The 256,114-nt window shown below is 47.8% G+C and overlaps 19 protein-coding genes and 1 pseudogene across 38 annotated transcripts; 11 read left to right on the forward strand and 9 right to left on the reverse strand.

Annotated features, from left to right (window-relative positions):
• Positions 1-14,644: 14,644 nt before the first annotated feature.
• LOC308425153 (macrophage migration inhibitory factor-like) lies at positions 14,645-15,417 on the forward strand (annotated as a pseudogene). Its single transcript has 2 exons — positions 14,645-14,939; positions 15,394-15,417. The product of its transcript is annotated as a macrophage migration inhibitory factor-like (transcript).
• A 659-nt stretch (positions 15,418-16,076) lies between these two features.
• LOC308426411 (small ribosomal subunit protein uS4-like) lies at positions 16,077-16,733 on the reverse strand. Its single transcript, XM_080924149.1, has one exon. It carries the CDS (start codon positions 16,704-16,706, stop codon positions 16,122-16,124), a length of 585 nt encoding a protein of 194 aa, XP_080780275.1. The 5' UTR covers positions 16,707-16,733; the 3' UTR covers positions 16,077-16,121.
• Positions 16,734-22,272: 5,539 nt separating this feature from the next.
• Positions 22,273-28,306, forward strand: TM4SF5 (transmembrane 4 L six family member 5; the record flags this gene model as incomplete). Its single annotated transcript, XM_080922397.1, has 5 exons — positions 22,273-22,446; positions 27,229-27,309; positions 27,644-27,780; positions 27,990-28,190; positions 28,270-28,306. 5 exons carry the CDS (start codon positions 22,273-22,275, stop codon positions 28,304-28,306), a joined length of 630 nt encoding a protein of 209 aa, XP_080778523.1.
• Positions 28,307-30,896: 2,590 nt separating this feature from the next.
• Positions 30,897-31,918, reverse strand: VMO1 (vitelline membrane outer layer 1 homolog; the record flags this gene model as incomplete). Its single annotated transcript, XM_080924653.1, has 3 exons — positions 30,897-31,194; positions 31,500-31,615; positions 31,727-31,918. 3 exons carry the CDS (start codon positions 31,916-31,918, stop codon positions 30,897-30,899), a joined length of 606 nt encoding a protein of 201 aa, XP_080780779.1.
• Positions 31,919-36,331: 4,413 nt separating this feature from the next.
• GLTPD2 (glycolipid transfer protein domain containing 2) lies at positions 36,332-37,641 on the forward strand (the record flags this gene model as incomplete). The annotated part of the gene is made up of 3 exons (XM_080922835.1): positions 36,332-36,616; positions 36,854-37,020; positions 37,104-37,641. 3 exons carry the CDS (start codon positions 36,332-36,334, stop codon positions 37,639-37,641), a joined length of 990 nt encoding a protein of 329 aa, XP_080778961.1.
• A 2,287-nt stretch (positions 37,642-39,928) lies between these two features.
• Positions 39,929-42,238, forward strand: PSMB6 (proteasome 20S subunit beta 6). 2 transcript variants are annotated; one of them, XM_080922797.1, is made up of 6 exons: positions 39,929-40,062; positions 40,440-40,507; positions 40,851-40,982; positions 41,102-41,231; positions 41,765-41,909; positions 42,023-42,238. In XM_080922797.1, the coding sequence occupies exons 1-6, from the start codon at positions 39,964-39,966 to the stop codon at positions 42,163-42,165; spliced, it is 717 nt and encodes a 238-aa protein (XP_080778923.1). In that variant the 5' UTR covers positions 39,929-39,963; the 3' UTR covers positions 42,166-42,238. The 2 variants fall into 2 exon arrangements, with proteins under 2 accessions (XP_080778923.1, XP_080778924.1); XM_080922798.1 differs by having other exon boundaries at positions 42,003-42,211.
• A 4,036-nt stretch (positions 42,239-46,274) lies between these two features.
• LOC308425894 (uncharacterized protein C17orf114) lies at positions 46,275-46,960 on the reverse strand (the record flags this gene model as incomplete). Its single annotated transcript, XM_080923497.1, has 2 exons — positions 46,275-46,438; positions 46,888-46,960. The coding sequence occupies 2 exons, from the start codon at positions 46,958-46,960 to the stop codon at positions 46,275-46,277; spliced, it is 237 nt and encodes a 78-aa protein (XP_080779623.1).
• Positions 46,961-54,549: 7,589 nt separating this feature from the next.
• Positions 54,550-70,433, forward strand: PLD2 (phospholipase D2). Its single transcript, XM_080922199.1, has 25 exons — positions 54,550-54,873; positions 55,087-55,196; positions 55,297-55,427; positions 55,531-55,673; positions 56,035-56,140; positions 56,221-56,286; positions 56,568-56,626; positions 56,726-56,818; positions 56,912-57,064; positions 58,006-58,155; positions 63,897-63,980; positions 64,103-64,181; positions 65,125-65,235; positions 65,380-65,550; positions 66,041-66,167; positions 66,765-66,883; positions 66,983-67,096; positions 67,254-67,358; positions 67,527-67,615; positions 67,722-67,835; positions 68,004-68,053; positions 68,245-68,379; positions 68,555-68,708; positions 69,365-69,479; positions 69,701-70,433. The coding sequence occupies exons 2-25, from the start codon at positions 55,088-55,090 to the stop codon at positions 69,923-69,925; spliced, it is 2,802 nt and encodes a 933-aa protein (XP_080778325.1). The 5' UTR covers positions 54,550-54,873; position 55,087; the 3' UTR covers positions 69,926-70,433.
• Positions 70,434-75,108: 4,675 nt separating this feature from the next.
• On the forward strand, positions 75,109-126,037 carry MINK1 (misshapen like kinase 1). 8 transcript variants are annotated; one of them, XM_080922334.1, is made up of 34 exons: positions 75,109-75,511; positions 108,532-108,597; positions 110,438-110,494; positions 110,578-110,703; positions 112,854-112,964; positions 113,186-113,276; positions 113,700-113,830; positions 114,265-114,319; positions 114,465-114,543; positions 114,795-114,970; positions 115,219-115,288; positions 115,957-116,167; positions 118,188-118,304; positions 118,733-118,819; positions 119,026-119,244; positions 119,454-119,627; positions 119,816-120,079; positions 120,406-120,491; positions 120,654-120,764; positions 120,900-121,018; positions 121,233-121,321; positions 121,473-121,496; positions 121,607-121,770; positions 122,069-122,174; positions 122,257-122,394; positions 122,547-122,655; positions 123,264-123,431; positions 123,541-123,684; positions 123,851-123,985; positions 124,103-124,203; positions 124,283-124,432; positions 124,524-124,683; positions 124,768-124,907; positions 125,192-126,037. In XM_080922334.1, exons 1-34 carry the CDS (start codon positions 75,455-75,457, stop codon positions 125,273-125,275), a joined length of 4,119 nt encoding a protein of 1,372 aa, XP_080778460.1. In that variant the 5' UTR covers positions 75,109-75,454; the 3' UTR covers positions 125,276-126,037. The 8 variants fall into 8 exon arrangements, with proteins under 8 accessions (XP_080778460.1, XP_080778461.1, XP_080778462.1 ...); XM_080922335.1 differs by having other exon boundaries at positions 114,795-114,961; XM_080922336.1 differs by lacking the exon at positions 121,473-121,496.
• A 467-nt stretch (positions 126,038-126,504) lies between these two features.
• Positions 126,505-130,813, reverse strand: CHRNE (cholinergic receptor nicotinic epsilon subunit). 2 transcript variants are annotated; one of them, XM_080923574.1, is made up of 12 exons: positions 130,717-130,813; positions 130,345-130,487; positions 130,218-130,262; positions 130,001-130,110; positions 129,747-129,902; positions 129,217-129,317; positions 128,755-128,955; positions 128,563-128,677; positions 127,279-127,393; positions 127,018-127,204; positions 126,823-126,929; positions 126,505-126,743 (listed from the first exon to the last, which is right to left on the reverse strand). In XM_080923574.1, the coding sequence occupies exons 1-12, from the start codon at positions 130,760-130,762 to the stop codon at positions 126,588-126,590; spliced, it is 1,482 nt and encodes a 493-aa protein (XP_080779700.1). In that variant the 5' UTR covers positions 130,763-130,813; the 3' UTR covers positions 126,505-126,587. The 2 variants fall into 2 exon arrangements, with proteins under 2 accessions (XP_080779700.1, XP_080779699.1); XM_080923573.1 differs by having other exon boundaries at positions 126,823-126,932.
• LOC308425934 (uncharacterized protein C17orf107) lies at positions 127,390-128,546 on the forward strand. Its single transcript, XM_080923575.1, has 2 exons — positions 127,390-127,623; positions 127,717-128,546. Exons 1-2 carry the CDS (start codon positions 127,558-127,560, stop codon positions 128,299-128,301), a joined length of 651 nt encoding a protein of 216 aa, XP_080779701.1. The 5' UTR covers positions 127,390-127,557; the 3' UTR covers positions 128,302-128,546.
• An 11,296-nt stretch (positions 130,814-142,109) lies between the features above and the next one.
• On the forward strand, positions 142,110-148,968 carry GP1BA (glycoprotein Ib platelet subunit alpha). The gene has a single exon (XM_080923572.1). It carries the CDS (start codon positions 146,631-146,633, stop codon positions 148,809-148,811), a length of 2,181 nt encoding a protein of 726 aa, XP_080779698.1. The 5' UTR covers positions 142,110-146,630; the 3' UTR covers positions 148,812-148,968.
• A 1,891-nt stretch (positions 148,969-150,859) lies between these two features.
• On the reverse strand, positions 150,860-153,670 carry SLC25A11 (solute carrier family 25 member 11). The gene is made up of 8 exons (XM_080922237.1): positions 153,441-153,670; positions 152,775-152,927; positions 152,479-152,685; positions 152,225-152,315; positions 152,043-152,133; positions 151,857-151,956; positions 151,726-151,777; positions 150,860-151,590 (listed from the first exon to the last, which is right to left on the reverse strand). The coding sequence occupies exons 1-8, from the start codon at positions 153,533-153,535 to the stop codon at positions 151,435-151,437; spliced, it is 945 nt and encodes a 314-aa protein (XP_080778363.1). The 5' UTR covers positions 153,536-153,670; the 3' UTR covers positions 150,860-151,434.
• A 211-nt stretch (positions 153,671-153,881) lies between these two features.
• On the forward strand, positions 153,882-158,049 carry RNF167 (ring finger protein 167). Of its 2 annotated transcripts, XM_080923110.1 has the most exons (10): positions 153,882-153,970; positions 154,062-154,611; positions 154,688-154,768; positions 155,915-156,040; positions 156,139-156,226; positions 156,402-156,492; positions 156,647-156,752; positions 156,861-156,954; positions 157,411-157,491; positions 157,571-158,049. In XM_080923110.1, the coding sequence occupies exons 2-10, from the start codon at positions 154,528-154,530 to the stop codon at positions 157,858-157,860; spliced, it is 1,041 nt and encodes a 346-aa protein (XP_080779236.1). In that variant the 5' UTR covers positions 153,882-153,970; positions 154,062-154,527; the 3' UTR covers positions 157,861-158,049. The 2 variants fall into 2 exon arrangements, with proteins under 2 accessions (XP_080779236.1, XP_080779235.1); XM_080923109.1 differs by having other exon boundaries at positions 153,961-154,611.
• A 444-nt stretch (positions 158,050-158,493) lies between these two features.
• Positions 158,494-163,569, reverse strand: PFN1 (profilin 1). 3 transcript variants are annotated; one of them, XM_080923657.1, is made up of 4 exons: positions 162,845-163,569; positions 160,928-161,117; positions 159,389-159,581; positions 158,494-158,858 (listed from the first exon to the last, which is right to left on the reverse strand). In XM_080923657.1, exons 1-4 carry the CDS (start codon positions 162,943-162,945, stop codon positions 158,761-158,763), a joined length of 582 nt encoding a protein of 193 aa, XP_080779783.1. In that variant the 5' UTR covers positions 162,946-163,569; the 3' UTR covers positions 158,494-158,760. The 3 variants fall into 3 exon arrangements, with proteins under 3 accessions (XP_080779783.1, XP_080779785.1, XP_080779784.1); XM_080923659.1 differs by having other exon boundaries at positions 160,928-161,155; XM_080923658.1 differs by having other exon boundaries at positions 160,928-161,158.
• A 149-nt stretch (positions 163,570-163,718) lies between these two features.
• Positions 163,719-168,989, forward strand: ENO3 (enolase 3). Of its 2 annotated transcripts, none has more exons than XM_080923655.1 (12): positions 163,719-163,854; positions 164,442-164,528; positions 164,783-164,878; positions 164,988-165,046; positions 165,175-165,244; positions 165,631-165,764; positions 167,155-167,377; positions 167,498-167,695; positions 167,890-168,091; positions 168,449-168,557; positions 168,702-168,760; positions 168,846-168,989. In XM_080923655.1, exons 1-12 carry the CDS (start codon positions 163,737-163,739, stop codon positions 168,913-168,915), a joined length of 1,425 nt encoding a protein of 474 aa, XP_080779781.1. In that variant the 5' UTR covers positions 163,719-163,736; the 3' UTR covers positions 168,916-168,989. The 2 variants fall into 2 exon arrangements, with proteins under 2 accessions (XP_080779781.1, XP_080779782.1); XM_080923656.1 differs by having other exon boundaries at positions 163,748-163,822.
• Positions 168,990-170,251: 1,262 nt separating this feature from the next.
• On the reverse strand, positions 170,252-175,897 carry SPAG7 (sperm associated antigen 7). Its single transcript, XM_080923560.1, has 7 exons — positions 175,655-175,897; positions 171,743-171,810; positions 171,431-171,519; positions 171,234-171,318; positions 171,044-171,133; positions 170,787-170,943; positions 170,252-170,687 (listed from the first exon to the last, which is right to left on the reverse strand). Exons 1-7 carry the CDS (start codon positions 175,737-175,739, stop codon positions 170,578-170,580), a joined length of 684 nt encoding a protein of 227 aa, XP_080779686.1. The 5' UTR covers positions 175,740-175,897; the 3' UTR covers positions 170,252-170,577.
• Positions 175,898-176,583: 686 nt separating this feature from the next.
• Positions 176,584-192,987, reverse strand: CAMTA2 (calmodulin binding transcription activator 2). Of its 3 annotated transcripts, none has more exons than XM_080923558.1 (22): positions 192,901-192,987; positions 191,377-191,471; positions 191,152-191,255; positions 189,243-189,310; positions 189,026-189,161; positions 188,431-188,502; positions 188,045-188,198; positions 187,634-187,768; positions 186,022-186,962; positions 184,916-185,042; positions 183,647-183,781; positions 182,038-182,153; positions 181,284-181,468; positions 180,890-180,968; positions 180,515-180,737; positions 179,828-180,129; positions 178,365-178,561; positions 177,933-178,116; positions 177,510-177,581; positions 177,045-177,232; positions 176,809-176,883; positions 176,584-176,719 (listed from the first exon to the last, which is right to left on the reverse strand). In XM_080923558.1, the coding sequence occupies exons 2-22, from the start codon at positions 191,405-191,407 to the stop codon at positions 176,656-176,658; spliced, it is 3,588 nt and encodes a 1,195-aa protein (XP_080779684.1). In that variant the 5' UTR covers positions 191,408-191,471; positions 192,901-192,987; the 3' UTR covers positions 176,584-176,655. The 3 variants fall into 3 exon arrangements, with proteins under 3 accessions (XP_080779684.1, XP_080779683.1, XP_080779685.1); XM_080923557.1 differs by having other exon boundaries at positions 188,431-188,517; positions 191,377-191,466; positions 192,901-192,932; XM_080923559.1 differs by lacking the exon at positions 188,431-188,502.
• A 535-nt stretch (positions 192,988-193,522) lies between these two features.
• On the reverse strand, positions 193,523-200,305 carry INCA1 (inhibitor of CDK, cyclin A1 interacting protein 1). The gene is made up of 6 exons (XM_080922381.1): positions 200,224-200,305; positions 195,475-195,588; positions 195,233-195,272; positions 194,798-194,991; positions 193,987-194,143; positions 193,523-193,750 (listed from the first exon to the last, which is right to left on the reverse strand). The coding sequence occupies exons 1-6, from the start codon at positions 200,265-200,267 to the stop codon at positions 193,607-193,609; spliced, it is 693 nt and encodes a 230-aa protein (XP_080778507.1). The 5' UTR covers positions 200,268-200,305; the 3' UTR covers positions 193,523-193,606.
• Positions 200,306-204,018: 3,713 nt separating this feature from the next.
• On the forward strand, positions 204,019-231,793 carry KIF1C (kinesin family member 1C). Of its 4 annotated transcripts, none has more exons than XM_080924441.1 (23): positions 204,019-204,236; positions 205,910-206,089; positions 206,301-206,433; positions 206,816-206,892; positions 207,250-207,429; positions 208,029-208,094; positions 208,443-208,621; positions 208,714-208,825; positions 209,218-209,295; positions 209,434-209,499; positions 209,590-209,665; positions 210,256-210,334; positions 210,507-210,652; positions 212,088-212,257; positions 212,414-212,493; positions 212,588-212,663; positions 220,137-220,216; positions 221,505-221,599; positions 226,366-226,449; positions 226,960-227,146; positions 227,268-227,340; positions 228,019-228,633; positions 229,973-231,793. In XM_080924441.1, the coding sequence occupies exons 3-23, from the start codon at positions 206,328-206,330 to the stop codon at positions 230,648-230,650; spliced, it is 3,303 nt and encodes a 1,100-aa protein (XP_080780567.1). In that variant the 5' UTR covers positions 204,019-204,236; positions 205,910-206,089; positions 206,301-206,327; the 3' UTR covers positions 230,651-231,793. The 4 variants fall into 4 exon arrangements, with proteins under 4 accessions (XP_080780567.1, XP_080780568.1, XP_080780569.1 ...); XM_080924442.1 differs by having other exon boundaries at positions 205,970-206,089; XM_080924443.1 differs by having other exon boundaries at positions 205,984-206,089.
• Positions 231,794-256,114: the final 24,321 nt, after the last annotated feature.

The following is a 256,114-nucleotide window of genomic DNA, read 5'->3' on the forward strand; positions in this document are numbered from 1 at the left end:
ATCCATTTGTCTTTTACTAAAAACATCCTTTGGGGTTTTTTGGGGGGGAGGGAAGGGTGTTGTGTTTGTTTGATTTTTAGGTTTTTTTTTTTTTTTTTTTTGAGACAGAGTTTCTCTGAGTCTCCCTGGCTTTCCTGGAACTCGATAAGGTTTGAACTAAAGAGATTTGCATGCCTCTGCTTCCCAAGTGCTGAGATGCTAAAAACAAAAACATCCTTTTATGTATACTACTTTGTTGGTGGTTTTTAAGTCTCCAACTCACTGTGTAGCTAAGGATGCAGCTAAGGCCTTGAACTCCTGATCTTTTAGCTTCATCTCCAAAATGCTAAAATTAAGGAATGAACCACACCCAGCACTGTACCAGGCACAGTGACACACACCTCTTGTCCCAGTACTCATAAACCGGAGGCAGCAGGATTGCCACTACTTTGAGGCTAGCCTGGGGTACAGAGTGAATTCAAGGCCAGCTTGAGCTACAAGTTAGATCCTGTCTCAGAAGAACAAAACAAATAGGCTGGAAAGATAGCGTAAAGTGCGACAGAGCACTGGTTGCTCTTCCAGAGAACTTGGGTTCAATTTCTAGCACCCACAAACCACTTGCATCTGTAACTCCAGTCCTAGGGTACCAGATCCCTTCTTCTGGCCTTGGTGAACAGACATACAAAACATCCATACACATAAAATAAAAATAATAAGAAATAAAAAAAAAAAAAAACAGGGCTAGGAAGATGGCTCATCGGATAAACGTGCTAACTGCACAAGCCTGATGACCCACGTTAGATCCTCAGAACTCAAGTAAAAAGCCAGATGCTGTGACACTCCTATGATCTCAACACTCTTATAGTGAGCTGGGAGGTGGAGGCAGGAGATTGCCTAAGAGCATAGGAGCCAGCTGTGGGCATATAACCCAGCAACCAGAATGTGAGAGCTCCAGAAGGCAGAAGGTGAGAACTGAACCCTGAAAGTTGTCCTCTGACTTGCACCATGACACAGTCAAACCCACACTCACATGCAAGCACACCTATGTGCACACACACATGCACTCACACTCATAGGCACACACATTAGATAGAAGATAGATAGATAAAAGATAGACAGATAGATAGATAAATAGATAGATGATTGACAAGTAAATAGACAGACAGATAGAAGATAGATAGACAGACAGACAGATAAATACATAGATACATACACAAAACAAAATCCTGTGAACTTGACTGAGCCAAATACAATCAATGGTATTTTTTTACTTTTTTGGAATACTTTTATTTATACTTTGACAATTCCATGACACTACAACAACATTATCTTGCTCATATCCACTCCCAATTGCCCCTATTTTTCCCAGACCCGCCCCTAACACATCCTCTTTTATTAATGCAACCCACTGAGTTCAACTTGTTCTGCCTGCATGGCATGGGGTCATCCCCAGAACCAGTTAGGAACGAGGAGCCTCCCCCATCGGTGTTGGAATGCTGCCCGGCTTGATCTTGAGCAGATGCTCTGCCAGTAGGTTCATGAGTACAGTGACCATGTCATGTCCAGAAGACAGCTTGTCACAGCTGTTCTTTCTCCCCCTCTTGCTTGACCTCCCCTGAGCCTTAGGGTAGTTACTATAAATGTCCTATTTAGGACTGGTCATAAAGAACTAGTCTCAGCCCTTTGGCCAGTTGTGAGTCTCTGTGTTAACTACTACCCACTGAAAGAAGTTTCTCTAACCAAGATTGAGATCAGCACTACCCTATGGGTACAAGACCCAGTTGGAAGGCAGTTTGATAACATGTCCATTTAACAAAACAACAGACCTAGATACCCCTTGAGGGCCTGTGACCTCTCCAGCCATGCATGGTTTGTTTGTTTGTTTGTCTACCAGCTTTAAAGTACCAGGCATGAGTTCCCTCCTCTGCAGTAAGCTTCAAAGCTGCTGAGAAAATAGTTGACTGCTCCTGTCATGTTCATGACACCATTTCACGAACATCTTGTCCGTCAGGTTGATACTGTGGCATGCAGGGTCTACTGCCAAGTAAGACCATTGACAACGTCTCTCTCCTAAGAGTCTACATGGTCACTTCCAGCAGGGAGTAAGTTCCCAGATCAGTGACACATTGATTCCTTTCTGTCCTGAAACCACAGTGGGTTATGTCTTCATTAACAGGGTCTTACCATCCAGTTATGGTGGCAGAGCAGGAGCAATGGAATACCAATAGCATGTGCTGCTTTGGGGGCCACGAGGCTTCCTGATCCATGACTCATAGACAGGTATCTCATGCACTGAGATTTTTGTTTAATAAACCATGTCCACTGTCTATCCATGCAGACGACCTCTGTCCTAATTCCTTTGTATTTTAATTATGTTGTCTTAAACGATTTGGTTATCTTATGTATATTAGAGCTTTGTCTTCTGGTGTATATATATATAATGTATCATGTGCATGTCTGGTGCATGCCAAGGCCAGAAGGTGTTGGAGCCCTGAAACCAGAGTTACAGGTGTTGTGAACCACCAGGAAGTGCTGAGAAACAAATCCTCTGCAAGAGCAGTGAGCACCCTGAACTGGGAAGTCACCTTGCCAGCCCACTGTTTAGTTATATTTTTAAATTAGCTTCCAAAGTAATGGGGTTTCCCTAGGGCTTTCACATATGGTTAGTTTGGGTTAGCATCCCCTCTTTCTCAATGCATTTCCCCCACCATCCCTGCTCAATCATCATCCTCCATTATCCTTCCCGATACACTCATATACAGCATATATTGTGTTCTATTGTCCTTCTCTCCAACTCCACCCCTCCTCCCTCTCACTAGTACTTCCTGGCCTCCTGACCTGTACAGACAGTCCAAAGTTAAATATAGAAAGTTCAAAGTGTGAAACTAGGAGTCACGTATGAGAGAGAGTATACAAGGTCTGTCTTATTGGACCTGATTTACCTCGCTCAGAATAATTTCTATCCCACCCTTTTCCCTGCAAATTTGTATCCCTGTGTTGGCACACAATATGCATGTGCTCTCCGAGTCCAGAGAGGGTGGGAGATCCCCAGAGTTAAAATCTAGTTAGCAAGAAGGGATTTTTCCCTGGGAGGACAATCTGACAGGGGAGACTCAGAAATGAAGAAATGAATCACACATGCCAGAAAGCTGGAATGGGTGGGCTGTGCTCTCTCTGATGGAGGGCGCCAACTATACAACCCAGAATCTCATTAAATTAACTATGTACCGTGACCTCAGGGACAACTATGTTAACTCACTGGTCCATTTGCAAAAGACAGTTTCCAGCCCCTTCATAGTCCAAGGAGCAAGGCCTGTGAGGTCTCACTTGGCGAGGATTTAGTTTCACAAGAACCTGCCTTTTTGTGAGGAAATGACCTCAGAGCTGTGGAATCGTGTTTAAACCAGAAGTAAAAATGGGAAGACGTTTGTGCCTTCCACCATGTATCTATACCCCAACTCTTTGTCTATTCTTTTCCAAGAGTCCACATGTACTGTTCCTTCTGTGGGAAACCAAGAGCACGTTCCCTGAACCTAGCCCAAGAACTGATGGAGCTGTAAGATGTCTGCCCTACACTGGGGTTCCTCAAAATGTCCTTCAAAGCACTCATATTTGACTGCCTGTCTCTAAGTCCTATATGTCCAGCATTTTACACCCAATGCATAGAGCTCCCGTCTCGTCTTTTTACCTTTATTTCTGTGCATCTCATGGAAGAAATCTGACCAATCTGAGTTCTCCATAAGCAGGGGTCCCTGTTCAGGCGCTCCTTGTCACAGTCTGCATGGCTTGGTCCTAGAAACCTGCTTTTTTCAGGGGAGGCTCAGAAATGAAGAAATGTCTGACACAGAAGAAATGAATCGCATATTCGGAAAAGCTGGGACAGATGCGTTGTGCTCTCTCTGAGGAAGGGCACCAACTATGCAACCCAGACACTCATCTAAATAACAATGTACTAGGTGTGTAGAGGAGGGAGAGCTCTCTGTAGGGGAGCAGTCGCAAGCTGCAGGTGCTAGTTTTTGCACACCCTGGTTAATCGTTAGCAGACATTCACACCTGGACCACAGAAAGGCTTTGGTCATTCTTCTGATCCTCACTGGAGAAGGTTTGCCGTGGGTCTGAGGTACTGGGGTCCTTGACGTGGCTGTGGCCATTTCCACAATACCCATTCATTCAGGACTGTCTCCATTCCTCACACAAACAGGTGAGCAAGCAAAGGAGATAAGATTGATAATATTGGAGGTGGTAGAAATGGATTCTTCTTCTTCTGATCTATCCCTACGGTTCTAAGAAGGTTAGCCACATGTTATGAGATAAATCGTGTCTCAAAAAAAAAAAAAATTTTTTTTTTTTTTTTTTTTTTTTTTAATGTTCTGATCCCTATTACCTCAGAATGTAACTACTTGGAAATCAGTGCCTCAAGGGTGATTAAGGAAGAATGAGTTTCTCAGGACAGCTGTTAATCTAATCTGAGTGAACCTACATTTAGGGAACATTCGTGTGGAAACACATGGAAAAAGCCATCTCCAGTCCATTAAAAAGGTCTCCGGGGAAGTCAATCCTGCCAATTCCTTGACTGAGGATTTCCAGCCTCTAGAATGGTAAGAAAATGGCTTTCCAGGCTGACACCACCTAATCCACAGTACATGGTTACAGTAGAACCAACACATACCCTGGGACCTCAACAAAGAGACTGCCCAAAATGAAGGAAAGGACCCACTCCTGTCCTCTTCTCGCTGGTTCTGTCTGAAATGGCCATGTGCACGGGGAAGCGGGGGCTCACGAGTGATCTGACTTTGCCTGCTGGCAGCTCGTCCTGCCCACTCAGCAGTGCCTAGAGATGGTTTAGTGACAGGGCCAGCCCGGGTGATGGCCAGATCCCTCAGAGGACACGAGGAGTGGGTGAAGGAAGAGTGAGTCAGGCACGGTGGTCGGGGGAAGCTTGCATCCTGACTGACTGGCAGCCAAGGTGCTTCTTTGTTTAAAGAAGAAATAGGCAGGGATAGACGCATGTTGTTCCAAAACAAAGATCCTATCATTTTCGTCCCCAGACACATTTTAACTTCCTCTTGGTCGTAAGTTGATCATCGGACATAAGGTCATCATTGATAAACCATGACAGAACAAAGTTATCTTTTATAATTATTTTCCCTCATCAACCCCATGCCCCAGTTTTTAAGGATCTAGAGGCATACTTTCCCAAAGCATGTCAGCCTATTCTCCGGCTGTTAGCTCTTGAGGTTTCAAGGCCACTGGACAGAAAGAAAAGTCTCCAAGCCAGCCTGGGCGGATGGTCACGTCCTGAGCAGTGAATTGTCAACTCTTCCTTTTTCAAAGATTTATGTATTTATTGTGTACGTATACAGTATTTTGCTTGCATGTATGCCTGCAGGCCAGAAGAGGGCGCCAGACCTAATTATATAGATGGTTGTGAGTCACCATGTGGCTGCTGGGAATTAAACCTGTAGAAAAGCAGCCAGTGCTCTTGAACTCTGAGCCATCTCTTGGGCCCCATATTGTCAACTCTTGATGGTCCAAGTTTTAATTAGTCTCAAGAAAAACCTTCAGGCCAAAGCTGCTGTAGTTATTATTTAATTTCTGCCATAACACAATGTTTACATTTTATATCTTAGTCGAATTTATTTATATGTCTAATGTTGGAATTCTATTGTTCCTTCATCTTACAACACCATGGTTGCCCTGTATGAGTTAACTTTTCTAAAAAAAGGGAGTTTTAATACTTCATTCTTTTATTTATCCACATAATTCTTTGTCCTCTAATTAGTATAAGCCCCAGTATAGGGCGGCAATAACTCCCGCTAATCTGAGAGGCTCTTAACCACATCTGCTTCCAACTCATTTAGCCCACTGAATATTTTTTACCTTTTTAAGTTTGCTAAGTTCTAATTAAGTACAGGTTAAGTACAGGGACAAATGTTTTAAGAGTATCTTGGAGTCAGAGCTTCATAAAGAGATCTCTAGCATCTTTATTTGAGATACAACATCCAGAGTATAAGGAAGACCTTCAAGTAGGCTAGAGAAGGATATCTCCCTAAAAGTGGGAGGGGTAATATGCTCAAGAGGTTCTTGGGAAAGCTTAGAAGCAGTACCCTTGAGAGAAAGCATAAACGATTCATAAGAAATTTCCATCAATCCAATATCCCCAAGTTGTACAAATATTAAAAGCCTCCCAAGCATGGAAAACATGGAGATCAAGACCAAAAATGGAAGACCACACAACAGCGATTGCATCACGTGGCTTAGCTTTGGGGGATCTTTGTCAGGCAGCTGTGCTGGCTTTCTGACTTTCGCTGTTCCCATCAGACATGGCTATACCAGGCTAGTGATGACTGTTAGTGACAATACGCATGGGGTCACCTTCCCTTGCTCAAAATCCTGCCTTTCTAGCCACTAAGTCTAAGGAGCTAGGACATCTTGGGGAGATAAGGAATGAGATCACCAGTTGAGGAGTTCTAGGGACCTTGTTTCTGGAATTGTATATCAAACTCTCAATCCATAAGCCCTCTACACAATAAGATTACATCAAATAGACAAAGACACAAGCTGCCCTTCTATATGAGATATAAGACCTATAAAATCCTTAAGTGTTCATAGGTATTTAATGCCTGTTAAGCCCACCTGGACTGGTTCATCCTTTGGGATCTCCATCTTGGAGTTCTTTTCCCTCCTCCTCTGTCTTCTCCTCTCTGACCCTCTCTCTCTACCTCCTCACTCCGCCCAGTCACTGGCTCTCCTTCATTTCACTAATTAAAATGGGAAGGTTCAGATGAAGTCACCTCATGAGTACGTGGCTAGGCAGCCTTTCTTGGGGAAGTGGGATTAACATTAAAATATGAACAGCTTTAGGACAATCTACATTTCCCCCTTTTTGGCCAGTTAAAAGGCTCTTTTCCCTCAACTATAAAATGAATACAACTATTACCATTTTACAATGTATAAAGTATAAGGTAACCCTAACACCTAGTCTATCAATTTTTGTCTATTAAATAAAGCACTTTTTTATCTATCTTGAAAGACTATAATTCTACACCCAACTTATATCTTGGTTTTAGATTGTATGTCATCTGAAAATCACCTTTTTAGATCTATATTAACTTTCTTAATGCCAAACAGCTGGTTTGGCTATGAGGCTACCAGTCTTCAACTGCATCAGAAATACCAGAATGACTAATATTACCTGATATTTGAGAAGCACAAAACACAGCTTCCAAAACTAGCCAATATATAGAGACTGCTGCTGATCATTTGGACAGTCTTGTTGTATAGAGGGTTTGTGGTTTGAGAACTGAATATATAAACCTGTATGAAAAGCTATTGAGCATTAGAGTGGTGTTTGTGTTGAGTTTGAGGGTAAAGAAACACCCCGGGACAGATGCAGTAAACAGGCAGAGGAAGACCACCAAGGGAAAGGAGTTGTGAGGATGAAGTGAGATCCTGAGGTTGGCTCTGGTGACAGAGGTGCTCCAGGCTCTGTATTAGATGCCCGTGGAGACCTCAAGGCCAATAAAGAGATAATCTTTTTATTTTTTTAAAATTTAGAGCAACAGTACTGGTTCAGAGGACAATGAGCTCTGCTTCCTCTAGCTCCAAAACTTTCAGTTATAAAAGGAAAGAAGACAGGCCAAAAGGCCATATTTGTAGGGCTTCTCCCAAAAACCTGAATTTGGATCTTCTTTATCATCTGAGGCTTGCTCCCAGCATTTTGGAAACTGAGACAAGAAAATGTAGAGTTCAAGGTCAGACTGGGTCACATAGCCAGACCCTGCCACTAGATTCAGTCCCAACACCAATAAATACATAAATAAGAAAATTCATGTGCCTTCCTTACATAAAACCCTTACAAGGCCCAACGTGATCTAGAATCCAGCCCCTACTGGCCTCTCTGACATCATCTTTGGGCCTTTCTTCCTTTTTTTTGGTTAAAATCAGAACATTCCAGTATCGTCAAAGGTCAGTAACTTTTGGTTCCTTATTGCTTTCTTCCTTTCTCATGGAAAGTCTGCTCATCCCCTCAAACCAGAGTGCGTGCTCTGCCTCCTGTTCATCATGTGGCTTCCCCCTCCAGAGTTCCCCTCTCTGAGCAGAGCTGACAGATTTTTGTGGTCAGGGGTGCAGACTGTCTGAATATGAATCCAGGGCATTTCTAGTTTCTCTATTGGCAAAACAAAGACGGTGATGGTGATGGTGGAGGGGGTGGTGATGGTGGAGGGGGGTGGTGATGGTGGTGGTGATGGTGGTGGGGGGTTGGGGAGTGGTGATGGTGGTGGGGGAGGGGTGGAGGGTGTGGAGGGGTGGTAATGGTAGTGGTGGTAGTGGTAGAATGGTGATAATAATTCCAACACCTGGATTATGAAAACTATAGGAGTTAATGTATGCAAAGTACTCTGGTTGGAACCTGGCTCACCAGCATTATGTCAGCTGTAGAAAATATTTAATCTCAATCAGGGGCTTCTACCCCCCCCTTTGATCATTCAGTTCCCTGATAAAAGATAAACAACTTTTATATTTATAATAAGCTTTAATCAGCACTAGAGCTGGGCAGATATCTACCCTCTATGCTATTAGAAACTATTTCCCCATCATTAACCCCATTTTATAATTTGCTATGCTCCATCTGGGCAGCTCTTAACTCCAATTGGCCAGTCCTCATGGCCATGTTTTTATGACTCATTTGCCCCAAGACAGCTTCCTCCTCCCTCTACCTTCTCTCTCCTCAAGGTCACCCTCAGGCCTGGGAACCCAGAGCCACACGTATCTCTCTTTTGTCCAGCGAATAACTCTAAGCATCTTTATTCACCAATCAGTGATAACTTGGGGGCCAAGCTTATAGGCATTTTTTGGGGCATCATATTTTTTGTATCACTTTTGTACTTGTAGACTCTCTCTTCCCTAGGGGCAACCAGGCCTAGGGGCCAGCATTTAGCATAACAATACAAGCAAAGGCCAGACTTCAAGGAGTTGTTCTTGTCGAATTCTGTAATCACACTACAAGTGTCTGTAAGATGCAGGACAGCAGCATAAACAGATGCCCAGGGTAAGAAGTCTGAATGCACATGAGATGAGCTTTGCCTGCTCACTTGGTGTTTTCCTCACTTTTCAGAAGGAGCCAGTCTCTTCCCTGGACCAAGACTGATGCCTTCACCCATAGGTAGCCTAGATCTGCGGAGGCAGAGTGGACGGAAGATCTGGAGCCAGCCTCCTACATAGTTGTCAAGGTACACACACCCCCACATACCCACATGCCCACACACCCTCATGATCTCTCACACACACACCCCACATACATCCCCACACTCTCCAACTCGCCCCACACACCCCTGCAATCCCGCAGATTCACATCCACTGTAACTCATACATTTCTTTTCTCGTAATATCCACTGGCTCTGTTGGTTGTGGGACCTTCATGGTAAGTTTGGGTACCATGGTCTTTGAATTTTGGCTTTTGCTGCATCTTTTATAGCCTTGATGCCTGTGGCCTGATCCTTAGAAAACCGTATCACCCGGGAGTCTGATAGATGTTCAGACTGTATGTACCACATCAAATCTACAGAATCGGAGTCTGACCTGACTCCTCATGGGGTGGGGCCTTCCCTGAAGTAAAGTCCATCCACTGAGAGAGCTGAGGCTGCCTCACCCAGCAGTGATCAAATGACAGTAGCTCCTCCAGCAGGAGCGGGACTGCTCACTGCCCCTCCTCCATGCTCGCTTTTGTCTGGCTGGAGTTTGATTAGGTCTTTGTGTTGTCTGTCTCTGAGTTCATAGATGTATGTACCCAGTGTCTGGAAAACACTAAGTTCCCCACAGCCTCTGGCTCCTACAATCTTCGTGCCCCATCTACATAGATTTCGGAACCTTGAGAGGAAGGATGTGATACAAATGTGTGTCTGTCTGTCTGTCTGTCTGAGATCAGAGGACAATCTTGGGTGTCTTCTTCTCCATTATTGCATACATTGGGCTGACTTGTGAACTACTGGAGGCTTCTCTGTTCCCACCTCCCATGTCACTGTAGATGCATGAGAGTTACAGACAGGCATGCTGGGATGACAGATGCATGCTACCACAGCCAGCTTTACATGGCTCTGGGGATCCAAACCCCAGTCCTCACATTTGTGTGGTGTGCACTTTTTTATCCATTTAGTCCTCTCCCCAGAATCAAGTCTGATGGTTCACAATTGCTTTTTAACTATTGAAGATTGGTTTTCCTTGTTGTTTTAACATTTTATTTATTTATTTTTATCTCTATCACACACACACACACACACACACACACTAAGCTGTGTGTGTATGTGCAATATGTGTGCCTGTGTGAGTATATGTGCACCTGTATGTCATGGTGCAAGTGTAGAGGTCAGAGTATAACTTACAAGTAGGTTCTCTCCTTGTACGACAGGTTCCAGGAATCGAACTCAGGTCCACAGGTTTGTATGGTGCACTGGCTGGTTTTGTGTCAACTTGACAAAAACTGGAGTTATCATAGAGAAAGGAGCCTCAGTTGAGGAAATGCCTCCATGAGATCCAGCTGTAAGGCATTTTCTCAACTAGTGATCAAGCGGGGAGGGCCCAGCCCATTGTGGGTGGAGCCATCGCTGGTCCAGCCCATTGTGGGTGGAGCCATCCCTGGGCTGGTAGACCTGGGTTCTATAAGAAAGCAGGCTGAGCAAGCCAGGGGAAGCAAGCCAGTAAGTAACATCCCTCCATGGTCTCTGCATCAGCTCCTGCTTCCTGACCTGCTTGAGTTCCAGTCCTGACTTCCTCTGGTGATGAACAGCTATATGGAAGTGTGAGCTGAATAAACCCTTTCCTCTCCAATTTGCTTCTTGGTCATGATGTTTCCTACAGGAATAGAAACCCTGACTAAGACATGTGGCAAGCACTTTTATCCAAAGAGCCAACTCACTGTCTGACAATTGTGGGTCTCTATGTAACAGTCTTTTTTTTTTTTTTTTTTTTTTTGTCTATTTTGTTTTTCTGCATCACTTACCTAGGTACTGTCAAGGGCTGTCTTTGTTAGGTTTCTATTGCTGTGATTGAACACCAAAGCCAAAAGTAGCTTGGGGAGTCCGTCACTAAAGGAGGTGAGAGCAGGAACTCAAGGCAGGAACCTAGAGACAGGAACTGAAGCAGAGGCCAAGGAGGAATGCTGCTTATCTGACTGCTCCCCTTGGCTTGCTCAGCCTGCTTTCTTATAGCATCCAGGACCCCAATCGAGGGGTAGCAGCCACCACAGTGAGCTGTGGCTTCCCACATCAATCACCAATTAAAACACTGCACCTCAGGTTTGCCCACAGTCTAACCTAATAGGAGAATTTTTTTTTCAGTTGAGGCTCCCTCTTCCACAATGTTTCTGGCTTCTGTTAAACTGGCTTAAGAGTAATCCCACGGGCTGGAGAGATGGCTCGGTGGTTGAGAGCACTGACTGCTCTTCCAGAGGTCCTAAGTTCAAATCCCAATAACCACATGGTGGTTCACAACCATCTGTAATGGGATTTTATACCCTCTCCTGGTGTGTCCAATGACAGTTACAGTGTACTTATATATAATAAATGAATAAATCTTTTAAAAAAGAATATTGTCTCACTCTGTCCCCTAATAACATTTACCAGTAGTGTCAACACAGAAATGATATTTTAACTAACACCAAACTTTGCTGTTTTATTTTTGTGCTTTTCTAAATACCTCAGCCTTAAAATCTTTTAATGTAACTATTTTTTTTTTTTTTTTGCAGGGGCCCAAGGACTTTTAACTGCTAGCCACATTTTAAAAAGTGCTTTATTGAGGGCTGGAGAGATGGCTCAACAGTTATGAGCACTGACTGTTCTTCCAGAGGTCCTGAGTTCAAATCCCAGTAACTACATGGTGGTTCACAGCTGTCTATGACTATAGTCTCAAGGGGTCAGAGTCCCTCTTCTGTTATGCAGATGTACATGCAGACAAAACACCCATATACATAAACTAAGTCAATACATCTAAATTTTTTTAATTTCTATTTTTATTTTAATTTTATGTGTGAGGTATGTTATGTGTACACCACATGGGTGCCTGGAGCCTGCAGAGGCCAGAAGAGGACATGGGATGCCCTGGAAATGGAGGTACAGTCAGATGTGAACTGCGATGTGGGTGCTGGGAATCCAACTTGGATCCCCTGGAAGAACAGCAAATGCTCTTAACACTGTGACATCTCTACAGCCCCAGTGTCTACAGCCCCCAATATAATTGTGTGTGTGTGTGTGTGTGTGTCTGTGTGTGTGTGTATGTGTGTGTGTGTGTGTGTGTGTGTGTGTGTGTGTGTGTGTGTGGTTTCAGCTACTCCAACAGCTAAAGAGAGTCCCTTGAGGGCTAGAGAGATGGCTCAATGGTTAAGAGCACTGACTGCTCTTCCAGAGGTCCTGAGTTCAAATCCTGGCAACCACATGGTGGCTCTTTAATGAGACCTGATGCTTTTAATTCAATATATGAGTGTTCTGTCTGCATGTACACCTGCATGCCAAAAGAGGGCATTAGACCACATTATAGACAGTTTGGTTCACCATTTGGCTGCTGGGAACTGAACTCAGGACCTCTGGTAGAGCAGCCAGTGCTTTTAACCACTGAGCCATCTCTCCAGCCCCCTAGTCATGGTTTTCAAAGAAAACAGAACTGATAGGGTGAATATAATTATATATATATATATATGTGCGTGTGTGTGTGTGTGTGTGTGTGTGTGTGTGTGTGTGTATTAATCTATAAAGACATATAAACACACGGATATATACACACACATATACATATACACATACACATGCATATACATAAAGAGGATTTATCAGACTGGTTTACAGAATGTGATCAGGTGTTCCAACAATGGCTGTCTTCACAGAAAGGCAAAGAATATGGTGGCTGCACAGTTTACAAGGCTAGATGTCTTGACAGTCCCAATCTGGTGCTGACAGCCTGGAGAGCCCTTGGAGCTTGGCTGGTCTTCATTGTACACTGGAGTCCTGAAGAAGTTTGGGTGTGATGCCAGCTACTTAGATAGACAGACTTGAGAGTGAAGACAAGGAAGCAAAAAGCAAGTTTCCTTCTTGCATGTCTTTTTCTGTGGGTTGTCATCAGAAGGTGTGGCCCAGCTTTAGGACATTTGTTCCTGCTTCAAATAATATGCTTAAAAGAATTTCTCTTGGGCTGGAGAGATGGCTCAGTGATTAAGAGCACTGACTGCTCTTCCAGAGGTCCTGAGTTCAATTCCCAGCAACCACACGGTGGTTCACAACCATCTGTAGTGGGATCCGATGCACTGTTCTGGTGGGTCTGAGGACATCGACAGTGTACTCATAAATAAATGATTTTTAAAAGGCTTTATTTAAAAACAACTTCTCCCAAGCGTGCCCATCATTTGGGTTTTAGTTGATTCCAGATGTGTTCAGGTTGACAACAAAGATCAGCTACCACAGGGAGTCTAGCCGGGAGAAGTAAGCTATACCTGGTTCTGGCCTTCTCTGTTCATGGTCCACAGGCATGGGATGAATCTTCACCGCATGTTCCTGTGCCCTGCCAGCTCCACTTTGCCTTCTGCACCAGGATAGACTGAGATTCTGAACTTTCCACTGCTAAGTGCTCCTGTCAGGTTATCTGGTCACAGTGATGCAAACTGTAGTCAATATTCCCACAGAAGGACCATTCGGTTGCTTCAAAGTTCCAGCAATGTGAGTGGGGCTAATATACCACTACATGTCCAGCTTTCTGTATCATTTTCAAAACATTTAGGTTATAAATAGCAACAAGTGCCATTGCTGCGTCCTTTGATAAGAGTGTGTTTACTTTTCTTAAGAAACTGATGACCAGCCAAGCATGGTGCCTCATACCTCTAATCCCAGCAGGTGACAGGCAGGTCTCTGTGAGTTCAAGACCAGCCTGGTCTACAGAGTGAGTTCCAAGTGGCCTTTTGCCTATTTTTATTTTATTTATTATTGTTATCATTGTTGTTTAAAGATAGGATTTCTTAGGGTGGGTGGTCCACTCAACCGTCTCACAGCCTAATATTCCCATCTTGGAGACTCTCTTACTCTTGGGACTTCTTTATTACTCTTTCTCCTAATTAATCTATGCTCACTACACTTTATCGTCTTTTTCTTTCTTTCTTTCTTTCTTTCTTTCTTTCTTTCTTTTTTTTTTTTTTTTTTTTTGAGACACGGTTTCTCTGAATTAGATGGCCCTGCTATCTTGAAACTTGTTCTCTTGACCAGGCAGGCCTCAGACTCAGAGATCTGACTGCGTCTGCATCTTGAGTGCTGGGATTAAAGGTGTGCACTATCACCATATAGGTATACAGGTAAACATGACTGATGAACCACAAAGAAAAAAATTTTTAAAGACTAATTTATTATATATGAGTGCACTGGAGCTGTCTTCAGACACACCAGAAGAAGGCATTAGATCCCATTATAGCTGGTTGTGAGTCACCATGTGGTTGCTGGGATTTGAACTCAGGACCTCTGGAAGAGCAGTCAGTGCTCTTAACTACTAAGCCATCTCTCCAGCCCCCCAAAAATATTTGTTAAAAGAGGTCTTTCTGGGTACTGAGCTTGGGTCACGTAGCTTAGGTCCCTGCTTTGGGTCACGCCACACTTTGCCCGCTCCTCCAGTCCTCGCTCGCAGTCTCTCTGCCACCATGCGGATGTTCGTCGTGAACACCAATGTTCCCCGCGCCTCCGTGCCAGAGGGGTTTCTCTCTGAGCTCACCCCAGCAGCTGGCACAGGCCACCCGCAAGCCGGCACAGTACATCGCGGTGCACGTGGTCCCGGACCAGCTCATGACTTTTAGCGGCACGAACGACCCCTGTGCCCTCTGCAGCCTGCACAGCAAGATCGGTGGCGCCCAGAACCGCAACTACAGCAAGCTGCTGTGCGGCCTGCTGTCCGATCGCCTGCACATCAGCCCGAACCGCAACTATTACGACATGAAGGCAGAGAGAGAGAGAGAGAGAGAGAGAGAGAGAGAGAGAGAGAGAGAGAAAGAGAGAGAGATTCTTTTTTAGTCTTTAAAGAACAGGACATAGCAGACAATAAATGATTCATATATTGCTTTCATTAACATTTTAGTATTTAAATTATATATTTTCTCTTCCGAGTAAGTTTTGAGTGAAAAATTATGTTTACAAAGATTATTTAGGGTTATGACTAAGCTTCCCTATTTGGAGGGTTGACTTCATTTCATCTCTTGGTGAGTTAAGATCATTTCCCACAAATGGAGGAGACACCATGGTGTTCCCAAACCTAAGCATTCTCAGAAACAAGTTCTGGTCTCTCGCATGGTCACATGACTCCAGACAGCGGTAAGCTTGGATGTGCACACACTGAGTCATAGCTCTTCGATGTTGTAGCTTTTTCCCCATCTTTCTGTCTCATGTCCTTTAATAGCCAGGAGGACCTTATGCCTGGTAGGTAAGCTTTCTGCCACTAAGCCACACTCCCAGGCTTCCAGTGTCCTTTTTGACTTCTCATAGGCCCAACTTCTTTTGCTTGCTCTGTTTTGTTTTTTTGTTTTGAGACAGTGTTTCTATGTTGCTCAGACTGACCTAGAACTTGCTATATAGACCATGCTGGCCCTGAAACTTGCATCTAACCTGCATTTTAAAAAAATATTAATTTATTTATTTTACATCCCAACCTCTGTTTTCCCTCCCTTTTCTCCTCCCAGTCCCTCCCCTGTTTTTCTTCTGCACACACACACACATACACACACACACACACACACACACACACACACACAAACACACACCATATACTTTTCTGTTTTGCTTTAGAAAAGGGCAGGCCTCCCATGGATATCAACCAGCCAAGGCATATCTAGTTGCAGTCAGACTAGGCATGTCCTCTCCTATTAATGCTACACAAGGCAACCCGTAGGAGGAAAGGGTCCCAAAGGCAGGCAACAAAGTCAGAGGCAGCCCCCTGTCCCCACTGTTAGGAGTCCGACATGACCAAACTGCACAGCTGTAACATATATCCTGAGGGCCTAGTCATCCCATGAACTTACCTGTGCCACTACAGTTGGATATGCATAGATATTTTTTTTTTCTTTAACTATCAACTGTTTTATTTTCAACTGAAAAACCAGACAATCCTCCAGTGCAACAAAGCATTAATTAATCCTCCTCCTCATCATCACCAGCCCCAGCACCACCCTGGCCTTTCTTGGCATTCTTTCTCTTCACTCGGCCTGGACGGCCACCACCGTAAGGAGATCGGAGGGAGAAGTCGATGTGCTTCTGGGAGTCCAGACGAACGATGAAGGATGGGATGTTCACCACCTGCTTCCGGACCCTGATGTGACGTTGGCGGATGAGCACTCGGGCATGGTGAATAGATTTGGCCAGGCCCAGCTTAAAGACCTGGGTCTGCAGCCGTCTCTCCAAGAAATCCTCAATCTTCAGGCCCAGGATGTAATCCAGCTTCATCTTGCCCTCGTCCTGCACCCCAATGCGAACGAGCCGCCTCAGTAGGGCATTGCCTTCAAACAGACGCCGGGGATCCTTCTCATCCAGCGTCAACAGCTCCCGGGCAGCCTTACGGATCTTCGCTAAGGTAAATTTGACCCTCCACACCTCACGTTTGTTCCGAAGTCCATACTCTCCAATCAACTTTAGTTCCTGGTCGAGACGAGATTTCTCGAAGGGTCTCCGTGGGGTCACATAGGTTTTGCGACAAACCCAGCTTCTGGCAACCGGCATGTTGACTTCGCTAGGCCCGCGGCGCCTACGAACTCAGGCCCGTGGCAAAGAGCCGATATTTTTATTATTATTATTCTTTGATCGTTTTTTACAGTCCAGTCTTATACCCCTCCCCCGACTGTTCCTCATCCCACACCTCCTCTTTCTCCCCTGTTTCCAAGAAGATGTCCCCGTACCCCCACCCCCACCCCACCAGGCCTCCCCAATCCCTGGGGTCTCAAGTCACAAGGGTTAGGGACATCTTCTCTCACGGAGGCAGACCAGGCAGACCTCTGCTGTATATGTGTCGGGGTCTCAGATGTAGCTTTCCCACGATACTGTAAACCTTTCAGCCTGCTAACAACCTAAGCTCCACCAAATTCTCTCCTCAGGAAGATGACATTCAGGGATTTGCTTGTTTGCTCTCAGCCTTTTCTTTGTAATACTATAGAACTGCAGTTCTCAGCCTGGGGGCCAGGGGTGGGGGAACAAACTACCCTTTCACGGGGGTGGCCTAAGGCCATCATGGGTAAACACAGATGTTTACGTTACTATTGGTCACAGTTATGAAGCAGCAATGAAATAATTTTTTGAAATAATGTTACAGTTGGGGGTCACCATAACACGAGGAACTGCATTAAAGAGTCGTACCGTTAGAAGGATGAGAACCAGGGCTCTAGAATAAGCCCAGGCTTCCCATGTGCTAGACCGGCACCATATTACAGGCTCACAAACTCTGGCCATCGCAAATGGCCGCTCTTCAGCCATTCTGGGAGCTGGGACACACTGTACTTTGTTGTGTGTTTCTTTGTTGTATCTAAACCTGAGAGTTTTCTCAAGTTCATCCCTCATGATCGACTGATTTATTTTATTTTTTTAAAGATTTATTTATTTTATGTATATGAGTACACTGTAGCTTTCAGACACAGCAGAAGAGGGCATCAGATCCCATTACAGATGGTTGTGAGCCACCATGTGGTTGCTGGAAATTGAACTCAGGACCTCTGGAAGAGCAGTCAATGCTCTTAACCGCTGAGCCATCTCTCTAGCCCCCGACTGATTTATTTTTAATGTGTGTTGTTGTTGTGTCTGTGTGTGTGTCTGTGTGAGGGTATCAGATCCCCTGGAACTGGAGCTACAGACAGCTGTAAGCTGCCATGTGGTTTCTGGGAATTGAACTCAGGACCTCTGGAAGAGCAGACAGTGCTCTTAACCACTGAGCCATCTCTGCAGCTCTCAACGCTGTGTCTCTTTGTGTGTATTAGTTTTTTCACAAGGTCCATTCTTCTCCAACCACAGGCCAGAGCCTTTTCACCTCAACCTGTTCTTTCTAACTCTTAACTCCAGAATTCTAGTACATTCACCACAGTCTTTCCGGAAAGTATTCCTGAGTCCTACAGTAATTATTGTTCCCAGAATTCACTTTGGGATATTGCAATCTCTCCTGTGTCTGAGGAAATGTTTTCAAATCTCAACAATGTTTTGTTAATGCTTTATTAATGTCATGTCATCCAGAGAGAGCTGCTTGAAATAAGAAAAGCAGTGTGACTCAGTAGCTGAGCACTTGCCTAACACCCATGAGGCCACACACACACACACACACACACACACACACACACATACACTGTGGGGGCATAGAAGGAGGGAAAGAGAGAAAAAGGAAAGGAGGGAGAGAGAAACATAATACAATGAAGGGGCTGGAGAGATGGCTTAGTGCATAAAGTACGTGTCTTGCATGCATTCAGTCCCCAAAGCCCACATTAAAATTCTGGTCATGTTGCTTTGTGTTTATAATTCCAGCAATGAGGAAGTCGTTCCCTGAGGGTCACTGGCCTTCTGGTTTAGGCCAGTCTAATTAATAATCTCCAAGCCAGTGAGAGACCTTGTCTCAAAGGAGGTAAACAGTGTTCCCTAAGATGACATGAAGATTGTTCCTCTGACCTGGAAACATATGCGGGATACATGCGTTTCCAGGAGCATACTCATTAAAATTAATAACATAAGCTTGACCCGGTGGTGCACATCTTTAATCTCAGCACAGGACAGCTTGGTCTAAACTTGCAACAGCAATGAAAAACGCCACCTAGTGGCCACACTGTCAGCACCGTTGTTAGGAATCAAAATAATTACTGTTTCAAACAAGCCATAAAGGGACTGCATCCTAGCTCCTTGTTCTGTATCATAAATTTGAAAGTTAAGGAAAAGCTGTGACTAGGAGAAGTTACATAAATGCCAGATGTCATATATCATACTTCATTTTGTCGTCTGATAATGTGTAATGACTCATCTCTGAGTGAAATTCCCTATTGAAATTATAGTTCTTCTGGCTAGTATCAGTAGTTTTGTTGACATAATTAGGCTTGTTAATGATTAAACACCAGCTTTACAGCAACATGGCTTGCTACTGGCAAGGTAAAAAAAATTTATAGGAAATGAATGAGGAAATTTTTTTTTAAGACTCACTTTTCAAAATGTTCTTTGAAGAAAATAATCTTCATGAGAGGCATGTGCTTTAAGGAAAGTATTTTGTTTCTTTAAAGAAGAAAAGAATTCAAAGTCTTACTCAGTCAGCTAGGTAGTAAATTAGTGGTCACTTTTCCCCACATGGGATTTCAGGGGAGTTTGCTCAGCGGGTAAAAGGGCTTGCTGTGCAAGTGTGAGGATCTGGGTTCAAATCCCAGAACCCACATAGAAGCCAGACATGGAGCCAGATGTGGCAATGCACCTCTGTGACCCTAAAGTGCTCCTGTAGCAAATGGAAAGTGAAGAGAGAAGGGTTTTCAGAAGTCCATGGGCCAGCTAGCCTGGTGTGTGTGATAAAGCAGAGACTCTGCCTCAAACAAGGCTAGCAGCAAGGGCTGACACCAGAGGCTGTCATCTGTCCTCCACAAGTGTGCGGTGACACACTTGATCCACTTCCTCACTGCCCTTCCATGTGCTTCACTTTGGAAATTTTGTTTTCTGTCCTGTTTACTTTGAGACAAGCTCTCACCATATAATCCTAGCCAGCTGGGAAGTTACTACGTAGCTCAGGCTGGCCTCAGACTTGTAGGAATCCTGCCTCTGACTCCTGAATGCTGAAATTGGCAAGCATTGTTGCCTCTGGCCTTCTGCCCCGGAAACACTATTAAAGCATTAAACAAGCAAACAGAAGCAATGCCAAATATCAGTGACTGTGTCATTTTTTATGAGTCAGAGGCAAACAGCTGGAGCAGATAGGGAAAGTTCAAAGTACTGTTTTTTTCCATGCGTCTGCTCATTTGGTAAATTTGTCATTGCTGTTTCTCTGCCTTACAGGTAACAGAGATTCCTCCAAGATTCTGCCCTTTAGTTTTGAGAGGCTCCTAGTTTTCTCCATTTCCCACATGTCTATAGAGGTTTGGGCAGGAGATTCAACAGAGAGGCTCCTGATTAGACAACCCGTTCACTGTGACACTGTCATCAGCGGATCTTGTGAGGTCCTGCAATATTTCCTGCAAGCCTCCTTTATTAGTGGCATGACTGTGTGCTACCAAACACGGGTGAATCCTTCAAGGGTGCAATCTAGTCCTGAAACTGTGAGTCCATTCGCTCTCCAGCAGCAGGTCCTAAGAAATGTTAAATCACCTGTAACTTCAGTCCTCCTCTAGCTTTTGCAGACCTGAGGCGCACACGTGCTTCACAGATATACATGTAGGCAAAATGCTCACACACATAAGACTGAAATGAAATAGAAAGAAAATGGGACCAACTTGGTTCATACAGCCATCACAGAATCACTGGAGTCAGAATGCTTGAGTCCACTCTGAGAAACAGAAAAGGGTGCAGAAACAAAATTTTTAGAGCTGGGCCGTGGTGGCACATACTTTTAATCCCAACACTCAGGAGACAGAAGCAGGTGGATTTCTGAATTCAAGGCCAGCCAGGTCTACAGAGTGAGTTCCATGCCAGTCAGGGCTACACAGAAAAACCCTGTCTTGAAAAAACCAAAACAAAATAAAAAATTTTGAGAAGAAGAAATTGATAAGAAATCATTACCATCCTTTTATGTTTTTGTTTTGTTTTGTTTTGTTTTGTTTTGTTTTTTTCAGATAAATCCTTGCAATATAACTCAGTGTCTTAGTCAGGGTTTCTATTGCTGCAAAGAAACACCATGACCAAAAAGCAAGTTGGGGAGTGCTGGGGTTCAGGAATTACCACACAAACCATACAAACATCTATCCCAGTATAGCGAGAATAGTTTATTGAATGCACACCTCAAGATTGAACAATTAAGACTACAAAAAAAGGACTGGGAAGCCTAATTGTGGTGCTGGTCTGTCCTCAGGGCAGGCTTTTTATAGGAAAAAAAAGGTTCAAAAGTTTAAAAGCAGCACACCATTTTTGGCTAACTAGACAGAGTATCTTTAGCTAACCTTTAAGCTGATTGGTCCTAAGTGAAGTAAGAGGAAAGACACAGGAAGTCAAGTGGGGAGTCCCAGCACTGAGATAACAGCACAAATATTATAATCATAACTTTTCGGCTTACTAGTAGCTTTCTTCAGTATCAGCTATGGATAATTACTTCTGAGAAGTGGAGTCTGAGAACCTCAACGTGATTTCATCTTACAAGGAAAACGGAGATTGAGTACAAAATGGCCACCGTTACGTTCAAAGGAGCGGGCTCACCATGGAAAGGGTTTGCTCAATGTCTATTTCCAGATCATAGTCCACCACTGGGAGAAGTCAGGACAGGAACTCAAGCAGGGCTAGAACCTGGAGGCAGGAGCTGATGCAGAGGCATGGTGATGCTTACTGGCTTGCTTCTCATGGCTTTCTCAGCCTGCTTTTTTTTTTTTTTTATAGAACCTAGGATCATCAGCCCAGTGATGGCACCACCCACCACGAGCTGGGCCCTCTCCCAGTGATCACTAATTGAGAAAATTGATGTCATGAAGGCATTTGCTCAACTCCTTCCTCTCTGGTGATTCTAACTTGCGTCAGGGTGTCACACGAAAGCAGCCAGTACACCCAGGTGAGCCTCAAACACACAGCTTCTGAATGTCCCAGACACTAGTGTGAGCCCCTGCCTGGCTCCACTGTAGTCTTTTCTAGTTTCTTTACAGAAGAACCTCCCCATTGTGGAACAGAAGTCATGAAGCCGCCGTCCATCTGTCCCTCACTTCCTCATTGACAAGTCCTTCTGACTTGTCCCATCGAATCCTCACAACAAGCTCTCTGGGCAAGCGGCTTCAGCCAACCTTTCTCACAGATGAAACCACAACTGAGACTTCTAGAGGTGAACGGTTTGGGGGTTCGGCTGAGTCTTCAAGTAGATGAGAAGGGGCTGTACAAAGGTGTACACGGACCAAGGAAGAAGATGCTGACACCAGTCATTGTCCCCTGTGCGACCAGCCCCCCCACCCCCACACACACACCTACTGCCGTACTCTCAGCCCCACCAGCTGCAGCCCCTCCGCCTCCTCGGGGCCTCTCTCTTATCACTGCCATTCAGTTTCTGCCACTCCTCTCCTCAGACCTTTGCTCCAAGCTCCAGCCTGTTCTCCTCCTGAGCCTGGCACCTTCTGCTCACTTTCACTCTGCTCCTGCCTTTCCAGAAGCCTCGGACATGTGTACTGGAAAGTGTGCTCGCTGCCTGGGGCTTTCCCTCATCCCTCTCTCCCTGATCTGCATCGTGGCCAACGCCCTCCTCCTGGTACCTGATGGAAAGACCACCTGGACGAATGACTACCTCAGCTTGCAAGTTTGGCTCATGGGTGGCTTCATTGGAGGGGGCCTGATGGTGAGAATGCTGGAGCCCTGGCCAGGGTCCTGGGTACTGAGCTAAGGGACCATGGATGGAACTGAGAGGAGGGAAAGGACTCACTTGCTCTGGATGAAATGGCAAGGACTTGGTAGAGACTAGGGGGTCTGTCCAACTGCTCACATACAGTAACTGTTCTGTATGTGAGAAGGTCCCGGAGGAGCCCTAGAGTCCTGAGCTGAGGAATGGGAGGAAGGAAGGGCTTCCCTACTAGGCAGGAGTAAGTTCTCTGTGCCTCTCCTTGCCTCTACTACTGAACGCATGCTTTAAAAAAATTTTATTATGAGGGTAGAAGCTAGTTTGTGGGAAGTCTCAGCGCAGTGTCCTAACCCACCGGCAAGGGTGGGTGCCCAGAACGACCTCTGCAGCCTCAGATTAGACACTCCACCAGCCAGTTCCATGTTGCTTTCCCTCTCTTCCATGGCCGTTCCCTATCAGCCGGTCTCCTAGGATCCCCGGTCTGTACTAGGTTAAACTTAAGGATAGTAATCCTGGACCTAGGTCAGTATTTTAGAGTAGATGTCCCAGTCTTCCTGCAGACTAGGGAGGGAAGAGCCAGGCGTGAGAGTGCAAACCTTTAGTCCCAGCACTCCAGAGGCAGAGGCAACTGAATCTCTGAGGCTAGCCTGGTCTACAGAGCAAGGTTACACGGGAAAAACCTTGTCTTGAAAAACCCAAAGCAAGTGAGGAATAAACACAAATATTCTATCTAGACTTCTCTTCATCTTCCAACTCCCTCCTATTTAGGGAATTTTCTTTTTCATCTTTTATTTTTAGTTTTTGTTTGTTTGTCCATTTAAAAGCAGCATCCTGATTGTATGTCAGACCAGCCAGTCTAAAACTTGAATTCTTCCTGCCTCAACCTCTCAGGTACAGGCGTGTACTACCATGCCTGACCATTTGGGGGAACTTTTGGCTGGTTAACCTACAATATCGTCTTCATGGGATAAAGAGATCTACCTAGCATGATTTCCTAGCTTTAACACAACCCGCTTTCGAACTTCTCTGGGAGGATTTACACATTGGCTCCCTCTGCTGGCCACATCTTTATTAGCTAATGGAGATAGGTCTCCCATAGCAACTCCCTTCCCTCCTCCGACATCATGTTTTCTACTCTGCCTCCTGCGTGTATTTTCTTTTCTTTTCTTTTTTTTTTTTTTTTTTTTTTTTTTTTTGGCACTAGGTGAGATCCTGACTGGTCTAGCCATCACTATGTAGCCCAGGCTGGCCTTCAGTTCACAGAGACCCATCTGCAGAGGCAGATGTGTGCCCCCAACCCCTACATGGTGTATTTGGTTATTGTCGTTTGTCTTTTGTTCTGTTTTGTTTGGGGTAAGGTTTCACAGCATCCTTGCCCTGAGTGTGGGTGGCTGAGGGTAGATTCAGCCCAGGAAGCCACTTCCCTCCTAAATGCTGGCTGGGACTGTATCACATGGGCCCAACTTTTTTTCTTTTTGGTTTTTAAGACAAAATCACATGAAGCCCAGTATGTCTTTTTTTTTTTTTTTTAAGCTTTTCTTTTTCTTTTAAATTGGACATTCTTTGTATTTACATTTCAGATGTTATCCCCTTTTCCCTAATCCCACCTCCCTCCCCCTTCCATTGCCTCCATGAAGGTGCTCCCTCTCCCAACTACCCTCTCCCACCTCAGGCCTTGGTGTTCCTCTACACTGGGAAAACTGAGCCTTCACTGGATCAAAAGCTGCTCCTCCCACTGATGATGCTCTCCATGAGAACTCATTGGTTTTAGTCTCTGGGAGTTGTGGTGATTTGGTTAGTTGAGTGTTTTGTTCTTCCCATGGGATTGCAAGACCCTGTCAGCTCCTTCAGTCCTTTCTCTAGCTCCTTCACTGGGGTCCCCGTGTTCAGGTTAGCTGCAAGCCCAGTATGTCTTGAACTGACTCTGTAACCAAGGGTGAGCTTAAAGCCCTGGATCTTCTATTTCCTCCAAAACACTGGAATTGTGACCATACAAGACTACACCTGGCTCTCAGTTGTCTGAACACGACAGTCAATCTGAGAGTTTAAGCCAGCCTATGTAAGAGGCAACACAGAGGCCTCTTACATAGGAGAAAAGCTCTGGAAAGATGGCTCAGTGGTTAACAGCACTTTCAGCTGCTAGATGTTGTGCACACCTTTAATCCCATCACTTGGGAGGCAGAGGCAGGTGGATCTCTGTGAGTTTCAAGACCAGCCTGGTCTATATATCGAGCTCTAGGACAACCTCAAGGGCTAACGTAGAGAGACCCTGTTTCAAAAGACAGACAGACAGACAAGTCCCGCTCTTGCGGAGGAGCCAAGTTTGGTTCCAGCACCCATATGGAGCCTTTCCTCCCTATATCCCATTTCCAGGCAAGGACGTGGATACCAGGCACGAGTGTGGTGCACATACAAACAAAGGTATTCACAAGACACATAAAATAAAAATAAATCTTTTTTTAAATGTACATGGATAGATATTAACCTACATGTCTGTCTATGTGTCACACTCATGTCTGGTGCCCACAGAGATCAGAAGCCCATCAGATTCTCTGAAATTGGAGGCTGAGACAGAGAAGACTGTTTCAAGTTCAAGGCCAGCATGGGCCACATAGTGAATTCCAGGGCAGTGCAGGCTACAGTGAGACACTCACCAAACAAAAGGAACAGACATTGGTAAATCAAGAAGCAGTGCTAGGCCGGCGTGAGGCGTGTGCCTTTAAACCCAGCACTTAGGAGGCAGAGGTAGGAGGATCTCTGTGAGCGCAAGGCCACCCTGGTGGTCTACCAATCAGGTTCTAGGAGAGCTGGGGCTACACCGTGGGACTCTATCTCAAAAACAACAACAATAACAAAAGGAATGCAATTTTAGGTGTCTGCACATGTGACATCACTAGAAAGGCAAGAAGGTGTCATGTTGTCCTTAGATCCGTTGTGAAGCAGGAAGGAGAAGGGAGTGAGCACTGAGAAATGGACTGATCTAAGCAGATCTTCTCTCGGGTTGCAACTAATGAAGGGACTGCAACTTTCCGTCCCTTCCTTGGAGCAGAATGAGCAGGTCAGCTGTGGAGCCAGGCCTAGTGCTGTATGTAATCCCTGCACTCAGGAGGTCAAACAGGAGGATCTGCTGTTCAAATCCTTCCCGGGTGCTAGGTAGGGAAAACTGAGGGGGTGGGGAGAAGATAAGAGGAGAGGACAGAGGAAAGAAAGAGAAAGTGGCAGGGCTGAGGGGTTGCTAGGAGACAGCCCCGCACAGTGACATGCCTTTGAAGACAGAGAGGATCATGAGTTAATGCCAGCCGAGGCTATAGTAGACCTCGTCTCAAAATAAGTTAATGAAATGTAAGAGAAAAAAATGGGCTGGAGATGGGTTCCATGAGAGCACAGGCATCTACCATGCGCAAGACCCCTGGGTTCAAGCCTTAGCATAAGACAAAAGAACAAAAAAAGCCATCTGCGGAATTCCATGGATTCAATGCAAGTAGAGAATGTGACCTAAAGGGACTAAGGTACAGGGGCAAGCAAGGGATGTTGTGGTGCGACGTTTGGAGGCAGAGTAAGGAAGTCTCTAATGCCTGTGAGTTCAGTCTGTGTGAGTCTTACTGTGTAGCCCACGGTAGCGTGGAACTTGCTATGTATCCCAGGCTAGCCTCAGTCCCCACCCCAGTATATACTGGGACTGGAAGTATAGGATGGAAAACATGCACACACACACACACACACACACACATACACACCAGCCTAGGATATCTTTGAACATACCTCAAAGGAACTGAGCAGATAAAAGAGCAATTAAATATTAAGTTAATCAAATGTTAGCCTTTATGATGGAGTCTGGGATGACGTGAGACAAGAGTGGCGAGAATCTACTAGGGAAGCCGAGGACATCTTCCTCCTGGAAGGGGAGTAGGGCTGGGTGCATGAAAGAGTTAAAAGGACTAAGAGATTTAGACGCTATTGAGGAAAAGTACAGAAGACTTGAAGTGAGCCCTCGAATAGGAGGGTCAAACTCTCCCAACCTAGGCGAACTGATGGATGTTTTGCTACTAAAGATGACAAGAAAGACAAATGGCAGATGAAATTGGGGGGCTATTGTGAGGTCAGCATGAGGCTTGCTGAGGCTGAGCTAAAACTAAGACATTCGAATGAGCATGCCCTTCAGGCAGTTTAATATGGCCGTCTGGGTACCTGGGAGTGACTGTGAACAGGTGAGTGGTTAGCAGGCAGGTATGAGTGTCATAATAAAGGCCACAAGGGGGAAAAGGACTGACCCTTAGAAAACCCTGCGATCCAAGGCAAAGTCTCTACTTAGATCCTTACACAGTCGACTACCAGGGCTGCTCATTGTAACTTCTAACAGCACAATCCTATGGTACCGCTGAAGGTGTGTGTCAGCATGGGGCATTCTCTCTGACCCTGAAAAAGTAATCAGTTCATCGAGAGGATGAAGGTCCTGACTCCCTATCAGGGAGATACCTACCACGAGGCACTATTTGTGCAGAACATATACTGTTCCCCCCTCACCCAAATGTTTGATGGCCTTCTGTCTAAGATAACTGTAGTATATTGAACCCAACCCTCCAGGAAGCTATAATCTGGATAGAGATAAGGCAAGCATATAAATAATTATACATTAAAGTTGAGTCCAACAGTGATTCTGAGAAGTATAGATAAGGTTTTATAGTCCAAAGGGCTCAGGGCATCATGGGCAGCTCCCCTGAGATGGACAATGACGCCTTGAAGACCTAGGAGAACCTGTTATCACCAACTCTCACCCCACAGGTGCTGTGTCCGGGAATTGCGGCAGTCCGGGCAGGGGGGAAGGGCTGCTGCGGTGCAGGTTGCTGTGGAAACCGCTGCAGGGTAAGAACCAAAAATCACAAGTTTAGGATTTGGCTTCTGATGCCTTCCCCACAGAACCGAAGCACTGTCCACATGCCTCCTCTAGGAGGTCTCAGGTGCCACCTCCCTCCCAGTCTTGGGTCTCAAATGAACCCCACCAGAGAGGCCTAACTGAACCGCCACAGTAGATGGCTTTTAGGATTCATCTAACTTCAAATCCGAGGTTTAAAGACAAATGTGTGTTTTAGGCAGGCTGAGCAGGAGCTGCGGCAATATGCGGGAGGCATTGGGTGTGGGTGTCTCTCTCCAGGGGAGGGGCGGGCCTACTCACCTTACCTTTCCACATCGAATCTAGATGCTGCGCTCTGTCTTCTCCTCCGCCTTTGGGATGCTTGGTGCCATCTACTGCCTATCAGTGGCTGGAGCTGGGCTCCGAGTCGGACCCAAATGCTTAATAAACAGCAAGTGGGACTACCACTTCGAAGAAACTCAGTAAGTCCTACTTTGTACCTCCCGTTCTGTGCCTCTCCCCACCTGCTCGTCCTACGTGGTCCAGAAATGATGGAGCGGACTGAGCTTCTGGAAAATTCCTTCCCAATGGCCCATCCAGCTCTTTACAGGTCTTAGAAGGTCCTTGCACTGGGTGGTGGTAGGGTCTGCTGTGTGTGCAGTTTCTCTCAGATGACCCTGTCCATCCACAGAGGCGCTTACTTGCACAATGACACCCTTTGGAATTTATGTGAGGAGCCACCTCATGTGGTACCCTGGAATGTGACACTCTTCTCGATTCTGGTGGTCGCATCGAGTCTGGAAACAGTGCTGTGTGGAATACAGCTGGTGAATGCTACCTTTGGCGTGTTCTGTGGCGATTGCCGGAAAAGGGTAGGGCCACTTGGGGCACAGTTGGGGGCGGGGGTGGGGTTGGGTTGAGAAATCCTGTTTGCTCTTGGCTTTGTCTTTACCCTTTCTTTCTCCCCACAGGGTGAAGTTCACTGATTTGTCCATGGGCCACCCCTAATACCCCGTTTCTGGATGTCTGAGTGGTCATCCACTCATTGGTTGGCTAAAAACACACACACACACTTTTATTGTTCGATATCTTCCTTAGTGGAATAAACTGCCCTGAGCACCCTTCTGGTTTAGCCTTTGGAGAGAGTGCACATGGGCCTTCAGAGATGCGTGTCTAGGCTTGGGGCTTCTATTTGTACCCTCACTCCAACCCCCAAGCCCACACCCCCATTTGTTATTCTCTTAACCACAACATAGATATTGTTCTGGAAATAAAATTCTGTGCTCTCAAGGAAATTAATGTGCCCGTGATGAAAGGTGAGCAATTTTTTAATTTACATTTTCTTTGTGTGTGTGTGTGTGTGTATGTGTGTGTGTGTGTGTATGTGTGTGTGTGTGTGTGTGTGTATCAAACTTCAGTCCTCAGGCTCAGCACCCAGCAGCTTTACCTACTGAATCCCCACAGTTCACTGTTGGGTAATAGCCTCGGGTCATGAGGAACTGAGTCAGGTTGTGCTAAGCAAATAGCTTCGAGCTATAAAGAACAGCTTAGCCCCAGCCTGACCCTTCTGCTTTACCTGCAGAAACAAAATATGCTCAGGCACTGAAAACAACACACCCTGCTCTAGTCAAACTCCACCCTTCACTCCCCACCTCCCCACCGCCTTCTCCCCCCACCACAATCTGTAATTTCTGGTAGTATCCTGTTATACAGAGTCAGCCTGCCTCTGTCTCACATTTCTTACATTTGTCATTATGTTACTTCTTTTTAAAGAAGTGAAGGATCATTTCAGTTGATGGGAATCATTAGGTCTCAAACCCGGGACAAAATGGTTAACTGAGCTGCTTATTTATATATATCAAAGTAGACCTGGCTACCAGGTTCTCCCAGCATCCTTCACTTGCTACCTGCGACAGAGTACTGGCTGGCATACCCTGCTCCTTACCTGAACATCTCCAGCCCAGGGGTTGGGCTGCCTTTTCCCAGCTGCCCTTCCCTATATAATTCAGACATTTTGGTTACCTGCTCCCCCCCCCTTTTTTTTGATCTACCATTTACCTTCTGGTTCTTGGTCTGGCTCTCTGCTCTCTCCTCCCCATCCTCCTTACATAGCCTGGCTCAGAGTCATGTTCACTCTGGACTTTCCCAGATGTCCCTGTCCCTGTGTCTGGCCATACACCTCCCTTTTATCTACAATAAACCTTCTCCTCCATTATACCCAGGAGCAGTTATTGTGTTTTGTGTGTGTATATATATATATACCAAGAATGTTTTGGAGGTGATGCAGGGGAAAGGGGTGCCTCTGCGAACCCATGCTGAGGCATCCCTTCCCCCTGAGGTACCAGCCACATGAGTGTGGTATACCAGATGAGTGTAGTATAGAAATAGAGTTTATGGGCTGGAGGGATGGCTCAGCGGTTAAGGGCACTGACTGCTCTTCCAGAGGTCCTGGGTTCAACTCCCAGCAACCACATGGTGGCTCACAACCATCTGTAATGGGATCTGATGCCCTCTTCCGGTGTGTCTGAAGACAGCTACAGTGTGCTCATATGCATAAAATAAATAAATCTTTAAAAAAAGAAAGAAAAAAGAAAGACTTTATTTAGGGCATGGGGAGGGGAGTTGGGGGTATAGGAGAGACAGACAGAGAGAGTAATAGAGGACGGCCATGAGAATGTGGAGAGGGAGGAAGGGAAATGGGAAGAAAAGGGACAGAGAGGGAGGAGGGGAAGAGAGTGAGGTAGGGGGCAAGCAGCCCCTTTATACTGAGTCAGGCATTACCTGCCTGCTGCCAGGTAACTGGGGCAGAGCCTAGAAGGAATGCTAACAGTCACATCTTTTCCTTTTTATTCGGTTAACATTTTTAAAACATGTTGGTAATGAGATACTGACTGGTGGAAGGAAATATTTGTTATGCTAGAGAGAGTCTAATTTCTGAGTGTAGATCGCTGGGAGATTCCAGGCAGAGAAAACAGAATGAAAATAAAAGTCTCGGCTGACGATTTCTCTCAGGAAAGCCGCCATTTGAAACTGGCAAGGTGAGGTGGGGAGGAGACAGGCGGTGGGGACTCTGGGGAAAGATTCCTTCGTCTCAAAGCTCTAAAAATTAAAATGTAAAACCATGTATTTGTATTACCGTGTAATTAGTCATACTGGCTCTGTGACCCACACCCCATCTGACCCACTCAAACCTGGGGACTTCCAAACCAGGTGCTACCAACAAGGGGTCGATTGGGTCCTGTTCATCCAGTCTCTCTGAGTACAGGGTGAGGCTGGACACAACTACCATCGCACTTCTTAATCTGACATCACTGATGGTTTGGAAGGGAGACAACTTGGGCTCTTAAAGGGGAAGTATTATCTACAGATGTCCTCCCAGAGCCAAGGCCCAAAAATTCATGTGTTCAAGTTCTTTGTTCTGAACGGTGTGACCTACAGCCTCTGAAGCCATACCTGAATGCAGGCCTCAAGCCATGTTGGGTCAAGAAAGAAGAGGCAAGGAAGCAGGCAGCTTATTGTCTCTAAATCAAGGGACGGACAGCAAAGCCAAGACCAAGAAGCTTTAATAGTAAGAGGCCGTAATGACAGAGCGCCAGCATCAGCTGTTACAGCAGAATATCCTGACGTCATTAAGTGCAGTGTCATCTCGGAGGCCTCTAGGCTTCTGGATTTTGGTCTGCAAGCCGCAGACACCTTTGGGACACGAGTCGCTCCACTCTCCGTAGTCTCCCCAGCTCAGCCCAGGCCCCTCCAGCTCCACACCATCCGAGCACCGGAAGCGCACGTTGTTCACTCCGGTGTTGTCCCCAGGAAAAGTAAATGGCTCCACCCGGAGGCAGAAAGCCACTAGGAAGCTAGTGCCAGGACACCACAGAGGCTCACTCCATGCGCCCCAGCTGTAAGAGAAGGAGTCGTAATGGCTCTGTGAGCACCTCCTAGCCACCCTAGGGACTTCCAAACCCACTGCCGCTAAGGGATGGGCTAGGTCTAATCTTCTGTGTTTCCGATTCCCCGGGTGGACTTCCGTCCGCCACCTCTATAACCTAAATGGAGTTTATCTTGGGAAAGAGCATTAACAGAAGGGAAGGGGGTATACCTTTGTACTCGGAGAGTATCCTTCCCATCGGGAAGCGAACCTAGAGCTTAGGAACACTAAATAAAGGATGTCTACCCCATCGGTTTTTCTGGTCCCTCATCTCACCCTCCAGACTGGGACTCCACGACATGGGTGTTCTTCTGTGCGTTTCCTCGAGTGCAGTGCAGTCGGATCCCGTTCATGGCTGTGTCATCTCCAGGAACTCCTTGAGGAGGCTCCACCTAAGTCAGGAGAGAAGCAGAAGTGAGGTCCACTGAGGGGATTCTCCTCATTTTCAGCTCTGCAATTGGGAACATCTTGGCCTTTTCTAAGACCCAGGTCTGAACCTTCACCTTGACGGAGAACCCACTGGCAAAATATCCATCAGGACACATCTCAGGCCAGGCCCAGTCACCCCAGGTACCACCGTTGGTCACGTCAACAATCGATGCATATCGTGGTTCTGCGTGAATAATAATCTGTGCATGCCCATAGCACATCAACCACAGCAGCAGTAGCAGCCTGGTTTCAGCCTGCAACTTCATCCTGGGTTACCTATGAATCCGGTCACTTAGATGGGTTTATATCAGTCCCATCCCTATCAACCTATCAGGTTGCAGCTCTATACCAACCCTCTCCTTTCAGGGCTCAGATTTCGGAAGAATGACCAGGATTGTGGAGAGCTCTGGGGGCCGCTTGGCAGGAATCTGATAATGGGCCAGGACGGGGAAGTAAGCTCAGGCAGGAATCTGATTTTAGGCTAGAACAAAGAAGTAGGCAGCAGGCAAGACTATGACTTTGGGCTCAGACTGGGAAGTAGGCTCAGAAATTTTGTCATTCTGACAAACCCTTAGAAACAGTGATCACAGGACTTTGTTTATTGCCTGGCTTATTCCTTGACTATTCATGTCCATTGTCTGGCTTGTTCCCTTAATCTAGAACTGACCTTATTGCATGTAATTAAAATGGTATAAAAGCAGACTAGGAAAAAATAAACCCACCTCAGCCTCAGAGCTGGCTGGGGTCATGCTACAGTGTTTTTTAATTGCCTTTTTTTCTTTTTAATCCTCTCTCCTACTTGGAGAACCTGTTGACTGACTGAGCTGGCTTGGTCACAGGATTAAGTGACATTTAAGACTAATCTACTCCTGTCCAGGAACCTTGAAGATTTGAGGCCCCCAGGAATTAGGGAAGGAGGGGCAGTGAAAACCATTGAGTTTAAATTAGCACCTACGGAACACTTACCACTAGCTGTGATAGGCTTCCTGCAGCCACACTTCCTGTAATCATCGCAATGATTGTAGAAGAGAGAAACTGTATTTCCTAGTTAGTAGAGAGTTGCAGGTGACTTGCTCCCCGACCCTCTGATGCCCCAGTACACTGAGGGAAATCCCAGCACTGGAGACAGGAGCCAAGGAGATCATAGAAAAATCTGCCAGGGACAGGATTAGGCAGGGGACAGTGTGAGGATGAGAGGCAACCTTACAGGACATAAAAAAGAATGCCTTTAACACAGATCAAGCCTGAAGGACAGGGGCTGTGGCCCTGATTCTTTGAGAATCTTGGATACCAGGTACACCCAGAGAGACAGGAACTACCTCTGCCACCCAGGTTGTTCTAAAATACTGTGTATAGCATCTTTCTTAGGGTTTCTATAGCTGCAGTGAAACACCATGACCAAAAGCAAGTTGGAGAAGAGAAAGTTTATTTGGCTCACACTTCTACTGGAAGAACTCTAGCAGTGCAGGAACCTGGAGGCAGAGTTAGTGAGAGGCCATGGAGGGGTGCTGCTCACTTGCTCCTCATGACTTGCTCAGACTGTTTATTTTTTTGAGAACCTAGGAGCACCAGCCCAGGGAGGGCACCACCCATAGCAGATGGGCTCTCCTCTATCAATCACTAATTAAGAAAATGCTTTACCGGCTTGCCTGCAGCCATATCTTATGGAGACATTTTCTGAATTGAGGTTCCCTCCTATTAGATAACTTTAGCTCGTGTCTAGTTGACATACAAGCCAACACAGTAGCCCAGGCTGACCTTGAATTCTCAACCATCCTCCAGCCTCCCAAGTGCTAGGATTACCAGCATGAGGCACCACATTCTTTGAGACAGAAATCATTTTAAGACCTTATGGACAGGGACTGAGATGACTAAGAACAAACGCAGCTGCTCTTCCTCTGCTTTTTATATTTTTGGTTGTGAGCCTAGCTTTTAATGGCTGAGCCATCTCTCCAGCCCTCCTGTGGTTATTGTATTCTTTAAGACAGAAGAAAAACTATTCACTATGTAACTAAGGCTGATCAGGAATTCTTGACCCTTCTGTCTTGGCCTCCGGAGTTCTGGTATTACAGCCTTTACCGTACTTTGCTTAATAGTCTAGAATTTCTTCTCAGAATGCCTTTTCTTCTATGACCAGCAGCAGATGGACCCCTAATTCACAAAACAAGAAAACAAAACTTGGCTAGATTTGTTAGAGGGTACCACCCCGATCCGCTGACCTCATCACACACACTCCTCTGTTTCTTTAACACATATTTATTTACAAAGCATTTATGTGGTTCAAGAAATATTCTAAATGCCTGAAAATGACCAAAAAAGTAAGGTGCCTGGCCAGACCTAGTGGTTCAAGTCTGTGTGCCATCCCAGTGTCTCAGATAGATACATCGGAAAGTTCAAAATCAGCCTGGGATGTAGGACATGATAGTGCAGGCCTTTAGTCTCAGCACTCAGGAAGCAGAAGAGGCAGATCTCCGTGAGTTTGAGGCCAGCCTGATCTATATAGTGAGTTCTAGGACAGTCAGGGATATGTAGAGAGACTCTGTCTAAACAAACAAGTAAAAAAATAAACAAATTAACAAATAAATAAAATAAACAGGGGCTGTGTAAAGAGATCCTGTCTTAAACAAGTAAATAAATAAAACGAATCAACCTGAACAGTTCAGATTATGTCTCAAAAATAAAAAGGAAAGGGGGAAAACATGGGGTTAGATGATGCTTACAGTCCAATGCTAGAGTGCTTCCCTGGCATCCTTAAAGTCATGGATTCAATCTTCAATATACACAGAGGGAGAAAAAGTACTTGTCTTCACCAAAGCTTACATTCTAGTGGGGAAGACAGAAGATTCTCCCCAGTGAAGCTTGAGCTGTGCTTAGACACACACACATACATACTCACACATACACACACACACACACTCACACACACACACTCACTCACACAGACACACACTCACACACACTCACACACACACACACACACACACACACACACAGAATATTGGGGACTGAACCTAGAGTCTTGCACATTCTAGGAAGACACTCTACCACTGAATTATTTCCCTAACCCATGTTATATTAAAAACAAAACAAAACAAAACAAAACAAAAATGTTTTTTAATGTTTTTCACAGAACAAGGATTGATTTTTATTATTTTTTAAAGCTAATACTTATTTAGTTTTCTGACTCTGTATTTGTGCCTTCAACACTGGTTTTCTGCTCCTCAATAAGGAAAGTACACTAGATCCTGTCATGGGCATATTTTGCACAACTGTGATCATCATATACCCTGCTACATTTTTGTTGTTGTTTTAGGTAATGTTCCAAGGACTCTAGGCCTCAGGGCACAAACACCTCAAACTCTGCCTGGGCATGTACCATATGTGAAGTTTGGTGCTTTCCTAAATGTCTTGGAATAACGATTAACAGTCTGTTAACAGGGGTTATGGATAGCCATTGTTTGTTAGAATCTGCAATACGGGGAAACCTACAATGGTATGCTAAATGCTGGGCCATGTTGAGCATCTCTAAGCATTATTACTGGAGTTGGAATGTCTCTCTTTATAAAAATGTTTAAGACAGAGTCTAGATAAGTTACCCAGGCTGGCCTTGAATTTTTTATATTTCTACTTCAGTCTCCCAAATACCTAAGGTTAATGAAGTCCTGGGCAACTGTGCCCAGCTACGAAAATACGTCTGTATTCTGGGGGTCTACCACAGGGAGGTAACAAGCTGTTTAATCAGTGGAAAACTAATGTGAAGCTCAAAAAATTAAATCTAATGTCCACGAATCGCTGGAGGAAGACCCCAGACTCAAATAAAATATGCAAAGGACTTTTTTTATGCAGAAATTACCAGCATGCAGGCGTCAGGACAAAATGGCTATGACTTGAGGGGTTTGCAAGACACCTTTTAAGGCAAGTCTAGGGGAATTTTCCAGAAGGGTTAGGTAACCTCTAACATGATTGGTAGGGGTCAAAGCAGTAGCATGAATACCATTTTCACTGGTTGCTACGTTAGTTCTAATATGATTGATGAGACCTTGAAGGATTTTGGAGACCAGAAGCTCGGTTCTGGTCTTGTTCTCTCCTTCAGCTCAGAGTCCAGGAGCTGACTCAGTTCCCAACTCTCCTCCCCAAGTCAGGCCATCGCGGAGTAAAAGCTCTTAGTCCGTGGCTCTATCTGAGAAGCCCAGTATGTTTCCTGAGGAATCGAAATGTTCATTCCCAAGGTTTTCCGGACCTCTTAGTAAGCATGCAAAAGAAGAGAGCCTAAAAAAACCTAAAGCCCCATCATCCCGCCTTAGCAAGCGAGACATATCAGGCAACTGTGACCAAACTTGGAACGTCTTCACATAGGTCATCATTTGATCCTCACATGAGATTTACAAAGACCCATTATCCCCAGTTTACAATGGATTCATGCCCAGAGTTTAAGTAGGACCCACGAGAGGCTGCCTCTTACTACAAGCTAGCCCCACAGGTAACGGCAGTGCAGAGACAGGGCACATACTATGTTGTCTTCCAAATCTTCATAAGGTCTCTCACCCCAGGATCTGACCTCTAGGGCAAAAAGACACAAGGGAGGGGGCCTTAATAGGTTAATTATTAACCCTCTGCGCCTCTGGACACCACCACAGGAAGGGAAAGGCCACCACCTTTCTAAGTGAGGTGTGCTAGCAATGGTCATGGGTGTCTCACTGTCCCCAGCCCTGGGACGCTGGTTCCGCCATGCAATTCCTTTCGCTAGCATCACGCTGTTACTTCTTTACATCGGTGTGTGGCTCTTCCATGAGTGGCCCCTTGCGTTGTCAGCACAGAGAACTCAGCAGTCCCGCCTGTGGGAACTCAGTCTCCCTTCTCCTTCGCCAGTCCTCACCTCTCTGCTTCGCTTCACCTCGGGTGTCTCAGCAGGCTGCAGGCCTGGGGTGCAATCCTGCAATCCAGAGAGACCGCTACCTTCGCAGGTATGTTTGAGTTTTAAGGGCAGAGAGTCTGGGGACTCCGAACAAAGAAAGCGGGGAACCAGACTGAGAATCTAATGAAAGGAGGCTCCTCCCTCTTTTCCCTTCCACCTTCAGATGCGGAGAACAATCAAGAGGAACTCTAGCTAAATCCGAGGGGCATTCTTCAGAGCTCAATAGTCGCCAAGTAGGCCTAGCAGGCTAGGAGCTTTTCATGTATCTCTTACATCTATCTTCCAGATTGGCCCAGCGTTGAGACCCCCAGTGGTCCCAGAGAAGAAAGAGCCTCCCTGTCTGGGACCTCATGGGGTGCTGGGACGCATGGTGAGCCCCTTCCTAGCCTGTATGAGCCCCGAAGGGGATGTGGAATTGTCTCAGTACTTGGCAGGATGGCGAGAACTACTTAGGTGAGTAGTCTCCCTCCCCCAGGCCCATCTTTCACCAAATAATTCTATGCTCTTTCTCATCTCCCCACTTCACTACCAAACAGGTTCCTAACTCCCCTTGGCTCTGTCTTCGCCTTTGCCACCAGCGAAGCCTCCATCAAGGTGACTGCCCTCGAGGCTCGTGTGCACGGCCCTGATGCTTCGCACTACACTTCGCTGGTGACTATGGCGACGTGGGAGCAGCGAGCAGGACTGCTGGAGCATCCGGGCACCGAACCCCGGCACCCAGCAGGATCCTCGGGCTCTCGAACGCTGCTTTTGCTGCATCGCGCGCTGCACTGGTCCCAGCTCTGCCTCCACAGGGTGGCGACAGGGACGCTCGGAGGTCCAGATGCCGGCGCGCAGTGTGGTGACGCCTACAGCACCGCCCTGGCCCCGCACCATCCCTGGCTTATCCGTCAGGCCGCTCGCCTGGCGATCCTGGCTCTCCCGAGTCGCGGTCGCCTGCTCCAGCTGGCGTGTCCAGGAACCGGCGAGGCGGACGCGCGGGTTGCTCTAGCCCGGGCCGCCCGCGTCCTGGAGGATGTGTACAATCGTACTCAGGGCCTGCTGGCCGGCCACGGCCTGCTCCAGCTGGCTTGATGGCCGCGATGTCAGAGACTGAGCAGAAAGGGATTCCTGGGGAGGGATCTACCTACTCAGAGTTACCGGCAGCCTGGGTAGCGGACCTCCATGACATCATGACAATTATGGCCCGCCCCTAGCAGGGCGGCCCAAGTTTATGCAGGACATCCACTCATCTTCAGCCTCAGGAAGCTGGAAGAAGCAATGGAGAATAAAGAATTCTCTAGTAGCTGTCGACATCCGGCGTTATGTGTGATGACCGCAGAACTAGCTTAAGGGAGAGAAATGTGGGAAGATGTGTTATCCCCGTTCTCTCCGTCTGAAAGACTCATATTCCCCTAGCGCCGTTCAGCTGCAACATGGCTTCAGTATGTCCCGCCTGAGTTCTACCTTCCTCCACCAGAAATGCATTTCCTTCTGTGTTCTGCTCCGTCTAAAGCCTGAACATCTTGCCTCTTACCAAACAGGCAGTCCACAAAGTGTTTATCAAGGGTCTCCTTGGACTCTTCCATACTAGTGAATGTGAAAGAAATAAACCATTTCCTAGACTAATTCCCAAAATGTAGCTCAGATCTACTTTTTTTTTTTTTCTGAATTCTGGAACTCTGTCTATCCAGCTGGATACTTAGCATTTCCATTTGGATGTCAGCTAGGCATAGCAGACCTCACAGGTTCAGACTGTGTTTCTAAAGCTTTGTTCTAAAATATGACCTTCACAGTCATGTTAGCTCAGTAAGGAATTCTATTTTGTCAGGTCCTCAGATCCAAAATCCCCATACCAACAACGAATCTATGGAAACCCGACAACTCCCCACGTTTCCCAAGTTTCATCATCAGGGTTATCTTTTCCTTTCTTTACAACATACTGTCACTAAGCTACAAAAGGTGATTCTTTAAAATGTCAGTATCGGGGGCTAGAGAAATGACTTGTCCAGTAAAGTACTTGAGGTGACATCCAGGGTTAGGATCCTCATCACCCACATAAAAGTAGGGTGGGCACCTGGCGTGGTGGTCCATGCCTTTAATCTCTGCACTAGAAGGCAGAAGCCAGCAGATCTCTGTGAGTTCCAGGCCAGCCGGAGTTAAGTAAATTGGGCATGGCAATCTACCAGCAAAAGGAATGTAGAGGAAGAATGACCAGGAGTTCAAAGCCAACCTGGGCTACATAGCAAGTTTGAGACTTCATGAGATCTTATTAAAAAAAAAAAAAAAATCAGAAAAGCCACACCTGGTAGTTTGTAATCTCAGGGATTTGTAATCTCAGCTTCTTGGGAGACTCATACAATAGCTCAACAAGCCAGCACCTGCCTAGGAAAGTGCCTGCCTAGGCTATAGATGAGCTCAAGGTTAGCTTTCTAGATGTAGGGAGACCTTACCTCAAAATTAAAAAAAAAAAAAAAAAAGTGAAAAGAAGCCTGGGCTATCCCTCGGTGAGTGACAGAGTGCTTGCCTAACATTCAAGCACAAGGTCTGGGTTTGTTGCTGGTTTGAACCCAGCAACAAAACTCTTCGTAAATTGATGCAAGAATTTGGTGGTATGTATTACCGCAGAAACACAAACAAAAGAAAAAAAATGAACAAATTTGACTTCACCAAAATTTTAAACTTTTTTTTTTCTAAACATTTGGTTATTTGTTTGGGGAGGGAAGGATGCTTTAGAACCACAGTGAGTATAGAGGTTAGAAGACAGCTCGGAGGTGTTGGTTTTCTCCTTTCACCATAAGGGAGGTGTACCTTTACTGACAGAGCTTCCTCAAAAGTTCTTGTGAGACCCAGAAAATCAACTGCTAGCATACATACAATGCTAAATATGTACCCCAGACTAATGAAAACACGACCTGACCATTCCAATTTGTATTCTTATCCTGTGGGCTTTTTTGAACCAGGACACCAATCATGTTATAGCGAATCCTACCTGTTAACATTGCTACACACTTTGTTATTTACAAAACCTTCATACTCCAGACAGCGCAATCGAGTTACAAAAACCAACAACAAAACACACACACAACCTTATAATGTAAAATAGGTTATTTGCAACTAAGCCTCAAGGCTCCACAAGTCTCTGTTTAGGAATCTTTAAGAGGCTCCGCCCGTTTTCCCCGCCCTATACTCAGCTCTCTGGCTCCCTCCCTTTTTTTTTTTTTTTTTTTTTTTTTTTTTTTTTTGTAATTTGACACACTGCCATAAAGTGATCACTGTCGCAAACGACAGGTTTTGCCTCTGTATTTTCCCTTCTGCCGTCAACCAGCTTCGCTCCCAGAAGGCCTCAGAGACGTACTAAAGAGAGTGACGGAGCGCTTTACGACCGTTGCTTTGTGGCAGCAGTAGAAGAGGAAGATGGCGGCCGCCTTAGCTGTTCGTGGAGCGGTTTCTGCACCGGCTTTTGGGCCAGAGGCTCTCACTCCAGACTGGGAAAACCGAGAAGTCTCCACAGGGGTGAGGAAAGAGCCAGAGTTCAGAAGACATGTACTAGGCCTGACGAGAGGGAAAACATGAAGCCCGGGTGGGTTTGGGCTTGGTGTGTTGGGGGGGAGGTGCAGTGTTGTTCTGCGAGAGAGGGATTCCTTGGATGCTGGAGTGGGGTGATACTTTTCGTGGTGAGAAGTGAACAGTGGACTGAAGCATAAGATTCTGAGTCCTGGGGTTTGGAGATTGGAGTTTTTGTATTTTAAAGTGTTGAGGCCTCATAAAATTTAATAATAGGTTCGCGGAGATCGAATTTTGTGTTATAGAATCCGGGCAAGGAATCATTGAGTGCTCGAAAATGTGATAAGTCTCAGATTTACCCTTTTAACGCCCTTCATTTTTTCCAGACCACGATCATGGCTGTGCAATTTGACGGGGGCGTGGTTCTAGGAGCAGACTCGAGAACAACCACTGGGTGAGCTCAAAACACAAAGTCTTCCTGTTTCCCCTACTCCGTACACCCACCCCATTCCTGCCTGTCAGGCCATCCTTACCCTTCTCAGGCCACTGTGGCAAGAGAAGTTTCTCCTCTACGTGGAGATAATTAGGATTTGTTCCCAATTCTGTGGCTTTCAGTTCCCCCTCACCCTTTGGTGAACTACTACTGAAGGTCTGTTCTCCATTCATCCGGCTTCATTTTCCTTAAGAACTAGTAGGTAGTAACAGTATTTCTATCCCTGAAGCTAGAGGGAGTAGACAGTGATGTGGTAGAGGAGGGAAGCAAGTGGGCTCCTTCTCACTGTTCCACCATCCTGCAGGTCCTACATCGCCAATCGAGTGACTGACAAGCTGACCCCTATCCATGATCACATCTTCTGCTGCCGCTCAGGCTCAGCAGCTGATACCCAAGCAGTAGCTGATGCTGTCACTTACCAGCTTGGTTTCCACAGGTGCTTGTGGGCAGGGGAGGAACAACCATCTTAAGGGCTCTGGAAAATAAGGCATCAAAAGGCCCTGACTCCAGATCCTGATGTTGCTTTCTTTGTGACTTTCCAACCCCACTGTCTAGTATTGAACTGAATGAGCCTCCGCTAGTCCACACAGCCGCCAGTCTCTTTAAGGAGATGTGTTACCGGTACAGAGAAGATCTGATGGCAGGAATCATCATTGCAGGCTGGGACCCTCAAGAAGGCGGGCAGGTCAGGCCTTCCTCACCAAAACACTGGAGTCACACCTTTAATGCTCCACCCCCTTAGCCATTTTGTGTGTGTGTGTGTGTCTCTGTCCTGTCCTGTATGCACATATTCTTGTGGGTGTCTGCATTAGTTGCAGGTGCACGTGTGTGGAGGCCTAGAGCTCTTCCAGGGTTGTCTTCCTCTTAGACAGTCTCACTGAAGATAGAGCTCACCTTTAGTGAGGCTAGCTATCCAAAGAGCTCTAGAGATCATACCCTCTACACCCTTCTCCCAGAGCTGTGTGAGCTGGGGTTACATATATATGTGCCCAGCTTTTACCTAAGTGCTAGGGATTTGAAATCAGGTCTTCATGCTTGCCTTAGCAGGCCCTTTACCATCCGAGCCATCTCTAGTCCCCACTTCAGACACTTGAGTCTGTCTTTCTGTCTCTACCTTACCATTAACTTTGCCCAGACCAAAATCAAAAGGGACAGGTGAGCGTGCATGTGTCAGGAAAGGGGGCAACTGGTGCTTTTCTCTTCCCTCCCACCTGGCAGGTGTACTCTGTTCCCATGGGGGGTATGATGGTCAGACAGTCCTTTGCCATCGGAGGCTCTGGGAGCTCATATATCTATGGCTATGTTGATGCTACCTATCGGGAAGGCATGACCAAGGATGAATGTCTGCAGTTCACTGCCAATGGTGAGAATCTATGCTTCTAAGCCTGTGAACTTCAGCCCTCATTCCCAAGCCATGCCAAGATTCCTTATTTTCAGCACCTAACTCCAAACCCAATTCCCTTGTTTTATCTACAGCTCTCGCTTTGGCTATGGAACGGGACGGCTCCAGTGGAGGAGTGATTCGCTTGGCAGCCATTCAAGAGTCAGGAGTAGAGCGGCAGGTGCTTTTGGGTGACCAGATCCCCAAGTTCACCATTGCCACTTTGCCACCTCCCTGAAGCCTAGTATTCTAGGGTGTAGTAAAGGATACCCATACTGACGCAAAAGCTAATAAACAGTTTGTTAAAGAGACGTTTCTGTGTGGAGGTTCTTTTCTTAAGTTCAAGCTTGAACGTGTCAGATCCATTCTCTTGTGCAAACTACTGCACTGAACGCAGTAGGAATTAGAGAGAGAAGGAAGGTTTCTTATGCTCTGTTCTTTTATTATTACTGTTATTATTGGATTATTTTGGGGAGTGGCTAATTGCATTTTTTAATAGTTTATTTTGTGTGCAGTGGTGTTCTCCCTGCATGTGTTGGTGTGAGGGTGCCAGATTGCTGGAACTGGAGCTACAGACAGTTGTGAGTTGCCTTGTGGTTGCTGGGAATTAAAACCAGGTCTTTGAAAGAGCAGCTATGGGATGGAGAAATGGCTCAGTGGTTAAAAGCACTGACTGCTCTTCCAAAGGTCCTGAGTTCAGTTCCCAGTAACCACATGCTGGCTTATAACCATCTGTAATGAAATAGTGTATTTATATATAATAAATAAATCTCTTAAAATTTTTAAAAAATAATGAATTTTAAAAATGTATTTAAAACAAACAAAAAAATGCTCTCTGACCCCTTTCTCTTTCTCTCCCCTTTCCCCTTCCCTCTCTCTCCACATGTTCTGGCCCAGCCTCTTCTCTCTCTCTTCCCCTCCCTTCTCAATTCCTCTTCCCAAGCTCCCAAATAAACGCTATTCTATACTAAAGAAAGCAACTAGTGCTCTTAACCACTGAGCCATCAATTCCAGCCCTTTGTTCTTTGTGGCAATCTTCCTGCCTTTGCTTCTCCGGTGTGAGGATCACAGATGTATACCAGTGTATTTGGTTGGGAGTTGTGGTTTCTGAATCTTTCTATAGATCATATAGGTATCTGAACTACGAGAATGTGGTTGATTGGGAATTGCAGCAATGGCCTAAGTTCAGGCTAGAATTCAGAATTAGGAGACTGGTTACCTCCCCTGCTCAGTCTGATGCTGATCATCATGGTGATTGCTGACCCTGAGGTTAAAACTATCCCCAGGCCAGCCTCATGATCCCTTTTTCTTCTATCATGTAACCATCATACAGCAATGTGACTTGTCTTTGGGGAAAGAGATGAGTCTTGTCTACAAGTGGGAATAAATTTGGACATTTTGTGGCAGAGAGCAGCCATAAGGAGTACTTTAGTTCTATAAATCACATTCCTCATAAGGCTGAGATTGGCCTCCAGCTCCTTTTCAGCTGTCCCTATTCAAACCAGGGGCTTATAGGCACTCAGAGGTGCATCAGCCTCTCCATCTTTCCAGGCTTATTTCTCTAGTCCACTGATCAGGGAGCCATAGCAGCTACAGTTACAGACTTTGTTCTGAAGTAGTTCAGAGGGCAGAAAGGATGGTTCCTATGGAAGGAGGGGAGAGAAAGAGAAAATATCCTAACAAGTGCAGCTTGGGGAAGGTTGATTACAGCTCTGAGATTATCATGACAGGACTTGGCAGTGTGAAGCCTCTGGTTACCCCATACTCATGAGCTGAAAACAGTGGATTGTACTGTTTGGCTCTGTATTTATTTTGCGACTCCATTTAGGATGGGTGTCCCCACCTCGGGTAACCTAATCTAGACAGTTCTTCACAGATCTGCCCAGAGGTCTGCTTCCTTAGTGATTCTAAACATCAAATTGACAGAATAAACCATCACAAGTGGTCAGGTGCTAATTAGGTGAAAGAGCAGAAAGGGATGTCTGTCTTAACATTTAACTAGAAATACTTTAGTTGTTCATGCCTAAACCTGTCCTGCTGAAGTCCTTTCTCTCTTGAACTTAACAGTTCAGCTCTAAAAACTTAAGTATATAACCATCTCTATGCCCCACCCTCATCCATGTCTGACCTACACAGTCCTTCAACCAACCATAGAGCAACCAGAGATCTGTGTAAATATGAGCCATGTTGCTTCTCTGCTTCACCGTTCTCAGTTATCAGACCAAGGGTAGCACTTGCCTTTAGTACTAGGCAGAGGCAGACAGGTCTCTTGAGTTTGGGGTCAGCCTGGTCTACATAGGGAGTTCAGAGTTAGCCAGGGCTACCTAGAGAGGTCCTGTTTCAAAACAATTAGTAACCACCACCACCCTCAAAAAGGGGGTGGGGCATTCCTCAATACCTTGCCTTTCCACCTAGACTACATACTGGCTACTTAACCATGACTGAAACGGCCAGACAGCTGGCCCAGCTTTGACAGTCATCACTGGTGTTCTTTCTGTTTTCTAAAATTTATGGGATTTTGTATTTAGATATTTGCTGGGTGGATTGTGTCGTTTTTTGTTTTGTGATGATGAGATCTGCAATGCTAGACAAGTGATTTACAACTCAACTGTATTACATCTTTGTCCCATTAATTTAGACAAGGGTTTTTTTCTGTAGCCCAGGCTGGCCCTGAGCTTATGATCCTTCTTTACTGTCCAGAGTGCTGGGTTACAGGTATGTGCTATCATGTTCAGGACCGCCTCCCCCCCTCCCCCCAAGTTTCTTAAGACATCTCACTCAGACTGATGTGGAACTCACTATGTAGCCCAGGCTATTCTGGAGCCTGTGGCAACCTTCCAGCTCTAGCTTCCCAGTGTTGAGATTCTAGACAAGAGCCACAGAGCCTAGGAAAACTTTGCTTTTCATAGTCTTTGAGGCTTGCTGCAGAATTGAGTTGAAGTTACAGACACTTGTAAATAGTGCTTGTCTATACACATGGGCAGCCTCCCTCATCAGCATCTCACACCAGAGCCAGACTGCTCCATGAGAACCAGTGACCCACACTGACACATCTCCAGCTTTCTCCAGCTGCCCATTGACATGGTCTCAGCTCAGAGGCCACCTCATCAGAAAAGCCTTTTCTGATCTCTCCAAACTAAAGAAAGACTCCCAACACACTGATGCATTCTCACATTGCATTGATTTCCATCCTAGTGGCTCTTTCCTGTTAGCCTGCTTGCTTTTTTTTTTGATTGTTATCTCCTGTCTACCAGAAAGTCACCGGGTACAAGAAGGAATTCTTCCTGGTTCACTGATAAATCACCATTCCCTAGCTGGGAGTAGACACTACATTTTAAAAAATATATTGGTGCTGGAGAGATGGCTCAGTAGTTAAGAGCACAGACTGTTCTTCCGGAGATCCTGAGTTCAATTCCCAGAAACCACATGGTGGCTCACAACCATCTGTAATGGGATCTGGTGTGTCTGAAGACAGCTACGGTGTACTCATATACATAAAGTGAATAAATCTTCAAAAGAAAAAAATTTAAAATATGTTTGGTACATCTGCATACTATGCCTTCATCATATCCATTCCTCATTGTGCCTTCTTTCTCCACTCTAGACCTTCCCCAAGATGTCCCTCTTCTATTTTCTTTTTTTTAAAGATTTATTTATTATATATGATTATATATATATATATATATATATATATATATATATATATATATATATATAGAGAGAGAGAGAGAGAGAGAGAGAGAGAGAGAGAGAGAGAGAATGTTCATGCCACAGCACATATGTGGAGTTCTGAAGACAACTTCTGGAATTCTCTCTTATCCTGTTAAGACCAGGTCTAGCTTGTTTCTTCCTGTGCTGTCTCCACCTCCCATTTCTCGGTAGAGCCTAGGATTACAGCTGTGCTTTGGGTATCTGGCTTTTTACAAGGGTTTCAATGATCAAACTCAGATCTTCAAGCTTATTCAGTAAACATCTTTACCCACTGGGCCATCTTCCCAACCCAGCCCTAGGTAATCAACTCCTTAATTCTGTTTTCTGTGCTGCCCACCCCCAACCTCCCCAGTTCACTTTTCCTCACCCTCAACTCTGAAGCCAAACACCAGCAAATTTAACTTCTAACTTCCCTATTAGCCATTCCTGGGACCTGCCTCATACACACCATTCCCATTGATTAGACACTCTCCACTTCAGCCTTGTACCCCAGGCCTAGTATATCCGTCCTCAATAACCCTCACCCAACACTCCAACACAACCCTTTGCAACTTTGAGTGAATTTAATGAGGTTATGACAGAGGTGGTAACAGAGGCTGCCAAGAGTTCTTGGCAGCTTAACCCCTGTTGTCCCTTTCAGATGGTAGAGTCATTGGCTGACGCCACGTCGTGCAGCTGGTGGCGGAAGGAGAGTCGAGCTTTCCGGCTTAAGTAGGCACCAGCCCCTGGGGAGGGCAGCCCTCCAGTCACAGTGGGGGCGACAGATGGACTAGGATCCGGAGGGGAAGCTGGTTCCAGGCCTAAAAGGGGGTTAGAAGAGGAAGAAGGGTTGGAAGGGGTAGGTTGGGATTCAGCTCCCTTGCACCTCCCACCACAGATGTGAGGAAAACTGGAAAGGAGCGAGCAAGTCAGGTCAGGACAGCAAGAGGGCCGCGGAAGGAAGGGAAACGTCTACAGTGGGGCCAGCCTCCCCAAGATAGGGCTCGAGCTGTTGTAGAAACACTCTCCTGCTCAAAAGCACCCCAGTGCTTGAGGCAGTAATCTGCTGCCACCATCTTGAAATCCTCAGACTTTACCACAGGCTTCCATCTTTCCGTTTTGCAGTACTCTCTACAAAATCTTCCAGCAGCCCCGAGGAGACCTGACTTCCCACCTAAGCAACAGGATCTTTCTACCCTGGTCTGAGGGTTTATCTCCCCATCCCCCAATTCATGCCAGTCTGCCCCTTTACCCCAGTATACCCCCCTACCTGTTTCCCTTTCAGTCTCCCGCTGTCTCCGGCACCCACAGCATGGGAAACACCAAGCCCCCTTCAGACCCATCTCAGTAGTGGAGACTGGGACTTTGGGAAGGGCCAGGAGGGCCCAGGGGGAGGGGTGTGGTTTTCAAGTCCCCCCACCGTGGGCAAAACTACCACTTAGCCTCAGACCGCCCGGTGATTATAGGCGCCAGGGGATAGAAGGGGGGAGAAAGGGTGGGGATACCCCATTCAAATACCTATATTTGGTGCCCTCTTGATTTGGGGTTCTTTTATCCCCCATGTAAAAGGAGGATGTTGGGAGGCATTTCGTGCCAGAGGCAGGCAAAGGGGTGCCATGACAATGAGAATCCAGTAACGCAATGCTCTCACCTTGGGGTCAGTCTACACACTACTGGGAATGGAACTCTGTTTCGTTTTAAATTTTCACTGTTGGTAACAGAATGCAGGGCCTCCTGTATGCTGGGCGAGGTCTCCATCACCAAGCTCTCCCCTCACTGCCGCCATTTTCTTTCTAAATTTTATTTTAGGATGCAAATTTAAAAGGCCCAAGGCGTAAAACTTCAACAGAATGCTAAGTTTTTAGCATGAGAAACTTTATCCTGAGGAAGAAATGCATTCTCACTAACTGGCCTGGTAACTCTTGGCCAGTTCTTTTATTTTTGTTTTTGTTTTTGTTTTGAGACAAGGTCTCACAGGATGTGACTCAGACTAGCCTGGAACTCTTGGTGAGTTTCTCGCCTCAGCCTCTCACTGTTAGGAGCACAGGCAAACACCTCCAAGCCTGGCTGGTCCGGCTGCTTGTCTGTGTTTGACATTTGCCATTGCTACTGTTGTGCGGTGTGGATCTCAGTGTTGCCCGAGGTTTCCCTCTACAATAGGCAAAGGTTCTACGGTTGCTGATCCTGGGAGGCGCTGTTACTATCCTGATTTTACAGGCGAGGAAAGGGGGTCACTAAGAGATAAAAAGGTCTTTACAACCGTGTCAGATGCACAGAAAAAAAAAAATTGAAGATGCTATGCACTCTCATACACCTCAAACCCAGTTTCCCTGCCAGTAATGTCTGATATTTATAAGATGTGTGTGGTTTGGTTTGGTTTTTTGAGTCAGGGTTTCTCTGTGTAGCCCTGGTTGTCCTGAAACTCAGTCTATAGACCAGACTGGCCTGAAACTCACAGAGATTCACTTCCTTCTGTCTCTGGCATGCTTGTTTTAAAGGCGTGTACCACCACCTCCCTGGCCTGTTCAGTTTTTTGAGACAGGGTTACGTGTTGCCCAAGCTGGCCTAACACTCTCTGTGTAGCCAAGGGTAGCTTTGAACTTTTGCTATTCTGCCTTTGTCTCTCAAGTGCTGCTATTATAGGTTGGTTGGTGTCTTGGTTAGGGGTTCCATTGCTGTGAACGGATACCATGACAAAGGACAACATTTAATTGGGACTGGCTCACAGGTTCTGAGGTTCAGATAATTATCATCGTGGCAGGAGCGTGGCAGGAGGAGGTAGACAAGGTACTGGAGGGGCTGAGAGTTCTACATCTTCATCTGAAGATAACCAGGAAGAGACTGCCTTCAGGGAGCTGGGATGGGGGTCTTAAAGCCCACTCCCACAGTAACACATTTCTTCCAACAGGGCCACTCTTCCTGACAGTGCCACTCCCTGGGCCAAGCATATTCAAACCACTACACTTGGGGCTCTTTGTTTTTTAAATTGAGCTGGCAGGGGTGGTGCATCCTTGAAATTTCAACAATACTCAGAAGACCCGGAAGCAGAAGGATTTCTACTTCAAGTCCAGCCTGGACTATCGATTGAGACCTGTAAGAAAGAACCTTATTGAAACTGTGTGTGGCTTAGTACTTATTGTCATCAGGACACGGTTGGAAACCTGGATGGAGAAAATGCTCTCCCTCAGACTGCCTGTAGGCCAGTCTGTAGTAGGAGCGTTTCCTTGACGGGTGGTTGCTGTGGGAGGGCCTGGGCAAGTGTCCTGGGATGTCACAGAAAACAAACTGAGCGGAGCAGAGGCACCGGCCGTGAGGCAGTGCTCCTCCGTGATTTTCGCTTGTTTGCTGCCTTGGCTTCCATCAGTGGACTAAGCTCTGGGATGTGTGAGCCAAAGAAAGGTTCCTTTTGGTTTTGTTAGAGACAAAGTCTATTTATGTAGCCCTGGCTGTGCTGGAATTCACAGTGTAGACCAGTCTGGCCTGTCTCTCTCTGCCTCCTGGGTGCTGGGATGAAAGGTGTGTGTTGCCCTGCCATCCCAAGCTGCTTCTTTGGTCATAGTCTTTAACATATGAACATAAATCAAACTAAGACACTAAGTATGTGTATCTTGAACACCCATAGTTTACCATACAGTTTCACTGAATTTTGTAATCAGACATTTGTATGTGTGTATGTGTGTGTTCATGTGGGTGTGCATGTGCATGCAGAGGCCAGAGGTTAACATCAGGTAACTCTCTTTATCATTCTTCATTGTATTTCTTTTTTAAAAAGATTTATTTGTTTATTTTATGTATATTAGTACGCTGTATCTTCAGACACACCAGAAGAGGACATCTGATCCCATTACAAATAATTGTGAGCCACCATGTGGTTGCTGGGATTTGAACTCAGGGCCTCTGAAAGAACAGTCAGCGCTCTTATCGGCTGAGCCATCTCTCCAGTCTTTCACTGTATTTCTAAATTACACTTTATTCTGTGTGCATGTTTGGAGGTGGAGGGACTTGTCAGTGTGCCACCGCATAGGCTTGTGTGAATGTCAGAAGTCAGCTTGCTGGAGTCAGTTCTCTTCTGACACTCAGTGGGTCCCAATAATTAGACTCAGGTGGTCAGGCTTTGTAGCAGATGCCTTTACCCTCTGGGCCACTGCACCATCTCCCCTCCATCTTATTTTGAGAAAGAAGGGTCTCTTTCCTGAACTTAGAGCTCCAGAGATCCTCCTGTCACTAGCCTGCCACCGTGCCTTGGTACTTGTGCACTCACACCTCTCCCCAGGCCCCAGGTTACCTGGGTTCTGAACTCAGGTCTTCATGTCCAACACTTTATCTATTGAGTTATCTCTCCAGCCCTGGGACATTTTGTTAGGCAGTCTCTTCTCCATGCCCTGCCTCAGGTAACTATCGATTGATGATTTCCCCTGCTGTTAGTTGCTCTGTTCCAGGACTTTGTAAATGTAATCATACTCCATTACTCTTTTGCTTGCTTTCTTTCAGCATAATGTTTTATCTATAGTAACAGTTTATATGGTTTATAGTTTAGTACAACATAATTCACAACATACATAAAATTCACCCTTTTAAGACAGAATTCCATGGTGGTTTTTGCTATATTCACACAGTTATATAACCATCACCACTAATTTTAGACTTTCCATTTCCCTCAAGAAACCCTTGTACTCATTAGAAATCATTCCCCAATCCTCCTTCTCCCCAGCCCTGACAGCCACTAACATACTTCCTGTTTCTCTATGAACTTTCTTTAGCCTGAGCATTCCATAGTGTGATGATTAGGTTTGTTGTTTTGTGTTTGTTTACTTGTTTGTTTTGCTCTTTCTATAAGTTAATCGATATTGAAAAGATACTTATTTGCTATATTTTGAAGCAACATAATACAGGAACAGCTAGTTCGTCCCCGTCCACCTTCTCCCTGGCGACCCTCCTACCTCCAAATACTCCTCATTGTGATTTGCTCAGAACAGAGCTACAAGCTGTGATGGGTAATTTGATTGTCAACTTGATTAGATTAAAAACTTCCCAGAGCCAGGCTGACCAGATGGTTCAGCAGTTAGAAGCACTTACTGCTCCTAAGGAAGGCTTTGGTTCAGTTTCTAGCACTCAGAGCAGCTCTCAATACCCCCCACCCCTGTACCTCCAATTCCAGGGCAACTGATGCCCTCCTCTGACCTCCTTTAGTTCCTGCACATGGCATATACATACATATATACATACATACACACACATTTATAACATACACAGATACAGGTAAAATGGAAAAAAAAAAAAAAACCTACCTGAGCTTGTTGTGGTGGCACACACCTTTAATTCCACACAGAGGAGACAATGGCTAGTGTATCTTTGAATCCCAGGCCAGCTTGATCTACAGAGCAAGCTGTAAACCAGTCTCTAAACAGTAGCAGCAGCAGCAGCTGCAACAACACCTAAGGCATGAATGAACATACTTTGGACAAGTCTATGAGGATGTTTCCAGAGATGGGGTTTGTTTGCTTGTTTGTTCTAAAGATGGGACCTCACTTTGTAGCCCCAGCTGGCCTCAAACTCATAATGATCTTCAGCGGCCTCAGGTGAGAATACAAGTGTGACTCACAACTCTGCTGTCTCACAACACTGGTATGAAAGACCTGTGCTGAATGTGGCTGGCATCACCCTATGCACTGGAGTCCTGCAGTGTAGAAAGGGGAAACAAGAGGAAGTCATCTTAGTACCAACATTTACCTTTCTGTTTTCTGATCTCCCCAGATGAGCAAGCAGTTCACCGCCATACCTTCCCTTCTGCGGTGGACTGTTTTCCCTTAAACCAGGAGCCGATAACTAACTACATACCTCCAGTAAACTGGTCTCTCCTGTATCCAAGTCACATCAAGAAGGAAAGTAATGAATGTACTCTGGAGTCTTACAATGTGGCTTTTGTCTCTCACTTAGCTCAATGTTTTCAAAGTTTCTTTGTGTGAGGAGTATATGCATCAATACATAGCTTCTCTATATCTTCGCCAGCATGTCCATGTGTCACCTTTCTACTTTCTTTTTGGCTTTTTCAAGACAGGGATTTACTGTGTAGCCCCGGCTATCCTAGGACTCACTCGGTAAACCAGACTGGCCTTGAACTCAGAGATCTGCCTCTATGTCTCTGCCTTTCCATGCTGACATTAAAGGTATGCATCACCACCATCTGGCTTCTTTCCACTTTCTGCTTATTAGCAATAATGCTGCTCTGAGCATCTGAGTATACATTTTTCTGTATATATACTTATATTTTGGGAGCAGGGGATCAAGACAGGGTCTATGTAGACTCAGCTGTCCTGGAACTCACTCTGTAGATCAGGCTGGTCTTGAACTCATAGAAATCTACCCGAGGAGCTGGAGAGGTGACTCAGTAGTTAAGAACACTGGTTGCATTTGTAAAGGACCTAGGTTCGATTTCCAGCATCTACAAAGCAGCTTACAACGGTAAGTAAGTTTAGCTCCAGGGTCACACTGTTTTCATTTTCTTTTCTTAAGATTTGTTTATTTTAAGAGTACACTGTAGCTGTCTTCATGCACACCAGAAGAGGGCATCAAATCCCATTACAGATGGTTGTGAGCCACCATGTGGTTTCTGGGAATTGAACTCAGGACCTCTGGAAGAGCAGTCAGTGCTCTTAACTGCTGAGCCATCTCTCCCCAGCCCCACACTTGTTTTCTTGCCTCCACAGGTATTAGGCATGCACTTGGTGCACATACACACATGCAGGCAAAGTACCCATGCACACACATACAAAATAAACAAAACAAAACAAAAAAGAAAGAAATCTACCTACTTCTGCCTCCCAAATACTAAGATTAAAGGCATGAATGACTATTGCCCAACTGGAGATATATATATATATATTTTTTTTTTTTATTAAAAACAAAAATTTGTGTGTGTGTGTGTGTGTGTGTCTAGGGTCTGGAGCCTAAGGCAGCAGATCTCTTTTGAGTTTGAGACCAGCTTTATCTATACAGTGATTTCAAGGCCAGCCAGAACTACATAAAACAATGGTTCTCAACCTTTCTAATGCTGTGACCCTTTAATACAGTTCCTCATGTTGTAGTGAGCCCAACCATAAAATTACTTTCACTGATACTTCATAGCTGTAATTTTGCTACTGTTATGAATTGTAATGTAAATATCTGATATGCAGGACATCTGCTATGTAATCCCTGTAAAAAGGATCTTTCTTACCCCCAGGTTGAGAAACATCAACATAGAGAGGTATTCTATCTAATGTATAGATATGCATATATGTATTGGGGTTTTTAACTAGGAAAAAATGAACAGATACTTTATCAAAGATACTTAAGCGTATTGTGATGGTTTGTATATTTCAGCCCAGGGAGGTGCACTATTAAAGGTATGACCCTGTAGGAGTAGGTACGTCACTGTGGGCGTGGGCTATAAGACCCTCATCCTAGCTGCCTAGAAGCCAGTATTCTGCTGGCTGCCTTCAGAACAAGAGGTGGAACTCAGCTTCTCCTGCACCATGCCTGCCTGCACACTGCCATATTCCTGCCTTGATGATAATGGACTGAACCTCTGAACCTGTAAGCCAGCTCCAATTAAATGTCCTTATGAGAGTTGCCTTGGTTGTGGTGTCTGTTCACAGCAGTAAAACTCTAAGACAACGTGAAGTACAGTTAGCATCATTACTATTCAGAGGTGTACAATTCAGATTGCAGTGTCAACCCTTTCACACCACTCAGACGGTAACAGTCAGGAACTATAGAACTGAATGTGCTATGGAGCAGCTACAAAAGAAGTATCACACACTGGTTTTTAGAAATGGAAAATAGAAGAGCCATTTTGGAAAGTTTTTTTTTTCTTTATTTTTATTTACCGTGTATGAAATGTTTTGTGTGTGCAGTGCCCATGGAGGCAAGAAGAGGGCATTAGATCCCCTGGAGTTACTATTTGTGATCAGCCTTGTGGATGCTAGGAATCACACTTGGGTCCTCAGCGAGGGCTCTTAAGCACAGAGCCATCTCTTCAGCCCCTGGCAATGGTTTTTTGGCAATGTTTTGCTGGATAGCCTCAGTCAACCTCAATCCCCAAGCTTCACAAAACTCTTGCCACATTCTCCATGCTGCTGAGCTACAAACCGCCAAACTCAGGTCTTAACAGCATCCTGTAGGTTAAACATACACTTATATAATGCAATAGTTCCATTCTAGTTGTTTATAGAAGAGAAATTAAAATGACGGGTACATAAGTGTTTATTGGAGGTTCATTTCCAGTGGACAAAACCTAAAACAACTCAAATGCTGATTCCGTGGAAATTTGGAAGCCTTTAGGATCTGGAAACAATTTTTTTTTCCAGACTGAAACTTACAGGCGATTAGGATCCAGGTTCTGAGACAGGTCTATTATTGTGCCTTGGTGTCTGGTTAATCGCTCCTGCGAATAAACGTTTCATGAATGAAAACTGTGATTTCTCATACAGCAACGAACTTGCAGTCACTAGGCTTTTTATGCTCTTATTACCTCCTATCAACAAAGGCTGTCTGTACCGGGCCCACCAAGGGACATCAGCAGGTCCTCGCAACAGAGGCCAGTTCCGCCCCGATTCCTGGCAGCGTTGAGGACCAGACTACCCAATGGCTGCGCGCGCGCGCAGTAGAGGAATGTGCGCTGCGTGGATCGCACACTGGGGGGTGCTGGACTTAGCCAGGCAGGTGCCCCGAGGGCAGCCGGAGGAAGAGGACAGCCCTGGGGAGTGGGCGGCTCCGGGAGTGGGCGGCTTTGGGCCGGGGCGTCTCTAGCGCAGGGCGGGCAAAGGACGGCGGGGGCGGGACCCAGCTGACGCGACAACCTTGGAGGTGAGCCCTGGGGTCCTTCCCGCCCCCGAGGGCAGGCTCTCAACCCCGGCCCCGCCCGGGCCCTCTGGGGTGTAGCCTCCTGGCTGAGTTCTGCTCCCTCTGCTTGCGAACCCGCGCTGGCGCCGGGGCCCGCATCCAGGGTCCGGGGCCCCGGACGTGGCTCGGCTGAGGTCTGGAGCCCCGGGAACCGGGCGGGGACGCTGTCGGGCTGGAGCTGCTCGGGCCTTCTGACTCAGCCGCTCGTCCAGATTTCAGGATTTCTCTTCTGGGCGGGGAGCGCTTAGCTTCCTCATTCCTGCCGGGACCCTCGTTTCCAGCCAGTCTGGCCTGACTTCGAGCCCTGCTGTCACCAGAGCTCCTCCCTTGGACTTAACCTCGACCCAATTCGAGGCCATCCCATCTTGGCTAGGTGCTTTTTTTGGACCCTGGATATGGAATGAGAGGCGGGGCTGAGAGGCTCTGGTTCAAGGAGGAGGCAGGGAATGGACCTTGCAGGGGTGGGTGTTAGAGGGGCGTCTGCAACCCTAGAAGTTGGGAACCACTGAGTAAGATGGGGCGTTAGGATGGGGAAGGGGTGTTTCTGTAGGGCGAGTCCCTTCCTGAGGCTTCCTCATATTCCTAGGATGACTGTAACCCAGAAGAACCTCTTTCCCTATGGGGACTATTTGAACTCCAGCCAGTTGCACATGGAGCCAGATGAGGTTGATACTCTGAAGGAAGGAGAGGATCCAGGTACAGAGGGAGCTGGTTCCCAGAGAGGGAAGGAAAGGGATCTGAGGCTTTCTGAGAGATCTTTACACCCTTGGGCTTTGTTTTTGTTTTCCTGTCCCAGCTGATCGAATGCATCCCTTTCTGGCCATCTATGACCTTCAGCCTCTGAAAGCACACCCCCTGGTGTTTGCCCCTGGAGTCCCTGTGATAGCCCAGGTGGTAGGCACCGAAAGATACACCAGTGGATCCAAGGTCAGCGGCCAGCCGATAGCAGGGAGGGTGGGAGAGGGAGTCCTGACCCAGGTGGAGGGCTGGGTTGGGCCAGAAGACACACTTCAGACTTTCACACCCCCAGGTGGGAACCTGTACGCTGTATTCCGTTCGCTTGACACACGGTGACTTTACCTGGACAACCAAGAAGAAATTCCGACACTTTCAGGAGCTGCATCGGGACCTCCAGAGACACAAAGTCTTGATGAGTCTGCTCCCTCTGGCTCGGTGAGTGCCACGAGATTGCTTCCCATGCTAGGCAGATACTTCTCATCCCTGTGCAGCCTCAGACCTGTCTGCCTGTCTCATATCCCCTGGCCATTTTCTTTCCTCAGCTCCATGCCGTCCCCCCCTCCAGCACCCCTCCCCCGCCTTGTCCCTGGTTCCCAGGAAACCTGTCCCTGCTTGGTTCTCCTCCGTAGTACTGTGCCAATATTTCAGCTAGGCTGGATGCCCAGAACGTCCTTAACAATCCCAGGATAGAGACCCTTTCTTCTGCCAGCGTTTCTCCCTCCAGGGCCTTGTCGCCAGTGTTTCGGGCATGTAGCCTGCCAGCTCTTTCCTGAGCCTTCTCTCATTTCCTCTTCAGCTTTGCTGTGGCCCACTCTCCAGCCCGAGAGGCAGCCAATGAAGACATTCCCTCCCTACCCCGAGGAGGTTCTGAGGGCTCTGCCAGACACGCAGCTAGCAAGCAGGTATGTAGCAGGTCCTATAGCAAGGTGTGCAGTATGCAGAAGGTTCTGGCTACATCTGTTTCTTTCCCATCTCCCTCCAGAAATACCTGGAAAATTACCTCAACCGGCTCCTGACCATGTCTTTCTATCGCAATTACCATGCCATGGTAAGGTTCAGAGTCTAGGGCCTAGAAGCCTGGGTGGATCCTTCTTCTTCCTTCCTCCTTTTCCCCCTTAATAACAAAACAAAACAGAATTTTGCTGTAAAGCCCTGGCTGGCCTTGAACTTACTGAGTTGGTATTAAGTGTGTGCCATCATAACCCTAGACGCTTGTGGTTTTTGAAGTAGATGAGGATCATCGGATCCCTAGGGGACAAAGGGACAGAGTTAGTAGGGCAGGGAGGCTGAAAGCCAAATCTCCCCCTGAGCTTACTTTTTCCTCTGCAGACAGAATTCCTGGAAGTCAGTCAACTTTCCTTTATCCCAGACCTTGGCTCCAAAGGACTGTGAGTATGGGAACCCCTCACCCAGCCCATCTTCCCGCTTGAAAATAAAATGTGGTACAGTGTGCCTAGGGTTCCCAACTATCCTGGTTATCCCTGTAGGGAAGGGGTGATCCGGAAGCGCTCTGGTGGGCATCGAGTTCCTGGTTTCACCTGCTGTGGCCGAGACCAAGTTTGTTATCGATGGTCCAAGAGGCGAGTGGGGGCTGGAGTTAAGTAGGGAGTCTGTGGGCAGGAAGAGGGAGATCTGGAGGACCTGGACGGTAAGCCACGGCCCTTCCACTCCAGGTGGCTGGTGGTGAAGGACTCCTTCCTGCTGTACATGCGCCCGGAAACTGGCGCCATCTCATTTGTTCAGCTTTTTGACCCTGGCTTTGAGGTCCAGGTGGGGAAGAGGAGCACAGAGGCTCGGTATGGGGTGAGGATCGACACCTCCCACAGGTAAGACTAACCTGGTTGTGAGAGTAGCCTGTGGCCCTGAGGGGAGTTGAGGAGAGACCATGGGGGAAGAGGGATCTGGCCTAGCCAGAGCTTTGAGTAAAGGAGTTAATCATCCATATATTTAGGATACTCCTAGAGTGAAGGTTTATAGCACAGGCCCTTGGAATAAATAGGGATGGGTAGTCTCCCAGTGTTTTTAAAAGGGAGGGGTGGATGCAGGAGAGAAGCCCTGAGTTTTATTCCCCACACGCATGGGATGGCTCATACCCACCTGTAACTCCAGCTACAGGGAGGCTGATGCCCTCTTGGATTCTGTGGCATCTTTATTCACATCAGGTTTGACTGCAAATATCTTACGCACGCACACACACACACACACACACACACACACACACACACACACATTAAAAGTTAAAGAAAAGAAACACATGACTGTGCACACCTGCAATCCCAGCCCTTTGGGAGGCTGGGTTAGGAGGAATGGCTCTGCAGAGCTCAACTCTGTAGAGAAACTCAAGTCTTCCAAAGGAGAGGTGGGATGGTGGTGGTGCACGTCTTTAATCCCAGTGCTCTGGAGGCAGAGGCAGGTGGATCACTGTGAGTTCAAGGCTACAAAGCAAGTCCCAGGACAGCCAAGGCTGTACACAGAGAAATCCTGTTGGAGGTGGGGTGGGGGAGGGAAGAAGGGAGAGATGAAAAGAGGGAGGGAGAGAGAAAAGGGAAAGAAACTAAAACTATTTGTTCACTCACTGATAATGCGTTCCTAATACAGTATTGGTCACTGGGAGCCCACTAGGAATAAAGCAGATACATTCACTATGTCTGTGGGTTGTAGCTCAGAAGTGTGCAAAGGTAGTAAGTAGCCAAAAGGGGAAGTCTCTGAGCAAGAATGTAGGCATGAAGGAGAAGGGTTCATGGTACAACTTTTTGTTTCTGTCCAGGTCTCTGATTCTTAAATGCAGCAGCTACCGGCAGGCACGGTGGTGGGGCCAGGAGATCACGGAGCTGGCACAGGGTCCGGGCAGAGATTTCCTACAGCTACATCAGCATGACAGCTATGCCCCACCCCGGCCCGGCACCCTGGCTCGGTGGTGAGACCTTGACGTCCCTTCTGAGCTTCTATGTGGTTTTCTTGCCCCCCTTGGCCATTGTCTGAGTTCCTGACCCTCCCTTTTATCTCTTCTGACCTCATGACCCTACTCTTTTATCTCTCATCTCTCTGACCCCATAACCTCTCTAACCACATTGATTTATTCGCTCTCTTGATCTCCTAATTTGGCCATCTCCTCTGTCCTCTTACATCCCTGATTCTTATGAGCATTTCAACCATGGGGAGCCTCTGTTGAGGAGCTCCTCAAATCTTTTTGATTTGGTATATCATTTAAATATTTAATATGCTTTTGAATCTTAAGCACCTGCTATGTGCTCCATCCAGTAGGGCAATAAGACACAGGCTTCTCTGGTTTAGACAGGGAGGTGATCTAATTATAGAACAATGTGAACTTGACACCCTGGTGGTAGCTATAGGGAAGGGTGCACAGAGGGGGCACCTGTTTCAGGGAGTATGTCAGGACAGGCTTCCAGAAGGCATAACCCTGAGGTTCCTTTAGAAAGAAAATGGAGAAGAGCCGTCCATGTGGAGGGCACGGAAGCATGGGGTGTTGGTAAAGACAAGGACTGGTTACTGTTGGAGTGGGAAGGAGCAGTTAGAGAAGGGGTGAGTCAGTAGCTCCAGTGTGCTAATCCAGGAGGTTGAACCTTTTCAGAGGCCAAAGTGGGCACGAATGGAAATTTTCTATGAGAGACAGTGTTACATTTTTTATTGCAGTATTGGGGGTTAAAACTAGGGTGCCACATGTGCTAGGTAAGCATTCTACCTAAAGCTGTGTGTGTGTGTGTGTGTGTGTGTGTGTGTGTGTGTGTGTGTGTGTGAGAGAGAGAGAGAGAGAGAGAGAGAGAGAGAGAGAGAGAGACAGAGAGAGAAAGTAATCTTTAGTACATGTGTGTGGACCAGAGATGATTTACCTTTGGTCCCTTCCTCTATCATTCTCCCTTAAAAAAAAAAAAAAAAAGACCAAATTTATGTGGGTGTTTTGTGTGTATATATAGCTCCGCACCACATTCACACATGCACATAGTACCATGTAGACCAGAAAAAAGGCATTGGATCCCAAAGAAACTGGAGTTATGGATGTCTGTGAGCCACCATATGGGTACTGGGAATTGAACTTGGGTCTTTTGCAAGAACAAGCGCTCTTAAGCACTGTGCCATCTCTCCAGCACCTTCATTTGAAGTTCTGAGACAGCGTCTCACATTGACCCTGGTGCTTACCAACTTGGCTAGACTGGCTAGGCAGTGAGCCCCTAGGATCTGCCTGTCTCTACCCATTGCCATAGCATTGAATTTCTAGACATTCACTGCTTTGGATTTATTTATTTTATATATGTGAGTATATTGTCAGTGTCCTCAGATACTCAGACACACCAGAAGAGGGCATCGGATCCCATTAGAGATGGTTGTGAACTACCATGTGGTTGCTGGGAATTGAACTCAGGATCTCTGGAAGAGCAGCCAGTGCTCTTAACCACTGAGCCATCTCTCCAGCTCTCTGCCAGCCATTTTTATTTTGGTGCTAAGGATCTGAACTCAGATTGTTGTATTTGCACAAAAAGCACCTTAAGCCATTGAGCCCAGAACCTGTTTCCTTTTTCTTTTATTGTTTTAATGTGTGTGTGTGTGTGTGTGTGTGCGCGCGTGCGCGCGCGCGCACATTTGTATGTGTGCACAAGAAAGCAAAGAGGACAACTGAGATTTTCCATGGTTACTCTTCACCATAGTTTTTACTTATTTATCTATTAGTTTATTTTTTTATGCATATGAATGTCTTATCTGTATGCAGGTATACATGCCACATATGTGCTTGGTGCCCAATGGTGCCAGGAAGAGGTGTCAGATCCCTTGGAACTAGATTTACAGATGGTTGTGAGCTGCTGTGTGGGGTGGGTGCTGGGAAGCAAACCTTAAGCTAAGCAACTACTCCTAGCTCCGGAGATAGCTCTCCAGTTCTAGTTCGCCTCATTTTTTGGAGCTAGGGTCTCACTGAACCTAGAACTTACTAATTTAACTGTAGTGGCTAACACACACACTCCAGAGATCTGCTTCTGTGTTCCTCCCGAGTGCTGGGATAATAGACATGTGCTGGTTCCGTTTTGTTCCTTCATTTGTTTGCTTTTCAAGACTGTCTTTGTAGCCCTGGCTAGCTTGGAACTCACTCTGTAGACCAGCTGGCCTGGGGTTCACAGAGATCCTCCCGGTTCTGCCTACACAGTGGTAGGATTAAGGGTATGTGCCTGGCCACACTGGCCTTTTATGTGGGTACTGGGGATCTGAATTCAGGTCCTCGGACTTGAAGCATTTTACTGACCCAGCCATCTCTCCAACCCTGCTGGCTTTTATTAAACTTTTCTGTTTGTTTCTTTTAAAGATGGTGTTTCTTGAGGCTGGCCTCAAACATCTGCTTCTTCTTGCCTTAGTTTCTTTTGTAACAGAAGTGATATCTGTACTGGGAGGACTGCCTATTTATTATCCACTCGTTCATGGTTTTCCGAGACAGGGTCTCATGTCGTCCAGGATTACTGTGTAGTCAGTGATGACCTTGACCTTCTGACCCCCCTGCCTCCTCCTCCCTAGTGCCAGGATTGAAGGCATGTGCCACCAGATCTGGCTGTTTATTTCTTTATGTGTGAGGCACAGGAGGGTCTCACTGGGATGTAGCCATAGCAGGACTGGAAGTCAAAATGTAGATCAGGCTGGGCTTGAACTGGCGGTGATCCTCCTGCTTCTGCCTCATGAATGGGAATTTTAGGTGTGCACCACTAGATCTAGCCTATTTATTTAAGACCAGATCTAACTATGATCCCAAATGGCCTGGAACTTGATCATCTTGCTTCAGCTTTCTAAGTACTGGGATTACCGATGCATGCTGCCACACATGGCTGCGATTTACTTAAGATTTATTTATTTTATGCACATGAGTACTCTATTCGCATGTATGTCTTCCTGACAAAGAGGGGATCAGACAAAAGAGGGGATGAGATTCCATACAGATGGTTGTGAACCACCATGTGGTTGCTGAGAATTGGAACTCAGGACCTCTGGAAGAGCAGTCAGTGCTCTTAACCACTGAGTCATCTCTCCAGCCCCGATTTATTTATTTTAATGCATTAATAATAGACACTACTTATGAAGAGCTTACTCGGTGCTCACATATTTCACATAGTGGATACTCTGAGCCCTGTAGCTGTGAACTGTAGAGCTGGGATTTTCATGCAAGCAGTGGGAATCGAGACTGCTCTTTATCATCCTCCTAGACTGAGAAGTCAAATGAAAGGGTGGAGCTCAGTGGTAAGGAATTTGCCTATCACCGGGGAGACCCTGCTCTTCATCCCCGGTACTCAGGGGGAAAGGTTGAGCAGTACAGTGACATGTTAAGTAAAAACATTTGAGCTGCCCTTTTGGATACTGTAATCCCAGCAGCAGTGGAGAGGGGATGGGAAGATTGATACAAATTTGAGGACAGCCTGCACTATACAGAGAACTAGGCCAGCCAGGGCAAGACTCTATCTTAAAATAAAAACAACCAGACACACCAAACAATTGAAATTACCACTCTTTACCTCACACTATTTCTATGTAGCCCCCTTCCATTGGTTGCATTTCTCTTTGCGGAGGTAACCTTGGCAACAGTTTTGTTTCCTGTCTCATCATGGGCATGTGCACGTCTTACTTTTCACATTAATATAAATGGCAACTCTTTTATGCTTATTTTCCATATAAAGATTTAACATTAAAGGCATTTCCCCCCCCCCCGTCTTAAAGATAATGTCCTCCATAAACATAATCTTTGCCTAAGTATTTAGAATATGTATTCCTAGAAATGCAATTACTGGCTGGTGGGATGGCTCAGGAGGTAAAGGAGCTTTGCCAAGCTTGATGACCTGAGTTCGAGCCCTGGGATTCACACAGTGTAAGACTACTGACCTTCTGAAATTGTTCCTGGTCTCTGCAGATGTGTTGTGAAACATGAACCTCCCTCCAAAAATGAATCCGTGTAATAAAAAAGTTATAAAAATACAGGTCGGATGTGATGTCATACACCTTTAATCCCAGCACTTGAGAGGCTGAGGTAGGTGTATCTCTGTGAGTTCAAGTCCAGCCTGGTGTGCATAAAGGGTTTCAGATTAGCAAGATGCATAGTGAGATAATGTCAAAAACTTGCTATATGTAATTAATGGTATTAAAGAGTAAGCATTGAAAAAAATGGAGGTTTATGTGGGGCTGGACATGGCTCTGCAGTAGAGAGCTTGCCTAGCATTGTCCTGAGTTTGATCCCAGCAGTTCAGAAAACAGAGTATGTACTTATTAACACTTTGATAGCTCCTGCCAACTTCTCTACTAAACAAATTAGCATAATCAACTGGGCTTGGCGGCTTCAAGCCAGAGGCCAAGGCAGTACAGTCAAAAAGTCAAGGCCAGCTTAGACTGTACAGTGACACCATCCCTGTCTTAGAATACCAGGGAAAATGTCAATGGCCAGTTCCTGTGGCCTGTGAGAATGCCCACTTTTTCATCATAGCTTCAGCTTTGCAGCAGTCTCCCTTCCTCCCCTGCTGAGATAGATACAGGGCACCAAGCCTAGCAGAAAGCACCAGTTCCTTTTAAAAAAGTTATTTAATTTCTCATTGGTTTGGTTTTTGGTTTTTTGTTTTGTTTTTTTTTTTTTTTTCAGACAGGGTTTCTTTGTGTCGCCTTGGCTGTCGTGGAACTAGTTCTGTAGACCACTACTGCCAAGGAAGTTGTTTTAATGTTAAGCCAGGCCTGTTGCGCATGTACTTGGAAGGCAGAGGCAGTCCCAATTCTATGAGTTGGAGGCCAGCCTGGTCTACATTGTGTGTTCCACGGAATCCAGGACAGCAGGGCTACATAGAGAGACTTTGTAGAGACATACCAAAAACCAACCAACCAAAAAACTTATTTAATTTTCATTTCTTGGTTTGGGATATTGTATATGTGTGAGATACACACACACACACACACATATATATACTATATGTTACATATATGCCTGTGCATATATGTATGTGTATATATACATATACATACATATATCCTCTATCCTCCCTGTCTTTGTTGTTGTTATTTTACTTTTGAGACAAGGTCTCACTGTGTATCCCTGGCCAGCCTAGAAATCGTTGTATAGACCAGGCAGGCCTTACACTCGCACAGATCCACCTGCCTTCCAGATGCTGGAATTAAAGGTATGTGCTACCATGCCCAGCCCTTTTTGGTGTTTTTGAGACAATCTTACTACATAGCCCAAACTTATTTCAAACTCTTAGTAATTTTCTGGTCCCAGCCTGGGATTACAGGCCTACGAGCCACACCCTGCCCTAATTTCTTGTTAATTAGTGAACTGAACGTCTTACCCTTTGACTGCCCATTTTAATATCAGCTCTGAGCTGTCAGTTCTCAAGCTCTCATTATTCAGCTGACTTCTGCATTTTTCTTTGTCTGCTTTTCCTTCCTGTTTCCTGGAGCTCTTTTATATACGATGTATTAATTTATTGTATGTCTTGTCCTGTTAATTTTGCTTACACTGGCACATCATACTGAACAATCCCACCTGATGTATTTGATACGAACTAACACCTCTGATCATTCCTGACCTTTGACCCTGCTGTCACCTCTGACCCATGGCTATCCTCCGGTCTTTACTCTCCAGAACTTTCTGGCTTCTGACTCCCTGACCTCCTTGGCTTGGACTCCCCCCAGGTTTGTGAATGGGGCAGGTTACTTTGCTGCTGTGGCAGATGCCATCCTGCGAGCCCGAGAGGAGATTTTCATCACAGACTGGTGGTGAGTGAGGTCAGGTCCACCCAGGAAGGGAAGTGGGCGGCAGAACAGCACACGGGCCCGTGGGAAGCAGGACTGTTTGTCTTCAGCATAGCTTGCTCCTTACCCATTGCCCTGATTTCTAGGTTGAGTCCTGAGATTTACCTGAAGCGCCCAGCCCATTCAGATGACTGGAGACTAGACATTATGCTCAAGAGGAAGGCGGTGAGAAGTGGTTGGCTCTGGAGAGGGTGGGGCTGGGAGGTCGTATTGGAAGGACTTCGGCAGGAATCTTCCAAGGAGAAGATTGGGAATCCCAGGCCTCAAGATGGGGAAGCATACCTCTTCTGGCTCAGTGTTTATCAAATATCTCCTGGTTCCATCTTTAGGGTACTAGTCTAGACTAGGTTCCCACTACTCAAGACGCTTCCCCTCTTTATACTATCTGGGGGTGTAGATATTCATTTGTCTTTTCTTAGCAACGTCACACGTTCCAGTACAACAGCACAGCACCTGCCATGCATCCAGCATTTGTGAATGTTTTGTTTTTAAGACAAGGTCTCACTAAATAGCTTCTAACTAAATAGCCTCACACTCAAGACATTCGGCCTGCCTCTGCCTCCCGAATGCTGAGATTAAAGGTGTGCACCACCTCACCTGGCATCTACGAATTTTGACAAAAGGAAGGACCCATGGATGCTGGAGGGCAAATGGATAGAGGATAGGATGGGTGTGGTGGTACCCATAATCAATCCCAGCGCTTGGGAGACAGAGACAGGAAGGTTAGGAGGTGAAGGCTAGTTTTGGCTACTACTGAGTATTATACCACCGTGGACTAAAGACTGTGCTGCATACAAAGGGGGAATAAACAAGGAACAGGGAGGTGGATGAAAGGATGTGAACCGGGAAGGTGGAGGTGACAGGGAGGGATTGTAGACAGTACTTAAGATGATGAGCAAACACTTGGGAAGACGGCTGGCTGGGAGATTATGAAAGGTAGGTAGATACATGAGTGGGCGAGCTCATGTTTGCTGTGAGCATCATTCCGGATGCACATAGGAGAGCACCCAGGTAGGGTGGAGGGACATACAGGAATCCTGAGAGTGGGAGTTGGATAGAGGCCACTCAGGGAGAGGCACTAGGATTTGATTTTCCCACTCACAACCAGGAAGAAGGTGTCCGAGTTTCCGTCCTGCTGTTTAAGGAAGTGGAGCTGGCCTTGGGCATCAACAGTGGTTACAGCAAGAGGACACTGATGCTGTTGCACCCCAACATAAAGGTGACATTCAGGCCGGAGTCTCTTCCTACACGGCAGCCACTTCCCATCCTCTTCAACCCTTCCTCTCCCTAAAAAGTCTCATCCTCCATCCCATCTTCCTTTGTCCTTTCATTTAAACCCTCCCCCATGTACTCATTCATCTAGGTGATGCGACACCCAGACCTTGTGACATTGTGGGCCCATCATGAGAAGCTCCTGGTGGTAGACCAGGCGGTGGCATTCTTGGGTGGGCTGGATCTTGCCTATGGCCGCTGGGATGATGTGCAGTACCGACTGACTGACCTGGGGGACCCTTCCGAATCTGCAGATTCACAGGTAATTGCCCCAAGGCTATCCTGAGCCCCCTCCCCCCAAACCCAGGTACTCCAAATTTACACCTTTCCCAGAACTGCCGATCTCTAGGCTTCCTCGGCCTTTCAGAGGCTCCAAGAAGCTACTTTGGTTGTTTCTGAGACAGAATCTAACTGTTCAAGCTATCCTCAAATTTGTCATCCTCCTATCTCGACTTCCAGACTGCTGAGATTATAGGCATACCATGTTGGCCAAGACTTACCTTTCAAAATACTACAAACACTTGTCATGGGGTCCACATCTGTAATTTCAGCACTGAGGAAGCTGAGGCAGGAAGGATTTCAAGTTTATGGTTAGCCTGGGCTACTCCCCCTCTGCCTTCATTTTTACTGACTCTAACTGCAGTTGAAGAGGGAGGCTGAGGGATCAGACTCTCTGGAGCAGTGCACATGTCTTCTCTTTGGCCTGGCCCCATGACCTCACCTTGCCTGGCTGTGGTGTACTCTTCATGCAGACTCCCACACCAGGTTCAGACCCTGCAGCCACTCCAGACCTCTCGCACAATCAATTCTTCTGGCTGGGAAAAGACTACAGCAACCTCATCACCAAGGATTGGGTGCAGCTCGACCGGCCTTTTGAAGGTGAGGCTCCCTTCCCTCAAGACTTCCAGGAGCTGGCAGCTGGGACAGAACATAGGATGAAATGGGTCAGGAACAGTATAGCCTTCCCTCTGGAAAGTTCCTCCTCGGAATCTTCTTCCTTTTCCTCCTTGTGTTAGTTAAGGTTACAATAGCTGTGATGAAACACCATGACCGAAAGCAAATCGAGGAGGAAAGGGTTTATTTGGCTTGTGTTTCCATAGCACTGTTCATCACCAGAGGAAGTTAGGACAGGAACTCAACCGGGGCAGGAACCTGGAAGCAGGAGCTGGTGCAGAGGCCATGGAGGGGATCTGCTTACTGGCTCTTTCCACGTGGATTGTCTCAGTCTGCTTTCTTAAAGAACTCAGGGCTACCACCCCAGGGCGACCACCCACAGTGGACTGGGTTCTCCCACATCAATCACTAACTATAAATGCCTGTCAGGCTTGCCCTATCTTATGGAGGCATCTTTGCAATTGAGGTTCCCTCCTCTCTGATGACTCTGGCCTGAGTCACGTTTACATAAAACTAGGCTAGCCACAAGTATCCTCAAAACACCAGCCCTAACTTCTCCCTTGACTCTCCTGGGATTTCCAGATTTCATTGACAGGGAGACCACACCCAGGATGCCATGGAGGGATGTTGGAGTGGTTGTACACGGAGTAGCTGCCCGGGACCTTGCCCGGCACTTCATCCAGCGCTGGAACTTCACCAAGGTGCTAACTCCTTCCAAAAGGCCTAGAGGGAGGGAGGGACCGACCAGGTTCAGCTTACCACCTTCAGAATTCTACTGACTCTGCTGTTTTTCTTGGCAGACCACCAAGGCCAGGTACAAGATACCTGTGTACCCCTACCTGCTGCCCAAGTCCATAAGCACTGCAAACCATCTCCCCTTCGTAATCCCAGGCGGGCAGTGCGCCACTGTGCAGGTGATAATCCTGATTAGCCAGCCCCCTCCTTCCCTCCCATCAGCCCATCTTCTGTCTGCTCTCCCTGAGAGTGCCTTCCACTGCCCCTGAATCCAACCCTCCTCTCCATTCCTCCTCTTTTGGACTTAAGCACCACATCATAGTCGCCCTCCCATAGGTCTTGCGGTCTGTGGATCGATGGTCAGCAGGGACTTTGGAGAACTCCATCCTCAATGCTTACATACATACCATCCGAGAGAGCCAGCACTTTCTCTACATTGAGGTCTGACTGAGGCAACCGTGGAGGGCAGGAGGGATGGGACGGGAGGGAGGTCACAGGCCAGGGACTTTGAGGGCTGGCTTGGCTGGACATGAAGCAAATGCAGGATCTTAAACTGGAGCTAGAGATCAGAGCCAGGATGCTGATGTCTCTCTTTGATCCCTGCCCTAGAACCAGTTCTTCATCAGCTGCTCAGATGGGCGTACAGTTCTGAACAAGGTGGGCGATGAGATTGTGGACAGAATCCTGAAGGCTCACGAGTAAGTAAAGAAGGTGGCGGGGTGTGGATGGGGCATTGGTTAAGCCCAGATAGAGGGGTGGAGTTTGTTTTGGGGGGGGACCATTACACCTTTGTTTGTCTCCCAGACAGGGGCAGTGTTTCAGAGTCTACTTGCTTCTGCCTTTGCTCCCTGGCTTTGAGGGGGACATCTCCACAGGGGGTGGTAACTCCATCCAGGCCATTCTGCACTTCACCTACAGGTGACCCACCCCTGCCAGCCAGATTCACCCTTCCTGGCCCCATCACACCACAGCCTGTCCACCCTGTCCTGATCCCTTCCTACAGGAACTTTAGGTCTGCCTCTTCCAGCTCTCCCCTCCGTCCTCCTCCTCCAGCCTCTGCCTCCTTCACCCTTTCTTTTCTCTCAGGACCCTGTGTCGTGGGGAATATTCCATCTTACATCGTCTCAAAGCAGCCAGTGAGTGCTGGGGGCTCAAGCCCTGGACCGCTGGCAGGGAGGCAGCTTGGGTAGCTTGGGAGCTGGGGAAGGAAGCTGTCATTCTTGCATGCTGTTCAGACGACAGGTGGCTTTTCACTGCTGGGAGCCCCATCTGCTCACTGAGGATACCTCTCACTTCACTGCTCCTCCCCCATCTCTCTCGTGTACAGTGGGGACGGCGTGGCGGGATTACGTGTCCATCTGCGGGCTTCGCACACATGGAGAGCTGGGCGGGCACCCGATCTCTGAGCTCATCTATATCCACAGCAAGATGCTCATTGCAGATGACAGAACAGTCATCATCGGTCAGTGCTGCTCCTGGTCTTCTGTTTAGAGAGGGTCTGGGAGGGTCAGAGAGCGGGTGATACAGAGTCGGAGTTGAAGCTCGCATAGGGGCTTCAGGCTAGTGCTCTGGTAAAGGTGATGAGGTGTTGGGGAGCCCCCCCTCAGCCCAAGCAGACAGTGTGCCTTTGAACCCAGGTTCTGCAAACATTAACGACAGGAGCTTGCTGGGGAAGCGCGACAGTGAGCTAGCCATACTTATTCAGGACACAGAAATGGAAGCATCCCTCATGGATGGAGTGGAGTACCAGGCAGGCAGATTCGCCTTGAGTTTGCGGAAGCACTGTTTCAGGTAGGAGTCTGGGAGTATAGATGGATGTGGGGGCTTTGGGAGGGGCTGCCTTTTGAGCTATATGGGAGGGTTTCCTAGAACTGGTACTAGATTTCCTCCCAGACTAATTCAGTTAGGGTATCAGCCAACTAGGAACACACACAAAAAGGAAAAAAAATTTTAATTAATGTATTTATTTTATTTATATAAGTACACTGTAGCTGTCTACAGATACACCAGAAGAGGGAAAGAGGGCATCAGATCCCATTACAGATGGTTGTGAGCCACCATGTGGTGGCTGGGAATTGCATTCAGGACCTCTGGAAAAGCAGTCAGTGCTCTTAACTGCTGAGCCATCACTCCAGCACAAAAGTGTTTCATGGTTTTATTTTTTTGAAACAAGAAGTTGCTATGGTAGCATAGGCTGACCTTGAACTCTGATCCTCCTGTCTCTGGCTTCCATGTACTGGGATTATAGGCACAATTTATCATAGTACTTGGGAGCCAGAGGCAGCCAGAGTTTACACAGAGAATTCAAAGTAAAGATAAATCAAAGGTCCATCAGGTTTGCTGACACTGACTGTTCCTGTTGATCACATCTGTTTTGAAGTACAGTACCAACTGTTCAGATTCTTTGAGGATCTTAATTTGGCCCATTTGGGACCATTCTTCCATAGTGTCATTCTTGGGGCAAATACACGGCCAGACCTGGATCTCCGAGACCCTGTCTGTGATGACTTCTTCCAGCTTTGGCAAGAAACAGCGGAGAACAATGCCACCATCTATGAGCAGGTGGAAGCTGTGGGGACTGAGGGGGAGCTTATCCTGAGGAATTGATGGGTTATCCTGTGAGGAAGGGAGATTAGGGACTGGGGAGCATTTTCTGTTAGGATTCAGCAGCCTGGGGCTACTGAGGTGGTATAGGGAATTAGGAGTCCAGCCCAGGCAGCTCAGAGTCCAGGGGACATAATGATCCTAACCCTCCCTTTCCTTTGTCCTCCCTCCCACCCCAGATCTTCCGCTGCCTGCCGTCCAACGCTACCCGTTCCCTGCGGGCTCTCCGGGAGTACGTGGCTGTGGAGTCCTTGGCTACAGTCAGCCCTTCTTTGGCTCAGTCTGAGCTTGCCCATATCCAGGGCCACTTAGTTCACTTCCCCCTCAAGTTTCTGGAGGATGAGTCCTTGTTGCCCCCACTGGGGAGCAAAGAGGGGATGATACCTTTAGAAGTGTGGACGTAGCCGGGGGTTTCCGCTCAGTGGCAGTCGCTAACCATTGGGCCCTATGCGCCTGGATCCTTGCCCTAAACCCCGAGTTCTGAGGGCAGTGCCCTTTGATCCTTGGGAAGGACATCTCTGAGAACGCCTGGAGAATCACAGAGAGCCTTTACTTGAGAAGTAGCCAAAGTGAGCACTCCGGAGCCTGGCCTGGGGAGGCAGGACAGAGTTCTAGAGAAGTTTACCTTCCTGCCACCAGGTTCAAACCACTACACCATAGAACCCTAGCCCTACGAGGAGGCCTGAGGTCAAGCCTTTTATTCCAGGAGAAGGGACTCCTGTCCTGGGTCTCCATCTCACTCTTCCACCTGCCCTTGAACCCCATATTGCCCTGGGGCCTCTCCCAGCCCACTGCGGCAAAGATGGAGAGGAGTATGGAGCCGCTTTGACTGCAGTCTCCACCAGTGGTGCTGGGGAAGACACCATAACTGCCTCCACCAGCCTGCTGACAGACACTAACTTTGTACCAGTTCCTCAAGCATTTCATAAATAAAAGTGTAGAAAAGACCCAGGCCTCTTCTTGGAGATGAGTGTTGTCCTAGGCGCTCCCTGCGGGGGCAGCACCCATCCTTACTTTCTCTGCCTCGGTTCTAACATTTTTCTTCTGCGTGTGTCTCTGTGCTTGCTTGTGCGCTCACCCCCCCAGACTTCCTTTCTTTCCTTCCTTCCCTTCTTTCAGTGGGTAGGGTTGGTTTCCAAGACAGAGTTTCTTCGTGTAGCCCTGGCTGTCCTGGAACTCACTCTGTAGACCAGGCTGCCCTCAAACTCGGATAGATTCGCCTCCCTCTGCCTCCTAAGTGCTTGGATATAGGTTTTTGCCACAGCTCCATCTCCGTGCTTCCTCTTAGCCACTTCTGAGTTCATTCACCTAACTCTTGAAGACTGGGGCGGACCGTGTGTGTGTGTGTGTGTGTGTGTGTGTGTGTGTGTATAAATACACATGTTCATGACTTTTCATATGTCTTAAGTATTTTGCAATTAGAAAACTGTTGAGCACAGATAGTCACAGGAGCAGGAAGAAAATAAGGGGAGTGGAGAGTTAGGAAGGCTTCATGGAAGGGAGTGGGGGTGGGTGAGAATGTGACCAGAGGCTGTTTGGTTGCTCTCCCATCCCTCTGGTTCTCTTGAGAAGTGACTTTTAGGGTCAGTGAGATGGTTCAGCAGAGGAAGATGTTTGATGACTTGAGTTTGATCCCCAGGACCCACAGGCTAGAAGGAGAGGCTAGAAGTCTCCTGAAAGTTGTTCTCTGACCTCCACACACAGGCCATGGCATTCCTGTGTGTGCTCACAATAAGTAGATTCATTTTAAAAATCAGCTAAGACAGCCGTTTTGCATTCCAAGCTGGGCAGTGTTGGTGCACACCTTTAATTCCGGCAGAAGTAGGCTGAGCACTGAGATTGAGGCCAGCCTGATCTACAGAGTGAGTTCCAGGTTAGCCAGGGCTACATAGTGACATGTAACCAGAACTACATACATATCTTAGAAAAAAAAAGATCCCTAACTTTTCTTTTTCTTTTATTTTTTTAAACTTTTTATTGGATATATTTTATTTACTAACTTATATATTATATCTCAACTGCAATCCTCTCCAACTCCTCCGTGGGCAGGCCTCCCGGGGATATCGGCCAAACATGGCATTTCAAGTTACAATAAGATTAGGCACCTCCCCTCATTTTAAGGCTGGACAAGGCAACCCAGTAGGAGAACAGGGGTTCTTCTCCCTTGTTCACCAGCCTTCACTTGTACATGTGTGCACACACATACACACGTGTTCCTCTGAACGGATGCATATGCACACACAACAAACACTAATATCCCCTCCCACACACACACAGGAGTTCCAGGTACTAATTGGCTTCCCATTAATTAGTCTCATTGTCAGCACTAAATATCTCTTTCCCTGGGGGACCATTCCTTCCTTAACTGTAAGGTGGAGGCTACAGCTGCCCCAAAGCTGGGCCAGGGGATAGATTGGGCTGTTTCACATAATGGCCTCCTAGTTCTTAGTCTTGCAGTGTTTGTGGAAGATAGGGTCTTGCTACGAAGACCAACAATCTGCAGTTGCAGTAATCTTGCCTCTCCACTGTGCCCAGTTAGGACAGGGTCTTGCTGTATAACTCGGCCTCTAATTCATGATCCTTCAGCCTCCTACACCAACCTCCTTAAGACAGGTATTGCAGGAGTAGACAAGCACACCTTTGGTCCAGGGGTCTGGATAAAAGGCCAACCATAGTGTAGGGGAGGAAAGAAGGTTGCAAAACAAGCAATCGAGAACCAGCTCCTGCCAGTCTTGCTTCTTCCCCCTTCCGCTCCAGGGATTACAATGGCCTTGTGAGGTGAAGGTGGCTATTTATCCCATCCCTAAGATGTTGATTTGTTTATTAACTGTCATTATTAAACAGCCTATGAATCTGGCATTAGGAAATTTATTGAGTATATATGCTAAGTGCCTCTCTATTACTTAATTAATTTTAGACAGAATCTTACAGGCTGGCTTGAATTTCACTATGTAGACCAGACTGGACCTCAATATGCTGTAATCCTCCAGCCTTTGCCTCCCAAGAATTGGGATTACAGGTGTGCACCATCACACCTGCATTGCTTTTTTGTTTGTTTGTTTGTTTCTTAAGACAAGGCTTCATGACACAGCAAGCAAAATGACTAAAAAGAAGCGGGAGAATCTTGGTGTCGCTCAGGAGATTGATGGGCTAGAGGAAAAACTGTCTCAATGTCAGAAGGACCTGGAGGCCGTGACTTCCCAGCTCTACAGGGCTGAGCTGAGTCCTGAGGACAGGAGGTCTCTGGAAAAGGAGAAAAGTACCCTCATAAACAAAGCCTCTAAATATGAGAAGGAGCTAAAGCTGCTTCGACAAGAGAACCGGAAAAACATGCTGCTCTCGGTGACCATCTTCATAGTCTTCGCCCTGCTCTATGCTTACTGGACTATGAGAGTCAACCATTTTCAGCAAAGCGAGTTCCCTTCCACTCCCTATCCAGGGACTGAGCAGCCTTTCAAGCTCTGGACAGAGGTGGGGGCCTTTCTGCTGTGGTTCCCAGCAGTTCCCAGAAGGGCATGGTACTGCTTCCTTCTATTGCTTAGGAGAGGGACAATGAAGAGCCCTAGGCTCTGCTGTCTATTGAGTAAAAAAAAAAAAAGACAAGGCTTCATACAGCACAGGTTGATCTGGGTCTCACTGTGAAGTCCAAGCTGGCCTTATACTTTCTGAGAATCCTCTTGCCTGAGCTTCCAGAGTATTAGAATTAGAGGTTTGAGCCACCACACCAAGGAGCTCTCCACATTTTGTGCACTGTAACTTCCCTGCATGCCCACAGATGCATGGATCAAAATAGTGTAAAATACCGTGCACATAGAGGTGGTTCCAGCAGGTCACATAAAGCAAAGGCCAATGAGAGTGGCCATGGCTGTGTCTCAGTTGGATTTCTACTCTGTAATGAAACACCACGACCGAAAGCAACATGGAGCGGAAAGGGTTTATCTCAGCTTATAATGCTCAACTCACACTCCCTCAATGAAGGAAGTGAGGGCAGGAACCTGGAAAGCAGGAACTGAAGCAGAGGCCACAGAATATTGCTGTTCACTGGCTTGCTCCACCTGCTTTCTTACACAACCTATGACCACATGCTCAGGGATGGCACCACCCTGGTGGGCTGGAACCTCCCACATCAATCACTAGTTAAGTTACCCACGGGCCAATATGGTGAAGGTGATTTCTCAGCTGAGGTTCCCTCTTCTCAAATGGCTCTAGCTTGTGTCAAGTTGACATAAAAGTAGCCAGCACAGCTGGAAGTTGGAGAATGCTCCAGGGAAAAGAAACATAAGTGCAAAGACAGGTAAGAGATGTTGAGTTCTGGGAACTTCAAGTAGAGTATATTTCAGTACATCTGGAGCAAGTTTAAGTTTATTAAAACATAAGATCAGAAAAAAAAAAAAAGCAGAGAAGCAGGCAGAATCTTGAAAGTATTTGGTATCACTACCCACAAGGCAGTGGGGGTCATCAAATGGTGTTTTTTTTTACTTATTAACGTTTTTTCCCCCAGTCATTACATAGCCCAGGTGAACAGAAAATGTAATTCTCCTGCCTCAGCTTCCTCAATGCTGGGATTCAGAAAACCGTTTTAAGCAGGACAATGATGCCAGATTTAAGTTTTAGGGGGAAAAATCACTTCAGGATATGAAGAATCGATTTGAGGGTGCCAGGCAGAGTCCATGTGGGAAGGCCAATTGGGGATTGAGGCTTGTATATTAAGGGCAAGGTAAATGAAACAGGAGAGTACCCGGAGCAAATCTGAATGTGCAACCAAATGTGCCAAGAAGCCTCCAGAGAATTCAAACTCACCTAAGCAATGTTTATGCTAATTTTTGGAGGGAGTATTAGTGTTGAAAGAGCTCTTGAAACACTCAGAACCTTTCCCCTCGACCTCATAGAGAAAGAAAAGGCAAATTCACTTGTTCAAGGTCACACAACACATTAGTCAGTGGCAGATCGTGTTGTCTATAGTTACAGAGCATCGCTCAACCTCTAGAGAGACTTAACCAGCTGGAGGTGCTATGTCAACATGAGTAGACCTAAGGAGCTGGAACAAAATTTGAAGAGATTGGATACAGTTTCTTCCTCTTCTGCTTCGCCACTAGCAACTCCAGCAATAGTTCCTGAAGAACACTGTGCTAAGAGAAGCAGATATAGACGTGTGCAGTAGGAGTGCCTATCTGCTTCCAACATCTCCACTCCAGCCAGGAAAGAGAGTAAAGGGCAGGCAGTACCCCATCCTTCCCTCCCACGTGGTTTCTCCAGCCAAGTTCTCACGGAGAGGCCCCTCCTTCAGCGGCTCCACTGTTACCATGGCAATTGGGTGGGTGGACAGCCCGTCCTAGCTAGAGGCCAGCAGCCCTCGCGTGGGGAGTTACCATAACAACCCCCCTAGTAATAGAGGGAGTTAGGTCCCGCCTCCCTTCCCCCGCAAATAGAGAGGTGGGTGGTTTGATTGGCAGCTGGGCACACGAAAGAGGGAAAGGGAAGGAAAGGAGTCAAATAAAGATCAACGAGGGAGCTAGGGGAGAGGAGGCAATAATAATAAAAGGGGAAAAGGAAGGGAAGGTGTGTGCGCACGCGCACCAGCGGGTGGGCGCGCTCCTTCCACGCCAGGCTCTTGCGAGGCTCGGTCCGCGGGTGCCCTCCGCCCGCTCTCCTGCGCCTGCGCGCAGGTGTCGGCACCCCGCGGGAGGGGGCGCCCGGCGCGTTCGCGTCACGGTCCGCTCCGCGCGTGCGCAGGGTAGCCGGCAGCTCGGGTTGCAGGCGCGCGGGTGAGAGCGCCTGTCAGCCGCTGGGTCGGTCCTCCCGCTGGCCCTCCCCCTCCCCGGCCTTCGGGGCAGGCGCGGTGGAGCCCGCCCCTCGGGTCCCCCGATGGGGGAGAAGCGGCAACGGCGGCAGCGGAGTGAGCGAGCCGGAGCGTGAGTGGCCCCGCGGCGGCCATGGGCGACCCAGCCCCCGCCCGAAGCCTGGACGACATCGACCTGTCTGCCCTGCGGGTGAGCACCGCCCCCAGCCTCGCCCCCACGACCCCTGCCCCTCTCCTGCTGTCCGGGCTTTCGCCCTCTGGAGATTCTGGGAACCAGTTCGGTCCCCACCCTGTGCTGCCCTCCCCCACACCTGCGTACCACCCCTACCTTGCTGCTGGGATCCGAGTCCCCTCCTTTATAGGCGTTTGAGGGTCACCTCTGGTGTCCCTAAACACAGCCCTGCATCACCTGCAGAGCCTTTCTTGTGCCCCCCGCCCCCATTCTCGGCCCTCATGTCTGCTTCCTCCACCTCCTCCTCTGGCTCCAGGAATTTTGACTTTGCAACTGCCTCAGCCTCCCCCTCATCCCTCGTTTTCTTCCTCGCCTACCCCTGAATTGCAAGTTGGGCGGCATTTCACCTCCTCACTTCACCCCACACACCTCCTACGTCTACATCCCACGTTCACTTTCCCTATCCCTTTTCTCGGGTTTCGAGTGCAGCTTTTCAGACCCAGGCATTTCCGGTCTCGGGGTCCCTGACTATTACATTACTAAGTCTGCAGCCCTGTGGGGCTGGGAGGACAGACAAGTGTACAGTGGGAGGAAGAGAAGCCTGGATTTCCTCAGAAACTCGGGCTGGAAGACGATGTTTACATATATGTACAAACACACATGCTACATGCTGCCTGCCGTCAGTAGGGAGGGCTTGGGGGAAACTAGTGGGAGTGGAGTCAAAGGAGAGTTGGAGGGAGGGGCTCATTAGGGAAATGGTTAGGAGGAAACAACCGTGTCAGGAATGCTTTCAAATAAGCCATTTATTGTTCCACGTGGGGCACTTACTCTCTCTCCTTCCGGAATTTTCAAGTCAGCAGCATTTGTATGTTTTTCTTTAGCGGGCAGCTTTGTCTTAAGGGCAACATAGAAATTTCAAGGTGAACCACTCTAGACTGTCTCCCAGGTGGTGTTTTGATTCCATCCCCTGCGAGCTTTCCCAACCGGTGTAGGTAGAGGAGGATTTCCCACCTCATGCTTACCTTCTCAGAAGGTCTCTGTACACATTGTCTCCCGGCTTTTAAATTAGCCAGGGAAAAGGTGACCACCCCACAAGTGCCCCGGATATGACTGGAGGGGAGAGAGAATTGAAGAGAGCAGAGTCATGTTGTTAATTGGGTTTCTCTAGGTGACACAGTTTTTTTTTTTTTTTCCCTCCCTTGCCATTCAGGACATAATTTGTCTGGTGCAATGTTGGGTTATGAGACCTGACTTGCTGGAGATAAGTTTCTGGAGAACAAAACTGAGTATTGGATCTCCCTCTCCACTTCTCTTTCTCCCCCTCCTCTTCTACCTCTCCCTCTCTCTCTGTGTGTGTGTGTGTTCTGTGTGTGTTCTCTCTCTCTCTCTCTCTGTTCTCTCTGTTCTCTCTCTGTGTTCTCTCTGTGTTCTCTCTGTCTCTCTGTGTCTCTCTGTGTGTGTTCTCTCTCTCTCTCAGTCTCTCTGTCTCTCTCTCTCTCTCTCTCTCTCTCTGTGTGTGTGTGTGTGTGTGTGTGTGTGTGTGTGTACTCGGATGGGCTTTGACAGGGAAGGCTTTAGGAGATGAGCTTAGTCAGTGTATAAACTGGGATATTCAAATCCCCGGTTTACATCTTGGGGATGTAAGATGGAAATCCAGGTTTTGAGTAAAGTTTTAATGTGCTTGGATTTGGAATGTAATTGCAAATTGAAGTTGTTGATTAACTCTGGCAGCAGGTTCCTCTGGCTGTGGTGACCATAAAGAAACACTGTTACTTAGTGGGTAGGTGCAGACCATGACCTTTGATTTTTACCTCTGGTCTTCTGCTTCTCCTCTCTTGGTTTCTCTGATAATTTTATCTGGGCCCCCAACTTACGTTATCCAGCAATTCGGTAATTACTATTTGACCTTGGACATGGTATTTCCCTTCTGGACTTCACTCCATGAAGTATGCTAGCCTCCTTTCATGCTTACTCCGCCTGGGTTTCCTCTTCTTCCCTTCAACAGAATGGGGTGACCTATTCCTTGTACTGCTGTGTCTTGCCTTCTGCCTCTGAAGAAGACAACCCATGTCTCTCACTCTGGTACTCCAGGACCTGAGGAAGAGCTGTACTTCCTTGAAATGGGGCTGGAAAGGCTGCTCCCTCCTTGCTGGCTTCTCTCTCAATGGCCAGTCTGGTCCAACACACCTGTGAGAAGTGCTTGTGACTCTGTCAGGTAGCTGGCCCAGTCACACCTTGTTTTGTTCATGTCTTTTAGGTAGGAATAGAACCTTTGGGAGAATTAACCAAGTGTGCAAGCCTGGTGTTGGTTAGGTTAGAGTAAGAGAAGAGCATCCTTAGGGTTGAGTAGGTAGCCTCTATGAGCTTAGCGCATAGCCTCAAATGTCTTTCTTCTCTTGTTTCAAGATAAGGCTTGGCTTTCAGCTGACACTGAGAGTAATGGTCTGATATTAGAGGAAGATTAAATTGCACTAATCTCTTAGTAAGGAGGCCAGAAGGATCTGCTACTTTGTTACCACACCACCTTGGCTTTTTGGGATGTTTGTTTGGTGGCACAGTATAGTGAGCCTGAGTCTGGAGTTGCTTTCCTGAATTGAAGTCCTAGCTTCCTTACCTCCTGTAAGATACAGATCTTGATTCTTTATCCTTACTTCCCTTCCTTCAGACTCTGCAGTCTAACTTCCCTAAGCTCCATCTTCTTACCTTGATGGGAATGGCAGTAGCATTAGACATAGTTACTGAAGTTAATTAAATGAGATGATTCACATTAAATGTTTAGCTCGGTTCCTAGCCAACAATAGAGTGACCATATTGCCAGTAAGAAAAGCCTCACAGGAGAACTCTAATAAACAACACCCTCTCCCTGCTTTACGTTTCTGTAAAATTCTTTTTTTCATACTGCTTCTTAGCATTAAGAAGACATCAATCTATTTCTGTCAGTGTTGACTAAAACATTAATTAAGGCTGGGGGTATAACTCAGTAATAATTGTCTGTTTAACATGGGTGACACTCTAGGATTTCCAGTGCCACAAAACCAAAAGCATACCGTAAGCTAGAATTCTGACCGTCCTGTTCCCTCTGTGTCCTAAGTGCCTAGAGCGTTTTATGTAGTAGGACTCAGGTATCTGTTAAGTAAGTGCATGCTGTAACAACTGGAAACTGTTAGTGTAATGCTTGCTTAAAGTAATAAAGGAATGCTAGACTGGGCCAGAGGAAATGGCTCAGAGGGTAGAGGCAGGTACTACCAAGTCTGATAACAACCAGAGCTTGATCCTGTGAACCTACCTGGTAGAAGAAGGAAGTGGGTTGTCCTCTGACTTCCATGTGTACCAGGATGAATTTGTACATGAGGTCATATGTATATACACACACATACGCACACACAAACAGAGGCATACACATACACACACACACACACACACAAATATATATATATATATATAAACACAGTAAATATAAAGAAACGTGCTAGGTGTTTTAGCATACACTTTTAACCCTAGAAGAAAAGTTAGTAGGATCTTTGAGTTACATGACAGCCTGGTCTACATAAGAGAAACCCTGCCTTAAAAGAAAAAACAAAAGTTCAAGGGTCACCTGGGATACATGAGAACCTATCTCAGAAACAAGGACAGAACGAGTCTTTTCTGAGATGCTTTAGAATCAGACCTTGCCTTGTGATAAAGCAGAGCTCTGGGTGCTTCTGATCAAACAGTGGCTAAAATAAAGTTTGTATTAACTTAGAGAAGATTGGGGCCTCTAGTATGAAGTCATCTTTGCCTGTGTCCAAACTTGGTTATATTCCAGAAGAGTCTTCTGACTTGGAACTGTTGGCTTCTCACAGAGGATAAAGCATGAGCAAAAGAAGCCAGGAGAGGGAGGAGCAGACCCCAGCTGACCTCTTTCTTTTTGCATTACTGCTTTTGGTTGACCCAGTTCATAAATCAAACGTTTTTTTTTTTTTTTTTTTTAACTGTCCAGCAGCTAGAAGCTTCAGACTGCAGTGTCTCTGTGGGTGCAGGGCCAGACAGTGTGACCATACAGAAGTGGGGCCTGAGCACACCTCCAAGGGACTTCTTATTGAAGGTGGTTGCTGACAGGTGTTTTTTATGTGTTCTCTGAGGATGCCGTTCCTCCTTGTCTGTGCTGCTGTAGAGCCAGTGCCACTAGAAAGCTGGCAGTGGGCACATGTCTAGGCTGCTGAGCGGTGTGGGGCTGCTGCTGTGTGCCGGAATGCTGGCTGTCCACGTGTTGATGACAGATGTCCTAGGCAGAGGAATGGGAGGACTGACCTCCTGCGGCAGCAGTGAGGGCATTTAGTGACTTTCCCCCTGGAGAGTGACAGAAGGACAGGGGCTTTGAAAGCTGTGGCATTTGAGGTAATGTAAAATGTTGCTTGGGTAAATGATGGAAGGATGGTGGGAGAGAGCATGGCTGGAGCTGGGTGTTCAGCCATTACCCAGACAGGAGAAACATCACTACCCTTCATGTTGTAGAGTAGAACAAATTGCCATAGTTTAGTGACACATGAAGGAACAGTTCTTTGGGAAATGGAGATGTGCATGTGTGTGTTCATGTGAGTGTGTGGGTACATATAACCTGTGGAAACTAGGGAATGCTGGGTGTGTTTTGTTATTGTCCACCATACACTCTTGACACAGTCTCACTGACCCAGAGGCTCTCTAGTTTGTGTGAAGCTGACTGGTCATTGAGCTCCTGGTATCTGTCTACCTGTTTTATCTCCTCCCCTCAGTGTTGAGGTTACAGGCACATACAGCTATGCCCAACTTTTTGAGTGGTCACTGGGGATTCAAGCTCACATCAAGTGCTGTTACCTGCTAAGCCATCTCCGTAGTGGCCAAAAGTGAGGGTCTGACAATGAAAACAACTGGGGGTGGGCGGGTCAGTCAACTGAGGTGTCTGCTGTACAAGCATGAGTTCCCGACTTTGGATCCACAGCACCTATGTGAAAGCCAGGTAGGGTGGCACATATCCGTAACTCCAGGTGGGGGCTGAGGAGGATGGATTCCTGTAGTTCATTGGCCAGTTAACCTAGCCAAATAAATGAGGTAGAAGACCATCAAAGAAGGAAGATACTGATGTTGACCTTTCCTACCCCCTCAATTGCATGTGCACCCATATGTACTTGAATGCACATGAGTTTGTATGTAACTCTGCACCCCATAACAGCAAGGAGCGTCAGCAAGACCCTGGTCTCGCCCTCTCTCCAAGAGCTCATGATGCTGTATAAGATGCAGATTTGGCCTTACTCCATCGAGCTACAAACTGTGCCTAAGACAGAATAAATAAGACACAATTTGGTCTACTTAGAACACTTTGTCACTTAGGAGAAAGGATGGCATGAAGTGTTCAACTTTTGTTGGTGAGCTTGTAGTTTGGTTTAGGTCTGTAAACAAGGAATGTAGTAACCTGTCCGCCCAGTCACATACAAGCATCCTGGGCTGAGGAGCATCTCCAGAAGCCATCTGAGCCTACCTGCAGAACTCTCTGTATCCAGGGTCCTATCTAAGGGTTGTGGGCGCTGACTTTCCCTTCATCAGGTGTCACTAAGCATTGCCTTGCTGTTGATATCCAGGTCCAGACCCTATGAGAAAGTTGTAATAATGTACTCAAAACTGCACTAAACTTCTGAACCAGTACTCTGTGAGCATCTACTTAAGAAATGCCTTTGCAAACTCAGATCTTAGAAGTACTACCCCATCTCCTGCCAGGGGTCTTGTTATATTACTCAGCTGGCGTCAAACTCCTGGACTCATGGTCCCAAGTGGTTGGTACTATGGGCATATACCACTGTGCCCTCCTAGGCTGTCCTGTTTTTTGTTTGTTTGTTTGTTTTTATGTTTTTACGTGTATGAGTGTTTTGCCTGCATGTATGTCTGTGTACCTTATGTGTGTTTGGTGCCTGCAACAACCAGAAAAGGACATAGGAATTCCTTGGAACAGGAGTTACAGTTATTAGCTACCACGTAGGTGCTAGGGTTTGAACCTGGGTCCTCTGGGAGAGTAGCCAGTGCTCTTAACCTCTCAGCCATCCCCAGCCCTGCTCTTATCCTCAGTATCTAGAGCTTTCAAAGTTAGACATTCTTGCTAATCCTGATTACGAATTTATACTCATTTTCTGTTGCGCCATGATTAATGAGTGGCCAATCATCTTGAAATTCAGTTTTCAGCCCCACACTCCCTCAGCACCTACAGTATAACAGTTTATGCCAATAACCCTTTAGGTTCTCCCCAACCCCCATTGAATAATAGAGCAGAAAGTGATTAAGTTAATGAATAGACTTTTTAGAAAATCTGCTTGTGTATGAATGTGCACATGCATTCATGCATGTGTGCCCCATGGACAGCCTTGGGTGTGGGTCCTTGAGTTCCACCTTATGTGAGGCAGTCTTGTATTCATTACTCCATGTGCCAGGCTGGCTGGTCTGCAAGCTTCCAGAGGCTCTCCTTCTGCCTCCCATCTTACCATAGGGTTACTGCACCTGGCTTTATGTAGGTTCTGGAGGTTTGAACTTGGTTCTACTCCTGTGTGTTAAGTGCTCTACCCACCAAGCCATCTCCCAGTCCTAATTGGTTTTTTTGCTGTTAGTTTTTGCTGGTTTCACTCTGTCACCAAGGCTGGTGACACTATGTAGCCTAGGCTGATTCAAACTGGGGTGATCCTAACGCCTTAGTTTCCCAGGTGCTGGGATTATAGCATGCCTGACAAGCTTCTGTTTTCTTGTCACTGTTTCCTGACAGTATGGTGTAGCAACTTTATATAGCATTTATATTTATATTAGGTATTAAACATGATCTTGAGATTTAAAGTCTGCAGGACAATGTATAGGTTCTATGCAAATACTACATGATTTTTAGCTATGCATGTCAACAAGAGCATACAGTCTTAGCAGCTTCATCAGGTTGAGATAGAAGAATTGATAATTCAAGGCCTGCCTAGCTACAGAGTAAGCTTAGAGCTGGCTTTGGCAATCTAGTGAGCAGTCTCCAAATCAGAAGCTGGGTGTGGTGGTGCACCCCTTAGATCCCAGCTCAAGGGACGGAGAAGCAGTGAGGTCTCTGTTGAGGCCAGCCTGGGTCTACAGAGTGAGCGCTAGGACAGCCAGAGCTACATAATGAGACCTTGTCTTGGGTATGTGTATGGGGGGTTCAGTGGAGAGATGGCTGCTGAAATGAAACGTCTTAGTAGATAGTCACTTATTGTCAGGCCTGATGACTCAGGTTCATTCTGAGACCCACATGGTGGGAGTAGAGGCCGGTCTCCACCAAATAGTTCTCTCACCTCTGCCTGTGCACACACAATCATATAAATAGATCAATTAAAAAAGTTGTTTTTTTGTTTTTTTGGTTTTTTTTTTTGTTTTTGCAAGATCTCTCTGTGGAGCTCTGGCTCTCCACCTGCCTCTGCCTCCTCAGTGCTGGGATTAAAGGTGTGCCCCACTACTGCCAGCCAACAAGTGTGATTTTAGGGGTGTGGGAAGTAAGAAGAGAGCTGCAATATCAGTAACCCCGGAATTTGTGAGGGAAGATCAGGAGTTCAAGGCTAGCCTGGCTATGTGAGTTCTTATCTCAACAAAAGAACAAAGAAGGCCTGGGGTGTATCTCTGGTGGAGTGCTGGTTTAGCATATTTAAGGCTTTAGATTCAACCTCTGAAACCAACTCTACTCCCCCACAAAACTAGTGTTTGCTTAGTTTTTGTTTCAAGCTAGAGTCTGGTTATTTAGCTGAGGTTAGCCTTGGAACTGATATATATATATATATATGCATGCATGCATGCATACACACACACACACACATACATATATACATACATACATATGGCTCAGGCTGGTCACAAACTTAGAATTTTCCTGCCTCTGCTTCCCAAGTGCTGGGTTAGGTTTATGCCTCTTTGCCAACCTTGTGCATTAGTTTTCTGATCTGATTTGTTTTGAGACAGGGTCTTACTTTGTCTTTGAACTGGCCTAGAGCTCAGTATGTAAATCAGGTTCCTTAGTCTTCCTAGCTTAACCCCCTGAGTGCTGGGCTCACAGATGTGAGTCACAACACCTGGTTTGTTTTCACAAGACAAAAACTTTTGGTTGGTTGATTGAGAGGCATAAGCCAAGCTGGCATTGTTTTAAGAAAAATAAAAGACAATAAATAGAAACGAAGCCACAGGTAGAATTAGTGACTAAAAATGAGACTGTGTCATTGGTCAAAAGTTGTGAGCCATGAATTTGAGGCGTTGAAAACTTTAGACTTCACTTTGGTCCAAAAGAACTTAGTCTGAAATTCTGTGGGGAAACTTTTATAAAATAATGGCTTGCTTGTGGACAGGGCTCAGGACTGTAACCTTTATGTATTTATTTGTGGAGGGTTCCTGGGTCTTGGGTCTGTGGACTCACATGTGGTTTCGTAGCAGGTGAGTGTCCTGCTCTGGGAGCTGGGTTGTTAGTCTGAGCAGTGGCTTAGGTAAGTGAGTCTCTCATAAGAACAATCCAGCTCCGCCTTGACTTAGCTCTTAGTCTGTGAGAAGCAGGATTCTCCCTCTAACACTAGACAGACTCTGTGTATAAATAGACAGAGACTCATTTACATCGTGTGCACGTAACAGATGAGTGGGGTGTGTTGGGGAGTGTTAGTGGTTTTTGAATGCTTGAAAGGAAAGAGGGTTGGGGCAGCCACAAGTCTTGGACTTCTTGGAGGAGCCAGACTCCAGAACCAGCTTGAATGTCAGCTGGATGGAGTGTGAGATGGTGGGATGGGCCATGAGGAGTCTGAGAGGTTTACATGAGGTAAGTGGAGGAAGTAGGGAGATTTGAGAAAAGTGAGGACGGCTAAGGAGGGAGACCTTCCACAGAGGAGGCAGTTCAGACCTCATACTACATACAGATGGTCAGAGCCCCACAGCAGGAGACCATGCAGACCAGAGCTGACAGGTGAAAGGAACATTCCTGCAGCCTGAGAACCCCAGCCAGCATTCTAGGCTCACTGCGTGCATGTGGCACTGAATGCGTTTGATTCATCTTTGGTACCTCTGCCTCTTCTGTGGGGCCTCATAATAGTTCGCCTTCTGAGAGAACATGGAAAATTTCTTACACCCATTTCTACCAGGACTGTTGGATCATGGAATTTGTGGAGTGAACTATAAATTGCTCCTGGATCCACAAGGAGTTTTCCATGGACAGCAATTCTTACAGAGGGAGATTGAGGTTCAGAAGGACTGAGGGAAGAAAATTCCACCTTCTTTGAGACCTACCACAAAACCTTTGTCTTTTTTTTTTCCCCCCACAAAGCCTTTGTCATGGTGCCAGCCCTTAGCTGGTTATCTTATCTGCTTCTCATAGACCATATGGATTAATTTGATTACACATTACTGTAGATCAAATAATTTGTTAGTCATCTTTCCTAAAACTTTTTTAAAATATTTATTTATTATATATATGTGAGTATACTGTAGCTTTCAGACACAGCAGAAGAGGGCATCAGATCCCATTACAGATGGTTGTGAGCCACCATGTGGTTGCTGGGAATTGAACTCAGGACCTCTGGAAGAGTAGTCAGTGCTCTTAACCACTGAGCCATCTCTCCAGTCTCCCTTTTCTACAACTTTATGCACAGGGATCATGATCCATATTTCCTATTGATCTGTAACTGCTTATAAAGATGCTGAGTACAAGCTAGGGACTCAGTAATTATTCAGCTGATTAGAGACGGGGCTCTTGACTTGCTCTTTCCTACTGGTTTAGTTCCTGAGCCATAACGGATGTTTAGAATATGGTGGGCCCGGGGGATATAGAGCAGTGCAAATTAGTGCTCAGTGACTCACAGCTCAGTGGCACTGCCCTCCAGGGTACGTTTGAAAGTGCTGAGGAGGGAGTTTTAACTGTCACTATGTCTTGGGAACACTAAAAGCACTTTGTATGTGGGGAGTAGGGATATTAGCCATCCTCCAGTCTTGCAGGCATCATATTGAAGAATTATTTTCCACTTTTGGTTGTTTCTAAAACCTTTGTGAGTTTGTTATGGATGTTAGCCCCACAGAAGGACAAATTAGGTTTCCTCTGCAGGGAGGAAGGAGTTTTCGTCTCCTGCTCACCTTTTTCTGGGAAGAGCTTTTGCACATGGTACATATCTCTCAGACTAAGAGCTTTGTCTGCTAGTACACCTCTGAAGGCAAAATAGGTAGGCTCTGTGCCAGACGGATGGACAGGTCCCATGTTCTTTCAAGACACATTTGGAAGACAGTAGAAACCTGCAGAACTTGGACTTCAACTCTCAATAACTTAATGAAGAGCCTTCAAGAAAACTATTGCACAGGGTATTGCAAGAACAGAAGTGGGTGTGTGCATGGAGAGAGACAGATATCAAGATATTTGTTTCTTCTCTCAGCCTGTTCATCTTCTGCTTGTCCCTCAAAGGTAGAAGAATGAGTCTCATCCAGATGAACCCCTAATAAACCGAGAGGTGTCCCTGCTCTTGCCCTCTCAGTTCTCACCCTAGACTTCCTCCCACTCTCCACACCTTACAGGGACGTAGGAGAGGGCAGAAAGCACCTTGTCATAGTGTATGGGCTACAGGAGCCAAGGATGTGCAGCAGACCTTTAGCTGAGGTCCAGAGAAACTTTCACAAGTGTGTGGGCACTGTTTCAGGACATATGCCCAGAAGAATTGGAGGCACCGGAGCATGTGCACCAGAGCCTGATTTTTCTGGCCCTCAAATCCTCTCTCATAAGCCCTTTTTCTGCCTTTCTTCAGTTCAGAACAAAGAATGCTTTGATACGACTCATTTATATTTTAATGTGTTCATTTCAGAAGGGGATTTGGGAGCTGGAGCAAGGAGCACTTGCTGTGGAGTAAGTTCTGTCCTTGTGTGATCTCAGTTTCCCTCACAGTAGCCCTTTGAGGTGGATGATGAACCAGGTTTTCAACAAGAGAAACCAAGAGAAGCTACTTGGAAGTTCAGAAACCCATCTGAGATTGGTAGTCAGTGAGCAGCTGGACCTGGGTTCAGTCTCACGTCTGACTCACTGCAGAACCAGAGCTGTGTTAAGTGCCTGCAGTTGGAGGCAGGGAGAGTAGGGTGCGCATTGAGGGAAGGGCAGGAGGGCAGTGTGTAAAATTTCTGTGATCTGTGGCAAATGGATTTTGTAGGTTTGCCCAGAACTTGTAAAGTCCTCAGTGGCTTTTAGAACATGGCTCGTTTAATGGATTAGAGACAGCCAGTGTGAAAATGGTTTCTGCCCTCCCAAAGTGCATGGTTCAGATCTCTAGGTCTATGCCTTTTCTAAAAACAGATTTATTTTTATTTTACATTTATGAGCTATGAATATCATGTATATGAGTGTTTGCCTGCATGTATTGTGTTCTGTGCATGCCTGGTGTGCATAGAAGTGTGAAGAAGGGATTGGAGATTTTGAAACTGGAGTTACAGGTGGTTCTGAGCTTCCATATGGATGTTAGGAACTAAATCTGGGTCCTCTGCCAGAGCAGTAAGTATTCTTACCACTGGACCATCTCCAAACTTTTAAAAAATAGGTAACATTGTAGCTATATTTAGCTTTCTCGTTTTTTGCTTTTGTTTTGACCTTTGACTCTTTGAAACAGGGTTTGTGTAGCCTTAACTGTCCTGGAACTCACTCTGTGAAGGCTGGCCTCAAACCCACAGAGATCTGCCTGCCTCTGCCTACCAAGTACTGGGATTAAAGGCTTGCACCACCACTGCTTGGCACATTTAACTACTTTTAAATGTACAGTTTATGGTATTAAGTAAATTCCGTCCCCATCCTCCAGAATGTTCTATTGCTCCCTAGCTGAGTCTCTTGTGTGCATCAAATGCTCTCTATGCCCTGCTTCCCCAGCCTAGATACAGACTTTCCTTTTTGTGTGTAGAATTGAGCAGAGTACTAGACATAGGCAGATGAATACTTAACATTCGTCTAGTCAGTGCAGGTGAACTGTTCCGGAGTCAGCAATGACTGGGAATGTTGATCTTGCAGGCTCTAATGTGCAGTGACAGGTCTCCGAAAGGGCATCTAGGCATCATAAGAGGATTGGGTGGGCAGTAAGAAGAGAAGTAGTTTCCATATTCAGTGCCACGTAACCTGCAGAAATTCCTGGCTTTTGTTGTTGTATCTGTCACCAGCTTTTTACTTGGTTTCTGTGCTTTGAAGGGTATGTGTTAGAGTAGCGGTTCTCAACTTGCCTAGTGCTGAACCCTTTAATACAGTTCCTCATGGTGTGGTGACCCCAACCATAAAATTATTTTTATTGCTACTTAGTAACTGTAATTTTGTTACTGTTATGAATCATAATGTAAATGTCTGTTTTCTGATGATCTTAGGGGATCCCTATGAAAGAGTCAGCCCCAAAGGAGTCTCAACCTGTAGGTTAAGAACCACTGTGTTGGGGCTGGAGAGGTGGCTCAGTGGTTTAAGAGCACTAGCTGCTCTTCCAGAGATCCTGAGTTCAACTCCCAGCAACCACATGTTGGCTTACAACCACCATGGGATCACATGGGATCCACTGCCTTCTTCTGATGTGTCTGAAGACAGTGATAATGTAGTCACATAATAAAATAAATTTAAAAAAAGAGACATTGCCTTAGAGAAAGTTGGAAAGAAGACCATTTAGAGGGTGAAAGATAATAAATTTTAGCAGCTTTCTGCATTTGTGCTTGAGGTGGGGGCATGAGCCACTGGAACAATTTAGAATGAAGTCAGGCCCTCCGAAGTGTTCACACTGGTAGGTGTTCATACCAGTGGACAGACCCAAAGCATGACCCAGAAATAGTTCTGATGCCTTAAAACAGAGCCCTACCGACCTAACTTTTCCTAATCTGTGCCATCTAACACTTTCTGTGATTTTCAGTGGGATGTGGGAACATGAGAGGTAAGATAACCTTAGTAATCGAGTGAGCCAGCAAGAATGGAAGACGTTGCTTCTTAGTGCTGACTGCCTGGGAGGTCAAGAGCCAGGCAGTAGAAGCCTATAGGTCATACTTTGGAAATAGTAACTCAGGAGTGTGGTGGTCAGGACTATGCCCCTGAACTACCTGTCAGAAGCCTGTACCAGTCATGAGCTTAAGTCCCACGGTTCCTGTAGCTCCTGTTTGCTTGTCCAGGAGCTACCCAACAGCTCTGTGAGGCCCTTTTCTCTGTTCTTAGAGGCTGCATGTACTCAGCCTGTTAGCAGTTGAGGCTGGTTGATGTTCTTTGATGGAGGTTACCCATTCCGACCGCTCAAAGTTTAAGTAAAAAAATTTTCTATTGCTTTTCTGAGACCCTGTCTTTCTTGGGTGTTACTCTGTAGTCTGGTATGCTGTTGGCACCACCATGCCTTTCATTAGAAAGCAAAAAGCCACCTCACTGCTTATATCTAAAGCACAACCCTCTGGCCACCTTACACTTAAGAAGGTGGCAGCAGAGGCCCAAAGCTCTAGGGTTCGAGCTGATTTCTGATACTTAAGTGCTTAGTAACTTTGTTGGCTTGCCCAGTCCCTGACATACTTGAAGTGTTCTCGTGTGCTGGTCATCCTGGGGTTCTTGGTGTAGTCTGTTCAGCAGGTTACCAGTGAGTATTTTGCTACTGTCCAGATCCCCTACCCTGGACTGGCTTCATAACCTTCTTGAATAAAATGGATGTCTAGAGAGTTCCCAGTTGGAGGCCTGTTTATACATCTTGCTGTAGCTGCTTTTGAACATGCTCCATGGCGTGGGTGTGGTGCCAGGAGACCTGGTACTCCGTTCCAATTCTAGCATAAGTTTCTCCTGGACTTGGTTTCCTCACCTGCAAAATGAGAGGGTAGGAATTCAGTAACTTTCAGTCAGAGACTCATTCAAAACCACCTGTGCATAGCCAGGCCCTGCCCAGGGGAGTGATTCACTACATTCAGGGTGGGGCCCTGGTATCTTGGTTTCTTGCCCAGAACTGTGGAAACAGACTTGAGACCCAGGACTCCTTCCTGTCTTCTCAAACTCTGAGCTCTGAGTTTATATAAGGTGTTTGTTTTGTTTGTTTTTAGATAGGGTCTCATTGGGTCCCCTTGACTGACATTGCTCTCATAGAAATCCACCTGCCTCTGCTTCCCAAATGCTGTGACTAAAGGTGTGTGCAGTACAGTTGGCTATACCACTGATTTAGACTTACAAATCAGCCAGATGGGGATTTATGGTGTTCGTTGTTGGAGAAAAGCACCTCTGCACGTTGAGCCAGGCTAAGGAGGAGTTGAGAGAAACATCCGATGTTGGAGAGGCCTGGGAAGCTCTCAGGCAGGAATGATGTCGGGGTGTAGGCATGAGATGCAGCATCCGTGCTGGAGACACAGGGTACAAGGAAGGTGACCTTTGGGACATTGACACCCAAAGACTGTCCAGATCTAGATGGTGCTAATGGAAAAGAGCAGTCAGAACCAAGTGAGGATTGGTTTTAGAAGGCAGAATGTTCACTTGGGTTTTGAGGATTGGAGGTAGGAGCTGGAATAAGTACAGCCTTTTTCACACAGGCCTTGACAACAGGCTTGGATTTTAAACCTTGCTAATCACTGTGTGATCTTTGGCAAACAGCCAGCACGCCACACCTAATTTTTTATCTTTTGTAAAATGAGGATAACAAAACTCATGTAATAGGGCTGTTGAGAGTATTAAATGAACGTGCTTAGCCTTGTAAGTGCTTATTAGATCAGATAGGGGGTAGTTGAGAAGCCCCTTCTCCTGTGGAAGAGGGAATCTTGGACAATGCAGTTAACATTTTCTCCTGACTTAGTGTTTTGTTTAAGAAGGAGAAAACCAGCCAGTCAATTGATTTCACAATAGCTGTGACTCATCACAGCCCCAGGTGTGGGTCTGGAATTGTAGAGTTTGGTTCCCCGGCTCCCGCTCCGGCTCCCGTTTACTTGTCCAGGAGCTCTCCAACAGCTCCTGAAGGTCTGCCAGTGTCCCTGAGAGAAAGAATGACTTGAAAATCTTATCCAAACACGAAACTCCTGTTTGACTTGCCCCCTGAGTCAGGGTTCCCAGCAATCCCTGGGCAGTCTCTGCCCTGCCTGCTTTTGTGAAAACTGGACCCACCCAGAGGAAGCACTCAGCTGGAGGGGACAGTCTGGTGGAGGTACACTTGGGATGTGAAAGGCTGGACTTGTGTATAAACATGCTAGAGCTTTTTGTAAGGCACAGGCTCAGGGTTGGATTGTGAGGACACTTGGCTCTTTCCTGGGAATCTTTGTGTTCTCCCTCCCCTGTAGCCTTGGCTTGGTTAACTTACTGTCCCTGTGGCTTCAGCTTAAATAGCATGTCCTTGCTGGCCTTCCTTTCCTATCAGTCTATCATTAATCTTTCTAATAGTACTCAGTCCACTTTCTCTGGGACTTACAGCTGTGTAACTGTATCTTCCTTCAATAGATGCCTTGTCAAGTAGACTGTAATCTCCCTGAGGGGAGGGCTCTTTCTATTCTGTGTATTACCTGCCACGTTCTAGTCACTGCCACCTTCGCTTCCCAGCTACTTCATTGACAAAATTATTTTATCTGTATGAATGTTTTCCTGCATGTATATATATATACATCTCATGCGTGATAGGAGCCCATAGAGTCAGAGAAGGGTATGGGAAGCCCTGGAGCTGGAATTACAGATGATTGTGAGTGTGAGGACTGCGGTTGCTAGGACAGAACAGATCCTCAAAGAGCAGCAAGCATTTATAACTGCAGAGCCAGCTCTCTGCTGTGGCTCCCTCCAAAGAACAGGCTAGCTTTAACTTGTTCTGCAGCTGGGTGACCTTGAACTTCTGCCTTTACCTCTTGAGCTTTGAGATTGCAGGTGTTTTATGAGATGCTGAGGATAGAACATGCTTCGTTTGTGTTAGGCTTCATGTGAGTTAGGCAAGCACACTCCCAAATGAGGTACACCCTCAACCCTAGGCACTTGATGCTTACTGGTGTGTGTGTGTGTGTGTGTGTGTGTGTGTGTGTGTGTGTGTGTGTGTGTGTAGGTAGGTAGGTAGAAAGGAAGGAGTATGTGTGCCATGACACACATGTGGAGGATTGAGGACAACTGTATAGTCCTTGTTTCCTTGCACTTTTACGTGTGTTTTGGGCTACTAGGCTTTTACAGCAAGCGCCTTTATCCGCTGACGAATGTTTGGTGAGTGAATACATGAACTGACTCTTCGAGTTGGTGTGAAAGGAGTCAGAGGAGATTTCTTAGGCAGAGTGGAGAGACAGGCCTGGTGAAAGTTGGGTGACTGCTGTTGCTGTCTTTCTGGTCAGGAAGTTCCTCCTTACTTGTCTCTCCCTTCAGCTGTAATTTCTTCTGGGTTGGTTCTTGGCAGAGCCAAGAATACCTGGTCTCTACCTGGCCTTCCTTTCTAAATCCATGATTCAGACAGTCATTTCCACACCCCGCTGTCCCTCCCCTCGCCCGCTCTTCTTCCCCTGACTCAGCCTGGCTCATTTCTTGGTTTTCTTTGTTGGCCTCTGAACACTTTAGAACCTTCCAGTAGGTTCTTGTCTGTCAGAGGATGAAGTGGTCGCCTTCTGCTCTTCTCATCTTTCTGTCTCCAGTGGTGCTAGAGATTGAACCCTGGGCCTCCTGTGTTAGTAGGCAAATGCTTTCCCACAGAACTACATCCGCAGCCTCTTCTTGTTTGAGAACAGGATCACGGGTTGTTGCCAACACAGGCTCTAAGGGTGTGAGCTCTGCCTGCCTCAGTCTCCTGAGTAGCCGGGATGACAGGCGTGTGCCATCAAATGCAGCTGCTCATTTCTTTAACCTGTTTTTCTTACCCTTCTAATGGCATCCTGTTGGACTTCTTGTATATTTAGAAGCAATGTAGAACTAAGACAGGGCATAGGTCTCTTCCTTGGCTCTGTGGACACCCGATTCAACAGTAGGAGGCTGGCAATGAGGTATAATGATTTGTTTGTGCTGTAGTTGAAAATCAGCAGGGAGAAGCCTTATTATTACCCAACCCCTGATTACTGGTGTAGTCCTCCTCCGTTAGGTTGGTATCTGCCAGAGTGAATGGGTTTGGTGTCTCCTGCCTCATTCCTGCTTCCAGGCCTGCCCCTCCCCACCATGACAGAACCTACTATCTGTCTGACTGTCTGTCTGTCTGTCTGCCTTTCTGTCTCTCACTTGCCTCTTCTCAGTTCTGCTCATCTTCTTTTTCTCCTTAGCTGTTCCTTTTCACTCTAAATCCTAAAAACATGAACTGTCTTAGGAAACCACCTCTTGCCACAGTTTCTCTGTTCCGTGGAGGTCGATTCTTCAGTGACTTAGGCAGATTTGTAGCATGTTATAGACTTGAAGATGTTTTCACATCTGTGTTCTTGTGAGAAGAGATGGGTGGGTGAGAAAAGGAGGCAGTGTGAGGTTAAAGGATGGGCCCACCTATCATTGCATCCTGTGCTTCTGACTTCCTTTTTGTACCAGCTACCAAAGCTTGCCTTTCAGCATCTTCTTAACCCTTTAGAACCTTCCAATAGGCTGTTGTCTAAAGAGGGGAAAGGTTGTCACCTTCTGTTCTTCCCACTGAGCTGCATCGCCAGCCCCTTTCTTGTTTGAGGCAAGGTCACGAGTTGCCCACACAGGCCTTGAGTATCTGCTCTCCCTGTCCCAGTCTCCTGAGTAGCTGGGGTAGCAGGCATGTGCCACCAGACGCAGCTGCTCATTTCTTCAGCTCTGTTCTCCAGAAAGCCAGAGCTTCATCTTTTCCTGCCCTCCTGTTTCCTGTGGTCTTTGGACATTACTCTCCTGTTACTACTTAAGTTTTGCCATCTATAAGAACAGTCTCCTCCTTAAAGAAAAAAAAAAAAAAACTGCTTTCTGGTAATACTTACCTATGACATCCCCCCCCCCCCCCATTACTTTTAGAGAACTTTGTTTTTCTCCCTCCTTCTCTCGAGACAGAGACTCGGGTAGCCCAGGCTGGCTTACACTGTGTTTCTAAGAATGATCTTGAGATTCTGATCTTCCTACTTGCTGAGTGCAGGGATTATAGGCAGGTGACACCATCTGCCTAGTGTTATGTGATGCTAAGAATCAAGCCCAGGGCAAGATATGCCAGGGAAGTGCTCTACCAACTGAGCAACAGCTCCAGCCTCAGGAGTCACTTTTGTACTGCCCTCATGTACCTGTCATTTTCTTCTTGGTGGTCATTTTGGAAGGATGATGATAACCCCCAAACTAGTTTTAGAAACCACTGCTCTAAGGAACAGTTTTATTTTTGTGTTCATATGACAGAAAATTCAGCCCTGATCTTCAGCAACTTGGTCTGGCAGAATAGACAGGCAGGGAATTATTATATAAACATGTAATTGGTATCCTACAATTACATGTTTATATAATATGACTACAGGGTGCTCTGGAGATGGGACAGTTGCAGTAGGTAGCCATGTTTAAATTGAAGTCTTGAGGGATGGTTATAAGCCACCCAGCTGCTGCAGAGGGAATGATTGGAAATGGAGAACGTGTGTATGACAGGCTGGTGCAGTAGAACTGAGACCCAGGGCCTCTTGCCCTGCCTCCTTCCCACGTAAGCGAAAGACAGAGGAGCACATGTGGCAAAGCTCCATGTAATTCACAGCATTTCAGTTTATTGGTTGCATGTGGGTATATGGAGGTCAGGGGCTTTTGGCTATTAAATTCAGATCATCAACCCAATGCACATCTTTAATGATCCTGGCCAAGACAGGCAGATCTCTGAGTTTGAGGCCAGCATGGTCTACAGAGTGAGTTCCAGGAAAGCCAGGGCTATACAGAGAAACCCTGTTTCAAAAAAACAACCCATGTTTAAAATTGAGGTCGTCAGGTTTGTGTGGCAAGCACTTTTACCCTTTGCGCCATCTCACTGACTGGAAATCATTTAAGTCACACTGTGACAGTCAGATACAAGGCGTCTACGTATGAAGCTGCCATGTCTGGCTCATGGATGACAAGTGGACGGAGCTAGTAAGAGCAACGTAGTATTACCACCAAAACACTAAACTGGCTTCAGTGCTGGCTTTGCTCGAGGCCAGAGGTTCTCAACCCATGGGTCTCCTCTCCTTTGTGGTGATGGTGTGAATGTTGAATGACCCCTTCACAGAGATCGCCTAAGACTATCAGAAAACACAGATTTATAACAGTAGCAAAATTACAGTTATGAAGAAGCAACAAAAACAATTTTATGGTTGGGGGTCACCACAACATGAGGAACTGTGTTAGAGTCTCAGCACGAGGAAGGTTGAGAACCACTGGGCTAGGCAGACATTTCCCTTGTCAAAGCCTTGGTTTTCTCATCTGCCCAGCTCTCTACAGGTCTGAGGCACAAATGAAATCTCTTTCATGACTGCAGATGCTAGGCAACAAGAAGGCAGCAGCTATGGGATGATAAACCAGTCCTACTCACTGTGGACACACACACACTGAGTGTGGAGATGTGGACACACTGAATGTGTGAAGAGGTTGTTCTGTTTTAAAAACTAAGGCCTTTACTTAACTGGAGCACTTGGGAAGAAAGGCTAGAGGATAAGGGTAAGATACCACCTCAGTTGCTTGGAAGATTTGCAGGATTTCCTGACCAAGGACAGTAGTCTCCAGATGTGGGGCTAGGGGGCTGGTTTTCCCTTAGAAAGCTCTGTAGGCAGGCGGAACCTCAGAAGCAAGTGTTTATCTTTCGGGTTTTTCAGTTTATTTTTAAATTTCTGACTGATGGTATTTATTTTTTCCTGTCCCTTTCTCCACTTCCCCAGCTCAGAAAGGGACCATCTGTCCTTGCCTTGCCTGCGGCCATTTTAGAACCCTGTCGTGCTGCTTGAGTTTTGGTTCCTTCTCTTTTGCTATTTCCCCTACTGCCTGAGTGTATCACAAGCCTTCCTTGCGTTGATCTCAAGTGTTGGGCCATTTCTAAAGATCTCTAGATTGGTGCAGGCAGCGATCCTGGGGCCCCTTCTGAGTCTGCAAAGTCTGGGGAGTCTAAGCATGGGGATAGTAAAGCCAGTGTTTGGAATAGGGGGATATTCCCCCACATCCTTGCAGCAGGCAGAGCACCCCATTTGCTTTGAGCGTGGCATTTGTGTTTATAGATGTGTTCTGTTCTAACTTGTTTCTGTTTCTGCATGTATCTGCATGTGAGCGTGCATGTGTGTGTGAGTGTATGTAATTCATACCTCTTCCTGGCTTACAGACCCAGGAGGAATGTCTTACACCACCCTTCTCCTCTATATAAATACCCATCTTGCTTTCTTTTTCTCTTCTCTACTCTTAGAGCATACTTGATTACTTAAAAAACAAACAAACAATCACTTTAGAATGTGGATACATGGAGGGCTGTCACTTTACAGTGTGCAGTCAGAATCCAGACTCTGATGAAGTTTCCCAATGTGAGAAAGGCGGCTAGTAGAGTTAAGAGTTCCCATTTTTGACAGTGAGGAAATCTGAGAACCTGGAGTTTGGAAGGCTTCATGAGAACCTAGTTTATTTACGTGGGCATGCTGAATACTGACAATTTGATTAGGATTTTAGCCTTCAGAACATTTATGCATTCTCTTTCCTTCTTCAGGTACAGGCTCATTGAAGAGGGGTCCTCTAATTAGCCCTTCTATATCCACTTCCTTTTCCCCTAAGGATGTAACCTGTCCAGTACTTTGACCTGGGGCCTGCTTTCCACACTTAGCCATCTGGGCTGGGAACAGGGTCGTATCGCACGCTTTGTGAGGTTGGTAGATGGAGACCCACTCAGATCTCACAGGTCACCTGTTAAGAAGGCTAGGTCCTTGCCACCCTCTGGCATCTCTGCTTAGGTATGAAGGCAGGGGTGATCTCATGAGACTTTCTTGTATCTCCTGGCTGCCCCAAAGTCACTGGTTTCTCTCCTGTGCACATGCTTACTCTCACTGTCTTTCTCACATTCCTCTTCTTCTCGCACATCCTTAATTACTCATATCTAAATAAAGATGTGAAAGACTATCCCGCTTTCCCAGAACATTTACCTCTCCCTCCAAACGTTTGCCCGGACTGAGAAAGGTGTATGATCCTGGTGGGCCTTGAGTTGTTGGATAACCCTGTTAGATTCGGCCCTGTGGTAGCTGCAGACACCCCCAATAAGAGTGGTTTAAATTTGTAATCTGGTGTGGAGTGGAACTGAAGGGTAGATTTCAAAGTTGCATTTGCACAGTGCTCACACTTAAGCGCTCAGCTGTTAATGCTTGAAACGGTTTTGAAGAAGCCGATGACTTTATGGGAGATCAAAAATTCTTTCTCCCAGGATGCACCTACCCTTGTAGAGACTTGATGTGCCCAGGGCAGGGGGGGGGATATCCGGGGGAGCCCCCACCTGCTCAAAGGAGAAGGGGAGGGGATTGGGGAAGGATTGTGGGAGGGGGTAACTGGGAGCAGGGCAGTGAGTGGGATGTAAAGTGTGTAAGTAATAAATACATTTTCCTCTTCCAAGCTGTCCATTGGTTGTTCTGCCACTGCCTTTATAGCCTCCAATCCACCCCCTTTGTGTGGGCCTTCTAGATTACAGAAGAGGTGAGGAAAACAGGCTCCTTGTTTTCATTCAGGCAGGGAGGCAGGCGCTCCTGCTCCAGCCTCTGAAATGGTAGCAGACACATAGACTTCCGGGGTGAGTTGCCCAGCTTGTTTATCTTAGAGCTCAAGTTCCCAATCTCTTCCTGCGCATCCCCTGGTGCTTTGCTCCTCTGGTCTCTTCTGTATCATATTTCCTCTAAGTCTATCCATCTTCTGTGCATCTTCTGGTCCTCACAGGGAAGGTTGGACTGCAGGAGGGGTGGGGTGTGTCCCATCCTCCAGCCTCACAGCTGGCTGACCATGACTTGTCCAGTCTGCCCACACCCTGTGGCAGCTTCACCTCCCGGCCCAGTTCCCATGGGGCAGGGAGAGGTGAGGCACTGACAGTGGTGACATGGCCTCTTACTGCTGGGCTTGAAGCACACGTGAGACCAGTCCTTCTCTTGTGTCTGCTTGGCCTTTTTATTAGTTTTTTAATGTTTCTTTCCTAAGGAATTCCTCCAGATTTTATGATTCCAGATCTTTCTACTATACTAGCAGCTTCTCTGGATTTAGTAATGAACCGTTTCAGATGAGGATTTCTGTATTAGGAGACCCCTGGGTCAGCAAACAGGCTGGTGTAGCATCTTATCCTTTCCTGAAGTTGCCTCCCAAGCCATCTCACCCTTTACCGTGTGTCACTTGTAACTAGACCGCAGACCACGTTTTACAGTCTCCAAAAGAAAGAAAATCATATGTGATTTTGTCTTGTTTGACAAGGTCTCACATAGCCCAGGCTGACCTTGAACCCATATAGCCAGTGATGGGCTCGAACTCACGGTCTTCCTGCTGGAACTGCAGGAGTATGCCACCATACCCAATGCATACATAGAGGTTTACTGTCCATCTGTTGCCCCCACCCTCCCTGGCCCCCTTTTGGGTAGGAGCTAACTGTGTAGACAAAGCTAGCCTTGAACTTAGACTGTTGTTGCTCACTTCTACCTCCTCAGTGCTGGGATTGTAGATATACACCTCCATACTTGGCCGTATGGGGAAATGCTAACGTATGTGAGGGATGAGGTGGTAAATGCTTAGTCACAGAAGCACTAGTAAGAGGACGGGAACAGCAGCAGCGCCTGACTGTATGTGCTCACTGTACAGCAAAGTAGTTTTGCATATGCCACAGATTCAGAGCTGAAGGGAAGACATTGCTGTTTCATTCAGGAACAAGTCTGGCTAGCCCTCATTCTGTGTATAGCACCTAAGTGCTGTCTTCATCCTGTCCTTAAATGGCTCCTGTTCTACTGAGGAGGATGGAACGTAATCTTGTGTAAGGTAGAATAGCAATGTGTTGTCCAGCTTGTTTGGTTCTAAGAGCTTACTCAGGTTAGGTCACATAAAGGGGTGGTTGATTCTGGAAGCAGCCACGTTCCTTTGTCTTAAATCCTGCCTCTACTACTTAATGGGCTTCCAGCCTTGAACAAGTTACATACCTCATGTTGTGTGACAAAACTTTACTTACCCCAGATCGGGACTCCATAACAGTCCAAAGTACAGATACCACCAAAGTCCAAGGTGGTGAACCAATGAGTTTTATTGGAACAGAAGTGACTCAAGGACAGCTGCATCACTAAGGTCCACCCCAGCATGAATGACAGCACAAAACCTGAGAAGCTCAAGCACACTGTACAGCCTGCAGGCTGCTCAGCAAGTTGGAGAGTGTCCTTTACAAGTGACTCCGTGGGTCCAGCCCTCTTTCAGACAGCTAGCTTTCTGTTTTCTGATTCTTCCAGGCAGCCTCACAGTCTTCTTGGCAGCTTGGCTCAGTTTGTCTTTGAGGGACTCTCAGCTTTTATTGCTTACTCTGGCAGGGAGGGGCCTCATGAATCTGGTCAGTTTCGGGGGACTTCCTAAAGTTATTTTGAGTTGTTTATCTTCCTGTTTAAGGAGTTACACAACACCTTTGTTGTGGCTTTTTTAATCTACTGGGAAAGACCAAAGACTTAGATTCAATTTAAATTTAAATTAGATGAATTTATTCTTACTGCTAACAGGATAACAACCTTAGGGCCAAACAGCATGCTGAGCTATAGGAAGGGTTTCTAAAGCTGGACATCAGAAGTGGACATGGCAGCTATCTACAGAATCCACAGCTGGGCAAGAAAATGGTTTTGCTCCCTCCCTTTCTCTTCCCTGCTGTACAGTCATAAAAAGACCATGCCATCCTCTAGCCAGCACAGGGAAATTATGTGTAAATTATTACCCAGCTCTGAACTCTCTAGCCGAAGTGTTACCAATGACCAGGCTAGAGCAGTTTGTTTCTGGGTATACAATAGCACAGTGCCATCAGGTTAGGATTGGCTGTCACATCCCCATACCTTCACAATCCAGATTATCCGTGAAAATACTACAACTGTCTACCATGTGGATGTATCTGAGGATTAAATTGGTTGCCATGTGTAAAACAGAACAGTGCCTGTCTGTTAATATTGGGTCTTTTGTTTATAGCAAAAGTTTGCTTCCTTACTCTGACTGGCTTTGAACTTGAGATCCTCCTGCCTCAGACTCCCAAGGGTTGGGATTGCAAACACAGACTGCCTTGGGAGGTCAGTGTTTTTTACTTCAGGTCATGAACCTTGTTGAAATCTTGCTGAGCACCAGAACTGTAGCGTATATGGCTCCATGGACCAGGAATGGTGCTGGACTTTGGGAAACAGCACAGAGCGGATGGCTGCAGTCTAACACTCCTGCAGCTCTCAGCCCTGTCCTGTCTCCATGTCTGCTTTGCTGTCCATGCACTCCATTCACTGACAGCTCCTGCTTTCCTTTACCTGAGCGATAATCCTGACTCCATTTTCTGTCATCTTCTCCCTTGGTTGGAATGCATAGGGGTAAGTTTGTCCTAGCTGGCATTTCCCCTCAGTCTTGGACTGGCATTGTCTAGTCAGGAACCCAGTTCCTCCGGTCTCACAGTCCCTTAAAAGACAGGAGCTGTGAACCAGGCAGGCCTTGGACTTAGATTCTGAGGTTGACTATTGGCTTCATCCCTTTCTGGTTGTGAGTGACTCTGGGCGTGGCATTTACTCATTCTACCCTTCCTTCCCTGTGAGGTGGTGAGAATTGTACCTCCCTCCAAGCCTTCTTAGGAGATTATAATTCTACAGTTCTTGACCAAAAACAAAGCAAATGCTTTAACATTATTTCTAGTGTGGCCTCAATTACAGCTTGGTGGCCAAGCATTTATACTGCTTTTCTAGAAGACCCAAGTTCCTAGCACCCAAGTCACGTGGATCACAACTACCTGTAAGCCTAGCTCTAGGAGGATTTAATGCCTCTAGCCTCTGTTGGACCCTCTGGAGTTGGAGTTACCCGTGTAGGTATTAGGAACCAAACCAGGTACCTCTACTAAGCCATCTCTGCCCCCTCTAAATTGCCTAACTTTAAATCACCTGAGTTATTATTTTTTGTTTGGTTGGTTGTTTTTTCTGAGACAGTGTAGTAGTCATGTAGTCAAGAAACTACAGTTTCTCATATAGTCAAGTCTGGTTTTTATCTGAGGATGGCCTTAAACTTGTGATCCTCCTGCCTCCACCTCCCAAGTGCTGGGATGATAGGTATGTGCCACCGTGTTTTCTGTGTTTGACTTGGGACTTGTGTTGATCAGAAACACTCTTGGGTCACTCAGTAGTGGAGTAGTATTCTTCAAGTGTAAATCATAATTGATTGAGCATCATGGTAGGCAGTCTTAGGGTAATTGTTAACATTTTTGTTTGTAGGTTTTGTTTTTGTTTTGTTGTTTTTTGTTTGTTTTTGAGACAGGGTTTCTCTGCATAGCCCTGGCTTGCTCTCTCTCCCTCTCTTCCTCTCTCCCTCTCTCCCTCTCCCTCTCTCTCACTCTTCCTCTCCCTCTTTCCCTCTCTCCCTCTGCTCACCTCTGCCTTAAAGCCTAGCTAGGGCTTTTATTTTTAGTAAGTTCTTTCTGAGATATAATTCATGTGCCATAAAATCTAACCTTTGAAAGTATCTTGCCTGGGTGTAATAAGTTCAAGGCCAGCCTGAGCTACATGTAAACACCTGTCTCAAAAAGTAAGTTGGTCATTTTAGAGTGGCTTTTGGTCTATTCGAGATTTATAATCATCGGCCCCTCTATTTTCAGAACACTTTCATTAGCCCTAAATAAAACTGTTCTCATTAGCAGTCACTGTCCACAGTCACTTTCTATCTCTGGATTTGCCTATTATAATGACCATATAATGGAGACATAAACTGTGTGACCTTCTGTCATTGGCCTCTTTCACAAACATATCTTTTTTTTTTCTTTTCTTTTTAGCAGGGTTTCAAACGGTAGCTCAGTTTACCTTACATATAACCCTCTTGCCTCAGTTTCCCAAGTGAACGTTACAGTCATGAGCTGACGAATATGGCTCATTAACATATGTCTCAAGATTTGTCTAGCTGCAAATATTCCATTCCATTGTTCTCAATAATGTCTCATTATTTTATTACGTGGATATAATAGAATTATCGATTGACATTTGGTTAGTTCTGCTTTTGGGCTATTATGAACAGTGCTGCTGTGGACATTCATATGCTTTTCAGGCATCTTGAGTGTGCATAGTAGTGAGTTCTGCCTAACATTTGCACAGTTATTTCAGCTGCTTTTTTTTTTTTAATTAAAAAAGACAGGGTCTCACTGTGTAACACTGAGCTCATAGAGATCTTCTTACCTCTACCTCCCCAGTGCTGAAATTAAAGGTATATGTGAATCCCTGGGAATGGGAGTTGACCACCTGTGAATAGTAGGTAAATCCTGGATCTTATGTATTGGCCATGTAACTCCTGAGCTAGGGTAAGCTTCTTGAGGGCCCAAAGATCCCCAGAAGGCCTGATGCTGGGCAGAGGTCCTGTGCACAGACAGTAATATGTACCACTGTGTCACTATGCTTGGCTTCACTTGTCTTTCAAAGTGGTGAGCCATTTCACACTCCTACCTGCAATATGAGTGTTCCAGTTTCTTTCTAGCTAGCCTTTATCAATGCCTGTTGACAGGGCTTTGATTACAGCCATTCTGATGAGTATGAACTGGTGTCTTGTGTTTTTTATTGGCTTTCCCTAATGAGGAATGATGCTAAGCATTTCCTACATGTTTATTGGCTACTGCACATATTTTTAAAGAAACATCTCTTCAGATCCTTTGCTTATTTTCAATCTAATGAAAATGTTTATTTTTTTTTTTTTGCCTGGTTTAGACTGTCCTTGCTCTCAGTCTTACAGGAACAGTAAGCACTGCCTGGTGTATATGACTGGTGTATGCATGCATCCGTATTAACATATAATACATTTATTTTGCATTTATCTTAGTTACTGTTCTATTGCTGTGATGAAACACCACGCCAAAGCAAAGTGAAAGGAACTGTTTGAATTGAGACTTCCCTACAGTCAGTACATAGCATCACGATGGGGAACATGGTACAGGTAGAGACAGAGACAGATGGGGTCTGGCCTGGGCTTTTGAAGCCCACTTCCAGTAACAGCTCCTTCAGCAAGGCCACTTCCTCTAATCCTTCTCAGTCTACCAACTGAGAAACAGGAATTCAAACACGAGACTATGGGAGCCATTTGCATTCAGATACCACGAATGTAGTATGTGTGTGTTTGTGTGTGTGTGCATATGCCACCATGTGGGTGTCAGAGGAAAAACCGAGGGACTGAGTTCCCCCTCTGTGTGGATCTAGGAATTGAATGCAGGTCATCAGTCTTGCTGGCAAGACAAGTGTGTCTTTACCTACTGAGGCATATAACAAGCTTCAGGAATAATGTTTTTTTAATGCTTAATTCTTTGGGAATTTCCTACAGTGTATTTTGGTCATATTCACCACTGCCTCCAACTCCTCTCTGATCCACCCCCCATCTCTCTACTTCTATGTGTTCTTTTTTTAATGAGTGTTTTACGGGTATATATGTATACCAGCTGCTTGCCTGGTGCCCTGGGAGGTAAGAAGAGGGCACCAGATCCCCTGGGGCTGGACTTATAGTTGTGAGCCAGTATATGGGTGCTGGGAATTGAATCCATACCCTTTTGAAACAGGGTCTTTCTATGTAGCCCTAGGTGTTCTAGAACTTGCTGTATGTCCTCTTTTTTTAAAAAAAATTATTTTATTTTATTTTTTAAGAAAACAAAACAGCCAAAATTTGTCAATTAAAATTTTTTCAAAGTCTAATCTGTGCCCTTCAAGTAAGGCCATGCCCTTAAAGAAAATTGATTTTCCCTTTTTTTGCCAGTAGCACCTTGGCTGGGGGGGTGGGAAAAGCATCATGCCCACAACGCCCCCTATACCAGGCCTTTTTTTTTTTTTTTTTTTTTTTTTGGCTTTAGCCTATGTAGGGCTTGTGCATGCTGTCAGCAGTTAAGGTGAGTTCATTTGTATAACCATGCTGATGTATCTAGAAACCACAGTTTCCTTGTCATGGCCCCCCTCGCCCTCAATGATCCTTGAATTTTGGTTGGGGGTGTATGTGGTGTTTGAGTGCTCCGCAGTCTAATATCCGATCACTCTCTACAAGTTGACCAGTTGTTGGTCTCTGTGTTAATTGGGCTGAGAGAGTCACTGATCTATGGAAGTAACCATAGGTCACTAGGAGTCGGTGTTGGAGTCTGTGGATGGTTGTGCGTGTGTTCATGGGAAACATTAACATCACAGCTGTTATCTGTATCTCGCCACCTCACTTTGTGAGACAGTCACTTCCTAAACGTGGGACTCACTTGTTGGCTAGACTGGATAGCCACCAAGAATACCACTCCCCAGGTTTAAAAAAAAAAATCTGTCTGTCTATCTATCCATCCATCCATCCATCCATCCATCCATCTATATCCATCTATATCCATCCATCCATCTATATCCATCCATTCATCTATATCCATCCATCAGTCCATCCATCCATCCATCTATATCAATCCATCCATCCATCCATCCATCTATCTATCTATCTATCTATTTATTTTGTGGGTACTAAATAGCTAATTTATTATTATGCAGCAAATACTGAACCATTTCTCTAGGCGTCTCATGCCATTTTGAGACATGTAGCAGAACAGATTTAAGCTTATCTCTGACTAGCTTACATATAAATGAGACTCAGACTGTGGTTATTTTAGTTGGCCTTGACAGCACAGGTGGGTAACCCCTAATCTACTTTACCAGCTGCTGACCTGGCTGTTTCCCCAAAAGTGTTCCCAAATACTTGCTGTTTCTCCTGGCCATGTGCTCGTGGTACATCACTTCCTGTGGCACTTTCTCTTCTCTCCTCCTCCTTATTCCTCCTTCTCTGCTCTCCACCCCCAACCAAGTAACTGAAATCCCATCTAGTTAATTTGAGAATTCACTGGTAGGCCTTCAGGTACAGAGTTTAGCATTACAGTACATAGCAACAGACCAAACCTCCTAAAGACAGGGTCATTTATTGTGTTCCAGTTAGCTCCAAACTCACTATGTAGCTATGATAACCTTGAACTTAAGATCTTCCTGGCACCACTACTAGGTGCTTGGATGGCAGGTGTGTATCACTGTACTGTGTGTGTGCAGTGCTGGGGGTCATACCTGGTGTGCTCTTTACCAACTGGACTACACTTCTGCTTAGCTTTTTACTTGCTACTTTATCTGGGGATATATATTACTCAGGCTAGTTTCTGACTCATCTTCCTGCCATGGTCTCCCAGGTAGCTGAGGCTAGAGATGTATACGCCATTTGTAGGTCCACACTCTTAACAGGAGACAACTTCCACAGCTCCTTCACTGTCAAGGCCACTGAGTATTGCTGAACTTTCTTATCTTCCTTTCTATTGTTTTTTCAAAGGGGGGTGTGTGTGTGTGTGTGTGTGTGTGTGTGTGTGTGTGTGTGTGTGTGTATCTGTGTGGGTGTGGTGTGTTTTACATGTTCCACTTGCAGGTGCAGATAGGAACCCTCAGAGGCCAGAAGAAGGACATTGGACCCCACCTGGAACTGGAGTTTAAAATGGTTGTGAGCCACCATATGGGTGCTGGGACCTGAACTCAACTCAGTTCTAGGAGCAGCTAGTATTCTTAACTCTCTTAGTGAGCCATCTCCCGAGTCCCTCATCTTTTAAGAAAGTATGCATTTACTATTTGTGTATGAGTATGGTGTGCGTTGTGAAGGTCAGAGGACAAGTTTGTGAAGACGGTCTTTTTCCATGTCTATGTGGGCAAAAGGCACATCTTTTCCTGCTTAGCCATCTTGACTTCAGCAGATCTCAGGATTTACCCCTTCCCCAGGTCTTTAGTGTCCTTTCCTCCTCAGACTACAGCGCTGCTTACATGGCACCAGCTCAGGCCGCCTGAGGGTTTTAGGAGCACTGCAGCCCCCATAGAGTCTCCTGACCTTTGAAGAGGGTCGCTAAGGACAGAGAGATCTGAAGGCTTACATGTGTTGTGTAACCAGTGTACACACTGAACCTAAGTTCTTGGGTACCTGAGTACTCTGAACCATTTGGTATGCAGGGAGAGGATTGGGCACCATTGGGTTTTGCCACTACTACAAAGCAAAGAACCATAGTTTACTTACTTAGAAATAAAAATTTACATATGCCTGAACCGGGAATATCACTCAAGAGGTGAAACATCTACCTGACAAATACCAGAGACACCGTAGCCACAACAGCAAAGCCTGACAGATCTATACACACACAAAATGTCACTTAAACTCAATTCTTTTTATCTCCCCTTTTGTCTTTTTCCCATCCACGGGCATGAGAGATCTGCCTACTCTGAGAAACTTGTCTGACCCATGGCCTTTTCTAGGTGTCATCTGATTTCCTTCTTCCGCTCTCAGGCTGTTACTGGGAGGGTGCTCCCCTAGCCCTGACTTCCTCAACCCTCCCATTTCCTCCAGCCCCCACTCTTGGCTTTCCGCTCCCACAAGTGCAGCTCCCTTGAAGCTTCTCACTGGTCATTTAGAGGCTAAGGCCATTGGGGTCTCTGCAGTGTTTTGACTGCTCTGTCTTGCCACTTTGTCCTTCATGGTCACTCATCCTCTGGTGTCTGTCCTGAGTTCCTCAGAGCAGCCTTGGCTTCTTTTGTCCTACTTTTCTATGCTCTTTCTCTTTATACTTTGTCACCAGCTTTCACTCCCAAGTGTCTCTGTTTTGCACTGCTTGACAGACGTGTGCTCCCACGCTTCCTGACTTCTCAAACTTAGCGTCTTCACCACACACTGCTCCTCAGCAGGGCATGCTGGCTCTTTATTCCTTTTCTTATCTGTGGTTGGAAACTTACCCAGCCTCCAAAACTCTGAAGTTTTGTCTTCTTTTGAGTCAGTTGAACATTCTGAATTAGAGTTGTGGTAAATTGAGCTTAAGATGGCATATTACTCTAGCCTTTAGCAAGCCATCTTACTCAGAAAAATCATGCCCATCTGTCTTTTTTCCTGTCTCCCTTGGCTGAAAGAATTAAAGTTGGATTCAAGAAAAGACCTCTCTAAAGTCAGTATTAGAAGACTAAGGATGGATGAGCTCATTTTTTTCAGGAAGATCCTCAAGGGACTGTGTTCTCATTGGCCCTCCACATCTAGAGCTACAGCTAGACAATATGACTTCATGTTCCTTGTAGCTCTTAGGTTCAGGCAGACTTTATTTGCCTCCATCCCCAACTGATGGCAACAGTGCTCCCTTCTTTTGAGTTCTATTGTTTTTTAGACTTGTTAAAGATTTTTTTTTTTTTTTTTTACAGATTGGTCTTGTGAGATTCCTTCAGTACAACTGGGTGTTTTTATCTTCAGAAATCCTATATTGGCTCACTATTGGAGTTCTGGGTTACATACAGTTAGGATGTTTAGCACAGAAACATCAGGAAAAGCTGCTTGCCATCAAGCGCGATGACCCGAGTTCTGCTACAAGTTGTCCCCCCTCCACACGCTCTCTGTGGTGAGTCAGTTACTCTGACTTACTCAGCAGTGAGCAAGAGATCCTGTGTCAAACCAGGCGGACAACGAGCACTGATGCTCCTTGTCACACACGCACTCTTTTCTTGTCACCAGCGAAAGTAAAATGATCTATAATCAAGGGTGGGAGGAGGCTCCTTCACGGCTGCGAGGTTCTCTTGGGGAGGATGGGGTACAGGCTTCATGCTGCTGAGTGCCAGGTCCATTGGGATGCTGGACAGATTTGGAAAACAAGGAGAATTCAGCCACTTCCTCCAGGGAGTTTCCCAGCAAATAAATATGTAATCACAATGCCTTGTGATCTCTGCTGTGAGGGAACCAGGGCATATTTTTGCCTTCCACTTCCTCTCTGAGAAAATGGACAAAGTGCACTACACATTTCCTAAAAAAAAAAAAAAAACTGGGTGGGGGGGGTCTCGTGGTCTTTGTGCCCAGACCCTGTCCCTGTAGATTTCTTCAGCACAACAGGATGTTTTAATTTTCAGAAATCGTATATGGCTCTTAAAATCAGGGAGGGGAACGTTTAGGTTCTATACCGTTAGGATGTTCAGCACTGAAACTTGACGTTGCCTGGAGAGCTGACAGAACATGGGTGTCCTTGGTCTCTGCAGGAATCAGGCCAGACCTGCTCTCTGCAGAATGGTGCCAGGGGCCAGTCTCTTCAGCTTGCAGCCACACTCTCAGTTTGGGGTGGGAAACAGTCCTGCATGGAAGGTTTGGGTGGTGGCCTTAGGGTAGGGTGGCAGATGTGCCTGTGAGACCAGGCTGCCTGCTGTGAGGCAGCAGGAGGAGGGGATCTTTAGAAGCTTTGTTTGCCCTATGGGCTTTCTCCTGGCACTGCGTGGCTCGGAAAAGGAGGAAGGGCAGAGTTCAGTCCAGCAATGACAGGCCCTTTCTCTCTCCTTTAGTGGAGGATCCTTCACATGTCCCAAACACTTCATGTCTTACCAGAGACCCTTATTTTAAGAGGACTAGGGAGGGGAGACCAAAGGATGGTGCCTTCTGTCCCCTGGCTCTTCTCTTTCCCCCACGCCCATTTAAAAATTTTTATTTTATGTATGTTGTTTTGCCTGCATGTATATCTGTTTTAAGGTGAGGGCATTGGAGGGTATCTGAAACTAGAGTTACAGACAGTTGTGAGCTGCCATGCAGGTGCTGGGAATTGGAACCAGGCCTCCTCTCTGCCTTTAAATCAATAGCAATAATACTAAACTCTTATTGGCACACACTGCCAGCCTGGGTGTTGGTGTGTTGTGGGCATTACCTCACTGAAAGTTTAGTCCAGCCCAGGGTATGACCTTGGGCACTCTCACTTGCAGTGAGCAACACAGATACACAGATAGATCAGTGAGTTACAAATCAAGAGCGTGTCTTTGAAAAGTCACCTAGGCTCAGACTTCCATGTTCCCTCCTGACTCTAGAATAGAATTAACTCTGAACTATCCAGGGAAAACCCATCTAACTTTCAGGGCTCTCTATAATCCCTTAAGTGATAGTATTCTCTGTCCCTTGTATCCTGCATGACACCTTCTTCCCTCCAGCATCACAGCCCTTGCTGAAGTGATGACATCTTGCTCTTTCTTCTCCCTCCTCCCAGGACCCTGCAGGAATCTTTGAGCTGGTGGAGGTGGTTGGCAATGGAACCTATGGACAGGTGTACAAGGTGAGCAGGGACAAAAAATACAACCTTCAAACCTGTGGGCCACTCTAGAGGGATGGAGGAAGGTGAGTCCCAGGTCTGGCAATCTGAGGAAAGCTACAGGAGATGACAGAGGCTGGGGATCCCTCAGAGAAGGAGGAAAGCACAAACCACAGAAAATGGCAACAGAAAGAAGGGGGAGGAAGACATCTCTGAGTGTAGAAGTACTTGGGGGAGGGGGCTGGAGAGATGGCTCAGTGGTTAGGAGCACTGACTGCTCTTCTAGAGGTCCTGAGTTCAACTCCCAGCAACCACATGGTGACTCAACCATCTGTAATGGGATCTGATGCCCAATTCTGGTGTGTCTAAAGTCTGCAGTGTACTCATATAATAAAAAAAATAAAATCTTAAGAAAAAAAAAAAAGAAGTACTTTGGGGTGTGGCAGGAACCAGTCTGCAGCTGGTGGTTGTGGATAGGAAGCAGGAAGAGCACGTGGAGACATAGGTGTCAGGGCTCACCTGGAAATTCACAGATTATGTCAGAATTGTGGGTTGGCACCTACAGAGCTTACAAGGAGACTTGGGGTTGATGGGACCTCACTGGTGGAGAGGAAGTGGCTTTGTTGACCTCCTACATCAGGGAACCAGCAGAACCCAATCCTGCTTTTGAGCTGCTTCTCCTCCCCACAGAAGTGGCATTTCCTCTGCCTCCAATTAGTTTTTTTCAGCTTGGCCAGCTTAGCCCTCTCAAGTAGCCAGGCCTCCGCCTCTACATAAAGTGGCCACAGCGGTGAGGGGGATTAGGATTAGGTGGATGCTGCCCCCAGGAACATTTTGTCTGCTTCCTCATCTTAGGACAGCTCTTGACGTCTTTGCAGATGCCCCTGCCTGTTTGGGTCTCCTGGTCACTGGGACTACTAGCCTTTCACCTACCCCTTTCCCTTCATAAGCATGAGCTGCGGGGAACAGACAGTACACAGCTCTTGCTGAGTCCTGTCCATCCACATGGCTGTGCTTCTCTGTGTATGAGTTTGTGGAGGCTGTGGAAGACAAGACTCAGGAACAATTCTCAGGAAGCGTGGGACTTTCCAGAAGAGAGAACCAGATCCCATTACTGATTGTTGTGAGCCACCATGTGGGTGCTAGGAATTGAACTCAGGACCTCCGGAGAGCAGTCAGTGCTCTTAGCTGCTGAGCCACCTCTCCAGCCCCCCATTGGTGGTTCTTAACAAAGGATCTCAGGAGGGTAGGAGGGTGGGGTAGGAATTGAGGCAGAGAGGCTGTGGCACAGCACACATACTAGTGAGATGTGGCACACGTCAGCCGGCTCCTTTGTTTGCCTAAACTCAGCAGTGTGGCTATAATTTCTCTGATAACATAAAACACCTTGGATATAAGATTGATCCAGGGAAAGGACTCCTGTCTAGAGTGGCTGAGCCAGAAAAGCACCAGACATTTTACTTTACGTAGATGAAGAAAAGAATTAGCTCCTTTCTAGCCTTCATCAGGAGAAGTTTCCTTACTCTAACTTTCAGTCTGGTGAAAATCCCCACCAGGGAGGAAGGAACTTTACAGTGCATCTGTCCTGCACCTCAGGTGTTGTATAAGGGAGCCTTCATCTTTGTGGAACTTTATCTTTTTTGCTTAGAAGTGTCTGAGCAGTTCTACCGAGCTATGATGGCTCAGGAGGCTCCCCGTCTGCCTTCTTTGTAAAGAGAGGCATCTAGCCACATGAAGGACATATTCTAAGATAGAAAAACACTGAGAGACATGGCTTTTCCCAAAATCAATTCCTCTTCCTTATTTTACTAAGTGAGCATATACCCAGAACCCTCTACACCCTCCATACTGAACTGTCTTGCAGGGGCGGCATGTCAAGACTGGGCAGCTGGCTGCCATTAAGGTCATGGATGTCACAGAGGTAGGAAATGGAGCTGGGAAGGATGGGGCTGGCGTCAAAAAAGGGTCTGTAGGAGCTCAGGTCTCAACTCCCTGTTTGCCTAGGATGAGGAGGAAGAAATCAAACAGGAAATCAACATGTTAAAGAAGTATTCTCACCATAGAAATATTGCCACCTACTATGGGGCCTTTATCAAGAAGAGCCCTCCTGGGAACGATGACCAGCTCTGGGTAAGAAGTGTCCTTCCTGCCCCTCCTCATGTGGACAAGGCAACATCTGTTGTATCTGTTTTGACAGCCTTGCCTTCATTGTGGATCTAAAGGAACCTCATGACTCACGGAACTCTTCATTTAGTCTTGTATACCCAGTGTCTTGTCCTCTTGTGTGTCTAGTGATCCTAGTGTTTGGCTCCTCCATCCCCCAGTTTAGTCTAGCTAGACAGCAAGCACTTCTTAATCAGTAAGTAATTAGAATCTTGGCCATGGTCAGAAGACAGCGATGAGGGTGGGGGAAGCTTAGTCTATAAGTTCTTGTGCCTTTGAGTACAATATTGGGAAAGCCATAGAATCAAAGTATCTGTGGGAAGCAACAGGCTTCCTGGCAGCACATAGCTCTTCTGGATGATGGTTTGAACCAAAGCCTACCCAGATACCTCCTGACCCAGAAAATACCTAAGAGCCATTCTCTCCCTAGCTTGGACATTAGTGCCACTGAGTTTCCAGCTTCACCCTTTGTGGTACTGGACCCATACTTGAGGGAAGAGCGGTTAGGGGCATCATTGTGACTATTGGGACCCCATGCCAGGTCTCACCCCCTGTAAGCACACTAGATTTTATATATTCAGTAAGCATCTTCTGAATAACCTGCAAAGATGAGCACGAGACATGGTTGCAGCCTCAGTGGTCCCAAGGATTTTTGGGGGACACATATCACACACCAAATTGTGTATAGTGGAAGACCACTAAGGACTGGGAGCTCGGCGATAGTAGGCAAACGCTCCCTTGTTAACTATGGGGTACTGGGCCACTACTCCACCCACTGTGTTCTGTTGTCCCAGTGGTGGAACACATGGCAATTACTTTAATTACATAGCAAATATACCAGTCCCAACCAGCCTCTTACTAAGTTAGATGTCAACTTTAGTGAAAACAGTTGGAAGAAATTGCTTCTGAGTTCTCTCCAGCAACACACTGAGTGGGACCCCACGAGCTTCCCTAGCAATCTCAGCCCCATCTTATTTGAGTCAAAGGTGTTGAGCTATTTCTGAAAAGGTCCAAATAGTGAGTGCTTTAGTCACATGGTCACATTTGCTGTTATCACTACTCACTCTGCCCACACCCTGAAAGCAATAGAGAGCACGTAAACAGCCAGGGCTAACCTAGCAGAGCGGCTCACACCTAGTCCCAGCACTCTCGTGTAAGGCTCTGGGAAGACCCCCACTCAAACAGACCTGAAAATGAGTGTGTGCATCTCAAACTTATATTTAGGTTATTAACATTTCCTATTCTCGTTTGTCACAAACATTATTCTTTGGGGTTTCCCCCTAATCATTAAACATAGTGGACACAGGCAGAGGAGATAGATCAGTTGCCTTCAAGTGTGGGAACATGAGCTTGGATCCTAAGAACACATAAATAGCTGATCTTGGCAGTAGATGTTTGTACCTAGTGATGGTGAGACTGGGACCAGCTAGTGTAGCCTGTTTGCTAGAGGGCCCCCCCCCCCCGTTGCTCACACACATATTATCCATTGATTCGGGCTGAGTGTAGCTCACTGGTAGATGCTCACCCAGTACCTTGAATGCAATCCCTAACACCCCAAGTATACACAAAAGTTAACTTACAGAAGCCGGATGGTGCTGGCACATGCCTTTAGTTCCAGCACTCGAAAGGCAGAGGCAGATGTATCTCTTGAGTTCAGGGCCACCCTTGTCTATTTGTGAGTTCCAGCTAGAGCTACATGGTGAGACCCTATTTCAAAACAAAACCAAAAAGCTTTTAAAAAGCAAAACCCACAAACAAAACAACATTCTTTGGCACCTGTCCTTGCCAGCCTCTGCTCTTGAGCAGTAGTTCTGAGTCAGTTTGGGAGTCTGGGACAGTGTGATTAAAGCACTGGACACTTGAAGGAAACTGATAGCCTGTATCATTGCTGACAGTGGCAGATTCTTCATACTGCCAGTTCTTTTCCAAGAGCGTGCCTCCTCTGTGACCTTAGGGAAGTCCTAAGGCTTCTGAGGGATCATCTAGCCCCTGCTACCTGACTCACACAGTCTGGTTCCCAGGCCTCTGGTCCTTCAGGAGTCTGGTTGGGGGCAAGTCAGAGCCTTGACTGACAGATATTTTTCTTCCCAATTGTTACTTTGGACCCGGGACCATAGCTGGTGATGGAGTTCTGCGGTGCTGGTTCAGTGACTGACCTGGTAAAGAACACAAAAGGGAACGCACTGAAAGAGGATTGCATTGCTTACATCTGCAGGGAGATTCTCAGGGTGAGCTCGGAGCCCCTTCCCACCCTTTCTCCCACCACTGCTCTGATGCATTCTCCACGCACCCACACACACCCAGGACGGCTCTGCCTATACTCGGGATATGTCTGTACCTCAGTCTCACGCTGTCTGAACTAATAGCTGACCTCCTCTCCGTCTCTTTACACCTTCTGCTCTTTCCCACCCACTCCAACACTACAGCTGATTTCCCGCTTTTGTCCCAGGGTCTTGCCCATCTCCATGCCCACAAGGTGATCCACCGAGATATCAAGGGACAAAATGTGCTGCTGACAGAGAATGCTGAAGTCAAGCTAGGTACTGTGGTCCTCCTGAGGCTTCGTCACTGTCAAGACAGAACAAGGTCCCTTTCCTCAGATGTCTGGCTTAGTCCTGTTGTGTGTGTGCTGAGGAACCCTATTCCCTGTCCTCATCAGCCTCCTGCTGAAAATCTTGAGAGCTTTATGCCTGCTACCCCACAAAAGGCTCTGACACAAAAGGATGTGTCAGCATCCTTCTGTGGGAGATAGGGTTTTAAGTTCTTTCCTCCCTGGATGCTGTCCTTTGAGCCCCAAGATCCAGGAAGATTGGGTCAGGTTCTTCAAGACCTTAAAGAGTAGGAGAAAATGTGCAGTTTTGTGGTCTGGACCTCATGTTTCAGACCAGGTGCATGAGAATACGGGGTGGGATGGAGCAGAACACCGGGGACTTTTCCTGCTGACCCCTTTCTCACGTTTACAGTGGATTTTGGGGTGAGTGCTCAGCTGGACCGCACTGTGGGCAGGCGGAACACTTTCATTGGGACCCCGTACTGGATGGCTCCAGAAGTCATTGCCTGTGACGAGAACCCTGATGCCACCTATGACTACAGGGTATGACGAGGGGAGTGGGAGCACTGTGAGAGCCCCGCGGCTCCGGGGTAAGAAGGACCTAGGGGGGACAGATCGGTAAAAGTTTGGGGGCATAAACCAGGTGAGGGAAGTGGCATGTGAGCAATGAATAGAGAAACTTTATGGCATGTAGCCAGACCTGGGTAGCTAAAAACTGGAGGACCACAGCTTGAAGCCCTCCAGGACTTTCTAGCAATATCCTATTACAAATGAACTAAACTAAAAACCTAACATTTTACAACAGGAAATGTTTATATTGAAAGGTGGAATGATTTGTAGGAAGGGAATTTGGTAGGTTTGTATGGGATGCTAGTATGTAATGCTGTCAGGAAGATGTGCGGGGTCCTGGGTGAAGGAAGCTACTATGCAGTACTGTCAGGAACATTTATACCTGTCCCTTCTTTCCCTTCTTTTAGAGTGACATTTGGTCTCTAGGAATCACAGCCATTGAAATGGCAGAGGGAGCCCCCCGTAAGTGCTGAGTTTGCCTCGGGTAGGATGGGACAGAAGGGATGGCAAAGGAGTGGCTGCAGGGAGGAGGAGGGCTTCAGAGGTCATGTGTAAAGGAGGGATTCTAAATATGGCAAAGATTGATGGTGTCTCTCCTGTGTCCCAGCTCTGTGTGACATGCACCCTATGCGGGCTCTCTTCCTCATCCCTCGGAACCCTCCCCCCAGGCTCAAGTCAAAGAAATGGTATGTCTTTGAGTGTTTTCAGTCTGGCAAGGAAGGTTTCTAGGTAGGGCTGCCCTCATCTTAATACTTCCTGTGTCTAGGCTTTGGTGTACACTGTGGAAGAGGTGTGGGGACTGCAGGTAGCAACTGGGATTGGGCTTTGGAGAAGCCGGAAGAGAAAAGACAGTTTAGAGATGAGTGGTCCACCATCTTCTTCCTATGACTTCCCCTTCCAAAGGGGACCTCCCAGTGTGAGCCACCACTGTTTCTAGGTCTAAGAAATTCACTGACTTCATTGACACGTGTCTCATCAAGACTTACCTGAGCCGCCCACCAACTGAACAGTTACTCAAATTTCCCTTCATCCGAGACCAGCCCACAGAGCGGCAGGTCCGCATCCAACTCAAGGACCACATTGACCGTTCCCGGAAGAAGCGGGGTGAGAAAGGTCAGTGGATGGGTGGGAAGCAGAGGATTTGGGTGATGCCGCTGCCCTGTCCCCTTTCTAGCCATGAGGTCTTTGGGCTTGCCTTTGCACCCTCTCTTACTCTGGTCTCCCTGCCCAAGAAATCCTTTCCCAAACTTGCAGCTCCAGGGTTGGGCTGTGCACATAGACATTCCCAGCTGAGGTCTCCCTGCCCAGGGTGGAGGCTGGGATTGTGTCCAGTGGGAAAGCATCTATGGTCTCCTTTGCAGAGGAGACAGAGTATGAGTACAGTGGCAGTGAGGAGGAAGACGACAGCCATGGAGAGGAAGGCGAGCCAAGGTGGGTTTGGCAAGTAGAGCTGGGAGGTCGGGGTCTGTATTATCTGGAGGAACAACAGTGATCCTTAGCTTTGGGGGTTCTCAGGTAATGGCACATAGTGACAGAAGCTAACCCTAAACTGAGTCTCTAGGCTGGTGAGTTGGCTCAACAAGTAAAGGCACCTGCCCAAGCTTGGTGACTGGAGTCTAGTTTCCAGGACCCACATGTTGAGAGGAGAGAATTCTTCCAAGGTGTCCTGACCTCCACTGGCATGCTGTGATGTACTTAGACATGCACACACGTATCACTTAGAAATGTGCAGGCACACACAATAACAGGACAAAGAGTGAAGTAGATGAGTCATGATGAGGAGGGTGTCTTAGGGCTGACAAAGGTACAGTCTAGAATCTTTAAAACAGCACCAGACTCTGGGCAGACGCCAAGGGTGATGATGCTTATCTAATCCTTGCACTTGGGGGCCTGAAACAGGAGGAGAGCAAGTTCCAGACCAGTCTGGGCTACATAATTCAGGCCCTGTCTCAAAACAGAAGACAGAGTTCCTGCCCCATTTGGGATTGGCCATTGGCAGGAGGGCTGGTATGGTTGGAGGTGTCCACTTGGCACGCTGCCCAGGGATGAGGACCACCAGCATGCTCTGACCTCGGTATGCGTTTGTGCCACTCATCCAGCTCCATCATGAATGTGCCTGGGGAGTCCACACTCCGCCGAGAGTTCCTCAGACTCCAGCAGGAAAATAAGAGCAACTCTGAGGCTTTAAAGCAGCAACAGCAGCTACAGCAGCAGCAGCAGCGGGACCCTGAGGCACACATTAAACACCTGCTGCACCAGCGGCAGCGTCGCATAGAGGAGCAGAAGGAGGAGCGGCGACGTGTGGAGGAGGTGGGTCCCCATCCTGTGCGTTAAGAAGACACTGGCTGCCGACCAGGGCGAGAGGAAGAGCAGAATGAGACAGACTTGCCTAGCTCTTATCAGACCCCACTGCTGTTAGAGGCTCAGTCTCCATGTCCTGGCTCCCTCCCTGGCCCTGTTTGGATGCTTGTGCCATTGGCATCCTGTCAGAGCAGAGCCCTTCTGGAAAGCAACAGCTGTCACTGTTGAGAACGCTTATACTTCCACTCTGGGCTTCTCCAGCTCCAGAGGCCTCCGTCTGGGCTGGCTGCAGGTCTGCGTACGTATGTTGGTGCAGCTGATCTGCTCCAAACAGAAAGGCTGAGAAAACCTGCTGTACTCCTGATAATTTTGATTTTTTTTCTTATAAAGTATAGCCTTCCTATTTTGGCCTAATTAAAAGGTTGGTAGAGGGAATTCATTTTTAATTGAAGAGAATCTTGTGTTTAAGTATAGTTTTCTATTTGTTATATTACTCACTAAAATAACACAGCTAGGTCTGGTAGCTTTCTCCTGTACTCTTAGCATTTGGGAGGTAGAGGCAGGAAGATGAAAAATTCCAGACAAGCCTAGTCTCAAGACCAAAGGAAAAAAACCACAAAACAACCAAAAAGCTGTGAGTGTGGCTCAGTTGATTAAGGGTTTGCTAACATTCCTAAACCCCTGATTTCTGTGCACTGTATAAAACTGATTGCAGTAGTACATACTTGTAATCCCAGCACTCTGAAAGAGGAGGGTAGAAGATGAGATGTTCTAGTCAGCCTCAGCTACTTAGCAAGTTTGTGCTCAATCTGATGAGTTTAAGGGAAAAAAAAAAAAGGTTGGGGACTAGGAATACAGCATAGTGGTTGAGTCTGTCTTTTCTTTTTTATTAGATACTCTGTATTTACACTTGAAATGTTATCCCTTTACCCTATCTTGCTCCATCCCCCTCCCCCTCAGGTAGAGTTTAACTGTACTTATTGTTGGTACATAATGGAGAATGAGAAATCTGGACTTTGTGGGGGGTTTTGTTTGTTTGTTTGTTTGTTTTTTCCAAAATCTATAACTAAGCAATAAAAACCTGTCTAGGAGGCAGTGGCTCCGGCATCTACACTATCTTCTGCTCCTTGGAGTAAGTTCTGTTCTCTCTGAATTAGAAGGAATTTGCAAGAAAGTTTGACTTTGGAAAGCTAAGCTGTTGTAATAGAAGTGGTAGGATTTGAAAGAGGCCTGGCCAGCAGCCTCACCATGGAAGAGTTCTTCTGTGTGTGTGCGGGTCCAGACACTTGGTCTTGACTATTTTGTTGTTTCTGTTGTTTGGAATGTCTTGTGCTTTCTAGGTTACTGATATGTGAAGGTGGTGTCATAAATCCAAAGGTTGCTTTTCCGTGCATGGGCACTTGGTGCCCCCTGTTGGCCAAAGGTTGACACTGACATCCATCTCAGTGTTAAAGGCACAAAGGCTTGGGATGCAAGTATCAGAACATGTTAGCATGTTTGCATCTTAGACTTTCAGCCGCTACGATAATGCACCATGATCAAAAGCAACTTGGAGAAACATGGCTCACAGACTTGCTCCTCATAGCTTGCTTGTCCTGTTTTCTTATAGCACCCTGGACTACCAGTCCAGGGTGGGACAGCCCACAGTGGGCGAGCCGCTCCCATGTCAATCTTCCGTCAAGAAAATGCACCACTAATCTCATGGGGGCATTTTCTCAATTAAGGTTCCCTCCTCTAAAATCACTCTGGCTTGTGTCAAGTTGACATAAAACTAGCAAGTGCAGTGGAAAGAAAAAAAATATTGTATTGTTCAGCCCACTCAAAGGGCAGCAGTTTCTGTCTAGCCCCATGTACTCAAACTTTTCAAACTGAGTGCTGGCACAGAGCTAGGGATGTGTGCTTGGAAACGTTGAAGCCTTCTCTCCACCATCTCTAAGCTGCCCTCCTCTCCATGGAGGGAACCCTCCCAAGGCTGTGCTATACTAGCGTCCGTTAGATCTGATCCCAAGATGTACCCCACTCCCCACAGCAACAGCGGCGAGAGCGAGAACAGCGAAAGCTGCAGGAGAAGGAGCAACAGCGGCGGTTGGAAGACATGCAAGCCCTGCGGCGAGAGGAAGAGAGGCGGCAAGCAGAGCGGGAACAGGTATTGGCGCCAGTGCACACACATACACCCGCCTCCACACCCGCCCTGCCCCGCCCTGCTCCTGCCGCCTGCCTTCCTGCGCCCGGTGCCCTGTCCCTTTGGCTCCCCTGCCCCTAGATTCCTATCTTTTCTAGCTTCACTCTTTCTCTGTTTTCTCCTGCCCTTCAACCCCACCCTGCCCCCTGCCCTCTTGTCTCTGTGCCTTCATTCCCCATCTCTGCCCATCCCTGTCTCCTCCCGGGGGCACTGTCCTTCATGTTCCCACCTGATCCCTCTTCATCCCCTGTGTCCTCTTACTCCCATCTGTGCCACATTGCCCCCTGTCCCCTTCATCCTCACCCTGCTGATCCCTTCCTTCCTTCGCCGCTGCTGCCACCCTCCTGCCGCCTCCCTCCCTCCCTCCCTCCCGCCCCGCCCCGCCCCCCCAGGAATATATCCGTCACAGGCTAGAGGAGGAGCAGCGACAGCTCGAGATCCTTCAGCAACAGCTGCTCCAGGAACAGGCCTTGCTGCTGGTAACGGCCCTCAGTGTCCTCGGGGAACGCCATCCTGAGCCATCCTGAGCTGCTCCCACACTGGGATGGGAACACATCAGGGAAAGGGGCTTCCCAAGACCAGGGAAGCGGCTCCTGTCTAGGCAGTAGAGGAAAGGCAAGGCATGCCTGCTCTAACTTACATGGCCACACTCTGCTGAGCCCTCTCTCCCTACCGTTGGGCCCAGGAATACAAGAGGAAGCAGCTGGAGGAGCAGCGGCAGTCGGAGCGGCTCCAGAGACAGCTGCAGCAGGAACATGCCTACCTCAAGTCCCTGCAGCAGCAGCAACAGCAGCAGCAGCTCCAGAAGCAGCAGCAGCAACAGATCCTGCCTGGAGACAGGAAGCCCCTGTATCATTATGGCCGGGGCATTAATCCTGCTGACAAGCCAGCATGGGCCCGAGAGGTATGCTGCCTCCCCGTCTCTTAAAACCCCATCCTACCAGTCTCTGTGCTCCAGGGCTGAAGGTTGTGAGGACTGGTTGCTCCATAGTAACGGGCACTGAGGAGGGGAAGGAGCGGAGGCTGTGGGGCTGGAGTCTGGAGGAAGTGAGGATCTGAACGTTGAGACTGGGAAGCAGCCACTGACCTGCTGACACCTCGCTCGAATTGCAGGTGGAAGAGAGAGCACGGATGAACAAACAGCAGAACTCTCCTTTGGCCAAGACGAAGCCAAGCAGCGTAGGGCCAGAGCCCCCCATCTCCCAGGCCTCTCCTAGTCCCCCAGGACCTCTCTCTCAAACTCCTCCTATGCAGAGGCCTGTGGAGCCTCAGGAAGGACCACATAAGGTGAGTCCAAATCCCACTTGCATTCACTGCTGTCTTTTGTGCACACAGAGCACATCCCCTGCACACTACTTCTCTGGCTTTGGGATCCCCTTAGCTTTTGATAGGACAGGGAACTTCTCAGCCCAGACCCCAATTTGCAGGATGTGCCACAAAACAAGTGGCCCACTCTTTCTGGTCTCTCCCTGCAGAGCCTGGTGGCACACCGGGTCCCACTGAAGCCATATGCAGCACCTGTACCCCGATCCCAGTCCCTGCAGGACCAACCCACTCGAAACCTGGCTGCCTTCCCAGCCTCCCAGGACCCCGACCCTGCTGCTGTCCCCACACCCACTGCCACACCCAGTGCCCGAGGAGCTGTCATCCGCCAGAATTCAGACCCCACCTCGGAAGGGCCTGGGCCTAGCCCAAACCCTCCATCCTGGGTCCGACCTGATAATGAAGCTCCACCCAAGGTGAGTATAAGCCTAAAAACAAGAGTATGGGAGTTCAGAGTGGGAGGAAGAAAGCAAGGCAGCCACAGAGACACCGTGTGCAAGGGGCAGCGTCCAGAGGGTAGAATGACAGAAGTAACTAGAGAAATGTGAAATGGCCAGGAATCTGAGGGCTACCCTTATCCCACAGTGGCCATTAGCTTCATAGCCTGGACATAGTAACTTATCTGAACTGGTTTGTTTCTTGGTGAATACTAAAGACTACATTCCTCAGATTGACAGTGGAATCGAGTGTGGGCCATGTCTGCACAGCCTGACAGAGCTTGTCAACTGCTCTTTCTCCTCAGGTTCCTCAGAGGACCTCGTCAATTGCCACTGCCCTTAACACCAGTGGGGCCGGAGGGTCCCGGCCAGCTCAGGCTGTCCGCGCCAGGTACACACCACTAGGGTGGGGTCATGTGGCAGCCTAGGGAGTAAGAGATATAGGGACTTTGCCAGGTTATCTGCATAGGGGTGGGGCAAACCCCAAACCAGGCACCTCATCCCCTCCCTGTGCTATCACGACCCGCCCCGGCACCCTGTGCTCCCTCCACAGACCTCGCAGCAACTCCGCCTGGCAAATCTATCTGCAGAGGCGGGCAGAGCGAGGCACCCCCAAGCCTCCTGGGCCCCCAGCTCAGCCCCCTGGCCCACCCAACGCCTCTAGGTAATGGAGTTGCCCCCCACTTACTCTCACCTCTCACTTCTGCCACCTGCTTCCCTGGTGACGGCTCCTTCTGCAGTGCAGCTTGACACTCACGGACAGGAGCACATCTCTGATGTGAACTCTGTCATTTCACAGTAACCCTGACCTCAGGAGGAGTGACCCTGGCTGGGAGCGCTCAGACAGTGTCCTCCCGGCCTCCCATGGCCACCTCCCTCAGGCTGGCTCCTTGGAGCGGAACCGAAACCGTGTGGGAGGTATGTCAGCCCAGACCCAAGCCTTCCTGGGGCTTGGCTTTGTCTTGACCAACACCAAAAGCAGAGTCTATAGCCTTTAGTGGCTTAGGACCAGAGCACCACAGGGACAAGAAGGATGTGGATGGGTTTGGGGTCCGTGGTCAGCCTAAGGCATGGGCCTGGGGCCATACTGTGGATACCTGTGACTTTCTTTTTCCCACCCCGCCATGCTCAGCCTCCACAAAACTGGACAGCTCCCCAGTGCTTTCCCCTGGGAACAAAGCCAAGCCTGAAGACCACCGCTCAAGGCCAGGCCGGCCCGCAGTAAGTGATCTGGGCAGGGTGTGGAGCCCTCACTGATGTGAGAGGACTGGGGAGCTACAGACCCTACACAGCACAGCTTCTGTTACTAACCTTTCTCACCATCTCTCCTGCTTCCTCCTGGCTGCCTTCCCTCCTCTGGGATCCCTCCCAGAGCTATAAGCGAGCGATTGGTGAGGTTAGTGAGAGGGGCTGCTGGGAAGCTGTCCTTTGTTCCCTGCCCGAACCTCCACTGGCAGGCACCCTTGCCCAAGCCCTACTGCCTCCCTCATTTCTTCTTTCCTGCAGGACTTTGTGTTGCTCAAAGAGCGGACTCTGGATGAGGCCCCTAAACCTCCCAAGAAGGCCATGGACTATTCCTCATCCAGTGAAGAAGTGGAGAGCAGTGAAGATGAGGAGGAAGAAGGCGATGGGGAGCCATCAGAGGGGAGCAGAGACACTCCCGGGGGCCGGTATGGGGTGTCCTAGGGCAGGGCCTCCCATAAGGACAAGCAGAGAAATTCAGGGAAGGAGGGGGAGGGAGCAGGGTTGTGCCAGGTTGGAGGGGACAGAACAGAGTTGGTAGCTCCCCACTCCCACTGCTCTGTCCCTGTGGGATCCTGTCAGCCTGGCTCAGGGCCACTCAGAAAGGAACTAAATCAGTGAGGGCTTTTGAGGAGGCTGAAAGCCAAGTCTCTGGCTGTCACCTGCTTCCTGTGGCATTGTATGGCAGGCAGGACCTGGAAGGTCCCACCTTCATCTTTCCCACAGCAGTGATGGTGATACAGACAGCGTCAGCACCATGGTGGTTCATGATGTTGAGGAGATATCCGGGACACAGCCATCATATGGGGGAGGCACCATGGTGGTCCAGCGTGTGAGTGGGTCTCCTTATCCTTCTTGCCTTTCCTGCAGCATGCCCTCTACAGTCCTACCCTGACCTTTTCTCTATTCTTTAGACTCCTGAAGAGGAACGAAGCCTGCTACTTGCTGATAGCAATGGCTACACAAACCTGCCAGATGTGGTCCAGCCCAGCCACTCACCTACTGAGAACAGCAAAGGTCAAAGCCCTCCAACAAAGGATGGAGGCAGTGATGTAAGTATGCTGGAGTGACCAAAGGAAGAACCCTGGGGTTTGCAGAAGGTACTGTGACCTTAACGGGGACCTGAGATCTACCCCATAGATGAACGAGGGCCATAGGCCAGAGCCACACGTGTATCTTGACTGTTCCCTCTCCCCCCCAACAGTACCAATCTCGTGGGCTAGTAAAGGCCCCAGGAAAGAGCTCATTCACCATGTTTGTGGATCTAGGGATCTACCAGCCTGGAGGCAGTGGGGATACCATCCCTATCACAGGTGAGGACAGGAGCGGCTATCTGCCTTGAGGCTGGAGTCCAGAGCTAGCCTGGACAGGAGCTCTTTGAGACATGGGTTTGGATAGATGGCTCAGTGAATGACCTCTTCCAGAGACTCCAAATGTGGATCCCAACATTCACATAAGACAGCTCACAACCTCTTATAACTCCATCCCAGGGGATCTGATGCTCTCTTCTGGCCTCCATGGGTACCAGCACACAGAGACAAGAAACAAACATAAAATTCAAAAGATCTTTTTAAAAAGTCCAAACACAGGCCTCTTCTTTGAGGCTTAGCCCCTACCCCGGCACAGATTACAAGGGATGGCTACCTGGGGGTGGGGGTGGGGTTCCTCAGAGTGGCTGAGGGAGCCAGGCAGAGGTGGAACTGATGAGTGGTAGAGGCAGGCATTGAGCCAGGCCTTGGCCTTAAGCTCTGGTGCTCTTACCTCAGTGAACCGTTCTAGAGTCTCCCCTTCAGAGGATTCTGATGTGCCAAGATCAGGAGGGGCACAGGAATAAAAGTAATCACTGAGGGTGCAGCCTACCCTCCCTCCTCTAAAGGAATCACTGAGGGTGCAGCCCACCCTCCCTCCTCTTCTTTGGCAGCCCTAGTGGGTGGAGAGGGTGGTCGTCTTGATCAGCTACAGTTCGATGTGAGGAAAGGCTCTGTGGTCAACGTCAATCCCACCAACACCCGAGCTCATAGTGAAACTCCTGAGATTCGAAAGTACAAGAAGCGATTCAATTCAGAGATCCTCTGTGCAGCCCTCTGGGGTAAGCGAGGGGTGAAAAGGGTCAAAGTGGTCTGGGCACAGCCTCCATTGCTCTTGGTCAGGGGAGAGCCTGGATCTGCCTCTGACCTGTCCAAGGACTCCTGTTACAGGGGTCAACCTCCTAGTGGGCACAGAAAATGGGCTGATGTTACTGGACCGAAGTGGGCAGGGCAAAGTGTATGGACTCATTGGGCGACGACGCTTCCAGCAAATGGATGTACTGGAAGGGCTCAACTTGCTCATCACCATCTCAGGTGTGTGTATGAAGTTTTGCTTGCTTATCTTTATCCTGGGAGAACAACGGTGGTCAGATAGCATTATGGGATGCAGCAATAGAATGAGTGTGTGTGTGTGTGTGTGTGTGTGTGTGTGTGTGTGTGTGTGTATGGCAACATGTATGCTTATCTGTCCATCTCACAGGGAAAAGGAACAAACTGCGGGTATATTACCTGTCCTGGCTTCGGAACAAGATTCTACACAATGACCCAGAGGTGGAAAAGAAGCAAGGATGGACCACCGTGGGGGACATGGAGGGCTGCGGCCACTATCGTGTTGGTGAGGATGCCACAGCACAGTAGCCAGGAAGCGACAAGGTCTGGGCTAACTACTAAGAGATCCTCAAGGCTCACAGCAGAAGTCACTAAGTCTCCCCCTCCCCCTCCCGCCCTCCAGTGAAATATGAGCGAATTAAGTTCCTGGTCATTGCCCTGAAGAACTCGGTGGAGGTGTATGCCTGGGCCCCTAAACCCTACCACAAATTCATGGCCTTCAAGGTAATCCCAGCCTCAGCCAACAGTGTGTTCCCTGGTTCTGCTTCTCTACCTGTCTTCCCTGACCTTCTCTCCTCCACAGTCCTTTGCTGACCTCCCTCACCGCCCTCTGCTGGTGGACCTGACAGTAGAGGAGGGCCAGCGGCTCAAGGTCATCTATGGCTCCAGTGCTGGCTTCCATGCTGTGGATGTTGACTCTGGGAACAGCTATGACATCTACATCCCTGTACACGTGAGCTTAGAAGGGCTGTGGAACGAGGGAGACCAACCCATTCTGGACATCAGACATGAGGACCCCACCCAGTCCACCTTCTTCTCCCTAGATCCAGAGCCAGATCACACCCCACGCCATCATCTTCCTCCCCAACACTGACGGCATGGAGATGCTGCTTTGCTATGAAGACGAGGGTGTCTATGTCAACACTTACGGGCGGATCATCAAGGATGTGGTGCTGCAGTGGGGAGAGATGCCCACCTCTGTGGGTAAGTGAAGGGCCACCCCAAGCTGCTGATTCCAAGGTGACTAAGACCCAACCTGACCACCCTTCTACCATCTTCTCCCCTCAGCCTACATCTGCTCCAACCAGATAATGGGATGGGGTGAGAAGGCCATAGAGATCCGCTCTGTGGAGACAGGCCACCTAGATGGGGTCTTCATGCACAAACGAGCCCAGAGGCTCAAGTTCCTGTGTGAGCGGAATGATAAGGTGAGGCAGAGCATCTCCGGAAGGATGCCTCTCCAGACCTTGCGCTGGGCAGGGATAGAATGGTTCTGCTCTTCTGAGCTGTCAGAGCCACACTGTCCTTCCCCATGGGCTTTGTTGCATTTGCCCCAGGAACTTGGAAAACTTTTTTTGCCTTTCCTTGGGGATGGAGAGAAACAGGTGTCGTTCACTTTCTCTTTCTCCTAGTGTTGAGCTCTTTTCTCCCCCCGCCCCCCAACACACACATACACTTTAGCCCTTGATGATGTCTTTTCTACTTTATCCAGGTGTTTTTTGCCTCAGTCCGCTCTGGAGGAAGCAGCCAAGTTTACTTTATGACTCTGAACCGTAACTGCATCATGAACTGGTGACGAGGCCCCTGGGCTGGGGCTCCCCACATGGACCCAGCTCTCTTCCCACAGCCAGACTACCCAGGCCGCCCCTGCCCTCCCACCCCACCCCCCTTGGGCTTTTGCTTTTACTGGTTTGATTCACTGGAGCCTGCTGGGAACGTGACCTCATATCCCTGAAGCTTTTGTGATCACGTGACCATCCTTTCTCCCAACATTCTCAAAACTGTGCCTTTCCCCAACTTCTGGGGAACGACACAGCTTCCTTCCCTTACCAGGAATTGAGTGGGACTTGCTCCTCCCCTTTTCTCCACAGAAGAGGAGAGTGCTTGGGGCTTGGACCTCTTACCCCATTGCTGCTGAATGAGCAGGGCCCTGACCCTTTATTTGCACGCCAGGGGAGCCGGCTCCCCCCTTGAATGTACCAGACTCTGGGGGGGTGTTGTTCACTGGGCCCTGGGTTCTGGAGGGGGGGGCGGTCACCAGCCACTTCAGGGGCAGGGACCATTTCCTCATTTTCTGAAAGCACTTTAATAATTCCTCCCCTCAGCCCCCAGGGAATGGAGGAGGGACCCCATAGCCAAAACATTCCCCCTTTTCCTCCCCACTCCACCCCATCTAGCCTCTCCCCTTCCCTAGAGGGAGAGAGCTCAGAGCTCCCACCTTCCATCCTCCCTTGCTTGCATCTGTATATAGTGTGAGCAGCAAGTAGCCCTTCTCCCTCCTGTATCCTTTCTCAATGTAGTGGCCTTGGATATCCCCTTTGTTAATAAAGACAATTCAACCAGCTTCCACCATTTTGAGATCCTACCATTGTTCTCTCTCAATCCTGGATGCGTTCCAGGGAGAGCTTTGAGAGTCAAGTCTGGAATGCAGAGGTAGAGGAAAGGCATTATTAGAATCTAACTTAAGTCTGATAATAGAGATGAGTGAGGTGGATGGTGCTGGACTAGAAATCCTAGAAGACATGATGGAGGAAGCCAGGTAGTTCTCAGTCCTAACCCCATAGGACCCTTTGAGAATATTAAGCTTTTACCAGCTCCAGCAGAGCCAGGCCAGACTTCTGGCTTCGGTGTTTCTATATCTAGGTCTTGTAAAACCTCACTGGTATCAACTAGACAAACATCCTTTAGGTTAGAAAGAGCCAAGAGCAAAACTGAACCAATTGGCTTCAAGTGCCTGACCAGATCTTCCGATATCCCTGAGGAGTTAGACCCACGCACATGACCACACAACCCCCCCCTGCAAGTTCACAAACGGATTTATTGTCAGCAGCCGATTTTCAAAATCTCTTTTCTCGAGAGGTAGGGGTGAGGTGGGTGCTGGTGCAGGCTTATGGTTGTATGCACGGTGGATAGGGGAGATCAGGAACTTGATTGAAGTAACCCCCAAGGAAGATGAGACTAGAACCAACGCTGAAGAGCACCAAAGCTGCCCAAAAACAGACATTGTCGAGGGCCTTCCCCATACGCACCCAGTCAGACAGTTCCTGTGAAAGAGAACTTAGCAAAGGAGGGGCCTAGAGGGCGGGGCATCTGGCACCGCACCGCCTGAACCACCCTACCCACCTCTCCAGTGGCTTCCTGGTCCCTTGTGCTCTCAGCCACAAAGTTCACAGCATCCACACAGCAGCGGATCTCAGGGGCTGCAGCACCCAGGTTCTGGCAGAGGGCAGCTGCTAAGGCAACACCAAGTGCTGGGTCACTAAAAGAGCGTCCCCAGTGGCGAGCGTATGCCTTTGGCCCACCAAAATCAATAAACACCTGTCCAAGTTCCATGCCGGTGCCTCTGTCCCTCAAACACGAGTTCGCTCCTCGGCTTTTTCAAGATGAGCTCCTCCGCTCTGAGCAGAATGCCCACAGATGAGGCGCGCCTCGCTGGTGGGGCAGCTCGGGGATCCTCTGGGGGTGGGCTCGAACCCAGGAGGCGTGGCAGTAGCTCTAATAAAATCTGCAGCCGGGGCAGAGAGAGGTTCTAAGCCCGCTTCCCACCCCTGGGCAGTACTTTCTTCAACCAAAGCTTACCTGGCGCAGTCGAGGGGATGTGGCATGAGTCGTTGGCGTTCTCAAAGATACGTTGAGCACGATGACGCAGTTCATGACAATGAGCGTAGCAACCACCATGACGAAAATAAGATACCTGATATACAGGAAGCGTGATGTCACGGCGTCCCACAAACAGAAGGCACTAGCTGTCCTCTACCTCACAAATAACTACGTCCGCACTGGTGGAGTTACTTCTTGCCACCCCTCAATGACGCCAGTATTGTCCCGGCCCTTCTGCTTATACCATCTGTTGCCGCCATGAAGGGGATTCCCAGCAATTTGGACACCCTGCTGTGGGTCTACCACTGCCACAGCTCCACTGAGGTGAGGGTGTAAGAATGGCCAGCCCAAAGGCAGCATCTGGAGAGGTCTCCAGCACTTCCTGCTGTGACTACTCCCCTACCCCTGCTCCTCCAGGTGGCCCTACAGCCTCCATTTCTATCTTCCCTGGAACTCGCTGTGTCCGCAGCTCATGAATATCTGGTGCAAAGGTTCAGAGAGCTTAAGTCTCAGGACCCCCTGGAATCTGACAAGCTGCCCACCCAGAAAGCCACCTTAGGACTGGTGCTAAGAGAAGCTGCAGCCAGCATTATGAGTTTTGGAGCCACCTTGTTAGAGGTGTGGTTCTGGGAAGTTGAGGGATGGGAAGAAAAGGGGGGGGGAGAATCTAGGCCAGCAAAAGGAGGGACCTCTAGCCCATGTGCCTCAATGCAGATCTCAGCCCTGTGGCTGCAGCAGGAGTTGCAGCGACTGGACAACAGCAATGGCTACCCAGGTCCAGCTCTGGACACGGGGGATCCTGGTAGGGCGCTGGCCCGCGTAGCCCTGGCCGCAGGGCAGGGGATTCGGCAAGCCGGAGCAGCAGCTGGAGCAAGTGCCCGGTACCTGATCCAGGGGTTGTACCTGTGCGGACGAGGTTTGCACGGGTCTAACTCATCTCTGCAACAAACCCTGCGCCAACTGGGCCTTGGGGTTCCTGGGGATCCGGTGCGTTTGGGATAAAGGGTCTGGCACGGGTAGAGGACGTATGATAAGGAGATACTGAACTATATTGTCCTCTTAACAGAGATATTCGGGAAACCTCAAGGTGTCCTCCAGCAGCACCAAGGAGAATGGGGGAGCAGATAATCCATCACTGTCCCAGTTCCACCCTATGTCCAAATAAAAGTCCAGAATGGGATGATACCAAGTCCCTGTGCAAGCCTTCTTTGGCTCCATTCTCCACGCAGGCCCCTATCTCTGTGGGATCCACTTCGAGATTACCTGCCCAGCAACGGCACACTCAGAGAAGTCTCTGGAATTTTCTGGGCAATTAGGAACAAGAAGACAGTCTGGGCTAGTAGGACGTTGATAGAGACCGTGCATTTCTGGCCACCAGCTAAAAGGAAAAAGCTGTGAGAGGCAAGCCAAGGAGCAAGCCCAGCCTGGGGTTCAAGAGTCAGGATCACCCCTTACCCTGTGCGGGCAGGAAGTAAGCAAGCAGCACCAAGCCAGAAATGAGCACACAAGGCACAATGATATTAATGACATAAAAAAGTGGCTTCCGGCGGATGATGAGCGTGTAGATGACATCAGTTTCTCCAGGGCCTTCTGTGGAGCCTCCCTCATAGCGGCGAATCATGCCTGGGCAGTAATCAATGGCCCATTCTCCATTCTCTGTGGGACACAGGGCTCAGTCAGCCTGTATACCTGCAACCCAAGAGGGCCACTGGAAACCTGGGCTGTCAGCATGGGGGCAGAATGGGTAGAGGGGCATTTCTGGCGGCGGTGTGGAAATAGCACGTTGAGGAGTATGACTCTCGAGACTGACTTCAAGAAGCTCAGCTTCAGCTGTGTGGCTCAAGTCAAGCCCCACACTGAAAGTCCCCTCCCTGAACCTTATCTGGAAGATTTTTGGAAAGGGGTCTTTCCCTTCACCGGTAAAAGCTGCAGTGTCGATATCAATTTTGTTGATGGTATTGCCATCGTCATCCACTGCAAAGATGAACTCCACCTCTTCAGCGTTGTAGGTCTGGGAGCTGTGAAATAGAGCCAGTCTTCACCCCAAAAGCTGAGAGCCATCTTAGTCCCACCCTAGAAGCTTGGATCTGGCAGCTCTCTTTTGCCCACATTCCTCAGCACATTTCTAACCCTTTTTGTTTTGTTTTGGGTTACTGACAGGCTCATTATGTTGTCCAAGAGATTCCTGGACTCAAGTAATTTGCATGCCTTGGACTCCTCCTAAGGAGTAGCTGGGACTGCAAGCTAAAACTACAAGATGGCAGCAAGAAGCCTGTGCCCACCCCTACTGCAAACCTAGATCCAGCTTCCCACTCCTTTACTCCTGTGCCTCACCCCACCTCCTTCACAAAGTCCTTCCAAAGAAGACCCCACCTACTCCTCCATAGGAGGCCTTGTCCCCTGTTCTAGACCCTTCTCAATATCATGCTTGAAGTGATTCTTCCTACCGAAAGATGAGAGAACAGTTCTGCCAGTCAAAGGGGAAATAGGTGACCTCCACTGCGCAGGTGCTGCGGTAGATGGCTGGGGGCAACCAGCTCACAGAGCCTCCCTCATAGACTAGAACATTGCTGTCGTAGGCCACTCCAAACTGTCCATCAATACTGTGGAAACCAAGCTTTTCACATGTCTGAACCTCCTTCACCAACCAAATCCCCCAAAACCAGTTCCCTTGCAGCTTGACCTCTTGGGTAATCCTTACTTGTTTTCCAGAACAATCTCTGGCAACCATACATGTTCTGAAGGGACCCGCAGGATTTCTATGCCTGCAAAATCTTCCTTGCTGAAGTTGAGCCGATAGTCTTTCCAGTCCTGAGAGGTGGGGATGAGAGGGTATGTGTTCCCCATCTCCCACCTGCTTGGAAGGAAAGGGGCTGGCTGGGAGCCCTACCACTGCTTCCCAAGTCTGACTGACTCACAATTCCAATCCAGACACTGGTGGTCAGAGTTTCTTCTTTCTCGTTCTACAACAAAAAGAAGCCTGCTGAAGCCAGGGGTTAGAGGTAGAAGTGAGGTTTTAGGATTAGAATTAGGGGAAGGTCTTACCAGTGAGATGAGGTTGGTTAGGGTGACCTTGAGGGTAATGGTGACAGTGTCCTCAGGTCTCCTAACTGGCCGGCATTCTGGGTCATAATTGTCGAAGAGATGGTGATACAGGCTAAGTTCTTCATTCTTGCCCTGACTTCTGCCTATGATTCAAGAAGGAAGGGTCACTGTACATGAAGCAGCAGCCTGAAAGGTTTCTCTCTGCCCCTCAGGCCAGTGCACCCCTCCTGTGTTTATATTTCTGGATTTCTCCTAAACCAACAATATTGCACCTGGGGACCAAGTACTGTCTCAGTCTCCACCCTAGTCCTTTCCTTACTTCTTTCATGTTGACATACGGATCCACCTGGCTCCCCTAACCCCCGTCCCTACCAAAGAATGCCAGGAGAAGCAGGGTCCCAAGCAGAGCCCCTGCCATCCTGATGTCTGGTTCTCAGTTATTCTGAGCTTTGACAAGCTTGAGGGAGCAAGCCAGGGTGCGTGTGTGAAGGGGAGGAGGGTGCTAGTTCCGGGCTAGGTTTGAGAACTGTCACCTAATCCTCTGCCCCCCCTCCTGCTGTGGGGGTGGAAGAGGCAGCTGCCCCATCCTGTGTCCCTTGCTCCACCCCATCCCAGCATCCTTTGCCTGGGCTTCAGCAGGCTTTGTTAAGCCACAGCCATTAGGGCTGTAGACCCCATTCTCAACACATCCTGGTATCTTCTGTACTGCACTGTACTGGTGATTCTAATGGATGCATCTGAGGGAGTAAACATCCCACATCTCCCATACTCCCCCGGGCTTAGATACTTTTCTATTGTCGTCCTAAGACCCCATATCCAAGGCAACATATAAAAGAAACCATTTGAAGATCGTGGTTCCTGAGGGTTAGATTCCAGAACCATCATGGTGGGGAACATGGCAGCAGGCGTGGCGCTAGAGCAGAAGCTGAGGGCTCACATCTTCAGATGACAACCATGAAGCGGAGAATTGGGAATAGTCTTTTGAAACCTCAAAGGCCAACCCCAATGTTATACTTCTTCCAATAAGGCCACATTTAATCTTTCCCATACAATTTCACCAACTAAGGACCAAGCATTCAAACATGAGCTTATGTGTACGTATGGGGGAGTTCTCATTCAGACCACCACAACCTTCATGTGCAGTACGTGCTATCATACCCTTACAGGAGCCAATTGTCACTAACACTTAGGCAAAAAGTCTCTATAAAGACCTGGCAATGAGGCCATCATACAGAATTACTCTGCAGTGACATACGTGACCTGGCAAAGACTACGCTCAGTATTAGGCCCAACACCTTCAACATGACCCCAGGAGAAGCCCACTTGAACCTTACTTTGAGCTAAGACACCTGCTATCCTTCCCTTTTCTTGCTGCCACCTTATGGCGGTCATCAATGATACTGTGTTTTCAACTGCTGTCCAAAATACACTGGTCTTGAGTGTAGCCCAGGCTGGTGCTGAAGCTTTGGACTTTCTGCCTTAGCCACCTGGGTGCTGGGATGACAACCATGAGTCAGTCACAAGGCTTGTTTTTCATTGTTTCACTTGTTTTTAAGGTAGGTTTTATAGAGCTCAGGCTGGCTTTGAACTCTGATCTTCCAGGCCCTCGGGGGCTGGGACTGGAGGGTAATAAGACACTCAGAGGCTTCTTTTCAAGCAACCTAGGTGTTCCTCATGGGGGAAGAAGTACAGGAATGGCCTAGAACTACAAAAGCCAACTTCAGAGTCTTCTTGTCTCATATTCCTAAGCAGTGGGATCCCAGACATGTACCACCATGCCAAGCTGGAAGCCCTTTGTGTGTTACACAACACCCCAGTTCAGGAAAGCAATCCCTTCTGTTCTGCAGGCATGAAAAGAATCTGTAGCTGAGGGTCATCACGCAGGTGTGTTGGTAATAATGCACGAGGCTTGCTAATCAACGCTATTGATCGTGTACCTGGGACCGCTCTATATTTCACAGAACAGTTACGTTCATCATCTCATTTCTTTCCCTGTTGGAGTCCCTCAATCCTCTGAGACCAGCACAGCTATGTGATCCTTGTCTGTTTCTCACGCTCACTTAAAGCCTCTGTTTCTCCTGCTACCTACCAGTTTCTCATTTCCACTGTAGACCCCAGAAAGGATTTATGGATGTGAACTCACCACCTTGAACACCATGCCAAGTGTCACTTAATCCAGTCTCTGAGTTAGGGCCTGGGATAATGGGCACTGTGCTAAATGCAGACATTTGTTCAAACAATAGTGAACACTTACAATCCAGATACTATGGTTATAGAGGTTAATAAGAGTTACTTCTGTTGAGTGGTGGTGACAGCAAGCACCTTTAATCCCAGCACTCAGGAGGTAGAGGCAGGAGGATCTCTGTGAGTCTGAGGCCAGCCTAGTCTACAGAATGAAGTCCAGAACAGCCAAGGCTCCACAGAGAAACCCTGACTTAACAAAGATGGGAAAAAAAAGAGACTCTTGCTTGACCCACTCACTGGTGAACTCACCAAGCTCCACAGGATCCAAATCCCTGGTCACAGGAACAACCTTAGTAAAACTCAAACCAAAAAGACACAAATGGGGACCAGCGTGTGGGCCCTGGGTAAAGGTGCTACCTGCCAAAGCTGATGACCTGAGTTTGATACCCTGGACCCACATGAAGAAAGGAGTGAACCAACTTCTACAAGTTGTCCTCTGACCTTCAGGTTGTGTACAGACATACATTCCTGAGCAGGAACAGCAGTAAGGGTGATAGGGATAACCTGAGTCTCTCCAGTTCTGACAACCAGCTGTGGGTGTCGGGAACATGCCTGTGAGCCAGTTTTGTTTTTGTATTTGTATATTGAAAATTCCAGTTTCTCTGGGGGCTGACTTCCAAGCTAGCCACAAAGATCTCAGTTCAACAGGAAGCCACTCCCTTCTCCAACTCCTTTTGGCTAGCTACTTGAACAGCTGCAGCCGCCCCTGCCAGAGCCGAGGGCTGCTGCTTCTGATTCACCCAGGACCTTCTCCAGGTACCATCCCCAGCTAGTCACAGGAGAGCTCCCGCTGTGCTCCTCGCAGGGGAAGTGGGTTAGCAGAGCCAGGCCAGGGAGTCCAGTAGACACTAACCAACGGTGTTTCCCTCACGAGGACTCAAGCTAATGGCTAATTTGACTGCTATCTACTAGACAATTAGACTGAACTGCTGGTATCTTTTTACTGAGAACTATTCTTTCCAACCACATGTCCAGAGATAGGATAATCCCAGATCCAACACCCTCTTCTGGCCTCTCAGAACCGGCCACACACATGGTGCACAGATATACACACAGGTAAAATAAATAAAACAAAAAGTTTAAAAAGAAAAGAGGTCCCCAGGTCTTCCTTAGTACAGAAAAGTCTGGTCACCTTGGGTGAAGGATATCTCAAAAACAGTGTCTCACCTCAGGTTAGAGGCCAAGCACAAGATGCATACGTAAAGAGAAGCCTCACGTCAGCAGAAATGGGACAGCCCATGCCGGGCAAAGCCGGGCATCACAGCTTGGGTTCGGAGAATGAGGTGACGGGCCTACATGTGGATCATGAAGTCTAGTGAGCTGAAAGGCAGGAGGGAAGGGTTCAGAGTTAGAAAAGCTAAGATTTATAGCCAGCAAGCTGGACATGTTGGCATGCACTTGTAATCTCAGCACTTGAGAGATGGAGGCAGGAGGATCAGTAATTGAGGTCAACTAGAGCTACATCAGACCCTGTCTCAGTTGAACAAGTAACCAACCAGGGTCCCCAAAGCAGTTTGGGGTGCAATAGGCAAATTATGCTGACAAATAATGTTACGGCCTCAATGCGCTTTAATTCTTTAACTTGCTCACATCGGTACTGAGTGCTGATGCCACTCACTTGAAAGCAGTGGTAAGGGTCTTTAGTCTCAGCTTCGGGGTAGCAGACGCAGGTGCAGTTGGGTCTCTGAGTTCTGCAGCCTGCTCTACCTCGCAAGTTCCAGGTCAGCCTATGTAGTTAGACCCTGTCTTAAAACATCAATCACCACAGAAAGAACAACAAAAGACAGTGAACCAGACAGCCACTCTGGAAAGCTGGCAGCTTCCTATGATGTCTTATTTATTCATTATTTATTTTAACTTTAGAATTTAATATTATATCCCAAACATTACCCTCCCCCTCCACATAGTCTCTTCCTCCATTCCTCTCCCCTTCTCATATGAAAGGGTGCCCCACCCACTCTGGCCCTCTCCCACTGAGGCTAGACAAGGCACCCCTGTTGGGGAACAGATACCAGTTAGGCTACAACTTGGAGAGCCTCCACTCCAGTTGTTGGGGGACCCACACCTGCTACATATGTGCTGGGGACCTTGTTCCAGCTTGTGTATGTTCTTTGGGGCAGTAGTCTCTGAGAGTTCCTAGGGGTCCTGGTTAGCTGACCCTGTTGTTCTTCCTATAGGTTGTCATCCCTTCAGGCCCTTCAATCCTTCCTCCAACTCTTCCATAAGAGTCCTGACCTCCATCCAGTGTTTGGCTGTGGGTCTCTGCATCTGTTTCAGTCGGCTGCCGGGTAGAGCCTCTCAGAGGAGTTATGCTAAGTTCCGGTCTGAACAATGTCAGGGATCCCCACAGGGCCCTTCACAATCATCTGTGACTCCGGGGGATCTTATGCCTCCTTCTGGCCTCTGTAGGCACTGCATGCAGGTAGTGTACAGATAATCAAACAAACACTAAGACATAAAATAAAGAAATAAAATCGAAGATGAGGAGGGCAAGGAGGGGGAAGAAGAATTATTACAGTGGAGTCTATATAAATTAAGTGATTGATACCTATGTCAATGAGTTACCTTAATATTATAAAGATGTCCACTCTTCCTAAGATAATCTATAAATACTTTTTAAAAAAACCTTGATACTCATTTTAAAATATATATATATATATATATATACATATATATATATATATATATATCAGCATAAAGGTTCATGAACAATTTTCAGTTTTGAAAAGGGCCACAGGAGGGACTCAGCCTACCCAAAGTACAACATACAAAACCTCACAAAACCCCACAGCAACACTATACCAGCAGGAGTGTCACTGTTCCTGGGTCCTGGGAGAACAAGGAGGGAACCACATGCCCAGGGGACTCTCTGGACATCAGTGGGAGAGGCCATTATCAACACAGTGAGCAATGGCATCTCTGGTGAGAAAAGCAAGCTACTCCCACACCTCACCCCAGATAAAAAGCAACCCTAGGTGGATTACAGTAAAAAACAAAAACAAAAAACACAAACTGAAGAGACTATAGGAGTCTTTTGTGATTTGGCAGTGAGAATTTTTTTAAACAAAGTATCAAAGCCATTGCTATAAAAAAGAAACATGGGATAGGGCGGTGGTGGCACAGGCCTTTAAGCCCAGTGCTCAGAAGGCAGAGACAGAGGCAATTGGTCTACAGAGGGAGTTCCAGGACAGCCAAGGTTACAAAAAGAAACACTGCCTCAAAAAAAAAAAAAAAAAAAAAAAAAAAAAAAAAAAAAATATATATATATATATATATATATATATATATATATATATATATATGGAGGGGGGAGGGAAGGAGAGAGAGACAGAGAGACAGAGAGACAGAGAGAGAGAGCGGGCTGGGCTGGAGAGACAACTCAGTAGTTCAGAGCACTGGCTCTTAACTGGCTTCCAGAGGACTTGAACTTGGGTTCAATTCCCAGCACCCACATGGTAGTTTACTCCATGGTCGGTAACTCCAAGATCTTCACACAGACATGCTCTTGAGTGTGCGTGCACACACAGGCACACCAAAACAAAAAATGCACATAAAAAAAAAAAAAAAAAAAAAAAAAAAAAAAAAAAAGCCTTATGCTGAAGTTGGAGAGATGCTGAGCGGTTGAGAGCACTGGCTGCTGTTCCAGAGGTCCTGAGTTCAAATCCCTACACCCACAGTGTCTCACAACCATTTATGAGATCTGATGCCCTCTTCTGTCATGCAGGCAAAAATGCAAACAGAGCATTCATATAGATAGATAAATAAAGCTTTTTCAAAAAAAAAAAAAAAAAAGAAAAAAGAAAAAAAGTAGGAGTGGGAATGGGGATGGGGAAGGAAAATGACTCAGCCAATAAGTACAAGCCTGACAAGCCGAGGTCAAGCTCAACAATCCATGGAAAGATTGAAGACTCCACAAAACTGTTCTGGGACACATACATGCCTTCACTCACATCTTACACACACACACACACACACACACACACACACACACTTTTTCAAATAGTAACATTAAAGCCAACGAGATTGCTCCTGCTTTAATGTTTTAGTAGGTCCTCTAGAGGAACAGAACAGGGCATATATAAACAGTAAGCTTTAAAATAAAGGCTGCAGAATCAAGCCTGAGCTGCTGAGAAATCGGTACTTAACAATCAGAACAGTTCCTGAATTCCTGGTTTTTCACTGGAGGCTGAAGCTGGTATACTCAGTCTGTGCATGAGGTGGGATGCTTCAGTGTTCCCAATCCAGTGCTGGAAATTTGCAAGTTCTTTGAGAGCTGCTGGTCCCTATTCCACTGTGAAGGCTTGGGATGGTGACTTTGCTATCAAGGAAGGGATCAGCAGCAGAGATGAGAATTGGGGACAGGGAGGCCAATCGAGCACACGGCAAGGGAATGCATGTCCTTCTGAGTACCCTTTTATCTGGACAGCCGCCTGGAGGTCCTGTTCACAATCAGGGTAGGCCTCCCATTCAAGGTGGTCAGGGTAGTTCTTCAGGTGAGGCTCCCTACTCCGGCGATCCTAATTTGTGGCAAGCTGACAATAAACCAACCATAATCCTGTAATTCCACTCAAGGAGACTGGGGCAGGAAGATCTATCCCTATGACCTTGAGACTAGTATGTTCAAGGTCAGCCTATACTCAACAGTGAGACTCTGTCTTAAAAAAAACAAACAAGGCCACAGATGGGTCAGCAGACAAGGAGGCACTTGATGCACAAGCCTGAAGACCAGAGTCGGACCTTTGGAATCACTAGAGCAGCAGAGACAGGAGAGGAACAGCAAGGTAGAAGATGAAAATCAACTCCCAGAGTTGTCCTCTGACTCCACACACACACACACACACACACACACACACACACACAAAATCAACGAATTAACTTTAAAACAACAACAACAAAACAAGCATGGCCTTTAATTTCAGTACTCAGGAGGCAGAGACAGGAAGATCTCTGTGAGTTTGAGGTCAGCCTGGTCTGTGTAATGAGAGAAAGAGACAGACAGACAGAGACAGACAAAGAGAGAGAGACAGAGACAAACAGAGAAAGGAAAAGAAGAGAGGAGCTGTTTTTAAAAAATGAAAACAAAGAAGACATTAAAACTTGTCTGTTTTTAATGGTGAAGTAGGTCTGGATTTAATAAAGATTTTTCAAAGCCTTTGTGGTAACAGGAGGGCCACACAACTTGGAAACTCACACTGATGGCTACAGGCCTCCAGATGACCCCAAAACTGAGTTCCTTCTGGTTTCTCCCAGCAGCTGAGCACTGTGGCTTTGCTAATTAGGCCTGCTTTCGTATCTTTAATTAGCTGCATGTGAATCTTGTTGGGAAGTCTTGGATCTGTGAAATACTTAGGCAGCAAGTCCAAGGATGCTGTCTAGTCTTTTCAGAAGCATTGCTAATTTCAGATGTTTAGTCCATTGTCATAGCAGCAGACATGTGTTGGAGCAGTAGCTGAGAGTTACAGCCTGGTCCTCAGCCAGAAGGGAACGGAGGTGGGGTGAAGGTGAAATGGAGGTGGGGTGGGATTTGAGGATTTTTAAAAAGATTTATTTAATGTATGGACATTTTGCCTGTATGTATGTCAGTGCGTCATGTGACCATGGAAGTCAGAACTGGAGTTACAGATGGTTGTGAGCCACTGTGTAGGTGCTGGGAATTGAACATACATCCTCTGCAAGAGCAGTCAGCACTCTTAACCAGAGCCTATACTGCATAGAGAACGTATGAATGTATATGAATCATGTACATGCCCTGGGCCAAGGAGGGTCAGAAGAGGGCATTGGATCCCCTGTAATGGAGTTACAGACAGTTGTAAGCCACCAGGTGAGTCTTTTGCAAAAACAAGTTCTCCTGTCCATTTAGGGTTGCTCTTATGTGCAGTTTAGAGCTGACCACTTGGCTTGGATAACCAAATAGGGGCCTCCTCCCTGGAGAAAAGTCATTCTCCCTCTTCAGTAACCACTGACTGTAGCAGGTGGGGCCTTGGGAAATTTCCTCATCAACACCAAGTCAACTGGTATGGTTATTATACAGGTTTTGTTTATGCCTTCTTCTGGCCCCCAGAGGGCACCAGACACACATACATGCAGACAAACATATATATGTAATCTGTCCTCCTAAAAAACTGCATTGTAATAAAATGACATTAGAAGTAGCATAAAAAGTCAGATCTAAAGCTGAGTGTGGTGGCAAATGGAATGCTAGCACTTCAGACTGAGGATCTTGAGTTTGAGGTCAGCCTGAACTGGTCAGAGCAAGACAGTTTCAAAAACAAAGAAACAAACACAGCAAAATAAAGCCACAGAAAAAAGCAAAGTGTCCTGGGGCCTGGGCAGGGGTGTAGGACTTTACACAGTAACTAACTTGGCCCAGAGAGAGCAAAGTACAGTTTTCCTCCAGGACTTGACCAGAGCTAAAGTCAAGAGAAGCACAGAAAGCCCTGCTCAGAGACTGCTCCCGCTTAGAGTCCAGAGAAACCCCAAGTAGATCTCAGGTCTCAGCTTAACTAGTGAGTCAGCCATGTGAACATCTACTGGAAACATTTCACTTCACACACATAGACTTTTATTATTTGGACTCAGAATTGATCCCTTAAGCCCCACTTTCCCCCTTCTTTCCTTCCTCTCCCTTCCTCCCCCGTTTCTCTGTCTCTTTGATATAGGGCCTTGAAGTTTTGCCTAAGCTGGCTTCTAATTCCTGGTTTTAATGTTTTTCCTGCCCCAGACAGTTGGGGAGTGTGGTAGGGAAGAAGAGGAAGAGGAGAAATTGCAGCAGGGAGAGTGCACATCAAACAGAGCCCTGCAGCCTCTAGGCTGGTGAAGGAGGCTAACTTTATAACCTGGTGGAGCTCCTAGAAAATCCATCACTCTAAAGACTGGAGCAAGAAGATCATCTGTAACTCCAGATCCAGGGAATCTGTAGCCTTCCTTTGCCCTCAGAGGGCTCCTGAACATGTGATTAATATAAGTTCACACATATATGCATAAATAAAAAGAAAATGAAAGCTGGCTATGCCTGAGTCTACCAGGGAACCAGAGAACCAAGCCAACAGCAAAGATCCTTCATGATTTCTACTTCACGTTCCTGTTTCCACTCCTGATGACTTGTGTCAGTGATGAACTGTGACCTGGAAGTATAATCCAAATAAATCTTTTCCTCTCCTAGGTGGCTTTTAGTCAGAGCCAACAGAGATGTTTTCTTATAGCAACAGAGGCAGAATGATTGAGAGTAGGAAGCTATCTGGGCTACACAGTGAGACTCTAAGAAAGGGAAGAAAGAAAGGAGAAAGAGAAAGAAAAGGAAAGAGAGAGGGTAGGGCGAGGATTACAGCAACAAAGGTGAAGCTATGGCAACCCCAAATGGGTTAAGCCCAATGAACTCCAGCCCAAGACATCATGTAGCCCAGGTTGGCAGAAAGCTCAGCTGAAAGCTCTCACATGCTTCCTGCCTCAGCCTACACAGTGGTGGGATTAAAAGCCAGGATGACTATGCCTGGCTCATGACTGAATTTTTCTCCAAACTAAGAAGTTTTTAAAAATGTATGTGAATACACTGTAGCTGTCTTCAGACACACCAGAAAAGGAACATGGGTTCCCATAACAGATGGTCCTGAGCCACCTTGTGGATGTTGGGAATTGAACTCAGGACCTCTGGAAGAGCAGTCAATGCTCTTAACTGCTGAGCCATCTCTCCAGCCCAAGTAAGAATCTTTTAAAACTCTTTTTTGGTTTACTTACTTTATGTATATGAGTGTTCTGTCAGCACATACACATGAGCATACTTGGTGCGTGTGGAAGTCGAAGGAGAGTGTCTGATTTCCCTGGAACTGGAGTTATGGATGGTTGTGAGCCACCATTCAGTGTTATTCATCAAACTTCTCTGCAAGAGCAGCAAATGCTCTTAACCACTGAGCCCTCTGTCTGGTCCCACCTCCTCACCTGTTTTTGAGACTTCCAACTCTCCCCGGCTGGGATTATATGTAAGTATGCACCATCACCCCCATTCTGCTCAGAGCAGGACTCCAACCCAGGGCTCTGTACATGCCAGGCAGGCATTCTACCAAAGGAACTACTTTCCAGACCCTAGCACAATGTCTTCCGAGTGCTGAGAAAACAGAACAGAACTGCTAACATACAATCCTATTTCCAGCAAGAGTGTCTTTGAGGAATGAAGTGAAATTAATAATAATGAAAAAGACCCTAAAACATCAAGTTTTTGTCTGTTTGTTTTTGTTGTTTATTTTCTTGATACAGGGTCTCTTTATGTCCTGGTCCTCACTATGTAGGACAGGCTGGGTTTGAACTCAGAGATCTACCTGCCTCTGCCTCCAGCATGCTGGGATTAAAAGTGTGTTTCACTATGTCAGGCTATCCTCTATTCTGTTTTGTTTGTCTGAGACAGGATTTCACTGTGTAGTCCTGGCTATTCTGGAATTCACTCTGTAGACAAGGCTGGACTCCAGAGATCTACCTACCTTTTTCTCCCAAACACTGGGATTAAAGACATGTGCCACCACAGCCTGGCCTGATGTTTTTCTAAATATATCTAAGAGAATATACAAAGCATTATGCAAAATCTTCAAAGGGCTGAAATGCACAAGTGGAAAAGCTGACATCCTACAATGGGTACAAGTAGAGAAAGAATTATCAACAGTAATCCCATCAGCCACAGTCCAAGGGGCTGGTAGAGAGTGCTCTACGGGAATAGAAAGGAAGCAATGGAGTGGAACTTGCTAAACCTACAAAGAGTATCTATACAAACACTACTGCAAATGTCACACTTCATGATGACATTCCCTCCTGAGCTCAGGAACCAGGTACAAGGGCTCTTATTCCACCAGGTCTGCAAGTTCTCACCAGTGCAAAAGGAAGGGCATACAGACTGCTAATTTTTAAAGTTTTGTTTGTGTGTATTTTTAATTGGGAATTCTCTGCATTTACATTTCAGATATTATCCCTTGTTTTTGTGTTTTGAAACAGTCTCACCATAGCCCTAGCTGACCTCAAACTCACTGTGTAGTTCTGGCCTCAAATTTTTATAGTCCCTCTTCCCACCATGAGTACCACACATGCATATGGTACACACACACCATATGCAGGCAAAACACCTATATGAATAACAGGAAATAATTCTAAAATTAAAAACGACAACAACAACAAAAAGGCTTATATAAATATGAATTCAAGGCTAGCCTGAGCTAGTAAGACCATACTTCAAATAAAAAATCCCAAGGGAACTAGAGAAGTGGCTCAGTGTGTGTTATTCTTGCAGAGGACCTAAATTCAGTTCCCAACATGACTCAATAAAGAAACTATCAGTTTTATTCAAATTGATATTCAGATTCGATAAATTCATATAAAAATCTTAGTAAGAGCCAGGTGTGGTGGCATATCCTGGCACCACCACGTCCTAACTCTTGGGAGGCAAAGGTGATAGATAGATCTTTATGAGATCAAGGTCAGTTCCAGAACAGCCAAAGGTACATAGTAAAGCCCTGTCTTAAAAAAGGAAAAAAAGAGCTTTTAAAATGTTCATTTTATTTTTTTTATATGTGCCTGGGTATTTTACAGGGACTACAAAGCATGCCAGGCCAGCTAGTACTATACAAGACCCTGTCTCACAAGCAAGAGCACAGCCTGGGAGATTGCTCAGCTCTAAACACTGATTGCTATTGAAGAGAAACCAAATGTCATTCCCAGCACCCACATGGCAGCTGGCAACTGTCTGTAACATCAGTTCCCAGATGATCTTCCAGTCTTTGGAAGCTGGAAGAGGGTTCCATCATCTAGAGCTGAAGGTAAAGAAAGGCATTTGTGAGTTGCCTGCCATGGACTCTGAGAACTGAACTCTAGTCCTCTTCAAGAGCAATGACACTCTTACAAGCTAAGCCATCTCTCCAGGAGTAGGAGTGAACAAGGTAAACCTAAGCAGACAGTGCTGTTCACATCTACAGACAGCACCATTCTTCGCCAGGTCAGAAGACACTGCTCACCTCCTCCAAGGTGCCCATCCCTGGTATCTTCCACTCACTTCGCATAGCATACCTGGATTCAAGCAAGCTGACCAGCTTAAAAAACCAATGGGATGATAGTATTCCTGGAGGGGTACCAAAGACTACACTGAGACACTGAGTGTTACATATCTACTTCCTATATGTGGAGGTTTGGACAAGTGAAGAAAGTATAAGTGGCTATCAAAATAAACTGAGTTTGTTTGATCCCTGGAACCCACATAAAGGTAGGAGAGAATTGATTCTACACAGCTGTCCTCTGCCTCTACATGTGTTCTGTGACATGTAGGCACACACACACACACACAGAGAGAGAGAGAGACAGAGAGAGAGAGAGAGAGAGAGAGAGAGAGAGAGAGAGAGAGAGAGAGAGAGAATAAATACACATTGTTAAAAGTATAAATGTAGTAATAAATTTAAACATCTAAGTGAAATAGATCATTTTATTAGCAATATAAATCAGGGCTGCCAAGATGGCCCATCAAGCTCTCTTTGATCTCTCTCTGATTTCTCTCTCTTTCTCTGATCTCTCTCTCTCTCTCTCTCTCTCTCTCTCTTTCTCTCTCTCTCTCTCTCTCTCTCTCTCTCTCTCTCTCTCTCTCTCTCTCTCTCTCTCTCTCTCTCTCTGATTTTCCTTCTCTGCCTCTAAAAAAATTTTTTTTAATTGACCCATCAAGTAAAAGGAATTTGCCACCAAACCTGGTGACCCAAGTATGATTCCTGGAACCACATGGTGAAAAGAGTACCAACTCCTACAAGTTGTCTTCTTGCTTCCACATAGGTATTCTGGCACATGTATTCCCACCTTTACAATAAAGAAATTGAAATTTATCAATCAGTTACCCAGTTTCTGTACTTGTGCACTAAGGCAGGGAACCTTCTTGTTATTTCATGACCAAAACAAGGATCCTGGTACAGGAAACTGACCCTAGAGTAGAGTAATAAACAGAACTATTTAAGTGCAGAGAACATGAACCTTTCATGTTTGGAAAATTCTTTAACTTAGTGTCTTTGAAGGAACAGAGCATGTTTCCTATTTCAGAAGTTGAAAATAACCAAAACTTTGTCTTCCTAGGCTCTCTTGGCAGTTGGGTCACAGGCATATATGATTAATCAGACTCACATCCAGGTTTGCCTTTGTTTATAATCACAGAGAAAGAGGGACAGTGTGGGAGTCTCTGCAGCACTGGAGGCTGTGGAACAATATCTGGCTCAGCAGCTGGGTCGAAGCAATCTTCAGTGACTTAGTCTTGCACCATGGGCAGTTAATGCCCACCAGACTGGTTCTACAGCATGGTTCTGGGCACTGTTCCTGGCCACGTAATTCCATGTCTGGCTTTTCTGCCCAGAAAGTCTTTGGAATAGCCAACGTTGTTTTGTTTTCATTGGGGGAGTGTGGCAGAATCTTACTATGTAGTTCAGGTTGGCTTCAAACTCATGTAGCCAAAATAGATCTCATTTTAGCAATCCTCCGGCTTCAACCTCCTCACAGCTGCTGGGATTACTGGTATGCATCACTACACACAGTATTTTTTAAACAGGGTACAGGGTATTGCTATTTGGCTAGTCAAACTCCCATCTCATCCTACAAATTAACCAAGGCTACAGATATGTAGCTCACCACCTGGCTCTAGCCAATGCCTTCTTATTCTTATTATTCTTTACTTTTTACAAAAGTGCTGAGATTAAGGCTGGAGAGGTGGTTCTGAGGTTAAGAGCACTGACCGCTCTTCCAGAGGTCCTGAGTTCAGTTCCCAGCAACCACATAGTAGCTCAAAACCATCTATAAAAGGATCTGATGCCCTCTTCTGGTGTACTCACATATATAAAATAAGATTTTTATTTCATTTATAAAAATATGCTGGAATTAAAGATGTGCAGCAAAGAATCTGGCCTAGGCAATGTATCCATTTCCTATGGCTTATATCTGAAAACAGATAGCAACACAGTAGAACAAACATCTTCAAAGGCTCACCATGATAGCTTCCACCAATGAAACCTTCTATCTCATCTCCTGATACTTAGTTGTTCCATGTAGCAAATTATGTAAGTGGCAAATCTATGAATCAGCTGCATCTGGCTTATGTCTACCCAATGTCCTGTCATCAGCAGTAAGCAGTGAGGGTTAGGCTCCTATACATGATCCCACTTCTGGGTAGGTAGGATCTTTAATCATCAGATGGGGCAGTGGCTCCACAGACAACTTTAACAAACTGAAAGCTGACTTTCTGTAACAGGCAACTAACCCAGGCTTGCAAAATCCAGAGTTTCCAAAGGAATGAATTTTGAGCTAGAACTTGCTGGATAAGTAAGAGCTAGGAAGAAGACAAATGAGCATTCAGTATGAGAGAGAATGATCAGGAGAGGGCAAAGCACTGAACGAGGGGGCTGAGCAGGTAGGTGGGCAGGTTTCAGATCTTGTAAGTCCCCGAAGGCCCTGTTTAGGTATTTCCAATTGCCTCCTGAGAGCTGTCAGGAGGCACTGGTGACTTCTAGTAGTTGAAGGATTTGCACTTTCAACTTTGCAAATTTTCACTTCTCTCACGGGAAACAGAAGGGAAGTTAGAAAATTCAGAAACCATTCTAAGATAGTACCTTGGACTGGAGGATGGGAGATGGAAGGACATGAGGGAGTTCAGAGTTGAAATCAGGGCTTAGCAGGGCGGTAACTGAGTAGCTGTGGACAACAGAGGAGGAGAAGCTATATTTTTCTGTGGGACTTCTTTGTTTAGTGTGAGGTAAGGCCTCAGTATATAGTTCAGAATGGCTCTGATCTCCTGATCTTCCTGCCTCTGCTCTTCCGTGGATTGGTATTACAAACAGCCCTGTACCTCTATGACCAGCAGATGAAGCTATTTGCATAATGAACTCAAATTTTTTTTAACATACTTAAGTTTTGGATGTTAGTTGTTTGGTTTTTTTTTTTTGTTTGTTTGTTTGTTTTTGTTTTTTTTTTTTTTGTTTTTTTGTTTTTTTTAGTGAGAAGGGTCTTCTTTTGTAGCCCAAGCTGGATTCAAACTCACAACACTTCTTTTCAGAAGTGATGTTTCCATACTTGAAGAACATGTAAGAAGAGAACTCCAAGTGACAATCAAATGTTAAATATTCAGGCCTCAGGAAATAGGGTCTGGGCTAAAGATAAAAACTTAAGTCTAGGGCAGAAGTGTTGATTAAATGCAAGAAAAGTATATCCCAGGCACTTATGGGGTCATGTTACAAAAACCTATGAATACTCTGGAAACAGGTTTACTGCTCCAGAAAGCTAGAGGAAGAGGGAGCCACAGAGGAGTCTAAGAAGGACACAGGTAAAAGAAAAACCAAGAAAATGAGTATCATCTGTCACATCCCCAGGAGGGATGAGCCCTGTATGAGGTTATAAACAGTTTAGAGTCCAGTCCAGTGCCTGGGATGAAGAACAGAGGTGCCAGCAGGCCCCAGACTGGGGAGGGCTCAGCTCTGGGGAGGAGAGGTGGCAGTGGAGTAAGGAAGCAGAGAATTGGACATCTCTAAGAACCGCTATGGAGAAGAATGGCAGCATGCAAAGGGGCTTTTGAATGCTGGTGGTTGGTGGCTGCAGTCTCTAGATCTTTCTGGGGTGGAAGGAAAGTGAGAGTGTAAAGCCAAAAGGAGGCTTTGGGGAAGGCTGTGGAGAGAGGTGATAAGAGCCCATGCCCTCAAGGGAGACTGTTCCCTGGGTCACTGGGGCTGATTATCAGGCTGTCATTTCCTTCCCATCTCTATCTCCTTCCTGCTCTTGGCCTGGCTCTCCTTGAAGCTAGTAGGGAGAAGGACCGAGTCATACCCTGGAAGAAACTCTGTGCCTTCAGAGGTCTTTCTGCCTGACTGTAAGCTGGGGCTGGGACCAGAGGTGGAAGAGGATCTAAGGAGGGAATAAGAACCAAGGACTGGAGGTCTGGGAGGTGTAGGAGCTATTATTAGATGGGATCCTGAGAACTACAGCAGTGAAGGGCTGGAACCTGGGAAAATGATGTAAGGGGTGGCATCCCTTCAAACTCCCTTTGCCCACAGGTTGACATGGCTCTCCTCATCTTGCTGTTCCTGCTGCCAAGTCCTTTACATTCCCAGCTCACCTGCAGTATCTCCAAAGTGACCAGCCTGCTGGAAGTAAACTGTGAGAACAGGAAGCTGACAGCATTGCCTGCAGACCTGCCAGCAGACACAGGTAGCCTCCACCTGGGTGAGAACCAACTGGGTACCTTCTCCACAGCATCCCTGGTGCACTTCCCTCGCCTCACTCATCTGTACCTGGATAAATGTGAGCTGACCAGCCTGCAGACCCAGGAGAAACTGTTAAAGCTGGAAACCCTGGACTTATCCCACAATCACCTGCAAAGCCTGCCCTCCCTAGGACAGGCACTGCCTGCACTCACTACTCTAGATGTCTCCTTCAACAAGTTGGGCTCACTGTCTCCTGGTGCCCTGGAAGGCCTAAGCCAGCTCCATGAACTCTACTTGCAGAACAATAATCTTAAGACTCTGCCCCCTGGGCTCTTGGTGCCCACAACCAAGCTGAAGAAACTCAATCTGGCCAACAACAAATTGCGTGAGCTGCCCCCTGGACTCCTAGATGGACTGGAAGATCTCGACACCCTCTACCTTCAAGGGAACTGGCTACGCACAATACCAAAGGGCTTCTTTGGGACCCTGCTCCTGCCTTTTGTTTTTCTCCATGCCAACACCTGGTATTGTGATTGTGAAATCCTCTACTTCCGTCACTGGCTCCAGGAAAATTCCAACAATGTCTACTTATGGAAGGAGGGTGTGGATGTGAAAGCCATGACTCCTAATGTGGCCAGTGTACGATGTGCCAATTTGGGCAATGCGCCCGTCTATTCCTACCCAGGGAAAGGCTGCCCTACCAGTGGTGGTGACACAGACTATGATGACTATAATGATGATGTCTCTGATGTCCCTGCCACAAGGGCTGAGGTCAAGTTCTTTACTAACACTAAAGCTCATACTACCTACGGGGGCCTACTCTCCTCAGCATCTTCTACTTCTAGAGATAGTCAAAAGACTTTGCCTCCCACCCATGAACCCACTAAGAAACAATCTACATTCACCCACACACAGATCCCAGGTTTTACCACACTCCCAGACACCATGGAATCCAACAAAACCTTCTATAGTCCAAAACTCAATACTGTACCCACCTCCACCCCAACCACCCTAGAGCCCACCTCTACCCAGGCTATCCCAGAGCCCAACATCCAACTAATGCTTACCACCTCCATCCTGGCTACCCCAGAGCCCAGCACTACCCTAATGCCCACTACTGCCATCTTGACTACCCCAGAGTCCAGTACCACCCCAGTGCCTATCATGCCCATCCTAACTACCCTAAAGCACAGCAGCACCCCGATGCTTACCACCTCTACCCTGACTACCCCAGAGCCCAGCACCTCCCCAGTGCCTATCACATCTATCCCTACTACCCTTAAATCCTGCAGCACCCCAATGCTTACCACCCCCACCCTGACTACCCCAGAGCCTAGAAGCACCCCAATGCTTACCACCCCCACCCTGACTACCCCAGAGCCCAGAAGCACCCCAATGCTTACCACCCCCACCCTGACTACTCCAGAGCCCAGCACCACCCCAACTACTCTAGTGTCCACTATCTCCCCAGTGTTCACTACCACCCTGGCCACTCCAGCGTCTACCCCAACTGAGATCATTTTAGAACATTTCTTTATCCCTGCTTTAGAATTCACAACAATCCCAGATAGTTACAGGTTACTACATCTCCAAAAGGCGGCTCAAGCAAGTTCTGATACTTCTGAAAGCAATCCTTTTTTCAACTCTGACTTTTGTTGCCTCCTCCCCCTGGGCTTCTATGTTCTGGGTCTCCTCTGGCTCATATTTGCCTCTGTAGTCCTCATCTTGTTGCTGACCTGGATCTGGCACGTGACACCGCACAGTTTGGACGTGGACCAATCTGCTGCATTGGCCACAAGCACATACACTACAAGCCTGGAGGTGCAGAGGGCAAGGCAAGTAACTATGCCCCGGGCCTGGCTGCTCTTCCTTCAAGGATCACTTCCTACTTTCCGGTCTAGCCTTTTCCTGTGGGTAAGGCCTAGTGGGCGTGTGGGGCCTCTGGTAGCAGTACGGCGACCTTCAGCTCTGAGTCAGGGTCGTGGTCAGGACCTATTGGGCAGAGTGGGCATTAGGTACTCAGGCCACAGTCTGTGACAGTGAGTGATCTAGCTGGGATGGGAGGTTGAGACCATTACAGGACATCCTATTTACTTCTTTTTTATCTGAAGCCCCTTATTTACACCTAGGCACCCAAATCCAAACCTTACAAATCAAGAGAGTAGTGAAGTGATGCAACCCAGTGGTCACAGGACCAACCTCCCTATGTTGCTTAGAACATTGCCAGGCTACATAGTCACTGCTACCACTTTGTGGGGGAAAAAGAGCTAGAAAAAACAAATAGAAATGGAGCTCCCATATGTTCATACTTGGAAGAAAACTTGGCAAGCCATTAACCAGGATGGGAGCACTATACCTAAGTATCATGAGTACTTTTTCCCTGATTAACACTTTCTGGTTTTCTACCAGTGTTATCATTTGTATAATAAAAAGATTTTTTTTAAAGAAAATGTGTTTTTGGGGTGAAATAGGAATGGATGAAGCACCTGTTATAAAATTTCCCAAAGTCCCAACTGCCACCATGCTGATACCAAATACCCCCAAAAAAAAAAAAAACCTCTCGTTGTAGCCGAGGGTAGGCAGGTAGGACACCCTTCACTCTAATGATTCGTATCCTGCAGGGTTTGGATACTCACTGCTGTACTCCAAATATCAACTCCAGAACAGAAACTGTTCTAGAGCTGAGAGGCAAAGCTAAAGCCTGCCTGTCTGCAGCAGTTGGGTATGTTTCTCACACACACAGCTTTTAAACACAACTCTCCTTGTTGGCCAGGTCGGTAGGACTGGGAAAGGGTATGGCAGCCTGTTGGGTTTGACTGTAGTCTTAAATCTCCAGCTTTCAAAGCGGGATGTAATAGCATCTTCCTCCCTCCCAAAATTCCACCAATTCTCCCATGGAGGCCTTCTTCTGTACCTCATTTTAGGTCAACTCGGGCTTGGGCCCAGATGAGGGTTGCACTTTTCTGGGTCTACAGAATACCTTTTTAGATGGTTCAAGGTCTTCCTGTGAACCTGACTGAATCTCTTTCCTGCCACAAACTCTTCCAAGTAGAGAACAAATCTTATAGGTTAGCCATCAAAGACCCTTCTTCATGGACTTCATCTAGCAGTCTAGTTTCATCTCTCATGGTACCATGTACCTGAACCACTACAAATGACTCATGGGTAGCTGTGCCAGCAGTATGAGCCCACCCTCACTTCAGCTGAGGTCTGCCTCTGCCGCCTCAGCCTATCTCACTGCTACATGAACAAGTCTCTCTCCTAAGTTAGTCAGGATGCAGCCCACCACTATAGCCATTTCCAAATGTTCCGACTATCTTTTTGCTGGACTTTTAAACTCCTGAAGATGCAGGCTTTAAATGTCTCTAGGCAGCCACCTTGGGTGGTCTAGGACATTGTGTGTGGGAGAATTAACTAAAGTAGCGGCAGAGGCACCAGGACGCTGCACTACCATCTTTTTGTGTTAAAGATCTGCCAAGGAGACACAGCTTGCACCTGCTGCCTGCCTGTTCTCTGGTCTGGCATCCAGCCCTTGGGCTGCCTAGCATTTCTCCTCGTTTGACCTTCCCGTAGTTCTTAATACTCCAAGTTTGTAGGATCCTTGAAGGCCTGGAAACCACACTTCTTAAAAAAATGAATGAAAAAAAAAAATCACTTTCCCTAGCCAACCCAGTTTCTACTCAATATTCCTTTTTTGCCTCAATCCTTGGGTTTGACTCCAGTATGTCCACTCAAGAGCTCTGGGCCTCTCACTCAACCACTGCTGTTCTAGCCCACAGAAGTCCAGAATCTGTTTATTTTGTTGGGTTTATCAAGACTGGGCTTTTCTCTGTGTCCCTGGCTGTCCTGAAATTCACTTTGTAGACTAGGCTGGTCCTGAACTCAGTAGTGAGCTCCTGGGTGCTGGAATAAAAGGCATGCACCATTATACCCTGTTTCAATTTAGACTTGTTACCCCTTCCTTCTTTGTGCTGAGTCAGCTGTGTTTTGGGGCAAATGGCTTCCAAGCCTGCACAGGCCCAGCTTCCTTCCTTTCTTGGTCAGCTGCTGAGTTATGTTTCATTTACATGGCATTCTCATAAAGCTGGTAGGTGATTCCCTTTAATAATTTTGTTAAATAATTTTGTTAAAAACTCCAGTTTGTTTTCCAGAGATATCAGCTTCTTTGTGCAGCTAGCTCCCTCTATGATCCTCAAGACTATCCAGATTTGGGGTTGGTGTTATCAGTCCAATTTATTAAGTCCTCAGGGAGGAGGAAGGCCACATCCTTCCACCATAGACCCTTTGGCCATCTTGACAGCTTCTGCTTTCTCGTGTCTCCTCAGATCTGCCTTGGATTCCTCAGAGTGAGGGATCTGCTGTCTTGTGTGCCCTGAAACTAATGCCCAAGGAGAGACTAGAAATCCTCACGGTGTTTCTTAGGTCTCCTCAGGAACAGCCAGGGACAGAATGATCCTAAGCATCAGGTCAGGCATGGCAAGCTGGAGCAGGGGGTAGAACAGATTAAAGTTCTTTACCGCAAAGGAGGGAACCACACTGTAGAGGGAAAATAAATAGAATAGCCCAGGGTAGCAGAGTCCAGGCCCCCCAGGGCACAGCAACTGTAACAGCAGTGGGTGACTTGGAAGCCCTGGCACACTAGTCCCAGGTTCTTGCCAGATCAGCCACTGAGGAAGAGACGCTTGTAGGCCTTGTTCATCTGTTCCAAGAAGATGAAGGTGAGGACAGTGTGGGGGCCCAGTCGGGCATAGTATGGTGTGAAGCCCTTCCATAGGCTGAAGAAACCCTCATAGCGGACGACTTTCAGCAGCACATCCTAGACAGACAGGCGAGCAAGTGCTGGGGCTAGGACCTGGCCTCAAGCACTCTGTGCCCTATACCCAGCTCCCTTTACATCCCTCCCAGGGCACCCAACACATTTTGACCCAAGTCCCCCTCCCTGCCGCCTCACCAGCCCATTCTTGTACTCTGGCTTCCCATCGATCATTCGCATATTTTGGATCCTGAAAGAGAGGTAATATGAGCATGAAAGACAGAAAGGGGGTCCTCCCGAAGCTCTCCAGTCCCAGGCCACAGACTCACCTCGTTTTGACGATGTCCACAGGCATGGAAGCAGCAGTGGTGACGAGGCCACTGATCATGCTGGCGCAGAAGTGGCACAGAATATTGTCAGTGAAGTAGCCTGGGAGGTGAAGCAGAAGGTGGGAGTCAACTCTCGGGCAGCTCAGGCTGGGCTGGGCAGCAAGTGCTCAACTCTGAATGTCTCACCTGAGTCCAACAAGAACTGCTTGGATTGGGAGTAGGAAGCGAGCTGGGCAGCGTTGACAACGACAGCACGAGCCATGGTAGGGATGCAGCCCTGGAGGTGGGAGGATGGCGGTAATGGGGACAGAGTTAAAAATGCCAGAGATCTAACCCAACATCCCCCAAGATCCAACCCTTTCACTCACCCGCCATAGTGTGGGGACTCCTTCTTCCCTGGCAATTCTAATTAGGGCATTAAACACATTTTTGTAGCCACGGCGCTGGTCAGCTGGAAGCCTGGGGGAAGAGCAGGGAAAGGCCAAGATCAGGAAAGGCCAAGGTCCATAGGAACAAGGAAAGGAAAGCCTGAACAGGTAAGTCCCCTGACATAGATATAGACAACAACATCATCTTAGATTCCAGGAATGGAGCTGGAGTTAGGCTCGGAAATGGAACTCACCGGCCATCAGCAGTCATCCTGATGAGAGCCACCTCAGCTGGCGTTCCCACAAATGCACCAGTTGCACCAGCAGTCATGCCAATCAGGGCTTTCAGGAGAAAGCCAGGGGGTGTACCATCAGCCCCAGTCAGGCGCTCAAACAACACAGTATATATACCAAGACGCGTAGTGGTATAGGTGGCCTGGCGCAGTAGGCCAGCTGACAACCTGAGGATTAGAAATATCAGTCAGCACACTGGGCCAAGGTCTGGACCTGCCAACCAGCAACCTCCCTCCCCAACTTGAGGCCACAGTACCCAGTGTAAATGCCCTTCAGCCCTTCTGCCTTCAGGATGCTGGTGAGGGCATGGAAACTGGTTTTGTACTCTCGAGTCTTGGCTCCTTCACCACTCAACTGCATCCGGTTCTTCACCAGGTCCAGGGGCTGCACGAAAACTGTAGCACCCATCCTGAAGTAAGGCAGCAAAGGAATCAGAGATCAGTAGTTCCAGCTCTACTGCAGCAAGAAGTTACAAAGGTCAGGGTCTGACATGCAACTCAGGATTCAGGAGGCTGGTGGGCATGTGTGTACATCAAGGGTAATATGCCAGAAAAAGTCCAGCTGCCCAGTAAAGACCATGCAAATCAAAACGCTTCAAGCAGTTCTTTAGGGTTCAAGCGGAATTAGGACTACAGGCAGCCTAAGGAAGGTGGTGTCCACAAATTAGGACTCCAGGCAGTCCTATAACAAAGACTTTAATGGTCTAGACCCACGACTCAAACAGGCAAATGGTGGTGGAAACACGGAGCAATGACCCTTAAATACAGCCTAGTTGGGCTCCTGCAATGGGGTGAATAGATCCTGGCAACCCATCAGGGACCCCGCACCGGCTCAATTTACTGCAACATACTCCAAGTTGCACTGGGCCCAGTTGCTTGCTCCCGTCCCTTCCTTTTTACCCATCCCTGGGGCCTGAGCTTACCCAGCCAGGCCCCCAAACAGGAACTTGACCGATTTAGGGGAGGTACGGGGTTTCCCGTCCATCCGGCCAGCCCCGGGACTCGCCGTCGCCGCCATCGCCCCTTGATGGCCCTCGGCTTTGGGTGCCGTTCACGCACAGCCCCGCTCGCGCCCAAGGTGACACCAGCGCGCAACAGGGCGAGGGCGCGCGCGCGCGCACGCCCCTCAGACAGGCAAATCTGGCTCCAGATGGAAGCTGGGGCGGGCGCAGACTCCTAGCGCAAAGGCAGCCGGGAATAAGGCGGGGCTAAGATGCACAGTGAAGGGGCGTGGCTAATGTAGGAAGCTACTCTGTAGCTCCCGCCCCCCAGAATTGGAATCGCGGGAAAAATAGTTTGTCTGAAATTATCGCGAGAGCAAGTGGGTCAGTCGAGTTCGGACTCTGAGGCCTCTCGCGATAAATTACAGTGGCGAAAGGGGGGTGGTGGTGGTGATGGTGGTATCGCACTCTCGCGATACTTGAACGTATCGCGGCGGCCAGACGAAGGAGAGGTTTGTAAACAGGGCAGCTCCAAGATCGCAGGGACTAAGGGAAAAAAATTAGATTGTCTCCTGAGCATCGGAAATCCCTTCATCTCCGCAGGCACTTTCTACATGTTAAACATTTCTTTCAACCGGCCTTTTTGGACCGGAAGTCGTCCTGAGCGTCCAATACTGGAAGCGGCCTTTCTTACCGGAAACCCTTTTCCGGGGACATAGGAAGACAGCCTACCTGGCCGGAAGTCCCACCTCTTTAAGATTTCGCCCACCCTTCCAGAAGTTTTGTTTTTTGTTTTGTTTTTTTTCTGTTACTTGTTTGTCTTCGTTCCTATTCTTTTTTATTTCTGTACCAGAGAAAGGTACATTGTCTCTCCTCCCAGCTCCAGTAAGCTGGTTTGATCTCTCCCCGAATTGGAGTTCCTTCCCCGACGCCCCCATGTAGCTGAAAAGTGGGACCTAGGGGTGGTTAGACCCCTGGGATCCTGAAGGAGAGGCAGAGAGGACGCAGGACTCAGCTTCTGCTCCTGCTACCAGGACGCGACCTTCTCAGCTTTACCCCTCCTGCTGCCATGCACCCTGCGGCCTTCCCGCTTCCTGTTGTTGTGGTTACTGTGCTGTGGGGAGCAGCCCCTATCCGAGGGCTTATTCGGGCGGTGAGTCTGAGGGTCGGATGGGGAAAGGGTGTTGAAAATGGGCTTCAGACTGGGAAATGTACTGTTTTGTCTGCAGACTTCGGAGCACAATGCCAGCATGGACTTTGCAGACCTTCCAGCTCTGTTTGGGGCCACTCTGAGCGATGAGGGACTCCAGGTGATGCTCTTCCCATTTCCCTATATGTATCCCGGGCAGAGGTTAAAATAGTCGTGCTCAGGAGATAGGAAATAGTTGAGTTAGCAGCGGAATGCATTGGACTGTGGATATTGTTCAGTGATATGGTCTTTTTTCTAGTATGAGTGAAATTCAAGGTTGAATCTCCAACAAAACAGCCCTCCCCCAGCCCCCGAAAAACCTAAGTGCATGATCATGTCCAGCGCAGAATCCACAATCTAGAGAGATAAAAAGACAGTATCCACCCCTAGAACTCCCAAGTTTTTTATGTTACGTGCAAAGGTGTGAGGGTGTCAGATCCCCAGAACTGGAGTTACACTCAGTTGTGAGCTGCCACTTGTGTGCTAGGAACTGAACTTGGGTTCTCTGGAAGAACACCTAGTGCTCTTAACCACTAGAACTCTCAAGTTTAAGAGGTTATCTGAAAGTGGGTTAAGATAAAAAGCAGGTGCTTATCAGCAATGTCACTGGAACTATTTACTGTTTGTATGAATGGCTGTGGACATCTTGTATTGGTTCTTAGTAAAATGGGTAATAGAAATTAACTTAGGGCTATTGTATGTGAGATAAGCATGTCTGTAGTAGTTCATTACAAAGTTCTTGCCACATAGCAAGAACTCAAATGGGCTACATATAGCAGTAGGTTGTAAGATGGCTAATTGGAAAATGAAGCAAATTGAATATGCTGTATGCACTTGAAAAGTGAATATGAAAAAATCTGATGAAAATGACATGAATGAGTAGCAAGCTGAGTCACTATTGGTGGTAAACTTAAAAGCAGAACTAAACCAGCCTTGAGAAGTCAGTAAAGGGATGTTGTTTACTGATACCTGCATCTTCAGAAAGCTGAGATTGTTTTTCTTGAGACTGGACTCTTAATTCTGGCTGTCCCTAACTCCTGTGCGGATCATGCTGGCCTCCAACTCACTGTACTCCCACGTGTTGGGATTAAATGCATGTATCACCATGTCTACCTGAGTTGAAGATTGATTTGGGTGGGATGATCAGACCTCAAGAGTAATGATAGAGCTGCAGAATACAGATAGCATGTGTAGTGTTATGTTTGGTAGGTCCTGTGGAAGGTAGAACTAAAGATGAAAAATCCAACTATTTGCCTTTATCCCTCAGGGGTTCCTTGTGGAGGCCCACCCAGAAAATGCCTGCAGTCCTATTGCCCCACCACCCTCAGCCCCAGTCAATGGGTCAGTCTTTATTGCACTGCTTCGAAGATTCGACTGCAACTTTGACCTCAAGGTTGCTGAATGGGGAATGGGAGGTAGTAAGCAGGGCAAATGACACCAAGGAGTGAAGAAAGGCAAGGTTTACAACTCTATCCTGCTTTGCCTCCTTAGGTCCTAAATGCTCAGAAAGCTGGGTATGGTGCAGCTGTGGTGCACAATGTAAATTCCAATGAACTTCTAAACATGGTGTGGAACAGTGGTAAGGATGAAGAAATCTGCACTTCTGAGTTTTCTGTGTAGTTCGGGGTGAGGGTTTGGGATAGTGGTGGTAAAGACTAGAGGGCAGTTGGTGAGACCTGCAAAAAGTGCCAAAAGCCGGTTTCAGGGAATTGAGGGAATGGAAGGCTAAATCCCTAATATCCTGCTCCCTACAGAGGAAATCCAACAACAGATCTGGATCCCATCTGTATTTATTGGAGAGAGAAGTGCAGAGTACCTACGAGCCCTTTTTGTCTATGAGAAGGGGTAGGACATATGCTTTCTTCTCATTCTTCCCTCTCCTTTTGGGTTCCATGCCAGTCTGGAACCCAACTTCACTATCCTACTTTCTCCTCGTGTATGCCTTGTCCCAAGCCAGTAACCTTATTTTACCTGGCTTGAGACTATCGTCTTTCCTTAGGGCTCGGGTACTTCTGGTTCCGGACAATAGCTTCCCCTTGGGCTATTACCTCATTCCTTTCACTGGGATTGTAGGACTGCTGGTTTTGGCCATGGGAACAGTATTGGTAAGTACCTGAGGGGAACTTAGAAGGCCAGGCAGGATCTGTAGATGGGGGGTTTTATTGGATTTCCTAGTTATTTCTTAATCCTGGTCCACTCTTCCCTATCCCTAGATAGTTCGTTGTATCCAGCACCGGAAACGGCTTCAACGGAACCGACTTACCAAAGAGCAACTGAAACAGATTCCTACCCATGACTATCAAAAAGGTAAGGGCACTGAAATGGGGCCTTTTCCCTAGCTGGCCTCATCTTGAAGTATTCTTAAGCCCAGTAAGTAGGTTCAAAGGGCTGGAAAGATGCCTCCTTTGCTTGTCTTTTACTGACAAATAACCACAAGCAAAAGAAGTAGGGTAGAGCACAAAGACAATAAAGGAAAAATTTGACCTTGTGTATGGGGGTGTAGAGAGTAAGAGATAAAAGGAGTTGGATGAACTCAAAGAAAGCAGGTAAGGGGTTGGGTTATCTAGACTTGGATCCTCTAGTACCATATAAGGCTATAGCAAAAGCCTTGCTCCTCCCAGTTCTGCTTTCCCCTCCTACCTCCCCAACCCACTTCCCTTATCTCTGCTTGTCCCCTCTAGCCCCAAGATTTTCTGTTGTGCCCCAGTGAGTTTTCTTGGGCTTGATTCCAAATGGCTCAGTGAATCCTTTTCCCTTTTCCAGGAGACCAGTATGATGTCTGTGCCATCTGTCTGGATGAGTATGAGGATGGGGACAAGCTTCGAGTACTTCCCTGTGCTCATGGTAAGGCTACTTCTGTGCCCACACCTATGCTACTGCCCAACCTGCAGGGTCCACGCTCTTCACATATACTACTCCACAGCTTACCACAGCCGCTGTGTGGACCCCTGGCTCACTCAGACCCGAAAGACCTGCCCTATCTGCAAACAGCCTGTCCATCGGGGTCCTGGGGATGAGGAACAGGAAGAAGCTCAAGGGCAAGAGGAAGGTGATGAAGGGGAGCCAAGGGACCAACCTGCTTCAGAATGGACCCCACTCCTGGGCTCTAGCCCTACTCTTCCAACCTCCTTTGGATCCCTAGCCCCTGCTCCCCTGGTTTTTCCTGGGCCCTCCACAGATCCCTCACCTTCTTCGTCTGCTGCCCTGGCCTGACATCCCCCTACTTGGCACCTCTGGTGACCTATTTGCACAAACTTTTTCAGTCTAATAAGCTGAGGGTGAGGGATAGGGTACATTTCTACCCCAGGTTCATGAACCCAGCCTCATCCTTTTGAGGGGGCTAAGAGCCATAGGGACATGGTCTTCACTTTTGGGATTAATAAAATTGTCTTTGTGGATGAAAAAAAGGCTAAGATCATTTTTACATAAATTCTGGAAAAATAAAAAATAAAAAATAAAATAAGATTATAAAATAAATAAAAGTAAGATTAACTCGTCAGGGGGACGGCCCTAGCTGCATTTGCTATGACTCAGGGAGGGGGAGCCCCACCTACACAGGATGACTCAAGTGGCCCTGCCTCACCCGCAGGCTTGGACCCATTCTCTAGTCTGGATGGCCATGTTCCATTACATACTAATTGAACTGGACCTGAAATGGATACACCACTATAGAGGGGCCTAGGTCACATAAGTATATGGAAGAATGCCTACTTAATCCTTGGACTGAGAAAATAAGGAAATCAAAGAGTTCATTCTGGACACAGTAAAGAAGCAGATATCTAATTGAGGTGGGTCACAGTGCCTGTTTCCAGCTGATGCCGAGTGCAAACCACACAGGTCCTTGTTAGTAGAATCTTTTTTTATTCAGAAAAAAAAAAAAGACGAAAAAAACAAAAACAAAACCCAAAAACAAAAAAATTTTTTCCAAACACACACAGGAGGGGGTATGGGTAGGGGGAGGTATCTGTCCGTCCAGCCCCAACCCCCAGCCCATGTGGTTTTGGCAGCAATAAGGGAAATGGGGTAATGGCCCAAAAAATAATGGTATGTGTGTGTATGGAAAGAAGGGGGTGCAAAAGCCAAAGGGAGCAGTGGGAGAGGGGACAGATGAGGTCAGTACTGGGAACGCCGCAGGTGAGAGGCCATTTCATAACATTTCTTGTTGATCAAACCACCGTGGACACCTTCTTTGCCCATCAGCAGGACTAGCGCTGGAGGAAAAAGAAAGGAAGCTAGGACCCAGGTGTCACAATTCAACCCTGCCAGCTGTTCAGCAGCTGTTCAGCCCCTGGGGTTGTAACCTAACCTCATCCCTCCTAACTAGCCCTCCCCCCCATACACAGGCAGGCTGTCAGTCACCCTAAAACAATAGAGCTTTTCAAAGAAGGAAAAAGAGCTTTAAGACTAGTAAAGACCAAGGAAAAATTTAGAGGCCATAGGCTTACAGGCTGTAGACTGATGTGGCTAAGAACTGCTGTGGATGAGCTTCCTGCCTCTCAGGTCTTTACAGAACCCAAGATTACAGCCAAATGTTGACCTAAGATCCCAATCCAAGCAAACTAATCTCAAAAAGCTCAATCAAAGCAAGAAAGGACTAGAGGTAAAGCAGAACCCAAAGGACCATCCAAAGTTCCCATATCCAGAATAAAATTCTGTCTTGCAGCCTTGACACTGAGGACATAAAACCAAGTGACTAACAGAAGTTAGGGATTCCAAAGGTAGAGGAATTGGTCAAACTTACTCTTGGCAGTCATGGTGACAGTGACATTGAAGGTGGGGGCTCCTCCGGTGCTCTTGGTACGAAGATCCATTGTAAATTCCCCGTCTTGCAGCAGTGAGTCCCGGATCACAGAACATTTCTGGCCCCCAAGTGTCAGCCCATTCACGAAAAAACTTGATCGGTCTTTGCCTACCAGGACACCAACCTCAGCTGGCTAGAAGAATCAATCACCTCATTAAGTTAGTGTACCTGCATAACTTGTCCTCTATGTACTGTGGAGTTGGAGGTGAGGGTGCTTCATACACATCATCAAAAAGTTGGGGAAAAAACCAGTACTGTGGGTAGTACAGGGAACGATCGTGATCCTAAAGTCTAGTAAATGTGTCCAGGGAGGAAAAATATTCCTCTGAAGCAAAGAAAGAAAATGCTGGGTACCAAAAATCAATCAATTATCTAGGGGAAGCCTTTGGATGCTCAGAACAGTCCTTCAGGAAAAGCAGAAGCGGAGAGGGGAAGGGAGGGGGTAGGAAGGGAGGAGAAGTAACTTTGTCCTTATTTGGTCAAAGGTTCTGCAGGCGTTGTTAGGAGCCCGGACGCCTGGGTCTCCTGGTAACCTAGAGTTTAGGTCCAGGTATCTATGCCAAGATAAGGAAGCTGACCACTGGGGGCTTTCTAATTAAGTTTAAAAAGTTTATAAAGGCGGGAGACTTGTCTGTGAGTCTAGATATCCCAGAGAACCTTTCTCCCTCTCCCCCTTAAGCCCCAAACCCCTATATCCGGTACCCTCCCGCCCGGAAATCCCCTTTCCCCCCCATTCGAACTTCCGCTCCCCCTCCCCACTTCCGGGCAGTGTGGTCAGGGAAGGTGGTGGTAGGGCCGGCAGCAGCCTTATTCCTTCCACTTTTACCGTCTCAGAACTTCTCACAAAGTTCCCCTACTCCGAGCCCGGCCGGATGGCGGGAAGGGAGGGTGAGGGGACTTCCGGGATTGGCCTCCCAGGAATGTAGAGGCTAACGTGCCGAATTGGGGGGTGTGTGTGTGGCGGCCTCGCCCTCTCTAACGGAGTTGGGAGGGGCAGGGTGCTTCTGAGGTCCGGCAAGGGCCCAAGGCCACGCGCCTGGCGCTCCCATCAGCATAAGGGGAAACAATGGTAGAGGGAGAGCGTGCAGTTGGTCCAAAGAGGAGTCCAAGCTCCTCAGGCCCCTTATCAATCATAATCCCAGGCTAAAATTGCAGCGCGTGCCTGCCCCGCCCTGGAGGAGGCGGAAGTGGGCCGCCGCACCGGGCGGCGCGCCCCTCCCCGCCCTGTGCCCCGGATGTAACGCCCCGTCGCAGAAAGCGGGGCGGCGGGCGAGATGGGCGCCGCCGCCGAGGGGCGTAGAGCTTGGGGGGCAACGAAGGTACCACCAGTTCCATGCAGCCGCCATTCGCGCCGCTCCAGGGAGAGGACCGCATCACGGCCTCTCGCTGCCCTCGCTAGACTGCGCCCGCCCCCACCCAAGTCTAAGCCAGAGGGTCTAAGCCTGGTCACTGCCTGGGAACGCACAAGCCTCGCAGTACCGTAATGCTAACGAAGGTCTTCCCGGGGACGGCGGCCCAGACGGAGGGCGAGTCCTTGTAGCCTACGATGGCCGCGTCCTGACAGGTCCCGTCCGCCATAAGGCTGTCGATGTAGGCGTTCCACCCGGCCATGGCGCTGCTGCTGGGGCTGCTCTGCGGGCTGCTGCTGGGATCGCGGGCTGGGCTCGGGCTGGCGGGCGGGGGAAGGCAGAGAGCTCGGGGCACGCGCTGCTGTCCGGAACGCGGCTCTGTTAGCTGTGCAGCAGCCCTCGCACCGCCACTTCCTGCTCCTCCCCCCCCTCTAGATTTTTATTTGCAAAGGGCGGCGGGGCGGGGCCTGCTCCCCATTCCCTCCCTCCATCCCCCCTCCTCTTGCCAGGCCAGATAGCGAACTTTTGCAAATGCAATTTAAGAAAGCCCTCCCCCCTTTTGCAAAATTTGCCGAGTTCGATGGAAAGCCATGCGAAAGGCTAGAGTGGTGGTGGCAGGAGAGAGGTTAAGGTTAGGGCTCGCTCTAATTCATACGGAATACAAACCACTTTGCCATTGAAAGAGGGAGCGAGAGGAAGAAGTGGGGGGGGGGGGAATCAGTAAGATTGAACAAATTAAAGTGGGTTCGGGGAACCCAGGGTTAAACCGAATCATTCCTCCACCCCCCAACCCCCACCTCCGCGGGAGGGAAGGAACGGCGGGCGGCGGCGCGTGCGCCCGCGCCTGCGCCGGGGCAGTGAGAAGACAGCGCGTGGGGCGGTTGGGGCTAGCGGCTTGGCTGCGCGAGTGCGCGCCTGGCAGGACAGATTTGGACCTTCCGAAGAGGGAAGACGCGTCCCCAGCAGGCGGGACGGGCAGACGCCCTGGGTTTTGTGCACTGCTGCCTTCTCCACATTTTATTTAAAGGATAAGGGATCAAAAGTGAAATTGATATAATACTCTAGTCATTTTCAGTACTAAAGGTCCCCAACCAGAGCACCTGTCCCAACCGTCTGCCGTGGACGCACTTGTTGGGTTCATTCGAGCGCGTCCCTATATTCCGGAGGAATCATTCCCCTCGCTGTCCGCTCCAGCTCAAAGCCTCGCCCCATGCCTGAACCCTGTCTACAGAGGTCACTGAGTAGGGGCGCCAGACGGGTGACACGACGGGACTCATTTGTCAAGGCGGAAGAATACTAAAGTACCAAGGATGACAACTTTTACAAGAAGAGGAAAGTCGCCTCTACTTCACACCCATTGGGGCTTTCTTCTTTTCCCGTAAAACTTTTGCTAAGTACTTGTGTGCGGTCAGCTCACTCGCCGCCGAGCAGGTCTGGGGGAATGGCAGGCCGGTGAGGCTGGAGGGAGTGAAGGAGTCTCTCGGGACCCTAACCTCCGAGGGGCTCGGCCGCTTCCGGTCCCTCGTTGGAGGGGCGCTGCCAGGGTGTGTAGCCTCTCCCAGTGGAGGGACTTGGTTCACTGCCTCTCTGGACCGGGGTTGGGTTCCCTGATGTTCATCCCAAAATTCTGGCTCCCCACGCCCCCCACCCCTGGTTCTTCGACAGCCGCGTGGCTGAGTCACGGGCGGGGCCGCACCGGGGCACGTGGCGGTCTGCGCCCGCCATCCCCTGACCTCTGATCTGCGCGCCTCCCGCCCGGGGGTGGAAAAATCCTGCAGGGAGCGGCTGGAGATAAGAGGGGAGGGGCGGGACTGAGACGCGACGGCAGGTGGGGACCCTAGGGTGGAGGCAAGGAGGGCGACCCCGAGGGGAGGGCGGACGGGGAGGAGCGCTTGAGAGCCCGCAGCCGCGTGAGTCACCGGCTCCAGCGCCGGCGAGCGAAAAGCCGAGGCGCCCTGGGAAACCAGCCGGTCCGCCCGCCAGGCTTCTGTGGAGCGCGGGGCAAACCCTACACTAGCCCTAGACCTGCCAAGGGGGAGAGAGTTACCGAGTGCAGAGATTCACTTCCTGCGGTGCTGCAAATGGATGGACAGAGTGGCCACAGGCGTCCAACAGCTTACAAAGGGTCATCCCCCTTGTCCCGTCCATTCATGGTTTATCCCCCCCCCCATTGGTGATACAACACCATTCTTCGATAGGCAAGGGTTGAACGCTGAAGCGCCCACAGTCGGTAGGAAAAAGGGCTCCTGACCACTTAGGCTTCACGTGGGGACATAAATGCTGTCCCAGCAGTATCTGTCGGGTGCCAGGCCAGCACTCAGTGCTGGTCTATATTCGTCTCCTGGCTTCTCATCGCTCATCACTGGCCAAGAGAGGATGGGGTGGAGTGGTGCCGAAATGGCTGTTATGAGGACCCTGAGAGGTGAAAGCGCTGGCCCTCTTTGGTCGAGGGGTGTCGACTTTAGACCACAGAGCTTGCTCAGCATCACTGATGCTTTCCCCCAACTGTGTGGCCTGCGCCCGCCGCCTGCCTCCGAGGGAGTGGAGCACGTGTACACGTCAGTCTTGCAGCCCCTTTTCTAGGCCCCCTCCTCAGCCGGCAAGGCTCAGATTACCCATGGCCTTTCTAAAAGGGCACTTGGTTCCTCTTTAACCTTTGCAAGAGGGGAATGTAAGTTTTAGGGGAAAGACCATCCCATAGAGACCTCTCTTCTGCTTTCCAAATAGTGAACTTCAAAGTAGAGACTTTTATTTGGGGACAGAAAGAAAATGCAAGGGGGTAGTCACTAACTTTTGAGAAGGGGGTACAGGCCCCAGGCCAGAGGCTTTTGCTTCAGGCTGTAGTGGGCACTTGGCTGCCTGCCCGGTGTGGAGGGGAGGAGGATGGAATGAGAGAGGCGAGGCGGGGCTGGCTGGGGGACAGGGTGGCTTGGAGATAAATGCCCAGCCTGAGAGGGGGTGAGCTGACACTGTCCCAGCTGCCACCTAGACGCTCCACTCAAAAGTCCCAAAGAAGACATTACAGGTTTGCTAAAACGTCTTTTATTCGGTGTGCAGGTATGGTGTGGTGCTGACTTGGAAAAAGTGAGGGGAATTTTGGGTTTTATTTTTTTCTTCCTAGTACGGAGGGTGCTTGAAAGAGAGAGGCCAGGTTGGAGGAAGCAGAATTAAATACTGAAGGGTACTGACAGATATAAGAAAGAAGGCTCTGAAGAATAGGAAAGTAGATAAAGAAGACACAATTGAGCCAGGCAGAGAATCTGAGGTCTAGACGGATTTGGGAATGGGACAATGAGAACCAGATAGGTTTTCGGGGTAGGAAGATATAAGAAGATTACTTAATCATAAAAGTGCAAGAAGGTATAAGCTTGGTGAAGTATTCAGGGAGTGGTGTCATCTGGGAAGTTACAAACTTATGAGCTCTTGATTCTCAGATTGAGAGGGTGCAGCAAGAGCTATTCCGAGTTGGGGGAGGGGAACAGCCTGCCTTCCTCTTTGGTCTGTGACCTTTTTATGGGGTATTTTTAGCTCCAGCACCTGCCTTCTTCGGGTGGAGAAGACTCTTAAAAGGGCAAGGGATTTCTAGTTCCTTAAGGGATCAGCTGTCCACACTTGCTCACTCACTCACGTCTCTTGTGGTGCAGCTATGGCCATGCAAAAAATCTTTGCCCGAGAAATCCTGGACTCCAGGGGCAACCCTACAGTGGAGGTGGACCTGCACACAGCCAAGGGTAACACAGGCCTGCTGAATTGGTTTGCCTCAGAAAACCCTCAACCTCACCGTCTCCTTCCCCAAGAGTTCTATGCCACATCCTGTCCTTCGTCAGAGGTTCCTTCCCCTAGACTTCTTTGCAGACCCTCTTCCTGGCTCCAAAGCGGGGGCAAGCAGGAGTGCTCTGCATTGACTCCTATTCCTGGGTCCAGGGAGGTGACCCCAGACCTTTGTGGGTGGACTCCTTTTGATCTGCCAGTTCCTCCTGCCCAGGTCGATTCCGAGCAGCTGTGCCCAGTGGAGCTTCCACAGGTATCTATGAGGCACTGGAACTACGAGATGGAGACAAATCCCGATACCTGGGGAAAGGTGAGCAAAGGCTAACCCAGCACGGAAGGAGTGGAACCCAAAGCCAAGGGCCCCGAATGGGAAGAGGCCTAGCCCACTTAGAAATCTGAACCTGTTCTCTGGCCTCCAGGAGTGCTGAAGGCTGTGGAGCACATCAACAAGACTCTAGGTCCTGCTCTGCTGGAAAAGGCAAGTGGAGGAGCCATCCTCCCCTTCCCTCCTCCCTGTGACCCTGTGCTTTCCCTAGGTAGCTCCACCCTGAGTATTCTCACTTCTCCTTCATCCTGCACATTACCCGACTCCTCTGCCTCTTTCAGAAACTAAGTGTTGTGGATCAAGAAAAAGTTGACAAATTTATGATTGAACTGGATGGGACAGAGAATAAGTGTGAGTGAAGCCAGAGGTGGGAAGGGTGTGGCATGCAGCGAGGGTGGGAGAGAAACCACTGTCAACTGGCTGGGTTTTCTTGTCCCACATCTTGAGGCACACCGTAGCTGTAGCTGGGTAGCCTTTTATTCATTCCATAGGCATTTCCTGATGCCTGGCTTCTGCCAGGCCTGGCTGGCTGGCAGTAGACACATGTGAAACTCTTGGCCCAGGGAAGAGGGGGTGAACTCCCAGAGATCCACAGGCCAGGAAAGAGATGAGCTAACAAAATCTTAAAGTCAAATGATATAGGAAGCTTCTTCCTGGGGTGACCTGGGAATGTTCAAGGAATTAAGCCCTTAACATGTAAGAGCTCTCATTCTTATTTCTTGCTTACCTCCCACTAGCCAAGTTTGGGGCCAATGCCATCCTGGGTGTGTCCCTGGCCGTCTGTAAGGCTGGAGCAGCTGAGAAAGGGGTCCCTCTCTACCGACACATCGCAGATCTTGCAGGGAATCCTGACCTCGTACTTCCTGTGCCTGTGAGTGCGGTTGTGCTGAATGTCTATGACAGCTGCCCCTCCCTAGCTAGGAATGTTTGAGCAGCCCCCCCGACCCCACCCCCTGAAAATCTACCTTTTCAGATCCTGCTCCAAAGAAGCATTTCCTGAAATGAAATCTTTCCTGCTGTGCTCCAGCCAGTCTTTCTTTCTCACCATCTAAAGCTAAGCCTCTTGAGGCTTCCTTCCTTTGCTAGGGCCTTTCCTTCACATTCCAGGCTTAGGCCAGCTACCCAGACGTCATTCCTGTCTCATTCCCAAACTCTGACTTGAAAGTGTCTTCAGGGCAAAGATCTCAGTATATTTTTGTATCCTCTGAGACAAAACGTTGTCCTCTTAATAGTAGCCCCTTGAATTTCGTAGGGTGCAGAAAGAGTGTGCAAAGTCCAGGGTGAATGTATGCTGTGACATGAACCACATTTGTCAGAGACTCCAGGGCCTCAGATCCATCAAGGCATGACAAAGCCTTCCCCCTCGGCTACGGTTCAGAGGTGTGATGAAGCTTTCCTCCTTCCCTCAGTGACCAAGAGCAAGTGTTGAGAGTGTGACCATAGTATGTCCACCATAGCTCCATCCCCTTTGGTTGTTTACAAATGTTAACATGTTAAAATGTTCTGAAGATTGCTCCTCTACAGAGATTGCTCTTAACCAAGATCCCCTAAACCTGTTCGTGTGGTCCAGCTGTATACCATAAACCCCACCTCCTTGTTTACATGTATGCAGTGACCCACCTCTCTGCTCAGCTCTATATAATAAACATGCTGAGCTCTGTATAGTAAACACATTGAGCTTCTAGAGTGCTGAGGTATTTCCATCAGAGAGCCCACTCTGTCCAGTCCCAGCTTTTCTGTGTCCATCTCTGTCTTTATTTCCTTGCTTCCATTCACTTCCATCCTTGGAGCCCTGCCTGGGCCAGACAGAACTTAATAATAATGTTACCATTTATTGTTACTAAGAGGAATGTGTTAAGATTCTGGAGATACCTGGGTTCAGACCCTGGCTTTTCCCACTTTCTAGTTGTGTGGTCTTAGACAAGCTATTGAACTTCTATGCCTCACTTTTTTAATTTGTAAAGAAGAAATTAATAAGAGTATACAGTTAATAGAGGTATTTTGAGAGTGAAACAAGCTCATTCATTTAGAATGCCATAAAACTATTCCTTGTCATATTTATATTTGATTTCTCTTGTCAGAACAATAGGGAAGTAAGCATTGTTACCATTTAGTACAAAGAGAGAAAAGCTCTTAGGAGTCCAATGATGTATCATCCTAGATCATTGAGCTAGGGAGCAGAGTGCAGCTTCCACCTCCAGTTCCCTCTCACCTTTGACCCGTATGCCATCCAGCTCTGAGTACCAATTTCTGTTTCCCAGGCCTTCAATGTGATCAATGGGGGCTCTCATGCTGGAAATAAGCTGGCCATGCAGGAGTTCATGATTCTGCCAGTGGGAGCCAGCTCTTTCAAGGAAGCCATGCGTATTGGCGCTGAGGTCTACCACCACCTCAAGGGGGTCATCAAGGCCAAGTATGGGAAGGACGCCACCAATGTGGGGGACGAGGGTGGCTTTGCACCCAACATCCTGGAGAACAATGAGGGTCAGTGCTGAGCATCCTGGGGAATAGATGGACCGAGTCTTCCTGAGGGGGTTGAGGGGGTGGGAATGGGGCAGATACAAGGATACTGGAGTCTCAGGTCATTTCTTGCTCCTCTCCTAGCCCTGGAGCTGTTAAAGACAGCCATTCAGGCAGCTGGTTACCCAGACAAGGTGGTAATTGGCATGGATGTGGCAGCATCTGAATTCTATCGAAATGGGAAGTATGACCTAGACTTCAAGTCACCTGATGATCCTGCGAGGCACATCAGTGGGGAGAAGCTTGGGGAGCTATACAAGAACTTCATCAAGAACTATCCTGGTGAGATCCCCACGTGCTCTCTTCCCTGCCTTTTTCTCCCAGTTACCGCACACAGGTTTCAGTATTTGACTTTGTCACAATTCCGGTCCTTTCCATCTTTAGCTCATTCATAGCCTCCATTGAACCTCTGCTACCTGTAATCCCTCCACCAGCCTCCATCTCTAACCCCATCTGTGCTCCCCACTCCCTACCAGTGGTCTCCATTGAAGACCCCTTTGACCAGGATGACTGGGCAACATGGACCTCATTCCTCTCGGGGGTGGACATCCAGATTGTGGGAGATGACCTGACAGTCACCAACCCCAAGAGGATTGCTCAGGCTGTTGAGAAGAAGGCCTGCAATTGCCTGCTGCTGAAGGTCAACCAGATCGGCTCAGTGACAGAATCCATCCAGGCGTGAGTGCCCGACTCAGGCTCACCCTGGCCACCCCTCAGCTCCAGCCACTGCTCTTGCCATGCTCCTGCCTTTCCTTGGGCACCTGACCCACTCAAGCCTCTTAACCCCAAGGCTATGACGAACTCTAGGCATGTTTCTAAGACTTTGGCTAGTGTGGCTCTGCCATGTCCCTTAAGCTCCCTCCTGTATTGTGTTCTTACCATCTTCTGACCGCTCTAATCCAAGATCAGAAATCTCCTACTTCCCAAAGAACTTAGTCACTGCCCAAAACAAATGGAAAGTTCTACCTTGCCTTTCCCTGGCTTTCTTATTGTGGTGGTCACATTAAGGCCTCATCAAATGTCCTTCCCACACAGCTGCAAACTGGCACAGTCTAATGGCTGGGGAGTGATGGTGAGCCACCGCTCTGGGGAGACCGAAGACACTTTCATTGCTGACCTTGTGGTGGGACTCTGCACAGGACAGGTACTCAGGGTTTCCCTCTCCTGAGTATCTAACCAAGTTTCTTTGGTCACCTTGTTATTAATTGGGTCACCTAAGTTGGATATCACTACAGCCTGCTTTTGGGGGGGCCCAATCCAACCCCTCCAAACCCTTTTCCCACCTCAGATCAAGACTGGTGCTCCCTGCCGTTCTGAGCGTCTGGCAAAATACAACCAGCTTATGAGGTCAGTTTGTAAAGAGGCTGTGGAGCAGGGAAGGCACTCCAGGGTTAGAAGGCAGTAGCTCAGATTTTGTTCCCTTGTATTGTAGGATTGAGGAGGCTCTTGGGGACAAAGCTGTCTTTGCTGGACGAAAGTTCCGTAATCCCAAGGCCAAATGAGAAGCTGGAGACTCCAGGATCCATGGGACAGGCCTTCAAGCCCTTCTCCCAAAAATAAACACTGCCAAACAAGACCCTGGTGTGCTCCTTGGAAGGAGGGAATGAATGATGACTGGGGTGGGGGTTGGGGAACAGGTTAACAGGGAAGAAAGCAGAGAATGTCATGTGACCTGCTGTGACAAGGAAGTGAGGGATTTGAAAGCTCAGTGGATGTAGAGCAGAGAATTTCAGATTTTGGAATGAAGCCAGAGAAAGCAAAGACTATATGAAAGGAGCTGGAGAGGAGTCAGTGGAAGGTGGAAGCGGCTCCTGGGTAGGCAGCTGCGGATGGAGAGGGGCTGAGCTAAGGGTCCTGCGGGTCCCAGCATTCCGGGGATCTGGATCAGGCTACAGCCAGACTGAGTGCATCTCAAGGATTAAAGGATAATGAGATCATTTACCACTTCAGTGGAGCTTGTGAGGATCTGAAGTGTTCAAAATACTTGACATTATTAACCTACATAAGCTTTCAAACAGTCCTATCAGACATTTGCCATTCTTATTCCCCTTTTACACACCAAGAAGACAAGGCACAATGAGCTGAACATACCTTATTCAACACAGCAGAGTTAGCAACTGGTAAAGCCAGGACACGCCTGGCTTCAGCCTTAAAAATAATGTATCTTAGCTTTGTGTGATGGCTCACATCTGTAATCTTAGGCCTCGGGAGAGGTGGGACAGCAAGTGTCAAGGCAGCTTGGGCTATGCAGTAAGGCCTGTCTCCAATCCCAAGCTTAGGGAGCTTCAGTGGTTGGGGCATTTGCTGCCCTTACAAGCACCAGGCTTCGTTCCCAGCACTGACCTGGCAGCTCACAATCATTGGTAACTCCAGTTCTGGGGACTCCAATGCCCTCTTTTGAGCACCACGGGTACCAGGCATGCACATGGTGCAAATCCTTACATACAGGTAAAGCATTCATACACATAAATCTAAACACAGAAACATCACACTGGCTTAGTGATGAGTGCCCAGTAGTCATGAGGCCCCGAGTTCAATCTCCAGCATCCCAAAAAAAAAAGTGAAAGTGTCACAGTAACAGTGCTAATAACTGGCCATCTTTAGCTAGAACAGCAACTTCATACTGTCCAATCTAATTCTTTTCTCTGCCAATAAAGTAATATCCACAATTCTTTCTTCTTTTAAACAAGGTTTCTCTGTGTAGCCTGGGCTGTCCTGGAACTTTCTCTGTAGATCAGGCTGGCCTCAAACTCACGGACTTTACCTCCCAAGTGCTAGGATTAAAGGCACGTGCCACCACTGGCTTAGTATCCACATTTCTATGTACAAGTCAGAATATTGGGTCAAACAGTGTTTATTCAATGTAAAGTAACCCCAGGCCCATGGGGAAGAAAAGTTCCAAGGGTAATAGAGAATAATACAGATTAAATACCCACTCACACATTTACACACACGCACACATCACGCACTCGCACATGCGCACATACATACACCGTACATCCGAATTGCAGCAGTGATAAACACCTGCTTCTCTTCAAGCCCAAGTGGCAGCTGGCAGGGCCTCATAGTTTAGAAACGGGGCTCCAGCATGGGTCCTATTAGCAGCAGCCTTGTCTCTCCATGCTCCTGCCTTGCTGGAGGTCAAAGCAAGGTGAGTGGGATGCCTAGGACGTAGTTGGCAACTCTTCCCCACTCTGCCGAAGACGTTTCTTGGCTCTGATCTCATTCATGGCCTCTTCTATGGAGCGTGTGTCCCGCTTGTTGGCCACAGGCACTGGCAGCAGAAGGGAGAGTAGGCAAGATCTCAGTCTCTGCTCCCTTCCCCCAAACTACATTCTCCCTCATTCCTCCCCCAGCTCCTGCCATGGCTCACCACAACCATAGGTCTTGTTGGCCTGTAGCATGTGGGCTGCATCTTTGGCTGCTCCTTTGCCAATAAGGTGGCTATACTTGTCCTTGTAGTCGCTGGCAGGACTCACAACTGCAGGTCCCTGCTGAGCTGCCTCTTCCTCCTGCTTCTGAGCTAGCTCCTAAGGGCAGAGGTAGGGTACCTGTGCTCAAGGCCCTGACCCCAGCTGGCCTCTTCCAGGCAATGGTTATGCGCTCCAGGGCCTGCCTGGAACAGCTCACCTTTAGCTTCCGCTTCTCCTCAGCCTTCTGGGGGTCCCACTCTTCACCATGACGGTAGGAATCTAGCTCTTCGTCTGAGGGTGCAAACTCCTAGAGGTGAAGAGAAAGGTAGAGTCAAGGTCCAAATATATGAGGGGTGTCATTCCCCTCAGGTACAGGGATAGGCTGGGGGGTGGGGCAGGCTTTTTACCTTTTTGAAGATCATGACATAGCGACAGTCATCATCTTCTCCAAAGGAGAAGGATGTGAGGCCAGCCACCTCTACCACATCATGTCTGCAAAGAGAAGGCAAGAGAGTACGTGAGCTGTGAAAAGTCTGGTCCCTGCTGCCTCATTCATGTCCCTTGCTTGCTCATTTCTCGCCTCCCCAAGCCCAGAGACACTCACAGTATGCTCCTCTCTATCTTGTTCATAGGCTGAAACTTTTTCTTGATCTGTCCACTGTCCTGGATGAAATCAGACACCTCTTTCTCCATCTTAGGAGAAAAAAAGGGGGAGGACATGAGACGACAGCTCCACTAAATCTCCTGGGCTGATTGGATGACCCTTTTAAACCTCCCACCGCTTTCCCAGCTCCCGGGCCATGCGCTTTTAGTTCCACCATCTGGAGGCACTGTCAGTGCAACCAAGTCCTCAGCCTTCCAACTCTTACTGCAAATCCTTCCAGAAGCTGCCTTTCATCTCTCCAGTTGTTCTCACCCTTTTACGAAACTCCACTTTTTGTTGTTTATCTTGCTCTTGTAGTTTCTTCAGGCGGGCAGCCTGTTCTAGGGGTGAGAAAGGACCGAATGAGGCCAGGGCTGATGCATGGGTATCACACATCAGGTTAAAGGATGTCTGATAACCACTGGGAAGCGTTGGGCTTAGACAGCAGGGTTACTATTCATTCACCAAGGGTTCCCTGATGTTTAATCGACACTATCGTACCAAGATGGCAGAAACAGGTTTTCCCTTCCAGAGCTCAGTGTAGTGTAAGTCACAAAGACTAGAATCACACACACCCAACTTACCAACTCTACCAGACAGCCAATTAGCATTCACTTAATGCCCACAGTTTGCACTGGCTACAGGGGAATGATATCTCTCTCTCTCTCTCTCTCTCTCTCTCTCTCTATATATATATATAATATATATATATACATACATATAGCAAGCCAGTAAGTACCATAGATATATATATATTAGAGAGAGAGAGAGAGAGAGAGATATTATTATTTTGAAGACAGTATATCACTCTATAGTCCTGGCCTGGAACTTATTATGTAGACCAGGCTAGACTCAAAATCAGGTTATCTGCCTGCTTCTGCCTTTGGAATGCTGGGATTAAAGGCATGCTCTCCCATAACCAGCTTTTAACTTCCTATATTGTATATGCATACATATATGTATGCATGTATATATAACACACACACTTTTTTCTTTTTTTTTTTTTTGTAGACAGTTTCTCTCTATGTAGCCCAACTGTCCTAGAACTCTCTATGTAGACCAGGGTGGCCTTGAACTCATAGAGATCAGCCTGCCTCTGCCTTCTGAGTGTTCCAATTAAAGGCAAACTTCCTATATTTTATAGTGCCCCGCCCCCTGTTTAAGATCAGTATGAAGTTAAAAATGGTTCATCTGTCATCTTTCTCACCTGTCCTGTTTTTGATTCGTCAACTTGACACAAGGTATAGTTATCAGAGAGGAAGGAACCTTAATTGAGAGCATACCTCCTCCGTAAGACCGGTCTATAGGCAAGTCTGTGAAGTACTGTCTTAATTGATGATTAATATGAGAGGGCCCAGCCCACTGTGGGTGGTGCTAGCCCCGGGCAGGTGGTCCTGGGGTGGGTAAGAAAGCAGGCTAGTAAGCCACTGAGGAGCAAACCAGTAAGTACCATGTTCCTGCTTCAGTTCCTGCCCTGACTTCCTTTGATGGTGAACTGCAATGTGGAACTATGAGCCGAAATAAAAACCTCAAGTTGCATTTGGTCAAGTTGTGTTTATCACAGCAATAGAAACCCTAAGACAGAAATTGGTAATGGAGAGTGGACTATTGTTGTGACAGGTTTGGCTATGTTGTGTTTGCTTGGGTGGGGATGCTGAATAAGAAATTTGAAACTTTGGTCTAGAAAGCCCATTGAGTGCTTTAAGACATGTGCTTCTTCACAGCAATAGGAACCCTAAAACATCACCCTTTTCTTTGGGGGTGTAAGTGTCCAAAGTTAGCCATAAATACACTCTCCTCTCTTCCTGAATGCTCCTCCCCTTTCTCGATCCTGCCTTTGTACCAGATCATCTCCCCTGCTCTTAGGGGACAGATGCAACCCCAGGGAATGAACTCTGGCACTAGGCCGCAACCCTAACTGTAAGCAGTACCTGCCTACCTGCCCTCTCTCTCTAACCCCAGCTTTGAGACTCCCAGACTGAATTGAAACTCACTGTGGAGTCCACACTGGCCTCAAACGTACAGATATGCTAGCCTAGGATTGACTGATGTGGATTGAACCTAGGGCCACATGCTAAGTGTTTCACCACTGACCGAGGAACATTCTCAGCCCTCAAACTACCTGTTTTCCTTAGATTTATTTTTATCTCAATGATGTGCATGTGTGCATGTATGAATCCAAGTGCCCATGGAGGTCTGTGGTCAGATTTCTCTCAGGAGCTGGGGTTACAGGCAGTTGTAAGCAACCTGATGTGGATTCTGTGAATCTAACTCAGGTCCTCAGGAAGAGCAATATGTGCTCTTAATCGCTGAGCCACCCCTCCGCTCAGTTACTTTTAACCTGGTCCCGTATCCTGCCTATCTTTTCCCTTGGTAGGTGTTTGCTGCCACTTGTGATTTGGGCAGAAGCATCTTCCTCCTGTTCCTCAGCTTCAAATGTCCGTCCCCCCCCCCTTTTTTTTTGGTATTTCAAAATCCTAGGTCCACTTCTTCCACAAGACTGAGCCCCTGAAGTGGCACACTGAATTCTTCCTACTTTCTAGTCAACTCCATGCTTCTGCACATGTTTCTTCTCTCTGGAATGTTCTTCCTCCTCTTACAAACACTGATTCCTCACCATGAGTCAAGACTTCTTCCTCCACACCCTAAGCACATTCACTGCTTAAGACATGGGGTGTTTGTTTGTTTGTTTATTCCCACACACCCCCCCAGTCTCTCTTACGAGGCGAGGCTATAAGCTGCAGGAGGGCTAACCCTGTTTACCTCCTGTACAGTTAGACTTGAGTCCAAGGCAGACAAACTAGAGGAGGTTCTTGTCTGTCTGACTTCACTATCTTGGCCTTTCATTGTTTTCTAGTCTTTTCTGCATCCTGGGAGGTAGCATAACAATATTATTGCTACGAGTCACATTTGGGTTCCAAATTCAGTTTAGTAACCCGAGACCCGAGGCATTCAGCTAAAGCCTCCTATTCTGACAGCGGATGTGAGCACTCCTGTTACTCATCTGAACATTAAGTAACTCTAACTCCTGTTTCCTGTTAAGTTCTGCTTTCCCATAGCATTCCAACAGACTTCACTCCCTTTACAGAATTACCTGTTCTCTGTCGCTCAGTTCACTTCAGACAAGCCTGAGACTCCCAATTAATCTCTCCATGTATTTCTCTCGAATTACTTAATTGGTTATTAAAATTCTGTGTGATCACTAATAAATGTCTCAGACACGATCTGTAATCTCCTCGATGTGCACCTTAGGCTCCACCAATTTTGTGAATAAGGGACTATAGATATTTAACAGTTTTTGAGCATTCTGTCTTGCCTCCTTTGGGCAGATGGGGAGTAGGTGCCAGGTATGAAACTTGCCCATGATCAAGGCTCACGTGGTTGGGAGCTGGATACCCCTAAAGCTGTCCTTCCCATAGGGTCCTTCACATGCACTCTGAGCCAACACGGAGTAAGCCTCTTCGGGCCGCACCCTACCCTGGCTGCCAAACTCCAGCAAGCTTTCTGGTTTAGTTACTCTGCCCAGGGGCTGGGAGAGATGGCGAATCGGAGCCTGCAGGGCATTCTCATCTCCCCAATCAACATCACGATCTATTTGGGCAGCATAGGAATTTATGGCTATAGTTAGGGAAGGGTTGTTGAAGGTATGAAGGACTGGATTAACTCAAGGAGGGGCATGAAGATAGGAGGATCCAGCCAGCCAATGGGAGGAGCTGAGGTTGAGGTCGGTCAGAAAAGGCAACACTTTAAAGGTAGAGCTTTTGGTTGAGCTGGCCAATAGAGGGGAATAGACGGGTAGATGGGCGTGCCCTAAACTCAATCGTAATAGAACTGGAGGTACGCGGGACCGGGAGGCGATGAATACGATATCCTCCAATCGGAAGAAAGGCATCCTACTAATCAGAGCTCACCAACAGCAGACAGGCAGGCCCGTTGACCAATCACAAACAAGGACTGCAAAAGGCCAGGATAGGAAGAAGAGACAGCAGGTAGGAGACAGGCTGAGGTAGCCAATCACTGTTTGCGAAGGACAGCGGGCGGGCCGACAGGCCTTTTAGAGACTCTGAGGGTCTCAGAAGTGGCTTGTTGGGGTCTTCTAGGGTAGGAGGCGGCATTATTAAAGAGGGAAGAGTGTGGTCCCAAGAATCAGGCGAAGATACGCGGTTGTGAATTTGGGATTCTCACCTCGGGCCTTGCGCCGACTCTCCTGGTCACCGAGGCTGGGTGGCTTCTCCATGGAGCTCAGGATGGAGCCCAGTAGGTCCGCCATCTTGGGAATGAGTGAGAGGGGGCGGTGCGTCTTAAAGGGAAGGGCGAAATGCCTTTAAGGCCGGAAACACGTCGGAAGCGAAAAATCGCGCTGCTCCGCCCCGTTTAAGGCAGCGAGCCGAGGCCGGCTACTTGCGTGGCGATCTTCCCGCCCCACCCCCAGCAGACATGGGCGGGAGGCTAGCTGGTGCAGAGACGTTTAATGGCAATTCGTATAAACCAAGCCCATGCACAAGTAGAAAGTGCTCGTGGAGCCAGCCGGGGGCTCCCGCTGCGCCAGGGAACCAGACGTCCGGCTGCGCAGCGCCTTAAATAGATTCTTCACTATACTCTGTATGTTACAGTTATGTACAAACCCCTCCCCAGGGGAGCGGGACTCCGCCTCGCGATCCTATGTACACCCCCTCCTCTTTGGCCCCTAAGTGGGTGACCAGAGAAAGGGTGATGGGGAAGACAGGGCCAGGAAAGGAGGAAACAGACGCAAACATGCGGAGTCAGGGTGGGGCAGTCACCCCTGAAACACGAGGGCGCGCGAAGCGAAGGCAGCGGTGGGGACCGAGGCGGATACATTCATCAGAGACTCGTCGAACAAATAAATAAGGCAAGTCAGGAAGGTCCGAGTCAGGTGCAGGCAGGAACGGGGTTATGGAGAAGGTGCAGGCAGGGCTCCGTAGGTCACAGCTGAAGATGCAGATATGTAGGGCATGGGTCTTCAGGAGCCAGGGACCAAGGGGGAGGCACGACCAGAAGGAGGAAACGTGTAAGGCTGGGGAGAGGGGCGGGGGTTCAACGAAGGGCTCCCAAAAAGGTGAAGGGGGAAGAGCTGCCGACAGGGGGCTCCCCTAGTCCCGAAAGCCCTCTCCTTGTTTAGATAGCCAGAAGGGGCCCCCAGGGTGTGGAGAAAGGCAGTGGAGAGGTCAGGTGGCCAGTCCTGGCTGGGGCAGCCCCTCCAGCTCCTGGTTCTGCTTCAATTCCCTCATTCTGCGGAGAGACAGAGATGAGTCAGAGGAGGCTGATGGATCAGAAAAGGTGACAGGGCAGACAGATCCAGAGAGGTAAGGGGTTAGGACCTGTGTCGGCAGCGCCGCAGGAACCTCATTATTTTCCGGGCTGCCTGGTCCTGCTTCTTGGTGAGAAAGGTGCCCCTGGTGGGAAAGAGGGAGACCTTATAAAACTCAGACACCCCCAGTCCCCCACTTTAAGACCATTGTAGGGAAAGGCAGAAGGGCTGGAAGAAAACAGGGAGTGGGCATTAACAAAGAGGTAAGTAGAGGGCTGTAGAGGGGCGGGCATGGGCGGTCCCTACTTGTTTCGAGCGGGAAGGGGGCCTGAGGGCCGGTGAGGAGGCCCGGGCCTGCGGCGGTAGGAGCGGTAGTGCTGCTGGATAAGCACAGCTGCTCGGCGGCTCTGCTGAAACCTCTTCTGTTCATAGTAGCTTCGGAACTTGCTCTGAATCAGGATGGCCGCCTGAGTCATTTTCTTATAGAGTGCAAACTGCAGGGAAGGAGAGGGGGGACAGGAGCTGAAAATGGAGAGACAGAAACCCAAATCTCTGAAGGTCACCCTTCAATTAGGTTGATGCCGATCCCCTTCTCTGACCCACACACGGACAGCTGAATCAGACTACTCACACCCAGATCTCATGCCTAATACCTTAAGCGCAATCCAGGTCAGCTTGTGGAAAGAGAGGGGGAGTTAGGGCTCTATAGCACAGACAGGTTGGATGGACATATGGGCATGCGTTGGTATACTTAAGACAAAATGCTCTAACCTGCTTGTACTTCCGATAACAACGTTGAATCACCGCTGCAGCCACCTCCTGCTGTTCCTTCAACCTCCGACCCTAAAGGAAGAGAAGGAGTTGCCTCATCTGAGCTTCTCACAGCCCACTAAGTAGACTCTGGACTTCTTCCTTCCTCCCAGAGCCTCCTCCTTAAAACTTTTTAAAAACACTTATTTCTTTTGTGTGAGTATAGGACATGAGAACACAACTTGAAGCAGTCAGTTCTTCTCTTCCAATTCCAGGGATCGCAGTTAGGTTGTCAGGCTTGGTGGCAAGTACTGTGACCCCTCCCCCCAATTCTTTCTCATTCCTATTTAAGGCCTCTGGATGAATGCTTGTTCTACAAAAGCAATGGGAGCCCACAGTCTTCCTTGGTCAAGGATAATTTATCCCAAGAACTTAGGCTCTGACCTTGTACTTTCGGAAAGCTGTCTGGATGACTCGTGCTGCCTCATACAGTTCCCTCTGCTCATGATCTGAGAGTGTCAGGAGGGCAAAGTCACTCTCCATCTTGCCACTGGTCGATGCAGAGAGGAACTCTGCCCAGGAAGGTGCTGGAGGGATAGCCAGGCGACCTCGTTCAAAGGGCAGCTCACTGTGGGGGATAAGGAAAATGATATTGCAAGCATCTTAAATCCCTCTTACCCTAGCTAGAGGTGGCTGTTAAGGATGATCTTCAGCAACAGAGTCTGCAAAGGGTGGCTCTAGAGTTCACCAGCCTGCTCAGACCTCTTCTCAAACACTCCAGGATTTAGCTAGAACTATGCCTTAGCTATGAGGAAGCCCACTTCCTCCCTCCCTTCCCTGAAAAAGAATTGGGAGGCTTTATTTTGAGCTGGTCACCTAGGAAGGGCTGAGCTGGGGAAATGGTCCACATTCTCCAGGTAACTGGCTAGCCAGGACATGGTCTCACTGAGCCCCACAGTGCCTGTGTGCTCCCTTGGTGAGGCTCCAGCTTCCGGGAACTCTGAGAAGTCCTCTCGTTTAATCCGCTCTGGTGTGGCTTCGATGATCTGCTTGGCCAGGGAGATCATGTCCACCTGGATGAAGGGAGATGTGTGAACTCTGGAGCCCTGACTATCCATGTTCCAGCATAGCCTAAGCTGTAGCTTTAGCCCTACTCCCTATTTCCTTTCTAGATACCAGCAGCCAAGGCCTCAGGGGCTGCTTTCCCATCACCAGTTCTGAAGTTCCTCATTCATCTTACTGATTGCCTCTGAGGGACACAGCCCTCTGTGCTCTTACGTCCTAGCAAACACAAGATACAAAGGGTGAAGATCTCAGCGCCTTTCTAGATTGTCTACTCTCCCACTTGGACCCATTCCATACAACACGACCAATATAGATCTCCACAGGCCTAGCCCAAGCTCACCACTCCACTTGCTGCAGGTCTCTAAGAACTAACTAGCCTAGGGCTTACTGTCCACTAACACTCTGGGGAATAGCCAGCTGTAAGGCCTATAGTATTTCCCGCTGCCATACTCCACGATGCTGCCCTTGTGGAGTTTTGTTTTGAGACAGCATCTCATTATGTAGCCCTGGCTGTCCTGGAACTCACTATGTAGACCAGGCTGGCCTGGAGCTCAGAGATCCTCCTGCCCCTCCTGATAATGGAGTTCATGTTTTTATGTACTCATACAGCTTTCTAATTAGACTTAGCCTTTCCAAAGCAGTATGTCCACAGGTGTTAGCAGTTGGCTGTAAATAAGGATTTGTTCCCGTTAGCTCATTATGTAAAACCTTCCTTAACTTTACCATGGGCAAGCTTTCTTCCTCCTCCAGTCATTGTCAAGTGTCTTCTTCTTGCCAATCTCTACTCAGACACACTTCCTAGCTGCCCTCATACCTTGTTTCTTAAGAACATTTTCTTCAGCTGAGTGTAGTGGAGCACATCTTTAATCCCAGCACTCAAGAGGCAGAGGCAGGTGGATCTCTGAGTTCAAAGCTAGGCTGGTCTACATAGTGAGTTCTAGGACAGCCAGAGCTACATGGTGAGACCCTCTCTTGAAAAAAAAAAACAAAACAAAAAGAACCTTGCCCTTCATGGGTACACAGGTCATTACAACAGTACAGTTCTAAGTGAAGATATTCCCAGAATTCTTAACCTCTCCTACCTCATGAGTGCCAAATCTCAAAGTCTGCAAGGAACTAAGCAAAGAGGTCCTGGGCCTGTACCCAGAAAGCAAATGGTCATTCTAAAACTGCAGCCAAGTTGATTGTGCTTCATGAAAATGTGTGTCACCCATCCTCTGTACCCAGCTCCATTCCTAGTCTTTTGAATCCAGTCCCATCAACAGAAGCAATACCGGGATCACATCCACGGCTGGTGAGCTGTCAGCACACTCTGGAGCAGCCCCATCGTCCTGGGCTAGTGGGAGGCCAGAAGGGGAGGGAGCAGACTCTTTGGAGTTAGTGGCTTCATAGTCCATGAGGAGTAAGGGTGTCTCGGGGGCACCAGAAGAAAGTTGGCCTGGGATCATCTCCATAGAAATTTCAGAGGCCAGCAGGGGAGCAGGGGGAGGACTGCCATCTGGGGCGCTTGAGTAGGCTGATGTCACAGAGAAAGTGCCCTCTGACAGCTCCGAGGGTGAGGAGACGCTGCTGAGGCCTGAGAGAAGGGAACAAGGAGAGCAAGGGCTGCTGGCTCCTCAAGTCTCTCACCCCAACGCATCAGTTTCCCTGCCTGTTCCTTTTTTCTTTCTTTCTTTCTTTCTTTCTTTTTTTTTTTTTTTAAAGATTTATGTGTATGAGTTTTTCCCCAAATATCTGTAAGTAGAACTGGAGTTACAGACACTGAGCTGCCACATGGTGCTGGGAACAGAACCCAGGTCCTCTGAAGAGCAGCCAGTCTCTCCAGTGCTTCCTTACCTGTTCTTGGTCCTGTTATATCCTATATCCCCCACCCCCATCTCTGTCTCACCCTTTAGTTTTGCTCTAGACCTTTTTTTTTTTTTTTACTATATCCTCTAAAAGGACCCAAAGCCAGCTCTCACCAGTGTCTGGGCTAGAGGACTGTGGGGATAGAGCAAGTGGGTGCTCAACTGAAAGCTCCTGTCTCTGCAGCTCCTCAAGGCAGCGGGCAAGGCGCACATGACCCCGAGAATGAGCCACAGACAGGGGTAGCCGGCCCAGAGAGTCAGGAATGCTCAGTGCTTGTCGGTTCCAGCAGTAAAGGAGCACAGCGGCTTCTAAGTGTCCCAGAGCGCAAGCCCACATCTAAGGAACAGAAGGTGATTGATGTGAGCCTTGTCCTCTTCCAGGCATCTAGTCCCCGGGCCCTGACCCACCCCGGTATTTTCCTGCATTCCTTCTTAGCATCCATTCCAGTTGCTCATTGCCCCCAGGGAACTTGGGAACAGCATCCTTACCAGAGGGGTGCAAGAGAAATGGTCCACGTTGAGCGGGTCAACCTCTTGCTCTAAGTCCAAACTTCCTGTTTCCACACTCCTAGAGGTTTGGGGCAACAACAAAGCCCACTCAGGTTAAACACACAGAATGGAGGGACAAAGTAGGAGCATCAGAACTAGAAGGACTCATTTTACGTCGGTCAAGAAGTCAATGTCTTAATGTCTTCAGTCAGGATATTACGAATCCTCCAAATACCAAACTTCCACAAGCGCATGCCTTCCCACAGTGACCTCTGATCCTTCCACACAGGGAACCAAGTTCTTATCCTCCAGTGCTTCAGTCTCAATAGTTTCCCAGTGTCACATCCCCCCACCCCCACCCCAGCAATGCCACAACCTTGGCTACCATGCTCACCGCCACTGGCTCAGAGTCTCAATGAGCCGAGCATAGCCCTGTGCAGCAGCCAGATGCAGAAGGCTCATGCCCCGGAAGGGGCTTCCATGGATCAGACGTTCAGGACCCCTCCAAGTGGACCGTGGGATCATGCTCTCTACCAAGACCACCACCCGTGCCTCGAAGCCAGGGCCCTGGCCTTCATCCTGCAGTATACACACCCATACACAGAGATTTGGGTATGTGGTCCTGAAGGTTATCTTCCCAGCTTCAGCTTTTAGTACAGACACATGCACACACACACACATACAGTTCCCACCACTGATAACTCACTGGTTCTAGGTTGAGTCCCTCTGGGCCTCACTATCTGACCCTTCTGCCCTCTTCCGGGAGCCAACCTTACACAGTGCTTCTATACTAGCTTTGGCTGGTGTCATGTCCATGTATGTTTCTCTGCCCCAGGAGCCAGAGTCTTCTCTGTGCCCTTCCCTAGCCCGTTCCTTCTGAGACTCTGGACCCATAGAGATCTTAGGCCCAACATCCCTGATACCTCCCTCACCCTCACTTTTACTTCTATCCTTCATCAGATCAGAAATAGTCCAAAGCCTGTCATGCCCCAAGGATGCCCAGAATAGCCACTCTTGACACAGAGTGTGTGTTGGGGGTGCAGCAAGGGGAGAGAGGAAGAGGGAAGAGCACTGGCTGACGAGGCTGAGGTAAGTGTGTGAGGAGAGTCATGCTAGCACTGCAGACCATGGTCTTTGTTTAGAAGTACCTGAATTGGAGGAGCCTCTGGACCCTGACCAGGTGCCTGCCCAGCTGCTGCGATCTCTGCCATCCGCTTCTCCATCTGCTCTAGCCGCTCCAGGATGGACATCCGGAACTGGCTGTCTGTAGGGTGGGCATGGGAGCTAAGTAGACAGGATCTGTGTGATGCTAGAAACACTACTAGCAGTTGTACTCAAGATCTGGGGTTGAAGGATGGGATGACAGAGCTTGTTCTTCCTCTATACAATACCCCCTCCCCCACTCATCTAAATAGAACGCACCAGGAAGACTCAGGTCTTCAACTAGTGCTCTTAGTCTCATCGACTAGAGCAGGAATTAAGAGTCAAGGCTGTTTCCTTTAATATAGACAGTAGGAATTCCCCAGGGCCCATCTGGTCCTCAGCTAACCAAGCCACATATTGGCATGTCCTCTTCCAGCCTTTTCCTAAACAACATGCTCCCCAAGTTCTTGCTCCAGACTCTATCATTGTCCCCCATGCTGGGCTGAAGTTTTCCAAGGTCTCCCTCCTAGGTTAACCAGTACCCCAAAGACTATAATTGAAAAGCACTGTCTACTCCAGCAGGCCCCCTGCAGCTGTCCACAGAGGATGGGTGGAGAGGGAGAGGGACAGAGATGGACTGCTATGGTCATCTTCTTCCTCCCCAACTCCATACACAAATCTGTACACACATATGCGCACACATGAACATGAGCTCTATCCGTCCCCTTCTGAGATCAAGTAAGGACAAGGAGAGGAGGTGGGAGGGGAGTGGAGACGGGATGTTCCACAGCGCCATGACAGAAGGGACTGATGAGCAGACATTCAGGACAGACGGGAACAGAAAGAAGTGAGGAAAGAGAGCGGAGCCAGAAGTCCCAGCCCAGGGACCAGAAAAGAAGACAAGCATGATCAGATGGAGTTCAAGGGAACTGGGAAGAAGAGAGGAGGCCCGGCAGAGAGATGGTGCAATATTAGAAAAAAGTGATGAGCAGCCAGAGCAGAAAGACTGCCACGGTCCAAGAAGGGCAGATTAAAACCACACAGACAACCCAGCACTGCTAAGACTATGTGACAACTGTAACTCTCGCCCGAGCATGCACACACTCGTGCACGCACACCTGCACACATGTGTGCAAGTGCACACACAGACATGCATGTAAGTACAGATGATAGCATATCTGAGAAGAACCGTGAAATAACAGATTTACCAAGAGGAAGAAAAGCAAACTCTGAGGAAGCAGCAGGCTCAGATAGAATTCTCAGAGCTCCAGGAAAGGAAACAAGTAAAAGCAGAAACAGGACCAACTAGACCCACATCTAAGCATATGGATTTGTATATGCCCCTGTGGGTAAGAGAGAATGTTTAATAACAGCTACGCCAATGCTATTACACATCTCCATGTTTTTGGTTTTTTTTCTGTAATTTCTAACAGTCCTATAATGAAAGCATCTTTATCATCCAAAAGAAAAACATAAAAATAAGAAACCTAGAGTTTCTTAGCTCTTTTAATTTTTACTTTATATGTACGGGAGTTCTGCCCACATGTATGTCTGCACCACTTGCATACAAACATGTCATGCCTAAGACCTTGGGTCAAAGGGCACAGTACTTACCATCCAGTGACAACCAGTCGAGCTGGGTACTAGGCAGAGACAGGAACCGACGGGCTCGATACTCAAAGAGCACGGAAGCAGAGAGGGGGCCTTCCCGCCCTGCCACCTGCAAAGACACCAGCCCTACTTCATGGGCTGGGGAGAAGAGGTCAGGAAGAAGGGCTCTTTCCTTGGTTCTTTTCCTGGCTGGTTAGCTATATCAGAGCCAATAATGACTATTCCATACTTCTCCTGTTCCCTTGCTGCAGGCCGAGAGATCCCTAGCTTCAGTGTGTAGCATTTGCACTAACAGGGAGGGGAGACTCTTTATTCAACAGTTTAATACCTTATGTGGACCAGAGAATTATTGCATGTAGACCCTCAAGTTAAGGGTGTTGCTCAGCAAATGTGATGGTTACTCCTTTAATCCTTTAGTCCAGAATTCAGAGGTCATGACCCTTACTGAAATGCAGGAAAAGGAATCTGGCTGTTTACCAGCAGTGTCCAAAGGAGCTGTATCCAGAGTCTCAATGTCTACCACCTGAGGATAAAGCTGCCACATTTCAACCTCCAGACAAGAGCCTGAGACTTTCCCTGATGCCTTCTCCAATCTTATTCTTGTTTCCTTTCTTACTCCCTCCCCTTTGACTGGGGCTGTGGAGACTAAGAGAGAATACAATGCAGCCCCCCTCCACCCCCAAGGAAGGCAACTGTTGAGTGTTAGATTGCAGGGAAGGGCAGTGGCAGGATAGAGGCATGTCAGTCTAGACCATTGCTGTCCGGAACTTTCTACAGTGATGGGAATGCTCTATATCTAAAATACTCAGCCTGGGAGCACTGGGGTGTGTGGTGATTGAGCACTTGAAATATGGTGTGCCCGAGAAAACAGATTTTAATTAAATAGGCACATGTGGTCGATGAGACTCCCAGGATTGGTGTAGAAGACCCTGGCTCCATCTAAGCTACAGAGACAGTGTAGACAGTGTAGACAGTAGAGATCCCTTTGGCTAAATGCTTAACCTTTGAAGAAGGAAACACAAGGAAGGTATAGAACTTTAGAGATCACTGGTTAGCTAACAAGTAGGCTTAGATCAGATGCTAGATTTGCTGACACTGAGGACAAGCTCTCCTATCTGCCAGGGGAACTGTACACTGTGCTTCAAGGCTGGGAGGGGTCTTTGTCCTCAGAATGACCTATTTGTTCCCAGTGCATCCTGGGAAGCTGGAGATCTTCCCCATCTTAGCTGTCTGTAATGCAGTCCCTTCCCCTCTCATTCCCAGTCTCCATACCAGGGCAGTAACAGCGTAAGACACCAGGCTGGACCAGGGAGGCCGGGACGGCGATGTGGTCGAAGACACAGGAGTAATGCTCTGCGGCCTCCGTCCAAGGGCCTGTGATAAGCACCTTGACCCCACCCTGCAGATACAAATCACAGTCACATACCTAGAGTTGGGCCAAGTGGTTATTTGTCTAATCAGAACAAACTTTCCTTTTTGTTTTTTGTGGTTTTTTTTTTTTTTATTTAAATAGAATCTCAAGTAGCTTAGGGTGGTCTCAAACTTAATATGTAGCTAAGGATGGCCTAGAATTCCTGATCATCTTGGCTTCTGTCTCTTGAGTACTGGGATTAGCATGTCCCACCTTGCCCATGTCTAAAAAAAAACAAAACCAAAACTTTTCTCAGTGCTGAGGATCCAGGCCAAGCTCAAGGCCTTGTCTATGCTAGGCAAACGTTAAACCACTGAACTTCACCTTCAGCCTTTTACTAGAATGTTCTAAGTCTACCAAGAAGCAGAACTTGGGGGCTCCCCACAAGAGTCAGTTCTGCTGCTGAGCTGCTTCCCTCCATTGCAGTTCCCCATTCCCTCTCCAAGCAAAGTAGAACTTTTCCACTGCTGCCTGCTCAGTCCCTCATCTGCCCAGTCTGCAGGCATCTCAGTGTGAGTGTGTGTGTGTATGTGTGTGTTTTTGTGTGAGTGTGTGTATGTGTGTGTTTGTGTGAGTGTGTGTATGTGTGTGTAAGTGTGTGTATGTGTTTGTGTAAGTGTGTGTATGTGTGTGTGTGTCCAGGATTAAAGGCCCCTGTATCCTCCCCTTAAAACAGTCACCAAGAATGACGTCCCTGAAGGGGCTCTGGGAACATGGGAAGGGGAAGTCATGGGAAAAGGTATGTGGAAAAACTGTAGCTTACATAAAAGTAAAGGTTGGGAGAGCCAGGAGGAAGGAAGGACTTGGCAGAATCGCCTAATGGCAGAGTATAAGCCTAATAAACTGGATTAGATTCCTAACATTAAAGGCAAATAAACGAAAGCTGTGAGACAAAGCAGGTCACAGGGTTAATAAAACTCATTTTGAAAAATCCAAGAACTAATGGGAGAAGAAACACCTGACTCACCTCTGGATAGGACCACTCTGGGGAAAAGTCTGTGATGGTGTTGAGAGCAGGAGAGAGCTGGGGGGTTGGGGCAGGGACGCCTGGAGCTTCATCACTGATGAGTTCTCCCATAAGGTCTGGGAATGATGAAAGACTGAAGGGCTCTAGCTCACTGGTGCTGCCAGCAGAGCCTCCGAACAAGGCTTCTCCTCTTGTTGCCCTGCCTGACGGCTGCAAGGCAGCAGGGGACGATGGGGATGAAGGAGGGGGTGAAGGTACAGGTGGCACCGCTCCCGGACCCTTGAGTTCCTCCCCACTATCATCATCTTGGATAAAGAATTTGTTTCCTCTTCTCCCACTTGCTCCCAGCTGTGGAGGGAGACCTCGCGCAGCTGCCTGGGGCTCCAGGGCAGCAGCAGGTTCCAGGGCAGGACAGGGAGTATGAGTGCCCTCTGCCTCAGGGAAGTCTGGGTTTACCCCTTGGCCCCCTCCATATGTCTGGCCTCTTTGGGGGCTGTTGAGGAAACGATCAGGGTCAAAAGCAGGGCTGGGAGGAGCTGGGGGTGCAGAAGGCTCAGAACCTACAACCACAGCCAAGCTCACAGGTCTAGGCTCAGCCTGTGGAGCCAAGTGCCTGGTGGGTGTCAGGCCCCCAGCACGCTGCTCTAGTCCTGTTAGGAGAAGGATGGCAGTGCCTCCTCTTGATGAACCCCCTCGAGAGGTAGGAGGGCTAGGTCTGATTTCTAGGGGTTCTGCAAATCCTGAGGAGGAGGAGGAAGAAGAGGAGGAAGATGGGGAGGTGTGTGCCTTGGGGAGCTCTGGAGGAAGTGGAGCTATCAGTGGCGGAGGTTCAGGGGGCTTGGAGTGGGATATAGAAGCCAGGGTTAAAGCTCGAGGCTCTACTTTGGGAGAGATGATGCGGTGCTTCGTGCTACTGCATTTGTGCGTCAGGCTCCCGGAACCTGGAGTGGAGAGAGTAGAAAGAAGAGAAGGAAGAAGATTCATTCTTTTTCCAGCAGTCCCTTCCTGGAAACACCCTCTGACCCCCAACCCCTTCCACTTCTCACCTCCATCCCATTCCACTCCCACCCCCTACCACTACGCACGTGTGCGCGCACACACACACACACACACACACACACACACACACACACACACACACACACACACACACACACAGAGTAAACCTACAGTGTAATACTGATTATGACCACTAGGAGGCATCAAAGTGGGTCTCCCCCTCCCCTCTCTTCAGTTTCTCCTCAAAAAGAACAGGACTAGAGAACAGAGTAGGGAGGTCCTGGCTTGAGGCAGTAGCTGATAGCAGTAGCTAAAGGCAGAGCAAGGGGACAGAAGCCAAATAGGGTCAAACCTAAGGTTGGTGTAATTGGCGGTCTGGGGTACTGGGGGGGGGGGGGAGGAATTACTGAAAGCAGTCGGCAGAGAGCTGTGGACTGCCAGGATGGTAGCATACACACTTCTGGGGCCAGCGCTCCCAGATAAAGATTTCTCTGCTCATCTGGGCCATCTTTTTGGACATGCAAAGACTTGCAAATTAGTATGCAAATTTCATCAGGGCGGTTACTAAGCAATGTGGTTAAATGGGAAGAGTTCCAGATTTGGGGTCACTTACCAAGGCCCCCACTGCAGAGACAAGCATGGGTTCGGGGTGCTGGCTTGGTTGGGTGGGTGTCCAAGATCTGTTGCACCAACTGTTCCACAGAGAATTCCTCTGACCCATTCCCACAGCTCCACTTGATGCCATGAACTACAGGAGATTTGGGGAAAATATGGTGAGACTTCCAAAGTACCTCCTTGATGGTTCCTGCAAACTGAAACTGCTCAGACATAGCCCACAGCTGTCTCTCACTCCCCTCTCCATATCCCACAGCTTAGGCTGCACAGGCTCAGTATCCAGAATCCAAACAGGAAAGTGCCCTCCTGGCTTAGAGAGAAATAGTTACCCAGGGGTTTCGGTACAGAACCCCAGCACTTTTGGAAATTCCACTCTCTCTCTTAGAGTTCATCCCTGCTTGCTCCTTACACATGGGCTTCAGCTGTCCCAATAGCTCCTCACGTGACCACTTCAGCCATTCTCGTCGGTCGCTACTAATGGAACAAAAGATGGGGCTACAGCCCTTTCCACAATCCTCCAGGGCTGGGACGTTCAGGTAGTGTACAAGGACGATGTCAGGGTTCTGGGAGCACAAAGGCACACAGAGAGCCATGGGGTCTTAGGCCTCAAGAGCTTAGCCTCCTAGTCCTCACTTTCTTATGAGCATCACCCCAACTCTAGTCACCCCCAATTTCTATCATGTTCTATCCCTAATTTCCTTTCTGCTTTTCCCACTCAAAATCTATTTCACTTCATCTTCTGAGAACCCATTTTCCTCAGAGAGTCAGAAGTCTGGCTGAGTTCTCAGTTCTTACCTGGAGCAGCCAATAGCAGCGCCGGTGGAATGTGGGGACGATGGAAGAGTGAACGTAGCAGCCATAGAGACACTGCCAGGAGACAGGCTGGGGTGGGGGGAGGGCTAGTCTGCTCCCCAACTCTTCCTCTGTTCAGTTCCTTTGCAGGAATCCCAATCTTTCCACCAGTTCCTCTTCAGTCCTCCCTCCCCCCACCTTCTTCCCATCCCTTCCAAATTCCAGCAGGCTTTAAGTTATGGTTGAGGGACACAGAGAAGGGAACAGAGGAGTTGGGAGGGAGTGGGGTCTTACAAAAAAGACCCACTTTGAGATGTGGGGAAGAAATCTAAGGGTAGAGAGGAGGTGCAGAAGGACATGGGCTTGGGAAGAGAAGCCTGTGTTTAGAATATCACCACTTGGATCCCTGAGGGAAACGCAAGGGAATGAGGGGACCATCCACATGTCAGAAAGCTGGGCCATGAAGGGTACATGGGCAGCTGAGAGTGAGCTCAGCCATCAGTCAGCTGATCCAGACTGCTGAGAGAAGGCTGGCAGAGGGGAGGGCAGACAGCAGCCGCACACCCTGACAGGCTGGAGTGTGGGCAAGGGCTCTTACCTCCATGCCCTGGACCTTGAGTTTCATGTGATCCTCTCGGGTAGTCTTCCCATCCTTCCGCTTCTTCCAAAGGTAGCCGTCCTTCCGGTATTTCACCTTCTTACGATTGTAGAGGATAATGGAGCCATTTTGAGGCCTGGAAATCGGGGTGAGGGGGCTTGAGTTTTGTAAACACAGCCCAGGATCTGTTACTCCTCACACTGGAGAGCTTTCTCACCTTGTCTTTGGGGCACAAGACAGCCACTCATCGTGTTTCTCAAAGGTGATCAGGTAGGATGCAATCTCCTGTAGGAGAAGAAGCACTTGGGTAGGTGTCCCCACTTGGTCACTGTCTCAGGACCTCTGCAGAGGTATGTCACCTACTGTAAGGCTCTTCCAGGTATCTGAACCCAGCAAGGCCTCACAGAGCTCAGAGCTCTCTTAGGAGCAGCAGGTTCTACCTCAGATGAAACCTGACTTTGGGTTGGGGATGTAGCTGAGTAACAGAAAAAGACAATGCTTGTTTTAGCATGTGCAAGGCCCCAGGCTCAAGTACCAGGAGGAGAAAAACACCAACCTAACCTCTTATCTCTCTCCCTGCTGGAGCCTATACCATGGGGCCAGTTTCAACTTTATCCTTTCTTCACATTAGGTACTTTCTATGTGAGAACCATCAATCCTTTGACACTGATAAGGCTCAGACAAAGTATCAAACAATTATTCCTAATGGTTACTCAAATTCAAACCACTGGTCCTGCCAGATGGCTTCAATGGCGGCTTCCTGAGCAGATCTCCATCAATCACACCCTTCACGTTAATGCCCTGCACACCTACAGGACCATGGGAGTGCCTCTCTAAGTCTGGAAATTCCAAGTATCTTTGATGCTTCCCAGATGCTCTGTGAAGCCCTGTTGCCTCTCTGAACTTCATGAAGGCTCTTTAGCACTTAAAATAACCATATGCAAACACACCCATTTTTATTGACAATACAGTCTCACTACATAACCTTGGCCTGCCCTGTACTCAATATGTAGACCAGGATGGTCACATTTACCTCTACCTCCTGAGTGCTAAGATTTTGGGTGTGAACCACTGCCCCCCAGCTTTACAGATAATTCTAGTACTCAATCAATAATCACCAATCACCAACTACATGCAAGGGTACATACATGTACACAGAATACAGAAGGTATGACAAGAATTCTGTATCCTCCAAAAGGTGGTAAAAAGCACAGACTCTTAGACATGCATGTGGGATATATACCTGTAATCCCAGCACTCAAAAAACTAAGGCAGGAGGATCAGGAACTCTAGGCCAAGTGAGACCATGTCTCAAAAAGGCCAATTTAGGGCTGAGGAAATGACTCAATCAGAAAAGTGTGGACGTAAATTCAGATCCCCAAAACCCACATAAAAAGCCAGGAATGAATAATACCTGATGCCTGTAATCCTAGTGCTGGGGAAAGAGAGATAAGATGATTCTAGAGCTGGCTGGTTAGTCCAGCAAATCAGTGAGCTTCAAGTTCATTTAAAGTCCCTGTCTCAAAAACTAAGAATGACTGAAAAAGACATTTGACGTAGACTTCCGGCCTTCACAAACATGCACCTGAGCAGGGACATGGAAGCAGGAAGCAAGTTCAAAGCCAGGGCAGGGGAGTAGCTCAGTCAGCAGAGGGCTTGCCTAGCATGTACAAGGACTCAGGTTCATTACCCAGAACTTCATTAATTAAGTTTTGTGGCACACATTTGGAATCCCAGCACTGAGGTGGTAGAGGCAGGAGGATTGGATATTTAAGGTCATCCTTGGCTACATAGCAAGTGCGAGGCTAGCCTGGACTACATGATACCCTGTCCAAAACCAAGCACTTAACACATAGAAACAAAACCAGTCACTTTCTCTTCATTAACATCTAGAGTTTTATGAGATGACATAGGTCAGATACAGAGCATGGTGCTCAATATGAAGAAATACTAAGCTGTTGTTTTGTGTGGATGGATTATACTGAAGAGAACGGACTTCCATAAGGTCTTTGCAAGTCTACTAAGGGCCTAGAAAAGTGCTCAGCAATGACTGTCCATAGACACAGCAACTCCACCTCCTCCAGCCCACCAGGGTTTGCTAGGTCCCAATAGAAAGCCTAGAAAACCTCATTTGTATTCCATCGAAGCCGCTCTGGAGGCAGCAGTGGGCATCGAGGAAGACACTCCAGCAGTTTCTTGGGGAGGAAGATCTTCAGGTGGTGGCTGTTCTCTACAGAGAAGCAGAGGAAGAGCTTGTTGGAACCAGATATAATCCAGAGCACTGGGGAAACGTGCAACCAGGACGGGAGAGTCGGGGAGCGAAGAATCGAGGGCCCAAACTGAGAACTTACCAGCAACCTCAGTGGTGTCCTTGGTATTCATGGTGAAGGTTCCAGGGGGCAAGGTCACCCCCGGCCTGAGGGGCCGGGGGGAGGGGGAGTCTGTGCTGGAAAAGGAGAGAAGGTCATGGAAGAAGACCCCACATTAATCCAAGATGAAGAGCTTGAGGTAAGGTAAGGGGTTTAGAACTCAGTGCAGATATCTGGGGAAAGATGAAGGAAATGTGGAACTAGAATCTGACAGCAGAACCAGAGAACAGAGATGAAAGAACACAGTGCCAGGAACCAACATGAGTGGGGAGACAAGACAGAACAGAGTGATCAGGAAGGAAGGGGTGAGTGGGGGATGCTGACAGTGCTGGAGCATTCCCCAGGGCAGGAAGCTGGATCCTGCATGTCTAACCCAGATTTTCACAGGCCCTGACCGACCTGAAAGAGAGTAGGTGAGGTCAGTTAGTAGGTTTTTCCGCAGAAAAATCAGACAGAAAAAAGAACTCTGTGCGTCTGGGAAGGAAAGAGGAAGGCTAGAGCTAATGGTAGGCCAGTTGTAAGAGCTAGGGCTCTGGTCCTAGGATGACGGCACGACAGGAAAATCTGGATGCTGGAGGAAAGCAGGTCTAAGTCTGGTAACAAGCTGGGCCTTTGAAGACACACCCCGATTTCCTTCTCTATTTGACTTTTTCTAAGAGGAAGGGTAGATCTGATAACTGACCTCATGTACTCGCTCTCTCAGCTTGGTCAGGGGTTGGGAGAATTTGGAATAGACATGTTGGAGCAAGCTTCCGGGTGGGACATGCCGCTTCCTCTTGGCAGTTAGAATTTCACTTCACCCCAACACTATTTCCCCAACCTCTGCTTCTTCTCTGGCTCCCAGCCTACCATATCCCCTTTACTGCTCTGGCTCCAGCCTGAGCCTCCGCCCTCTTGAACAGATGGGAGCTGGAGGAGGCTCTCTGCGAGGCTCTGCCAGGTGTCCAGGGATGGAGAGGGGGTGGAAGCCCATTCAGGATAGGAGGTGTGCAGAGAGGCTAGGGTTGGGATAAGGAGTTCACCCTAGGGTGCAGGTGCGCAGCTCTGGCTAGGCAATTTGCCAGGGTGCAGAGCTGGAACCGGATGAGACTATGGGCCGGCCCAAGAGTGGTGGTCTATGACAGGACTGTCGCCGGTGGTGGGGTGCGCTCCCCAAAGGGGGCGGGGGTCCTGAGAAAATCCCGGAGGTGGAAGGGGGTTCCGCCCGCCAAACCCGGATGTTCTGGACAAACAGCTGAGCAGAGTTCATGAACACCTGGCAGGCAAGGGGCAGTGCGGGAGCCCGGTGAGAGGGTCTGGGGACTGTCCCCGCACTCTCTGATCTGTGATGGGGCCCTGCGTCTAGCGGCGCCCCCTGGCGCGGGGAAAGAAGACGGAAGCGGTGAGGTGGGGGCGAACGGGGAGGAAGGACGGTGGTCCTCAGCGCCACGCTCCACACCCGGGCCGCGTGGAGCTGCGCCCCCTGGCGCGGGGGCGGAGAGGCGGGCTAGAGGCCCTAGCTCTTACCTCCCGGGGTCCCGCGGGTGACGGCGGCAGCGGCCATTCTACCCCAAACCGACCCCCCCTAGCGCCGGCTGACAGCAGCGTTCGACGTCAGTGCGCACGGGGCGGGGCATCCCAATTAAGGGAAAGGGGGTCGGGAAGGGGACCTGGGGTCAGTACACTTGGGGCTCTGGGCCAGTCTACGAGAGAGACGCGTTGCTGGACCGTCCCTAAAGAGGCAATAGCGCTGAGGAACTGGGATCCGGAGGCGGAAGCTCGGCCGATTGACGTGACTGTAGGCGCTGGAGGCTGGGGCGTGGGCAAAGGTCCAAGGCCAGAGCTCGAGAATGCAGAACTCTTCTGGCCTCGGGCGAGACTCCGCAAATTTGGGGACCTATCTTGACTTCATTGTAACTGGGTCCTCAAGAAAATCAAAGGAGTCCTCCTTTCCATTCCCCTTCCATTACTACCTTGCGCAGAAACAAGACTACTTGGGGGCTCTTTAATAACAGAAGAGAGAAAATACAAGACCAGGGTCTGGCCTAGAGAAAAACCCAGCTGTGTGAGTGGACAGGACAATTGGATAGGAACTCAAATGGGCCCTGAATGCCTACTATGGGATGGAGACCACAGGGTTAGGAGAGAAAACAACCGTCTTGAAGCCAGCAATGGGGAGTCTTGATGTTTGAATTGTTCTTGGTCCTGTAGCTTGGGCCTGGATGATTTTCCACTACTCCTCAGACCCCAACTCCATCCTCTGGGGACTGCAAATGGGGTCCTTTCTGGCTGTAACAGTGCTGTAGGCCAGAGAGCTTAGCCTCCCAGAGGCATAAGTCCCCTGCTGGCCCATTGGAGTCCAGGGAGACCAAAGCAGCTGTAGGTGAGAGAAATTGAGAGCAATCGGGTAAAAAAAAGACAAGAATGGAAAAATAGGTCTCTCTCCAGAATTCTTAATTGCTAAATTCAGGCACACACCCTCAAAAACTCAGGTTCTCGACCACTCTTTGTTCTTAAACCCAGCTATCCGGCTTTGCTCTTGGCTTCTGCCGCGCCCCGTTTGATTATAAACTGACTTTCTCCCTAACCTTACCAGGTTCTTCTCAGTCATACCTGATCCCTGGGAGTGGCAAAATAATTCTCTTCCTGGGAATAGGTTGCCCTCTCTTCTTCCATGTCAAAGTATTTTGTAGTGCTGAGTTCACAGCCCTCTTCAAGCATTGGGAGTTCAGGTGTGGCATCTGAGCTGTCCCGCTGGGCCTTCTTCAGTCTGTGGAGACATTAGATTGAGGAGAGAAATGTCTGGAGGTCAGGCTTCCATTCCTCTCCATTCCTCACATGTTGCTGAGAACTCACAGGTGCTACCATTTGACCTTCAATTCACCACCACCATCCCCCCCACCGAGCGCTTTTTTTTGTGTGTATGTGTGTGTTGTTGTTGTTCTTCACAGACAAGAATTTTCAGTCCAGGGGCCAAACAACAACCCCCAATTAACCCTGGTTCAATGATGTGCTTCTTGTCCTCAAGGGCCATTTCACTCCTTTCAGCTTATACGGCTTCCTTCTCTCAATTGCTTCTTTCCATATGGAAATTATGTTTGAGGGTCAGCAAGATGACTTAGCAGATAAAAATATTGGTCACCAAACCTGATGACCTAAGTCAGGACCCAGATGATGGAAGGAGAGGGCTAATTCCCATAAATTGTCCTCTGACCTCCACACATATGTTGTGACATGCACTACACATGTATACACATAATTAAATACAAAAAAATTAAAGAGATTATACTTGAGTTACACCAAGGACACAGTTCCTTTCTAAGTGCCAATGAATTCTCTTAAAGCTCTTAACTTTCTTTAGTTCCAACTATCCTGCCTCTGATCCCTGTTTGGCTCCCTGAGGCCCAATGCCATGCCTCCTTACTCATTGATGACTCCCTGGCGCCTTCTCAGGTCCTCCAGATGATAAGTAACTGCTCTAACACGGGCTGGAATGCTTCCAGGTCCCCTTTGCGTTCTTTCTAATTGCAGCTTCTTTCTCTTTCTTCTCCAAAGCTTCTCAGGAGGAGGGAGTCCCTCAAGAGGATGCAGGGCAGGCTGGGAGCAACCAGTAACCCTCTGTGTCAAGAAGGAAGAATAGTTGTTAAATTGGTAGACAGATGTTAGTTTCAGGGGAAATTAGGCTGAACTAGAAAATCTGGGGTCTTTGGAAGCTTAGGTATGATCTAGGGGCTTGATTTACAATAAAAATAGGGCCTATTTAGTACACTGGTTGGGGAATATGACGGATAAATGGTACTAAGGATAGGAAGGCAGTGGGTGCAGTTTTAACAGACAGCTGAGAAGCAGTTTGTCCTACCAGAATTGGTGAAATGTTCTGTTCTACCATCCAGTTGGAGCTGAGAAGAACAAAAACAGGAGCTGGAGTCAGAAAGGATACCCTGATAAATATCATTTCTCTTATAAACTCTCCTAACGTCCCGTTGGAGCTACAGTTTCCACCAAGTGGTGTGAAGTGACTTCCAAACTAAGGATTTATGATCATTAAAAACAGTATAGCCTCACCTTTCCACCTCCAGTTCCTGGTTTCTCTCTACTCACCTAGACCTTTGGCTGAGATTCTCCCAGAAGGTATCTCCATAAGGCTGAGGCACTGGTCTGCTATTCTGAGAAGGCAGGCTGCAGGGCAAAGATCGGCTGACCACTCTGGAACACCTGAGAATGAACAAGGTAGACTCTTGCCTGCATCTGCCCTTAAAGCAGTAGGACTCAACCTGTGGGTCTCGACCCTTTTGGGGTTGTCAAACGGCTCTTTCACAGGGGTCTCCTAAGACCATTGGCAAACACAGATAAATACCATTATAACTCATACCAGTAGCAAATTTACAGTAATTAAGTAGTAATGAAAATAATTTTGTGGTTGGGAGTCACCACAACATAACGAGATGTATATTAAAGGGTTGCAGCATTAGGAAGGTTGCAAACCACTGCCTTAGAGACTCTACTCTGGGCTGGAGAGATGGCTCAGCGGTTAAGAGCACTGGCTGCTCTTCCAAAGGTCCTGAGTTCAAATCTCACCAACCACATGGTGACTCATGACCATCTGTAATAAGACCTGCTGCCTTCTTCTGGTGTGTCTGAAGACAGCTACAGTGTACTTGTATATAATAAACAAATCTTTAAAAAAGAAAGAGAGAGAATTTGCTCACTCACAGGATTCAGGGGTGGTTCTTTCAATGGGATCATAAAGCTATCCAGGAGCTTGCAAGCCATATCTTTTCATTCATCCTCCTTCTCCCTTCCTTCCCTCCCTCCCTTACACCCCCCCTCCACTTCTCTTTTGAGACAGGGTCTCACTATAAAGCTCTGGCAGGCCTGGAACTTGCTATCTAGATTAGAGTTCTGCCCTAAACTTAGAGATCTGCCTGTCTCTTCCTCCTGAGTGCTGGGAGTAAAAGCATGAATCGTAATGCTATCTCTCTCCCCTCTTTAAGACAGGATGGCCTTAAAGTTGCTCTGTCACAGAGATGACCTTGCACTTAAGATCCTCCTGCCTCACAGGGGTGGAGAGATGGTTCAGAGGTTAAGAGCTCTTGCTGCTTTTGCAGAGGATCTGAGTTCAAATTCCAGAACCTAGGCTTGGTGGCTCACAACTGCCCACCCAGATCTGTAACTCCAGATCTATGGGAGCCAACCTTTCTTCTGGCTTCTGCAGGTACCCACATACCTGTGCACATATACATCCTGAATGCTAGAATCACAGGTATATGCCACTACACCTAGTTTTTAATGCAGTGTTGGGAATCAAACCCAGTTTCCTGAATGCTAAGAAAGCACTGTACTACCTAAGCTGTATCTAGCTGAGCTACAGCCACAGAGAGCCTTTTGCCCACCTTAACTAAAGAGGTTAATGAATCCGATTTGATTGGAGATGGCTATGGTGGAACCCTTAGAACTCACGGAATCTCAGCTGCTTCTAGTTCTCTCTCCCCCTCCCCCCATCCCCTTCCCCCTCTCTGCTCTCTTTCTCTTTACCCTTCCCTGTTTTTTGAGAGATATTATCTGGCTGTTCTGGAACTCGCTACATAGACCAGGCTGACCTCAAACTCACTGTGATCTTCCTACTTCTGCTTCCTGAGTGCTGGGATTGAAAGACAAGTAACACCATGCCCAGTCCGAACCTCAGCTCCTATATTTCAGAGTCAAAGAACATAATATTTAACAAGCAGAGTAGTTAAGAGGAAGGCTTTGGTTGCTTAGGTGCTTTGATGGACAAGGCTCCCTTAAGTCAATGCTAGGGATCCAAGAAAGAGAAACTATGTTTAACCCTGTGTGTTCTGTATCTCAGAATACAGAATGTCCTTGTACGTAGAAAGGGCATATAGAGCTGTCTGAGAACAGTGGTCATTACCTTCTTGTCCCCAGATTGAATACCTATTCTTCTAGATTTTTATTGTTGTTTTTGAGACATGATCTCACTGTGTAACTCTGGCTGTCCTGGACCTTGTTATATAGGTCAGACTGGGTCTGAACTCAGAAAAAAATCTGTCTGCCTCTGTCCTGAGTGCTGGGATTAAAGGTGTGAGCCATCATGCGCGGCACAACCTCCTCATCGTTAAGAAGTGAAACATTAGGGGGTGTTTTATATTTTCACCTCTATTTGTCTTTAGGTGATCTCATTCCGTTTCATGACTTTAAATATCTGCAGTGTGCCAATATTCCCAAATCTGTTCAATCTCTGGCTCCTCCTTAGGCTCCATTCAACATCTTCTCATCCTTCAACTTAATAAAAGACACACCTTATATGTCTCGTAGCTGTGATCAAAATTCTGCTATGTTATATTTTCCCTGACTTCCTGTATCTAGTCCACTGGCCAATCCATGGAGCTGTAAAACTGAAGAGTGCCCAAATCTGACCAGTGTTTCCATTTTTCTTCTGATCATATGCAGATCACCTATCATCTATAGCAATATTCCCCCTTCTCTCTTTCTCTCTCTTTCTCTCTCTCTCTCTGACACACACACACACTTGTACTATTTTTTTTGAAATTTTAATTTTTTTTATTCCATATTGTGTTTTACCTGTATATGTGTCTATATATCACATGCATAGAGTGTCCAACAGAACCCAGAAGAGTGTATCAGATCCTCTGGAACTGAAGTTATAGATGTTTTGTGTGTGCTGGGAACTGAACCTGGGTCTCTGGAAAAGCAACTAGTGTTCTTAATCACTGAGAACTTTCACACACCCCCCATATGTTTACTTTCAATGATGTATTTTTATTTTATGTGTATAGACATGCTGTCTGCATGTGTGTCTGAGCACCACCTTTGTGCAATGCCCACAGACACTGGAAGAGAGCACTGGATCCTCTGGACCTGGAGTGACAGATGGTTTTTAGCTGCCATGTGGGTACTGGGAACTGAACCCAGGTCCTCTGCAAGAACAAGTGCTCTTAACTGCCCAGTCTTTTCTCCAGTCCCCACTTCTATTGTTATTTCCTGCCCAGAAGCTACTACACAGAGGAGGAGAAAGTAATCTGTTCTTTTGCCTCCTGAGTCCACTGACACTTTTAAAGTGGTATCATATAGGCTCTGTGGTTAAGAGCTTTTACTGTTCTTTTAGAGAACTAAGCTTCAATTCCCAGAACCCACATCAGGCAGCTCTCAACTGCCTGTTGACTTCAGCTTTAGGAGATGCAGCATCCTCTAGTGCATGTGTGTAAGCTCAGCACTTGGGAGAGGACAGGATCAGAAGTTTAAAGTCATCCTTGTTTACATATTAAGTTTGAGGCTAGCCCAAACTGTAAGACCCCACTTCAGAAACAAAGGGGCTGGAGTTAGTACTTGTTCAATCATGAGGACTGGAATTCAGATCCCAGCACCCATTTAACAAGCTCAACGTCCCTTACAAATCTGTAGCCCTACCTTGGAAGGGGCTAGATAAGTATTGCTGGGACTTGCTGGCTTCTACTCTGAGAAAATGTGAAATCCCGTCTGGGTCGACTAGAGAGATAGCTCAGTGATTAAAAGCACTGTTGCTCTTGCAGAGAACCCAGACTAAGTTTCCATAACCCACATGGTACACACACATACTGTCAAATACCCTCACACATAAAATAAGATAAATAAAATCTTCTAAAAAGTTTCCCCAGTGGTGGCACACGCCTTTATTTCCAGCGGTCAGAAGGTAGACGCAGGCAGAGCTCTGTGAGTTGAAGGCAAGCCTGATTACGTAGTGAGTTCCAGAGCTATATAGTGAAACCCCTTGAAAAAAGCAAAGCAAAACAAAACAGAAAAATAACCAGCAAGCAAACCAAACCAATCAAACAACAAGAATTATTTTAGAAGGGAACAGGCAGAGTGTGCTAGAGAATACATCTCACCTTCTGGCACCTATGTGTACAATACTGGGGTATACGCCTGTACATATATGTGTGCATAAACTTACAGACACATGTAAATATAATAAGAAATCTTTAAAAATTGAAAATTAGGAGGATGGATAGGTGAATAAAAAATCCCTATAGTGAGAATTATTGAATCTTCCTGAAAAGAACACATCAATTCATAACTCTACTTCTTATGTATATTTATTTGAAAATTTTCACAATAATGAGGTTGAAGGAAACAGGTGTGCTTGTTTATTGCCTAGCTTAAACTTTCTATCCACTCCCACCATCTTCAGAATAAAAGTATAAAAGTTTGTCCACGGCCTGTAAGTTTTCTATGAACTGGCTTTTGTTTAACTCTCTTAACTTTATTCACATTTCCTTCAGTTAACACATTTTAATTACATTGGCCTAACCTGTTACTCGAACATACCAAGTTTATTTCATTTTGAATTCACTTCTACACATTCATTTTCTACCATGACCCCTAGCCTTTTATCTCACTTCCATGACTTTATACTAAGTATCTTTTTGTGCCATTCTCCTAACTAGCTGTAATGATGTTTATAATTCTGTTCTACCACCAGTGCTGTGAGAGGAGGGTCACTATCTTACTAACTGTTGAGTCCCCAATGCCTAATATAGTTCCTAGACCTAGTGTTTGACGGTCACCTGATAGAGAGCTGGCTTGTGGTTAAGAGTACCCATGCTGCTCGTGAGTTCGTTTCTCAGCTGACTCACACACACTTTCACTCCAGCTCTCCTCACAATCCTTCTGGCCTCCATGGGCAACTTAAAACAAAATAATAATAGGAAGCCATTCGTTGAATAAATGAACATCAATCCCCTAAACCCAAGCACTGAAGACTCCTGCTCTTTCGTACTCCTTTCTGAGAAGAATTCAAGCATCTTCCCTCCATCCCATCCTTGTCCTTCCCACCCAGTAGGGAGGACTCACTTGGCAAAAGGAAGGATGCTGTCTCCATCTTGCTGACCCTGCATGACTGGACTTGGCTAGGTAGCAAGACCGGATCTCCTTGGTGCTAGGAGGATAATGGATAATGAATCATTCACTCATATAATGGCTATGGGGATCAGACCATCAGCAAGTCTAGAGACTGGAAGGGGACTGGACATCCTGAAAAATGGGAGAGCTTAATAACTCCAAGGGAGTCAGTAGTACTATGCTGTTAACAGAGCATGTACAGATGTTTGGAGATGAAAACAACAGGAAATGTGGATGCTGTCAAGAAGAAAATTTTCTGGAGCTCAAGGCATAGAATAAGTGAAGATCACAGACGCAAATTAAGTTCAGTGAAATACGAGGTGCTAAAACAAAAAGCTGACAGGTGGAGACTGGATGTGCAGAGGCCTTTGGCACAGAACTGGTGACTGGGGACAGAGAAGTGGAGGACTTCAGGGTTGGTAGCATATTGGGAATTAAGGGTTAGTGGAACTGTGGGGAAAATCATGACAAAGGAGAAGACAGCTGAGACTATCTACAATTTCAGCAGTGGTTCTCAACCTATGGGTTGCAAATCCTCATGGAGGTTGAGTGACCCTTTCAGAGGGGTCACGTAAGACTATGGGGAAACACAGATATTCAGTCAGGAAGCTGAGGGGAATGAATGCATGTATTCAGCTTTTTTTCTCCTCTTTATTCATGCATCAACTCTGGAACCCTAGCCCAGGCGATGGTGCCACCACAATTAAGGTGGGTCTTCCTATCTCAAGTAAGTGAATCCAGATCATTTATAACATTAGCAGCATTACAGTTGTGCAGTAGCAACAAAAATAAGTTTGGTTGGGGTCGCAGCTTAGGAAGGTTGAGGACCCCTGCTCTACAGTAAAGTGAAAAAAGAAGTCGCACAGAACCTTTCTTCAGAAGGCTGTACCCATATTTGGGTGTATACAGTCCTTTCCCTAAGCTCTTCTCTTCTTCCTTTCAAGATTTACTTACTTACTTTTATTTATGTGTGTGCTGTGAGCATGTGTGCCTTTATGTGTACCATGTTCGTGCAGGAGCTGGAGAAGGTCAGGAAAGGTCTTCTGCAAAAGCAACAAGTACTCTTTTTAATCTCTGAGCCAACTCTTCAGCCCCTTCTCTTTCTCTTTTAATGCCTTTGGTTAAATCTATTTTAAAACATTTTCTTAATAACCTCTAACTGTGGAACTGTAGAGATGGCTCAGCTCTTAAGAGAACTTGGTCTTGTAGAAGATCTGAGTTTGGTTCCCAGCACCCTTAAGGAAGTTCCCAATCATCTGTAACTTCATCTGACACATTCTTCTGACCTCTTCCACCACCGGGAACACATATGGTTTGCATATGTGCACACAAGAAAAACACACATAAAAATGATATAAAACAATCTAAAATAAAATTTAAAAGCCTTCCAACTTTTTTCCACCCAATCAAAACAAGAAAATAAAAGCTGAGTTGCACAGAACCAAGATTAGACACAAAGATGACCTCACAGCTAGCCAAGATGTGGAAGAAGCTAGCTGGTTAAGAATACTAGATATGGGGAAAAGCAGGGGTGTGTGATTATATTAAAATATTAAAAATATTAGATATGAGAGCTGGAGAGATGGCTCAGTGGTTAAGAGTGCTTGCTGCTCTCAGAGACGACCCGAGTTAGGTTCCATCCATGTCAGATGGCTCACAGATATCTGTAACTCCTAACTCCCCTCTAGAGGATTTGATACCTTCTTCTCACCTTCACAAGCACCTGAATACACCCACACGCACAAACAAAAGCACATAAGTAATTAAAACTAATTTTTTTTTTCTTTTTCGAGATAGGGTTTCCCTGTGTATCTCTGTCTGTCCTGAAACAGGCTCTGTAGACCAGGCTGGCCTCAAACTCGAAGAGATCTGTCTGCTTCTGCCTCCTGAGTGCTGGGATTAAAGGCATATGCCACCATTGCCCAGCTTAAAAATAAAATCCTAAAAAATATATCCTAGGTGGATCAATGGATAACATTGCTTGTTGCCCCAACCTGATGACCTAAATTCAATCTTTGGATGTGACCTCTACACATAAACATATGCACACATACATACATGTGAAACACACACACACACACACAAATACTTAATTCTTTTCCAAGAATACTAAAAAAAGCCCAGAAAAATAAAATTAAATAAATGAATAAATACTAGGTATAAGCCAGGAGTGATGGTGCAGATGTAACCCCAAAGGCTCAGGAGGCTTATGTTTGAGTTTTGAGGTCAGACTGGTTTAAAACAGCAAGATTTTGTCCAACATGAAACACATAAAAAAGGGAGGAAAGCGATAGAACTGTAGTTTAGTGGTAGAGCAGCTTGCAGGCATGCCCAAAACTCTGGGACCCTAAACAATAAACTACTGGGTAAGTTAGGAGTGCATGTTGGCTGGTATAAAGAACAAACACACAAACCCCAAACCAAAAAAAAAAAAAAAAAAAAAACCCAAAACAATCAGAAAATGTTACAAGCAAAGGTTATCCAAAGAGTGAGGTAGGCATAGTTTTGCAATCCTCTAGCATTCAGAAGGCTAACACAGGATTGAGAGTTTAAGACTAGCCTGGGATATGGGTTACAAAGAGAGACCCAGTCCAACACAAAACAAAACCAAGGGCAGCTAAACTGAGCTGAGAGATGTCGAGGAAGATTAAAAGCAAAAGGAGTGTCTTGAAGTGGGGGGATGGGATAGAGTTGGGCTGAAAGGATGTGTGAGATCTAAAATGTATATCCTGAATTAGTAGGGGGTCTATAACTTAGGGAGCAATTAGAAATTGAGAGGTCTTTGGATGGGTGGGCCTGAGCAGGTGACCTAGATCTAAGGGGCTGCACAGGCTTAAAGCGGCCAGTCACAATCGACAGTTGACCAAGGGATAGTCAAGACACTGGCAGCAAGATACGGCTAAGAGGGTAGATGGGCATCCGAAAGGAACCGCCCTGGCTGAGGAACCTGGGTTGGGGTAACCTTACTAGGACCAGGCCTGAGGGTGTGGATTAGGCCTAAAGGGACGAAGGCGACCTCTGGCAGGAAGACTGGGGTCTACAGCCAGATCTTTGACAACAGGCAGGACGTCAAAACTGGAGTAGTGAGGTAGTATCCCATGCTTAAGGGCACGGGCAGACCAGGCTGGGCGGGCAGGGGGTCTCCTTCCCCAGTCCTGAGAAGGCAACAGCGGCCTAAGAAGACACCTGAACCTGAGGGGGCTGACTGGGGCTGCCGGGCTGAGGCGGCGGTCCGGGAGTCAAACGAGAAGGCTATCTGGGAAAAGAGCGTCCGAGCAGCTATGTCGGCAACGTCTCTGCATTTGGCCCCATCACCTGAGGCAACTGCGAAGCGAATTCTGGAACCTCAGGTCGGGCAGGAAGGAGCAGCTCCGTAGTGACCAGAGTCGCCCCACTTGCCTGGCTCGCTAGAAGGCCGGGCCTGAGTGGACCGCCCACTGGGCGTGGTCTGCCAACACGCCCCGCCTCCTAGGCGCGCCTCTGACGGCGACGACGTGCGCGGCTCCGACCTAAATCCCCTCCTGGGTCCGCCCCCACCTTTCCCCGCTCCTCTGGAGCGCTAGTTTTCCCACGTTCTGGCGATTTGCTTTCCCTGAGTGTCCGCAACTCAGTTTCCGTGTCTCTGCCCGGTGAGCCCTACTGTCATTGTGCACTGCCCCTTTAACTAGAGTGGCCCGGGTGGCTCCTTCCCGGGACAGCGCGTGCCCGCCTGCCCGTCCGCGCGCGCGCCCGTCTGTCCGTCCCCCGCCCCTCGCTCCCGCCCCAGCTCGCGCTGCCCGGGCGGGCGCCGGCCGCTGGCGCCGCTTCTGCTGCCGCCCCCGGGGCGCGATCCGCCGCTCGCCGCCCGGGGACCCGGCGAGGGGCGGGGGCAGCCCCGAACTGGCCCCGGGTCTCTCCCTCGCCGGTCTTAGGCATCCCAGAAAGTTTGTCCCTTTGCTCTCTGCCGGGAGTCCTGCCGCGACGAGGTGAGAGCCGGTGGGGGGCAGGGAGGGGACGCCCGCGGAGGAATGCGCTGTGGGGCGGGGAGCCGGGGTTCCGAGGTCCCGTTTGCACGACCCGGCCGGGCTGGCTAGGCGCGATAGCTTGGATCATGTGCTATTTATCCCGCCGAGGCGCAGAGAGGTGCCAGGCCCCGGGCAGCCGTCGGTTGGCTGGACTGGAGGACCGGGAACTCATGGCCGCCCAGAGAGGACAAGCGGGGGCCTATTGGAGACCTGCCAGTGGGCAAGGTGCAGGTGACCCGAGACCCCCTTTCGGGTCGGTTGGCCCCACCCTAGCCGTGGCCTCCTCCCCAGTGCGTTCTTAAAACAGAACCTGCAGACTTTGCACCTACTCCCTATTTCTTTACCCCGCTATCTCCTTATTCTTGCCACTCAATTTCCCTGTTTTCTTAGCTTCGGACGAGTCACATTGCCTGGCCACCCTGGTGTCCTTCCCTCCCCAAGTCAGGGTTTTGGGGGTCAGGGCTAGTCTTGCTGAGCCAGTCTCCGTGATTTCGGCTACTCCCTTCCTGTGGTGGGATAAACCAGCCAGCCCCTTCACTCCTCCCCTGCTCTGCCTAGGAAGGCTGGTGAGGTGAGGCCCAACTTAGCATGACAGAAGTTGGCGATCTTTGGGGGCTATAGGTTGGAGTGCGGCATACTTTTTTTTAAAGTCTTCACCCTGCTATCCGTGGGCGTGGGTTGCTTTGACTCTCCTCCCAGGGTGTGGGCACCCGGATCACCCACATTCCTAGGCTGCAGCCTGGCGCTTTCCCCAGGCGAGTGGACGTCATAGCACTAGCCCCAGGTTGGGTTTAGGACCAACCTGTTTCCTTTTCCCTTGGCTTCCCTTTCAGGAAGCCCCCCTCCTTGTGCGCAGCGCCCCCTCCCCTTGAAGATACAGGTATTCTACGTCTCCCTGCGTGGAGTCCTGGGGGTTGATATTATGCATACAGGATGACCCCACCCTCCCCTGCCCATTGTCCTGGATCCAGAGGAGGAAGTACTGGGGGCTGGGCAAGGGGTTTGGGGATCACAAGCAGGCCTTGTAGATCCTTTTTACAGGCTGTTCTTCTAGCCCTTGGGCTTTGCCACTCAGTAGCGACCCCTTCCTCATATGTGGGGGTTGTCAGCTCTATGTAAGAATTGCTGAACCTGGAGAAGAATTACAGATTCGGGTTTTATGATTTTATTTATGATTTGGATTTTAGGTTTGTCTTGCCTTCTCTTACGTGTCTTCTGGGTTTTCACTTTGTGCTTTGGCCCCAGAGCCCTCTCTCCCTGTCTTTTCAATACTTCTGTGTCTTTTCTTCCTTTTCTTCTGCCGTTCTTTTCTTTATAGCCTGACCTCAATCTTGTCTCTTGTCTGAGTTCTCTCATTTTCTTAGTGTCTGTAACTTTCTGTCCCTCCTCTTCCCTTCCTGCCACCCTCAGCATCTCTGCCCATGTGTTCTTGACTCTGAATCACCCTCTGTCCAATCTGTGTTTCATTCTCTCTCTCCCTCTCCTAACTGAACGCTCAGTACACTTTGCAAGTGACTAGGAATAAAAATATCACTGTCTCTGCCCTTGGATTCACATTGCATTCAGCCACTCCAGAGGGGCAGCTTATCCTTAACTTTCTTAACACATCCCTCTCCCTTACCCTCTAAACACAGAACCCCAGACAGACCTTTGGAGCTACTGGTGCCTCCTGACTACTCTTCCCCCACAATCAGGGTTTCCCTTACAGCCCTGCTGGTGTGGCCAGGCCCCAAGTGTAGGATGGGGCTTCCCATACGAGGGCCGGTGGCAGCCAGAACTGATACAGCCCCGCTGATCTGGGGCCAGGACACCAGGTAATTCTGGGGTGGTGGCCCAAGTCCCTGCAAACTGGGATCTGGTTGGGGAATATTTTGGGGAGTGACATTTGGGAGGAAGGCCAGAAGAGCAGCAACTGAGGGATGGGTACCTGGTTGGGATGGAGTGTGGAGGCATGGACTCCAGAAGCAGGAGGCAGTGTTGAGTTTTCCCAGTGGCTTTGACCACCCCTTTTTTTCTGTCCTCCAGCTGAGGAGGGCAGGAGATTCTGAAGCTATGGCTGGTGCCTCTGTGAAAGTGGCAGTGAGGGTTCGGCCCTTTAATGCCCGCGAGACCAGCCAGGATGCCAAGTGTGTGGTCAGCATGCAGGGCAACACCACCTGTGAGTGAATCCAGAGGCCTGGCTGGGGCATCAGAGGGGAGGCCAGGCCTGCTGGCCTGTCCCGGGAGGAAGGCCATGCTGGGCAGAGAACATGTGCTAACTGGAAAGGGGGGGCAGACTGGCCTTTCCATGTTCCTGTCCCTGGGAGGGGGAATGTTGGCCAGCAGCCCTCCATTGCCCAATCCAGGGAGGCAGCTCAGTGGGGGCGGGTCCTGTGAAGCCAAAATTAGCTTTGGTGGCTGGAGGGGGTGGGGATTATTAAAGGGAAGAAATTAGTTAGGACAGAGGTGGGGAGTGGGAATCATGAATCCTCAGGGCTCGTGGGAAAGTGGGCAAAAGTTGAGAGTGCTTGACCTTGGCTTCTCTTTCTTTGTTTTCTCAGCTATCATTAATCCCAAACAGAGCAAGGATGCCCCCAAAAGCTTCACCTTCGACTATTCTTACTGGTCACATACTTCGGTGAGGTGGTTGGGGCTAGGGAAAGAGTTTAGCTATAGGAGATGGGGGGAGGTTGGGTCCTAGAAGTGGGGGTATTGCTGGGTAATACAAATATCCAGGAGACTGGATTGGGAGAAGTACCTCTGGTGGAGTGAGTGCTCTTGAGTTGTGCTTAGGAATTAGAAAGGGAACATAGGGTCTGTCCAAGTAATCAGGACCAGCACTGGCTGGATCAGAACCTTAGGGAAGACAAGGATGTTGGAGTCAGGGTGAGGGCACATAAGACCTTTGGGCAATCAGAGTGGTCAGGATGTTTCGGTCATAGACACAAACTCATCCAGGGCTCCTGCTGTCTTTTCTCTGCCTCATTTTACCTAGGTGGAGGATCCGCAGTTTGCGTCTCAACAACAGGTGTATCGAGACATAGGAGAAGAGATGTTGCTCCATGCCTTTGAAGGCTACAATGTGTGCATCTTCGCCTATGGGCAGACGGGGGCTGGGAAGTCCTACACCATGATGGGGCGGCAGGAACCGGGACAGCAGGGCATTGTGCCTCAGGTACATGCTGGGACCTAACTGGACAGCCAGGGGAGGGACATCTTCAGTTGCCACAAGGGAAGAAGGATTATAAGCCACCACCTAGTTGTCTGGGGGCTGTTTGTGACTGGAAATGTGATGGGGATAGAAGGCTTGGCTGCAACCTAATACCCAAAGCCCTTTTGGAGAGAGGCTTTGAACCCACTGGGACAACAAGGCCCCATGAGGAGAGCCAAGGCATTAGCATTGGAGGAGCCATGGTTCTATTGCTCACTACTTTGTTTTGTACTGTTGTTAGTGCATTTGCCCTATGGACTTCTGTATTGCAGACTTTGTTAACTGTAGTTGTGAATAACTGAGAGTGGTCCTTAATTCTCTGTGGCTATGAACTAAAAGATTACAGTACAGTACAGGGTACGTGGGTTTGCATCCTAGTGTGATGAATACTAGCTTGTGACTCTAGGCATATGTGAAATTTGAGAGATTGTTTTCCTAGCTATAAAATGGAACTGACCACTCCCTTGGGGCCTGTGGGAAGGGTCATTTGGGGCAAGGTCTGGCCTGGGGTTGGGCACTTGCAGGTATGCCCTGACCAGGAGCTTTTCTGTGTCCCCTTTCAGCTCTGTGAGGACCTCTTCTCTAGAGTTAATGTGAACCAGAGTGCTCAGCTTTCCTACTCTGTGGAGGTAAGCCCCAGTTTTGGTGCAGGCGGGCAGGAAGCCTGGTGTCCCTGGGCAAGAACGTAGGAGACAGTGATTAAGACTGAGGTCTGTCTCTGGAGTCAGCTTGGGACCTCGTTCTGGTTCTGCTGGTGACTAACTTGTGACTTTAGGCAGTGATTTCAGCTTGTAGCTCCCGAGTATGTTCCTTTAGGGATGCTAATGATTAGGCTTACCTCCCCCTGTTGGAGAGAGAATCACTGGGCTACGGTGTTCAACTCAGTTGCTGTATCTGAGTTGCAGTAGAGCCTAGGGTTAGCTTCTCCAGGGATGGCACTAATGACTCGGTCACTTTCTATCTGTTTTTCTACTCAGGTGAGCTACATGGAGATCTACTGCGAGCGAGTACGAGACCTCTTGAACCCCAAGAGTCGGGGCTCTTTGCGGGTCCGGGAGCACCCCATCCTGGGCCCATACGTGCAAGACCTGTCTAAATTGGCTGTGACTTCCTATGCAGACATTGCTGACCTCATGGACTGTGGAAATAAGGCAAGGTGAGGCGAGCTTACCTGGGAATGGGAAGGAAGGAAGGCAAAATTGTGAGGTGGAGGGGCTGGAAGCCTCTGACCCTAACTTTCAACTCCAGAACCGTGGCTGCCACCAACATGAACGAGACCAGCAGCCGCTCCCATGCCGTCTTCACTATTGTCTTTACCCAGCGCTCCCATGACCAGCTTTCTGGCCTGGATTCAGAAAAGGTAATGGCTAAAGGGGCTTGTGCATTTGCTGCCCCTCAGGTGGCACCTCCTCAGGTGGCACCTCCTCAGGGCTTCCACAGTCCCCTCTGCCCTCCTGCCAGATGGTGTGTTATAACCTGTTCACCAGCTTGTCCTTAAAGGTTCTCAGCAGGGCTCCAGTCCCACTGTGTCCCTTGTTGTGGAACACAGTGGACTTATCCATATTTGTAAGTGAATAAATTAAGCCGGGGATGAGTGACCAGCTCCTCACTCTAGTGTCGTCTGTTTTCCTTTGTCTGAGTTTCTCTGGCCTGTGCTAAGCACCCAGATTGCCGCTGGCTATCTGCCCCCCAATTCAACTTCCCATCCCCTACCCACCCCAGCCACAACCTCCCTCTTTCCTCCAACCCCAGGTCAGTAAGATCAGCTTGGTGGACCTTGCCGGGAGCGAGCGGGCTGACTCCTCAGGGGCTCGGGGGATGCGTCTAAAGGTGAGGATGGAGGGAAGCTTAGGGGCTGTGTACGGAGGGGGGTTGCTGATCATCCCCTAGGACCCTTGCTGGCAAAGCAGAGGGCACATGGATCTGATAGGGGAAGGTCTCAATTCTACATTCCTCGTCCTTTCCCAGGAAGGTGCAAACATCAATAAGTCCCTGACTACTCTTGGGAAGGTGATCTCAGCCCTTGCAGATTTGGTAAGCCCCCAAGGGTTGGGAAGAGAGAAGTATCAGGAAGAGAAGGCATGGACTGACTCACCCTGATTACCATCCCCTTTTCTCTCTCAGCAATCAAAGAAGCGGAAGTCGGATTTCATCCCTTATAGAGACTCCGTGCTTACCTGGTTACTCAAGGAGAATTTAGGTGAGGGGTGCCTTCCATTTTTTGCTAACCCTGTCACCATCCCATCTGATAGAATCTTTTGTCACCTTTAGAATCTCTCACGAAGTCAGTGTTATCCCACTGTTCCTCCCCCTGACTGAAGGGTCATCCTGTAAGGAAGTTGCCTATGCTGATGTCATGACAACACACTGCTAAACCAGAGGCCTCCCTGACCTGTTCACTCCTGACCCCAAATACTGCTGAGTTCATCTCCCTCCCCTAGGCCTCTGAGTGTTCACAGATACCTGACAGTTCCCAGACCTCACCTTTCCCTACATGTCTGGATTTCACGATTCGCTCCACAATTCTCAACTTTAGCTTACTTCAGATGTTGGCCTCTCAGACCTTTGTACTGGGGCGCTCTTGCTTTATAACTTATTCTGACTTTACTTATTTATTTATTTGTCTGTTAATTAATTTGAGACAGGTATCCCAGGATGGCCCTGACCTCTGTCCCCCAGCTTCCACCTTCTGAGTCCTGGGGTTATAGTCTTGCAGTATGTCACCCAATTCAATGTGACTTTTCTTAGGCTTCAGCTCACCTATAGATTTCCCGTCCTCTCCATTCATAGGTGGGAACTCCCGCACAGCAATGATTGCAGCCTTGAGTCCTGCTGACATCAATTACGAGGAGACACTCAGCACTCTCAGGTGGGGTTTCAGCTTTGGTAGCATAGCAAAGGTGCCGGGAGCTCTGGCTGGTTAGTCATAGGGAGGGAGAGCCTCTAGCCCTGTCACAATGTCTTGAGATCTGGGATGGAGCAGAAGTATAGATGGCAATGTTTCCCCGGGCCTGCCTTCACTTGTACCTTTCCTTGCCCAGGTATGCAGACCGAACCAAGCAGATCCGATGCAATGCTGTGATCAATGAGGACCCCAACGCCCGGCTTATCCGGGAGCTGCAGGAGGAGGTGGCCCGGTTGCGGGAGCTGCTGATGGCTCAGGGACTTTCGGCCTCTGCTCTAGGAGGTCAGGCTATGCTACAGACAATCACTATTCTCTTTTTGAGAAGGCCTTTTTGCTCATACTGGCTTTCCCTTTGCTCAGTCTTGGAATGTGAAGATCCGTTCCCCATTAAACCCTTTGTGTGCTCAGTGACGTGGACACATATCTGGAGAAGGCACTTAGAGCTTTTGAAATTCTGGGGCTGGGACAGATTTTGTTTCTCAGGGAGACTCAGGACAGGCTTCTAGAACTATTAAAGAACTATACAGGCACAAGGACTGTATAGCAGGTCATGAATGTATGATTCACATAGAAACATAGAAGACACTGCAGGTGTGTGTCTTAGAGAAATTCTTGTAAAATGACAAGTTTTTCTTTTCTTTGGTTTGGTTTTGGGTCTCACTGTATGAAGTCTTGACCCTTCTTAGGTGATTCTCAACCTTCCAGATGCTGTGACCCTTTCATACAGTTCCTTGTGTTACGGTGACCCCCAACCATAAAATTACCTCGCTACTATTTCATATCTGTAATTTTCCTACTATTCCGAATTATAATATAAATACTTGATATACAGGAATATCTGCAGCTCCAAAGGGGTCACAACCCACAGGTTGAGAACCATCGTTGCTGGAGTCCCTCCTATCATGGGCTGTAAAGTGCTGGAATTTTAGGTTGTTTTAAGACAAGGTCTCATGTAGTCAAGGTTACCACACACCCACTATCCTCTTGCCTCAGACTTCCAAGTGTTAGGGTTGTAGGCATGTGTCCCTATGCCTGCAAACATAGCACTTTAATTAGCTATAGCTTAATAGTCAACAACAAGATGGTCTTTATATGTAGTGCTCAGCCTCACTGGTAACAATTAATGCCCATGTGCTCGCTTGGGTAGCACAAATACCAAAATTAGAACAGTGCAGAAATTAGCATGGCCCTGAGCAAGGATGACACTCAAATTCATGCAGCATTCCACATTTTTAACAGAAAAACAAAACTACCCCCCCCCCCAAAAAAGAGGAATTAATACGTGGGAAGATACATGGTCCATGTTAACTGGATCAGGTTTCAAGTTCACACTCTGTTCAGTGTAAGGTCCATTGTGCCATGGGTAGAGTGCCGAGGGGTCTCATGAGGAGAATGAGAATCTTTTTGGGAAGAGAAGGAGATGAAGTAGATACGTTGTCTTGTTAAAGGAAAAGTATATGGCATCTTATCCTAGAAGCAGAACTTAGAAAGCTGGGCGCACACGGTGCAGGCATCTTCAGTCCGACACAGCTAAGAGCTTTCTGATGGTAGATCCAACTGGCTGCTTCACCTCAGGCAAGGGTGAGGCTCTCCATCCCTGGAGTCTCGTCTGCTGTCATCGACACTCAGTGTCCTCTGCAGTTCTCTGTGATTCTCTTGGCCTTCTCTTGTCTCTGATCAGTTCTGTCTTAGCCTCTTCTCCTTTTCTCCCTTTCAGGTCTAAAGGTGGAAGAGGGGAGTCCTGGAGGTGTTCTGCCTGCCGCATCATCTCCCCCTGCCCCGGCTTCACCCTCATCTCCTCCTCCGCATAATGGAGAGCTGGAGCCCTCGTTCTCACCCAGTGCTGAGCCCCAGATTGGTCCTGAGGAGGCCATGGAGAGGCTGCAGGTGGGAAGGGAAGCTAGAACTGGCGGCTGGGGGGCTGGGGGCTGGTCCAACTTTCTTTTTCCAAAACCAAGGCTAAAGTGGAGAAAGGAATCTCAATGTTCTCTGTGGTTGGTGCTGGTCCTGACTTTTGCTCTCTGTCTATCCTAACACCCTCAGGAAACGGAGAAGATTATAGCTGAGCTGAATGAGACATGGGAGGAGAAGCTCCGTAAGACAGAAGCTCTGAGAATGGAGAGGTATGAGGGGCTGGGGTGGACCGCTGTCACCTTTGCAGGGGAAGCTCACAGGTGGCAATGATAGGGTTAACTTTTGTCTTTCCCTTGCTTGCAGAGAAGCTTTGCTGGCTGAGATGGGCGTGGCTGTCCGGGAGGATGGTGGTACTGTGGGTGTCTTCTCTCCAAAAAAGGTATGTGTAAGGGGTTGGGCAGAGAGACCCGGGGAGCTCTCTGGATGCCTAGAGAAGAGGGTTGGATGTGTTATGATGGAAGTCCTAACCTAAGTCTTGGTTTCTATGCCTCTGATTTGTCCCTTTGTTACCTCCTGTCTGCGTTCATAACCATCTCAGGCAGTCAGCTAGAGAGTTCAGTGTTTGTTAAATGCTTTTAGCCAGCTACTGTAGGGTCCATTGAAGATGACAGCCCCTACCCTTTAGGGACTGCAAAGTCTCTCAAATCTAGCTCTTTCCATACATGTGTGCAAGAGTACTCTCAGACTTAGTCTCAGGATACACTTGGAGAATGGCTTCTTCAGGAGAGGGGAGGAGTTGAGAAAGCATTGGTACACAAGCTGTCTGCTTGAAAAGTTAACATAATAAGCTCATCAATAAGATGACTGGAAATAAGATGGAGGAGTGATTACAGGTACAGGAAGGCTGGTCTTCAGCAGAAGCATCTCTGTGGCCTAGAGATGCAGCAGCTGAATTTCTTAGGAAGGAAGTTTGCAAAATGGAGCTCAAGAAGTAGACAAGACATGGGTAGAGAGAGGTCGTGATAACATGAGGCTAAACAATGCAGAGTGTGTTAGGCAGCATGGGATGTTCTGTCAGACAGCTAGTAGGTGCTCCTTAGAGCTTCGCTGAGGAGAAAGGAAGCAAGTGTGGTCAGGCCCAATTGGGCACAGAGTAATACTTAAAATACTTCACCAGGTGCCATAAAGCTGGTCAGTTAGAAGTCATGTGTCATAAGACTGGCCACAGAAAATCAACATAGCTACCAGGTATTGTGGCACATGTCTAAAATCCCAGCACCTGAGGATTGGGTGGCAGAGGTTGGAGGATCTAAAGGTTAGGGGCAGCCTGGGCTATGTGCTAAGTTTAAAGTTAATGTGAGCTTTATAAAAAAATAAGTAAAGGTTGGCAGTGTGTGGTGATGGATGGCCTTCATCCCAGCACTCAAGTTCAAAGATAGTCCGGCCTACCTGGTGAACTTCATAGCCACGTAGTGGGACCATGTCTCCAGAAAGGAGTTCTATTTCAGTGGTAGAGCGTTTGCTCAATTCTTAAGGCCCAGTGGTAGACTGTTGCCCATTTTCAAGGCCCTGGGTTAAATTCTCAGCAAGAAAGAAGAGAGAGGTAGAGATTCGGGGACTGGGGGTGGGGGACTTACAACTGAAAACAAGGCAGTGCACAGATGGAGGGATGGTACAGAAGCCAGTTTGAGCAGAGCAGGAACTTCCAGTCCCACCAGGAAACCAGCCTGACCTGTCTGGTACATGCTAGGCTCAGGCCCTAAGTCAGACGTGCTGCTTTGGCTAGTCAATTAGTCGAGGTCCACAAAGAGGGAGCCCACCTGGTTCCAGGTAGGCCATGGGGAAAAGGTTTACTTTATTTTGTGATGTTAAGGCCACCTAGAAAATTCAGCAAGCCGGAATCACTGAGCCTTAAATTACAAATTCGTAAGCACATATAACATTACTCTCTAGTTTTTGAGATTTATTTAAATTTTTTTATGTGTTACCCATATATCACCTGCATGTCTTTATGTACATTTACTGCCCAAAGAGTTCACAATAGGACGTTGGGTCCCCGTGGAACAGGAGTTACAGAAGGTAGTGAATAGCCACGTGGCACTGGGAATGGAGCCCTGCCCTGAAGAGCAGCCAGTGCTCTTAACAGTTGAGCCATCTCTCCAGCCTGAACTCATTACCTCATTCTTTTTTCCTTTTTCCTTTTTTTTTTTTTTTTTTTAATTTACATCCCAGTTGCTCCCCCACCTCCCTGTCCTTCCTCCCCTTCTCCTCCAAGAGCTTGGAGCACCTGCCCCACCTCATCTCATTCTTTTTTTATTACATTATTTGTGTGTCTGTCTGTGCGCACATGCACACGCATGGGCACCATGTGTGGTGATTAGGGGACAGCTTGCAGGAGTCGATTCTCACCTGCCACTGTGTGGGTTCTGGGAATTGAATTTAGATTGTCAGTTTTGGCAGCAAGCATCTTTACTTGCTGAGCCATCTTGTTGCTCCCACGCTACCCCTTAAATTAAAAACTTTTTATTATTGTGTGTGGGTGCACACAAAATGTGTGTCGGGGCATGCGTGTCACCGTGCTCATGTACAGGTCAGGGATGGCTTCGTGTCCTTTGTTCCCTCCTCCCAGGTTTATGTGGTGCTCCTGTTTCATTTCTGTTGGTGTCGTAAGGCACCCTGGCCAGAAGCCACATAGGCCGCATAGACAAGGGAAGGGTTAATCCAGCCAACGCTTCCAGGTTCTACTCCATCAGTGCTGTAAGTGAAGCTGTTCCGCGCAGGCGCATCACATCCGCAGTGAGGAGCAGAGAGGCTATAATGCTTGTGTTGCTGCTAGCATCTGGCTTCCTTCTGTCTTACCAGGATCTGCTGCCTAAAGATTGGCGCCACAGTGAGCCAGAACTCCCTACATCCATCAGCAGTCAAGACTGTCCCTCATAGACAGTCTGAACTGGATTAATCCTTATTCAGATTCTCTTCATAGGTTTCTAGGTTGTGTCAAGTTGACAGTAACCAGTATGCCTGGGTTCAGGGGATGGGGCTCAAGGTGCCAGACTGGAGTGGCAAGCAGCTTTGCTCACCAAGCCACCTCTCTGGAAGATTTATTTATTCAGTACACTGTAGCTGCCTTCACAGATGGTTGTGAGCCACCATGTAGTTGCTGGGGTTTGAACTCAGGACCTCTGGAAGAGCAGTCAATGCTCTTAACCACTGAGCCATCTCTCCAGCCCCCCATAGCTTCAATCTTTTCACAGTATTGTTTGCATACTTTTCCATTTTAAATGTTATCTTGCTTTTTTTCATGGAGCCAGAATATTTTACTGGATAAGGGCAATATAGTTATTTATTTGAGTACTAATTTATTTAGTATGCTTCTACTGGCAGGCATTTAATATTTTTTAAATTCTCCGATACTGTAAATGATGCTACAGTGGATAATCTTATAAACAGATATTAAAAATTAGTCATGGTGGTACATGCCCATAATCTCAATAATCAGAAGACCAAGGCAGGAGAATTGTCAGAAGTTTCAGATCAGCTAGGGTTGCACAGACCTCATCCCCCACCCCAAAACAAAAGATTGTTATCTATAGGAGTAGACTCTTAGAAGTAGATATTTGGAGTAAAACAATAATAGCTTTTAATTTTAATTAATTAATTAATTTTCAAAACAGAAGTTTCTAGCTGTCTTAGAACTCACTCTGTAGGCCAGGCTGACCTTGAACTTAGAGGTCCCCCTTCTTCTACCCTCCAAGTGCTTGGAATTAAGGCATATGCCACTACTGCCCAGATTGATTTCTTAAGGTAAGGTCTCACTATGTTGCCGTGGCTATGCTGAAACTTCTTATATAGACCAGGCTGGCCTTGAATTCACAGAAATCCACCTGCCTCTGTCTCCTGGGTACTGGGATTAAAAATGGATGCTACTGTCTTAGCTCTTTTATTTCTGTGTATTCAGTTTTTGAAGTGCCAGGGACTGAACCCATGATCTCTCTCTCTGTGTGTGTGTGTGTGTGTGTGTGTGTGTGTGTGTGTTTGCATGTTTTGTACATGTAGGTACTCAGGTACAGGCCAGACATTGCTGTCTTTCTTAATCTCTCACCTTATTATTTTGAGACAAGGCCTCTGGGTAAATGAGCTCACTTTTGGTAAATGATAATTAGACAGTCTGGCCAGGCACCCCCAGAATCCATCTGTCTCTACCTCAGCAGTGCTGCTCTTGGGCACTTGCTGCTGGCCCTGGTTTTCCATGTTGTTGGAGATCCTTGTGCCTGCTTGGCAAGTGGTTTACTGATTAAGCCATGACCTTCCCTCAATATCTCTTCTGATTTTATTCCCTATCTCAGAATTGGTAAGCAGTTCAGGCTGGCCTTTAAAAGTTTTCTTTTTTTTTTTTTTTTTTCTTTTTTTTCTTTTTAGTACCTTTACTTATTTTAGGTATTTTTGAGACAAGAGTTTCAGTTATGCTATAGCTCAGGCTTGTCTAGAAATTACTATGTAGTCCATAGTGCCTGAAGCTCACATTTACAATAGCCCTCCTCCTTCGTCTCCCAAATTCTGGGATTACAGACATTCACTACCATACCCAACTGTGGTTCTAAAGTTCATCTAGAGAATGGCTGTGTGGCTCAGCAGGTAAGGGCACTTCCCACCAAGCCTGAGGCTCTGACCTCAATCCCTGGTGACCCACGAGGTAGAAGGAGAACTCACTCCTGAAAGCTGTCTTCTGACCTTCACATGCACACTAGGGCACTAGTGCACCCTCACATGGTTAATTAATTCATTAATAAACACAGATTAATTAATTAATTAATTAATAAAAACAAGATCTTGATCGATTAAGCTGAAGTGCCCTTTGACTTATGTTTAGGCTAATTTATACACCAAAGGCAGCCTGTACGAGAACTCAGTACCCCAACCTTTGCTTTTTGTTGTTGATTTAGGTTTATTTGTTGTTTTGTTTTGTTTGTGAGGTATGGTTTCATGTAGCTCAGGCTGGCCTTGAACTTGCTATAGCCCAGGTTGTGGAGTTAACTTCTGATCCTTCCACTTGCGTCTCCCAGGTGTGACAGACAGATACAGCCATGTGCCATCATCCCTGGCTTCCCTTGTCCATTTCAATACCCTTTGTTGGTCAGACTTTATCAATGCAATTGGTGAACAGGAGTCGTGGAATAGTTTGTACTTCCCTATGGTGGTGGGCATGAACTTTCTCAGATGTTTAAAAGACAGGAAAGCTGTTAGGCTTACCAGCAAAACGGGTTTGGTAGGGCTAGCTATAGCGTAGGGATGGAGGGGCACAAAGTTGGATGAAGCTGTAGTTTGTCTTGGAAAGAGGGATGACTCCTCTTGCCAGGACCCCTATTATCAAGCCCAAGGACTTCCTACATCAGTGATTTCCAAATCCGAGCTTCCCTTTCCAGGGCTGATGTTGGGAGTGGGGTGCAGGACCTCCCTACCTCAGCCTGGGCTGATTGGCTCCTTGCTTATCTGCTTGATATCCTAGACTTCTAGATAAGGTTTCATTTGAACAAAGAGTTCCTGGGCTGAGCAGAAATTGAAAAGCACTGCCCCAAATCATGTCCCCTCTCCCTAGGGATAGATCGCTTTCTGCTTCCAGAGCCCATCAGTGTCTGCCAGTCTCGGGACAGGTCTGACACCGCAATGTAGGAAGGAGATGCAGATGTCCCTTGAGGCAATTCTGGCAGCAGCCGCTATGAGGTGCCTAGGGAGAAGCAGGCAGATATTCTGGACACAGTCCTGGGCCCACACTGCAGAGTGGAGCCCAGAGAAACCTTGGGCCTCTCCTCCTAGCTGTTTGCCTCGATGCCCTGTGCTTTTTGGCCTCGACACTTCTGCCAGTCTTCTTCCCCTCTGAAACCTTTTCCTTCTGCATGTCACATGTCAGTGCCTTCATTGTCCCCCAGAAACACATTTCCTACTGCTTTTCTCACAAAGTCGTCCACAGCCCAGGCTCCCTGGTTGCCTTTTGTTTCTCTTTGCATAGGAGTTGCTGCAGAATGGTGGACTGCCCAATTCCCTGGGAGCAAATCAGTGAGCAAGTGATCCAAGCAAGGGTGTGAGAAAGTCAGCAGTCTCAATGGCCACTCAAACCTTTTTTTTTTTTTTGTCTGAGACAGGGCCTCACTGTGTAGCTTGAGATGGCCTGTAACTCACTATATAAACCAGGCTGGCCCCAGGCTAGCCTCCAGGTCAGAAATCCACCTGCCTCTTTCTCTTGAGTGCTGGGATTAAAGGCTTGCCCAGGCTCAGGTCATTTTCCCCACTTGTAATGAGTGGTGTTTCCACACCAAGTCTTGCCTTCCCATGTTGGCTCTGATTGCCTGATAGGCCAGCCAGCCAACCATGACTGTATCTGACTCATCCCTGTCCCGCCCAGAACCACCCTGAGGTGAGTTAGAAAGCTGAGGCAGATCCTTGTATGGAATGGAGGCTTCATTGGTTGGAGGGCTTAGGAAAGCTTTATGGAAGGGGCACTTGAGACAGACCCAGAGGGACATGAAGTGAAAGATTTTGACAGTGTGGGTGGAGATGGTAAATAGTCTGTGCTGGGTGTGGGAACATGGTGGGGCTAGCAGCTCCCACAGCAGCCAGAGGTTCCCAAGACCTGTTTCTGGAGTACGGAGCAGTACACTGGGCAAGAGCACGGTTGGGTACAAGACCCTCAAAAGGGGCTTGGATGTGTGGGCTGGGACTCTCATAGGGAGGCCCAGGGAAGTCAGACTGTAGAGCGGAGCTCCAGCCACATGGAATGTCCGTCTAGGTCTCTGGCCATCAGTTGGTATGGGCAGGAGGCTGGGAACCAAAGAGGGATGGTACCGATCTGACCGGGATGGTACAGGTTGTGGGCCCAGGCAGCGTCCATAGGGAAAGGTCTTAATTCGGTGACAGTTATGTGGCCAAGAGTAAGGAGGGAACAAGTTCAGTGTGTTACCCAGAGGGACATACTTGGGGAGGGTGGGGTGACGTAAGAAAGACAGATGATAGCGCTCTTTGGAGGCAGAGAGTGGTGGATTACATGCTCACCGAAGAGCAGCGTCCCCATCAGCCAGGTGTGTGAGCCGTGGGCAGGAACAGCTGCTGGAGTAAGTGACCCTGGCCTTCGGTGAATAGGCTCAGAGAAGAGAAGGAGTCGGCTGCAAGAAATTTTTTTTTTTTGTTTTGTTTGTTTGTTTATAGGCAGAGCCATGCTATGTGTCCCAGGCTGTCCTTGAACTTGTAACTGTTGCCTCTGTGCCTGAGTTATGGATAATACACATCAAGCTCAACTTTTGTTTGGTTTTAAAATAGAGGTGACACTTGGTTTTTAAGTTATTAAAAGTAATCCATCCAATTATGGAAATTCGAGGTGTAATGGAAGGTGGGATTACATTCACCTTCCATTACATTCGAGGTATAATGGAAGGTGGGTACCCATCTCCTGACCCCCCCTTCTCTTCCTTCCCAGAAGTTACAAGGCAGATGTGTGGGAAGAAGCGACGGGGCTGGGAGATAGAAGGGACACAGAACACAGAGTTGGTGCAGGTGGAATCCAAGGCTTCTAGCCATGGAGTCTGCGGTGCCGAGGCATGATCAGAGAGACAGGCTCCAGGACAGGTTCCTGGGGGTGGGGGAATAGAGGGTTTCAGTGGGTGGGTGGGTGGGTGGGGTGGCTTTTTAGGCCTAGTTGTGAGTGAAGATCCTTCTCTGAGAGTTGGGAACCAGAGGTGCTTGGGGAAGGATGGAGGGTGGAAAGTTCTCCACCAGTAAGGGCAGTATGAGCAGTGGGCAGGACCAAAACTAGAGAGATGCCCACCCCTGCCCCCACTTCTCCCTTCTTCTCTGTGGCCATTCTTGATGATTATCATGAACCTTTAGTCCTGACCACCTCTGTCTCTTTCTTTACCTGCAGACTCCCCACCTGGTAAATCTGAATGAGGACCCCTTGATGTCTGAGTGTCTTCTCTACCACATCAAAGATGGCGTCACCAGGTAAATAAATACTTTAGTGCCTTTCAGGGTGGTGTGTGCCTGCAGAAGGGCTGACACACTGATCATTGTGACAGCTGCCTACCCGAAGGCTCTTTCAGCTTTTTTTTTTAATCTTTTCAAAGATCTTATGTTTGTTTATGTGTGTGTGTGTGTGCATCAGGGAATGCAGATGCCCACAGCGGCCAAAGGAAGCACTGGATTCCCTGAATCGGGAGTTATGGCTGCCTGACATGGGTACTGGGAACCAAACTCAGATCTCCTTAAGAGCTGCATGGCTGGGCATGGTGGTCCATGCCTTTAATTCCAGCGTCCGGGAGGCAGAGGCAGATTTATTTACAGAACGAGTCTAGGATGGCCAGGGCTACACAGAGAAACCCTGTGTCCAAAAGAAAAATAAATAAATAAAAAGGTAGTGCAAGTTCGTGTTCTATGTTCCTTCTTAGCCAAGGAGACATCTCTCCAACCCTGCCCTACCCCCATGTAGCCCAGGCTAGCCTCAAATTTCAAAATTCTCATGTTTCAGCCTTTCAGATATTGAGATTATAGGTATATGATGAATAATATATCTATACCTAACTTCTTTCCAATCTTGGAAAACTGTTGAGGCCCCCAGATCATCGATCAGTCTTCAATTTGGTGAAGGGCTGGTACTTCTTGGCACCATAGTGGGAGGTGGCTCCTGAGGAAGAGGTCTTACTGGGGCAGAAGAACTGGTCGGAAATGGACTGCTGCTCTCTTAGCCTCTAACATTTCTTAGCAGCCCTTGCTGAGACCCTGGGGGCAGGCAAAAGGAAACTTTCTCTGGCACCATGTTGTTGAGAGTCAGTGCTCACACTGGGCTCCAGGGTTGAGCCAGGTGGCTTGAACAGCTGCTGCATAAGGCTACCCACCCACCCCAGGCTGCCCACCCACCCCAGGCTACCCACCCACCCCAGGCTACCCACCCATCCCAGGCTACCCACCCACCCCAGGCTACCCACCCACCCCAGGCTTCCCACCCACCCCCAGGTTGCCCCCCCCCCCCAGGCTGCCCTTTCCTCTTTGCTGCATAATGGACAGATGTGGGACTTGGCCTGAAAGATTGGGGATGCCTCAGCTCAAATCCCAGCTTCAGTGTTGCTTAGCTTTACAGTCTTGGCACGTTCCCCTCCCTGGACCCCGGTGTCCTTGTTTGTGAAATGAGATTAGCATTTGACTCATAAGACTGGATGAGCTGGTACTCCTGGTCCTCAGGAGGCAGTTGGCAAATACTAAACATGCTTAGAAAATGTTGGCCGTTGCTCCTCAGGGTTGGCCAGGTAGATGTGGACATCAAGTTGACTGGCCAGTTCATCCGGGAGCAGCACTGTCTCTTCCGCAGCATCCCTCAGCCTGATGGAGAAGGTAATGGCCAGGAGGGGAGAGTGGGACGGGTAAGATGGAGAGGGGGCTGTGTTCACACAGAGGAGGGGTGCATTCTCTCTCTCCCTCTGCAGCTCCGAGCTCATGGGTAAGCAGTGTGGGCATAAGGCTCTCTGCATGGCTGTGGACAGCTGGGGTCTTGAGACACAAATAGCACATTACTGCCTTGGCGAGTGGGATTTGGGTAATAAGGGAATAGAAATACTGCCTTTCTTCATCCTTCTTTTCCCTTAGCACCGTGGTTACTATGTTTGCAACCCATATTTGTTTCAATGGCATATCTGAATATGTCTCTGTGAGACACTTGGGTCGATGCAGCTATGGTGACAAAGGTTTCTGAGAGCTAAATGACCTAGGTGTCTCTGTGGTTTCAAAGCTCTTGGGACCTTTAGCTCTTAATATAACTGCAAAGCTTTTAAGAACCCCAGGTTCTAGCCAGGCAGGCATGTTGGCACACATCTTTAATCTCAGCACTTGGGAAGCAGAGGCAGAAGAATCTCTGAGTTTGAGGCCAGCCTGGTCCACACAGCAGATTCCAGGACAGCCAGGGCTACACAGAGAAACCCTGTCTTGAAAACCAAACTAAAAGAATCCCAGGTTCTGAGGGTGACAGCTTGTTTGACATATCAAAACATCGCACAGTTTAGGGTTTGTTTTGTGCTGTTGGGGATTAAACCTGGGGCTTCAACCATGTGCCTGCTGGAGAAGAACTCTAATACGGATCCCTGTGCACTACGACTGAATCCCCCCACACCCCCAGCACATTTTCTTTTCCCTTAGGGTTCTCTCTGTATAGGTCAGACTGACCCCACACTTAGTCCTATTGCCTCAGCCTCTCAAAGACTGGGAATACAGGCTCTATGCCTGGCTTTCAGCACTTTTTATGTGTATGTGTCTGTATGGGTATGCATGTGTGATGTGTTCACGGCGAGGCTAGAGATTGACGACAGTGGCCCACCATAATTGTTTCCCCAGATTCTTTTTTGGAGACACAGTCTTTCTGTGAACTTAAAAGCCCGATGATACTGCAGGGCCGGGTGGCCAGGGAGCTCCAAAAAGCCACCTTCTCCACTTTCCCCAGCCCTCTGGTGACATTGTACATTATAGAAGAGGGCATCTGGTCCCATTACAGATGGTCGTGAGCCACCATGTGGTTGCGGGAATTGAACTCAGGACCTCTGGAAGAGCAGCAGTCAGTGCTCCTAACTCAGGTCCTTATGCTGGTGCAGCAGGCACTAAGAATTAGCCAGGAATGTGCACATAGAGGTAGAGGCAGGAGGTTCACTTGAACCCAGGAGTTGGGTGCCAGCCTAGGCAGTGTATAGAGACCATTAAGAAAGAAAAAGAAGGGGAAAAAAGAAAACCTATCATGTGGCTTACAGCTCAGGTTAAGACATTCAGTTTCAGTTTGGTTCAGGGTCAGCAGATTGGTGCAGTAAGTGTGGTCTGGTTTAGGCCCCCATGGTGAACAAGTGCTTCCTCTTCTGGGGCTGGAAGCTGTTGAATCAGTTCAGAACACAGAGCTATTGCCAAGTTCCTGTTCTGTGGTTACCTCAGGCGATAGGCTTGGGAAGGGAGATATGAAAATATGTGAGGTCTTGTAGGGCAAGCCCATGTTCCAGGAGTCCATAGTGTGTCAGAGGGGGTGACACACAGCATGTGGCTATGTGACACCTGTGGGGCAGGCTCATATTCCAGGAGTCCATAGTGTGTCAGAGGAGGTGACATGTTTTATGTGCAAGACTGTGACATGTGTCACAATAAAAAAGTCAATGTGCCTGTGTTCCAAAGGGTAGTGTGTAAAGTTTAGTCCATCTGGGCTATTGTTCTAACAATAGACTTAACAGAGAACCAGAGACAGGTAGAGAAGGTGTAGGTATTGGGGACATGCAGCAGTTATATAGACTGACCATCTATTTTCTCTTTGAATGGTCTCACTCAGCTCACAGGAGGCAAAGCTGAGGTGTCCAGGTTAGGTAGTCTGCTCTAGAAAACAACAGAGCTGGATAGTAACACAGATTGACAGTTGCAGGGGCTGCATCCTTGGCTGTGTCCTTGGCTGCTGGATCCCTGAGGGTTCTAGAACCGGGAAATAAGGGCTGGGGGTGTGGTTGGCGAGGTTGAGTGCTCCTGTAGCTTGTGTGAAACCATAAGTTTGCACTTCAGTCTGTACTCACCTGACTGTGCTGGCACGTGTCTGTGATCACATGACATGGGGCACGTGTCTGTGATCCAAGTCCCAGGGGAGGGAGGTGGGGGTGTGTGGGGAGCAGAGAACCAGGAATTCAAGGCCATCCTTCCTGTCTCAAGAAAGGTTAGTAAAGCCTCTGCTCTGAGTGGTCTGGAGCAGTCACCTCAGCTGGCCCTATTTTCTTTCTATAACACCACACCTGTTTCATTCTTTAGATAATCTTTAGATTATCTGCTTTTAAAAATGGTTAGAATTCCTAGGCACTGGTGGCATACCTGTTTAGTCCCAGGACTCAGGAGGCAGAGGCAGGTTGATCTCTGTGAGTTCAAGGCCAGCTTGGACTACAGAGTGGGTTGTAAGACATCCTGGGCTACACAGAGAAACTCAGAAAAAAAAGTTACAATACAATCATCCTGTTGAAATATGTTCTTATTTAGTGTCTGCATGCGTGTGGAGGTCAGAGGACGGCTTTCAGGGGTCAGTTCCCCCCATTTTGCCATATGAATTGGGAGGATTGAACTCATATCAGGCATGGCAGCAAATGCCTGTACCTGCTAAGTTATCTTCACTGATTAAATTATCCTAGTCTTCATCTACCTTACCAGCCAGGTTAAGGTCTGTGAAAGCAGGGGTTGGTGGTTTGTACCTGTCATAGGTAGGAACATAATGCTTGGGAAATGAATGAATGTGTATTGGGGCATGGTAGGAAATAAAATGAAGGTAAGATAGACCCCCCCACCCGCCAACCTATTGCTGTTCTCAGTCATGCAGTGGTGCTCTCAGATGTGTCTCTTCCAGTCTCCCTCTGCCCATCGACATCAGAGTCACCCATCACTCCTCAGCCGGGGATCTCCTCCTTCACAGAAACCTTGCCTGTCCTCTGCCCAGGAGCTGGGGTTGTTTGTGCTGCCTCGGTCCTCCCTCTGCATCATTAGGCCCAGTACCCGTTTCTCTGTCTGATGCTGGAGTCCATCCTAGTTCCCATGTTTTTCTATTACTTGTAGTGTAAATAATGAAAAAAAAAATGGGGCTGAGACCCAGGCTTGGTGGCACATGCCTTTCATCCCAGTACTTGGGTAGGTGGATCTCTACGAGTTTGAAGCCAGTCGGGTCTACAGAATGAGCTCCAGAGTAGTCAGAGCTACATAGTGAGACCCTATTTAAAAAATAAAAAAGTTGTACTGGAGACATGGCTCAGTGGTTAAGAGCACTGGCTGCTCTTCCAGAGGTCCTGAGTTCAGTTCCCAGCAACCACATGGTGGCTCACAACCATCTGTAATGAGATCTGATGCCCTCTTCTGGTGTGTCTGAAGACAGCTACAGTGTACTCATATAAAAATAAATAAGTAGAAAAATAAATGAATCTTAAAAACAAAAAGTTAGGCTGAGGATATAGCTCAGTGATAGAGTTTATTCTCTAGTCTACCTGTCTGCCTCTCTGTCTGTCTGTCACTCTCTCATTCTCCCCCCCCCCCCCATACACACATATACACAAAGTAAATAAGTAGGAAAAGTCTAGACATGGTGGCACACAGCTTTAATCACAGCATTTGGAAGGCAGATCTCTGAGTTTGGGGCTAGCCTGGTCAGCATAGTAAGAGTTCCAGGACTACACAATGAGACCCTGACTCAACAAATAAAGGAATGGATAAATAAATAAGTCATGTTTGCATATTTATCATTATATTTTCAACTACTCTGAATAAAGACTTCATCATCCCAATTTGTAGAAATTTCCAAAGCCTGGATAATTTGTTGAGTATTGCTGGCTTAGCAGTCATAGATCCTGGGTCTTTGGAACGTGAGGGTCCTCCAGTGAAAATAAGACACCACTTCTTAAGGGGGCTGCCTATGTAATCTTTATGCTCCTGCAAGCAACAGGCTCAGAGATAGGCAGATGTTTGGGTTGGGAGTTTTTTTCTATTTGTTTGTTTTCTAAGGTAGGGTCTTAATCATATATCAAGGCTGAGCTCAAACTCATATGTAGTTCAGGCCAGCTAACCTCAAATTTGCAACAATCCTTCTGCCTCAGCCTCCTGAATAATGGGCATTCAGATATATGGCACCATGTCCAGCTAGAGTTGGGCTAACTTTATTTATCCTGTGTTGGCTATGACTTGAGAAGATTAACCAGATGGCAGCCATTTGCAAGGTGCAGTAGACAGAGTGCCCACTGGAGGCATCCAGATCTGGATGGGGTGATGGATGGAGACAAGTGGGAGTGGACACCTGGAAGGCAACAGTGCTGGGGCCTCTGTCCGGTCGCCTCTAGCCTCTGAGAATGATAACTGCTAAGCTGTGGTTAGGGAGTGTGGTGGTGGGTCTGTAGGAGCCACTGCAGAGGCTTCTGGGAGTCACAGTAGGGTCTCTAACCCTCCTTCTGCTCTTCTTTTCCTGTGCTGCCTGCCACCAGAGGGGCTGTGGCACCCCTGCAGGTACTGGGGTGGACCTGGTGGTGCATGTGTGCTTTGGGGGTGAGACAAGGTGGGAGTCTAACCACAGTACAGCATTCTGAGAGTCTAATCTTTCCCCGTCCTTCCTTTATCCCTCCACTCAGTGATGGTCACGTTGGAGCCTTGTGAAGGAGCTGAGACATATGTCAATGGGAAGCTTGTGACGGAGCCACTGGTGCTGAAGTCAGGTAGAAGACGTGTCGCAGAGGCTGGGGACATAGCTCAGAGGTAGAGCGCTTGCCTAGCATGTGCAAGGCCCTGCGTTCAATTCCCAGTACCACGCACACACACAGAAGATGTGTTACAGAGTCCAGGTCTGGGACACGGCCTTCCTAGGAAGGGCTTTTTTTGCACCTCCTAGGATGAGAACCTTGGGATAGAGCAGAGAGAGTGGGGACAGGAAGAAGCTGGGAGAAAAGATTAAGTGTGTCAAGTCTTGGTTTCTCTTGCTTCCCTGGGAACATGGGAAGAGGATGCCTTTTCTCTCAGCAGCTCACCTGAATAAGCAGGTGCTCCCTGGGGTCTGCACCTGAACAGTTATGTGCTCCTGGGGTCAACAAGAAGCACATTGACTCGATTTCAGCTTCTGGGTGGAAGGGCATGTTGGCAGGTCCCTGGAATCAAGGGCAAGGTCTGTACTTGGGCCTGGGCATGGTTTTACTGCTGTGGGTGAACAAATCTCTTCTGCCTATTTCCAGGAAACAGGATTGTAATGGGCAAGAACCACGTTTTCCGCTTCAATCACCCTGAGCAAGCACGCCTGGAACGAGAGCGTGGGGTCCCCCCACCACCAGGGCCTCCCTCTGAGCCTGTGGACTGGAATTTTGCTCAGAAGGAACTGCTGGAGCAGCAAGGCATAGACATCAAGCTAGAGATGGAGAAGAGGTGTGATGGGGTCCCCCATGGGTCTCTCCAACCTCTGGGACCCTAGCATTCTTCTGTTGGTAATACCCACTGAGGTAGTTCCAGGGTCCCTCACAGCTTCTCCATCTCTGTTTGCTCCCAGGCTACAGGACTTGGAGAATCAGTACCGGAAAGAAAAGGAAGAGGCTGACCTTCTGCTGGAGCAGCAGCGGCTGGTGAGGGACAAGTCGGGGTACAGCAGAACTCAGAGATGGGCAAGTGGGCAGACTGACAGGGAAGCTGCCATCATCTCAAGCTAGCTTTGCTCTTGGTGTCCTGGGTGGCATCTAGCAGGGAAAGTTAGGAGAGAAAGGTGACTTAGAAGAAACTAGCACCCTGCCCAGTTGATGACACTCCCTGGGCTGCTGTGGTCCTGGCCCCTGGAGATCACTTCCAAGTACTGTCGTTCATGTAAGATTGTTCCTTAAATGGGCTTTTAAGTCTTTAACCTCATCCTGAGAGTAATACATAGTCATTTGCTGCATAATGACAGTACTGTCAATGACAGACCTCGTATACAGGGGTGGTTCCATGAGATGGGATCGGCTAATGTGTAGCTGCCTTGGCTTATTCAGTGCAGTCTGTAATGCTCACACAATGATAAAATCATTTTAGGACACACTTCCCAGAACACGTCTATGTAGTTACGTGACACATGACATCTACGTTCAAAACCCCAGACTCAATGAACTGCTACTATTACTTAGACTTGCATCAGACTTAGCTTTTCCATTCAGACCAGTTCCTGACAGGCGGAACAGGTCCTGGGGCCAGGTATACTGAGTGGTTCCCTGTGTCTTCTGATCCGAGGGTGGTCTCTGAGGTGGCTTTGGTTCTCTTCTCTCTGGCCCTAGTATGCAGATTCCGATAGTGGGGAAGACTCTGACAAGCGCTCTTGTGAAGAAAGCTGGAGGCTGATTTCCTCCTTGCGGGAGCAGCTGCCCCCCACCACAGTGCAGACCATTGTCAAGCGCTGTGGCCTGCCCAGCAGTGGCAAGCGCAGGGCCCCTCGAAGAGTTTATCAGATCCCTCAGCGACGGCGGCTCCAGGGCAAAGACCCTCGATGGGCCACCATGGCCGACCTGAAGATGCAAGCAGTTAAGGAAATATGCTATGAGGTTGCCCTGGCCGACTTCCGTCATGGACGGGCAGAAATCGAAGCCCTGGCTGCTCTAAAGATGAGGGAGCTGTGCCGTACCTACGGCAAGCCCGAGGGTCCTGGCGACGCCTGGAGAGCTGTGGCCAGGGATGTCTGGGATACTGTGGGTGAAGAAGAAGGAAGTGGAGGCGGAGGAGCTGGTGGTGAGGAAGGAGCCCGCGGGGCAGAGGTAGAGGACCTCCGGGCTCACATCGACAAGCTGACAGGAATCCTGCAGGAAGTAAAGCTGCAGAACAGCACCAAGGACCGAGAGCTGCAGGCCCTGAGGGACCGGATGCTCCGCATGGAGAGGGTTATCCCACTGACCCAGGTAGGAAGCCTGCTGGCTACCTCTTCCTCCTCTCTTTCAGCTCTTGCCTGCCTGTTGGGATCCTGCGGCTTCCCCCTCAGATCCCAGCTTCCTTCTCTTTCTTTTGAAAAGGCTTATTGAAGTTCAACCGGCTCTCTCCCACCCCCCTTTTTTAAGTTTATGAATCCCATGCTTCACAATTTCCAGAATGATACTAAAATTATGTTCCATATGGACTGGAGAGATGACTGAGCCCTTGAGCCACTCTTTCAGAGGACCCACAGTTTCCAGCACCCTCTTCTGGTCTGCAGGCACTGCACACACCCGGTACACAAACATACACGCAGGCCAGTGAGAAATAAATAATGGATTCTACAGGCTTCAGCTGGTAAATGCTTGCCGCCAAAACATGAGTATCTGAGTTCGATTCCCAGAATCCATGTTGGGTACAGTGGTGCACATTTATAATCCTAGTGCTGTAGGCAAGAGGGACTGGAGACAGGCTGATCCCTAGGGCTTGTTGCCTGTCTGCCTAGTTACTCCATGAGTTCTAGGGCAGTCAGAGACCCTGTGTCAAAAAACAAGGTAGGCACACCTGAGGACACTGAAGGTTGTTTTCTGCCCTACACACGCACACACACACCTTTGGGCCCATGCACACATACGCATAAAAATATCTGCACATCCACCAACCTCGGCATACCAAATGTGTCTCTGGAGATCTGTGTCTGATAGACTCCCAGGGTTTTCTGAAGTACAGTGGTGTTTGAGAACTGTGTGTACACGTAACTGGCCTCCCCTCTGACCACTCTGGAGAGATCGTACGGAGATACCTCCTTCGCACGCATTTCTACCATATGCCCGGCAACGTGCCAGCCCCTGGGGTTATGTTACAAGCATCTTCTCTGTCTCATCTGCCCTCCAAGGGGCATGCTCACATCTCAAGGCCTTCGGACCTGTTGGTCTGTTTGCCTTCCTGGTTTCCCCTGAGCAGTCCTTGAGGCCTTGACTGAGTGCCGACGTCATGGTGAATTCATGGTGGCCGCCCTTAGCTTGCTTCCTGCCCTTCCTTACCTGCCTGAGTGGGGCGCACTTAGTTCTTACCAGCACTTGGTGGCAGATGCTGTCATTGCTGACATTATACACATGGGGCTGCTGAGGAAGAGAGAAGAACACAGCTAAGAGGTAGCAGACAGGATTGAGCTCATCCGTTTAGTGGGTGGGCCCATAGCATCATTGTCTCCAAACCATACTCTACACGCCGTCCGCCCGTCTGGGCTCTTCTAATAAACTCCCTGAATCGTATGCACTCAGGACTCGGCTCTCCCCACGTCTCTTTTCTCCTATTTTTCTCTCCCAGGATCTTGAGGATGATAACGAGGAATCTGGTTTGGTCACCTGGGCCCCACCTGAAGGGTCAGAGGCTGTGGAAGAGACGGTGCCCAATGACCACTCACCAGCTGTCCGGCCCACTTCACCGCCCCTGTCCAGCTGGGAGCGGGTGTCAAGACTGATGGAAGAGGACCCTGCCTTCCGTCGCGGCCGCCTTCGCTGGCTCAAGCAGGAGCAGCTGCGGTTGCAGGGACTGCAGGGCTCTGGGGGCCGGGGTGGGGGACTGCGCAGGCCTCCTGCCCGCTTTGTGCCCCCGCATGATTGCAAGCTGCGCTTCCCCTTCAAGAGCAACCCTCAGCACAGGGAGTCCTGGCCAGGAATGGGGAGTGGTGAGGTCCCAGCTCCCCAACCCCCTGAAGAGGTCACTGCCCCTCCAGTACCCCCTAACCGCAGGCCTCCAAGTCCCCGAAGGCCTCACCGTCCTCGCAGGAATTCCCTAGATGGAGGGAGCCGATCTCGGGGAGGGGGTTCTACACAGCCAGAACCCCAGCACTTACGGCCCCAAAAGCACAACTCCCATCCCCAACAGCCCCAACCTTACCCAGCCCAGCGGCCGGGGCCCCGCTACCCACCGTACACTACCCCTCCACGAATGCGACGCCAGCGCTCAGCCCCTGACCTCAAGGAGAGTGGGGCAGCTGTGTGAGTCCCACATGCTAGGCAGACAGGGCCTAGTGGGGCCCTTGCTAGGAGGAAGATGCCCGTTGCTTCCCCAAGAAGCCCTGGGGCTGGGAGACCGAAAGCAGAGAGCAAGAGAGAGGGAAGGTCCGAGTAGGTGGTAGAAGATGCTGAGAGTGAGCTGGAGGCTGAGGGAAGGAAAAGGGCTCGGAGTTGCCAGGAGCAAACCAAAGTCCAGGAGGAACCGCAGGAAGTTGTCTTGGGGCTACCCGTTGCAGGGCGGAGTCCCACAAACGCTGCTATGGGTGGGTGGGTGGGCTAGGGTCTGCATAGCCAGTGTTTGACTTTCTTTTTGAGTGGGTGCAACGGGGAGAGAACCAAGAGTGAGGTGGGTTCTCCTCCCCGGCTCTTGTCTGTCCGTTTGTCCGTCTGTCTGTGGTGGATTTCTGTTTCCAGGGAGGTGTGGGATCCGAAGTCATTCCCTTCCCCTTCCAGGCCTCCTGCTATATTTAGGGGACCTGTCTGGTTTGGCTGGAGTCCCACAAGATTGTGGGACCTCTTAATAAAGGATAGCAAACAGCTTGTGGCGGGTTGGGTTTTAGTAGAGGTTCAGGTTGTGTGAGTAAAGTGTATCGTTTTACCAAGTGTCATCTCACGTCATTTGTGCACATGCGTGTGTCCACCTCATCAACAATCTAAGCAGGCAAATGCTGTCATCCTGTTTTCTTGAATTGAAAACCTGTTTCTTGGGGTACACAGCCTATTCTTTCGTTTCTGTTTGCTCTGGGTCTCTGCCCAGGTCCTGTACCCTAAGTGTCCTTAACAAAGGAGAGAGGGCTGTGAGGGGCAATGGGGTCTTTCAGCCTGTCCGTTCCTAGGTGGAGGATTTGGGGTTCTACTTCATTGACTCCCCTCATTTGTTTGAAAGGTGTCTGGGTGGTGTTGATCAGGCTTCTGCACCTGATGTGTATTTTCATTTTACCCGTCTTACTTGCCCTTGAGCAGGCCACGTGCAACCTCCTGAGCAGCATTTAAGACTCACTTTCTAAGCCAGGCATTGTGATGCTCGCTTGGAATCCCCACAGAAACAGGCAGATCTCTGAGTCGAAGGCCAGCCTGGTCTACACAGAGAAACCCTGTCTCCAAAAAAAAAAAAAAAAAAAAAAAAGAATCACTTCCTAGCCAGACAGGTATTGTGTTGCCTTTCTTTGAATGAAGCATTGGGATGCTGAGACAAGAAAGCTGACACGGGTTCAAGGCCAGCCTAAACTACACAACAAGACCCTGTTTTAAATGACCCACCCCCTGCCTCTCGATAACCCAAAATGGTTAAAACTTAGAAATAACTTAGATGATGTGACTGGGTTTGTGTATGTGAGCACCATGCCTGTGGAGGACAGTGCATCAGATCCGTGGGACTGGAACTGTGAGGCATTGTCATCTACGTGGTGCTGTGCTGGTTCTCTTCAAGAATAGTATGTACCCTTAACCACTGAGCTATCTGCCCGCCCTAGAGTTTAAAAAACATTAATAAAAACTCAGAAAATGCACTGTGTTTGTCTGGAGCTCTGGTTTGAGTAGCATGCATAGCAATGCCACATGATAAGTTTGCAGGTTCAGTTGTATCCAGCAGAGCCCTGAGCTTGCCGAGTCCCCAAGTCACTGCATCTTTATGTCACTTAAATTTGTGCTGCTGCTCTGCAGCTTCCTGAAGTCAGTCACACACTTGTGCAAGCAGACAGACTGACCCAGATCCTCCAAACTGAACCAGGGCTCGCCAGGGCTAGCATGTGGTTTGCAGTTGGTTTCTTCTTGCTCCTGCTGTCGGCTACCTTGATTTTGACGCTTCTGATTGCTGGGTTTCCAGAAACCTGTTGGTCGTGATTTAGGACCCGGAGTGTAATGGATAGTTTCGTGGTAGTGTTTACTTGAAGCGGGTTTATGATGTGGTTGGGGAGAGTAAGTGTAAGCAACAAAATGATAGAGTCCAAAGGTCTCAGACTGCAGTCAGGGTGAGCTGTGTAGTGCGACGTAGGAGTCCAGATGGGGGGTGGCAGGGAATGCCAGTTTCAGCTACAACTGGATGCCTTTTCTCTGAGGACTGCATTATGTAAATAGGTATTGTCTTCAACAAAGAAGTGCCCATGAGTCTCATGTACATAGGCCAACCTGTGCTGTCCTTCCCATTTTGTCCTTAACCCCATTCCCACTTCAGATGGGGAGACAGGTTTGATTACAATGAGTTGCCTAGGAGTGTGTAGTTTTTCAGTGGTGAAGTTAGGGTTCTCACCCAGGCTAACCTGGACTTCATCCGGCCTCCCAGGACATGGATATTGTTTCCTCCAGGGTCCGCACTGCCCTGTCCCCTATATCCTTCCAAATGTACCATAAGCCCGCCTCTGGCTTCTGGTCTCTCCCACTTTGTGCTATGAACAAGTGAGAGACGCTATTTCAGGAGCCTGCTCTAAAATCATGGGATGTTGCCTGAACAGTCCTCTGGCTTTCTGTCCCTCTCAGTTTTGGCACCTCTACAATGTCTCCCTTGGTTTCCCTGGCAATCCAGTTTGCTTTTCCCCCTTCCCCCCCTTCAGAGGTTTCTTTTGGTTAGTTGCACAGACTGGGATGTCACCTGAGTTTTTTTGTATCGTGAATACATTTAGAGAGCTTCCATTCCTTTTTGCCCTTCATATTTTCCATTCCTTTATATACTGGTAACGTCTAGGTTGGTTTGAAATTGTTCTTTTCCTTTTTAAAAAAAGGAGGTTTTGTTTTGTTTTAGGTAGACATTTATATACTCCAGATTGGCTTCAAACTTGTGGCCTTCCTACTCCAGCCTCACAAATTCAGGGATTACAGGGGTTCACTATCAGGTCTAGCATTGTTTGTTTTGAGACAGAGCCTCTCTGTATAACACTAGCTGACCTGGAATCTGTGGTGTAGACCAAGCTAGTCTTCAATTTTCCTGTCTTCTGAAGGAAGCTGAGATTATAAACATATGTCTTTTTTTTTTTTTTTTTTTTGGTTTTTGGTTTTTTAGTGGAATAGGGTCTCACAATGCATCCCTGATACTGGCCTAGAACTCTTTATATCAGGCTGGCCTTGAGCTCATACAAGTCCACATGTATCTGTCTCTCAAGTTCTGGGGTTAAAGTATGATCACCACCATGATCAGACTGATTTTATTTTCATCTGTCTGTCTGGCTATCTTGGGTTTTTTCGAGACAGGATTTCTCTGTACCCTTGGCTATCCTGGAACTCACCTTGAAATCAGATCTGAATACCTCTGCCTATTGAGTGCTGGGATTAAGGGCACGAGCCACATTGCCTGGATCTTTGATTTGAGCCACACTCACTGTGCAGCCCAGGCTGACGCAACACAACCTCAGTTTTCAGCAGTTGTCCTGGCTCAGCCTCTGGAGCTTGGGCAGCCACTGCCTGAAGCCAGAGGTATTAATGAGGCAGAAGACTGCCCAGAGTTCCAAATTCGTGCTAGGGAGTCATGTTAGTTTAAGGAAGAAACTTAAGACCAGCCTGCCTTAGGTAGGGGTCCCTATAGTTTTATGGACATGTGAAGAAGATGCCACAGAGTCAGGTTTCCAGAGATTCTGTGTGAAGGAATAAGGTGATAATGCTGATGTGATTGGTCAGAAAGGGTGGAACTCAGGATGGCAAGAATATACCCATAGCTCAGAAGAAAAACAGTATCAGATAGCTGATGACATCAACTCTTCAAAAGGTCAAGGCAAGGGCTAGTGAAATGCTCAGCAGGTAAAGGAGCTTACCTCTCAAGCCTAAGGACTTGAGTTTCATCCCAGGACTCTCATGTGCAATGAACACAAAATAAAATTATTTAATTCTTTTGGCTTGTTTTGGTTTTCAAGACAGGGATTCTTTGTGTATCCTTAGCTGTCCCCCAACTAGCTTTGAAGACCAGGCTGGCCTCAAACTCAGAGATCCATCCCAAGTGGGATTAAAGGTGTGCACCGCCAATGCCTGGCGAAACATAAAATTTTACTGTAATAAAAATAGCATGCCTTTAATGCAGCATCCAGGAAGCAGAGGCAGACAGATCTCTGGATGGAGGCCGGATGCAGCCAGACAGCCAAGTCTGCACAAAGAAACCCTGCCTCAAAACTACCACCACCATCACCACAACAACATAAACAAAAAACACATCGCTTGTTACTTGGTTAAAGATGGCTTGGTGCTTGCCTCTTCATGTCAAAAGGCAGTCTCTGACTCTCTAAGAGTGATTCTCTCTCGTTTTGTCACCTCTGTCACCCTTTTGTTTGTTATTGGGACGGGGGTCCCATGTAGCTCTGTCTCCCAAACATCTGGCTACCTCTCTGTACTGGGATTAAAGGTACAAGCCACCAGCTCATGACCCACTCCTGTGGTTCTTGAAGGGCAAGAGGAGGCTGTGGTGTCATCCATCTGGTGGAGTGTCTCTCGAAGTGTCTGGTCACCAGATGGGAGTTTCAGAAGCTGCGTCGTCTCTCATCCCTAAGCAATTCCACACACGGAGCTGCAGTGTTGATGATGGCTTCCTCAGGATCTCAGGACTGCCACCTCAGCTCCAGTACCCTCTTCCTCCTGAAGAAGGCTGTGAGCACCGGGAGCTTGGAGGCTGTAGCTGGTTTCTGGCCTGCTACCTTTAGACTTGGTTCCTGGACTGAGTACAGCCATAAGCTAAGGAGCGACACAGTGGACCCGAGAGTGCGCCTCTGCTAAGACCCCACTCACGCTTTGTTTTTAAATGTTTAGTTTTTGTAAATGACCAAGAGAAATGCTCTTGCAAAGCTGGAGAGAAAAGGGGTCTCCTTCCCTGGAGTTTAGGACCTATCTCTATAGCTGAGAAATTTGCATACAGTAAGGAACTTCAGAGCTCACCAGCCCGGGCTCCGGCCTCCCTAATTACCTGTGTGCTCTGGGCGCGTCTGTTGACCTCAATCTTCTCCTCAGTCCAAAAGCTCTAACTCAGTGGAGCTGTTGGGAAAAGCCTGGGGAAAGGAGGGAGGTGTTGCAAAACAAGGTGAATCCTAAAGGATGCCAAAGCCTCCCTCCAACCCTCAGCAAACAGGCACCCGTCCCGTTCCCCCTCCCCCAGGCCCGCTTGTCCCACGGTTGTGGTTGTCCGCTAGGGGGAGAAACGTCACATGTTCCTTTAAATGGCGTCAGTGAGAAAGCATGCCTGTGCGTGTCCCTGTCGCTACAGTGACACAGCCTCTTCTAACGGAGGATGAAAAGTGCATGTGCAGAGAGGCCGGCTGGTACTTCTGCTTCTGGCCAGTCTGTACCTGGGACTGGGGGTGAAACTGGAAGACCAGAGAAGGGGGAAAAGGAACTCGACAAAGTTCTTCCTCTTGGACTAGCCTTCATCTTCGTAATTCCGGAAGGGAAAACCTGACTCCCTTTGGAGTTACAATTCCGTCCCCTTAACGGATACTCTTGAAGTGAAAGGAACATTTGCTATGTGAAGTTTACAAGACCAGCCAACTTAAGAAAAACGGTGCCTCTCTACTAGAAGAAGTTTAAACTGAGTTTTGCTTTGTTTAAAATCTAACAAAGTAGAAGGGGCTAGGGAGATGGCCCGGAGTGGTTTAAGAGTACTTCAAAAGGACCAGAATTCCCTTTTCAACTCCCTGCACAGGAGAACGCAAAACTACCTCCTACTCCATGGGATCTGGCGCCCTCTTCTGGTTTCCACAGGCATTTGTGAACATACACATGCACTCTACATTTTTTTTTTTTTTTAAATAGGAGAAACTGAAGTAATGCCCTTCCCCACCCAGTAGGTATTGTGCTTTTTCTGAAATGAATCTTAAAATGTTCCTTAAGTAATTTGTATTCTTTGTTTTTGAGGCAGGGTCTCTTGTAATCTGTTCTTGAACTCACTGTATACTTGAGGTTGGCCTTGAACTGATTCTTCAGCCTGTCTCCCGAGTGTTGGAATCATGGGCCTGCCTGTCAACAAGTACTTACTGGACTCCACTTTATCCCAGCACTGTGAAGTTGTCAGGGGACCACAGGGGAAATGAATGAAGAGGAAGAAACAGGAAATTTAGAATCTGTGCAAATGAATGCAAGTTAGGGTATCTTTTGAATTAGTTATTTTATGTGTGTGGGTGTTTTGTCTGTCTGTATCTCTGTGCACCACACTTGTACAATGCCTACAGAGGCCATGAGAGGAGGTCAGATCCCCTGAGCCTGGGATTACAGTCAGTTGTGAACCTCCATGTGGGTACTGGGAATTGAACCAGGGTCCTGTAGAAGAGTAACAACTAGTGCTCTTAAATCCTCTCTAGTCCTGGTGTTCGAGTGTCTGTAAAGAACCATCCTGGGCTGAGGATGTATCTCAGCACTTGGAAAGCTGGGGCAGGAGGAGAATGACTTTGAGGCCAGCCTGGGCTACGTAATGAAATTTTTGTCTCAAAAAAGAAAAAAACAATGACTAATTATGTATCTATATCTGTATATACACATGTGAAAATTGGAGCTAAAAGTAAGCTTGCCCTAGCATGCCTAAGGACCTCGGTTCAATTCCCAGGACTATTTCAAAAACCACTTAATAAGCTGAGTATGGTGGCACATACCTTTAATCACAGCACTTGGGAGGCAGAAGCAGGTGAATCTCTGTGAGTTTGAGGCCAGCCTGGTCTACAGAGTGAATTCCAGGATAGCCAAGGGCTATCTGTCTGGAAAAAAAAAACAAACAAACAAACAAACAAAAGAAAAAAATCATTCAGTATGTATATGTATATAAAATTAATTATTTGGAATATATTTTTAAAATGCATAACCTTATTTTATGTGTGCTTCTTTACAAAGTTACCTTGTTCAGTACACATCTGTGTGTCATTAGCTTTGTTCTCATGGGGACTGGAGAGTTGTCTCAGTGGTTAGAACACTTGCCGTTCTTACAAGAGAACCCAGGCTTGGTTCCTAGCGCTCACATGGTGCCGACAGCCATCTGGCACTCCAGAACAGAAGATCCCACGCCCTCTTCTGGCCCCCAAAAGAACCAGTCATATACACAGTGTGCATTCAAACATGAGAGCAAACACTCATGCACATAATAACAAATACGTAAACCTTTTAAAAACATGTACTTTTGCATGCCTTTAATCCCGGCATTGGGGAGGCAGAGGTAGTTGGATTTTTGTGAGTTCAAGGCTAGCTTGGACTACATAGCAAGTTCCAGGACAGCCAGGGCTACATAATAGAGAGACCCTGTCTCTAAATAAGTAAGTAAGTAAATAAGTAAGTAAGTAAGTAAGTAAGTAAGTAAGTAAGTAAGTAAATAAATAAATAAATAAAGTGTACCTTTAGGCCAGATATGGTGGCACTTCTTTTTAATCCCAGAACTCAGGAGGCAGAGGCAGGTGGACCTCTGTGAGTTCTAGGCTAGCCTGGTCTACATAGTGAGCTATAGGCTAGCCAGTGCTACACAGTAAGACCTTGTCTCAAAACAAAACAAAACAACAACAACAACCAAAAACCAAACAAACTGGAACAAACAAACAAAAAACCCAACAACAGCCATAAAAACCTATTGCAAAAAAAAAAAAAAAATGTGTGCTGTAGTGAGTTTTGGAATAAAAAAAAAAAAACCCCAGAAATATAAGAACATGGTTTTGTTTTTAACCCACGGTGTGGGGAAACGTGGCTCCTTTGGACTGTCTGCGGCAGCTATGATTTGCCTCGTACTCTAACAGAGGCCACCGTTTTGTCAGCTGCAGAGTTTCTGTGATGGTGGGATGTTTGGGAATTTGGGGGACTTTTCAGAGGGTACATACTGTGAGGGCCCTAAGAGGCGGGGCTGGTGGTCGCTGATCATTGGTGGGGTGGGATCGGTTGGTTGCTGCTTGATAGTCATGCATAAAGAAGAAACAAAAGGAAAGAAATTAGAGTCAGGAAATCCCCCCCCCCCTTTTTTTTCCTTTTTCTCCTATCTAATAATAGGGACTGAAACTGGGGGGAGGGTGGTAAAGGATGAGAAAAAAGGACCCACAAAGTAGCAAAGCCCAGCTACAATGTGTACTTTCATTCCTTTTGAGACAGGGTCTCATCAACTTCAGGTTAATCTCCAACTCACTCTATACCTAAAAATGGCCCATGGCCCTCTTGCCTCTACCTTCTAGGTGCTAGGATTATAAGTATGCAGCCCACACCACGCTTTAAAGGGCTGCTGTTGTCTATTGTGTGTGTTTTATGTGTATAAATATCGTGCACGCACATGTCTGAATGCCCGATAGCTGAGATCAGAAGAGGGCATCAGACACCCTGAAACCGGAGTTCTGTAGAATCATATGGGTGCTGGGAACCAAATCTGGATTCTCTGAAACTGCAGCCAGGGCTCTTAACCTTCAAGCCATCTCTCCAAGCCACGACCTTCCCAGGTGGTTCTGGTGTGCAATAGCTTTGGTTTTACTGCTAAAGGGAAAAGTTAAACCACACTCAAACATGGCCAAACATAGGCTCCCACAGAGATGTCACCTGGTAGTGTTTCTAGTACTCTGAGAGGACTGGAGTTTTTAAATATTGTTTCTCTGAGGTGTTTTCTATTGTTCTACATAGCCCAATACTAGTACAAACTTAATTCTAGCAGCCTACTGAGTGGGCCGTTGTTAGTTATTTTGTTTATACAGATAATGATTAAGCTTCTTGTCTAAGTGTGCACAGGAAGTGAGCAGAGCCTGGGTTTGAGTTTTGGCAACGACCTAACTCCAGAGCCTGTGTTTTCACCTTAAGTTGTGCCTCCCTTTGGTCAGAAACTGTCACCCTGCCTGTGGGAGACCAGTTAGTTATCAGCACATTGGAGACCCAGTTCTGTCTCTGCCTTGAGCTTTGCAGAGGAAGGAGAGGAAAATGATAAAGTTCAGGTGCTCCTCTTGAGAGGCCGTGAGACAAGAGACCCCTGTGTTGTTGGAGATTAGCTGTGTGACTGGAGAGAGGCAGAGCCCTAAGACAACTGCATTTGAAGCAAGAAAGACCAGCCCCACACGAAAAGAGTCGACAAGCAGGCTGTGAGGGCTCATTGTTGGAAGAGTGCCTGGGGTGGCTACGGACTGTTAGGCTCTAAGAGCCCATTGTATGTGGGGGCTACTGAGAGATGAACTCTTGGAGGAAGACTCTTCATGAGGACATCCCTGGGCCTGTCCTGTGGCTCATAGGTGTGAGAGCTGACTGCTGAAAGCTAGCTCACTGTAGCTTTGAGAGGCAAGCACCTAAAGGCCTGACTTTTCCCAGAGCAGAGGCTAGGGATGGGGTTGGAGAGGCAGAGAGGCACGGAACATAAGCAAGAATCTCACTCTGAGAGGGGTAGAACCCTTCTTACCTAGAGAATCCCTGTGCTTCTTGGTGGGCAGACCTCTGAGCTCCTCCACAGAGCTAAATAGACCTAAAATCACCACTGTGGCTGAGTCCACAGGATTGTTTGTCTCTAAGAGCATAGCACTCTCTGGAGAAGGTGCAGGAGAGTTTAGGGCCTGAGATGATCTCCATTTGTTCCTAAGCAGGCAGCAGCTCCTTTGTTCCCTCCTGTTGTATGGTCGGGTAGTATGACAAGGGGAAGCATCTTTTCCAAGTTTCCCACTCACTTGTCTTCTCTGCTTGCTCTATTAGCCTTGACTAGCTTTCCTCAGCCCATGGGTCACAATATCAGATATCCTGCCTATCATATTTACTTTAAGATTCATAATAGTAGCAAAACTCTGAGGTTATGAAGCAAAGTTATGAAGTACTAACAATTTGGGGCGGGGGTTCGGTTTTTCCGAGACAGAGTTTCTCTGTGTAGCCCTGGCTGTCCTAGAATTCACTCTGTACATAGACCAGACTGGCCTCGAACTCAGAGATTAAGGAATGATTAAAGAGTGGGATTAAAGGCGTGACCCACCACCACCTGGCCCGTAATGAATTTTATGGTTGGAGATGACCAGAACACAAGGAAGTGTACTGAAGGGTCACAGCGTTAGGAAAGCTGAGAACCACTGGCCCAGAGTCACTGGGGCTCTGGGGTTTCAGAAGCCTTGAACATTAATGCTGAAGGATGGAGAGGGTCCGGCGGATGACATCCTTTGCTTTCGAACGGTTGGGAGTGACTAATCCTTCTCCCAGGCTTCAGGGACGCATCTTCACAGTCACAGGGCTGTGACGTCAACCCAGATGGATGTGGCAGCCACCCTCCATCCGCCCTGCTCCCAGAACACCTGGTGTAAGAGGCTGGGAACAGGAAGCAGCAGCCACAATCCTTATCTTCGTTTTCCTGCTTCCACCTGGATCCTCCTGGCTCTGAGCTCTCTCCCCGAGGGTGGTTGGAAATGGGCTCAGTTCCTCACTCTTCTGTTCCCAGGTCTGTTTTCTGCAAGTCTAGACTGACAACCTACACCTTCAATCTGAGCCTCCCACACCATCAAAAAGATACCTTCAAGGGATGAATTTCTAGAAAATAAACCCATCCATGAAATGTATTCTTGCTCATTACTGACTTTGTAACATCGCTACTTGAATCTCTCTCTCTCTCTCTCTCTCTCTCTCTCTCTGTGTGTGTGTGTGTGTGTGTGTGTGTGTGTGTGCACACGTGCGCGCATGAGTATTGCCTGCAGAGGCATCAGAAGAGGGAGTTAGACCTCTGGGATTGGAGTTACCAACCATTATAAATGATCATGTGGTTGCTGGGAATTGAGCCCAGGATCTCTGGAAGAGCAGCCAGTGCTTGTAACCACTGAGACATCATCTCTACAGCCCCAGGGTTTCTTCTTCCTGGAAGTTCTTGACACCTCACAGCCTCCTTGGCTGTGTTGTTCCTCTTGACCTGCAAGTCTCAGCTTAGCCGCCATTGTCGCAGGAAACCGTGTCCCTCTCAAAGTGATTAAGTACAGTTTTCTTCATGCTTACCCTGGGCTCATGTGTTTTACTGAGCTCATCATGTGATCACAAAGATGTTTTGTGCTTGTGAGTGCTTGTTGGGGTTACAGGATGAGCCATATTCACCTTTTGACTCAGAACCGTCAGTCTATCAGGAGAGAAACCATCTTGAGGCTGTGAAGCCATCTATTACGGTGGGCGTGCTAAGTGCCAAAAGGACAGGTTAAAGGACACCACAGTCTCTGATTTACCGAAAGCTGCTCCTGACTTCCTGGCAGCTGGCCAGAGATGGGTGCCTGTCTACTTCCTGCTGAAGGAAGTATGACCAAGCCAGCCCAGGGGCTCTGGGCTCAAGAGCCTTGGGGGATGCTTAAAGGAGCCATGCATCCGTAAGCAGGCAGATGCTCTCACTGACTGACGGGTGTCCCGTAGTGGGTGGAACTGAGACTGGCTAGTGAAAGACTGTGTTACTCTTTGAGTTGGTTTCTGTTTGTTTAATTGTATTTTATTTATTTTTTGACAACTTCATACATACATACACAATGTATTTTTCCCACACCCATTCCCTGCTTCCAGCTTTCCCCAGACTCATCCCCAAATCCTCCCCTTCTCAACCCCATTTCTCCTCTTCTTTTCTTCCTCCTCCTCCTTTTTTTTCTTCCTCACCGAATGCAGTTACTGCTGCCTGTGTATGAATGGGTGTGGAGTTTCCTATTAGAGCAGAGATGTCCCCAAAGAGAAACAAATGATTCTCCTTTCCCCAAGTACCATAAACTGCAAACAGCTCCCCAGTCAGGAGCGGGCCTCAGGGCCCTACACACATTACTAGGACTTGGAGTGGCTTGATCTTGCACAGGTCTCGTGCAGGATCAGTCAGTGTGAATCTATGAGAGTGACAACCATGTCATGTCCAGAACACAGCCCTTCACAGCCCTCCTTCCTGTCTTCCAGTCCTTACATTTCCCCTTCCTCTATTCAGTATTCCCTGAGCCTCGGTTGGGGACACACCGATGTCTCATTAAGGGCTGAGCTCTCACAGACACTTCTCAGCTGGTGGAGCAGTGCTGAGGCTCTGCATTAACCAATGCCCATTGCACAGAGAAGCTTGTCTGACCAAGGCAGACAGTAGCACAGAGCTATGTATATAAACACACATAGTTTGAAGGCTGTGTGACAACTTAAATGTAAACATTTATTGACATAAAAGCGGGTTCCCTGCTAGGCCCTATGATTTTCTAGCTATGGGCTGTTGACCAGGTTCATAGTATTAGGCATGACTTCCCTCCCATGAAGCTGGCCATAAACTGCTTTCATATCTAGTCTGAAAGCAGTTGGTGACCCCATGACTGTCAAACCATTATTGCACCGGTGGGCACATATTGTAGCATGTAGGGACCAGGGCCATAGATCTCTTTATCCCCACATTAGCGTCTGACGATAGTCTGAGTTGTTAGAGAGACTGAGGTGGGTGTTAAATTTTTATCTGCTTTTTGTTGTTGTTGTTGTTGTTATTATTTTGCTTTTGAGAGAGGATATTCCTCAAAAGAAGATCATGGCTCGGGCTACTCTAAAACTTGTGGCAATCCTCCTGCCTCAGCTTCACAAATGCTGTAATCATAAGTGTGACACAGTATACGCCTTCCTCACCTGCATTTTTGTCTTGTCATCTTCTTCATTCTATAATAGAACTTCACTGGACAAACGGAGCCCTTGCCAATCTTCCCCTGAGCCTAGAATGACCTCCATTGGTTCTCTGGCAGAACCCTTCTTTGAAGTCCTCCTCACATCCCAGCTTCTACATGAAGCCTTCCTTGTCATCATTAGCAGATGTGGATGCCTCTCGAAGGAAGCCATATTGCTCAGCTTCACTGTTTACACATGTCATGCTGTGTCCTGAGAGCAAAGACCATATTTATTTGCGAAGTTCCCTTATTACCTAACACGGCAGATGTACAACGGTCTGTTGACCAAGAGAATGACTCCCTTCCTATCGGTAAAGTACGGTGGCCAAGGCCTCGGACTCTGGGTCTCTTGCTAGCAGTGTGACTACAGACAAATGACTTGAATTTCAGCGACGAAGTTTCCATAATGGTAAACGGAGCTATGGGGACCTGCCCCAGGGTAACAGTGGCCACTTAGCCCTGAACTTAGCATTTAAGCATTTTATCTGCTCCCTGGACAGGATGTGTTTGAGTAGTAATTTCTGTTCTCAGCACTGAGACGCTGCAGGTCCTGAGAGCCTTCTCCTCTCTGGATTAGATTTCACCCTGCTCTTCTGAATCTTCCCTGATAGACCCAGGACTGCTGAAACCCTTCCAGAGAGCTTTTATTATTCTAAGTATTTTTTGTGTATGTGTGAGTTCCTGCGGGTATGGATGTCCTGGTGTCCACAGAGGCCGGAAGCTTGTGCTGGTGGCTTCCCTGGAGCTAGAATGACAGATGGTTGCGAGCCACCATGTGGCTGCTGGGAATTGAATCCGGGTCTTCTGGAAGATCAGTCAGTGCTTTTAACCACCGAGCCATCTCTCCAGCCTTGCTAGCTTGTTTTTGAGACAGCATCTTGGCTATGTAGCCTAGGCTGGCCTCCAGTTTGTGATCTTCCTGCCTCGGTGTCCAAAGTGCTAGGGTTAGAGATGTTATGCCACCAAGCCCACGGAGGGTCATACATTTTCAAATTCCACAGGGCAAGGTGAGCTAAGCTTCCTATGAAAGAACGTGAGGGGCTGTTGAGAGGAAAGATAAACAGAGGCAGGGCCACAGGCAGCGCAGGAGAGAGAAACACGCTGAGGCTCTCACCCACACTGTAGCTCTAAAGTTTGAGGCTGTGGAATTTCTCTTTCGGGCTTTCCCTGTTTTAAGGTGGCCGCTACAACTGCACCCTTTCCTGAATCCTACACAGGCCCCGGCAGGGACCGGGAGCATTCCCCAGAGCTTTCTTTCACGGAGGGGAGGAGCTACAGGCATCCTTGCACAGGCCTCCCCTCTGTGCTGGCCAGGACAGGATGGGGAGGCGCAGGCAGAGCAAGCAGTGCATTCTTAGGCTGTCGGTGATCTCCATTTAAGGGCATTTGTGTTGTTTCTCTTCTGATGAACACGCAGTATGATTTTCTGGTGATGTCTAGATAATTCGGTGGCTTTAGGCAGGGGGGCACATTCCCAGTCTCTACTAAACTGTACAGTGCAGGTGTCTCGCGCAAGGGGAAAAGGAGCAGGGAAAAGAGAGGCTTGGAAAATTTCCCCGAACATCCACGAGCTGTTCTTGGCACATGCAGTACGTTCTGCAGATGAACATCAGTTCCAATCAGTTCCAAACGGTAACCACGGAGACTGGATGCAGATGGTGTCTCACCCCTAAAAGCAGCACTCACTGGTGGCAATGCGGAGCCACATGGAGAGTTGGGAAGAAGACAGGCAGACAGCGTGGGATTCAGAGCTTAGACCGCCTTTCACTTGGGGCACTGGATTAAATCTTTGGAAAGACACCAGAGGAGCTTTTCTGAGCTGGGCATGGTGACATGTAGTCTTAGCATTTAGGAGTCCAAGGTAGGAGAAGTATGGCAAATTCAAAGCCATCCTAGTGAATTTGAGGTCAGTTTTAGGTAAGCAAGAGCCAGTCTCGAACCAAGGAAAGGGAAGCTGGAGCCTCATGTGGTTCAGACACTTGTTGCTCTTGCTGAGGACCTGGGTTGGGTTCCCAGCACCCACACGGTGGCTCACAAACATCTGTAACTTCTGTTCCAGGGGCTCTGACACCCTCTTCTGACCTCAGTGGGTACCAAGCTTGCATGTGGTACACAAACATACATCCAATCAAGTGAATAAGTCTAATAAAGAACGGAAACCCCAAAATATTGTGTATCCCACTTTTAGGAGACATCTAGAGATTTTTCAGTCTTCAGTCTGAAGGTAGAGCATGATCAGGGGGTGGTCAGTGACTGCTGCTGGGTTTAGTTTCTGCAAGCAATGACAAGAATGCTCTGGAATTAGATTATAGGAGTGATTGCACAATTCTCAAGGAGTGAGAATTGTTTTAATCATAAAAGCTCCCTTTTGAAGTGGGGCAAGAAGGGTAATCAAGGAGGATTCTCCACCGGAGGCTGGGTGGAGGAAGAACTGGGAGGGTCTGAGTAGGAAAAAATGCAGGTGATGGGTGTGGGCGTGGTCCCATTCTTCTCTGTTTTGAAAATACTTTCAAAATTCCCCATAATAACAAGCTAAATGGACTTTTTTTAAAAAAAGAAACAAAACAAAAACAACCCTAAAACATACACGAGAAATGGAGGGACAGAAAACAGACCACGGCAAAAGCTGAAGCCAATCCAGCCATTCCTCCAGAGACCTGGAGCCCTGCTACAGGAGCACATGCAAAGAGCCGGTCTGGTTTACAACCATAGCTGGTCTTTTCCAGCCTCGCTGGTGCTTTGCTTCCCTAAGGTCAGGGACATGGCTCGGCAGGGAAAACCCTTGCTGTGCGGACTTGAAGGCCTGAGCTCAGATCCCCAGGACCTCTGGGATAGAAGCCAGGTGGGGTGGGGAGTGTCTATGGTAACTGGAAGGCTCCGAGAGAACTTCCCAGAAGCTTGCAGGTCAGCTGCCCAGGGATACACTGTGTGGTGGCAAACAGCTAGGAAGACCCTGGACACATGATTTCCTGTGACCTCATGCTCAACTTGGCATGCTTACACACACACCCCAACACACACACACGCACACCCTAATACACATACATGCATACACCCTCACACAAACACATGCACTTACAAACATGCTCACAGCCTCTTACACAAACACATACACAAACATGCTAACACCCTCATATACATACACGCATGCACACACACACTAATAAAGTAAAAATTTAAAAAGCCAATCAAAGCACGTGATGCCATTTATCATCAGCAATAAGGAAGTAAAGCACTTGACAAATACTTCAGTTAGAACTCAACAAGTCTCCAAGTCTTCTGGTACAAGCTGTAAAAGCAAGCACTGCTGTTGGAGAGGCTCCAAGTTCGGTTCCCAGCACCCACTTCGGGTGGCTCACAATTGCTTGTACCTTCCGTTCCAGAGGGAGTCTGTCATCTCTGGCAGCCATTGGCTCCTTTCATAATTAAAAATAAGTCTTTTTTTTTTTAAGTAAAAAGGGCAGGAGTTATAGCTCAGTGATAGAACATTTACCCAGTGTGTGTGAAATCCTAGGTTCAGTCCCTGTGCCTCAAAATAAATAAGTAAATGATTAAAAGAAAAAGAAGGAAGGAACAAAGCCATGTGCCCTCCGGAAGATACAGGCCAAGAACACCAGGGCTGTGATGCTTGGGCTCAGGCTATGGAAACTCTCCCTCATAGAGCCTGGGAGGTTAACCAAAGATCCCAAGGAACAGTTACTAGCCAACCTCCATCAACTGGACTGCATCACTTTTCCCAAGTTTGGGAGGCATCCTCATAACCTCACTGTCTGGGGATCTCAGGATGTGTTGGCTCAAGGCCAAGACTCACACCAAAGTTTAAGCTCATACTGGAGCTCCACATTCAATTCTGATTCTGGTTCTGGTACTGGGCTCTCACGAAGACCCAACATGTTCTTTCTCCTTCTTCTCCTTTGCTTTTCCCCCTTCCCCCTACCCATCCCTTCTTTCACCCCAAAACTTTCTCTACCTAAATGTCTGTGTTGAAATAAGTTAAAAAAAAAAAAGAAAAGAAAAAGAAAACCCAACTGTTTGGATGAGGAAAACTAAGAAATGGAATCCGGAACTGCAGTTTCTGTTCAAGAGGGAACACACCCTATTCCTATGATGACAGGCTCCTCTGTCCCAGCTCACCTGTCCGGGTTCATCTTATAGGCCTTTCCTGTAATAACAGATAAGATGGGGAAAGATAGAGTCCAGGCATAGATCTGGAAGTGTGGAGGTGGTAAAGGTCACCGTACAGTGAGGCTGTGTGTGTGCCTAGGGAAGGTTTATTTAATAAATAAGAATTCATGAGAATACATGTTCCTGATAAACACACAAAGTGCTCTCCCTGACATGTGACTGAAGACAGGCAAATCAGGGCCACCAAGAAGCCTCAGCAGGTAAAGACACCAGGGACCTGAGTTCTAGTTCCAGGACCCACATGGTAGAAAAGGCAAAGGAACTGTTTCAAGTTGTCCTCTGACCTCTACACATGTACTGTGGAGGACACACACACACGAGCACACACGCACACACACATTTAAAAAAGAAATCAAAACACTGATATAATACCATGTAATGACTACAATGAAGAAAAAAGTATCTGACAAATATTTTAGTTGGCTCAGTGACTCTCTAATTCTGCTACGTGTTGGACAACAGACGGCTAAGCAGGAAGAGGAAGCAAGGTACCAACAAAGTCCTGTTACAAAGCTGCTCTGATGCTGGCTGTTTTCTTTCTTGGGTAATAGGAGCTCAGTTTCTCTACAAGAGTAGCCAGTGTTCTTAACCGCTGAGCTATCTCTCCAGCCCTCTTTCTTTCTTCCTTCCTTCCTTCCTTCCTTCCTTCCTTCCCTCCTTTCTTTCTCTCTTTCTTTCATTTTTAGTTGGCTGAAGAGGGGTTGAGCACAGGTTGCTCTTCTCTAGAATCTGAGTTTGATTCCCGTGACCCACATGGTGGCTGACAACCATCTTGAACTCCAGTTCCAGGAGAGTCAATCTTCTGGCCTCTAAGAGCACCAGGCAAGCAAGCAGTCCACAGGTGCACATGCAGACAAAGTACCCATAATCATAAAATTTTTTTAAAAATTAAATATATGTTGTGTGTATATATTCGTGCAAGTTACTGTGGTCAGAGAACAAGTTTCAGGGGAGTTGGTTCCCTCCTTCCACTTGGTGAGGTAAGATTCACACCCTGCCCCGTTGTTTGTTCTTTTGAGACCCTTTTCTGGGTGCTGAGATGAAAGGAGTGTGTTCCCTTCTCCCCAGGCTCTCTCTTGTTCTCTTTACTGCTGTGTTCTGTAAAGCAGGCTGGCTGACCTATGAGCTTCTGGCTCTTTCTCAGGACGCCGCCCCTCCTCTTGTACTAGCTTACATATGAGTAAGGGATTACGGATGCATGCCACCACATCTGCTTCTTCCTGAGTACAAGGGCTCGGGCTTTCAGCACTGGTGCCATTACTGGCTGAGCCACCCTATGGCTCAGATTCACTTATTTTTAACAGATGACATCTACTGTATGTGTGAGTGGGTGGGTGCTGGGGCTCAAACCCAAGGCTTCATTCCTGGGGCATCTTTAACAGTAGCATTAGTACTTTATATTGAGAGCTCCTCTATAGCTTTAAAAAGTTTGGGGCATTGAATGTAAGAATAATAGTTGGCAGTCATCTGTTACCAGCAACCAGGACACGTTAGAACCGTAGCACAGGGGTCTGAAGGAGGAAGACATGGCAGAAAACAGCTAGTGTGAGTGAGCCCACGGCCAGCCAGAGTTGTTCATTAATGCATGTGCAATATCCTCTGGTGACTCATACAAACACTTGGGAATGACCTTGCCTGCTTCTGTAGATCTTTGACCTACATTGGATTTTGCCAGTCAGGCCTGGGACATTGGCTTGTAGGACAGGAGTTAGGGAAACACGGGTTATGTCAACAAGCCCAGATTGAAATCTCCTTACCTAGCCCACCTTTTTTTCATGTGTCAATTTTATCACCAACCTTTCCGTAACCCTGGTCTCAGCCTCACTGTCGTTTTGACTTCTTGCCTCCTCTACCTGGGTATGGCAGCCCAAGCAAACCCTTACAGCTGCCAAGTAAGAACTTGACAGATGTTCTCTGAAGCCTGTTCTGGCTAAACCATCAGTAGAGTCAACATAGCACTTGTTTCTGTAGAGAGGATCTTCATGTACTATGTGGAAGCACACTCAAACTGAGTCATGATTAGAAGGTGGGACATCCAGGAGAGAGAGGGAGAGAGAGAGGGAGAGAGAGAGAGAGAGAGAGAGAGAGAGAGAGAGAGAGGGAGATCATAGTCAGGAAACAAGCCAAAGCTTTTGGCCTGGGCATTTCTCCATTAAATATAAGGCTCAGGGTTGTTATTTCAGGGAACAAAGAGGCCACGTGTGAAAGCTGTATGGCCACAGATTGTCCTGCCCACTCAACATGGGTACGTCTGTCTTGACTTCACTAGAGTGGTTTCTCAAGGCAAAGATACCATCCCCTACCCGGGTGTGAAGTGCCACCCTCCTCACAGCTCTGTGGATCAGCAGATGCCCTGAGTATCTGGGATTACGTGTCTCTAGATGATATTTGTGGTGCTTTGACTGAGAATGTTCATCACAGGTTCCGCTGTCTGAACACTTGGTCTTCAGTTGGAGGTGCTATTTGGGAAGGTTTGGGGGGGTGGTCTTGCTGGAGGAATTATGTCATGGTGGTGGTGTGGGGGAGACTCTGAGGTTCCAAAAGTCACAGGTGATTTCCAGTTCATTGTCTCTCTTCATTCTTGCAGTTCAAGATGTGAGCCCTGTGACTGTCCCTGCTCCTATACCTTTGCTCCTCTGTCAGGTTTTCCAGCCCTCTGGACTAGAAGCCAAGTAAACTCTTCTTTTTATAAGGTCCCTTAGTTGTGGTGTTTTATTACAGCAAGTAGCTAATGTGATACTGTTCTCATTTCTAGGGGCAGAGTGGTAGAAAAAAACTAGACAGCAGTTGATCAGGAAGTACATGGCTGCGCCAGATAAGAAGCCAAAGGGTTCCCGTTGTATCCTGTATGGTCAATTTGGTTTGACCATAACTTCCCCTGCTGTGCCTGCATTCTTCCCCTTTGGAATGTCTATGCCATTGTGTGTTGGGAATATGAGCAGATGGGTTCATGTGTCCTACCACCATAGCTGAGGGTGACTTCTGCTGTTACGTCTTCCTAACCATGGTGAAGTACCTCAAAACATGAATCAAAATAAACCTTTCTTCTTTCTCTCAAAAAAAAAAAAAAAAAAAAAAAAAAAAAAAAAAAAAAAAGGAAGAAAAGAAAGAGGAAAAGAAAAGAAATTTAGGGCCACTTGTGATGGCATACATCTTTAATTCCAACACTCAGAGACAGGGACAGGCAGATCTCTGTGAGTTCAAGGCCAGCCTGGTCTGTATACTGAATTCTCAGTCTGCTTGAGTTATACAGTGAGACTCTTGTGGAAGAAAGAAAAAAAGATTATTTATGATGGGAATTTAGAGCTCATTAGATATTGTTGAATTCATTGTGAATATGAAGAAAGTGGAACACACTTTGGCTGTCAGAGAATCACAGTACTGGAGAGGAATGAGTGTGGGGGAGGTTTTTACATGTTCAAGTGCAGAGGATTCATTAGGGAGAAACCGTGGGGGCACAGTGAGTGTGGAGGAGTCTGTAGCTCGGATTTGATCTTCTTCGGTGTCAGCAAACACACCTGGGAAAATCTCGGTGAATGTAAGACAGAATTCAACCTTGCTCGTCTTGTTGGGACCTCATCTTAGAAGAGGAACTCTGACTTTAGCAGCTGCAAGAAAGACTTCCTCAGAGCTCCTGCCTTATTCCACATCACTGTGTCCTTGCAAGAGAAACCTCATCGCTTACCAACTGTGGCAAGCCTTTCAGCAGAACATGGCTTCACTCCACGGCAGGGAATAGCCATGGAGCTTAAACACCGAGTGTCATAAACGTGAAATCTGTCAGCTGTAGTTCACACTTTGTTTCCACCCCCAGAGAATCTGTATTGTTAAGAAATTCTTTACATGGATCAAATGGAAATGCTGGCTGGCCTAGGTCAAGCTGTTGATAGCACTGAAGAATTACTTTCAGAAAGGAATGTTGGAAATGTAATGAAAGTGGCCACGCAGCACTGGAGCAAATGTTACAAGTACAGCTTTCCAGATGTGACCCTGAGAGGGAGTGCTACCTCAGGAGTTTCAGCTGTGCCCCATCTTCTGCAAGGACAGAGGATCCGCAACCTCAACCACCCGTTTGGAAGGGATTCGTTAGAAATGGCCTCTGGTGCTTGGGGATTTTTGGGAAATCTGGATCAGATAGAAATGGCCGGAAGGAGGTCAGGAGGCAAAACACTTGGGAGGAGGCTAGCCAAGGGGGAGAGAGAGCTGCAGAGACTGGCTTAGTCACAGTCCACAGAGGAGGAAGCTGGGCATCTCTAACACACAGCTCTGTCTTCAGGTCTCCATGCATTTGTTCGTAGGCCAAATACACAAGTGTGAGGAGTTGGGAACATTTTGGTTGGACTCTGTATGGGGAGTGGAAGCCTTCAGAAATGTCTCCGTTTATGGGGTTTGTAGTAGAGGACTACCCCAAGTCTAGACTGCCTAGTACAAAGGTCTTCAGAACTAGCCCCTGGTTGGTTGCTGAGAGATAACCCTTAAGGCCTTGTAATACTCTGCCTGATAAGAGGGACTTTGTGTGCCTCATAAAGACTTTTATGAAAACAGGGTGCCGTATCGTAAATGGCTGTTTGAATGTGACCAGAAATCGGGGCCAGGCTGTACTAGTTGATTTTTTGACAAGTCTAGAGACCGAGGAGCCAAAGATTTGTTTCTTGAACTTTGCAAGCTCATGTAGCAAACCATGACCCTCTCCTCTAAAAACAGAAAACAAAGACTGAGTGTCAAGGCTTGGGCGAGTTTTCTTGGTTGGGAATGTTTTGTCTACGTTGTCATACGCTGCTGCTGGGAGAAGAAGTGATGTTCGTGTGGTTTCCCTGGGGAATGACAGCCAGAAGCTGGTATCTAGACTCTGCACTGTGCAGACAAGGCCTTCGATGATTTGGGGGTGATGTAATGTGATTGTGAGTGCAGTTTGAGCTCCAGGAACCCCAAGAACCTGAGGGTTGGTCTTGGAAGCCTCGTTATACATAATCATACGGAGGATCCAGGGACGAACTGAGCAGACATACTCTGGATCCACCATAGTTCAAAGGGCGTCAACAGTAAGAATTTGTAGGTAAATGGGTGTGGTGGCACAGCCCTGGAATTTTAACACTCAGGAGGGCCAGCCTGGGCTATATGATGAGATCTCCTTTCAAAAACCCAAATTTATACTTCTTAAAAATGTTATTGTCCATGTTTCTTTCTTTCCTTTTTTTTAAAAAAAATTAAATATATGATATGTGGTGCCACAGAAGTCTGTGCATAGAGGTCAGAGGACAACTTTTGGAAGCCACTAAATTTTGGAGGTCACTGGGCTTACCTGGCAAGTAGTTTAACCTATGACACCATCTTACTGGTCTTCCTCTTCTTCTCCTGTTTGTAATTTAACCCGAGTTTTAAGTTGAAAGCTGCCATTGCATTTGGCTGGGGGTGAAGTTGTGGTGCAAACCTTTAATCCCAGCACCCAGGAGGCAGAGGAAGGCATAGCTCTAAGTTTAAGGCCAGCTGCTCTGTTAACTGAGTTCCAGACCAGCCAAGGCTACATGGTCTCAAAAAATAAAATAATACTAAATTAAAAAATTTAAAGTTGTTTTTATATTTTGTGGTCTCTATTTAATCTTCAATTCTTTGTATCCATATTTTTTTCTACAAATCTTTTTTGTTTGTTTTGTTTTGTTTTTGACTTGTTTTTGGAGACAAGATCTTATGAGTTGCAGGCTGATCTCAAACTCAGTATATAGATGAGGATGGCCTTGAACACCTAATCTTCCTGCTCTGCTGCCTAGGTTCTGGTATTACAGACATGTGCCTCCATGCCTGGCTCTACAAAAAGTACGTTTAAAAAGACAAATGGGAGTTTTTGGAACACTGCAGCAGTTTGATTGTGTTTGGCAACAAATCGAGGAAACCTGGAAGTGACGATTGTAAGGTTTATGTTTCTGTCATCTAAAAAGCTGCAATAGATCTTTTGGGGTCCCTAGGAAGCTTGCCACCCCACACCCTTAGAGTTCTAGCCCTGTCTTTGGTCAGTGTAGAGCCTCTGCTTCACAACCAGCTCCTGGCAGGAAATAAAGGAAAGTCTTTGTCCCTTGGCTCTCCAGGAAATCCCCTGTCCCCCTCATTCCTGTTCCAAAGGCACATGGCCAACCTCAGCTCATGGAAACCTGGGAATTGTGCTTTTCATTTTATGCTAAGTTCAAATGCATTTCTCCGTCTTTTGAGAGTACAAAAAGCAATCCCTGAAAATCAGAATAAATAACAGGAGAGAACACAACGATTTAAGGATTAAACATCTGTATGAAAAATGTGCAAAGTGTGGCAAACATGGCCGGATAACATTTGGTTATTTAAAACAAAACCAGACAAAGAGTCCAAGACTGGTCACATGATTCTGTAAAATCAACATCATGTCCCTACCAGGAGCACTGAGCCAGGTGCATCTCTATACACAAAGCAAATGCCGATCTCCTATGAAAACTGGTGACTTTTGTAGAAACTCCATGAAGGTGATAAGGTCCACCATGTGGTTCTGTTTGTTTCTTCTGCCCCATCTTCAGTGCTCAATCAGCTGGTGGCAGAGGCTGCAACCTGTCGATTTCCCATTCTAATAACTTCTCCATCCATTGTGTCATTTTAATTGACGAAAATACCCACCACACCCTGAGATCTAACAATGGGCAGCCAAACATCCACAGGGAGAGTCTTCTTAAGCCATTTTTTAACTCCATTGACACCAGCTTGAAAATTGTTACTACTTTTCCAGTTAGTGGAGGAAGGGTTCAACTTGGTTGCTTATCTCAAATTCCTATTCAGGAAGCAGCTGTGTGTTCTCAGTAGCTCCCCCTGGCCAGGTTGGGAGGGGAGGTGAGTTCCAACAGACTTGGGACCAGCAGGACCTCATGTCTGGGTTCACATGTTCTGTCTCTTTCGGTCTTGTTGGAGGCTGTATGTGCCACCGCCACTTGAAGTACGTTACCACTGTCTCATTGTGGATACTATGGGAATCATACTCTTAAAAACATCTATGCATTTCACGTGTATATTTTTGTGCCTGGATGTATGCATGTGTACCATATGCATGCAGTGCCCGGGGAAGCCAGAAGAGGGCGTTGGTTCTCCTAAAGCTGGAGTTCCAGGCAGTTCTGAGCCATGGATGTGTGTGCTGGAAACAGAACATGGACCTCTGCCAGAGCAGCAAGCTCTCTAAACTCCGGAGTCTCCTCAGTCTCTAGGAAGTGTACTCTGATGGCCTATGCTAGGGAAGGATGAACAATTACCAGATCCCACCTCTGCTGTTCACGGAAGCCACACTCTACTGCCATCTGCTGGCTGGGTGGTCTGTCATGTTTTGAATGCCAGTTGTGGGTGTGTTTATTATGGGCAACACACGTGCATTCTGCTGTAACACTTTACCTTTAACATGTCAATGAACACGTTAGAGGACCAAGGTTGTAGTGGTAATCTGCTTGCCTAGCACGTGCAGGGTCCTGGGTTTATGCCCCAACACTGCTTAAAAACCAATTTTGTAGAGATGTGGTATTCAACTTGCTGAGGTGTTGCTAAGGCTGGTCTTGAACTCCTGGACTCCAGCTATCCTCCTGAGAAACAGGAAACAGGGGTACCACACTGTGCCTGGTTTATACACTGGATTTTATACATTCATGGATATGCTAAACCCTTGACTGAAAACGTTTCATCAGCACAAAACAGCAGCTGCATCAGATTGACAAATGCCCTAAGACTCCGTTTGTCCTTTTTAATCCACTTTACCAGCCACAGTTGGAGTGATTCTCCTTCACAGTCTCCTGGTGCCCCCTGGTGCCCAGACAGGGAACTGCCTCATTGTTGAGGCACAAAGAGAAAACACCTCTATGTGTACTGTGTCTTCCTCTTTCAGGCACGTTTCTCTGAATTCCATACCAGATAATCTCTCTCACACAACATCCTTCACCCCCTTACACATTTCTTCAAACCCTTGCCTTCTACCTCCAAGAAATCTGTCTCCTTCTGGGGTGGCAAACTTCAGTGGTAGTTGCTATTATTCATAGCCTAGTTTGGCAGGTGCTGAGTGTATCTATCTATCACGGAGCGTTCTACTCTCGCATTCTTACTACCTTTCAGGAGAAGAAACTGTAACTCTCCCCTTTCTCCTCTCCTAGACACCCCTGACACCTCTTTCAAAGTCAAAGTCATTTCTCTGAACCCACAAGGCAGCTCAAAACTGTAACTCCAGCTCACGGGGATCCGATGCCTGCTTCCGGGCTCTGTGGGCACAGCACACACATGGTGCACATACAAACACACATACAGGCAAACCACTCGTACATATAAAATAAAAAGAAATTAAAAAAAAGTACTAGTGAAAAAAAAACCCCACCACTTGCTCCTGTCTCAGTTAAATTAAATTTGAGTTTAATTGACCTAGATGAAGCATGGCTTTCTGAACTCAACTGGTCATCCTTTCTGTCGGGTCTGAATGATGGCCTAATTCCTAAGATGGCTGTGTTTGGAATAAAGAAGAGAAGAAGCAACTGCTGTCTTTAGGTGGTTCTGACTCCTCACAGCTGGAGTGGCCTTTGTCCTACCTGTAAGCCACAGGCACAGTGTAACCTGAATGACAAGGAACATTCCTTCAAACTATCCCTCAAGCTAGAGAACCTGGTTATCTAAGCTCAGGAAAGAGTTTTCTGGGTGAGGCTCAGAACTGGTCTCTCTGGTCTCCCTGGTGTGACAGTTAAGCCTGAAGAAGAGATTGCCCTTTGGGTGCATTCTTTACA

This window comes from Micromys minutus (genome assembly GCF_963924665.1).
Source record: "Micromys minutus genome assembly, chromosome: 10".
Taxonomy (NCBI): Eukaryota; Metazoa; Chordata; class Mammalia; order Rodentia; family Muridae; genus Micromys; species Micromys minutus.

Bases quoted from the DNA above. Each gene is read 5' to 3' on its own strand.
- MINK1 (XM_080922334.1), top strand. From the start codon at position 75,455: ATGGGCGACCCAGCCCCCGCCCGAAGCCTGGACGACATCGACCTGTCT. The intron at 121,019-121,232 runs GTATGTCAGCCC...CGCCATGCTCAG, and splicing joins GAACCGAAACCGTGTGGGAG to CCTCCACAAAACTGGACAGC. The intron at 121,497-121,606 runs GTTAGTGAGAGG...TCTTTCCTGCAG, and splicing joins ATAAGCGAGCGATTGGTGAG to GACTTTGTGTTGCTCAAAGA.
- SPAG7 (XM_080923560.1), bottom strand. From the start codon at position 175,739: ATGGCGGACCTACTGGGCTCCATCCTGAGCTCCATGGAGAAGCCACCC. The intron at 171,811-175,654 runs GTGAGAATCCCA...TCTCACCCCTAG, and splicing joins GAGTCGGCGCAAGGCCCGAG to AACAGGCTGCCCGCCTGAAG. The intron at 171,520-171,742 runs GTGAGAACAACT...TTTTCTCCTAAG, and splicing joins AAGTGGAGTTTCGTAAAAGG to ATGGAGAAAGAGGTGTCTGA.
- GP1BA (XM_080923572.1), top strand. From the start codon at position 146,631: ATGGCTCTCCTCATCTTGCTGTTCCTGCTGCCAAGTCCTTTACATTCC.
- SLC25A11 (XM_080922237.1), bottom strand. From the start codon at position 153,535: ATGGCGGCGACGGCGAGTCCCGGGGCTGGCCGGATGGACGGGAAACCC. The intron at 152,316-152,478 runs GTGAGTTCCATT...CTCTTCCCCCAG, and splicing joins AGGATGACTGCTGATGGCCG to GCTTCCAGCTGACCAGCGCC. The intron at 151,957-152,042 runs GTGAGACATTCA...TTCACCTCCCAG, and splicing joins GCAGTTCTTGTTGGACTCAG to GCTACTTCACTGACAATATT.
- CAMTA2 (XM_080923557.1), bottom strand. From the start codon at position 191,407: ATGAATACCAAGGACACCACTGAGGTTGCTG. The intron at 185,043-186,021 runs GTGAGTCAGGTG...TTGTATCTGCAG, and splicing joins CAGAGTGGTCCTATCCAGAG to GGTGGGGTCAAGGTGCTTAT. The intron at 178,117-178,364 runs GTGACCAGCTCA...TATCCCCCACAG, and splicing joins CCCAGCTCAGCCCTTCCTAG to TGAGCTGCCCTTTGAACGAG.
- RNF167 (XM_080923110.1), top strand. From the start codon at position 154,528: ATGCACCCTGCGGCCTTCCCGCTTCCTGTTGTTGTGGTTACTGTGCTG. The intron at 156,041-156,138 runs GTTGCTGAATGG...TTGCCTCCTTAG, and splicing joins ACTGCAACTTTGACCTCAAG to GTCCTAAATGCTCAGAAAGC. The intron at 156,955-157,410 runs GTAAGGGCACTG...TCCCTTTTCCAG, and splicing joins TACCCATGACTATCAAAAAG to GAGACCAGTATGATGTCTGT.
- ENO3 (XM_080923655.1), top strand. From the start codon at position 163,737: ATGCCCAGCCTGAGAGGGGGTGAGCTGACACTGTCCCAGCTGCCACCT. The intron at 163,855-164,441 runs GTATGGTGTGGT...CTTGTGGTGCAG, and splicing joins GTCTTTTATTCGGTGTGCAG to CTATGGCCATGCAAAAAATC. The intron at 168,558-168,701 runs GTACTCAGGGTT...TTCCCACCTCAG, and splicing joins TGGGACTCTGCACAGGACAG to ATCAAGACTGGTGCTCCCTG.
- PSMB6 (XM_080922797.1), top strand. From the start codon at position 39,964: ATGGCGGCCGCCTTAGCTGTTCGTGGAGCGGTTTCTGCACCGGCTTTT. The intron at 40,508-40,850 runs GTGAGCTCAAAA...ACCATCCTGCAG, and splicing joins GACTCGAGAACAACCACTGG to GTCCTACATCGCCAATCGAG. The intron at 40,983-41,101 runs GTGCTTGTGGGC...CCCACTGTCTAG, and splicing joins TACCAGCTTGGTTTCCACAG to TATTGAACTGAATGAGCCTC.
- PLD2 (XM_080922199.1), top strand. From the start codon at position 55,088: ATGACTGTAACCCAGAAGAACCTCTTTCCCTATGGGGACTATTTGAAC. The intron at 65,236-65,379 runs GTGACATTCAGG...TCATTCATCTAG, and splicing joins TGTTGCACCCCAACATAAAG to GTGATGCGACACCCAGACCT. The intron at 67,359-67,526 runs GTCTGACTGAGG...TCCCTGCCCTAG, and splicing joins AGCACTTTCTCTACATTGAG to AACCAGTTCTTCATCAGCTG.
- PFN1 (XM_080923657.1), bottom strand. From the start codon at position 162,945: ATGGACGGGACAAGGGGGATGACCCTTTGTAAGCTGTTGGACGCCTGT. The intron at 159,582-160,927 runs GTACTGCGAGGC...TGATTCTTCTAG, and splicing joins AGACCTTCGTTAGCATTACG to CCAGCTGAGGTTGGTGTCCT. The intron at 158,859-159,388 runs GTAAGTTTGACC...TTTTTCCTCCAG, and splicing joins TGTCACCATGACTGCCAAGA to CGCTAGTCCTGCTGATGGGC.
- INCA1 (XM_080922381.1), bottom strand. From the start codon at position 200,267: ATGCAGGGTCAGCAAGATGGAGACAGCATCCTTCCTTTTGCCAA. The intron at 195,589-200,223 runs GTGAGTCCTCCC...GTTCATTCTCAG, and splicing joins AGCATCCTTCCTTTTGCCAA to GTGTTCCAGAGTGGTCAGCC. The intron at 193,751-193,986 runs GTATGACTGAGA...TCTCACCTACAG, and splicing joins TTGCCACTCCCAGGGATCAG to CTGCTTTGGTCTCCCTGGAC.
- LOC308426411 (XM_080924149.1), bottom strand. From the start codon at position 16,706: ATGCCGGTTGCCAGAAGCTGGGTTTGTCGCAAAACCTATGTGACCCCA.
- CHRNE (XM_080923573.1), bottom strand. From the start codon at position 130,762: ATGGCAGGGGCTCTGCTTGGGACCCTGCTTCTCCTGGCATTCTTTG. The intron at 130,488-130,716 runs GTAGGGACGGGG...CTTGAATCATAG, and splicing joins GCTTCTCCTGGCATTCTTTG to GCAGAAGTCAGGGCAAGAAT. The intron at 130,111-130,217 runs GTGAGTCAGTCA...CCCACCTCTCAG, and splicing joins CCAGTGTCTGGATTGGAATT to GACTGGAAAGACTATCGGCT.
- LOC308425934 (XM_080923575.1), top strand. From the start codon at position 127,558: ATGAAGGGGATTCCCAGCAATTTGGACACCCTGCTGTGGGTCTACCAC. The intron at 127,624-127,716 runs GTGAGGGTGTAA...CTGCTCCTCCAG, and splicing joins ACTGCCACAGCTCCACTGAG to GTGGCCCTACAGCCTCCATT.
- KIF1C (XM_080924441.1), top strand. From the start codon at position 206,328: ATGGCTGGTGCCTCTGTGAAAGTGGCAGTGAGGGTTCGGCCCTTTAAT. The intron at 221,600-226,365 runs GTAATGGCCAGG...CCCTCCACTCAG, and splicing joins CCCTCAGCCTGATGGAGAAG to TGATGGTCACGTTGGAGCCT. The intron at 227,341-228,018 runs GTGAGGGACAAG...CTCTGGCCCTAG, and splicing joins TGCTGGAGCAGCAGCGGCTG to TATGCAGATTCCGATAGTGG.